Below are 288,358 nucleotides of genomic sequence, written 5' to 3' on the forward strand. Positions count from 1 at the left end.
TATTAACGATAAAGTATCTTTATGAAACACAATTACGAAAGAAATCATAGGGCAAGGGGTTAAATAAAAATTTAAACACAGAGAACATTTTTGTAAAATAACTTTGTTTTATTTGATACCAACGGTATAAAAATAACTTACTGCCAATACCAATTTCATTTCTTAACACGTTGACTGCCACGGGAATTTAGACTGTTTTGTGTAATAATATCTATTCTTTCATGATAAGAGCAAATAGTATTAGAAATAATTAGTAGTGGTTTGATATAACAGTTCCTAAGTTACGCAAGTGACGCTAGTTAGTTATGTTACTAAATATTAGTATTAGATATCTATTTTTTTATTGCAATTGTTTTCAAGGAATTTCGAGATTCCGATCGTTGGTGATCACAGTGGCAGTCAACGTGTTAAATTACTAAAATACTTGTTGAAATCGGACCTCAAATCAGTACTAACAGGAAATCCGCGTAAACTTTTTCCGGTACGTAATACAAAGATAATCTTCGTGGTCATTCGTGATACCATGAAGAAGGAAGGAGCAATGAACATTCTTTTATCAGGAATTATTAACTTTTACAATATAATATGATAAATATAATAAAATATAATTCTGCTGATTGCTATGCTAATTTATAAGATAATTCGTTTACTGTAAAATTTATGGACAGTTTTATATAGATATCACTGTCGCGAACAACTTTCAAAATATTTCAGTTTATCGTTAACGGGTAAGTTTTACGATTGTTTAATTACAGAAGCTAATAAATACACAGAAAAAATCTGTTTTTAGAAATGCAAAGAAGCATTAGACAAAGAATTGAAATAGAAAGAAAATCGAGATTAATTCAGAAATAACTCATTTTGTCTTAATAATAACTATGATGATATTCATTTTTGTATATCATTTTTAAACAAGCTGATTATTTGTATTATTTGCATATTGAAAAAAATGTTATCAAACATATTACTATTACAATTGGATCATATATTTCTATCACTTTTGTAAAATTTTTTATATTACATTTATAATTAATTGTTTGAATAGCACCTTTGCTCCGTTGTTATTCAAGTAATCAGACTACAAATAAAAAACAATATATTGGTTATTCTATACAAGGTATTAATTCTATTGTTTCAATTTAAGCTTCAATTCTTTTCGTACAAGTGAAAAGGTACACAAATTTTCAATACACGAAAGGGGTAGTAAATCTTTGAGCATATAAGGTTCGAGCTTAGCGATAAGCTACAAGCTCAACCGAACTGAAGATTTGAGCGGACTGGTGTGGCGTAATTTGCCATCATTTTATGTAGTAGATATGAAGAACCAATGACGTTATATCACGTCATCGCGTGCTTAACATTTTAATTTGTGTTGCAATTCGCAAGAAACGACTGAATTGCGTGAACTGCAAAGGTTTTCACCTGTTAACTGTGGCATTTGGTTTTAAAAATCTCTCATTGAGCGCGCAATAAAATCAAACAACGAAGTGTAAACGCAGAGCGAATGCACCTATAATACATTCTAACAAAAAATTAAAGCAAAACAAAGAAGAGTTTGATGTTTATCTGAAAAAATAAATAATTAATTGTTGAAAAAATCAGCATCATTTTGAATTTTAAGATGATATGTATACTCGTCGAACGCAGGTAACATAGGGTAAACCGAAGCAGATAAAAATAAGAGCATTGGCCATATTTGTTACGTTATTATAGAAATGAGCGTGAAGATCGTCCATATTGCTTCATACACGTTCCCTACGCTTAACCCAATACATCTTCAATTGTTTCAAACCGTTGTTTACCACCAGCACGTGTTAGAATCGAAGCGAATCCCTACGAACGTAACAAATCGTGGCTGGTCTAAAATACGTAATTCAAATTTCATATTTAAAGTGGCAAGCTAAGCTTGGAAATTCAAATCTGTTTATTATTATTAGTTTCTAAGGTGTCTAAATTGAGTATTTAATGCACTTTAGATTATTATATTGCATTTTGTTCATTTATCATATTTACTTTGCAATCCTGCGAAATGGGGCTATTCGGATCAAACCGTGCGGGGCGAATTAGATCTCTATTTTCCCTCATTTTTTTGTTTATGGTTATAAATGTCACCGTTGTTTGTATATAAATGTATAAAAATAGATAAATCAGGCGTCATGGAGTCCTGAAACAATAAAAAACACAATAATAAGCGTTAACTCCAAAGAACTGACCATATGTCAAGCGCCGGAAATTTTTCGCATATCTTGTACAACCCTACAAAGAAGATTTATTTCTTCAATAATTAAAAACATCGATTGACTTCACCTGTATTTCTTATTTATCAGTTTTCTGTTTATAAAATGAAAATTTTAAAGTTTTCAACCATTTTTTTTACTAATATTGACGCTGAGTGTCTATTTATAAGAAATTTATAAAAAACTTGTTCAGTCTCAGTTTTAACTACTAGTTTTTTGCTGTTAAATCTAAACTGGTTCAATTTGCCTCGGTCTAAGATACAAATTATTGGTTAACAAACAAACATAATGTTATAGTCAAATATTTATTGTGAGTGCTTTATGCGCAGCTAAAGATGTTGCATAGGAAGCTCCTAGTACCTCGAGACTTTACTGACCGTTTTTGTTAAATACTTTAGAGCATGATACTACAAGTCAAAATAAGTCAAAAGAATTTGCTATTTCGGTTTTATTTTCAGCTAATTAAGGTTTCAACATTTTTTCAAGTTAACAGATTAACTGACAGATAGCCCAGCACTTATCACAATACAAATGCCCCATAAAATTGAAACAATTTATTCAACGAATCACGCACTTAAAATAAAAATGTATCATAGTGATTACGTTTTCTTTACTATCGCGTTATGTATCATAAATCGTACAAAAATTTCTTGTATCATTTTATATTGCTGACACGAAAGTTTATTATAAGTGTCCATAGTGACGCGCTTGAAGTAGGTCAGTATAAGCGATGATAGTGCTGTGTTGTAGAAAAGGTAGAGATAGTGACAGAGAACTGATCTACACATCATTATTGGAACATCTTAAATTATTAATCCATTCGTCTAATATGCACTTTGTATACATTACAGGCAAATTACATTACCATATTGCGCTTTTTTAAAACAATGATTACAAAATAACCTGTTTCTAAAGTATTTGGGGTCGTAGAATCTAATTCTGGCCTCAGTTTTTCAGTAAAATAAGTAACTACCCTTATCAAACTACTCTTATGGGGGGTGTTTCACCCTAAGAAAATGAAACTATGCCAATTGATTTAGAATGTGATTTTAAGTACAAAATTTTATACAAATATAGCCTCAAAATTCAATAATTAAAGAGCAATTGTTAATCTCTTGCTCTGGAAATGAATTCAGAGATTTGGCAGAGTCTTGCGCGAAGAATCTTGTTTTTACTTATTTTATGGAGATATGTAAGTACACTAATTTTGTTTACTAATAACTCTGTATTTAGTAATACATTTAAAAACAATCTAGTATTTATAATGCAAGAAGAGTATCGATGTATATAAAACGTCATTGGCAATTTAAAAATGAAAACATCTTGACGTGCGTAATACTTTTTTCCAGGGCAAGAGGTTAACAAAAGATAAAATTCAATTTTAATAAAAATTTGAATGTTTATGGACTCTTGAAATGGAATATATATCGATTTATAGCATAATTATTCCTAATATTATAAAAAAAACGTTAGTGAAATACTGAAGTGTCAGCGATTCTAGAAACTATTCATAAAGATCATACACGGATGCAAGGTACTGGAAACTGAGGAAAGTGATAGACCATATAATTTTATTTCAAAATTAGTTAATAGAAAACTCTATGAAATTACGTTTATTTCTTCATTGTATGGTTTATGCCAACAATTTTTTAACAGAAGAGTTCCATACCTGGAACGCCTGCATGTCTATTTACAAATTTCGCCTGGTCGATACATTTGCATGTCTTTTTCATTCCTTTAATTTTCCTGCAAATATCTGAAGATACCTATGTGCAAATGCCTGCAAATGCTTGTAAATGCCTACAAATGTTTGCATATACCTGCAAAATATACCCTTTAAAATTCACTATACGTCTAGAGACCTTCTTATAATTTATATATCTACCAAACACCTTTAAAAAAAGACAGTATTTTCAAATTAATTTGCACGTCAGATAAAAGCTGGAATTTGATCCGCGTTGCATTGGCCGCCAACTCGCAAGACAATACCGCAATAAACTCTATCCGTAGGGAAACATTCCGAAACTCGGAGATGGTCAAGCCACGCTTGCCATTTTCACAGTCATTGTTTTTCATCACGTACGCTGCATCCTGAAAGAGAGCTTCCTCTACTACAGGTCATGGGGGTGATTGTACGTGACCCTACTACTTCAAAGCGAAAACCAATCGAAACGTCGAATTTAAGAAAACCAAAAAACGTTTGTCGCGCAGGCGAGTGAAAACATTAGTCCGTGAACAACCGTCGAGCAAAGGACTGCCTAAAAAATCTTTATATTTACTAACGAATCAACCACGTAGCTATATACTTTGTGGAATTCCTCTAAGCATTGAACACATTTTAATATATTGCTTATGTTCCTTCTGTAAAAGAAATAACTGTACCATTACATTTGATATAAAGACGAACCTATGTAAATGATCCCAACAGTATCCATAATGTGTTTAAGTTTTCCAGACAAATTAAGCTTCTAAATTCTTTATAAGTAAGATATGTCTATTCCGTAAAACTTGTATTACTATTCATACAACTACATAGTATATTATTATACAATAAGCTATTATGTAATGAGTAATATTAAGTAAAAAGTAATATTGTTCTTTGAAATGAATCTACTAGCAATGTTCAATACGAAAAAATGTCCAGTAAATATAAAATTGAGTTTTGCGGCCTTACGAATTTCCTCACAAATCGAAAATAATGTTTTCCATCATTTAGAGAAAAACTTCAGCGGTACGGAAGCATTCCTCCTGGAAGAAACGTTATTTAGAGATAACACAATCTTTTCAAACGAAGCAGAGATTCGAATTAAATATTCTTACTCCGGGTAGCCTATCAAAGTAAGTTTGATAGAAATTATGGAAAGTGGGAAATAATGAAATATTGAAAAATGCCCGATCGAAGGAGAAGCAACTTGTAGAGATAAGAGGAATATTCCCAAGAATTTATACATTCGTTTTAAACCGTAGGCAGTCGAAACAATTGGTTTTAAACATTCTCTGTCAATACTTTGGTATGTTAAGACTAAAACAAACTTCTGTTTGCAATTATTAAATAGATAATAAATGTTTCTCTGAGAAATTATTAAAGAAATTGATTCAGCACCATGAAAACTGAATTATGTTTGAGTTTTTATAACGAAATTTCAAAAACTCAATTTAACTGCTCGGTAGTTGTAGTGTTAAAAATAAGCATACGGTTGTGTTTCTCTCGCATGACGACACGTGCGTACTCAAAACTGATATTTTAATAGTTGCTTTTAAAAAGTGCACTTTCCCGTTATTGTTGTTTCCAGATATAGAGAACACAATCCAAGGAAACATTTTGTAAACAATAGAAGAGGTAAGTTTGCTATTACAGAACATTTTGAAATGAATATGTATTTCTAAAACTTATATATACTAGTTTTTATTTTTAATATTTTGAAGTTAAAACAGAATAGAGGAAAGGAAATTTATATTACAAGTGTTTTTAGTTTCGTTTTGCTTATTCATGCGAATTTTCTTACCCTACTTGCACTGTGATGAAAATTAGATATCCCGTGAGAGGGTCGAACTCCTATCATTACTTCAGTGTAATCTTAGGCATTATAATATACTATACTTAATAGAAATACAATTCACAATATGTAATTCTACAAATTCTAATTATGTACAATACAATGCTTTTTGAAATATGACGAATAACCCATTTACATCATTAGAGTATATATATATGCTCAATTTTCCTTCTCACTGTCACCTTTTTTATACTTCTTTATGATGTAAAGGGCTTAAAGAACATAATAAAAAAGAAATTAAGTGTAATTGGCTGAACTTTACTTCGAAGCACCGAAGTTAGAATTTTTAAAAGATTTTGTTTACATGTATGTACATAATATTTGATGAATAAAGACTAAATTTCAAGTTTCAGGTTTGCAGATTCATCGATTTAAAGGTTATTCATATATAAAATTAATTAATAAATACGTATATAAAATGGGATAGGTAAGTCTAATTTTGATGATTTTTAAATATGTTGTGAAGGCATCATTTTGAGTAAGATTTTTCAGTGAAAAACAGGGGTTTCTATTAGTTTTTAAAATAATCGCAAAAAACTTTCTCTACTACTGCACTAAAAAATGTGTCTGGGACCCAGCACAAGTATAGCCGCAGGGTCATGATGATTCAGCTGTCGATCTTCTTGGCTGAATTGCAGTAGTTTGGTACGATGTTTCGTACATGTGAAAGTAAATTTCATTTAAATAATAGAAATTGGTATAGGTAGACCTGTATTTTATGGAATGCGGGTGTGCAACTCCTTCGTCCGCATTTTTACATCAATATTCACTTTCCTTCAGAATTTTAAAAAATTGCATTGGCCTTGAAATGAATAAACGGTTACAAAACAAAGGTAAACAAGTTAGAAAATCAATTTTTCTTTGTGGAAACAACCAAAAGAAAGGACAAAAATTGAAAAACTGATTTAACGGATAATATAGAAATTGATATGAAGTTAAATAAACGAAAGGAAATGCAGAATTTTAAATTAAACTTTAAAAATGATAATTTCATCAGTCGCGGTACGTTTAGTATTACATAACAATGTAAACAAACATTGTAACAATTCTTATCTGAAACATTTTTTCGTATCTTCGATAATTACGGAAATACTCGGCGGTACACGAATAAAACGGACATAGTATATGAAAAAAAGAGTTTAAAAAAAATGAAGTAAAGTTCAACCGTAAAATTACAAAAAAATACATTTGTTTTTAATGTGTGTGCTTCTTTTAAATGTAAATGTCGATGACATCATATCGCAAGTAAATATCCTTTCCGTGAATGTATCAGGTGAGGTCAGTCTAAGTGGGGAATGTAACACGTCAGAATCGTACGATCATGTGCATAAACGATAACCAGCTACAGTGCTAGTGAGCAGAAGTGGGGAGAGTGTTTTCGCTGGTTCATTCACATAGCATGACGAGTCTCCTTATCATGAGATCCGGTAGTTTAGTGAGAGTTTAACAAGCGGAAAACATTTCATCTATGATTTACGTATTTCCCACTCAATGGGGAATTCCTAGAAGCACTGTGCGTCCATACTGAAATATTATATCATTAACCGGTTAACTGGGGAATTTAGTTTCAAAAATCTCTCGTTTTGCGCGTAATATAATCAAAACATGAAGTTTGTACTCGTCAAACGCAGAATGAATGCGTCTAGGATATATTTGAATGAAAAACCAAAGCAAAATAAACAAGAATTACATGTTTATCTGAAAAAATAAATAATTAATTGTTGAAAGACTTAGTATCATTTCAAACTTTAATGTTCCGCTGCAAAACAAAGCGAGACGGACGATCCTCGAAAGAATCGCAACGGCTTCGCACGGGACTGAGTTTATGACGGGGGCTAGGACAAGGGAGCGTTGGGGCGGTAAGCCGGGACCTAGCTCGCAGCTTATCGGGGTGTCTGAGTCGGGACTTGCGCGCCGTTATCACATTGTGTACTCGAAACGAAAAATCTCGTTTTTATTTAAACCTATCTTTGTAAGTTTCCTAACTACCACACCATTTAAAAAAATATTAAATTTCATTAGAATTGATTACTTGTTTAATACTTATGAAATAATAATAAGATATTTGAATATTTTGCATTAGTGATATATCCTGAAATTATAAGTTGATCTCATTGAAAAATCGACCAGTTTTCTAAGAATTAACCGGCACGCAATATGTTAGAAAGCGCCTCTGTCATAAGCTAGGCAATTTCCAGGTAGCAGCAGGGTCCTCTCGCCAACACGTGTCTCGCACGTCAACCGAGGCAACGGGACTTCCGCCGTTGCCAAGTCAACGCACTTGAAAAAGCTCATCGGCCTCTTGCACTCACCCGCATGGTCGTTTGTCCTCCACTCAGCGCGCACGGGGCCACATTTGTTATCTCAAGGGTGCAAGGGCGTCGATGGACACATTCGAAAAAGCGCTTTCGAAAAACAGTAACGTAAACGAAATTTATACGTGACACTATATCGTGCTCCAACGGTCGAGCTACCGAAGAAACATCGCGTTCCACAGTCGAACTATCCTCAACAAAACCAACGATATGCAAACCACTTGCTCCAATGCCGGATCCAGGTGCCTAGAATTAATTTGGCGGGCAACCGATTTTCAAGAGGAGCATCGCGTCAGCGTACGAGAACGCGTGCTTTCCTTGAGGAAATAATAGATTTAAGATGACGTGTACACTCGTCAAACGCAGTTAACTGGTTAAGATAATAAATATATTTACGTTTTTTAATTCCTGAAACAACGTACGTTGCAAACCGCAGCTCGCGTTTATCGCCAACCAATACATAAAAATCGCTGTTTGTTAGAGACTCAAAACCATATTCAGGCAGCAACAATTTTTAAAATATTCTTTAGCGGATGCTATTGGCAAAAGTTCAAAAATATTAGGTTGATAAGTAATTAATGTCGGTTTTCAAAGTTTATCTTTAAATTCACATATCTCGAATTGAAATAAGTTTTTTTAATCAAAATGAGATCCATTGCGATTTACACGTTTTTGCCAATAGACAATTAGCTTTTTCATTCCAGTAGCGTGAAATTTTGGTGTTCTAAAATTTATGAATTCTTTGAACGCATTTTCAGCAGCTGCTTGGTTGATAAACATCTTTCCTTTGCAAGTAGTGGTCGAGATGTTTGAAAAAGTGATAATCGGTTGGCGACAGATGCGGAGAATATGCTGAATGAGGCAGAGTTTCATAACCCAATTCGTTCAACTTTTGTAACGTTGACTGTGCGACGTGTGGTCGAGTATTGGCGTGGAGAACAATTGGGCCCTTCCGATTGATCAATGTCGGATTTAATCGAAATCTTTTGAACCAACATTGCACCACACGTTCATTCTCGGTATCTTGTCCAAATGCACCGTTGATATTACGAGTCACTTCTGTGATTTTATGACCTAACTTATAATCATACAAAAATATTATACGAATTTGCTTCCTACCCATTTTTAAGTGAATAAGGTGAAGTGAGTAGAATTAATACAAGAAACAAAAGCATATCTACCAAAATGTAGAGCAATGTCTGCAGTGTAAAATTATATTATAAGGTAAACAGAATAAAATGAATTGTTATTTCAAAACAAAGCGTCAACGTTCGAAAACTCAAAAACCGATATTAATTTCTTACCAACTTAATACATCGGAGAAAAGTCTACAATACAATATAGGGAGTCACAACCTATCTAAAACAGTTTCAAAATTCTATACATCTTTGTGTTGACAGAGACTGTTACATTGTTTGTATTCGCGACTTTATGTTTATTACTTCTAGGAGAATAGACTATGGCTTTTCGGAAAGTCTTCTAACACTTATCGAGAAGTTTCTAACGCAACGCTAAGACCTTTTTATCTGTGGCCTCTTTTTGCCAGGAGCATGGTCACTGACGCGCCCAAACAAGAAGCTTACGTGCTAAAATAATCTACTTACACGCGCATCACCAATGACAAATCTAACATTTCAATCGCCAATGGGAAAATTCCTTAATTCTAACATTTCTGAAAGCCGTTGAAGTCGTCACCACGTTTCTTTTTTTATTAACAACTAGAGTTTCTAAGAAATTATCAAGCAAGTAGCATCGAGACTCCATAGTTTCAAGAGCATTTTTAATATCTTCATATATTTTTCTGTACATTTCATTTTAGTGACTAATATTTAGAGCTTATAGTGATTAACACCTTCTTTTGGTAGGTTGCAAAGAAAGAAATTGAATAAAAAAATGTTTTCCTTCGTAATGTGATATAACGCGCGCTAGAGTTGTTTATGATTATTGTTGATGCGAGTATTATTTATTCTCTTGCGTTGGAAATACGCACATCGAGTTGTTTTCGTTCAAGAATTGCCATTGACGTCTTGTACACATTATACATACTAGACTGTTTTGAAATGTATCATTCCATCCAAAATTATTCATAAACAAAATTAATGTACATATCTGCGTAAAAACAAAATTCTTCGCGTACGACTTTGCGAAATCTCTCAGTTAATTTTCAATGCAAGAGACTAATATTTAGTGTTGCATTAGTGAACGTAATTGTTCATAATTGAACATAATTATTTAATGATTATTACAATCATCATGTTAGAAATTATTTCTTACAAGGAACAATCTATTAATGATTATTACTGATTTTATTGAAATATACATAGGTTGAACATAAAAGAATATCAGAAAATCGGACTTTTTTAACAGCATTGTCCATGTTACAGAAAAAGGGAACATTTGTTAACGTTGTGGGTAGAAAATAATATAAAACTACTCCACAAATTATATAAAATTTATAAGTTTTTCTAAATTACATGTTTTAGGCAGCGAATTCACCTACATCAAACCTTTAAAAAATCCATTTTCTTTAAAAACATATGATACATTAATCAGTGTATTTAAAGAAGCAAAAGATGACATAAATTGATAATAAATTTTGTTATTTATCCTTATAAAAAATTGATATATTTATCATTTGCACAAAATTTATGATAGAGTTCTAGAGTAAGTGTTTACGAAGGCTCAGTACATTTTTGTGTTATTTGAGACAGTTATGAAATGCTGTCAACATTGTGTCTATACATAAAAGATTATTTAAAAATGAATACGTTAGAGTGGTGAAAGACATATTTAAATTGCACAATTGCTAGTATGCAGAAACCTCCAAAACAAAAATAATGATAAACGTTAAATATGTATATATACTTTTAATTGTACGTTTTTAAATCTACAGTGTGACAATTTGTTTACACTTTTTAGAATTTAGCATTTAAGAATTTAACACGTTTTCATTAAGATAAACTTCCTTAAAGTTCTAAACGATTAATAGTTTCAAAAAGAAACTTTCATTCTACACTCTACTCTCACAAGCATTTTTCAAATCATCCGTTAAAGTTCTTTGTGACACTTTTTTTCTGTTATTGGATACTTGATTTTTTTAAATTATTTTTTAATATATTTTGCAGTTTATAAGAACTAGTTTTTAACTAAAGGTATGTGTTTATGAAATTTTTATGCATGCAATTTATATTCCCACAGATTACGAGAACTAATCGTGAAATATTTTAATGTACCCTTGAAGTTACAAAACTATACGTTTACCATCGCACATGTACTTTTCCTTGTCAAAATAAAAATTTATAAATATCTAATAAAAAACTCTTTGAACAAATTAAATGTTCGAAAAATTGTCGAGTCATCGTGTCCAAATATTTTCTTTGAAATGACTTGTTTATCTTATCTTTCGTACGTCAATAACGTTATGGAAACGTTGTCTCAAGGCTGCGAAGGGCCAAAGCTTCTTCATATAGAAATAGTCTCGTCGCGTTTGAATTGGCGCCAGGGTAATGGAGGAAAACGTCTACAAAGAACTGGTTGATCTTCCTTTAACTGTAATCGTTGCCCTATTTTCTTGAATGTCCCATTAAATAGTTATTTTATTAGTAGTGAAATAATAAAACACAGTTTACTAGCATAATGTTACGTTTAACGTAGGCCTCTTAAATGTAGGGTAATACAAGGAGTTTAAAACAACCACACTACTATAAATTAACATTGACTAAACGCAGTTACGATAATTGTGAGAACACAATAGGTGTTCCTTGTATTCCTGGACGTACAAGGTAATATAATATATAATACATTTCCAATATTTCTATTGTAATATCGTCAAAAGTAAATCAGTCTAGTTTTATCGATTTGGAGAAAATTAACCTTAAACTTCATTAATTACATTAAGTCGGTAAAACTAGACCGATTTCCATCGTGTTTGGACTTATTTTAATCATAACAATCTCAAAAATTCATTGGCACTACATTTCAGAAGGTAAGGTTAAAATGACTGCAATTGAAATTTCTTCATTGCATGTTTATATTTGACGCGTGCGGCGTTGCTTTGAAATCCTGTGTCTAGATCCTCGAGTTTTGGCGGGCTGTGTTTATCCTGCTTCCACTCACTACATACATCGATTCTCTGCCTTTGTCACGCAGTGCTTGTATCAATTTCTGGAAGAAAATAGCTTCCTCCAGTGTTTTCTGCTCGGTTAAATTCTACTCCTGGGACCTAAAATTGTGGAATTTAAGCGAGTATGACTGTACTATGTTGCGTAGAAGGATTCAGGTGAAATGTGTGACCGATTCCCATTGTCCTTGTGCACTTTTGGCTTTCAGGATTAACTCAGGACGCGAGAGTTGCAAAGTAATGTAATACTCTCTCCGTCCGAAAATATGGTATACATTCATTTAAAAATATGAGATTAACGAAAGTAATATTATCTTGATTCTTTTTTGTTCTTATTTTTAAATAAGTGGTTGCTAAGAAACTATTAAACGAATGGTGCGAAAATGGTTTTGCATATGTCAAAAGTAATTGACAGAAAAAACCGCGTATTGTAGACAAATTGAAATGGCACCTTACCAAAATGGCGAATTTTTAACAAAATTGTGTTGAATTGTAAGGAAGAGGTTCCAAATCAAAGCAATTGACACTTAACCAGCGTAATGCTTTATTCTAATTAAATTAACCAATATTCTATTCTTGTTAGATTAACATTTTTTGCATTATTCTTTATTTTATTAGATGTTTGTAAGTATCTCATAAATAAAATTAATCTAACTAATTAAAATTTTAAATGTATATGATATTTTTGAACAAGAAAAGGATCGAAATGGATACCATTTTTTCGGACGAAGGGAGTATATATTTTGGTAAGTATATGATAATACAGATAAAATAGAATAATTATAATTACAATATAATAATTAAAATTATAAATAACATAGAAATTGTGTTATTATAATTTACTATCCTAAATACCTGACTTCATGTGCGTATATATCGATGAATAATCGTATTAAATATTAGAGTGAGAACAGTCGACAGAAACAAAAGGAAATCACTCTTGCAATTGTATCACTCAACAATACATCAGCCACTTGCTAACTTGCTTAATAACAGCTTACATTTTCAAGTAACAAGTATATTTTATAAAAACTTAACCAAAGTTAATAAGAATGTACTACTCCGTATTACAATCGCTAGTTTGAATACATGAGAAAAGAATCACAAAGTAGACAAAATAAAGAATATGCTCAGGTGATGAGCCACAAGGTGGCACAAGGGCAAGACGAGTCTTTCGCTTTGTGCTCCGTTCGCTCACAGCGTCACGCGATCGATTAGTGTGTGTGATCGTTTTGGCATATCGTATGCTAGAGTTGATAATGTATGAGACAATAAGCGGGTCCCCTTCCATAGCGCTACTCAAACTCGCATTCCTTTCAGCACTTTTCTCTTGACTGACACGGCATATTTAGCCTTTTGTGCTGTGATTTCATTTTCAACTATGATGGACACAACTACTTTGTCATTAATAACACTGGTCCACACGATTTTTCTTACAGAAGGTTTAATGAGTGATCTTAATAGTATTTCTCACGCTGAATTCGAATATGCAATCCGCTTTTGCTCCAGTTTTTGAGAAAATCCGCAAAAATCGGTGCGTTTCGGGTGTCGTTTTGCCTTTCGGCATTGTGTAAACATATTTAAATGTTGATAATGTCATTAAAATTTACATAAGTATATTTAGGAAGGTCTATAGAATAATTCTGTACAAGAAAAGTTTAAAAAATTTACGTAGTTAAGACACACCAAATGGTTAAAGTTGAAAAATTGAGTTTCTTTTCAAAATTGATTTTCTTAAAAATGATGGAGAAAATGGATTGCGTATTCAAATTCGGCGTGAGAAATACTATTAAGATCACTCATTAAACCTTCTGTAACAAAAAAACAGTTAAATTTTGTAGATCAGTGTAATTTTTTGAAAAGGAGAGAAAAATTGTTGCCATGTTCTATGTTTTTGTTTGTCCTAAAGTATAATAGCTGATAATAAAAGAGTAATATTTAATTTGAATTCAGTTATATTTATATTTGCTATATTCTGTTTAAAATTTTCATCACGAGTCTGACACGACATTATAATACAAGAGGTTAACCGTTTGAATCCCAGGACTTTTAGTAAAACCTTGTTGAAAAAGCCCAAGTGTCGCAATAATGCTTTTCTCAGGTTATGCAGACAAATAATAAGTACAGTGATAGCATGTTTAGGTATTTAAGTATTACATGGCCACCTTTGTTTCCTAATTGAAGCTCGTGCCGGTCCGTAATTTCGGTTAGATCTAAGTTAATATTTATTTAACATGTTGAACACCATGGGAGTCACCGGAGACCCCCAATTAAATCGTATTACTATAGTTCATTGGATTAAATAATGATTATTTAATTAATAAATTAAATTATTTAATTAAAAAATAATAATTATTCGATATTCGACGCGTTAATATTGTAACACAGTATTAATACTTTATTATTATCATTATTGTTACCACTATTATTAATATTTTATTTCTTAAAAACGAAGGTAGTCCGCATAATATCTAAATACCCACTTTTCTTACTGAATAAAAATAGTTAGGAATAAAGTGTATTACTTACATGGTTTAAACAAATAAAAGTAACGACGCCGACGTTCAAACATCAGTGAAATTCAAATACACCGTCAATTATCCGAAACGGTCAAATTGAGTCTTTTCGATATGAAATCTCAGGTTACGTGAAAAAAGCGTACAGAAAAATGTACATACGTATGAAAACACACAAGAAGAAAACGTACATGGAAAAAAGTGCGCATGCAAAGAATCGAGCAATGTAAAATACAAACAATGCATAACCCGTACATATATGAATTGTTTAATTGTAAAGCACAAGCGTGGGTAGGAAAGTGAAAAAACCAGCCCCACCTGTACCAATCTTTATTATGTAAATAAAGCTCTTCTGGATGCACATTAGCAGCAGCTATTAATACTTATAATAAATTACCAAAAAAACTGTTGTATTTAAGAAAAAAGGCAAAACAATAAGTAATTTTTTTAACAATAATAAGTACCTTTTTGCAATAATTCAATAAATATGCAGAGGATCTTCTTCCGTCTGTGCCTTTACTTTACAAGTGTACAATTCATGTATATACAGGTTATGGACTGTGCAAATTTTACATTATGCGCTTTTCGGTATATGTACATTTTTCTGTACGCACTTTCCGTATGCACTTTTTTCCTGTCCGCTTTTCTCTGGTAACCGAAATCTGAACAACGCGATCGTGCTCCGTGGAACTTATGGTTAAGTAGATACGTACCATAACCATATTTTCTATTGAAAACAGCAATAAAATATCACTCATATAGTGTAAAACATCTGATCTCCTTTGAAGACTGTCGCTGAAGAATGTTGCTCATTGGACAACGCACTATGTGGCATGACGATTAGCGTGTCGAAAGCACTTAACTATAACCTTCACTATAAAACGTTTGAATTCGTTTCACGCGATGATTCTGCAAATCAGAATGCGATGAAAGTTAAAGATGATGAAACTGCAGTTTCAACGTCTTTCTCGAATCATTAATTAACGATTAAAATTCGTTATCAGCACGCGCGTGAGTCAGATGTTTTGTATAGTGTATGCGTTGTTCCTACGTTCGTACTGATTTAGTATCTTATAAGCGTCATTATTGGGGAATCGTCATGGCTGTGAAAGGCATTTCGTTTTAATACCTTGAAAACAAAGTCAAAACTGCATCCTTGTTGCTTCTTCTTATTTTAGCCTGTAGAGTCACCTTACAGAATGTTCATACCTATTAAATAAACAGACTAGATAGAATCAAGTAAAAAGGGAACTATCTAAAAGATAGTAAATTATTTTCTCGCTTACTCATATACAACGGAGACATTTAAGCGTTTCCGCTATTTCAATTCGTCTGTCATGTTTTCTTATATTACGATTCATTGAAAAGTCGAGATTGGTTAAATTATCAGCCATTACTCCTTAATGACACTGTAGTTTGAAACGTTTTGTAGCGTTAATATTTAGGATATTGAGGCATAAAATGAGCTTTGACGAAGAACATAACTCGTAGCTGCAATCATAATTCTAGGTGCAAAAGTATAGCAGAATCATAAAAGATGTTTTTCATGAGATCTTAATCTTAAGTAAAATTTATTTTATGACTATAAGTAAGATGTAATTATGTAAAATATTGTAAACATACATTTACTAGCTTACAAGGAAAGTGAATCAATCTGAAAATTCTGATTTAATCAGGTTTTGTGTGCATGCAAGCCATAAATTTCATTGAAAAATTTTGTTCCACAAAAAGTAACCTTGCAAGTATGAAATCGATTTCTGAAATGGTAAACTACGATTTTACAATGGCATGAGAGAAAGTGAAACTGCACGGATTAGTCAGTGTTTATGCCCTATCTTCTTATTGTAAAAATAATTGTTTACTGTTCGGGCCGATTTGTACGGGGTTTATGGCAGGGATTAGAAGCACAGCTATTTTTGAGAATTCGTAAATTTAGTTTCTTTTTTGCCATCTGGACGACACTCGCCGGATGGTACACTCTTTACAATTTTTACTCTTTGTCATAGCATTTGTCGATACCTTTAGTTTCTTGCACGTATTTTTCGTTGGTCTCAATAGTTATTGCCCTGCTGTAAACCTTCACGGCCTGAGCATGTCAGCAAGGACCATGGGTCGCCCAACGGTTTCCGCGACCGATGCAGGGTCAGGAAACCGTCTCTGGTGTTGACCAGATGCGTCGCCCACCACCGCCGAATTCTAGAGTCTCTCCCCCCTTGGAAAATCTCGCGGCCCCTTCCTCAAGGAAACACGCCGAGGGCGTAAAGGAAGGGGTGTCTTCTAACCTAGGTTCGCTGATTGGACTTTTCCAAAAATTGGAAGAACCAATCAGTGGACAATTGCAAATTCCAAGGGGGCAGTTGAGAGACACTCGCGAGTTAAAAATTCATTCGTATAGCAACCACCGACTAGAAGAGACACACTTAGAAACTTGTAAACCGGCTAAGTTGTACAAATACAGTCCACTATTTTTTCGCTAAGTCGCGAGTTCTAAAACATTCACGAGATAGACCGCGACAGTTTACATTATGAAAGTTTTAAATAAATAAAAACATTATGTAAAGCATGTTATTTTGAAAAACGTAATATAAAGTAACATACGTTTTGTAATATTATATTCATCATAAAAAATTATTTACCATTGCACTCATACTTTCTTATCGAATAAAAGCCACGACTGTTCCTGTTATACAATAATATACATAAATAATATACAATAAATGTATATGATAAAACGTTTACTTCGATAAGTCTTTATGATAATTATTCATTCGAAATAAAATTTTTAATAATCAGTAATTATATTATTATTGTCAATAAGTAAGGTTCTACATTTTAATCTCTTTGCAAACTCATAAAACTCTGTATGAGCAAAATCAGATATTTTACAAACGTTTCTTTTAAATTTCATATATTTAGTCTGTCGTTAACATATTTTACGACTATATGTTAAGACATTTCGACATTTATGTCTTCAAGAGACTGACCGGTAATTACAGAGCATTAAAAAAAATACTATGTTTTAAATATGTAAAATAAACTAATACATCAAACAAGTAAAAATACATCAATAATTTTTATAAACATACTTATTTTTGTTAAAAATGGGAAGTTATGTAGTTAACGTATATTGTGAAAATAAATGTATCTTTCACGAAAGCTTTTATTTGGGACCTATAGGGTTAAGGGTTAGTATTTTGCGAAATAAATAAACGTAAAATACAACAAGGAAATACATATTCAGTAATGATACAGATCTTGGCATGCGTAACGAATGAGGAAATGTGCTAAAGCAAATGATCAATCGGCGTAAGAAACTTTTCATTTTCTGTTTCAATTTTCTTGACTGCCTTTTCCAACGTTAATATCGACGCGCGTCACTCTACTGTCGCCTTCTTCCTGGCGACGTCGCGACGCCTGGCATCTCTTAAGGTTATCGTTTTTGTTGTTTCATCCCTATTACGTCGCGTAACAATAGCCGGCTACATAAAATGTCACCGTCGCACAATCGGGTATTTGCCCGATCTGGGCAGCCAAAATTAAAGGCAGGTTTATAATGACTTCCCGGCCGGCCTGTGACTCAAAAGTGAAGAGGGGCAAGATAGTAATTAATTCGTAAGTTTAATTCGTGCACCGATACATTATTACATAGAAAATAAATAAAAAAATCTTCCTACATACACTTCAAACCTGAAATAAGATTAATATAATGTCAAGTCTCACCGAGTGATGATAGTTTTTCCTGTAATTCTTCTGTAACTCAAGATGATATTGGCCAACGTTTTTACTTGCAGCGATTTGTACTTTGCAATAGCATTTTCGAAGGGAAAATTGCAATCTGAGAAGAAGGAAAGGAGTAGCAGGGAATGAAGGTTCTATGTAGCGAGACACACTGTTTCGCGGAAATATTTCATCTCATGGAAGGCTTCGGCACCTATTTACTTTGCTTAAGTGAAATGTAAACAGCGGGTAATGGATTCAGAACAAATCTATAGGTAATTGAATCTGATTTTCTACACAGCTTTACGTACTTCCCATTACAAGTTGATCCGTCGGAAATTGTAATTCTCTAAAGATATACATGACCTACAGCACAACGCAGAAATAATCACGAATTTAATCAGAAAGAGGATCGTTTAATCGGACGAAATGTAAACCGCTTGAGTACATATCCATATAATTATGGTAAGCAATCTGAAATTTAATCATACTTTCATTTATACCTGGTTTCAATATAATACGTTTCATAAAATATTTCACATGATTATTACTGAAGTTGAGTATTATTAGTAATTTGAAAGAGTTCTTTGTTAATAATAATTGTTCCGTTTTGATTTCAACTTTCGCAGAGGCATATACAGGGTTAGGTAAAGAAGCAGTAATTATAAATTTCAGGTTGACTAGTTGGTAGGACCATCGTATTGCGCCTACAATTCTGAAAATGTAAATCTGAGACCGATCTGGTATATTAAAAAATTGTATGATTTTCAAATTTTCCTGAGGGAGGCGTTCGAAATTCACCAGCAGGCCGGCACCTACCTGCCCGAAACCCTCGCACTTGATCCTCTCGGAAGTATACTCGTTGTCTATTGGTCGATTTGTATTATAGAAAGGGACACATTTTTAAGATGCATAGAATATACTATAAAAATGAACATTGAGTAAGAAAAGTACTACATATCGACCTGTTAACTGTGTAATTTAGTTTGACAAATCTCTCGTTCTGCGCGAAATAAGACGAATGCACTTAGGGTATATTTTAGTGAAAAACCAAAGTAAAACAAAGAAGAATTACATGTTCATGTAAAAAAATAAATAATTAATCACTGCAAGAATTAGTATCATTTCAAATTTTAAGATGACGTGTGTACTCGTCAAACACAGTTAACTGGTTAATGCCGTGGGGGTCTCCAGTGACCCCCGACCAAATTCAATTGCTGCAATTTCCTCAATTAAACACCGATTATTTGAAAACATTTCTACACTCTAAATAATGCTACCTAATGCGGTGACATTCAGCGGAACAAACCTGCGATAATAACACAATTCAATGAAATAATTTAATATCGTATCTTTTTCATTTCGCATATTTTGCACGTTAAAATCATGCGACATTCAATGTGTTAAAGAAAACAGAAACAATATGTAGTGGCACTTTCCTACCATGTGGCCAGATCGGGAAAATTAAGGAGAACACAACCTCTCTCTCTCTGGCGTTACCGCGGGGTTCTGCGGTGGTTGCGGAGGTGGTTGGAAAATGCCCGCTGAGGAATAGGGTAATGGAAAGGTTAATGCGGAGTGAGGGAAACGCAACCATTCGAGTTCTTTCTGTCTTCACTGCTTCCTACATTTTGCCAATAGAGGGTTACGAGACCTATGAGCCTCTTCTGCTCGTGTTTAGTCCTTAGCGATGTATGTAGAGTGAATGAGAATACGTGTGGTAAAGTGAGTGAGAACCGAGTGTGGGAATGGATGTACGAATGAACGTGTGTACAATAGATGAACGGCGACTGTGCGTGTGCGTGTGAATGTTCGTGATGTTTGGAATATTCTAGAATGTATTAATTATTTAAAATATTGATTTTTACACATTAGCGTTATTCAGTTTAATGGATCTAGAATATTCCAAGTATACATGAAGTTAATGCATGGTGACAAAAGAATGTTCTGGAAGTTGTGCGAGTGAGATGGAAGTATGCGAATGTATAAATGGAGCGAGGGATGCGACGTGAAACATTGCGTACCGAAACAGCGAGTGAACATTGTGTGTTGAAAGAGCGAGTGTACATTACATACCGAAATAAAATTGATCCTACGTATATGTATATAAATACAATCTGTAAACTCTCTCCTTCTCTCTTATTCTTTACAACTCCTTTTTTTCTTTAACAACCATCACAGTGCCACTTCAAATATATTAATACTAACCGAACCGAGAACCAGTCAAATAACCGGATTTAAAATTTTGCATTTTCTTTTGTTCATTTAATTTTATATCAATTCTTATATTGTCCGATTAATTGGTTTTTCAATTTTTATCCTTCTTTTTGTTTCCGTTTCCACTAAAAAAATGTATTATCTAATTTGCTTATCTTTATTTTGTAGCCAGTTATTTGACTAGTTATGATAGAAAAAGTGCCGGTATGATTAGTGTTAACATATTGTTGACCGGTCACGAGTTAGCTCGTGTTTGCACTTGCATTAGCTATTTCAATTTTTAAAACGCAGAGCAGTGTCGAATATTGCAAAAGCAAAATATTCAAAGTTATATAAAGGATATATGTAAAGTTTCATTTCAATTAATTATGTATAAAAAGTTTCACTTTCATATTTAATTACGAAATAATGACCGGTGACATGGGATAGGTTCTGCGGAAAATTGCCGGTCAACAATGTGTTGATAAATTGTTAGGGTTTCGAACTTGGAACGTCTACTGTAAATAATAGACACTTTACAACGACAGCTGTGTTTGTTACGTATTATCACACATGCTTTAACTGAATCATTAGAAACAATTAGGAATGCTATATTTCTAATAGTAAATTGAATCTACATAAAAAAGCAACGCATCAAAGTCACTGAAACTCGTACATCTACAGCAAGTATACACTGTAGGAAATTACAACGAAATAAACTGTATCTAATAAACTTATAGTTTCCTGTATTGTAGAGTTACAGTAAAATTATAAATACCTGAGTTTCTTTTATTTCAGAAGTAGTTATGTTATAGTTTTTGATTTACACACAGGTGTTAATTTGATTCTGCTTTGATTGAGCAGCTCAGGTGACGTTGCCCAATGTATTCGGGTAAATTTGGTTTCGACTAATTCCATCCACTGCAGATCTCTAGGAGATAGTTTCTTAGATTCGAACACTCCAGCTTATCGCCGAGCATGACACTCAAATGTTCGAGGACCTATTACCTACTAATCAGTATCAGGATCAGTAATCACACCTACTTGTTGCGGACTATGGTAGATACAAAGTGGGAACTCTGCATTGAGCTCTGGAGTTTCTCTTAGCTGCGATTCGAATACTCATTTCAGGTTTAGAATTACCTTTCCTCTTTTATTTAATTCTAAGACGAGAACTCTAATTGCGCTACGACTCACACTCTTGCAATTAATAAAAATTTGAATTCTCTACAGAAGGACTTTAATATTCACTCATAGAATTTAGGTTTAATTTTCCTTCCTGTAACTATGTATGTCTATCAATCGATTTTCTATTAAAAAACCAATTATGAAACCTTCAAAACTTCGTCCCTAATTTCAATCTTCATTTGTGAACTGTTATTAACAAAGGAGGGAAATGCAATTTTTACCTTAGATTTGTAATAATTATAAAATATCAATTAATGTTGTTTAACACTTTGCCTGCCATGTTATCCAAATTGTGAGACGCAACTTTTTTTTATAGACTTAAGAGTTAATTTTCTCGGTGTTATTTCGTTAAGAAAGTTGTTTCGACTGCGTTGGATTATAATGAGTACAGATTCCATGATTCCACAGTCAATATGTTAAAGAAAACATCTTACAGTTGTGTATTTTAATTCTTAACTACTGCTTCGAAAACTTTTTTTACAAATTTCATACATCGAATATGAGAATTCTTAATGTTCTGAACAATGTAACGTCCATCGACACGAACAGATAACACGAATGCGTTTAATATAGCAAATAAATGTTTTTAACTGAATAATAAATAATTTTATAAACTGATACCTGAGGGATACTATTGATTGTAGAGTGTACAATAAGGTATAAATATGAAAAGTCAGCATCATTTGTAATATATCCTTTCCCGTTTCCAATAATACGCTTTCGTACATAATAGTTGTGGATATCATACGATGGATTTAATGATCGAAAGTGTAGCTGTTCCACCGGAATCGATTGATATTTGCACGAATACTGTAACTCGACTCTTTGATCTCGAACTGAAAACGCTTGAGAAAGCTCGAACGGAACGCTCTGTCAATTGATTTTTCCCGTCTTTTTCCTTCCTGATTCCTTTAATCAAACTACTGCTTGTCGAAATCGTTTCATTTGGACCTATTCGTCTTTCCGTAATACCAATTGTCACCTGGTAGCACGTGCAAGATATTTGGCATTTTTATCTTTTATTCCGTTCATTCTAGATCTCAAACATTTTAGCAAAATAATATCGCTAAATGAGGGAGGTAAACGTGCCGCCAAACTAAATGGATATTTTGAAAATGAAATAAAAATTCTTTGGAATGATTGCTAAAACTAACTTTGAACAACTTAATAACTAATTTAAACAGAGTTTCAAAACTTATTACCTTCAAAAGTAACGCTGTCTCATATCAGTACCTGTATTTCTACTAGTCTGATTTTGTTTTTATTTGGAAAAAGTCAAAAGTTTACATGTCTGTAAACAGTTAAAAAATATTCCAGTGGATCACCTTTTAATGCCAATTAATATTTTACCGGCCGAATGGGAGATCTTCCACTTTTCCCTTAGCAACGAATTGCCATTTATTTTGTTTAATTTTCTATTTTGTTATTTAGTGAGTCTTGAATTGGGGATACTTTCAATTCAATAAATACCTTTCTTGCTTTTGTAAAACACAATTTTTAATAAAATCTGTTGAATGAGTTCTATTAAAGTTAATAAAAGAGATTATAATTATTGTTTTTTTAGGCGTTTGTGTAAGTGTCAAATATGAAATTAAGGCAGGAGGAATTTTGAAAAATGTAGCCTATTTTAAACTATACTCAAGAATTTTGTTTTGGAAACAATTTCTCGGATTGAAGAGATTTTCTTTTATTTCAATATAGATTTATTGGACCAAAACAAAATATTTTAACACTAAAACTACAAGACGGATCAAATTGACCCAGTATTTAAATTATGAAGGTATCATTGTAAAAGATTTTAAATTAAAATTTGATACAAAGATTTAGACACAAGACTAGAAGATCCTTCAAATCTCAAGGAACATATTGTTCTAATTTGTATAAGAAATTGAAAATAAGTCATTCTAATTGCTCGGTAGTTGTAGTGTTAAAACGCCAGGTACCGGTAAATCATAGTAGAATGTAGGGAAAGATGATTCTGCATGAAAAAATAAATCGACAATATGAAATAAACTTTATTCTCAGGAGGTTTCGCGTACAAAATAATCACGATTAAAAATTTGTAACGTGCATGGGTTACTTCTTGTAAATGGTAAAGCTTGTTTGTACAACCAAATTACGAAACCGATTATCTTGAGAAGGATGTCTCCAATGGAAAAATATTATTCTATTTATTGTTTACATTTTTTAAATTGTTCCTTAAAAGACTGGTGACACATTCAAATATTGGAGAAGTAGAGGCAGACAAAAAGAGACGAAAATAAAGAAAATATAAAGAGTAGTGGATTGGTTAAAAAAGGAGATGGGGATGTAGATAGCAGGAGGGAAAACTGTGAAAGAGGTTCCAAAGAATTTGAAAGGGAAAATGATGAAAAAGATAACATGGCGGAAGAAAAGTATGAAGAAAAGAAACAAAGCATATAAGGGTATAAAAAAAGAATATAAGAAACTGGGTGAAGAGAATAAAGCAGATAAAAGGAGTAGGTATTGAAATTATTTCCCAAAATTTGAGTACAACCGAGAAGACAATTATTCTGTAATATTATATGTATGTATAGGTTGACCCACTTAAGTCGATCCACTCAAACACTTTGAAAACTATTGATGGTTCTAAACAATGCATTAGCCAAAAGTTAAATGGTTTCTTTTACCTAACATGTTTATTTAGTATCATTAATAATGCCCAAGATATTCGAATGGACGGTTTTTATTGAGTTACCCTATATAAAAGTAAAAAATATAGATCAACATTTTTTCATATAATACTTCGTTTTTCGAAATAATCACATTTGAAAATATAATAACTTACAGTTTCCACTTCTTATAGCAGTATATAGTACTCACTATATCAGACACACATTCCAAGTCAATTATCTGGGAAATGAAGCATCTTACGAGAAAAATTATTCTGTTTTCGATTTATCTTTTTTACGTAGGTTCACTCATTTCTCGTGTTTTACAATTTAACTCTTTGCCTTATAACAACGTGTCAGTTTATAACAACATGATTTAAAAAAACATAAATATTATTCGATTCATTCGAGTTTGAAGTCAATCCTATTCTTCTGTAATCAATTATTATACTTAAGAGCAAACATAAATATAGAATATGCCTACAATTTTTTTCTTTTCCCGATAAATTAATAACAAAGTAGTTGTATCGATCAGAGTTGAGAAAGATATCGACAGGCAACTGGTTAAGAAACACTCTCTATATGGACGATGAAAGTTATTAACACTGAAAATGATATATAGAAACTGATCAAAAAGGAAAGAAATAAAAGGAAGAAGATTACAAGAACTATTACGAGGGAGAAATAAAAGAAGCATTTCAAAGAATCATTCTGTTGGGAAAAAAGGAAAAAGTAAAGCGCAGGTGACAGTGTAAGAAAGTGGAAGGAAGGAAGAAAAATAAGGAGAATTGAGGAGGAATTGAAAAAGGTAATAGAGAAAATGGGATATGAGTGTGAATGACAGAGAGGAATTATAGGAAGCAATATGGGGTGTAGGAAAGAGTTGTACCAAACTAGGTACGTGGGTCAAATCGAGTGCCATCGTTTTTTGTAAGATAAAAACCGCAAAATGCAGCCAAGACGTTCGGTCACATTCGAGTGGTTCTCATGATATTATAAGATATATCCCAGAACAGAGATCATCACAACGTTACATGCAGAGGGAGTTAAAAATTTCACTATTTCAGGGGTGAAGTGATGGCTTTGCGGCTATTCTTCACGTCATTTTATTGAAGAATCCATTCAGACAGTACTGCAGTAGGGCTTCTTATAATGCGATTAAAAAATCGTCAAAAAATAATGATGAAAGTGAGATTTTCCATAAGAAACTGATACAAGCAAAGGATCAACTTAATATAATACTTCAGCACTCGACAATTCCAGTGTATGAAATACGGCAAATCTTTTACAAAATCATTTGATGTAAATTAATAGTGTTGGTACCCTGAAAACAAATTGATTTAAAAAGTATACAGAATATCATAGTTATTATATTAAATATATTGTATTTTATGGGAAATCGTAATTTTTTACAGATAAAAAACTTCAGTTTGTTTGAACTGATAGAACAAAAACGCGTTAACATGTGGTCGGGTGTTAAAGTGTTAATACGAGGTGGACCAGTATCCAAAAAACGAATTTCAGGCGAAATTCGTAAATGTGAAACCCTGTAATATGGAATATTTTAATTTCATTATAGGGGATACTGCTTATTTGTATTTTATAGTCTTCACGAAGTATTTTACCCTTTATTCACCATCCTATCATATACTAAAGTAGAAATATTTAGTGTTTAGTAAATCAGTAGCAAGTAGTAGACGAAAATAATATTTTTCAACTTATGACAATAAAACTGGCGACTTTTATCTTTCGGTTTTGAAACATCTTCATTATTATGTTTTTGTTAAACTATGTAAAATAAATGTACCTTTTTAAAACTTATACCAGCTTTTTTTACAATTTTGTACTTTCTTTTGTACTGATAGACTCTGTTTACGCGATTTTCATTTGCGTGAAAAGAATTCACGTGGAATGGATGCTTCGAGTAAATGAAGGAACAGGTATAGTCAAGTTAAGTTTAAACACATTGCTTCTTTTTTTTTACATGCTGTAAGAGGTTAATTTTTTATGAATTTTCAGTTTTCAGTTGCTTGTGCTCCTGCCGAGAACGGTGTCGCAGTTAACACATTGCGTACTAGTAACGAGAAATCTCGTTTTTATAATAAAGACTCTTAACTATGCCACTTTACTAATTACCACAGCATTTAAAGAAAACATTAAATTTGATTCGAATTGATTATCTATTTAAAATATATAACATAACAATATGATATCTGATTTCTTGTATGTATAATGATATAAATTGATCTCACTGAAAATTGCCATACGCATAATTCACTTTTCTGAAAGTTAGTCGGTACGCAATGTGTTAAGAATCTCCCGACGCGTATTAAATTATTTACAAAACACCAAAACCTATTTTCCCGGAAATCACAAACTAAAATTCGCGATACTGAACAATGAACAAATACCTGCTAGTACAGGCAGATCTCTTTCAATTCATACATTATACAAAAAGGTGTTTCAAACTGCATACAATAGCTATTTAATAACTGCTGTAGTTCGACGATACTGCGTTTCTGAGGAAAACAATGAAATATCCATTTATAACATTGTAACGTATAATACACCCTTCTAAAAAATCTGAGAAAATTATAGGTTAGTAACTATAACAAATTACAGTATTTGTGAAAATATAAATATGATAATTTGCATAATTCGGCTAGTAATGTAAGCACATATCGGCTCTTTATTTTTCTGAGAATAATACACCCTTCCAAAAAATCTGAGAAAATTATAAATTAATAACTATAACAAATTACAATATTTGTAAAAATATGAATACGATAGTACGCATAATTCGGCAGATAATTTAGAAAAATATTGGTTTTTATTTTTTTTAACTGCGTTCCTCCAATCCGAAAAATATGATGTGATAGAGTATTGATAGTCATAATAAGACAGTAATTCCATAGAAGTATAAAAGTGATGATTTGATAATTTAAATAAAAAATCAGCATTTATAATTTCCTCGAATTTTTTGAAAATCGATTTCGCAGTTTAAGATTCTGAAAAAATTCCTAGAAATGTATATCCACTCCTAAAATAACTATGATTTTTTTCATAATTTTTTATCAAACAGAACGTAAAATATCAAGCATAAATTGCGTATAGCATTTCACCCTGTAACTACCCTAATAGTAGAGATGGAGTCTTAAAACTTGGTACAAAGGGGCTTCTTCGAGAGATCCATGGAATGATATGTGCAAAGGTCGATTTGGTTTGGGGGCACTTTTACCGCTCCTTATTCGGCTATGCCCCTTGGAAAGTTAGGATAAGCTATGTCTCCTCGTATTATGGTAACATTCTTCAGGCAGATCCTGTAATCTGTCTAAATGTTAAAGTGCCTACGGAATATCTTGGTGTTAGAAAAGTGTATACGAATCGATATATACAGGGTGTCCCGCGATTCATGGTCACTCCGATTAGGATGTCATTCTACATGTAAAAATGACTCGAAAAAAAGAGAATATAATTTTTTCCTGCAAGTCTTCGTTTTCGAGAAGATCGAAGTCGAACATTTACTCGGTACATGTCGACTTTGTGCATCTCACTATACACTCTTGTTTTGATTCTTATTTGTATTTAAAGACATAGTAATGACAAAGTGAGAATACCGCTCTTGATACAAACGCGAAGCGGCACTTAAATTACCCTCGCACGCTCCAAGTGCGAGAATCATATCCGTATACTCACTATTCGAATAAGCTGCCATATTGAGAAACTATTAGATACTGAATAATTATACCGCTAATAGAATAGCACGAACGATAAACTATCAACCGAGGTTATTACTATATCTTTAAATACAAATAAGAATCAAAAGAAGAGTGTATAGTAAGATGCACAAAATCGACATGTATCGAGTAAATTTTCGACCTCGATTTTCTCGAAAACGAAGACTCGCAAGAAAAAGTTTTATTCTATTTTTTCGACTCATTTTTACATGTAGAATAACCTCTTAATTGATTGATCATGAGTCGCAGGATACCCTGTATACATGGGGAGTGAAGTAGGCGAGTACGATGCATGCGACGGCCTAAAGATAAACAATCAAAAGGGCGACGAGGATTAGGAGGAGTAGGGCAGTATGCGAGGGAGAGTCAGTCTGCGTCCAGCTTCGAAAGAACGTACAAGTCTGTAATCGATTATACTTGTTAATATATTGTTAGTATTTTCTATCAATTTCTTATTATTTTATCCTAACATCAGGGTGCCTTATTCCCGGGAGATCCTTTAGGAAGACTCGGACGAGTAAGCGAATCCTACGTATATATACATATATCAATGCATTGAATATATTGTATTTTGTGTATTGTTCTGATAACGATTTTGTAATTGAGATACATTCATGTTTTTCTTGTTTTCACTGCTCTGCAGTTTATGTTATTTCCGCTTTGCGTATTTATTAAAAATATTATTATTTATTAAAAACCCAACACTTGGAAATCATGCATTCAAATATCTAAAGTGTACCCAATGTCTAAAATGTCTATGTTAATTGTTTTCTTACGATAAAGTAGTATATAATGTCTTCTGGCGCCCAGACCTGTGTCTGGGTCAAGATGTTGGAAAGAGGCTCGCCTTTCGCCGTCATAAAAGTAGTGGATATACAATAGAAACGGCAAAAATCGTAGTGCACATTTTAAATAGGATTTAACATTCATAAATATTACTCGATTCCTTTGAATTCAAATGAAATATTATTTTTCTGTTATTAATTGTTATTATATTGTAGGGCAAACGTAGGCATAGAATACGCATAGAATTGTATCTTTTTTTCAATAAATTATTATTGACAAAGTTGTTACATCGATCACAGTTGAAAAATAAATTATAGGGCAAGGAGTTAAGGAAATATGCTAGGCCGTTTCTACATCTGTCGAATACCACCAGCCAGAGAAATCTCCACTGTAATTGTTACCCCTCAATCAAAGGCATTTTCCAAATTGATAAAAATCGTCACTTCGTCTCCAACCGTCGAGATAGTCAACCCGGTTCGGCAGTCAACCGGTAATAAACTGTATTATCTGCAAATTATATTTCCAATCATTCGAACGCGCTCCGCCGACATTAATTCGTTGAATGAGCATTGGATCTCGCGATTCATTATTTCAAGATAATCCGAAACATAATGAGATCTAGAAAAAAAAGCCTGATACCTCAAAATCAGTCGAGATATACAAAAGAATGACAAGTAATGGACGAAATAAGAAGAATGAGTGACTGGTTATGGTAAAAGATTTCGGAAACGAATTAAAAAACGAAATGTTACTTAAGCGCTTACCTTACGAAGATTTTAAGCGGAGTTTAACAAACATAAATATTACTCAATTCATTTGAGTTCGAATTAGATACTATCTTTCTTTTGTCAATGATTATACTCTAGAGCAAACGATGATATGGAATATGCCTAGAATTTTTCATTATTTCAATAAATTATTAATGATTCAGTAGTTGTATCGATCGCAGTTGCGAATGAAATCATAGGGCAAGGGGTTAAAAGTGGAAAAGAAAAATGAGTGAAAAAGTCTGGATTAAAAAAACAGTAAAACAAAGGTATCTGTTAAGTACGATAGTTCTTAACATGTTCTTAGCAGATTTAGCGCAAAGATTGAGTGAGGAAGAATGGACTAAAGTACGATCGGAGACAAAGAGGACACTGCACTTAGTGTATGCGGATGATGAAGTGCTAATGGCACTGTGAAAACGTCTTCCGAAGAATCTGTAAGGGAAGGAGTTAAAGATGAACGCGAGGAAGAGAGTAATGAAACCTAAGAAAAAATGTAGAAAAATGGGAAATGCAAAGTGCAAAAGGAAAAATGAGATGAATAATGGAGAGATGTGTTAAAAATGAGGAAATAAAAGTTCAGCGAGAAAAGAAAGGTGTAGACGATGATGTTTCATAGAATAATAGGGGTGACATTACTGTACGTAAATGTCAAAATTCGGGAGAAGAAAGAAATGTGGAAAATGTTAGTGAGAATTATTAGGATAAATCATAAATTTGTGCGTTTTTTCATATTATCATTCTATTGAACTCTGTGATACGTCGTTTTGTAATTCTATGTTGTAAAAAGTATAGAGCGGTAAAGTCTTGCGAAGATATTGTTCTCCAACGACGTTTGGTAAGTTGTCCCTCGAACTGAAAGGTACAAGTACGGCAAGAAGACACGTCCGCTTGCGATGGACGTTGACGCCTCGATTTCGACCGCTTTTGTTATTAACTAATACGCGTAAACAAAGATCGAAAATGAAACAGAATACGACAAAGTAAAATAGAAATAAGAAGTTGACGCCCATATTCATTCCCTACCGTGGTATCTCACTTCGCCGTATTGTATTTCATTTGTGGTCTTCGTTGCTTTTCTTCCAGCACAGTTTGACAAAATCGGAAAATTCATTCGCTTCTTTTTGGGGAATGATTGTAACGTGTCGTAACGTGTACTTTACAATATAACAACAATAAAATTTGTTAATGCAGAAACAACAACATAACAATCTATAATAACAACAAACGGTAATAAGGCATGGAAAGACCGATGACAGTGGTCTGAAATCTCTAAAAAAACTGGTCGCGAGGGACCTGCGCGTTTTCTTTAAATTTTTCTGCACGCTCCAAGGACCAACAAGGAGAATCGTATATTTGGGACGTGCAAGACCTGTGTGAGGACCCACAATCGCGAGGATCATGTCTCTGGTTTGTGTCACTGAGAGTGACCGCGGCGAAGACATTTACCGGAAAAAGTCTCCAGAACCCTAGGGACATTTCCTATAACTTCAGCTCGCTGCATTTTCAAATCGATTGTCCGAAAAATCGTCCATCCGGAGTAATTTATCTCAATTTATTTGCAGTATACCGAGTGAAAATATCGACAAGCCAAAATGTACTTATATATAAATATGTTTCATGCTGAAGATGCACAAGTAAGTACAATATACATATGTAGTATCTAGAATTTTTAGGTTAGAATATTTTTAAGAAGCGTGAATGCGAAAATTAGTGTGAATGAAGGGTAATAAAAGAAGAAAGCCTAGTGGTCGAGGGAAAGTAGTCCTGCACAACGTCATAAGCCTAAAATTTCCAATCGGCTTTAAAGGGGTGTGTTCGAGAGATTGTAGAGAGAGCGAGTGAAAAGAATGAATGTAAGGGAGAGAATGATTTTTTAGTGCAAATGACTGAAAGGAAGTTTGTGCAAAAAGAGTCGTACGTTGGTCTTTCTGGCAATAAGCTGTAGAGTCGTGTGTCGTTTTAGCTGTGCATCGTTAGTATATAGCTTCTTATATTAATAAACATAGTTATTTATTAGTTTTTTATGATTCCCGTATATTATTCCCGATCCACGCATATATTCACTATATATACTATTATTAACGAAGACAGCATAAATACAAAACTTGTTGAGTAGCGAGTTCGACAGAGTTTCGGTACTAAATCTAGAATTCGAATGCTCTTGCTGCTTGTTATATAATTACTAGAATACGGAAGGGAAAGGGCGAGGATGACCAAGCCCTAGAAATGAATCCTGATCGTTGTAACTCAGGGTACGGAGATGGCTCTGCCGAAAATGCCCGAAATCAGTGAATCTGTGGTGTCATATGGTTCGCAACCCGAAAAATTGAGCAAATTACTTGCAGAGGTTAAAGCAGAAGTTTAAAGCTTTCTTTAATTTCTGTCAGTGAAAAGATTACCCAAAGATTACTCTATGACGTGCGCAGGACGGACCAAGTGTGTGTCCCCTGCAATAATGCTCGCTAGCCATGTGTCGCTACGGCAAAAGTTACCCAAAAATTACGCAAGCACCATCGCGCTTAAAAAGCCAGCGACAAGGGAGTTTTCCCTCACTAAAACAAGGCGAGTCGAAAATGAAAACTCCACCCTCGTGTCTTTGGTAACGCCTTTCCCAAAGATACAGTATAAATACACCGAACATGCCGCAGATGCGCCTCTTCAGATATACCCCGTCTTGTATATCAGCGTGATCGAGTATTTATTTCGCTAACTATCTTTCCATGCGCGTTAAAGTGTGTTGACTCCATTGTTATAGACGTTAATAAAAATTTAAAAAACGGACACTAATCATTTTAATAACTTATAGCGTTACCGTCAGTTGCTGACGATCTGGCACTCTCGTCTGAGAGGTCAGATTCGAAGGCGTATATGATTCGTCGAGCTGTTTCCACACACTAATTGGGTCGCATAACAAAGAACACGAACAGCTGTTTCCGGACTCGCAATTAGATTTCTCGAAACCACAAAGAAGGGATTGGCGGACCTACCAAGCGACTGTTTCTGCCCCTGTGACATTATGAGTGCCAAGTTCCCAGCAATACAAATCACGAGGACAACGCAGCGCGTTGCAAATAACGCGGATTGGTCATCCAACATATTTGTCATTTATCATTTTACATATTTAGTTATCTCTTGCACTGAACCCCTCAATGTGTTCCACTTGTAAATAAAAATTCCTATATATTTGTATATTTCTTGTTGACAATATTTGGAATTATTACGATATTTGCGTAAAATGAACGGCGTCGATGACAACAAATTGCAGATCAGTATTATCGCAGTGTTCGCGTAGCTTACAGGAGCTGTTCAGCATTCTCTAGCATTTCAATCGGGGACAAAGTTTTCCGTTGAAGTAGAATATTTAAAGTCGGGTGGCAGCACATTAATGGTCCGCTTGAAAGTAATTTTGAGACTCCCCCTTGCAATATGCACGAGGGGCATTCTCGTTTGCTTGCTTTGTGGATGTCGTAGTCGAGTTGTAACCTACAGTTGTCGCTTTCATGAATAAAGAAGATAGATTAATTTTCCACGATAACGTATTTTCAAAGTAATAAGGATCATCGACTTGAAACCAGTATCCGATGTCTGATCGACAAGTGTTTGAAATTTCTTTGTATGCTTCATTTCTTCTTGAAATATATCAATTTCATTGGTACTTACATGTTAAACCGAATATTATCTGTTACTACTGCTAACAGTTACAGTAATTCACACGTTAAAATCGACTACATCATAACTATTGGTTTTAAAGTGGCGCATAAAGCACCAAATCCAATCGTTTCGATTAAATTTGAGAACAGAAATGTTGTTTAGAGGCTTCTGTATCAGTATAAGGTGGAAATGATGGTAAGATACTTATGGATAATGCGTTTAAATATGTCGATGCAAAACTTTAGAAGCGTGTTGTACTCGTCAAAACAAGTAAAAACCCTTTTAGTTCCGATCGAAGTAATTGCATCTAAGTGAAGAATACAAGACCAATTTGATGTAATTTAATAAAGTTTGAGGATAAAACCATAAAAAAGGGAAGAATGATATTTACAGGATTCAAAAGAAAACATACTATGAAATAAAGGGAGAACAAATAAATGCTAATTGTATTTCAATATTTGTTGAAAATCGTACTAATACTTGTTCCAAATCATTAAGAAAAATGGAAATATCAGTTTTCATTTCGAAACAGTGTTTGCAAATAAAAAGAATCATCGTTAAGTTATAGTTTGATGTAGAACACATAAATATATAAGTACGTGGCACCTGGTATTTATTCGGTCGGTCACACCTAACCAAGTCAACGTATCCTCAAGTACTCACCCCAGGAGGATCTTCTACGTGAGCATCTATATAAGTAGTACTTACCTTATATTGTCCGACACACAATAGTGACCAAATTATTCCTGATCCAATCCGTATATCTAGTTATCTACATTTACTAAAATCGGGATCTGTTAAGTGTATGTGTTTCAGTATCACTAAACTGTTTGTTTCTACATAAATGTTAGTCTTCTAAACCAAGCCTGAGAAACGATTCCATATTAATAATATATTTCAAAGTCACTGAAATTAGTGGAGTTTACCTCTTTCTAAATAATTAGCAAAATATCGAAGATTTTTTAAATGAGTATCTTAAAAATTATAAAAGACCGTTATATAGTTTATTAACCCATTGTCCTACAATATCGTTTCAGACTCGTGACGAAAATTTTAAACTGAATTTGACGAATCTAAATGCTATTTATGTTTTTTTAGATACTAATTAAATACTACCTTTTATTATCAATTGTTCACCTTTGTAATAACGTAGACATAGAATGTGCATACAAATTTGTCTTTTCCTAATAAATTATTAATGATAAAATAATTGTGTTTATAGGTAAGAAATAAATTATAGAACCAGGGGTTAAGAAAAGTTGCTCAGAATCATGTTCTTGATAACATGTATAAAAATCAAGGTTATCAACATGGTATCCGTTAAAGTAAATAATTACCGTCGCACCTTCATTTTCTAGAAACTAACCGTTTAAAATTGGTAGTTCAACTACAGATACAGAGTTAGACACAGAAATTAAACCTCAATCAGCTGAATATTCGACCACATGTAAATACGCGTGCACAGAGTCGGAAAACAAAGAACCCTACTCTGAACTCGGACCTCTCATTATGCGCTCTGTTACGATTTTGCCACAGCTTTCAACAAGTTTCTCCCTTCTTTCTATAGGGTATGGTATCGATAAATAAAATACAAAATGTCGTATAAATAATTGAAAAAATTTAGTAACAAAAAAGAAAACGATTTGTAGGTGTCCTTTTTTATTTTTCGTAAACCATAACTATCATGCTTTACTTTTATACTGTTCTTTTATTGATAATGTTATTATTTATTAAGTTATAGTATAAAATGTTTGTCAATTTAAAACCTACTATTGCACAACTGACATTTCATGTAATATAAAATTAAGTAAGTAAGAAATTCTTTTCTAACTAATAGATATTTATTAAATAAATCCTTTTTCACACATACGACTTATTCTTTAGCTACTTTATATAATTTCATTTGATTCTTTTTACCTCTTGTGTAACGCATTTTATTACATTTAACGGTTTAACGTCATGATTAGTTTGTATTTTTTAGTGTAGCAGTCTTCGAAATAGATTTTAAATGAAGGGACGATAAATCTCTATACGGCGTAATAAATTCCAATAAGTAACTTATTGACTCAATGGTGCCTCCATAGTTTTTTCAATATACAAGGTGGTCTAGGCAACTTGTTCACCCTTAATAACTTCTAAATTATACATTGTATGAAAAAACTTTTTATAGAAAAGTTGTAGATGTACGAATACGAAAAATCACATGACATACTTTTTTTACTTTTGAACACAGATAAGTACAAAATCATTATACAAGTCGTAAAAATGCTTGAAATCGAATAGCAACGCTTCCAATATTTTCTAATGCCTGTCATTAACTGAACTGTGTGATACAATGCTTAGTCAACTGATAAACAAATAATGATTTTCAATTCGGGACTTCTTAACCGCCGTACTTTTAGCCCCACTCTACCCTAATACTGTACACTAATCTTATTGACCTTTAATATATATTATTCGTCACCGTTTTCTATCCAAAAATAATAATTCACTACTGCAATTTATTTATCGTTAGAAAAAAGGCTTAATACATTTTAATTATATTCATTTTTATTTATACGCTAGTTCCAATAACACAAATAACCAACCAGCGATTATTCCAGTTTTTAAAGTCACGATGATTCAAAACGTATAAAATTCTGTTGCTAACAACATTTCGGTAGCGTCTTTAAATGTCAAAATATAATGAAATATTATCACAATTGAAATAATACAAAATAATTATATCATAATATAACAAAATAAGCTAAAACAATAATAAAACAGAAGATAGAAAATAGTTAAAAAATATTCGAATTGCTGTTTTTTCATTTTTTTCAATAAGTTTTTAATACATGTATACATTTATAAAAATGTCTAATGCGTTTCAATACGTTTCAAAGAATTCTTTTTTAATTATTTACACCTCAATACGTAAGAAATAACAATGGTACAAGTAAATATCGGCCTAAACATTATTAGTAGTCAAAATTTCATTTTCTAAAACTTGAAAGAAGAAGGTCCAAGCTGTGATCATGATTTCTTTATGCACTGCTGTACAGTAATAGAGCACGACATGCTTCCGGGTTTGGGAGTAAGCTTTTAATAGTTCACGAGATATTTATCCTCAGAGTTACGGTCTTCTTTACCTTCAAAATTAAGAGTGGCGTGACCTATAAAACAGCAGGCTGCTAATACATTATTTATAAGTTTCTTTATTATTATTTATAAGCTCCTTGCTATTTGTAGCTTGGAAACCTATCGGAAAAATTTGGTAAATATAGTGGCTTATCCATTTTTTATGTAACATAAAATATTTTATTATTCACGTATGCTACTCAAAATATTTACTGTGCCATGTACATATTGAATGTAATATCTCTAATACTCTTCGCATTTAATCTGTCACTACCTAATTTGTTATAAACCCATCTTCTCATACATAGAATAGCTGGTAAAACAAAGGGTATTTAAATATATCTTACCCAGGGAACTTATCTGTATTATTATATGGGTACTTATAATATTTCAAATAATATTTGGAGGAGGAGAATATTATGCGGAAAAAATAACAAAAAATATAGTGTATCGTAACATGTGATACCCGCTTCAAAACTGGACAGAGGACACAAAGCAACGAAGAATGTTCATATGAATATGTATCCCATTTGAAGTTATTTCATAGTAATAGCCATTTTTGTTTTAATAATCTTGTAATTGATTACCTTCGCAGCGTTGAAATACTTTATGCGCGTATACGAGAAGGCTAACAATAGATTTATACACTTGAAGTTTTTAAAAGATTGTGAAACTCTGTGATAAGACAATTGAAAATTTGGGTATAAACTATAAGTGATTGTTTCGAGCACTTTCTACGAAGGCAAAAAGTTGTAGATTATCGAAGCACAAAAATGTGTGCAGTTTTGTAGGTTTTTCTTATTTTAGACTATTTTGCTACAGTTTTTTAAACTTCTGATTATCACTAACCTAGATCTAACCTAAATCCATCGTAGTTTACCATATATAAAACGATGAGGAGAAGAGGATTCGCGTAAAAAATTAGGTTCATTGTCAGCAGTTACCTCCAGGATAGAATGATGGAGGTTAATACAGGGAGAGGTAAAAAGACCTACCAATATTACGCCTTATTATAGATTTCGTTTATGGTTTTTATTAGTTGTGTGTAACCGTATTAACCTGTTAACTGTGGAATTTAGTTTCAAAAATTTCTCGTTTTGCATGCAATAAAATAAAGAAATTAAGTGTGTATTCATCAAACACATCACGAATGCACCTAGGGTATATTTTATTGAAAAATCAAAGCATGTATCGTTTAAAGCTTTAAAATGACGTGTATACTCGTTAAACGCAGTTAGCTGATGAACAAATAGCAAATTAGTATCGAAAATGAGATGAGAAAATATGAAAGCTAACCAATGTGACCGATATTCCTTTCAGGGCTCTCAAAATCGGTTACATCATAACTCTCACTTCTCGTGAACAACGCGAAGTACTTTAACCTCACGTTATGGAACATCACGTACGATGATACTTTTGAACAGGAACAATCTCCAGAATAACGATCATTGGGTACACGGATGATGTTGCCTATATGGTTACAGCTCCGAATATCTCAGCCTTAAAAGCTAAAACAATGGAGGTCATGGAAAGGACCAAGAGATGACTGGAAGGTGTAGGGATCAGCCTTGCTGAGAATAAAATTGCTAATGAGCTTTTCTTCTTCACGAGCAGAACAGTCAACAGTTTTGAGGAGATAATGATTCGGCTCCATTGTTTAGCATCCAATGGAATTATAAAGAATACAATAATTGTGTATTCTTCGTTACGCGATTTAGACAATAATAAAAATGTGTCAAAACCGAATGGACGCCTTTCCTAGCCCCTGTGCATTTTTACCTCGCAGGTAGTCGGCAGAAACGTGAAAGGCACATACTGTATCAACCGAAAAGAGAATACATATTTTTACAATGTACTTTATCTGATACAATTACGTGTAACATCCACAAGAATAAAAAATGTGACGGTTGGTTTGATTGCTTTCACGAAAGAGCCAAAGTCGATGTTCAGATTTGGTAGATCTCGTTTCCTAGTCGGCATAGAATCGTGTCCGCGGAGAATCGGAAACGTTTGGGTCGGGAAGGTGGTTTCAGCTAACTCTTGGGAATCTGAATCCGAAACTATCTTCGGGCTACTAGCAAGACAGTTTGCCTGGAACTGGATTTCTCTCTCCCGAGGGAAGCTATCCATTTCGTTTGCTCTCTGCGCATCGTTTCGCGAGTTCTCTGCTTACTGCGTCCGCGTTTCTCCTATTCCGATTCATTCCGATTTGAATTTCGTAACTCACATGCTCGCACTTCTCCTTTCCGACAGCGAAGTGTTAACATAGCTGGCATGGAAATTAAAACATCGATCTACAATAAATTCAATAGTTTATTTTGGGTTGGTAAGTAATTAATGTCAGTTTTTAAACTTTATCTTTGAGTACACCTATCTCGAAACGGAATAAGATTTTTTAATCAAAATAAAATTCATTGCGATTTACATATTTTTGCCAGCAGACATTTTTTAATTTCAGTAGCGTGAAATTCTGGTGTTCTAAAATTGATAAATCGTTGAACGCATTTTTAGCAGCTGTTTGGTTGGTAAACATCTTCCTTTGCAAGTAGTGGTCGAGATGTTTGAAAAAGTGGTAATCGATTGGCGACAGGTGCAGAGAATACGTTGAATGAGGCAGAGTTTCATAACCCAATTCGTTCAACTTTTGTAACGTTGATTGTGCGACGTGTGGTCGAGTATTGGCGTGGAGAACAATTGGGCCCTTCCGATTGATCAATGTCGGATTTAATCGAAATGTTTTGAACCAACATTGCACCGAGCGTTCATTCAAGGTATCTCGTACAAGTGTATCGTTGATATTACAAGTCGTTTCCCAGTTTTATGACCCAGCTTATACTTCTACTAGAATATTATACGAATTTTTTTCCTATCCATTTTTAAGTCAATAACGTGGAATGAGCACAAATTAACAAAACAAACAGTAAAAACAAAAGCATACCTATCAGCATGTAGATCAACATCTGCACTGTAAAATTATATTGTAAAATAAACAAAATGAAGTGAATTATTATCCCAAAATCAAGCGTTGAAGTTCGAAAACACGAAAATCGACATTAATTTCTTACCATACAACCACAACAACGAATCCACGTCTGCCCTTCCTCGATTTAAAAATACGCATTAGCAAAAAAATTCAGCAATTTATATTTTGCCGAAAGAAATATGCATGCAAGGATATATACAGATATCCTAAAAAGAAAATTAAGAGAAAGTGCAGAAAAGATAGGTATTTAAAACACATTTTACAGCTACCAAGATAGTGATCAAACCATAAGTCCTCAAACGTGAAAAACTGGTTGGTTTATAATTGATAAATAGTAACAAAATACCGAGTTCGATAACCAGAATGTGATGAAAATTGTATAGTTAGAATTAGAAGAAAAAAATTGTTTAAATGCCTTACTTATAGAATAGACGCAAATTCTAAAAAATGTGCGCAAAATCGGGACAAATCAGTAATCAATACACTAGGAATTGTGGATAACAGTAACACAAATCGAGGAAACATAAATAATAAAAAAAAGTTCACATGAACATATGTTCCATTTGACTTCGTTCGAAAATTATAAACATTTTTGTGTTTCAGTGATCTGCAACAGCATTCCTTTATAGAAGATATTCGAAATGGCTACGCTTGGTCTGCGTTTATAAACAGTACTCTATATCAGCGCTTCTTATACTTTTTTCATTCATGACCCCTTTTTATCATCCAGATTATTTCGCGACTCCAGGATGAAGGGATTGCAACTAATATTTCTTTAAATTCATGTATCTGAATTAAATGTTTGCGACTCTATCATTTCGCTTTACGATCCCATTTGGAGTCGCGTCCCATAGTTCAAGAAACGCTGCTCTATATTATCCGAATGACTTTCTATCTTGTTGATTTTACATGATTTGTTAATTGAATTTCTGAAGTGAGCATTAGTGTCAAACGCCCACACAAACACATACACACGCTCTCAACCTTTCCATGGTGTACACTTGGGTTACTGTAATGCCGACGGTACGTATTATATTCAAAGTTGAATGAAACAATAAAAAAAGTCACGTATGAGGTTGAACCTTTTAACTACTATACGCCACTGGCTTTCGTGTATATCATCTTTTTGAACAGTATATTACTATTGTAACATAATTCTTTCCCTGTTATCGATAGTTATGCACATTATAGTCTAATCTAACGCAATTGCACAGTGGAAAATTCTGTCAGTCTCAAATCGCAATGATATTACATTTATGATATACAGGTCGCGTCAAACCTTATCGTTTAGTGATATAGTTTCGCAAAGATCGTTGCACAGGAAACATTTCATTTTTCAAATCCACGGTGAAATTACTTTCGAAAAAATTGTAATAATGGACGATATTTAGTGCGATTGTTTGTCTTTATTATACAGGGTGTCACATATGAAAACAATAAAAAAAAGTTTATGTAAATGTATGTCTTATTCTACCTTGCGCCCGTTCATTATATAATTTTAGTTATATTATACACTTTTTTATACAGTTAATTATATAATTTTTGAATATTTTTAATTATAAATCTGCACAACATCGTTTGAATATATTTTAAAGTAATAATACCTTTTTCCCCTCAAAATTTAACGTATTCAAAGAAAATCAATGCTTCTAATAAAAGTACTCACTTGAATGAGTAAAAATCATATAAAACACATAATCCCGATTGAAAAACGTTAAAAGACTATGATTTCACCGCCAAATCTCGGCTGTGATTATTTTTTTCCCTTTTTCCTTCTGTTGGAGGACTTGGCACCATTTCCCATTCGTTTTTGCTATCTATTCAATTTTCGCCAAGTTGGCGAACTCGTTGCCAAGAAAATCCACGAAGCGTTTTGTTATTTTACGAACTTCAACAGTGCAAAGTGAAAAACACGAGCGCATACGTTAAAGGTTACGACAAAATAATTTGATGAGAAGTGTCTTAAACAACGCACAGTGGAGCATTTGCTTGATCTAAGCGGCCAAACTTAAACAGGTTTATATCGACCTTTTATAAGAGGATATGAGAATCTAATATAATAATATACAATAATATGCAATTATATAGCATATAACAAGAAATTTATTAATATAAATTATATATAATTTCATATAACTATATAAAAAAATATATATTTATATATCATATATTACATGATGTAATATGCAATAATATTAAATTTAATACAATTTATGAAGTTGTACGACTATATGAAATATCGTTGATGTATTAGTTATGTTACAATGTGGATATTTACATAAAAATTCATGATAGAAAGGTAATGAACTATTAAAGGCGTAGTACATACTTACTTGAATAATATGATATTGAAGAAAAATTCATACAACATTTCCAAAACGTATGGAAAGTGCTGCGAAGAATTTCAAGAATAAAACCCGTAGTCGAAAAATGCCTAACTTTCGGTATAGCTCAGCACTTTTCGATCACTTCGAGGATACAAAAAATTTTGGGACATTGTTCCTTACATATTCAGCTGTCTCAAATAGCAAAAATTTTTCGGTTTTGGGGTAAAAGTTTTAAAATGGACTCGGCCGTCCAGATCAGGTGAATACCCCACTGTGCGACGATGGAAAATCGAGAAGAAAACAAATGTCGCCGAGATCATAATCGAGAAAGGACTATGAAAGGAAATTTTTACAAACGTTATGACATATCGATTACGATATTATAGTGAAGTAGGTATACCATCTTTCCTTTTGCTACTTATTCTAGAAATGAAAGTATATAAGTATACCGTGCCATTTACGAAAATATGATGATTTTGTAATTTCGGAAGATATGAGAGTCATCAACGAAGTAATTTTAGAATCTAATTGGAAGGTATTATTTTTAATTTGTATGTCGCAAATAACTAGATAAATTAGGAAAACAAATATTAGGTGAATATTAACATTACGCGATACTTCAGTTAATATACGCAGTTAATATCAAATTCCAAAGAAAAAACAAATTTAAGTGACAATCTCTAATTTTAAGACAAAATTAAGACAAAATTAATAAAGACAAAATTAGGTAAATTTGTAATACCGATAAATAGGTTAAAAAATTCATTATTAAAATTACGTTAAAAAATTATATAGTTTTATCAATTATTTGACTCAAATATCAGTCTATTTTCTTGTATATTCATATACAGATACCATAAACACAAATATAAAATACGAATAACTTGAAATTTTGATGTTTAATTTATTCTTACTTCCTTTTTTATGTATATTCTTTCGAAACAAAATTGTAGTATTTTAAAACATCAATATATTATTACTTTATAATTATTATATTATAAATATAAATATATTACCAATTAACTTATATTCGGAGTGTAATCTTATGCATTTCCACTGAAACTTTAACTATAAATCAATTGTAGTAGTGTAATAAAATAAATAAGTACCTATTAAAATTATTTTAGATAAAACTTTAATTCAAATTTTGTAGTCAAGTGTGTGTCTTAGATTTTAACTTTTTATTACGTATGAAAGGCTTCTGCAGAGTGCATACAAAACATTAAAATGATAAACAGACTTTTAAGTAAGTATATATCTAAATTTCTATTCGTGCAATTATTTTATCAAGACATGCTATCTATTGTTTTAATACTTGAAAACAGAGTAAAGATACAAATTCATACAAGCAATAAATGCATTAGGTTTGAATATTAAGAGCTCAACAAAGTTTATTCAATAACTCAACTAATGATGAAATTAATTTGAATTGAATAAACTCTGTAATATCATCCTAATTCCTATTCTGTATTAGTGTAAAACAGGTGTGTCCTGCATCAATGATGGAACACATCATGTATGATAGTTTTTTTATCTCCTGACACGTTTACTCAATGTTACAGATAATAAAGAAATTGCCTTATGCTGTTATATCCTACTGTGTCATGTATCTATAAGCTGAAAAGGGTTATTCATTTATTATTTAAGAATTCGTTTCTCTAATTTCATTCAATATTGATAAAGTTTTTTTTATGCAAGTATTTGTATGTACATTCAAAGTCACATAAAATATTGATATATTAATACATTTACAATGTGTCCTTATACAGGTAACAAAGAGATACATATTTAAAAAAAAAAATATGACAATATACAATAAAAGTTACATGCTACATAGAGACTAGTTCTGGATTTGGTAAAATATAATTTTAAATAGTAAATGATGAATAACCTATGTTATTTTAAACTATGAATATAGTTTTTACTTTTTGTAGACAGTAGTTACACATATCAATCATAGATTTAATAAATTTATTTCTGCAAACAGTTTATTTGATAGAAGAATAAAAGATCAGTATGACAATTTATTGGCATATCTGTTTCATTATATTTTATAAAACCAGATACAGTATAAATTCACATGTACATTTAAATAAATATACTGACTTTAATGATGATAAATATGTTAATTTCACAACATGAATATTATCCCTACAATCGAAACTGCTTACATATAGTAACACAAGTATATAACTGTTACATTAAATAAATATATTTTAAAATCTTGTATACGTGTATGTTTATTAAAATTTTGTAATAAAATCCAATTAATTAATTAGTATTGAGCATGACACCATGTTACTGTTTATGCATGAAATAGCATAAGTAGCTAAATACTAAAGAAATAGCTAAATGTCATATGTTATAAATAATCACACTTTATATCACCAATGCTTTTTTATTAGATATTATTTTATATAGAATTGTACATGAAACTATAAACACTTTGCCATGTTATAGAAATCTAAATAACAATTTGACATGAGATAATATTCATTATAAAGAAGAACATCCAGGCCATGGATCTTCTCTGTTTGTTCTCATGAGAAATTTAATTTTCCTGCTCATATCCTCATTGTAAATCGCTTTACATTTTTCATAATTAACCCTCCGCCTTGTTTGTGTGGGTTTCTCATAGTACCTAGTGCGTCTGAATTGCTGAAAGAAGCCCTCCTTCGCCATTATATAATTTAATCTTCTACAAGCCTGCTCAACATCTTTATTTAATACCATAACAGTTCTAGAAATGAATTGAGCATGTTTTGGTATAACCATCTGAAAACAAAATTTATTTATCAAAACAGTCTTTTCATTAGAGTTTATATTTCGTGTTATATGTTTGTTTCATTCCTTGTAAACTAAAAAATGATATTACGCCTTTTTAATAATATATAATATTAATAAATACATATAGACAGTAAATATTTATTATTATCGATGAAAGCTCAACAAACATAGAGTTTTATATTAAATGTATTTAAATATATTTATATTTTATACACAGATAATTATAGCAATATGGAGATAACAAAACGTAATATAATACACGATAACATATGATATCTAAAAATTTCTTTAGGGCAAAAGTAGTCATACAACGATAATCATTAGTATTTATTTATGATTGATATTTCATGAGTTAATCTCTTTTTATAACTAATTTTGGAAGTTTCTTTATTGTAGATAACATTCAATTTTATAATTACTACATCAGTTTCAAATGTATTAATCTAAATTCACTCATTAAACTGTCTATTTTGATCAAAATGTATTAGTTACATCGTGCCTCTTATGTGTATCAAAGAAGATACTACCATACGAATACATAACCCAACAAAATATTATACATTGGCGTGTAAATTACATATTAGAATCTTACTTTTCCATATATGTAATGACATTTAATAATGTAAATATTGGTCCCTTTGCCTTTTGCTGAATATGTTACTTAAAATAAAATTCATAGTAAGAAGTAGTTGGAATTAATTCATATTTTTTAAATGTTTTGTTTAATCCAGAAATATATTAGACTCAAATAAATATAAATCATAATCGAATTTTCAACGATGTATAAGTTGAATATACAAACTAATTGTTTCAATAATTATTATACGTACATTTACATATTCCATAGTATGATTCATATTTACTAGATTTGTAGGTTAGGTATATTTAAAAAATATGAAATACACACAAATATATCAATTTGCCAATCAAATTAGTACAAATATTAATCATGTATAAATAATAAAATGTACCTTGTCTTGTAGATAAGTGTAAATAATTTCTTAAATTACAATCAACAATTAAAGCGCCACACTGCTAACTGTACCAAACCTAAGAACTCCATGCAAACACGTTTCGATAAATAGAATCGATCAATCTTTTCTATCGATTCCTTGACATGTTACATACTTTTAAAAATAAGTTTATTTTGTTTTTTATCCGTTTTTATGTATATATAATAATAAAAAACGAATGATATATGAGCTAGTATAAGACGTTTAATATTTTTTTCATTATTCTGATTTCATTCATAGATTAGATATTATTCCCTATCTATCTATTTATATGTATCTACATTTTTAAAAATGAAATAGGTAAGAAATAATTGAAAACATACCTACAATTATTTATTGTATTTACTTGCTGTAATTGACAAAAATTATTTCCTTGTAATTTGGGAATAACTACAGTTAAATTGTATATGACCCAAAAAGAGCATATTCAACAACGTAATCACGATAAAATATAGCACCAGACAGGAAAGGATCTAAACATATAAACAGATTAGTGAAGTACATAAACCAATTATTTACCAATTATCGACGATTTATTTACATTTAAATACGAATGAGAATTTAAGATTAAAAGGTTTTTCTGCTTGGTAAGATTAAAATTATTCTTTTACATGTTTTAAATACGTATAATGATTATGTAAAGCATATTTGCAAAACATTATTGGGAGTATAGAAAGAAGCCAAAAAAAGTATTAATCAAAAAAGCTATTGAAGTAATTGATTTTGATTTTTGACATTGACGAATATTTCTTAGAATATTGTACCTAATCAATGTGAAATCGGGTGCAGCCAAACAACGGAGAAAACATTGGCTTCTCAATTAATGTTTATGTTTTAGCTTATATTCTCTACGTGTTTTAACAACACGGTTTTGCAGTAATTACTATATATGTTTTTCTTAGTTATTTTTAATAATCTTCGTAAGAATGAGGAAAATTATGTTATTTTAGAAATTTCCTGTTCTTATTAAAACAACGAAATAGAAAAACCTCTTATTATAATTGATAACAACAACGATATTGACATATTATATATTAATTAATAACGAAAAAATTACTTCTCTGTCTTTCAAGTTATACCGAAATCCCCAACGACATATACAAAGCCATATTGAAAAGGAGATCAGAAGCAGTACGACTGAAAACGGTGTGGCAAATATATGTATACGAAGCATTTGACTTTAAGAATATTACAAGCCACGTTTAACTTTTCTATAATTCCACTTTTTTGAATTTCCACTAATTTCCTCATTGCGTAACTGTATATATTAGATTCGTTACATTTCAAATACTTTGAAGTTTTAGTTAAATGTTCACCTTTCGTTTTAGAGGTGAACCGCTTCAAAATTTCGGTTATGCGTCGAATATTTCCTCGCAGATTATCATCAATTACTGTCATAAAAAATCATTTATTATCTACTATTGTCCATTCCGAATGTTAAATTACAGTTTTTGTTAATTTTTTTTTGTTCTTCCACGACTATCGAGACAAAAATTTTATACATATTTATTAACCTGAAAATTAAAACAGAGAACAACTGATTATTATATTACTTCCCTGTCATTTACAAATGCCAATCAAGTTAAATTGTAGAAAACTTTATACAATAAATTTGTGAAATATTCATACAATTTACTATAAAGAAGCAAATTACTTATATCTAATATGACGCATACATTTTAGAATAGAGCCATATCGAAAGTTTACTGTATCAGATCCAATAACTATTTACACACTTCATTGCGAGTTTCTCATGTGTATTTATAATTATTTTTTTTAGTTAACTTAGACGTCGAGTGTCCAGAGATATCGACTATATCTGTGTATTATCCATTAACATATTTGAATGCGCAATCAGTAATTTCGTTGGTGAAATTATGGAACGGAAAGCAAACAGAAAGTTTTCAGATATTAGATAATTTTAAATATCAAATTATCAAATATTTATATTTGGCTTGAAATTGTTACCATAAGTCTGACTCATCATAATATCGGAAGGAGTTAACGACAATATGCTACGACTAATTGTAATTACAATTGCAACGACACATCTCAGATGCACGCAGAAAAATAGGACACACGGTCATCATACGCGATACATTTGTAATAGCTTAAATAAAGATCTTATGAAATTACACCTAGTTAAGTCATGTATTAATATTCAATATGTCAAAACTACATGTAATTCGCTACATATACATTTAAAGAAACTCACACAAGGTAGTAGAACTTAAAAAATGTTAGCTGGATATAAAATCTTGTAAAATATTTTCACATAAACTTCGTGCTCTAGTAGCAAAAATTGGTTCTCCTCAGATTTTCTATTCCGAGGTGCTTATATACTTTGATCACGTATTGTTAATAAATTTTTTTTAATATTCGAACAGTTCTGGTGACTGCAACAGTTGGATGAATTTTAAAAATTTTCAAAACATATTGAAATGTATGGGACTTGACATAGAAACTTCAGCAAGTTATTAAAATATTGTATAAACTCCGAAGGTAACTATGAAATACTTTAATCCACTTGGATTTAGGAAAGGTTTCTAACTACATAAATACTTCTGCCTTCATATTACACAGCAATATAATTTTAACTGAGTTTATCAACTTTAAGAAAAAGTAGAAATTAGTCTAAGAACCATGTTCACATTTTTGGTCGATACAATTACCATTAGTCGATAGAATTACCATTTATACATATACTTACCCACTGTTGAGAGCCGTTTACGTGATTAAATTTTTCAGAGTCGCTGTATAACACATGAATTTAATATCATAGACGAGGTATAGGATAGCATAACAAACAATGTGAAATTTTGTTACACGATCTCTTACCACTTTTGTGTGACGTCCTGTCATATCGACTTAGGCTAGTATTGCATGGCATTCCTATAAGTGATAGGAATTAGAAAAAAGATCAATATCTTTTCAATAGCTTTTCAATAAAAGCAGATTCAGGATATACACAGACGTTTATAGGAATTTTTGTGTAAGCTTCGGGGGTCTCAAACCCCGTACCATTTCAATGCCACACTCGACGTTACCAATAATGAAAAAATATAGGCTTGTTAGTAGGAGTCAGATTATCTATATACTTAATTTTTGCTACGATTGTATCATAAGATTTGGCGGCAATAAATATATAAGACGCGTATAATACAGCTGTAAAATTTCTATAAGACATCATTTTGCTTAATTATACAGTAGTAGAAAATTCTTCAATAAATTATATACCAACAGTTTTTATTTTAATAATTGAAATTTTGACAAATAAAAATGAAGTTCAATATATATTTTTATTTAAACTATAGTATTCGTATCAAATTTGGTCGGCCTGAACGGTATTTATTTTTTACAGTTCCTTCAGATTTCCATTTTTTTTATAATACCATGTATTTTTTATAATATAATGTAGATCTATTTATATTTAATAATTTACTTATTTCACCATACGTCTTTTCTTCTTTACGCCACTTGACAATTAATTTTCTCTGATTCTCTGGAATTTTAGATGTTTTAAGACACATGAGCAATATCGCAATATTTCACCATAAATGCTAGACTGACTGACAAATGTATATACGATGACGACTAATGTTTCAATGTTTACATTCAGTGCTCGGAAAACTGTGTTTTCATTGATTCTTGGCACTCATTTCTGTGTGTTCAAATACTTTTGTGGCTTCAGCAATCGTTATATTTATAAGAAATAATTCGTAACTATTATATATATGTTCCGATTTTCTTGGAACTTTACTTATATCATGTAAAGAGTCATAAAACCTTACAATGTTTATAATATTTAGGTATAAGACTTGTATAATATATTTATTATAATTAATAAAGTATTTCATAGTAAGTGTTAAAATACTTTCGTGAGCTACTGTACATATTCAAACAAAAATCAGAATAACAAAAATTATATTAATAAATGATGGTTAGAACTATAAATATGTATATTTTAGTAATATTGCAAGAATACAGCTAAATCAATTTCAACTTTAAAATACAGGGAAAAATCTCTAGCTATTATAAGTTCATGACTGCACCCCCCCTTTTAATTAAATTTTTTAATTTTTAAAACTGTAAATTTGAATAATTAAAGACATTTTCAACGGAAATCCATCTCTGTTTCACTGTCGATATAGGCATATTCGGTATTTTCATCGCTACTTTCAGTACTGTATATTATCTTCTTTTCCTTTTCCGAAGTATTCTCGTTTTCGCTATCTGTGTCTTTCTCGTTTAATTTCCTATAAATTAAATAAAGCAAATTATTGTACCATATTGTATAAAGTGGCACAATAAAGTAAGAAAAATATAAGCTGTGCTATAACGAAGGTGTCAAATAGATTCATTAAGCAATACATGCGCAAAAATATGTTTATGAAATATTAGATAAACGCTCAAATAACGTAGAATTGTAACTAAGATTATTAGGATTTTGGAATTATAATTTTTCTAATATGTATTCCTGTAGCTAGAATGTATTTTGACCTTTTCCATAAATTTCGTATATGAATAAACAGAGAGATTAGAATACTTTATATTTATATTTTCTATTAATATCTCCGATCATCAATATAAAGTGAAAGTCGTCAATTGGAATTTCCTATCAACAATTTTTAATTGAAAGAAACTGAAAAGAAACAAGATCTGCTAAATAGTCCTACTAATTAATAGGCATAAGTGGCATATCTCGTTTTTTTTGTCGTTCTTCTGCCTCTTTGTTATCATCACGTTCACACATTTTATAGTTGTCATGGATTTACTTCAGATTTTAAAACTGATAGTAACATAATAAGTTAAATCATATTCGTACTTGTATCTATTATGAAAATAATCCCGTATTTTATGAAATATTGTGGCACATATCAGTGTTAGTAAAGTTCCTAATAATCCAAGTAAAACTGCCAGGAGAATGATGTCAATTTGTATCCATGGATCACTTTCATCATACGGTTTGGGTACAAGAGTTACTGGAACACTGTAATTGTAAAAAAATTGTTCATTATTATTTTGTAATTATATTGAAATAATTTCATTATGCTTGTTATGACATTAAGTAGTACTGTTCAGGAACTTAGACTTTCGAAAAAGATTAACACATTCTGATCAGGATACGAGAATTCTCGAATGTGTGCATTAAGATACTAAATTACATATTACGTTATATATTAATTACAAAATAATTATTGTAATATTTTTATGCTATTAAAATATTCCGTTTTCTAGGAAAGTTTTAGCAAACATTGCCCGATGTAAATGTGTTAAAAGCGATGCGTGTCAGCTACGGAGAACGAAGACGAAAAAGTTTCCACTACTACTTAACACGTTGAACTTTCTGAGTGTCTCAAATTTACGGAAGAAATATTATATTCATCTAGAATTGTACTTTTGACTAGCAGCATAGGACAGTGGAAATAAAAATGATAAATATATCAGGAAAATTATCAACGTGCTAGGTTAAAGAGAAAATATTTTGTTTCTTATATCAGTAATAATTTGTATTCATAAGTTTTATATTATTGAATAATTTTAAAACTTGTGAAACTTAATATTATCCTCGTAGATCATGCGTACTTACAACAATAATAAATAGATTTTGTTTCTATCACAGTTTTTAATATTTACAAATGAATAGGAAATTAAACTGCATTTTGTACACGATGTTCGATATTTTAGAGAAAACCATTAAAAACTTTTAATTCTCAGTATTGTAAGCTTTTGTATTATTGTTATTTTATCGGAAAATCAGAAACATGTTCTGTTTTTAAAAAGACTAATTTCGACTGTAGAAACATAAGTTAAATTGCAAGTATAAATATGATACGTAACAAAAGTCAGTGTTCATTCTCCCTGTTCAATTAATTAACACATTACAGTCGAGGAAAAATATTTACTCACGCAAATTCTCTTTCCTCTTTAGCGAGTTCAGTGAACGAATTCTCAACAGCTCTACTGAGATCTTTCCCTAATTGTGTGAATGCAGATTTACCCAACCAATCAGCTAACTCATTACGATTTATTTGACGCAACCTGTGTGCTAAAGATTCGTGCGTTTTCCCCTTGCCTTCAGCAGGAGAGCTGTTCCAATGGATCAGGTGTCGAATACAAGGTATGTCGTCGTCTACATTGCGCTCTTATAAAATTACGAATACTTTTTATATTTTAAAACTACTATCACGTTCTAGAAATAGCAATTTTTTAATTATAAGGAAAATAATTATAATGATTATATAGAAATCACACAGATGATTTTATATAAAAGTCGTTCCACTTCGGCGACGCAAGATTTCTTATCAACTTACCAGCTTCTGCTAGATTATTTGGTAATTCATAGGCAGTATAATGGAGAGCAGCAATTAATCGTCGACACTCGAAAGGGTTGAGACGTGAAGCCAAGTACTCCAATTCATTGATGTTAACATCGATTGTACTGAGAATTTTGTGCTGTGATAGAATTACAATAAAGCATAGACAACACGTTATTAAAAACATTTCCGTTATCGAAGGTTAATAAAATGATACCACTTCACGTCTTTGAAAAAACAACTGACATTTGTATAGCTATTCAGTAGGATAGTAACTTCTATAGAAATAATAACAATTATTTATAAGATAATAAGTAATTGTCAGTATTAATATGTTCTTAATTGTTATTGTAGTAAAAGAATAATAACTAATAGAATCAATGCTGAAGTAACTTAATGTAGTTTGCAAAGTAAAAGAACGTTCAACAAAGTATTAGACATTTTTTAAAGTTAAGGAAACTATATTATAGAAAAGATGGTGGAAAATTGATTCAATGAATATTTATTCGTAATAACAAACGAAAAGAGACACAAAAGATGAGATGGGAGAACAAAATGTTTCAAAACTGTTTATGTTAGCTTAAACAATGCAGAATGTTACTGGTATGGATATTTGATGTATACCTTACTGTTCATAATTTAATAATTATACTTTAATCATTGAATCAGTTTTGTTACTTACTGTGTATAGAATTCAATGAAGTAATAGCAAGTTTTTCGCGATTATCTCGTAAACTATAAGGTCGCAAAACATCTGTTACAGGAAAAAGTTGTTTAAAGTGTGCATTTCTACATTTGTAAATTTCTGCAATTATTTTCTACAAATTTCGTATTACAATTTAATAGGTAATAGAACAGAATCTTCCGAATTTTCCTGAACATATCACTTAAAAATTACGCTTAACTAATTTCTCAATTAATACACTATTGTGATAAAATTTTTTATTCAAAATGGTCGCAAATTACGAGTAAAAGACTTACGGCTGTTTGTTAATCGTTCTGAACAGCTATTATAATAAACACACGTAAAAATCATAGAATAACTAATAAAAGTTTTACGCAATCGTTTAATAATTTACACGCCTCATCTGTGAGGCCTTCTCGTACTTTTCTTTCTTTTCTTCTTGTAACATTTGTAACACCCTGTTGGTGGTGGTTCTTCTGGTTCTGCGGGTGCAACGAGCATGGTGTTCTGTGTACCCGTGTTAATTAATTCGTAGGATGGCGCTCTCTTCCTCTTTGCTCGAGGTTTTCTCATATAATAACTTCTGGATACGTCCGCTGCGTCGTCCGTATCAATTGCTATTAATTTCCTAAACAACGAATACACTTGATACTTGTAGCAATATTTCAAGTATATCGTTTTAAAAAGAAAATATAGCGAACATAGATAATTGCGACGCTCAAAGTGACCGGAAGGTTACAATTATGAAGAGGTATAAATCAAATCCATCCCAAGAAACGAAAATTTCAGCATGGCGGACGTAGAAAAGGACAAGGCGAATAAAAGGAAAAGAAAGACCACTAGTCGAAGCGTTCAGAAATATTAAAGGCTCACGATGAGTTTCAGACCTTTAACTCAAAAATCAAACACTTTTCTTTCGATTTTTTATGAATGAAACTTTCATCATGTTTGTTATGTTTTTCTGATTAAAATGACACCAAACACGATAGAGTTACATACGATCGTAATTGTTTGCATAATAAGCGACTGATGTTTCGGATATAGAAAAGGACTGCGAATAGAGAAGAAAGGAACGTTGAAATCGTCGAGTACGACAAAGGTCGGATAATGTTGTACCATTCATTCCTGATCGGTTATCGAGCGCTCTGAGTGTTAACTGTGGAAAATCTGTTTGTAAAATCTTTCACTATGTGCGCAATAAAATCAAATAATAAAGCATATAGTTGTCAAATACAGAGCGAATGAATTTATAATATATTATAACGAAAAAATATGGCGAAACGAAGAAGAATTAAACGTTTATCTGATAAAATAATTTTCGTTGAAAAAGTTAGTACCACTTTGCGTTTTAAGATGACGTTATACTCGTCGAACGCAGTTAACTGATTAAAAGGAAACTGGTAGGGATATAGTGGGAATGACGATGTTGCAATTATCCAATGTCCGCTATATAACATTTTATTAACACATTACCTACTAGCAGTTACTTCACATTACGTACCGCAATTGTTTCTAAGAAAATTTCTGGTCCCGGGTGAAATTAAAAGTAACCAAATATATTTAAAACTCTTTTTAGCTTCAGAAACCTAAATAAAACAACTTTTTTGTTTTGCGTAAGTCTAATCAATTGCATAAATATGTGCTCACGGTACGTAATATGTTAAGCAACTTTATAAATAATAAGGATGTACGCGTATTTACTCGAATATATTGGGTATTCGAGACTTCAACTCGAATTGGTACAGTCAAGTGGTATTTAGAAGTTACTGGCTCAGATCACTAGATGAGTTTTTCCGATATATTCGAAATTCTACTTGTACATAGATTTATATTAAATAAAAACTTTATCGTACAATGTGATTTACATTGTCTTAATAATTTCCATATGACAATATACTTGAGTAAAATGATATTGAAAAATATTTATTAATTAAAGAAGATGAATTTCAACTTCTTGTTTTAATGTCATTTTCATTTGAACTTTTTATTTTTGAAAAAATCTTGTGTATTCGAACGTCTCGGGTACTCGGCTTGAGTTTGCTCAATTTTTAGTCATCAATGTTCCTTATGTAACAGTTACCATATAAAAAGATCATGATTATTTGCAGATTACTTAGTAACCAAGATAAGAACTTTTATATTGATTTAACTAATCTAATTTTTAACCAATTTTTTATTGTGATTAACACTAACCGAACCGCGAACCAGTCAAATGATCGATTTTAAAATTTAACTCAAAATTCTGGGTTTTCTTTCATTCATTTAACTTTATATCAATTCCTATGTTGTTCGATTAATCAGTTCTCAATTTTTATCTTTCCTTTTGTTTTTGTTTCCATTAAGAAAAATGTATCATTTAGCTTGTTTACCCTTCTTTTGTAACCAGTTACATAGCTCATTATGATAGGAATAAATATATACAAAGTGTTATACTCATGTCTAACCCAGTACTCTGTTTGGTCAATATTTTTCTAGTACGGTGAATATAATTACATACATCAAATATTTGGAAATGTTATTTACCCTTTCTTCTTTTTTTTTCTTCGGAATATTTTACTGCATAAATTCGCAAGCCTGTTTCTTACAAATAAAGTGCAACAACAAGTTAGAAGTATCGTAGATGCTATTACGATTCCTGCGGTCCGTAGAGATACATTGAAGGTTGCTCGTCCTATGGCTTATCGGAACAATTTTAACGGTGAAGTGAACAATTAAACAAAATTATAGGATTAGTAAGATTGTTTATTACCACTAATTTTACTTGTTGTTTGATTTAAATTCTGACTGTCCGATTTAGTATTTGTTGCATTGGATGTATTGGTTGGCGCTGCAATTGCTGCGGCTCCTTCGTCATCTCTGGAAAGAAGAATTTTAATATACTTATCTTAATTTTAAGATACTGAAAACCTTTTTTATTGGAAATAATTAACAGAGTATTATAGAATACATGAAGAATATGATCATGAACATTTTGAACTACTTCAACGTCTGTCCATATAATATCATAAATCTGTTTTATAATTAATGAGAGGAGATACAGGAAAAATAAAACAAAAGTGTAATTAAAATAAAATATTTTGGTATAAAGGAAATAATAGTATAAAAAAGAAATAAATATTATGAAACCAAGTTTCCTGCTATTTGTACTAATATACAGGGAGTTTAAAATAATGGACATTTATACGATAAAAATAAGTAGGAGCACGGCTTAATTAATAATGATGTATAGATAACTTTAACTCTTTTACAGTTATCGTGAGGTATCAGTTATAAGAGGTGTACGAGAACTCGAAAATATTGGGATCGAGTCGGGTATTTTTTTCAAGTTCGGCTCGGGTTTCCGAAATTTCTAAAATTATAAGGTATAAAATATACAGTAAACATAATAAGCAAATAAAATTTGGTTATATTTCATTATATTTATTACTTTTCTTTACTCAGACCTACAAATAATCTTATTTTTACTTATATCTGATTCTTTCGGAAACCTGACCCTATCTGACTCGACCCGATCACCCAAGTCCTAATATTTTCAGGTTTTCGCAATTTTCTAGCGTCAGTTAATCATATTGGGTTTAATAAAAGAATAAACATATCTCGTAGAATTATGTTTGAAAATACATACAAATGCAAATACAATAACCTTATCTACCGACAATTATTGAGGTTTCTTGAGGATTAACATATTCATGACCGGAAAATTGTTCGCTTTTCAAATATTCATTGCCGGTGAAACTGAAGAAAACCGTAAGCTAATTGCCTACATTTCTAGCGTTGAAATGAAGAACTTTTCGTTAAAGAAGTCGCGAATGGAAAGGAGCAGAAGCATAAAATATTTTGAAAAGTTAATATATTTAAAAAGATGTGAATTTACGTCAGCGGCCGCAAATGTGTTAAACCTCAATGTCTAAGGATAAAGGTTTGAATTAGCAAATCACATTGAGTAACATGTAATTATTATTTGAGAACTATTGGTCAAAGAAAATGATTAACCCGTTCTTCACACTAAAGCTACCGAGCAATACAATTGACTTTTTGAAATTCCTCTATATAAACTCCAAGAATGTATCTATTGAGATATTAATTGATTTACAATTCAGTTTGCATATTGCTAAATCAAATCCTTTAATATTTTCTCAAAGAAATGTTTATCAGCTCTTTAATAATTGCAGAAACAAGAAACCAGGAATATGCCATTTTGACCCGTCTGATAGGTTTAGTGTTAATATAAAATCACAAGTTTTTGAAAAGTCTATTAATAGCTGTCCAGTAGATAACGTGTTAAGGAACTCTTACTCTGAATCTTCAGCTAATTGAACTTCGCGAATCACTTTTGGCGTCTTCGAAGGTTTCATATTATGTTCGGTGTGACATGCAACTAAGTCTTCCCTTCCAATTCGTTCAAGAAGGTCGTTTACAATTGGACACGTATTCTTTGTAACTGTTCTTAATTGGCAAATCCATTTCACGAGTCTTCGGAAGCAGCTTTGCTCTTCGGCTAGTTTCTGTATTTCTTCGTCTGATAGTGATGCTAAGAAACCATATTATAAATTAATAAACATTAATATAACATGAAAATAGCTATGACTTATTGTCAGAAACAAAGACAAATATAGTATTGGAGTAATTTTTATGCTGAATCCATCACTGACTTTATACTAATATATTATGATAAATTACAGATATGTTTACTTACACTGAGAATCTAAAGAGACAAGTTTCACACACTCCTCTGGTTTTAAATTTGATGCTAATAGTTGGAGTTCGGGTACATCGATTTCGGTAATAATCTTTGCGAATTAGATAAAATATATAACAACCCTCAAAGAAAATTGAAACAGCGTTTGCAAATATTTATGTTATTTTTTCACTTAAATTTCTCTTTTCTTAACAGGAAGATAGTATAAAAATTAAATTTTAAAGCGAATGTACCTGCAAAATGGATGTAGCTAAATAGAGTAGAAGTAAGAAGAGGGCATATTTGAAAATATTTCCCAAGTACATTGAGGGTTTTAAAAATTCCACATTTCTTTTACATTTTTCAAAGATTCTTTGTAGTAATCACATCTTCGTGGCGGGGACAATAAGAAAAATAATCATTCGCATCTGTAGTAGAAAAAAGTTACTTAGTAAATCCTTTGCTACACACATAATTGGTTATAAAAGGGTTTACAGAGAGATGAAGCTGAAGAATACAAAAGAAAAGTCTATTTAATGGCATAATATACGTACTTGGTACAAACAAATGTTAAAATAAGTACAAGGATCTTATTTTACTGCACCAATAATATTTAAATAACCTCATTGACGAAAATGATTACCCTAAAGAATTCATTCCAGAAAATAATGATCTCACTTCACAGCCAACTACTCTACATATTATTTACGGACTTCATTCTCGCGTTTACGTGAATGTATCCTCAGATGCTAAATGATTTATTGTACATTCTAATCGATAAAGTGATTTATAAATTGTGAAATTTATATATTTTACAGATATGTCACTTAAGTGCAATACTGTTTTCATTATTTATTTTATTATTTATTTGATACACTCAGTAGATGAAATTAAATTTTGACTGAATTCTGATGCTGAAATAGGTTTGCTCCTATATTTACAAATTTACACACGTACACTGACAATAAAAAATTTGGGACCAATTGCATGTTTGATGACAAATATTTGAAATTATTTACATATATAAAGTATATATAGTAACTAGGACAGGTTATAATTCTGTTCCTATTGAAGTTAAAAAAAAATCATAAACTCTGTACTATTTCACAGGTACTATCATACTACAATCACAGTTTTTTCATAAATGCATCGATGCAGTTGCAAAGTGTAATTGCAAATTTCTTTTTCAAGAAAACCTGGGTTTTTTTACATAATTTGTTTTTTGCGTCATTTTACGTAAAAAAGGTTTAAGATACTATTATTGAAAATTTAATATATTTGACCACCGACCGTATGTTTAACACGTTGATTGCCACGAAAAACCTCAGTGTTTCATACGTCACTTATTCTTTCGTAGGAAAGTTAAACAGGAAACATTACTAAGTTTTTAAATTAATATTCTTACATTACACTATGGCATAGTTATTTACATTATTGAACATTTTTGTTCGACATTAGTTGTCTTACAAATTATAATTGTTTTCGATTAATTTGGAAGCTCCTGTAATAGACAACCATCGTGGCAGTCAACGTTAAACATGAAAGTTTTTCATTAGAAATATTCAACAATTTCTGATGAGATATAGACGAAGTTTTTCGAAACTAATGTAACGATAATTGACACATGAATTGACGAATAAAACTATTTCATTTCAATGTTTCACACAGTGGATACAAAGTTTAATATTTAATATATTTAATATTTTATATATTTCATGGAAAACTAATGTTAAATAACTAATATTAAATATTAAATTTTATAGTTTTGCAGTATCTAATCAAGTGGTAACAGAAGTCACCTCTCGAGTGCAAAGGGTTAACCGCCGTAGTAGTCCCAAACTTTTGACCAGCAATGTACATCTATATCCGTTTAGTGATTAGACTGCTACACGATAATCAATTTAATCGAAGCGACTGTCAGTTGTAGAAGTTTTCGATGTATGTATATTTTTATTAATAGAAAAATGTAACTCGTTTAGCAATTTCTAATGAACTTTAAACATGATCGTCTCAAAATGATATTTGTACATACGCTTTATATTTTGATCGTCGTTCTTACGAGAAACAAGGTGAGCTTTACTAACTTTGAAAGTTATTTTCGATTTTCGATTATATTTTGAAAGGTTATGTCACATTTACTAATGTTATAACATCAGTATATTAATTCGATGTCTTGATTAGTAAGTATTTAAGAAGTTTTGGTAAATATTCAATTTAGGGGAAGCAACTCCGATGATGTTGGGCTGGAAATATGATGTCAGGTGCATGATTTTAAATAACTTTCCCTTATACGTGTTACTGTCCCTTGGCTTTAGCTTTCCAGATATTCGCTAAATATCTTTATTATCATTATAAAAATATATGCTATTTCGCTGTTAGCAGAATAAATGTTATTGGAATCAGTTATCCTCTACACCAATGTTAGTTACGGTCATTGTTCTAAATGCCTAGCACATTAAATTTTTTGACGATCATGATTGATTCAAAAATTATGAAACGTTAAAATTTCGTATCACGATCAAATTTTTCAGCTACACCTTCATTTATGGGTGTTCGTTTAGTTAATAAAGATCGGAATAAATAGGACCTACTTTTTTATATTTCAAGGTATAAGGTAATCTTCAATGTTTTTAATGAAGTGCCATTTTTTTCTAATTTATACAAACACTGCAGCCAAAATGAATGCAAATATAAAATATTGTAAACATAAAAAATTGTTGTCACTACTGCATTAATCACTGTAAACAGTACAATTTTGTGCTTTACCATCTTTTTTCTTATACATGCCATTTTCAAATAAAACGGTGCTCTAAAATAGTTCCAACACCCTGTATATGTATTCATTTTCACTATTTTTTTATTCATTATTCTATAGAAACATGAGTATTATGCAATCGTAATATTTGTAGATAAAATTGCTTAATTTTGCTATAACCAGATTAATGTTACGGAATTGCACATTTCAAGAGAATGATATTCAAATAATTAAAATACCGTTGTACTATTTAATTGAATTTTTGAATGTATTAAATACTATAAAAATATCTTTTTTTTTAAGGAAAAATGTCACGCTCAGTATGTTATTGGTCTCAAGAATATCGAGCCTGTACATTTGTCTCGCCCCTTAAATCCTCCAGAACATCTTCGATTAATAAAAGGTGTATGCGAATTAAGTCAGGGGAAAGTGGAACGTGAAAAACAAATACATGAAGTACTAAATGAAAATTTGGATAACCTATCAACTTCAACGAAAGCATGTTTTATGGATCTTATACAACGGTCAAATGATTACCCAAGTAAAATAGTTAAATCAAAATATTTCAGAATCGTTAATTAATCAGTATAAAATAGAATTTTGTGTATATTTAGCCCCTAGAGGGTTATTCTCATTTTGACCTTCGAAAGAATAGTTTTTTTTCTTTCCATTTTTTAAAGTGTTTATTTTCTAAAATGCCTATGCCAAAGAATACGTTAAAATTCTTAAACATAATGCAGTTACAGATATTTGAAGAGAACAGTTGCGGCATTATTATGTCATTGCTTAAGAATGCCCCTTTAATAGAAAAATGTACCTTATTCAGCAATTTCTAATGAACTTTACACATGATCGTTTCAGAATGCTATTTGTACATATGCTTTATATTTTGATCGTTGTTATTACAAAAAACAACTGAGCTTTAACAACTTCGAAAGTTATTTTCGACTTTCGATTGTATTTTGAAAGATTATGTCACATTTCGTATTGTTATAACATCGATATATTAATTTGTTTCTGTATGATCTTGGAATTGAAAATTAACTGTGAATATGCGATATATAGTTTCCCAATTTCTAAGACAATTTGCCCTCTACGCAAACGTCACAAAAATTTCAAACATGTTTTTCTCGAAACCCTGTTTTTTGACATGGTTTGTATAATATCTCAAGATGTAATTGTTTAATTCATTTTTATAATTCAAGTTTTGATTTTTTTACCAAAATCTTCAAGAAACTTTTAAACTGCTACAAGAAGAAAACAATCGTCCCCCTTTTCTTTGTGTCAATTCACTACATCGGGAGGAATCATAACAACCATCATGACGTGATATTTTAAAGTGACATTCTTTAATAACGCGTAAGTTCTGCAATTTTGTCTAAGAAGAAATGTATAATGTAGCTCAAATGATTGTAAATATAGGCGTGAAAAATCAATAAAAACTAGCGTCTAGATTTAACAAAAAAATTCTCAAGGCAAGACTTAAAACTGTGGATAAAAATGAGAATACTCCCTTAAGAATTTAACAAAGACGTGTTGTTCAACAACAAATTTTCATTTTAACAGAAACGAAAGAATCTGGAAGACGTTCAACAATGGAAATTGCACGAAAATTGTTAAAATATCCTAAATTCGCAAAGTACGTGAAAGAAAATCGCAGATCGATTAACTTACTCGATTCGGGAAATTACGCTTTAGCCGATACATTAGAATTTCCAGAACGCAAGATGTTGCGAAGACATACATCCAAAAATAATAAACATTTGCCCATTAAAGGAAAAAAGAAGAAAAAGAAGAAAAGAACTAATCAAGATCATTCTGGGCACTCTATGCCACGACACAAAAGAATCCATGGCGCAATTGATACATCATCAGTACAGGCTACTGTGTAAGAATTTTATATTTTATTAGTCAGGGCATTCAATCATAAGTATTTAAATTCTCTAGGTAGATATGTACGCATAAATTTAAGTAGATGAAATTATGGTATCAGTTTTGATCTCAAATTAAGACATTATTAAAGTTACATATACATATGTGAAATGTATCATTGATACAATCTGAAATCATCCAAGTTGAGTTGGCAAAATAACATAGTTGCGTGACTGATAAACTTCTCTCGCAAATATTGGCTTTCATTTGGTCTGATAGTGGTTTTTCTGGAAAAGAATGACTTAACACAGATGAAAATACCACGACGGAAGAAATAGTCAGCTATAATATAGTAATAATAATAAAAATACCAGCAGTAATAATTAAAATAAATATTGTTGTAAAGATATTAAATGAGAAATAAAGGGAGAAGGTATTAATGTAATTAGTATAAATAAAAATTCATATTGATGTATTTATGTACAGATTATTTAAATTATCAAATTATGTAACTAGTCATTTTGCTATAATATTTTAAGATTTTACCATAATAACTATTTCATATCTAAAAACTTGTATATTTAAATAATGTTATATAATATTGTCGGATATCTAAAGTTCATAAGGGTGTTTGTCGAAATTGAAAAAGGACTTTCTGTACAAATCAATGAGCGAGTGAATTAAAGTCTGCGAGCCTTGTTATATTATTTACTTTTTTTGTTAATAAACTCTATTGTTGGTAAACCTGCGTGTCTTGTAAGCCTTTATCTCTATATTACGACACTACGTAGGATTTCCTTTAAAATAATTCCTACAATATAATTAACATTATTAAAGCAACAACATAACACGTGAATAAAAAGAACTTAATGACTCTAATTATAGTCCCAAATTGGTTTCACTTTGATTCAGGCGTGTAAAATAAACTTGACCATATCCAGACCTATCCGCCTGTTGCAGATGTCTACTTGGACTTCCGCTTTACCAGCCATGCAACTATATCACTTTGCCAACACAACGCCAAAAACTTTGGGTTTTATTCGCGATAAATCTCAAAAGTAAGTAATTTGAATTGTTCATTTTTTTAAAACTATCGAGCAATTATATTTACTATTTTCCGAACACTCTTAAAAACTTGTGTACTATCATCTCATAAAAATCCGATAAAGTTAAAGTTGGAAAATTTATGATACACCACTCTTCACTATTCTTCCCTCATACTTTACTTTCTTCCTCTTCTTTCCTCTCTTCTTCTATTTTTTCCTCTTTCTATTTCCATACTTTCTTTTCTTTCCTCTTCTCTCCCCTATTAAACACTAACATTTTTTATTTAATGTTAAAATTAAATTTCAACTCAATTGGTCCAATAGCTTTTGAGTTATCTTTACCACGAACTCTAAAAATGTAGTTTCGAAAAAAACGCATTAAACACATTAACGATCAGCACTGTTTCAATAGCAATTTTCATGGTTACAATATTCCATTAAACGCGAGAGGTAGTCTTTATAAAATGCAAATAAAATTCAAAAACAAATATCGCGTCACTTTCAAAGGAAGGAACCTTACACCACGAGTTACGATTTTGAATACAAACACACGTGAGAATAATCTAATTTTCTCTATGGAAAATACAAAATATTTAGCATTACAACTTTGTAATGTTGACCGCGAACGTGTTAAGTCTCTGGATTGAAAAAACGAAGAGGAAAAAGTAATTTTTGGGTATTTACTGCTATTTCTGTTAATCTGCTATACTAAGTCCGTATAATGAAACTTCTGCTTCTTTAAATAATTAATTTCATATTTGTACATAAAATATTATTTGGAATAAGATATGCTTTGATTATAAAATTATATAAATGTCTTAACTCATGCTATTTTTTTCAGTCACAAGAATCGTAAATTGAAAAAGAAAGAGAATAAATTACACAACAAGAAGAATTACTTAAAACAACATAAATCTTTCTGTATCTCGATCACGTTTATTTTACTGTTTATTACTTTATGTTTGATCGCAGCTTATTATCTTTATATACGAAGCCGTGTAAAGGCACGTGGTACGCGATTCAAGTAATTATCATATATAAATTAAGCTTCATATAATAATATATCAATTTTCAACTTAATGTATATTTTCCTTGAAATATTTTTTATTCAAATCTTTATATCCTTTATATATAAGACATCCTTTTAACTACATATTTGGTAAATGTCAATTTTAAGGGACATCGCGAAAATAACTTTGACCTTCACATTCGTTATTAACCAGTTAACCATGGAATTTAGTTTCAAAAATCTCTCATTGTGCGCAATAAATTCAAGCAATGAATTACATACTCGTCAAATACAGTGCAGATGTATCTATAATATATTCTAATAAAAAACTGAAGTAATCTGTAAAAATAACTAATTCATCGCTGAAAAGATTAGTATCATTTCGAGTTTTAAGATGACGTGTATACTCGACAAATCCAATTAATTGGTTAACACCTTCAGACCTGACGCACATTATAATGTACATTGTTTCACTACTTTTAACACTTTGACTACCAAGTAAACACTCGTCAAAACTTCCATGTATTCGAAACAGTTTTCTTCCTTAAGTAGAAACTAAAAGGTCAAGATTCTTCGTAATAATTGTTCAACTATTTTTCTTATATCTCATACATCCAACAAAATTCGGTTCGTTCGATATGTTACCAAGAAAATTCATATTATAGTTTACATGAAAAATAGTGTCACCCAAATTTGAGTCAGTGTTAATACTGATGAAATATTAAAGCTATGACAGAGTGGTCTGTTGTATATATACTCTATATTTGAACCTATTTCTATCAGAGAAGTAGTATACTACTATTTTTTATTCACAATATATATCATTATTGGTGGTATATTGAATAACAGTCTTTTATTGTTAGGTACGTGCACATAATATTTACGAATATCAAGTCTGAAAGGGTTAAGTACATGATTTTGAGGAACATTTCTTAACTTTTCTTGGCAAACATTTCTTAATTTATCTGGCAGTCTTGCATAGTTTTTAAGATATTCATTAAAAAGGTTTCAATGTTTTGCTAATTTCACTGGTCTATAAAAGTTAACTTTATGAAGGTTAAGGTAATTAACGCGGCAACCGTTAAAGTAGATAATTCCACCTCTTTTTACTATTACTGTCACTGCAACCGCCAGAAATAATGCAAACTTTTTTCTATTTCCAATTGCTGTCGAAGGGAAATATGGAATGATTTAACAGACTTGTTATTCGTACTAGTACCTGAACACCTTCGTTACTTCTAATAATCAGATAATATTTCATGTAAAGAAAGTAATAAGAAAACTTTTAAATTTAAGAATGAAAATTAAACAATAATAAATTCTTGATGTCAGGTATACGTAAATTACGAATAAAATATTACTGATTTCATGTAAATATCCCATAGGAGTATCAACGAAAATGTACTTTATATCATTAAAAATAATAAGTACATTTTCGTCGAACAATATTGGTACAAAACATGTGTAACAAGCAACTAATATTTAACCCACAAATAATGTAACTTCTTATATTCGTAAAAAATTAAGACTTAGATTTCTTTATAAGTTTGAAGAATACTACTGTACAAAACAATTAAAATATTTTTTGCTCAGATATAATTGGAATGGAAATAAAGAAGATAAGGATACTTTAACCGATAATGTGGAATGGAACGATGAAGTTGAATGTTCCTGTTCGGATGTGAACGTTACGTGCACAGGAAAATGTCCATTTTGTAATCAAATTTATGATGTTTTTGATACTTCTAATAAATACATGAATTCCATCGGCGTACAAAAGGGAAAGGATAAACCGAAGAAAAAACGATTCAGTTTTCTGCAGAAAAGTTTTCAAGACAAAAAGAAACGAAAGGATTTGGAAAATCGGGATAGGAAGTGCGTATATCAGAAAATTATTGGTATGACAGAATTGAAAAATGAAAAAAAGAGCAAATATTTTGTTTTAACTGTCTCCCAACTATTCCAATGCCACAGAAAACTCATATCTATCTATAAAACAATATCGTATTTATTTATAATATTTTTATGAAGCGAATTGATAATATTGTAATTCAACCAGTGATAGAACTATATATAATTATAATATAACATAAGCAATAATCTGATTGCATTTTTAGTAAAAATATACGAAGACCGAAATATTTTATACAATTAGATTACTTAAGTTAACTTCTCTTAAGTATACCGCTTATAAGAACAAAATTTCATTTGTTTTTTCTAAAGAACTAATTGAAAATACAAATTATTATTTCCTATGATTTGTTTTAATGTTGTGACCTTATGGATTTAAAGGACTGATATCAGTAAATTTCAAGTTAAAATGAATTATAATTATGGGTATGAGTGTGAGCATAGGTGTGTTGATGCGCGAACGCGTGTGAGTGTGTGTGATTTTGTTGAGTGAACATGCGTGCACAATTTTTTTTTTAACTTATTGCTTTACAGAACAACCACATCTCTAATTATTAGAATTATTGATTAAATATTAATGAAATGAAAGAAAATCAAATCGAATATGTTTACACACACTGGTGTATTAACACACCTATGTTGTCATTCATACCCACATAATTAATATTTTAAGCTAAAATATAATGCAACTAGTACATTTATTTAGTTAAATTTTATTGTACATATTACAAGTTACAGTGTACATTTAATTTCGATTATGTTTTTTGACATATTATGTAACACTGAATACAGGAAAATTGTGGAGAAAGCTGTTTCTAAGAAACGACAAAAATATCCAACTGCTTTCATAGGAGATCAACAGTGCGAATGTTGTAAATGCAGTACAGATACTAAAAGTGCAGGTAACATAATTATAATGTAATTTTCAATACCGTCAGTAATCTATTCATTTAGTATTAAAGATATTTTCAACTTACATAGACAAAATGATTCGTGAGAGAAAAGAGAACGAGAAGAAAATACTGTATAAACTGAAAGCGAAAAAACGTAAAGAGAAGAAAAGAAGGAAAGACGAAATACGTAAAGCAGAGAAATATGCGAATATATGTTTTAGAGATACTTGTAAATAAATAATTATTTGGATTGTGCGTTGCAATTTAACATTAATTGAATAAATAGCTAAGAATATTCTTAGTGCAAGCGAATAATAATTTTCTGCTCTTTTTCCGTTCTTTTCGACCTTTAAGACCTATGTTAAGAAAATGTTATAATTTCTGTTTGATTCTACAAACACTCTGTGGAAACTGACAAGCTTTTTTGGTAATTGGTATATTCGAAAGGACATGTTGTGTTTAGATCTCAATTATAAGAAACAAGAGATGTTCAACAAATACTTTCTACGCGTCTATTTCTGCGCACTTGACTGTTTTTGTTGATATTTTTGTAAATGTTAAGGGGAATAAAACTTTGTCCAGACGAAATCTATTATATCAACATCTAAGAATATTTATTAAACATTTTTCTCGTTAAAATTGGTTATTGACATGGATATAGAGTTATATTTTAAAGTAGTCACTGTACGAATACTTTCTCTCGAAGTAAATTTTTAAATTTATTTAAAAAGGACTCCCATTGTCGACTGCATTTATGATGGCGATCTCTTGCTCGGCTTACTATTTCAGAAATATTACCGCCGCGAGCGAGATTAGTTTAACCTACTGATAATCAGTCGTTACGATAGTAATTCAACTCAATATTCAGCGTTATTCAGGAAAAGAGTCAATTTCTTTAACTTATATTTAACGTCTTTGAAGTTTCTGTAGAAATATTTACATTTCCAGACATTTTTTCATATAGAGTTTGAAGATTAGCTATGTCTTCAAATGAACATTTTTATGTAAAGAATAAGTCTCCTTTTATTCGAAACACCTCCATTGTTAAATGTAAAAAAAAACACTGAATTGTGTAAGTAAATACAAGACGTTAAAAGCTATATTTAAAAGCATCTACGACTATGTAATCATATGTTTGATCATTAGAATAAAGTGAAATAATTTTCATATTAGTTACTAAATTATATCATAGTATTATTCCTGTCCAATAACACAGAAACCTAAAAACCCAATAATTTCAAACATTAAAATAAAAATACGACACGTAGAAAAGTGTAAGTTTTATTCTATTAAGTCAGAAAAAATGAATACATTAACTTCATAAAGCTTAGATTTGAAATTCATCACATTTCTAGATATCAGTTCACCAGCAACTCATGAAAGAACGAAGGGTAAATACTTGGAATTATAAAATACTTAATACATATAACTATAAGTGAATTAATAAAATATTTACTTGAAAATAAAAGCCCCTATAAACGATGAGACTCGCCCGGAATATGTTTCGGGATAAGCGATGGGTTTGTGCCCTTTTTATTAGTCATACGATATGTTGATATGTTCATATCATACAAAAAGTAAAAGGTTCATACCCATCGCTTCTCCTGGTATATGTCCGCGAATAAGTTTCATGTGTGGGAGCCTGTAATTACAAATTAAATATAATTATTTGCTCACTTTACAAAAAAAAAGAATGTTTTACATAGTAGTTCTAATATTATATACTCTAGAATCAAGTATGTATACATAACATCACAGATTCATGAATAATACTTATGTATCTATGTAAATAATGTGTCCCTATTTAGACGACTATACTAATGACTATACGGCTTAATTTAGACACAAAAAGAAGGAACAAATGTTTTATAAGGTTTGTTAAGCTCTGTTATATAGTTATAAATAAATATTTTTAGTGTGCTTTTCTAACCGAAACTCAAAATTTATTTTCTAAATGCTGATTATAGAATGACCATGAATTTTTCAGATATAATTTATGTCGAGTTGCCGTATAAGTTAGTGTTGCAAAATTATGATTCTCGTAGTACAATTAAAAATATTCAACTTTATTGCACATTGTTGTGAGAGCCATTAGGATATTCGAACTACTTACATAAACTAAAAGTATTAATGACAACGATTATTAGTATGTATACCAAACATTGTTGAGATTGGTAGTATTTGTACTTTCAGTGATAGATTTAAAGTATTTACATAGCTCCCACAATTTCGTTTTTTAGCTTCCTTTGCACCTTATTTTTATTTCTACCTTCTGGTATCCCAAAGGTAAACCTTCAAAGGAAATACCAATGAATGTTAATTAATAAGAATAAAAATGAAATAACTTTCACGACTTCCAAATGTTTCACTGGACCTCTTTAAATTTACGAATTTGCCGGAGCAATTTTGTTTATACTGTGCTACATACTGAACAATGCTATAAAATAAACACTACTTAATATAATTAAACGATTATCAAGTAAAATATGCTCACAAAAATTGAGTAACTTGAAACTTCACACTTTTTTGTCAAATATACAATATGTTCCTAATAAAGCAATTTATCATTTTTAACTATACTTACTTGCAACTATGAAATTAATTAACTTAGTTACTTTGCATGATGTACATCAATTCGTATAAGAAAAAAAGATCTGTTTGAAATGAAACAAGTTAATACATTACGAATAAGCCCCAATGACCGTTATGGATCATCAAACTGGCCTTCTGCGTAATTCGTCGACCAAACTAGAGTCCCTTCTCGTAACATTTGTATAATCCGGGTTCTGATTCGTGTCGCATGACGATCCGCGGGACAGTAGACACGTTGGAATGGTAGATAAAATGTAAACGGCGGATAACCACGTAACTTTGGTTCTTTACATTCTGGAAACAAGGCACATCAGTACTGTTATCTGTCTTGTTTGTAACTAAACTGCAGACTTTTATGCAATTGCGAATACAACAAACGTCTTAACAAAAATTATTGTAGATTTTTGCTTTATTCTTGGATCCCATAAACTCTTTGGAGAAGACCCACAGTATACTTACCATTCAAATATATAAGCGTAATTAAATTATCATGTAGTTATAATTTGTTGCAATATGATGACTAAAATATTAGATTAGTAACTAAATGTGCCAAATATTTAGATATTTTCTAAATATCTTTTATTTTTTGTAATCTTTTTTTATCTTTACGAGCTATATCTGTGCGTTATTTTTGTTAATTGGTACTAGCTTTTGCATTTTCACGATTACTTTAAGGTAGATATTTAATACTTTTTTCAATAAATTTTTAAGGTAGTATTTAAAAATGGTATTTTGTTTGAAAAGCGCTTGAAAAAAATGAGTTGTGATTGTCTGAACCTGAGCTAGAAATTTCCTGCATCTAAATTCGTTCCTGGGTCAGAAGGGACCCTCTCATTCACATATCATGCTAATCTTAGCACAGGATTTCTAGGTTAAGAAGTTGTGGCTCCTGGCTAGAACTATTATTTTTGGTTAAGAGAGGATTAACTTCAATACAGATAGTCGAGCGCCGCTTGAGTACCATCCATCCTTTGCGCGCAGGCCCATTCTTTTATGGTCTAACCGGACTTTCTTGACACGGGGTCGGTAACGCACGCACCCTGCTCACACCTCACTTCTCAATATCATCAGCCAATCTCATCACCCCACTCACAAGGAAACCTTTTTAAACAGGACACGGCGGTTTTGATGGAACTTATATAGTTCTCTATAGATGTAGCATATAGTTCTCAAGAAAATATTTGATATGCAATATTTCTTATCGGCTAACATTTACTTTGAAAGAGTGAAAACATCCCACAAAGTTGAGGGTTGAAAATATATTTTTTACAATATCTCTGAAACTAGGGGACGTAGAAAATAAATCTAAATTGTTCATTTCGAGGCGAACAATTAAACAAAAATTTCTTTTCTACACCCCCTAATTTCGAAGATATTTTTAAAAATGTATTTTCAACCTTCAACTTTCAGGAACGTTTCCATTCGTTCAAAGTGGATGTTGGCTGATAAGAAAAAATACGTGTCAAATATTTTCTTGAGAAGTATGTCTCACATAAGTTTCATTAAAATCGGAGTGTACTGTGGACACACCGCAGACTCACGTCATTGAATTTTCCATTTACTCAACACACGAACAATGTGCAGGCCTCTTTCCACTCTGACCACTCAGACCCACCTTCCTTTCAGATGCTGTCTTTCACGTAACACGCGATACATACTGTTTTGATGGACCTCACAAAGAATATGATGCTTGAGATACATCTAGTACATACAGAGTATAACAAAATTGTTGCGCACAAACGACAGGGCATGAAGAACTCATTAAACTGAGTAAAAAAAAACCCAGTGACCATGGGTTCGAAACTCAATAGTTTCTGACATAAAAATAGGTTTACTTTCAAAAAAAAAAAAATGTATGGGGACCGAATCAAGAACACTGAATTATCTCGGAAAGTATCAATGATACGAACAAATGTGTCGAACAAAAGTTACAGATGACGGAGGGAGGTATTTGACCTTGGCGTGACCTTGAAACGTCCTGCAAAGTTCACGTCACAATTCTTAATTGTGACTATTTTTGCAGTCTACATTCAGAGGTTTCCAAACCATAGACATGAAATTTTTCGTGTAACCCGTTATCAAGATATCAGCACCCAAAGTTATAATTTTACTTTTCTTCTAGTTTTCAAAATAAAGTACAAAATATACAAAAGAATTTATATATAACGAGTGCTTTGCTTGTTATAAAGGTAAAAGGTTTAAAATTGGTTGAACAATATATTTCTAGAAATATTTAAGTAAAACACCCTACATTTTATATGCATATACAAAATATTATGTTAACTTTCAATAGTCCTTATTAGTCGCGTAATTTTGTAAATGCATAAAATTTGCAGTCTCATTATTTCATATATAGATACAAATACAAAATAAAATTTAGTTTATCTTACCATTGGGGTCAAATTCATCAGCTGAATCTTCTGACGTATCCCAATGTTCAGACGTATAATTATTAATATCCTCCTCAAATCTGAAAGAAAAATAGACAGATTTCAGAAACAATCTTTAGTTTTTTCATATATATAACTTGCAGAGAAAACTGTATAATTCTCAATATAAATCATTCAATTTTTTTTCAACTTTCACAGAAAATGATCATGATGTTTTCATAAAATATTCATTTTACTCTTAACATCATAAAATTAATAGTAAAATTAATAAAGATTTACTATACAACATTTTATAAACTGATTATTTTATTTATAATTAAATGGAAAGCTTGTATATGTTATGGACGAAATGAAAGTACATATGTGATAGTGTAATTATCTTAAGTGTGGAGAAATGTGTTTGAAAGATATTTACTCTAATTCAGATTTATAGCTATAAACTATATTTTACATATATTGTATATACATCATTACAATAAAGAGCTTAATATTTTTGGAAATTCATTTATATTTTCAAAAGTTTTTCTTTGTACTGAATAAATATACCTTACAGCACTTGAAAAATTAATTTATCACAAATGTCTTTTAATATTTTGTATTAAACATTTTGAAAAAATTTAAATTCAATAAAAAAATATACAACTTACGGTGAACCCATAGGTGATGAATTATTTGTTCTTGAATATGAAGATGAGAATGATGAGGTATCAGATAATGACTCTAATAATTCAGGTGATTTTTCTTTGGTCCCAATGAGTCTCTCATTAATTTTGCTCCAGCGATCTCTCAATATAGCTCTCATACTTTCATATTGAGTACTCCTATTGAGCTATTGATTTCACTATTAATACAGTATGTCCATTGCACGCGTCTATACAATTCACTTCCAATTATGAAATTGTGTCTCATTTATGTCCTTACCAATAAATTGTCAGTTGAGAAATAGTTTTGATCGACGTCTAATCCTATCAACCCTGATAGTTTCATTAAAACTTTTGGTACAGCTTCAAATTCATTGTTATAAAGATCAATATATTGCAAATTCTTCAAAGCTTCTAGAGTATCTGGCAAATCGCACAACTTATTATGACATGCTTTTAATTCTTTTAATGATATTAATGTATCTATATTCTCAGGAAGCATGGCTAATTCATTGTTATCTATCATTAAGGCATTCAACTTTGTCAGTGAACAAATTTCTTCTGGTAACCAAGTAATATTATTAGAACTAATATCCAGTATAGATAGATTAACAAATTTATTGATTATTTCAGGAATCAATGGAATCTCTGTTCCACTTACATCAATTTCTTTGAGACTAGATGGCTTTCTCAATGATGTTATTGGCATATACCAGAAGTTGTTTCTTTGATAAGCTCCTGTATTTCCAATTATTAGTCGTTCAAGATTTGTTATTTCAGCAATTATTTTCTCTATAATGGTCTCACTCATTTGGCACTGTTTCATGGATAACACTTTAAGGTTTGATTTCAACTGTGTTTCTAGTAAATTGAATTTTTTAAATGCTGTTCCATTTAAAGATACTGTTTCTAAATTCTTATATTTAGAATTCAGTATCCATTTTGGAAACATTGGACAAGTGGCATTTCTTTCAGCATAAAATGAGATTAATTCAACACTCTTTGGAAAAACGTTTAATTCTGCATGAGAATTCTGTGATAAATTAAACTCTTGCAAAGTGTACATTCCATTTTCGATACAGCTTGGGATTATTTTGAACTGGTTATTTGCAAGTGATAGATTTTTTAACCGATTCATGTTTGAGTATGAACTTGGTAGATCCCGTAATTTATTAGAACTAAGATCTAACTTTTCTAAATTTTTTAAATTTTCTAAATTCTTTGGAGTATCTTGTATACAGTTATTTCGAGCTGTTAAAGTGTGTAGACTAGTTAATTCACAAATAATACTTGGAATACTGAAAAATTTATTACTATCAAGGTTTAAATATATTAACTTTTGTAGTACACTTATAGAGTTTGGTAAAGCATTTAATTGATTATTGGCTAAGTTAAGATAAACTAAATTTGTTAAACATTCCGTAAGTCTGCTGGGTAATTCAGATATGCAATTTCCAAATAGAGACAGTTTCTCTACAACTTGTGCTTGCGATATCTCATAGACTTGTCTGTTAATCTCTGTTGTTAATGCTGTATTTGTCTCATTTTTGAGCATAATATTGCATATAGAGTTGCTTAATGTTATCCATGATGGGTTTTTTATTGAGTTTTCCAAACTATATTCCTGAAACATATCTACCAAAATATATACAATAAATTAGTTTCTAATATATTACTTCTTGAAAATTGTTGATCATTATATTATCTTATATGTTGGAACCTTTTTAATACTATTCAAAATTTATTTAATTATTTCATAACAATTTGGGTTTTACATTAAATATTATTATGTACACACGTCATTTTTCTGATTATGATACAACTTTTTAACAATATTGGAAATAGTTCTTATATAACATTATAATCTTTATCTAAGAAAATTTATTTTAACAAAACGATATATGTACAAATACCAATTAAGCTTTAAGAAAAAGTTTTTATATTTCATATACATATTATAAATGAAAATTTGATACATTTAATTTAAGTAAAAGAAATTTTTTTTAAATGTTTTCAAGATATCTAAAAAGATTCAATATTGCAACATATTTTTAAAAAATTAGTTAATTTTTTTGTAAAAGTTACAATTTGTAATAAATTAACATAGGTATTCCTTAATGATTATTTTTAATATATTAGAAATCGACAAAAATATTCCATCTTATAACTACTATATTATTTATAAATTTCGTTTAGCTTTTATATATAAAAATATATCTTTCAATTGTAAAATTTGAAGTTACATAGCTTAATTCAAACTAAATTCTATTAATTTAAAGAAAACCAATTTTTTTAGAATTAATTTTTATGACAAACAAGTGAACTTATGTTATTATATTATGTAAAGTATATTTTATTAATAGAATTTAAGAAATTATAGAATTAACAAACCTTTATATATTTTATATTTTTTAAATAAATGACCTTTTTAAGTGAAGGTCTTTAACTTATTACTATTTACACTTTAATGCAGTAGATATAAAAAATTACATGTTTAACAACTTCCATATAAAAATGAAAAAATTATCTTCTATCTATGCAATAATTTATCTTGATTATGCACCTGACTTTCCAATGCTTGTAACAGAAACTTCAATATTTAAGTAACTATTGTTAAAACGACTAAGTAATTCATTAATTACAAAACTGTAGAATAATACAAAAGTGATATGAATAAATTTGTTTCTTTTTTCTGTTACTATTTCAATATATTTGGTATACTTCTGTTTTAAATACAAATTTCGATAATGAGACGTAAAGTATATTTTAAATATAATCCCTTTATGAAGGACTATATTTTATTATTATTAAGGATTAATATATTATTATATATTTTCATAAATATACAAACCTCTGTCGTAGTTGCTTTGAAAGAAGATAGTATGTAACGGAACTGATATTGCACACAAATTTTAGGTTAAGGACTCTACAAAGGTAAACAACAAAATACGCGCGATAACTGATTATACTTACTCTTATTTACCTTATACAGCGCTGTGCCAGCTCGAGGGTGCAAAGGGCGCACTACACTCGGGCGGCGAAACACAAATATCTAATATTTATTTTATGTAGCTAATATCTAATTTGAATTATGCAGTTCAGTATAATCATTAATAATGTGGAGAGTAAGACGTCGCTCTGTGACGCACAGTGTAACGAAATCGTCAAATACTAATCATTTAAATAGTACTAACCAATAAATTCCACTTCTATTATTGTTGTAGAACAAATTTTGTAACATGACATCATATTTTGTCTATAATTCAAAAAATTTCATTTGAAAGTCTCATAACTTACATAAAATAATTTCTAGATTTTTGTTTATAGGAAAGGGTAATCTTCTTAATTTATATTGAAATACTTTTTTTATCAGGCGTTGTGCATATTTCACAAGTTCTATGCAGAATTTATCCAGAATTATGAGGTATGTTTACATTTTTCAACACATACCAACAATTCTTTTAATTCAGTGAAATATGAAATGAATAAACAGTGGGCAATTTTGCAACAGAATAATAAAAATATCAGTACTTTCACTCTGCATTAAAAGGAACACTATTTAAAACTGTTGTAACATAAATTTAAAAAATAATATTTTTCTGCAAACTAAAATCCAAAAAATAGTTTAGATGAATTTTGAAAATTTCAAATATAATTTACTGAATTATAGATAAAATATGGTTTTAAATTGTAAATACATATCTGTTTCACAATAACAATGGACGTAGAAAAGTAATGTAACAGTACAGAAACAAAAAATTATTTTTCTATCAAATGCCTAGAGTTTGACGATTTCGTCATACTGTACGACGGAGCGTTATTGAAAGATCATAATGACGTTTTTCAATTATTTAAGGGGAGACAAATAAAAGTTTGGTTTGATTTTGTTATACATATAGTGTATTTACATATAGTTGTCCCAGTTACGCGGGATCAGCGTAAGTACCTTCCAAACGGTTAGAGATGCAGACAAAATGAAAATAAGTTTATGTATTTTCATACATTATTGCCAAGGTGTCAGTCTGTCTCTCCTTATGCTAAAAACTCTCGAACCGCGTTCCCGCATTATTTCCACTCAAGGAGCTGCCCGAAACTGTACATGTAAGCAGTTCTATGAATGTTCATACAAACAGGTAAAAGTATGTAGCTATGGAAAGGGTAACTTTCCGTGAAAGGAAAGTCATTATGAAGCATGCGAACTTACAGTTCTGTATCCCTGTATTAACCCTTTCATTTCTAAATATGTTTTTGTATAAATATTGTGAGAAAAAACTTGCGGCTGCGGACTAATCAATCAAAACAGCTAATTAGCACTTAAGCTATCAGCCGCCATAAGCAAAGATTTCTGTGTGGTATAATTTTCGTTTATCTAGTAATTTTCTAGCTTTCTGATAATTTAAATGTTCGTGGTACTTATGAGTACTATTCGGGACGAAAGGGTTAAATATCTTCCGCCGTGATATGTAGAGCTTCATTCCTTGTAGCTGTTGTCTGATATATTTGTTCGTATTACTGATATTTTACGAGTTAATTTGGTGTTCTCAATTTGGTTTCCACGGATAAAAATTTTTCAAACGAAACCTATTTTTATCTCGGAAATCATTGAAATTTTGACGCATGTTCATTACTGGTGATTTTTTACCCATTTTAGTAAGTTATTAGATACCCGAAAAAGTTCGTGCGATTTTCTTGTTAGCAATGAATTGAGGTTCGATTTCAATCAGTATTTCACTAGTTTAATGAATGAAACTGGTATTAGCAGCAACTTATGTTCATGCCATTAGTATCAAATAAAATAAAATTATTTTACAAAAACTAAATGTTCTCTGTGTTCAAATTTTGATTTAAGAGTCCGCACGAACTTTTTTCGGAACCTAGTATGTGCGCCCTTTCAATTGTGCGCAACAATTTTCAAATACCCTGTATTATATAACAGAAATTTGCAAAGAAAACTTTTGGAACTTTGTATGAAAAATTTAAAATGTAAAAATTACAAAATGCGCTAATATATTTTGCAATTTATTCTTATATAAGAGTTAATTATACTTTTATGAATGTAAAAAATAAAAGAACAATAAGAATACACATTTTTATGTATAACAGGGCTTGCAGAGGCCAGCTCATTTTATTTAGGAGGTTTATGTTCATGTCTCTTACATAAATACATATGTTTTGTGTGTTTAAAGCGATGTATACAATCTTTAGAATATCATAAATGTTCTCCACATTCTCATTCACAATTCATTGCATCAGTATACAGAGATTATATTCGCATGATCACCTAAGGTAAAGGTGACACTTGTAAAATGAGTTTTGTAAAATATGTTTGGTAGAATATATTTCTGAAAAAACACACACATACAATATAGATTTCATAAGAATCTGTTGAACGTTTCGAACACACACAATAAGAAAAGTTCACCCTGTAACTATCGGAAATTAAGTACCTTAGAATCATTAACGAACGAGATTGATTCCTTCGAAAGTTTATTTTATGCGTATCGAAATATTATGTCAAAAAATATAGTATTCAAACAAGAAACGATGTTTCCGATTTATGAAAAAAATAATTTTTTGTAATCAGTATGTTCATTAAGCAGCGATTGATTATGAAGTGTTTTTTTTTTTAGTTGCTATACCTCGTTCATGAATGACGTTTACGTAATTAATAGTAATTTTTGTGGACACAAAAGCATTCAAAATAGGAATTGAAAGATAATAAACTTCCTCGATGATACATGCTCGTTGTGTCACCAGTGTAGGCAATCTAATTGTAAGGCATAGACGGTGTTTTCAAAATAAGAAGTTGAGAAAATTTAGAGTGAAGAATTTCTTTTAAACTTTTCTTGTTTTGATATAGATTAGACTTTTTGTGAACAAAAAACAGAAGGATCTCGACAATGTAAATAAATATTATACATTAACCATAGAATTATTAAACATAATATAGTTTACATACAACCAATTTGAGAGTTCAATTTCGCACTGATGTTGACTGAGAACTTTTTCTACTTTAACAAACACTAAACTGCAAAATTATTTTTAAGTCACCCTATATGCACATGCATTTCCGTTTCTATATAAAATCACCTTTCGGTTAAGACAGAATACTGGAAGAATATTTCATTAAAGAAATAAGTTGAAACGATTTTTTGCATTAATGTATGGTATGCATTAACAGTTTTCGAATTAACAAAATTAAAATCCTCGGAATATTTTAAGTCTCATCCTCGAACAAATTAATAATATGATTTTCGAGTATTTTCATAGTAAATAGTACTAGAAGCATCGCGAATGAAATGCTCCAATTGTTTATTAACAAATAGTTAACAAATAATGTTACTTAATTGGTGATTGACACGTAGATTTCAGTCAAACTTAGCGTAGAAGTAAAGAATGAAAATATATGACACATATTTCATGTAATTAGAGCAACAAAAGAGTTTTCGAATTGGGGGATGAAAACACTATTTTTAGTAAGTATTTTAGAGGCTGTAAAAATCTAAAAATAATCATAAAATAACGTCCATGTAGGTTACATAATTACAATTTTATGAATATTTTCTTCTCAACTAATACTTTTCGTTGGAGATTCGTCGTTATAATCTATAGAAAGTAACAATAAACATATACTTCATGTAATTTTGTCAGAGTGTTTTCAAGAAATAAAATATATGTTGAATATAAACCACTGTATGTATTACTTTATGCAGTTAAAAATATATGCTGTATAACCATTAGAAAAAATTGAATAAACAATTGAAAAAATTATTATGAATAGAATGCATTATATGGTTAAACATTCCATGTTTATAGATAATATTTAGAGCTACATATATATAAAATAAATGTAGCTGTGTAAATGAAAATCAAATATATGAATATATTGTACATTTGGTTTCTTTAAATATTGATTATTTAAAATTTTTTTTCATTGTAGATAAAAGTGCTGAATTATATAAAAAATATTTTAGAATATTTTATTTTATATAAAAGTATTAAAAAAATTCAAAAGACCTATGTAGTTTAAAATGTTTTTACTAAAACATTATTCTTTTCAATATTATAATCATTAATATCGAAATTAGTTATCACTAAACATAATTTGCATCATTTCTGATAATAAAAACATAAATACATATGTATGTATACATTGTATCTTGTAATAGATACAAAAAGATTAATCAACTAATATTGACAATAAGAGGGAAGCGTTATTGCAATGCCGAAATGTAACACACATTTGCAGTTTAATATATTGTATTATTTTATCTTCGTTTTATATAAAAATAAATAATTACACATGTAGTGTATATATATATGTATATTTCAAATAGTTAATTACCGAAGTATAGTAGTTAAGTTACGAAATTTAAGTAATTGCATTCTTTTATAAAATACAAGAACGAAGAATTTCTACAAAAATTGTAGTCAAATCCTACTGCTTTTCGACCATACGTTTATAAATGCAAATTGAAATATTTACGTAAGTACATAGTATTTCATTTTGAGTGGACAGTTATAAAAAAATGTATGTCAAATAGTTAATCATTCCGTTCTTCTGCAAGAGGTTTGATTGAAATCTGTACGTATTAATTGATTGATGTTCCTTGGTAGAGGATTTACATTGGGAAAATATATCAGTCAAACAACCAGCGCTTTTTTACGAATTCATTGATCAATGTATTAAGTCTATCCATAAGTCCTTTCGTATTCTCGAGAAATGTTGAAACAACGTAAATAAAATATATTTTAAATATACTTTAATCAATGATATATTTACTTTCATTATCTAAAGCTTCTTGTTACCTTAGGGGCAATTTTATTATTTTATTTATATGAAACGACTCCAGTTGTGATATAAAGGAATGAAATAAAAGGAATCATTGAATACGAACGAACTTATGGCCTGACCTGATAATTATTAAGTTCTACAAAGGAGGTTATATATACATAGATTACTTTTTTTCGTAAGAGATTTTGCATATATTTCAGAAAATTTGTTTCTAAAACATTCTATATATTGGAAATAAAAGCTCAACAAATAAATATGCCTTAACTCAACGTTGAAATAAATAAAAATGAAAAATAAAATTATCAAGTATTTAGATCAAATATATTAGGAAAGGTACCTGTCATTGAGGGAACTTCTGGCACCAACATTCGTTTATTGATTCAAATTTAGACATCCTAATAACTGCTGGAATTCGAAAATCAATATTTTAGAAAAATGAATTTTCCATTACATTATGAAATTTTGCAAATGGAAGAAACAATATGCGATTAAAATATGCAACGAAAGTAAATTTTAATTTTCAGTCACTGGAGAATCACATAAAAGTCTTTTGCACCGTTTAGTTGTTTTGGTTCGTAATAAGCCTGTCTATGAGTGGCTATGTTGCAGAAATAAAATTTTTAACGAAACTCAACTTTGAAATTAAGATACGTAGGATGACTTCTATTATGTAGTACCTTTTTCAGAAATCGATTAAATACTTAAAAGCTGTGAAAAACATCCATATAGACATTTGCTCTACTTCATCTTTCTTACAAATTACAATGAGATTTGCGTTGTAGCAATTCCTTCTGTATGGAAGGCTTAAGATTCAAATACTGTGTTTTAATATTGAACAAGATTTTCAATAAAGAATTTTTTACACGTATACTTTCAAATGCAAGGAAGCCATTTTGAGCAACTCTTGCGAAGGTAATTAAATGTCACATAATAGAACACAAAACTTGCTATATTTTATAATTCAGTTCAATAGCACATATGTCTATATACATTTTTATTATTGTTTTCAAGTGCTGAATTAATTCTGAAGTGAAACGCACATTTCACGAATCATCCTATACAAAGACACATGTGGACTAGGTTATTAATAAACTGTGAATCTTTATGCAAAATAAAATTTTCTTGATATAGTCTATAAAAAGCTGAAATTAAACAGAAAATTATTTACTCTGTTGACGATTTCAATATACCTACTAATAATGAAGTAAAAATAGTTGTCTTTTCTGTTTTAATGTGTTTCTTAACTTATGTGTTTGACATAAGCGCATAAATATTCACTGCTCCGTTATCAGATAAAATTTAGAATGCCGTCGAATGGACCAACACATTGCTGTTCAGTAGAAGAATCAAACTGGCAGGTCGAACGTTGGTCGTTACATTTATGCAATTAATGTAACATGAGTGGGAAGTTAAGCGAAGATGTACTCATAGCTACCAAGGTTTTGTCGCTTTTTAATTTGGGTATTTCGCACATGAAGTGTACAGCGATATTGAAGGCAACATCGAAGAGGCACTCAAATTAGTTACAGCTGTAAAGATCATCCAACTGACATCTCTTTAATCATTCGCTGCCAACTACGAGATATCTCGTAGTTTGCGCTATAAAAAAAGTTGAGTACATCTGTTAGGAAGGATAATATGTCTATAAAGATTTCTGCTGAGGATAAATTTTTGTCGAAGTGTACATAATCTTTATGTCTGAGGAAGAAGAATTGGTCAGGCGAATAAGCTCAAATAAATGTGAAGAATTATTCGGGTGAGAAAGGCTTGCGGAGTAATGGTAACGAAAAGTTTTGGTCTTTAGTGTTATCTCTGACCACATGTAATAATACCTAAAAGAGAACTGTAACAACTCATATAGCTCCCTCATGTAGCGAGGCAATACAACAAAAGAGTTTAGTTGATGCTGATTGAGATTGTATAACAAATGTACAACTGACAAGTCAAAAAGAACAAATTGTTAATAACTAGTAACAGTGTTATAAAGTATCAACAATTGATTATTATTATATTAAGGTCCTAGAAATTTTGTTGGTACCAAATAACTAGAGAGTAACTAGAGAAACGACTGGGTTGTTACAATCTACGGTAGCTGCAGTAAGAATACATATTGCCAAGGGTGTAAATAGTTGAATGCAAGGCGTATTTGTAGGAACAAGTACTTATACAATCAGATACAATGTGGACCAGCAACACCATTAACGAAATCGAAGACAAAATGACAAGCACAGATTATGATATACGGAAAATCTAAGACATCAAGCTACATACATGCAGTTAACACTAGAACTACTGTAACTGTCAGAATTACGGGTTCCAGTTTTTCTGTTTCGCAATTATTGACATCTTCTATTGTTACAATTTTTATAAGGATCACATATTGATTGTATTAATCACTATGTAGTTCTAGTGTTAAGAATGTGAACTACAATTACATTCTCATGGAGGAGATTCATGAAATCATGTCACAATGTCAGAGTTGTCTAATTTGTGATTCCTTGAATTGGCTAATAGCAATCTGATATTAAAAATAGTCCTTACGACGGCTGTGTAGGTAGACATCAACGACACTAGGTTTCCAAAGAGAGCACACATGTTGTACTCGTTGACAAGGATACGAGTCTGGTTAATTGGTTTCTATTGCATTTGGGTATTCGAACTACCCAAACGAATATAGAAAAAAGGTCAAAGAATATAAAATTTTACAAAATAATGCAGAAGATTATAGTGAAATCATGCGCATCTTGGCTATATTTAGCCTACCAAACTCTACTTTCCTATGATTCTATTTTCCAGTTGAAAAGGCTACAACCAAAATTGAATTTCAAGTGGTAAAGATCGTGTTATATCGATTTAGATATGTAACTACTATGTACTTTTGAATGAGGTACTTTTAAACGTTCTATGCATATTCTAATATAAAAAAACTTTTCTGCAGTTTCATGTAAAATTAAAGGTAAATACTAATATTATGAACTTCTCTTCGTAAAAGAAACTTCACGTAGTACGTTTATCAACCCAAAATAACAAGAATTATATTAACGTGCCATTAAACTATAGTAATAAAATATTAATAATAATGATAATAATAATAATAATAGTAATAATAATAATGATGATGAGGATAATAATAATAATAATAATAATAATAATAATAATAATAATAATAATAATAGTAGTAGTAGTAGTAGTAGTAGTAATAGTAGTAGTAGTAGTAGTAGTAGTAGTAGTAATAATAATAATGACGATGATAGTAATAATAATAATTGAAAATAATAACAGCAATATAATACGATAAAAATAACTAATATATGATATAGGAATACGTTTCTGTCGAAATATGAAATATTAAATATGTTATATTTGAGTATGAAATGTAATCAGTAGTAAATGTGTGTAGCCATTAGATTCGATCTTTACATTTTCGGAAAGGGTAAGAGACATTTAAAAATCGTGAGAAATATGGCATGAATCTTCTCATATCTTTATATTAAAATAATTAGAGTGAGGCTGAAAATTATGCGAACGTTGTCCTTAATTTTTAATAAGAAAAAAATAAAAAATAATAATAATAACGACATGTAGTTTAAGTGAGCATTGTTCTTAACACTTCTAACGCCACAATAATTTATGTCCATTTATTATACATGGAAGTTCCAGCATTTGACTCATTGTTTAGTAGATTGTTCAGTTGCATGCATACGTATGTTTTTATAAACGTCTCTTTACGCACGTATGTGTCTATATTTTTGCATAATAGGTATACTTCACGTAAATGTGTACCTCGGTTATTTTCTCAAGGAGCATAGACATTATAAAATTGTTTCTGCAAAAGTTCTTCAACGTGAAAAGGGAAACCGATTTTTTATTGTTACAAAATTATTTTTGCGTATCTTTGTGTAAATAATACAAATTTTTATTCAAAATAAATTACAACTAACTGAACATTAGTAAGTAATTAATATTTCCAAATTTTTTTACACGCGAAGAGCACAATATAGACAACATTTATGTGGGTAATATTTTATTCGTTTTTAAACTCTAAAACTGTAGTTATCCATAATTTTTAAATTGTTTTTCTCTGTTTTATGAATCTTTAAATGTGCATAAATATCGATGTATTAAGATAATATAGTACATTAATGTACAGTATACTTTTAATTTTCTATATATTTTGTAAACAAACTAAAATAATAGTCAACCTTTTGAAATAACGGTTTATAACACTTTCTAAATAAATACATACAGTTAATACCAATTTAGAAAATTAACGATTCGGTTATCGCGTTTCCCTTTTCAATGTAAACAACATTTCTTTAAAAAAACATTCTTCCATCATCGCCAAAAATCAAGACATAATTGAACAGATAGTGTTCTAGTTGGTCGGCTTACGACCTCAATGGCAAAAATTATTGGAGTACAATATACATATACGTACAGTAGTATTTCTTGACTACATTAAATCTGGACATTCTTCATGTACGTATGTATTTCGTTATATTCTACATGCGTGTATATTGTTTCTAATATTCTCTTTCTTTCGAAGGTACTTGTACATACACACAATCGCAATATGTGAACACACGCGGATTGCACATATGTAAATGCGTGCGCAGAATATGGTCACTTATAAAATTCTTTCATTTAGAAAATATATTTCTATATATATATATATATTTATGTATATTTATATATAGATTTATGTATTATAGATATTTCTGTATATGTGTATTACCTATACATCATAACATATACTACATAGCAACATAACACAAGTATGTATACACTCTTCGTTTTATATTCATTCGTATATCTTATGGTACTTAGTTCCGTATATGCGTTCAAATCTTTAGTAATTCAGATAAATCAAAAGACATCTGATTTATTTATAAATAACATTCTTTTTTATTAAAAACGAGTCTGGTCTTAGTATATTACGTGTAATGATTAGTCGAAAATAAAAGTGAGAGTACCCGACACTAAGGATTTAACGCACATATTGTTTCCTGTAAATAGTAACAAACGGCAGAAAGCTTTATACACGATTCGTTTGTCATTTCCGGTGTCAGAAAAGTGTAACCGAATCTCAACATAATTCATTATTGTATATGTGTTTTAGGTATCGCAGTAGAACTGAAAAGTACTATAATAAATAAAATATTCACATTTTTTTCTCGTGTTATGAAAAATATTACGTTATAAGTGTTTAAGGAAGAAGTGTTAAATGCGGAAGATAAATTTTCGCGTTAACCACTAACTTAAGGAAGACAGTTCGATAGTTCTGACGATGATGAGAATGCAATTGAAATTGCACTGACCCGTTTTAGCAATTAGCGGTATAAGTATTCAATAAATTTAAAGTACTTTCTTAACTTATGCAGCTAAAATTAAATTTGGACTATGCCTTTTGGAGATAGAAAATTTACACCCTTTAATCAGTCTCGTTAAGAATTTGACAACGGACTCATTTATGTGTACTGATTTCTTAGAACAGTCGTTCCAAAATACACAGGCCAATACTCAGTGAAGGATAAAGTTGCATTTGATACAATCAGGTTTGAAATGAACAATTATCCAAAATAATTATTCGAATATTATCACTGGAACACTCTGTTTTTTTAGCTGCAAACAGTTCAGCTGCAGAAACATTAAGGGTCTGATTCATCAATTTATAATAATTTTTTTTTAACAGAGATAGAATTTAGCTCAAGGAAACTATTATAATTCATAGACGTGTGTGTACTTAAGTAAGTTCTCCTTTGGGCTCTCAGATATATATGCGTTGATTTTTTATCCGAGACACTGAAAAACGATTTCCATATCAGTAAACTCGTGTGACTGCTCGTATGCATTACAATTTTACTTATTGTCACACATTAGTACATCACTTTCAGCTTATAGAGTTTATCATACGCGAAGTTCGCTTTAGTCACAACCAAACAACAATTACAAGTGATATACAATATCGCTCAAAAGCTTTGATATACGGTACCAGACGAATGCATTTGGATAATTACATTTCTCTTTCTCTTCATTGCTACGACGTGTTATAATTTTGTTAATTCGGATTCCTATAAAACATGAAACAAGTTTTTATTTATTTAACTAAACGGCAATATTTGGATATTTCTTTTACAAATATAAATTATGCTTTGAAATACGAGTTTAATAAAACCATGGCATAATATTTGTTTTCTAATTCATTTTAAAGTGATAAGTGGTCAAAGTTTAAGATCACAACTGATCGAACAAAATTACAATCAGCGATAAAAATAAGCTTTACGTATTTGAAACTTAACATATAGCAATGAAATAAGCTTCTTCTACTGTAAAAAGATAAATACGACAAGATATTTTTATAATGGTGTGATCATTTCAAACAGATTTGAATTCGTTGGAACAAGATTTGTTAGAATCATGTTTCAGAATTATCTAATTACTTGAAAGACTAGAAATTAAAACGTAGTAACAAATTATTTTAGTAATAAATTAATAAAAAAAATAGAATTCTTAGCAGTTACCAATTTAAAATATTGTTGTATAAAAAATATTGAACATTGTACTTCTTTTTTATTTTCAAATTAAATAAATAACGTCCAAATACATACTTCCTTTAGATATAATTCTGTTGATTACTAAAAAAATGTAGTTATTGTCACAGTTAATTCATTTTATTACAATAACTAAGTAGTGTATTATATTTTTCACAATATAAAACAATTGTCTGATATTGCGTGCGTAATGAATGTCTGACTTAACACGATGTTGATTGAGCAAAATCATTCAATTAATAGCAAAATCTTTGCAATCGGACTATTTCAATAAATATTAAGGTATCTATGACTCTATTAAGCTTTGCAGATTTTTTATGTTTATTCACGTTATTGAGAAAAATCAACTTATAATGCATTTTTCATTGTTTAAAAACCTTCACTTTACTAAATATAATTGAAATCATAATTCAATTTAGAAAAATTAAATTATTTAATGTGACCCTCGAAATTAAGTACATGCTAATATATGCAAGGGTAAACACGTAACGCTGAATAAATTCAGAAATACATTATTCAACGTAATGAATTTTTTTTGCATGTTATTATATATTTAAAGTGTCTACTTTGTACAGTTCCTTTGTTACGAATGAATTCCAATAAAACTTCTTGTAACACATCTATAATAATTTTGAAATGTATCGGTATCATTAGAAGGCCGTATCGATTTCCTTAGTATTTACACAGTGTTTATATTTTCTGCTTGTATTAATGTTTCATTGCTATACAATTTTACAGGTACTGAAAGAAGAAAGTGAATTTGTAATTCTTGTAAAACAAGCTTTTAAGAATAAAAGAAGTATGGTTTCCTAAGAATATGTTTTTAAAATACATTCTTTTCCAACAAATTTTGTTAAAAAATTGGTAAAAATTACGAAATTACAGCCCTCTGTTATAATGCGTATCGACTATAGCTGTATATTAAGTTATATCATATATTTTGAATAAAAAGTGACTTTTTGTAACAAAAAAAAATAGAAATTTCAAAGTTACAAGAAGAAATATTAATAAAACATAAATGATTCATACGGCATATTTGTAATCAATGAAAAATATAAATATTTTGCCTAAATGTGTTTTCTATATGATTTCCTGAATTTCGTTTTGAATATGTCAATCAAAACTTTTGAGTGATATGTACAACAAACAGTACATGAATCGCGTGATGTATCAATATGAAACTGTTGCGAGAAAAATCGATTTTCATACCCAAATTTCGGAGAACTGAGTATAATTTCGCGAGCTTCTGGTAAAGTGCAATAATGATAAAATGAAAAAGATAAAAGTGAGCCGAGGGTGGCGACAGAGAGAGAACGGGGGAGAAAGATATGCGGTAAACATTTGAAAGGAAGCGAATTAAGAACGAAAAAGAAAAGGAAAGCGTTTATAAGGTAAACGATCGATAAAAAATATAAAAATTCACTAGTACAACGAAATAAAACTCGTACACGTCTAGCTCTGAGCGTCAACCTTTCTGTTAAATGCATTGTCCCTTTTGTTTTTGTCGAAAAGATGGGCGCAAACTTCGCGGATCCGTCGATCCGTCGAAGCTAGACGTTCTATGCGTGTGCGCGCACACGCGCGCGATCTGAATGTAATGTGCAGGATCTGGTAACTTAAATCGATGTCTCTGGTCCCCATTCTTGAGATGATACAGCAGAGGTAATATTATCACATTCATGATTAATAGCTACTCTAATAATCATTAATGTGTTAATACACGTGTATATACGTATTTTGTATCTATACAATAATATACGTCTGTAAAAATACACACATGTATATTTATATTATTGTATAGATACATGTACATGCCTAAGATGCGCGTTATCCTTCAAAATCCATTTTCCGAGATATACTTACGACCGATCCTTTTGATTCGATTGAAACGTTAAACGAACACTTTATTTAATATCATACTTCTAATCATTTATCGTTAACACGTGGTGTAATTTATACTGTTCTTCTTGGATGTTTCGTATGATTTTTCGACAAACACTTTCATACAATTTCTAATCTCAATTAAATACAGTCTGAATGGCATTAAAAAATAATGTACTCCTCGTTAAAATATATTAGTTATTTTTTCAGTTACACACAGTGCTCAACAATTGTGCCAGCGAATCGATAGACAAGTTTCCGGGATTGTGATCCGCTTAATGTTCGAATCTCACCGAGCGAACCGGTTTTTTTTTAACGGCGACCATATTCACCTCGATTTTTCTTGCCTTTTCATCGAACAGCGTTCGTCGATTCGTTTAAATTTTCGATTCGACTGCCCGACATTTCTCTACGGACGCTCTTTGCGACGAACGTTTCCATATACCCACCGGTATTTCCGATTTATTCACCATAGACAATCATAACAACAGGAAATACAAAAAAAAGTATTTTGCACGACGTCACGCGCAGGGCGATGTGCAACGAAGGTTCTAATACGAAATTTTATCACAGTTTTTCACACTTCTGCGTCACACTGATCGTTATCGTTGTCGATGCGATCCGATCTATCGGTGCCGACCTTGAGATCTTTCGAAATCGAACCAATTGAAACATTCGAATTTAGAAACAATTAATGTAAAGCATCAGAAAAAAAAGAAAAAGAAAGAAACGATGAAATTATTTCGTTATTCTAATTAGTTCGTTTACCATTGACAAGTGACGGACATATTCGCTTCAATTATGTAAAGGAAATGTAAATTCACGGCAATTAATGGTCCACGCGAGCGCAATAAAAACCGTTTAATGCTGACATAGTTTTTGACTAAAAAATCGAGATGTCTCAAGGACCAACAGTCCGTGTCACCCGAAAAGTGGTAAAATAAAACAGAAAAAAAAAGAAAGGAAAGAACTCTCCAGCTTAACTGGCCATAAAGTCTGTCCTTTGTTTTTTATTCTGTACCAAACTTGCATCTCATTGGCCTTCAAAAGATCTCCAGAGGTTGACCTTGGACGGATCATTTCGTAGAAGCCGAATTGCATCTTCTTCGATAAGTCTCGAACAGTTTTTCAACAGTTTCGCGTCAGCAGTCCTGACGATACTTCGTTGGTCCCCTTCTTCTTTCACATGGTTCGATAAACTCTTGAACTCTGACTGCTCTTCCTTCCTTCCCTCTTTTCTTTCTTCTTAGAGATTTGCTTATTTGTTCTTTGCAAAACGTTGTTCGGAACAACCGATTTTTCACGGATCCGCCGTATCACATGTACACAAGCACGAGTTTTACCAACGAGGCTCGGCCAGGCTTTACGAATAATTACGCGAGCTACGGTATCCTGCGCTCCAAGTCTTCGTGCAGCAGGCTATTGTTATTGGTCTCGTGCATCGATGCCGGGGATGCTTCTTCCGGTTGCTCACCGCCGCTTAATTCTAGCTGACCTGTGCTGTCGCCGCTACTAGAGCCACACTCTCCATCGACGAACCTGAAAATTAGTTTTTCGTGTAATTATCCGTCATGTATCAAGGCGTTAGTTCTTCGAGTGCCAAAGAGCGATCTTATCGTCACTCCATACGTTTGCGAAAAGTGCCGAAAGCGATGTATCATGCATTTACGAACATTCTTTTCTATATTAAATTTCGTTGTTGTACAATCTTTTGAACTCACAAAGAAAGATATGGGATCCGGAAATTCAAAAAATTGTGAAATTTTGTGCATAAGTAGAGTGAGTCGAGCCTAATATATTGCAGTTTTTGTTTCGTACCGCATTTCACTTTGAAGGGGTGAAACTACCCTTTAAAGAAAATGCAAATTTTTCTTTGCCATGAATTATCTTGAAAACAGTAAGAGATAGGGGTAAAAAGTTTCAACAAAAAATACATTGTTTTTTTACGTTTATAAAATTGCAAAATAAAATTTTTCAACATTTTTATTTTGGAAATGGTTGATTTGAAAATTTTATTTTACAGTTTTGTAGACGTGAAATAACAATGTAATTTTTCGTTTAAACTTTTTTTCGCTATCTCTTACTGTTTTCAAGATAATCCACGGGAAAGAAAGATTTGCATATTTTTCAAGGGGTAGATCCACCCCTTCAAAGTGAAATTCGACATGAAAGAAAATTGCAATGTATTAGGCTTGACTTACCCTACTAACACACAAAGCTTCATAATCTTTTAAATTTCCGGGTCCCATACCTTTTCTTGCCCGTTTTGATTTTGTTAGTAATAAAGAACGATCGATATGTAATTGACATTCCGTACAAATTTAACCAGCTTTAACTTGATATCAAATAAAATTGATTCTTTTCGTAAACGTATGAAAATTTCCATTGGCACACAAAAGGTAGAATGTATGAACGCTTTGCACACGTTTCGTAGCATTTTATAAGCTATATTTTCCTTTCTGGAAACATAAGTGGCGTGCATGATGGGAGAGTTCGAAGTAAAATGGCTGGTATAGTAAGTTTGGTACACCATCCATGCATACAATTTAATTCTGTAATGAAATTGTAAAGTCATAGTCGCACACGGTACATTGCAAGAAGACGTGATAAATAGATTGCATGAGAATGCCAAATAAATCTACATATTACACGTCGGGAGATAATTGAAAGACTCAATTTAACCCTTTCAGCGCCGAGCCCATCTACGCAGAATACGCGAAGAATGCGACGGGTCAACACTTGGAACGCAGACAGACCAGACCCACCACCTCGTAAGTTTTCGCGTAAACACTCAGGATAGATCGGTCCGTTAGAATTAAAAGAGTTAACACTAAAACTACCGAGCAATTGTAGTGACTTATAATTCTAATTTTTTATGAAAATTGTAACGATTCGTTTCTTAAGATTCAAAGGAGTCTCCTAGTATCTGTACGAATGCACAGATTTAATTTTAAATCTTTCGCAAATATGCTTTCATGATTTAAATACGTGCAAAATCAAAATTTTGAAGTGGGTCAATTTGACCCGTCCGGTAGTTGTAGCATTAAATAGTTGTAAGAAAAAACGATGTCCTGCAGAATTCACTGTACAACTTTGCATGGCCTGATATAGGTATAACCATTTATAATCAATTTAAATAAACGAGAACGTTTAGGTTTCATCAAAACATTACATTTGCGTGACTATTTTAATTTGGAGGAAGGTTATTTCAAGTGAAAAAGGTATAAAAAGAGACGAAGAGAAAAGAATCAAACAGAGCATAATCTACATATTATGAAATTGTTTAGAGAGTCCACCATAATTTGATTGTGTCTGTTTGGGCTGTAGTTAGCAATTGAGTATTATTGAATAGGACCGTTAATGTTGTTCGTTAAACTAATGTTAAAAGCAAACATTTAAAAAAATCCCGATTTGTAAGAAGACGTTGTTTATAGATATAATGGAAGATAAAAGTGAAAGTTTAGTGGAACGTGTCCTAAGATGTTTGTAAACAGTGATTAACCTGAGATTGAAAGGGGAAACACAAAGTATTAGATAAAGGAGCGTGAAGTGTTAACCCTTAACGGTCGACAACTTTCTGTTAACTGAATTATGCATCGATGTCTTAAGTACTAAAAGAGAAAAAGACCATATGTTAGTCTTTCTTTAGTTGAATAATTAAAAGGTCAAAAAGACCCGATTAACCCTTTCACTACAATGGACGAAATATCTCGCTTCCAAGGTGTCGGAAAAACGATGCTATGGACGAGCTATCTTGTCATAATGATAGCATCATACGCACGACATTATGGTGACAAGATATCTTATCCATAGCATTATTTCTTCGACATCGTAGAACCGAGATATCTCGTGTATTGTAACGAAGGGGTTAATTTTGATCATATCGTTCTCCTTGTGCTTAACTTGAAATTACTTCCATTCAAAATGGATAACGATTATTTAATAAAATTATTTATGGAAGTTATTCACAAATACGAGAACATAATAAAAAATATTAACCTTTAAGTAGTCGGGTACGGTGTTTTTTTTAAGTACAATACGCCTTGACACGTTTTGCACGCACCTGACCATCTCAGTACCTTCGTAAATAACGTTAACCAGTTAACTGCGTTCAATGAGTATACAGGTTATTTTAAAATGCAAAATGGTACTAATTTTTTCAACGATAAATTATTTATTTTTTCAGGTATATGTGTATTTCTACTTCGTTGTGCTTTGGTTTTTTGTTAGAGTATATTATAGTTGTATTTTCTCGGCGTTTGACGAATATACACTTTATTATTAGATTTCATTGCGCGCACAATGAGAGATTTTTCAAAGTAATTTCCACAGTTAACTGGTTAACCTTTTGAGTGTCACTTGTAATTGCTAAAATTCTTTCGAAAATTGCCATGCGATTTTACCAAGAAATGCTTAGCTTATGAAAGATATTAATACAAAGTTTACTATTTATATCAATGTGTTAAAACGTTTACAACGTATAGTAAACATTTTTATCTTTTGGCGACCGTGTTATTTTCAGAAATTTTCAGCGTCGCTCACAGCAACGTTGACACTCTAGGGGTTAAATTACTTTCTCATAAATTAATTCTCGCAGAAAACCTTTCGTAGTTGTATCGTTGCGGAACGTTCGGGTTTCCATACCTGGAATGTCCACATTTCTATTTTCAAATTTCACCCTGTTGATACATCTGCACATCCTTTTCTTTTCCTTAACACTTTAACACCCAGTCACGTACCATCAATTACTGGGTACTGCAGAGTTAAATTCACTAGTTATACTCTTTGTGAATAATCGCGAGACTAAACTGATTAAATGAAAATATTTACAACAAATAACTATAAATTTGGTGAAACCGTAAATTGTTAAACATGCTAGCAATAAGAGATTATCCCGATCATTGAGACAAAAGTTTCTCATTTCTTATGCCAACAAACGATTATTTATTACAAGTACTACTTTAAGAATTTTCAGTCACCTATTTAAGGGTTAAAAAGTTGATTAAGCATAATCATTGACTTAAAATCGTTTCACTGCAAATATAGTATACGTTAGCGCGAAGGGTACAACAATATTAAATTATCCTATAATACACGCAAAAATAAGTTGAAGAAAATCGAACATTTATGCTAAGTGAGCAAGAAACAATTACAGCAATAACTGATAAATCTGAAATAAAGTGGTATTTTGCAAATATTAATTTCAGAAAAGTTAAATTTAATCTAATTAAGTTTTATTATGTCATTATATTATTCAATTTTCCTCTGTTGTATAACAATCATGAATTTCCGTGATATATAAAGATTTATTTCTACGTTATTAATTTAAAAGTTTGATGCGTATCATCCGTCCTTATCTTTATTGTATGTGCTTATTGCGGTAGGAGAAGAGTACTCATGTGGCCGATCGTACGTAAGTACTACTTGTCACTGGCGTGATTTGAGCGCAAAACAAACAAAAAAAGTTAATTAATAAATGATACAATTTTCACACATTCATATACGTTCAGTAATAAATACATAATTAATTTTATAATAGAATGTTTTAATGACACTATTATGTTTAGATTATAAAGGACTTTATATGTATGGACAGACATAATTATTTTGTAATAAATAGAAATAGAAATATATAAATTATAGAACTATATAATCTATTCTATTAAGTATTTCTTTATACCTATCACAACTATTTTAAAGTATTAAACAAAATTCTATTCAAATATTTATTTAAATTATTAGCCATTGCATTTTTATGAATGCACTTGCAAATCACCTGATTTCTAATAAGCAAAGTTCAATTAAAAATTTATTTTTGTTTCAACAATTAGCAGTAGGAATCTTATTTAAAAATAAATCTTATTTATTATAAAAATGAGTTTACACATATTATGTATAACTAAGCGGTTATGAGAAAAACGATTATTCTTTATGAATGATAAAACTAAATACCTACATAATATTAAAACTAAGAATTCTATTCTACATGATCAAACTAAAATTGATAATTATGGAAACCATTAACGCCCCAGTTTGTATACTGCAGAAAGTAATTTATTTTCTTTTTTAAGAGTGGATTCTAGTGTGAAGAGTGTTTTTTACACTTTTTACGAATTATTGATGAAAATGCGGTAAAAATGAATAGCATAAGATTTCTACCATAATATTTACGTATCTTTAAAAAAATCATTATAAATTTTTCTGTTGAAAAAATAAACGTAATAATGGCTGCCACAGAGCACGTTAAAGTCGGGTATGAAGAAAAAGTAGGTTACTGGTTTCCATGATTTGATCTTTTCTGCTTATTTTGAACAAAAAAATCCGATTGATTCTCAAACAGTATTAATACAACTACTGAACGTACCAAAAAGAAAGAAATATATTGAATATTCATCAAACGGTGGCACTTTAAACTTAAAATTTGGTTTTTTTCACGCATTTTTATTTTTAAATGACTGTAGATATCAGAATAGTATATATTTTGGCATCACTGAGATAGCAACGATAGTCGTGCATGTGTTGATGATTTAAGCTCGATCGGTGTAATAATTCTTGAGATATCCTGGCAACCAATACGAAAAGCGTAATTTCGAGAGAAACGCATTTAAAGTTTTGAGGTCCTGTAGCCAGGCTATGACAGCATGACACAAAACTATTTCCAACTTCCTTATATTTTTCAAAATCACTGCAAACTCTCAGAATTTGATGAACACAATTTTAAACTTTTGATATATGAAATAAAATCGATTTTATTGACCGATCACACTAGAATATTCCCTTAAGCAATGCAATGAACTTATGTCGGAGTGTAAGTTATGAAATTTAACCTTTTGCATTCGAGGGCTCCGGAGCAGAGCGATTTAAAATTTGCCATTACAAACTGTAAAATTTTGTATTTAAATATATTATAATATTTACATCTATAATTGATGAAACACAGTAAAATACATCTATGATTTTCCTTCTTATGAGCGTATCATTTATTTATATGTTAATATGCATTTCTCATTAAAATTAATTCGAGTTGCTGGTAATGTCAGCAAGGAAAAGCTTCGAGTGCAAAAGTTTAATACATCACGATACAATTATGCAGTTAATTAGAATGATTTTGTGAATCTTATAAAATGTCCTAAAATTATGTCAAGAGCTTATTTCCTGGCTTCAAACTCAATGTCTTCTTAATAATATTTTCGTGAGTGAAGCGGATTATTGGCTTCTGTTGGAGAAGATAAATTGTGTTATCTTGTTTTATTACGGTTATCGAAAAGTTTGAATATTATATTCGTAATTTTGGAACAGACATTTTGGTGTGTGTAACGTGATAAAGAATATCTCAAGAAGTGCAGCAGAGTTGCCAAGTATGTATCGGATCATATTTCATTAAAACATTGAAGTTATCGTGCAGACTTTTTTAATGGCTCGTTCTTTTAATCACTGAAAGTTCTCGCACATGTTTTTTGTTATCGTTTAATATTGATTGATGCTACACTCTAACTTTTATAACTATGATGTAATTATTAGTTGATAAAATGTTGCTATCGCGTGTTATCGTACTGTGTTATCGATATTAATGCATTTCTTTTCTAGTTTGTTTGTCGAACCGACAGAATACCGTTCGCGTAGTAACTTATCAATATAATATTTAACCGTTAACGGTGGATAGTTTTTTAATAACATTCACTTCATTTGTAAAACAATATCATATTGATTAACTGTAAAAAGAAACATTGATATGGCATTTAATGTATCAGAAAAAATATAAAATATATCTCAAACTACAGCAAATACAATATATTTATTACTTCTATTGAAATGAAAATAAAACATTTTACATTTTCGTATAGCCGAACCTTTCGACTGTTAAGGGTTAATATAAATTGTACAATACAAGAATATTTGCACAACTGATAAACTTGATTTGAAGCCGGTTCATCGAAGTCAAAAGTTAAGCAAAGTGTTAATCAAAGTTAGTTCGTTTCAACAAACATAAAGATAATACTAGCCGCGAAGTGTTCCGACCGTGGATAAAGCAAAGGTCACCGATAAAATACTGTCCCGACTTTACTTTCGAATGACGATTCTATATCGGCGAAAGTCAGCGTTAATAGATAATAATATTGTTCGCGAATCGCTTGTAAAACCAATTTTGTGTGGGTCGTCCGAATCTGCACCTGGCAAAGTTCAACGAACGTTTCCAGGCACTCATTCATAACATTCAACATTCGGAACTCTCATTCAACGTTTTGAATACTAAAACTATCTAGCAGTATAAGTTGGCTTTCTGAAATTCCTCTATAGAAATTCCAAGAGTGCATCTATCGAAACTTAAATTGATTTAAAATTCAGTTTGCGTATCGCTAAATCAAATTCTTTAATAATTTCTCTAAGAAACATCTGTCATTTTTTTAATTATTGCAAAAAGAAGAAATCAGGAATGGGTCATTTGGACCCGTCTGGTAGTTTTAGTGTTAAATAAACATAAGAATGTCCGTGCAGAAATTTCAATTCGGAAATTAACAACAAGTGTTTTTATTGTTTTATAATTGGGTATAGCATTATAATTTGAAGTACTTATAGCCTGTGAACGAGTGTGCATGATTGACGAATGTGTACTTCACTTTAAATTTCTGGAAATTCAATCTTTGCTCGATACATATCTCGATTCATTTGTATCATTCTCGATAATGATTATACCAATTGATTAAATGATACGTACATGTATAAGTATATATCATACGCCTATATAAAATTATCTTTTCGTGATTATATTGAGTCTGGACATTTAAATCTATAATAACCAATACCTTTATGTCATTTCAATGGATTTTTATTGTTGTTATACGAAGAAGACGTAGGATAAAATAAATACGACGTTTCGAATATTCGAAAGTTGAAGAATCTTCCCGTTAGAGAAACGTTAACCCCTTTCCCTACGATTTATTTCTCAAGTATGATCAATACACCTACTTTGTTATTAATAATTTATTGAAAAAGACAAAAATTCTTGGTACATTCTATGTTTATGTTTACTCTAAACTATAATTGATAACAGAAGAATAATATTTAGTTTGAATTCACAAGAATCGAATAATATTTATGTCTGTTAAATTCTGTTTAAAATCTTTATCGCGAATCTGATACGTTACTGTAAGGCAAGGGGTTAAATCCACATACATAATAATTACCAAAAATATGGTGATGATATACGTATGAATTTTTTGGACAGTAAAGTAAAATTGTCAGTATTTTCCCGAAACAGTTGGTGAAATCCTGTTATAATCGAGAGATATTTTTATTTATGGATTTAGATAAATGTTTATTCAAGAACAATAACGTACAATTGTAGGTATCTTTCATCTGAAATGGTAAATACAGAGATTACATTTTCTTTTTCATGTATTATATGAAGAAATTTGGAATAGTATTTTTAGTTCATAAATGTCACAAAGAAAATTCGTAATACTGCACTCTAAAAAGAAAACGAAAAAGCTCGATATTAGTTACTTAGTCGCAATGAGGATTAATGAAACACATGGTATAAAAGCTATTTTTACTTTCTCTTTCCCATTGTAACCTCTATGTAGTTAATATCCAATTTTAATTAACCTCGGGATTATGATTTTTCTATTAATCAAATTATTGTCTTCAGTATAAATACCGACACAAATACATTCGTAATGTCATGGTATTTAATAGAATTTAAGAAAATATATTGTGACTTCAATATTAAGAGAAATAGTGTTATTATACACTGTTACGATTAGAAAATTGATCTAATGTCACCAATTAAATTTTATATACAAATATAATCAACCAACAATTTGTATTATCAACTACAATTCGGTAAAGTACAAACTGAAAATCGAGTTTCACAAATTCGAATAGTTTTTTAAATTAAAAGGATGAATTGAATTTTTTATATATCCTATGCGTGAAATAGTGACCATATTAAGTTATAAGCTTATATAATTATACAATAGAAATATCGATAAGAAAATGAAAATGATCAAACCTGCTGAGTTAAAATGACGAAATAATTATAAACAATTATATTATATTTGCTTTCTGTTTTAATATGGGTTAATTTTCAATGATACAGTTCTGTAGTTCCTTAGAGTACTGAATTGCTTTTCACCTTACATACTTCTTGACATTTCGGGCCAGACATTTAGGTCAAGTGAGCGGCAGAACATTCCAAAACTTTCACTTTTTTTCAAAAAAGAAAAAAAAATTGATGCATTGACTTTGTGACATAAATATCGTAGGATTATCAGATTAAAAATGTAATTAGTGCCTGTCGTTCGTTTTCTGTACTTATCTCTTTGGTCATCAGTTAATTTAATATATTTCTCAGGGTTCACTCCATGAAATAAATAATTTTAATTTCGTTGTCGTGGTACCTAATATCAGTTCATACCATGGAACTACTAACATTCATTTGACAACGAACTAATAATTTTTGTTATTATTAATTATGCTACCTAATTAAATATATTTTTGTTATTAAATATTACATTTCCGCACTTCCTTCTATTTTTATATTTAATGGTAGTGAACTGTCATTTACTTTTATAAATTAGAAATTAAATATTACTTTTATTTGTAGTCTTTCCAAGATCCAGAAGAGATAGATATTATAGGTAGAATGCAATGCGTTACTACATAATAAACGCGATAGCATACTGTAAGAATTACAGGGACAGTCGCAAATTGGAGACAGCTTTTATTTTGAATTTGATTAAAGACTGAAAAGAATTGCAAAGGAAGCTATTGACATGTATATGAAAGTCTACATTTTTCTACAACTCAGTTCTTTTTCAATGCATCTAAAAATGCAGATGTAGTTTTTTCCAAATGACGGTGTATATTTACTTTTACAGATAATATTAATAATATAAATACTACGGGGTTTTTGATTCATTAATTCTTAACTTCTAGAAACGTTTAAACTTAGTTACTGTAGAAGGCTTCCGATTTTTAGTACTTATTGCGATTATTTATTTATTTTAATGATTGGACATTAGAAAAATCAATGATTAAGCGATTGGAAATTATAAATAGGTGCAAAAAATATGTAATTGAATAAAAAGTTCAGTCTTTAGTTTAGAAAAACATTAATTTAGTTCGTTTATGAGCGGACGAATATTGTTTGCTCGGCTTTTTCTATACGTGAAAGCTATGAATACGAAAATTATGAATATATAAATATTTATTTCTGTGCTTTTTTTTCATTTGAAAGTTATGTACGTAGCTTCATCTATGTACCTGAATGTACTTCGAGTGCAGTACGTGAACGAACAATGATGCGGATGACTGAATATTTAAAACAGAATTCTCAATACCCATTCCTGTACAGCTTATCTATTATAGAATTCATTACAATCATTCAAGAATTCCTTTATTATTTAAGAAAACAACACGTTAACGTAATCTTTTAAGTATACAGGTTCTGAATGCTGTGCATACATCATCTTAATCAACTTATTACGCTTGCTGATAAGTAGTCAAACTTACCGAGGTAAAAATTATGTAATACCACTAATATGAACCAGCTGTTACCAATTCATCACAGAAACTATTGCCTTTCTGTCGTTAATTATCGTGGAATTTCCATTATCAGAATGATTTTTTAATCAACCCACCTACACGTGGATTAGTGGATTAGCTTGTGTTTGATAGGTGTGAGAACTGATAAGCTACTTACGTATATGGTTGCTCTTCACCGCGCATTTCACATATGACGTTTGTCAGGGCCATTATGTAATTCTTGGCCAACGTGAGCGTCTCTATCTTACTGAGTTTCCTTTCCATTTTTACATGCGGTATTACCTCGCGCAGTTGCTGAAACCGGCAACATTAGTTTGTTAATTACCAACACTTTATTGCACAGGTCGCTGACAAAGTCAGAAAACTGCGTTTTATTCAGGGACGAATGAAATGTACAGGTTGCTTCAAGTTTAACCTTTTCGTCTCATATGTATTTTACAAAATACACAATGCCACTAGAACAACTGACGAATTTTGGAAAGAAAACTTATGGCTGCGCAATAATCAACCAAAACACATGTACTGACAGCTGATTAGCATTTAACACTAAAACTACCAGGCAGTTAAATTAATTTTCTGAAATTTGTCTATAGAAACTCCAAGAATGCATCTATAGAGACTTCAATCAATTTACAATTTACGTTACGTATTGGTAAATCAATTTCTTTAATAATTTCTTAGAGACACATCTATTATCTTTTTAATAATTGTGAAAAGCAAACATCAGGGATGGGTCATTTTGACTCGTCCGATAGTTTGTGTTAAGCTGTCAGCCATAAGTAAAGATCCACGTATGGTACAATTTTCCTTTATTTTTAAGGCGTTTTCTGGCTTTCAAAAAATGACTTTCGATGTATAAGTACTGTGTAGCTCGCATGTATCAATGAATCAATCCTAAAAGCTAAAAAATCACAGGCCCAAGGAGACTGCGCCATTCAGAATGGTCGCGTTAATAGTTATAAAACAACATTTGATGTTATTGGTCGAGCCACGTGACGAAAAAAGCAGACGGAACAGAATACGACGGAGTGAGATGTAACGAATATTGACGTCGAATTTCGTTTTTGCGTAATGGCAGCTTTTTAGAACCAAGCTCGAGCGTGCGACCGATTCCCCTTGTCTTTGTGCACTTTCAGCATTTAAGCTTGACTCATAAGGAAAGGTATCAAACCCGGAAACTTTAAAAATGAAGAAACTTTGTGTGTAAGCAGAGTAAGTCAAGTCTAATACATTCTAATTTTTCTTCGTACCGAATTTCACTTTGAAAGGGTGGAACCACTCTTTGAAAAAAATGCCAATTTTTCTTTCCCGTGGTTTATCTTGAAAACGGTAAGAGATAGCGAAGAAAAGTTTAAATGAAAAAAACATTGTTCCTTTAATTCTATAAAACTATAAAATAAAACGTTCAAATCAAACATTTCCAAAATTAAAATTTTGAAAAATTTTATTTTTCAACTTTATAGGCATGAAAGAACAATGTATTTTTCGTTTAAATTTCCTTCGCTATCTTTTACCGTTTTCAAGATAATCCACGTGCATTGCATTTTACAATTTTTTGTTATAAAATATCGTAACTCGAATTTTCTGCTTTCTAGTTTATGAATTTTTTATGGATTTTCAGTTTAACAATACGAATAAAAGTGTACATACCTACTTAACTACATGGTTTATATTCAAAAGTTAGATAAAAAAATGTTGATATAAATATGTATACATATCTACTATTATCGTCAGCGTAAACCATTTAGGAGTCAGATTGGTAATGAGTGATTTGAACCTTCGATATAAAGATAGTATCACAAAATGAAATGAATTAATTTCAATGCATCAGATAACAATTGATAAAATACTTTAGCAGGTCAGACGTTACAAATTAAATTGTAATGTAATTGTATTTCTTATCTATTTTCACAGAGTTACAATCTCGGAGTAAACAGAATTTGAGACTTGATCGAAGCTATACGATAAATATTCCACCGTATACATGTAAAAATATTATCGAAAGTGACAGTGAAAAAGAACCAATCTTAACAGAAAGCAAAGGAAAATCGTATCATGAAACAGCAAGAATATACATGTACAAGTATACTACATTACAGTATAATATATTATACATATTTATTTATTTATTTACAAAGTATATCTAGTAACACAGTCACTATTAAAGATAAAAAAAAGGTTGTGTGTCAAGATTTTTTTTGACAAGCTTTATTATCGTGTAATATAACTTTTTAAAAAAGTTAATCAATGCAGTTACAAAATGTAATTGCTCTTGTTCTGTAAAAATAAGTTTATAATGTTGATAAATTTTTAATTTAAAGGATGTCACACCGATAAACTTGTTCTTTACAAATGTTGTTAAGAATACAATTGTCAATAACTTTTTTAATAACACAAACCGCAATCTTTTATAGTTTTTTAGACAAAATTTGTGAAAATATTTTTAACATTATGTGTATAATATTACGCATTTTTTGAGTATAGATTAAATTTAAGTTAAGCTGAGATTAAACTTGATTTAATTATCAAATTTATTACTAACAAGTTTTCTGCTTGCATGAACGCTTACTTAACACAAAAATGGTCTAAAAAATATGGTTGGTAATTATATGTATGTTTACGTATATCTCTGAAACTAAAATCGAGAAATGATTATATATATGTGTCGTTTTTTTAAGTGATGCAAGTCTTCCAAATTTTTTAAAAAAAAATTACTTAATGATAATTTCAGTGAGCCATAGATGTGCTTTTTTAATATTTATATTAACACGATCAATACAGCATAATATACTCATAAATTAATCGAAGGATGTTTAACTGTAAAATGTTATTGCCAGAATATTTTTCTTAAAAATGGGATAAATCAATTCGTAGTAATCAACAATTGAAACAACTTTCTAACCGTATTAATTATTAATTATTACAAATATGTGAAATAAAACTAGAAAATTTTGTTTCAACCAAATCCCTATATAAAATAGTCAGTAACAAACCAGGAAAAAAGTAATTTCGGGGAAATTACAAATTGGTTCAGGATATGTTGGACGAGGTTTAAAAGGGAAATTTTCTACAAAATATCTACAGAAGAAAATGTATAATTTAAAATTCTGGATTTATCTTCGGAAAACGAGAAACCTGTTACGATTATATACAACTTCAATACCTAAAACAAGAGGTAAATATAATGATCTGGTCACTCTACTACCTTACACAAGTACATGGGTTGTACTTCCTATTCATCATGAATACTTTACTATACTAAGTGTAATGGAGAAATAAGATTGAAATATTAATAATAAATAATAATAATTTACTTCTTTTAATTGCTTAGTTATAAATTCTTGTATCATATAAGTAAAAATATTTCCTAAGAAATTAAGGAAAGGCAAAGCCATTGGTAGGAAAGCCAATTTGAACTAAAATATTAATTTAGAATTGCTTTTATTCATATTTTCTATGGTTTGTTGCTATTTAATAGTTTTATTAATTAGTATTACATAATAGAATGTAATAAGTTTATAGTTTTTCAGTTAATTCAGACGTAAATCCTTAAATATCTCAATATATTAATAAATGGACTTATCCAGGCTAGTTATCGTGTCTTGAACAACATATGCAATGGTTAGGGTTATCGGTGAGATGATCTTTAAAACACATAATTACTGCAACTTTTTTGCATGAATTGATTCTACGTGCCGTTCGAAGCAAAAAGGTATTAAATAGTATGTCATTAAATTGTAAAAAGTTCTCTTTACAATCTTGTTCTATCTTCAATAGAACGTATGTTATAGTTCAGCTCAGTTACTAGATATGTACACCTTCTATAGGTATATTATATTATATTATAGGAAAATAATTAGAGGAAGGTAATTTGGCAACCAAATTTAAATTATTGTGGGGTGTGACGCGTAAGGCCGGATACCGCAGGTATACTCGGACCGTTACGACCAGGTCACTTGGACCCAGATAATTCGCACGCGGCCGATGATGGCCTGCAGAATCATGCCCCGTGTTGACGGGATTAGTATTTAAGATGATTGTAAGGCCTTTTTTAGAATAGAGTAGTTTTGCGAGTTGAGAGGAGCAGGTCGGAGTGGACTACCGTAGATAGAGTAGTTTTGTGAGTTGAGAGGAGCAGGTCAGAATGGACTAGCGTGGAACAGTATAATTTAAGAATCTGGAGTAGTAGATCAGAGTAGACCAGCGTAGAACGGCGTAGGATTGCGTAAAATAGATTAAGGCATATAGTTTAGTTTAATTCTAGTCACTTATAATCCAGTTCAATAAAGATACAAATACACCTGTGCTTGTTTTCGCCAAAACCTCGCCAATCCCATATTATCTTTTGGTAAAAGTAGTTATATGAAAAGAAAACGGTAAAAATAGTGTAAAATGCTTGTCTTACAATTAGGAAAATTAAGAATGAAAGTTTTTAAGTTAGAGGGTGGTTGTTTTAATTGGTTACGGGATCAAAAAATTACCTCGAAAGCATCGTTTAAGGAATGCATTCTCATTCTTTCTCTTTCGTTACTCTCAAGCCTTCTGAGGTTCCTTTCTCGTGCGGAAATCCCACTTTTTCGTCTCCTCGTAGTTGGTGGTCCTCCACGATTTCTCCTTTTCGCTTGTTTCGGGCTTCTTTCACTACCACTACTGTCACTCTCCTCGCCGACCTGTTGATTTGTATCAAAAGGAAGTATGAAATTAGATTTTCGGTTTCTCCAGTTCATGTTATTGATTTTTAACTTAAAAAATATAGAAAAGTGGAGTAATAAAAATTTGAAATAGAATATAACTATAACAATGGTAAAAACAAGACATTTATTTATAACAAAATCTGATAGAAAAAGCACTAACGATTTTATTACCTGTTTCAAAATTAGTACTATCGTGTAGTTTCTGTTCTTGATACGTTAATGATCATATAATCAAGAGTATTATTAGCAATAGCTGTAATATTATAAAAATGGTAAAAGGGAACGGTTATAATAATTATTGCATTACGCTAACACTTTGATTCATGATGTAGGTAACAGATTATACTATAGAGATGCTATATTACTATACTGTACAGACTGATACTAATTCGAAATGTTGCAAGTTGTGTCTGCTACTTTCCTGGATCAATATTTTACAAAAAAAATGGTAGATTTGATAGACAAAATTCCACAAGTCCCAAATTTACTAACAATCACATGAAAAAATCAAAGGAAAATTCATAATAAAAACAATTCAATCTTTTATAAGTACTGTTCCATAACTATAAGAGCACAACACTGTGAAAAGGAATAAATGAAATTATGACTTTGAACTGAAAAAATTAGACATGATTGGTTTTAAAACTGATTATTTTATCTTTAAAATAAATTAATATTACTTTCATATGCACCATAAAAGAATGATCATATTTTGCATAAAGCGTAAGATTCGATTGTTTATTAATATATCAAAACTTTAAAATCTATCCTATTAACAAAATCAATATGAGAATAAAAACAATACGAGAATAAAAACTCGACCCAATTTCAGAACAAGCTTGAATTGAATTCCAGGCATTTAAAAGTTTTAGGATTGCGAACGTTTGTTTGCGACAAGATAATTTCGTGGTCTTGCTTGATCCTATCTCAAATTTTATGATCCGAGACGAGCTTAAGTGATCTACATATCAAGTAAGGTATCTAAAAGGCCAGGCGATTATTATATTGTCTTTTTAATATCTTTTTAAGTTATAAAAAAATGTAAACATCAATAATAAAAATATAAGTGCAAAGTTTATCATTTAGTAGTTTTCGTTAATATGAAAGTTAAAAATTTTTTGAAAAATATAAGTACTGCTTTTCTTCACAAATTTGAGATATCTATTTCTTGCAAAATTTCATAATAGTCTTGAAGTAAAAAAACAAGCCTTTAATTATTCCAATAAATTTTTCCAATAGCTTTGTGCTTCTTTTGTGCTGAGCAACAGTTTTTGGAAAGAATTTATTAGAAGACGGTAATAGTAACGGCATAAATCAAAACATCAAACTATTTTACGTTGAAATAGCATCATATCTTGAGCGAGAAATAAGTATAACAACCTTTTAACGTCAATTACATGAATTTGACTTAAAGGGACAAATTACGAGAAGTATAATTCGGGAAATGAAAATTGTTTTTGTGAGAAATAATTCACATTAAACCTGATAACAATGATCTAAAGCAAAATATCTCAACCTAGGTCGCGTTAAATTTTCAATAGATCGCGAGATGATATCTGTTATCTAGCGCCGAAGCAAAGAACCGATAAACGATTTTATATTATCAAAATTTAATCGTGATGTTGTTATAAATAAACAAGGGTTATACAGCAAAAATTTTAGAAAAGTCTAAAGTATTTTGCATGTACAAGATTATAAAATGATAGAACGTACATGCTAGAAAATTCAAATGCCCAATGATTTATGCACGAAGGTGTACATATAGAATTGTATTAAACCAATCATAAATATGAGAAAGTACAACTTTTTTGTCATCCATTTCTGACATCATTATAGATAAATACTTATTTAAATCATGACTCTATTAATACGAAGTGTGTTTATTCAGTCTTCCATAAAAGTTTGAGTCGATGCACAAATGTTGATGTTTTTTGTGAATGTTTGTTAATTAATTGGTTAAGAAAAAAATTTGTTTTCAAACTGTTATAACGTGTGCAAAGAACACTCCATTCTTCATTTTTAATTGGTTCTGAGTAAGCCAGTAAACAGTTGAGTATTCTTTTTAATTAAACGTCGAAATTATTATTCTTATAATTAAACGTCGAAATTTTTGTATTAACCCAATATATTATGAACTGTTTGCTAATAACGGAAAATAATAAAATTTTAAGTTCCTAAATTAATCGAGAACGTCCGCTTTATAACTACATTCTATTGAATGGTCAGTAGAAGTAAACTACTTAAATTATTATTGGTGTAATTATAAACCTTAATACTACAAAACATTATTTTTCCATCGGAAGAATACTAAATTTACGCTAAGTAGACAATAACGTTACCACAAGAAAGAAAATAACTTGTATTTATAATGTGCTTAGAATTTCATTGCATCTTTCTCCTACTTATTTGGGGTGTAATATCAATAAATACTGTTGAATTCCTTGAGATGTATCATTCATGAAATCTATACTTTTTTACAGGTTATAAATTTATTATCATTATGCGTGTGCGTGCGTATGTGTATTTATATATAAATATTATTATTATATCTATATATAATTATATAATATATATAATAATTTTATAACCTGTAAAAAGGTTATAGATTTCTACAAAGATATACATTCCTTTAGTACTATGCAATGTATGTAATTATGTTTCCTAAAATTCATGAATCACAGAACGGACTATAAAAATGTGTGAATGAAAACAGTAATGAATCCACTTTGTAAGAACAAAGAAATGATAACACTCGGCATTTACGCCAGGGCGTAATAAATTAAATGTTATAAGTTAATGAATTTTGAAGTTCCAATAATATCAGCAATTATTTACATTTAAAAATTTTCACGGTTCATGTTTCTCTTTATATTTTGAGATTGAAAGCTTACAATTTGAGTACATAAGGAGAACTAACATTTGGTCTGAACTGTTCTCGAACATGAATTTTGTTTCCCTTTAACACATTGACTACTGAATTAGCATCCATCAAAATTCCATACACTCGAAACAATTGTCTTAACAAATGGTTTTAACATTTTATTTAAAATATGCGTTTTCCTTTATTCATTTAACTTTGTATCAATTCTTACATTACCCGATTAATCAGTTTTTGAATTTTTATCTTTCCTTTTACTTCTATTTTCACTAAGAAAAATTTTTCATTGAACTTGTATATCTTTATTTTGTAGTCAGTTATTTGACTGGCAAGAATAGGTAAAGTATATACAAAGTGCTGGTACGGTTGGTGTTAATGAAACAGAGGCTGGAAAAATTGCTTTTATAACTTTCTTGCATTCTGTAAATTTTGCAAAGTGTGGTTTATTGGATATTCAGTTCATGGAAAAGATTTATTTTCACATTTGTATAAAGAATTGTGTCATCTGAATTCGGGTGACATGATAGTCAAAATGTTAAACGTTGCTTATATATTGTCGTTGTTATTTTTATTGTCAGGCATGTGGTTGGATAGAAATTTTATCCTATTGGATACACATTTTATACATATAACTTTATGTTATTAAATCGTTCATAAAATTTTATTAATTTATATAAAATACAACTTGCCAAGTAGTATATTTTGATATTAAAAAGAACTTAATACTAATTAGTTAGATGTGCAAACTTGTCCTTCTGGTTCTATGTGGAGGCAGATTGGACATTCGTTATATTTATTCACAATATCGTATCATATACAAATACAATTTTAGTGATTCTTAAATGTTCTTCGTTAGAAATTCGATTTATGAATTTATTCTAATCGAATTCAATGTTAAGTGTGAGTTTGATTTGTTTACCTGTACATTATGTTAAACGTTATGTTTTGTACTTTTAAATAAATTTTGTTTACGTATATTCCCCGATTAAATAATCCGACATATTTAAATAAATGATAAAAGCGGTATTTATACTAAAATACAGTTGAATTAAAGAACATAAATGCTAGTTTGATGGTGGAAAGCCGAGAAAATTTCGAATTGAAAGAAGATGACTTTTCTAACACCCTGAAAAGTGGCGGTTTTAATATTTCCAGTCATAAATTTCCTGTTATAATTAATTTTGGGTTCTGCTTTTAAAAAATGCTTCAACTGATTTTCACGAATACTACTGTAAATCTTTTCATCGATTCATATTTTCGTGGATTCAATCAATTTTTATTCAATATGCTTTCATAGACTACAGATTTTTGTATTACGTTTCACATTATAATAATAATATTCTTTATATTATAAAGTAATATCGTAAGTTTAGAGAGATTACGAATACTTACACATGATAAATTTATATCATTTTTGTTCAATTTGAAGTATGCCTGACGCAACGATAATCGAGGACTTATCAAAATAATATTTGCGATCCCTTCTATCCTCCTTATCCGTTATTTTTCGCGTCGCACAACATTCTGAAGGTCATCAACGGTTTTAGGCTCTTTATATTAGGTTGGTGCATATGAAATGTCGGTTTTTCTTTACATCTGAACATTTGTCTCCCTGTTTTCGTTATGCTTTTGTTTTTGGCATAACCTCGTTTATAGTCGTACTGTCCATTGCCAGAGTCACATTTCAACAAAGAAAATTTTCTCAAAAGTGTACCCTTTTGTTATTTGTTTTGAATTTTATACCGATATGAATTCAACCGATATTCGTGTAATTTTTTTATATGAGTATAATCTTGGTAATAATGCTGCAAAAATTGCACGCAATATAAACCAGGCGTTTGGGGAGAATACTGTTAACGATCGAAAATTGCAGCGTTGGTTTGAAAATTTTCGGTCTGGTGATTTTTCCCTACAAAACAAACCGCGTGGAAGACCCAAAACATCTGTGGAAAATGATGCTCTGAAGGTATTGGTGGAAACGAATCCAACTGTATCTACAAGGGAACTTGCTACCAGAATGAAAATTGACCATACAACAATATTGCGAAACCTTTCTGAAATTGGGAAGGTGAAAAAAATAGATAAGTGGGTACCACACGAACTAACGGAGCGAAATAAGCCGAATCGGTTGAACGTATGTTCATCATTAATAACTCGATTTCATCGAGTGCCATTTTCCGATCGGATTATTACTTGATAAAAAATGGGTTTTTTACGACAATAGGGAAAGGTGTGCTCGGTGGCTTGATAGGGATGAGGCTTGTGCTCATACTCTAAAGCTATCACTTCATCCACGGAAAATTTTAATAATAGTTTGGTGGAATGTGACTGGAGTAATTCATTACTCATTCCTTCGAACTGGAGAGACAATTACAGCCAAAAAGTACTGCCAGTACATTCATGAAATGCATGAAAAATTGAAAATTATACGCCCATCACTTGTTAATTGGCATGGTCTAATACTTCTCCACGACAACGCTCGACCGCATATGTCGTACAAAACAACTGCGAAATTAAATGAATTAAAATATGAAATTTTGCAGCAACTAGCTTATTCACCGGATCTTTCGCCAACCGACTTTCATTTTTTTTAAACATTTAGAACAGTTTTTATGGGCTAAACAGTATGAAAAGTCTGAAAAATTCCATATCAGAGTTTATTGATTCTAAGGATCAGAATTTCTTTAAGACAGGCATTTATGCATTTAAATCTCGTTGGGAAAAATGTATTGAAGCAAATGGAGCATATTTTAATTAAATAAATAGCTTTTGAAAAATGATATGCAGTTTTATATATTCACTTAAAAATTCGACATTTCATACGCACCAACCTAATATTACTGATATCCGTTTGCTTATAAACTCTTCTGATCTATTTATAGTAACTCCAAAAAATATAGAAAAATAAATTAACTGTTTATTTTTCTTAGCTAATTACATAGGCAAAGGTTAGACGAAATGTGGGTATATTGTATATTGTAACATCGGTTAAAGAAACGTATATATAACAATTGCATAATAATAAATATGGTAAATTATTTAAAGATTATTAAATGATCTTAAGATATGTCATCAAAGATATTAACAACTCCCTAGAGGTATAGGGTCAGTACACACAACCGACACTCGGGCTCATAACTAATATCAGAAATATAAGTAAAAATATATTTAACTTTACATTCTGTACCATGTAGCTCATATTTGAATTAGGTTTAGATTGTTTATTCAATCATTATTAATTTTCAAAGATATCACTTGAGAAGTTTACTGCAAGAACAAAGCAGCTTCGCTTTCAGGTTATTTTAGCAAATCAATAAAAACCGATTAAAAATTACATACTAATGTTTTTCAAGCATGCTATAAGTTTATGGTCAACTAATATTTGTGTTAATAAATTTTTACATTCAACATTCTTTTCTATTGTTCCACTAAATACAATTTCAATATTAAAGCTACCTCCTTTTTCCCTTAAAATAGAAGAAAACAGTACTAATTTTTAACTAATCTTTTAAGTAACAAACAATATGAAACAATTACAATAAGAAGATTAATATGGAATACAAATATTTAATAATTACATAAGACTGTAATGTAAGAACTGTGATACTAAATCATTAGTAATTACTTCTAATACCATTTATCTTTATTATGAAAGAATAAATAGTTCTCGTGGTAATCCACGTGTGAAACTCATTGTAAATGGTATTAAAAATATTTTTCTCGAAAACGAAGATCGAGAAGCGGTAACATGTAATAAGGAAAACTTGTTATAAGAAAAAGTTTTTCAAAATCGCGTCTCCGATAAGAAATTTCAAAATTTTCTAAATCATCGAAATGAAGCTTTTTTTCATAATAATTGTCAAATATTTTATTCTTTATTCCGAATTATTTTTCATACTTCCCTTTGGTAAGAAAAAGTTTAAAGAGTGATTCTTCACGATAGCATAAGACGATCAAAATTCACCAAAAGCGGCGTGTGAGTCAGATCTTTGTCTATTTCTCACACGATACGTCATTGTCCCCGCTCACGCTAACCTGCCTTATGCTCGTTGCTATTGACGTATGGTCACGATTTAGAAAGATTTTTAAGTGTCAGTAATTTAACAATAAACCTACAGCCACAATCTTTTATTCTTAACATTAGAACTACCGAACATTTAATACGATAGATATGTAATCCCTATGAAAATTGTAAGAATAAATTACTTTCAGTTTCTTCAGACATTCATTAAAGTAATCAAGTGAAAAGACCTTGTATATGTAAATACCTACATTATCCATTTCGTTATCTTGCATTATATCAAGCTTTATGTTTTTCCCCACCTCTTATTATACAATTATATAATAGTATATAGAAAAGGACGGATAAATTTGTTTGTTTAAACGTTTCGTTTCAGTTGTTTGATAATTCTCATAGAATTTTATTTTTTTATTTATCTGTATAATAGGACATAAATAATCTTTCAAAAAATGTTTACATCTGAAAAGTGTCAAGTGGCGTTTTTTTATGTTATCGCCATATGCATATTACATTATGTACAGGATATTTTGGAGAAACCAAGCCACCTGAATATTTCCTGTATTAATGATAGTATGCAAATTAATCTTTACATAACTTAAACTATGCGAAGAGATGAATCGGATAGAAAAACTATCTTTTTTTTAAATATCACTTTTGAATGTTTTCTTCAAGGCCATCCTCAATTCTTATGTAAGACCCATGTATTTCCTTTTATTCCATCGTGTAGCTTATGAAGAAATATTTTCATATGACCTTCAAATGACCTTAGACTTTACAATTTTTAAATAAATGTGGAACTTACAATATGCAGAATTCTACGTTCTGAAAATTTAGTAAATTTAAACGCATTTTTGAACACTCATAAATTTCTTTCAAGGCTAAGTCTGCCATGGATGTAAAGAATAGAGTCTCCCATTTGCAACGAGCCCTTAAAAGCTCATGTAAGATTCTTTTTTAGTGTTCAACTTTAAATGAAAAGTTTACCGTCAGTATTACAGTAACCTATAATACACTTTCGATAAATTATCGAAATTAAATAACTTGTGTTACAGTTTTTTATTATCATTATTTATACATATGGTAACTGTTATTCTGTTTATCTACTCCCACCATTACGTAATGTAATCAATATGTATGACCGTATTAATTAATTTAGTAATTATATCTTTGATACAGTAAGAAATATTCTTCTATATCAATTTTGGAGATATACATAGATTACAATGGATATTTTAAAATATTCTAGGCGCTTGAAAACAGTTCTATTAACTTTTTCGTAACTGGTTTGCTCGAGAATTAATCCTTAACTTCTACAGTCGATCTTTCAGACAACTGCGCTAGCAATTAATAAGTGTTAATTTATGAATTCGATGCCAAAACATAAAATACCCATAATTTCAATGACTGAACATTATAAGGTAATTGGAAAAACATGTATTTTAACGTTGTGAATCACGCACGAAAAAAAATTCAAACAAATCAAAATTTTAAGCGAACTGACAAATCGACTATAACATTTAAGGATTAATAGTATTATAGTAAAAACGGATTTTAAGTTTTGAGAAAATACAGCATAGTTAACTTTTATAATATAAGTTTCTTTTCTTTTATTTTCTTCTTTGGTATCTTAGATACTGATCTGCTTTCGTGACATATAGGTTTTACTTAAATACGGTTTTCAAATGTTGGATAAAATCTGCGCAGAATTAGGGAGCAAACTGTGTACAATTTAATGCAGAATGTTTGACACTGCGCAATCAACCCGTACCTCGGTTATTCTATTATTAGACAAGTTGCGTCACGGTCATTAACATCAGCCATTAACATCAATTTTAATGTGAACTACGTTTTTGAACTTATATTTTATAGTTGATATTTGAGAAATACTAATCAAATGGTTTTACGGAATTTTAATGTTAAAAGAATGTTTTTAAGAAATTGATGAAAAATTATTAGAGATTTTTACAACTTTTATGTTATAATTAGAAATAATTCACAAAAGACAAAAATTTTCTTTAAATATTCAATTCTTCCTATTCAAATCGATGAGAGAACCAATGCCATACAAATTGTAATAGCTTCTTTTAATATTACCTGATCTGCAATTTCATTGTAATTTTGACTTGATTTCACGAATTCCTTTCGACAGGTATATAAAACAGTTTTTCATTCGGCGATGATCGATGTTTACACCATTTTACATATATAACTACAACAACAGTAAAAGTACAATACCATAATTTCAGATGAAATAGATATTTTTACTAACAAAACTCCTATACGTTATTAAATTACACACCATAATTTTTCATATTGTTGAAAACCATGTCTTCCTTAAGATGTCAACATATAGAAGCCGTTACGACGATATAATGTAATAGAATTTTAAAAAACTGGGAAATTCGTTTTGTAAAAATTTGTTGTTTGAAATGAATAACTTCCTGTTAAAGAAGTCGCAAATAGGAAAGGGCGAAAGAATCAAATATTTTAAAAGTTATTATATTTATGAAGACGTGAATTCACGTGAGTGGTCACGAATGTGTTAATAGCAGTTATGTAGTCTTCGAAACAAAAGGCTGCACATAGATGTATTTACATATCGATATCCGTATTTTCGATAGCAATGTACAATTTGTCAGTAAAATCAAACAATAACACTGGCCAACACGATTTTTGTTACAGAAGGTTTAATGAATGATCTCAATAGTATTTCTCATGTTGAATGCGAATATGTAATCTGTTTTTCTCCATCACTCGTAGTTTAGAGAAAATCAATAATTATGCAAATTTTTCAAACTTTTCTTACACAGTATTACTCTATGAACCTTTCTGTATACAATGCTGTCAATTTTAATAACATTATGAACATTTAAATATGTTTAAAAAATGCTAAAAGGCAAAACGGCACCCGGAACGTATCAATTTTTGCGGATATTTTTCAATTTATCTTAAAAACTAAGCGTCTAGGAGAAAATCTAATAATTTCCGCATGTGATAGAGCAGACATCTATATTGCGAAATCCGTTGAAAAAAGTTCTATAACACATTTCGTTTTCAATTGATAGTGAAAAATATAAGGCACAAAATATAAGGTTACCAATAACAAAGGAAAGTTAAATTTTGTAGAGCAGTGTATGTAATTAGTCAATACTGTAAACAAAACACAGCGAAAGATCTCTTGCCCCTATACAGTCCTGGATGTTAACATCCCATCAATGCATAATTGCACAGTGCCTTCACCAGAGTTGGGCATTATTTCAATAAAATTTTATTCGAATATCATTTTAAATACATTTTGTGAAGCAATTTTGTGAAGATTTTATTCGAATAAAGCAAAGTTATTTAGGAATAATGAATAATTTTGTTTCGAAGAAATTTTTATCTGAATAAATCGTTATTTGTTATTGACAAATAAATTCTGGATTTTATTCTTTTATGTTTTTCAACTTTAATAGTTTTTTCCTCTCAAATATAACTAATATAATTTTTTAAAATGGTACATAAGATTGCTTAAGTTGTATACCTTTAATCTGATACTTTGTAGCTCTATTTATTTATTGCATCGTTTTGATATTGACAGTGAATATTTGTAAATTTCGTTATTACTTTTTCGCGTACTTATCTATAAACAATAAAATGATCAGTTTTATGACAAAATTCGGGATTAAATATTAAAATATGTGTCACTTGGAAAATTTTTATTTTAGTTAATCCGATTTCGAGAAATCGTATAGGTACATGAATATACATATGTTACTCTAAGAACCTAAATACCGGAAAATGTTAAAATTTTCCAGCAAATCCTAATCCTTTATGAATTAATGTCGACGTGAAATTGAAATATTACGAAATCAGCATTCATTTCGTCCTGTTACAAATTGACAAATCTTATTATTTACTACTATTAATTCAGTGAAATATAAATTGATAAAAATTCTGAAATACAGATAATTACGGTCAAATTGTAATTTTTACTGCATGTTAGTGGTAAATCATTGGATTTGCAGGAGAAACTCCATATCTTTCGATCTTCGTATTTTTGCAATAACAGCGTATATGTATGCTACTGTTCATGCAATAAAATCGATTAGTATTAATACTTACTATAAAATATGACTAATAACGCCTAATAATTATATTTACCAGTAAATATAAATTATTAACAGTGAAGCCTGATAAATTTAATAAAAACATGTTTTACAATAATTACTACTTTATTATTTATTATTAAAACATACATGTCGTCTTCTAAGTTATCCAGTGGCACGTAATTCGTATAAGCATTTAGATTTGTTGACTCTTCTTTATTTAGTTTTAATTAATTTATCCTTCAAAGAATAGGTTTATCCAGATTTGTATTAGTTTTGGAGAAATATTTATGGTTATAGACGCAGTATCTCTACGTTTTTAGTGAATCTCGACCTGAATATACTGAAAATTATTAGAATTACTGTTGATAGTTGTAAATTATTAATAATCACTGGTACATGTGATAAATTCTTATAAATTGTTGAGTTTCACCTCTTTGTTTGATTATTATTAGTAATTAGCTAGCTATTATTAATATAAATCGAGTAATCACTTGAAACGTAACACACACGCATATTATGGTTGATACTTCGTAATGCACTTCAGCAATAATAATAATAATTTCTATTGATCCATCACATTTATTAATTAGTGCATTGTTGAAATCGTTGAAAATCGTTGTCAGATACATAGTATTGTTCGTCGAATCAACGTGTGTATTTACTGTTAGTAGCGGATAGATTTTCAATTTCGATTTCCTTGAAAATGGGGCAACATATGAATAAACTGTATTTTATATTGTTAACATTTTTGCGCATGGAATGTCTAGAAGCTTGTATATCTCTAACATTGCTTTCCTTCTAATTTTGTATATACATAATGCTTTAGGTGAAGTTATCGATGTACTACAACCTGGCCAATCTTGATGATTTTGAAATATATTGTTGGGGGCATGATATTAAACAACTGTTTCCTTTATATGTTGGTTGAGGAAGGCTTCATTTTCCTTTGTACATTGTTACAGTTGTTCAAAATATGCCTCCAAAAATATATTTAAAAATCATCAAGATCGGTGAGGTTGTAATAAATAAGTACATTGGTAATTATTGTTGTAAAGCACTCTGACTGTCACGAGCACTTTTGAGTATATGCTGAATTTTTCTCGAAGGACCACCCAATCTTGGGACTAAATAATTGATTGACTGAATGATGTACCTTCCTGAATGGAGGTTTTCTGAAGTGTTTCTAATTTGTTCCTGAATGAACGTGGTTGCTAAATGAACGTGTTCCTGATTGAACGTATTCCTGCTTCTAATTCTCAATTGATTCTGATTCTGGTTTGTTTTTAAACTGTGTTCTAACTGTACTGATACTGTTTCCGTTCTGATTCTAAACTCTGACTGATGCTGTTTCTGGTTTGATTTTAAATTCTGACTGACTCTCTGAAGGGTTTTTATAATCCTCCTGGGCCCACTCCCTCCCTCTCGATGTACGAAGGTGGGCCTCAGGGGCGGTTTTTCTATCCCTTCCTAAGTATAATAACCACTCCTGTATCATCCCCTTCCAGTACGCCGGTAGCGCGGTATTTCCCTGGAGTGGGGGTGACGGAGTTGGTCGCTATGCTGGACGTATGTTTGGCAACGTTGGGGAAATTCCATTAGGTCAAGATCCTTGAGGATACTTTTTTCTGAAATTCTAACGGACCCTCTGGAACACGACTTTACCATACCTGGGATAAAGTGAAAAATAGACAATGGTTGATCTCTAAGCTGAACCCTTATGTACCGCATATTGGTTGCAGGCCGGCCTGCTACAGTACCGGACGGAAAGCTAACGGTTATGAACGTCTCTATGAATATTTTCCCATATCGTAAAATTGTCCCCTTGTTGTCCTAAAAATTGTATTTATAAATTGTATTGTATTTATGTGTGATTGCATTTATACATATTGCGTGATGAATTTACCTTAAAGAAAGTGTATGCAGAACCAAGCAGTACAAGGAAAAACAAAAATAGGGACGAACCGCTTATCAGAAACCTGACCTGGTTAATACTGTATTCAGTTTTTACTAGGTTCTTATAACCTACCTACCTACTTACTTCTACAAGCAACTGTTTCTTTGACAGAACCATTTTTCACGAAACAAAAACTACAAAACTCGTCGATCTTTTTTTTCTGAATTTATTTATATTGAAGTATATCTACAATCTACATGATTCGTCAACTGATAATATTACTTCTATTGAGTTATACTGATATAGCACTTTCAAAATACGTATAAGCTTCAAGCGACAATCTCTAATTTTGCGATCTTCGATTCTTCGTATATAAATATAAACATGCATGCTAAATATTTTCATTTTATTTTCGTTCTTCACAACACAGAATATATGAGTTTATATGTGGTCATTTAAGAAAATTTTGTTGTAATAAATAAAAAATTGAATAACATCAAATTTCGTGAACTATGATGAGATTAACTATCCAATAAAAATATTGATATATTTTTATTAACGTGAATTTACCTTTTTTGGCAGTTGACAAAAGTAGTGTACATAAATATAAATTTATTATTCTATTGGACACGTGATAATAGTACGAATAAACGTGAATACTTTTATTCGACCAGTTTCACAGAATTAATGTTTTACGTGAAATAACCCATGTTAAGGGAAAAAATTATAACTATTAATACTTATTATACAGATAGAAACCGGATAGTTGGCGAGATTACGTGAATATTTGAATATAATGATCACTATAGATTATTTTAATCCGAGCAATATTATTTTGAACTATCTCTGCGGACGTACCAGTATTAATTACTTTTGAAGAAGGAAAAAGTCTCTCACCTCTGTGCCAACCACATGATGTCGACTTCGTTTTCCGGTAAGCGAATCGACGGAAGCGTCGTCCAGGTCGATATACATCTCCTGATCACAGTCTTGATCGCTACCTGATAACCTCTCCAGACTTCGCATTATCCTAAGGAAAGTTATGGTTTAGACCCCCTGTAATGGAACACGATATATCGTTAATCGTTAGCAATTATCTTACATAATTCAGTAAAGACATTTTACTTTGTTTCTATGGAAAATTCATATTTGTAACATCTGTTTTAATAGTAAAATGTTGTACATACAAAGGTTTTCAAAATAAACTTATTATATATTTAACATGCTCTAACTTTTTTGGAATAGAGATATTAGAAGAAATCAAATTTCGTAAACTCTGACTGCCTACGTCACACAACCAGTGAATTGTTCACAAGTCAAACTGGTAAACTTTATCTTTCGAATGTTTTCAAATAGTAGTTCTAAACTGTCTAACTAGATAGTTCTTCGTGTATGTAATTCATCAAATTTTATTTCTTACTTTATGAAGTTAATTACATTAACAAATGAATGGTACGTACATTTTTAATGTTGTATGTCACGCAAAAATGTTTCTCGTTTGCAAAACATTTTTATTATTTTTGGAATGTAGAAACAAGGTTCTTACTTATAATGTTCTAATAGTCATATTTTTTAAGATATTTACTTATGGAACTCACCGAAAATGAACATAAAAGAATTCACTGAATTATTCTTGCACGTCACATTATAAGGTAGATAAATTTCAAATGAAATTAAACTTCAAATGATATCATAACAGTAATAACATTTTATTCAGAAAAAAAGAAAATTAGAACTTACTAAAATCAAATTTATTACAACATGTATGTATAATTCCAGGATTCAAGAGCTTAAAAACTGAACATGGCAAATGCGTTTCACAATTTCAGAGAACAGTTCAATAACATAATTAATATAATTTCAGTTGATAATTATATATGAAAGATAATACTTTTCCGCTGAAATAGAACTAGGGAAATACATAAACATATTTATAGGATTAAAATCGTGGACTTCACTACATTTTGCTTTTCCTTATATAAAATATTTTATAAATTGTAGAACAACCGGAAAACGCGATTCTGTACGGAAAAAATAAGTCGTTGAATAAAATTTTCTCATAGAAGACTTTATTCCCGAGACAATCGACTTCGAATGCGCACCTGACACGCATTTGTTAATATTTATAAGAAGTGAAGATTGTAAGTTATAAACTAACGTATTAGATAATTCATATTACGGTGATCCACGTTTAAATTTTAGAGGTACTTTCACGGTTAACTTTTGATGAATCATCATCCCTACTACTCACTGTCGTGAGCGCAGTGTAACGTTATCCTAGTGGATAGAGACAGAATATGAATACAATGAGGAGAAGAGAAAATTGCAAGTGCAATAACTTCAACCTTACTTTCTCAAATTCCATTGAATTTCTGAGATTGTTGTGATTAAACTAAGTCCAAACACGATGGAAATCGGATTAGTTTTACCGATGTAATGTGATTAACGATATTAAGGGTTCATTTTTCCTAAATCGATAAAATAAGACCGATTTACGTCGTGTTCGGACTCATTTTAATGAACAAAATCTCTACATTCCATCGGTACTAGGCTAAAATTATTGCAATTGAAATTTTCTTCATTGCATGATTATATTTGACGCGAGCGGCGGACAATATTGTTGTCTCTGTCTACTGGGATCATGTTACACTGAGCTGGAGACAGTGAGTGGTGGAGGAAGAATAGAGATGGTGCAGTGGAATTTAGCCGAGCAAATTTTGTGGAATTTAAGCGAGCATCACTATATATCGATTCTCTGCCTTTATCAGGCTGTGCTCGAGTCAATTTAGGAGGTAAAAGGCTTTTTTCCTCGTAAGAATTTTAATGCTGAAGCTGAAAATTTTTTAATTTCAACGAGGATAACTGTAACACATTGCAGAGGAATCACGAAATTTCTCGTGTTTTCTATTCTAGAGTTTGTGACCAATTACGAGAATTTTCGTAATTGGTAATTTCATTTGTTTGCACCTGTTCAACAGAAATATATTTGGCCACGAGGTAAACTTACCAATAAAACTACCGCAATGTGTTATCCTCTTAAGTGCTGAATACTCCTGGTCAAAACGTTTCGTGTGGACGGAATACCTTTTTGTTTAGCTTGCTGTCTGAAGATCGATGAATTATGTTAACTCATACAAACTGTAATTTATTTGTAATTATAATTCCTTGGTTGAGCCATATTGAATAATGCTAAGAAACGCGTATATCTGTTAACCTTTTGGACTGCGCATCGTAAATGTAGCACTACGATTTGAGACTGACAGAATTTTCCACTGTGCAATTACGTTAGATTAGACTATAATGTACATAGCTATCGGTGACAGAGAAAGGATTGAGTAGCTATAGTGGCGTACCATTCAAAAACATGATATACACGAAAGCAAGTATAGTAGCTAAAAGCTTACTCTTCTACACTGATACTTAACCGTCACTACGGCACAACGCGAATTCCTATAATACATCAAAGATATTGCGACCACTGTTTTCATATAACGCGACTCCCTGTGCACTCGATATCTAAAAATAGGCCGGAGTTTTTCGAATTTCAAAATAAGATAAGCTTTAGTTGAACATTACACATTGTTTTCTTCGTTGTTACCGATTTCACCTGTTCTCTAATTCATTTTATTTTTTATAAAACAGAAAATACGAGTGGGCATGCTAATAAGCAATTGGAACATGTTAACTTTTATTATTCGTATCACGATTTCCTATAATGCAAATTCATACAACACGTAATATATTAACTGCGTTATATGAGAGTTTACTTTAAATGTGTGCATAATCCACAGCGATGACTTTCGCTGGACGCATATATGCATTCAGACCACTCAAAGGGTTAAGTAGTACGGGCACTCGGAAGGGTTTAATTCATACTAGCGGCCAACGGTACAGTCAGATCACGATCAAGGATTTTACCGAGGCATTCACATTTAACGATCACAAACAATCAAATTAATACACAGGGTGTCCTGTAACTGATGGCACAAGCGAGCGGAGAGTGATTCTATGAGAAAAACTGAATCGAAAATGTAGAATGAAATTGTTTTATGTGACGCTTTGTTTTCAAGAAAAATAAGTCTGACATTTTGTCAATTACGCGTGCACTTGATCTAGTTTCAGCTCTACAGATTTCACTATCTTACTCTCCCAAGTAGAAGAATATTTCTGTGTTTCTTGTAATGTTTACAAATATTGTCAACATAATAATATTTTTTGTACCGGTTCTACTGTCATCTTATGTTTATGGAACAGGGCTTTTAGATGTAAATGTAGCCTGATCTTATTTACATTGTCAAATATTTATATTTTCAATTGTTTTTAGTAGTATACTGAACCTTGCACAGAAGCTTATTTAACTATTCTTCTTAGATGTATTTACTTTCATAAAATATATTAACTTTTTGTTACGTATTAATGATATTTACTATGTAAGCGTACTTTTACAAATAGTGAATCATCTCTCTCCGGCTTACTCTATGATTTTATTTCGGTTTTGGATAACTATTTCAAACCCTACCTTAGATTGCTCTCACTGACAAGGGATTCCTAGAATTAATGATGATTTCTCTTATGCATAAAAACCTAACAAATGCAAGCGTGAGTCCGTATATTGCATTTTCCTCTTTCGCGTTAGACGTTGCAACATGCAATTTTATTTTACACGTACTTCAGTCAGAGGTCATAGCTATAAATCTAACCTGACATCAGTGGTAGCTATGGGGATTGCAGATGAAGGCTTTGACGGTACCGTTCGCCGAAGAAAAATATAATTTTCTTATTTGGTGATGTCAAAATTTGTGACTCTTCAAGGACCGGGAAAAAATATATGATAATGTATAACGCCATGTTATAGGTACGAGATATTTTGAACACATTTTTCTCGAAAACTTATTTTCCAATATAACGTAAATAGACGATATCTCAAGATTTAATTGTCTAATTCACTATAAATTTGAAGAACATATTCAGGAAACTTATCATTGTCAGATGAATAACCGTTTTTAATAAATCTTGATCTTTTTCTCATTCTTTAGTATATTGAGGGCGAAAAAATATAAAAACATGAGAATTCGAATTTCAGAGTGTCACCATATTTTTAAATAAAACGATATTCTATTTTCCGTGGTTCATGTCATAGGTATATCACGTTGTTTGAAAGAAGACCGTTGGAAGGATTGCGGGTCTGAGTGGTCGGAATCTAGTGTGTTTTTAGCTTCAGTGTGCGATTGGTTGAAACAGTCACACACACACTAATTCTGTCGCGTCACCGTCACGTTGCACAACGTACACAGTGGAAGACACCTCTTGACTCTGTGCCGTCGCGATGGTCTTCTTTCAAGCAATGGACACGTATCTGTATTTTGAATTGAAAAAAATATATTGTATAATATAAGTAATACTAAATATGTGTGTAAAATATATTTTCTCCAATTTTTTAAAGAATAGTAGCGGAAAATCTACAAAGTGGTATTTTAAATCCGAATACCTGCTTAACAAGTTCAGCGCTGAAGCATGTTTGAGAAAAGTTTACCAAATATATAAAAATGATATATTTTTTTAGTTTTTTGTGAGCTGAAAATTTATTTACTGTTATAATAAATGTTGAAATTGGAAAATGCAATGCAAAATTGCAGTAATCATTATTCTTTTCGACAATTCATCATCCCGATCATCTTGTAATATATTTATCAATGACGTAAACATCGCCTGGCGTGGGTATGAGTTTCATCATGCACTAACTTTCGTACACGCAGTATCGAATGCGTTAATATAAACATAGATGCATTTACATTGGTGTTTACGGTCGACAGCAATGACGTTAAATTTTCGAAATATACATGTATATCTCTATTTCTAGTGGACTATGAGTATTGAGACAAGTATATGGCTCATAAGTTACAAGAGTGGTGGACAGTATCTTGCAAGTATAGAGCTGGTGGAGATCGTAAATTCATGCACCATCTCTCGACCCTAGAGAGCGTGTCGAATCTTATTATAGAGTGCGAAAGATATTCGTCCTACTTAATAAGTGATGAACAATATTTCACTGTGTTCTGATCATCGGTTCTACCTCTGTTACACACATGGAATTTAATCCTTGTATGGTGAGTGGTGGGTCATTCTGATCCCATAGTTATTGTTGTTGTTATACCTATAAATTTTCTTATTCATTAGACTCCCTCCATTTACGTGGTATCTTTTTACGCGGTACTTTTTATACGCGATCTGAATTTAGTGACACAGAATAAAATTTGTTCTTATTTTCTGAAATGTCATTATTATTATTTCTTTTGTGAACCTAAAACTTATACCAGCTTTCCTTTCCAATATTTTGTTTTCTTTTGTACTGACATTCTACTTACACGGTTCTCATTCGCGTGAAACGAATACTCATTTATGCGATTATATACGAATGTCATTGTAATATATGCAACTAGAATTTCAAATTTATCTCTTTCATTCCTGAATATGTATTTTTCTCCTACATCAAAGAAAGAGCCGAGAACATTTGCTTTCAAGTGAAATTGAAACTTTTCAGTGAAAGAAATAGGATAAGCACTAATAATAATAAAAAATCTTCAATTTCTCGTAAGCAGCTGTTCTTGGCCCTCTCTTTGATTTATGGGAAAAAATACATATTTAGGGATGAAAGGCTTAAATTTGAAATTCTAATGGCATATATTACAATGACATCTGTATATAATCACAAGATGAGCATTAATAATTATAATTAATACTTAAGCTGTCAGCCATAAGCAAAGATTCCCGTGTGGTGCAATCTTTCTCTATCTTTAAGGCGTTTTCTAGTTTTCCGGTAATTTAAAATATTCACGGTACTTATGTGTACCAATCGGAAGGAAAAGGTTAATGTAGAATTTCTTTTTGACCCTAGGAATACTGATATGGACCTATTATATGTGGGTTGCTGCAAAAGTTTCAGGATAGTATGAGAAAAGTCACAAACGAGTTTAAACTAATGGTTTTATTGTTTTTTAAAATGTTTTCCTTCGACATTAATACATTTTCCATTGCGTTGTGACGACATTTTGTAAACATAAAAATGTAAATGTTTTCGAAAATAAACTGAATGGTAGCACTAGAAATGATAAATTCCCCGAAACTTTGCAGCAAACTACGTATAATCAGTCCTTGCTTGCACAAGCACGTTGACCTTATATTTTATTATTTTATCGTTTCTTTTTTATTCCTGAAAAATGTTATGTCAACTAAATAGTTAAAAAAAGCAAAGATTGTAAAAAGGTAATGGTCATTAGTTCAGGATCCGAATGGGAATTCTATTATATGTCAAATTGGCTGACAGCCACGCGAGGGTTGATAATGAAACACTTCGTATTGCATGTGTGCAGTTTCTTGCGAGATGCGTCAGAATTGCATAAAGCAGTGGTTCCCAAACTTTTGTGGACCGAAATCCATTTACGAAAACGATAATCTGTCATGACATATTTGCCTATAAAATTTTCTATATTTAGCTTAATGTAACTGCTTTATTTATGACGACACAAAATATTTTCGATAAGAAAAACACTTTTAATGAACATGTAAACTGTATTTTGATATTTTTTATAATTCACACTTTAACAGCCTTTGTTATAGAGTATGCCGAGCTTTCGTGAATGTGATCAACAACAGTATAAAAAATGGCACGTATGGTAAATCGGGGAGAGATGACTCACTTTTTTAAAAAGAACTAGTACATCAAACTGTTAATACAAATATTATTAATATCTAACAAATAATAAAATAAATTTATGAAAATAAATACATCTACATATATCAGAAGAATAATTAAATATGTCTCTGTACAAGATTTAGTATATCACTCAAAAAAGTTGAAAATATTTAATAATTTTATTGAGATTTGCTATTTTGCGGCATGGAACATTCTTCATGTTCACATCTTCTTCACTCGCAATCAATCTTGTACTTTTTCTAAATAACATAGGCATTGATCATAATATGTTGGTCACAATATAATGATGCGATTAAGTTCAATATGTATGTATTTATACATCGGGATTAAATTTAATATTGAAGGTTTATATTATATTATACTGTTAATAAGCTATAAAAATTCATTATGGTATATACTTAGGAAGTATTTGAACCGCACAAACGAATTTTAAACCTGGGAGTGAGTACTTGCAAATTTCGAAAATATACTTATAAATTCTTTGAAATTAGAGTGGCTCGAACTTTCTAGAAGTAGCAATCGAATAAAGAAAATTTATAAAATACTGTGTATCGGAAACAATAAATGTAAATGCGATAAGTTTTAATACTAATTTCAGCAAATAAAATATATAATATTTCTGTACTTAAAAAAATAGTACTTCTTCTATGTAAAACGAATATAATTCAGTATTACTTTAGAATTAAATTATAACGTTAGTTAGAATGAAATTCGAATAAATTTGAATAATGCTTCAACACAGATTTGAATCTTTCGCCTTTAAGTTCGAATACACTCAAAACTCTTTTATCTTTGAAGTACTTATAAAAGGTTCGAATCTAATCGAGTGATATTCGAACCTATTTGCGATATACTGGTGCCCATCAGCAACCAAATGTATTTTACGTATAAATATTTCGAAAGAGAAATGAGAAATAAAAAAGAATTGTAATGAAATTGTAGATCGGGTAAAATTAAAATAAACTATTCTAATTTGTGTAGCATTAGTTCTTTCATCGCTTTGAATGGAAAGAATTGAATATCTGGAGAAAACTTTTATGCAAATCTGTAAATTACTTTCAAATACAACATAAAAGTTATAAAACGATTCATTCTTCTTATATATAAATTTCATGTCAAAGTGACAGTTATAAAATTCCACAAAAATATTTGATTAATCTTTACAATGCACTAACTATGAAATGCGATTCATACTAGAATTAACGTTACATCGATGTTAATGACCGCGACTTGACTTGTCTAAGATAACCAAGCTACTGTCTGTTGTTTAATCATGCGTAAATTCTGTTTAAAAGCAAAGCTAACAGTTAATGAAACTTTAATATCGTTCTGATAATAAATCTCTTTACACTGTGATCCATGTTTACTGTACATATACGCTTTTCAAGTGTTTTCTTACAAAATGTACTAGTTGCGAAAACAAAGCAATATCCGGAATATTAGGAAAACAGTCAATACCATCGACAGTGATTGTAAGTACCTGCGTGATTCATTCACCTACGATAGAGTGCTTCAAGGTTAGTATCAACTTATACTGACGTCAATTTTATCGTGAACTACATTCTTAAATTTATATTTCGCAGCTGGTACTTACAGCAAATTCGTTATACTTCCTTGGAACCAAGATTTTTTTTAGAATCTAAGTTCTAATAAATGTAGTAACTTTTTAAACAGTTGTCTAATCAATTCTCTAACCCTTATTATTTTACGTTATTTAAGAAATAATTAGATCTATTCAATGATCTATTGATACTAACGTTGATTATAATCGTTATTCGAATTTATATCGTTATGTTTCGCGTTATCTAGATCTGGATATATTATATATCAAATTTATATGTACTTCTAATACATAATATAATAAGAAATATTATTTAGATAAATATATGACATTATATGTATTTATTACTCTATAAGATATTTATTGATTTTAATCCAAACAAATAATATTAACAATATCTGGACTTGGACTTAGATTCTTTCTTCTGAAACTGATTATCACTACTACTCTCACTTACAATTATATTTTTACTGTCTAACGAACATTTTAAGGTTAACGACGTCACGTAATGTACCAGACTACTCTGTTCCTCAAATTTATTCGATGATAAATGATGATATACTAAACTGTGTAAACATACTAAGAATTAAAAGTTCAAAAAAATTAATTTGACAACCGCAATTGTGGTATAAAAACAAGTATAATGTAGATTAAGTAGTTATATACACATATATGCTGTTAGTTTATCATACTGCATTTGTCACGACTCGTGATGTTGGAACTTGAGTCACGCAGGAAATATATTTGATTCTTTTTTTTTATTGTATATTTTAAGTTGCGCCAACCCCATTGGGTCATTGGCAATTACTTTAAATTATGCAGATGATTATCTATGTATATGATTGTATTGTGTATTCCTTAGTTGTCTTCCTTAGCCGTTTAAATTAAATGTACTATTTCAATTTTTTTTATAAATTTCAAAATATTCGACTTGTTGGGTGATCGAAGCGTTAAGTAATTCATACATAATTTATTTAGCACGTTCAGTGCAGCGTGTACCATTTTTGGTATATGCGCAATTTTTGTAAAGTGATATTGTTTGAAACATGTGGCAACGGATAACGGTAATACACGTTGCAAAATAGCGGAAACACAAAGAAATAATATTAAAAAATGTATAAGAGTCACCAAAGATTTGAATGTAACTTAATATTACATTTAAAAAATCATTACACTTTATAAACAGGAGTTTATGTGTCAGGAGTCATTGTGAGTTCTTAGTATAAGTTACTTATCGCGTTCTCATTGCTGCGATGTGTTACACTAACGTACAACTTGGCCTTCCTCTGTAATTGCACATTTAACTGACGTTATCACAACGAAAGGGTTAGGAAGGAAGGAGATACACCGCTATATCTTATTGTAGAAATACAATCTATTGATCTGACAATGAAACCGTATCAGAAACGCTATCTCCATCTTGCAAAATTTTGAATCGATTGAAATATTGAAAGAGAAATATTGTTGTGTATGCAGATTTCTACGGAAATATATTTTTATGTTATAAATATAATTACAAAAGTATTTACAGGTATATTTTTCTAATATTTAGAGGAATAGGAAGAAATATTTTTAACTTTATAGCATTAAATTAAGAATTAAAGCATAAAGATTATTTATGTGAAGAGTATTTAAAAAATTTGAATTTCTTCATGTAAATTCGCGACCGTGAACATAGATTAAATTTACATACATGTTCTTGAATTTTTATTTTCGACCAAACAATAACATCCATAAGGTTCACTATTCTCTTTTATTTCACTATGGAAATAATATTCCCATACGTACCCAGAAATGATTATAAACGTTTACAATTGTTCAGGTAATTATTTTGTGCTATCTGTCTTTAATTGCCTCTTTAACAAAAAGGGGAAGTAGCATAGGTACATGCATATGTAACGTTGAAATGCGTAAAAGTAAAAGTAAGGAATATGGATGGCTGTTATGTTCCTGGTTGCGTTCACAAAAAATTGAATGATAAATGAAATAGGGTTGTTATAAAATAAGGTTGGGCGAATCATAATTTGAATAGATCTTAAAACCAGTAACTAATATACAATACTTATTCAGTTGCAAATTACTCTTTATAATTGACTTCATTTGAATTGCAGGTTATTAACAATTAGTGAATATTTAACGCTAGAACTATCGAGCATTTATTAGCTTCTTATTATTATTTATTAGTATTTATTAAATTCAACTCTAAGGTTAATATGTAATTCTTATAAAGATTACAATAAAACATTTTTTCCGACTTTTTCAGATGTTTGTTATAGTTTTTGGGTGAAACTATTTATTTCTAAAATTATTTCAAACATTAAATACTTGCAAAATATCGATAATTACAAAATAAGAAAACTAAAATTCGTTATTTTGACGGGCATGTTCTAGTGTTAAATACAGTGTAATTATCGCAACAGACATGGTGTAGCAATTTTTATAACAATACCGAAGAACGCTACGTCATTTATTCAATCAATCATCAATATATACGAACTTCGCATCTGGAAGGATTTTTATCAGAAAATCCACGACCTGGCAGTGGTATTAAATATGCACATCAATTTACTCACAAAGTACTCCGTAGTTAAAGTGCAATGATTCATTAAGCTTGGTCTCGTAGTGATTAACCCAGCAGATAATCTGTCAGATATATTTGAAAATACTGTGAATTTCTGATTCAAATATATAATACTCGTGAAACGTTTGCATTGTGATAACATGGTTATATTTAAACATTCTAAATTCCAAGGAAATTTTTCATTCACACATTTTTCTCTTCAGTTTTGTAATTGTAAACACTACATATAATAAATCGATATTTTATTTTATCTATGAGACTTATTACGTTAGAAAGGATGCATCATGGAAGATGCTTGAATTTTGTGATATTGCTTTTCTTCAGTGGTCCCAAATGTTTAACAATAAATTCAATAGTTTGAAGTTGTCGTACGTTTTTAATTCGATTTTATGAACGTGCTATGTACTAAAAAGGTCTTCTATATTTTTTACAAAACGATACAGTGTTGATTAATACTGCGTCACAATTTTAGTATTATTCGCTACTTTTTATAGTTGAAAAGACACGTCCTGTTCTTCGGCCACTTTTGTTATTGGTTGGTTTTCGTAAACGAAGATCGCAAATGAAGTAGAATACGACAAAATGAGATAGAAATAAGGGACGAACATCGAAAGTCGAGACGCGGGACTTCAAAACGACGTCGCACGCGTCAAATACAAACATGTAATAAAGGAAATATCAATTTCATTCATTTCAATCTTGCTTTCTCAACCGTAGTGCCAATGAACTGTTGCGATTGTTATGATTAAAATAAGTTCAAACACGATGTACATCGGACTAGTTTTACCGATTCTAAAGAAATGAACCTTTCAGTTTGTTAATTACATTAAATCGGTAAAACTAAGTGAGACGTAACGATAGAAAACAAAATTCCCCATAGCTCCATCTCACTCCAACGCACTCGGTCTCGCTTCTATCCTTTGTTATTGCTGTGTGCCAATAATGATGATGCGTCAAAAGCCGAAGCGTCACGAGTATCGCAAGTGGAAGAGTTCCCTTGCCCCTGCACACTTTTAGCTTGGTGGTCGCTGTAGCGAACGTGAGAGGCGAACTGTACGTCCATGTTAACTACACGTGCGCTGTTGAATATGCGTCAGCTTTGTTCTTTCGAAATACAGACTACATATAATGCGTGAGAAAGTACTCAATCGCGATCATTTCTACTTGCTATCAGAGAGATGGGATAATTCCGTTGCCGCGCGTTGCTTACAAATACATTCTTACCACGTTTATGGCTAGAGGTGTTTTTTGTTTTCCGAACTTATAACATTTGAATATTTGATACATTTTTAAGAATAATAATATAAGATGCAAAAATAAAAGATCTTTAATAAATTTTTAATATACTTTTAAATATTCATATATCTTAATTATTTGTAGGTATTCCTTGGAAGATATTATAAGCACAAACTACGTATCACAAGATCGTATTATCAAGAATGTGCTTACATATTACACAAAATTATGAGGAAAGCAAAGTGTAGGTATGCTTACAAGAATATTTCATTACAAAGGTGTTAATATCCTCTTTATATTTGCATGAACCATGTAACGTAGAACTGGTGGGTACAAAAATATGTTATAATATTTTCATAGAAATGATTCACTGTTACTTTTGCCTACCGGAAATCTATTAATAGATTTCTTTATACATCTGTTACATTGAAGAAGAACTTAATGAATTTCCGTTTCAAAGTAGCAATTTTTATTGAAAGAAAATTTGTTGGTTCATGAATATAATTGCCATTGCCATTAAAAGATCCATTAAGGAATCTTCACTAATTATTGGTTTCATAATGCGATTAAGTAAAGTACCGGTAAATAAAGTGGGTACATCTTAGATATTTTATCTACAATTGCATCTCACGCGAGTAGTAAATAGCGGAAACTGAATATTTTAAGGCATTTTTAATAAACTTTCAATGATTGATTATAATTCAGTAACGGAAAACCGCGTTAATGCTGTTGTTAGCGATAAATTGGAAATAAATGTAAATTTAACCTGTACTTTAAGAATGAATATTACTTTGAAAACTAATTAATAGTATATTAGTTCGAAAACTAAATTTCTTGTCTTTCAAATGAAACAAACACGGAAATTTTAAAATTAAAAATTCTTCAACAGAAATTTATCTTGCTAATCTTGCAGTTACTTGCGCAAGTATGTATGTAATCTAAAAACGGATACGAAAAAAAGTTATTTTTGATCTAGGTTCTACGTTACTCGCACAGGTGTTTATCTGACTCACTCATGTTCTATAAAAGCTGGTTTTCCTATTAGATGTTTTCACAGGGAAGAAACTGTAATTTTGAGAAGAATTTTCGCATTCCTATAAGTAACACTGAAACTACCAAGCAGTTAAATTGAGTTTTTGAAATTTCTTTATAAAAACTCCAAGAGCGCATCTGTTGACTCTTTAATTGATTTACATTTCAGTTTGCGTGGTGCTGAATCAATTTCTTTCATAATTTCTCAGAGAAACGTTTGTTATCTTTTTAATAATTGCAAAAAGAAGAGGTAAAGAACAGATCATTTTGACCTGTCTAGTAGTTTTAGTGTTAACCGTACCGTACAACCACAACAAAGAATAGTGTACGCGGAAAATAAACTCTTGCCACACATGATCCCAGTTGGGCAATTCCGGTTGGAACGATGACAGATAAGGAGGCTAGGGGATCTCCCAACAAATTGACGCGAACGTATAAACATTTCAAGACAATCAGCAGTGTTTTACATGAATAGAGAAACCAGCACACAAACTCCGATGATTGAAATGGGATACCCCTGCTTTCCTTAGCTTCATTTGATTCAATGCCAAGAATTTATCGCATGCGATTGCATGCAATTATATGGAACCGCGTTCTACGATAGGCGATTAGGTAATAGTGAGTATTAACACGTAAACAGCTACGAGTCGATTATTATCCAAGCTCAAGCACGACAAAACATGTCCTGTGGCTCTTTATGAATAGCGCAGTACGTGCGCTCGTTCAAACAAATTTGATAGAAATCTTGATAAATCTGTACAGTGCGTATGAAAAAAACTCCCTTGTAAATCTAATAAAATAAACCCTATTATATTCTCTTAAATAGTTTTCCATGTAAATTGATTTAAAACCTTAATAACCCTGTAAATTTTGTTGTGATTATTTCTAATATGGAATACTTAATATTAAAAAAAAACATATATATTGTGCTTAAAATTAATATATAGATATAGTTTGTACGAGAAATGTAATTTTTATAGCATGCTTGGACGATGACTGAGCTACGAATGAAAAAAAAACGAAAATTGTTTTTAATGCAATATTGATTTGTGTTATTTTGCTATCATTACGTATGAAGTGTAATCTTTCAACATAACAAACACTCTACTTATATTTATATTAATATTTGTATTGAAAAGAATGCTTGTATAATATTTTTTTGACATCGATAGAGTAATATCTCGAAACGTGTGGAAAACACAGGAAAACGTTTTGAACGTTGTAATTATTGGAAGTTGTAGAATATCAAAGGGCACAGATCATGCTTACATTTGTTTGATCTTACGATGACCTTTAGTTATTGCAACTGACGCTTAGACGTCAGCTACAAGAGTATGCAATTAAAAATGTTCTAAGAAGGCTGTTATTAAAAAATGTTAAATCTACATTCATTGAGTTTTTATTATTACCTATATTTAATATACAGTAATATTATTTCCTCTCATTTATCATTTTCTTTTTCATATCCCTTTTCTGCAATTGATAATATCGTAGTAACTATGACGAACAAATTTTTGTGTAACTTTAACTTCCTGAAAATAATTTAACTTAATTTAGAACTGTGAGAACAGTAGAATGTTATAAGCATGTTATAAAAACGTTATAAATACGTTTCTTTAAAAAGTTATTTGAATTATTCACGATGTTTGCATTCTTACTTAATTTTATCAATTTGCATGAATACCACTAACCTATTTATCAATATAAACAGTAATTATACTTATTGCATAAGTAAATAACTTGAACAAATAAAGACAGTGAGCTGAACAAATTGAAATATTTGATCAATTACTAAAAGTACCATTTTCTTAACATTTTTAGTATTGGTATTAGATATACAGACGTATATAGATTCGTGTTAGAAAAAATCAATTTTTGTAACCTAAATCTTATCATTTGAATTTGTTATATGTCTATAGGTATACATACATTCGCAAGCCAGAATATATAATATAAATAGTAACATTTATAAATAATAATAAGTTCATTTTAATCGTGTAATGCAATCAGACATATACACCATAATTAATGTAATTGTAATCAATATTACACTATTATACTACAATACTACCTAGTTACATATATAAACAATAAAGTAGTTAATAATTATTTCTATAATCTGTGGCATATTTTTAATTATTCTTTGTGCAAGGTGTATTCTGTTTTTATTCATTTTGTTCCCTCAGGTAAAAGCGATTGCATGAAATAAGAGAAGTTTAAATGCGTATTACTGGATAAAAGAAATGTGCTCAGGAACTTTCCTCTACGTTCCGATATCACTTACTGCTCAAGAGAAAAAGCAATGAGGAAAATATGGAGAGAAAGCTTGTTCTACCAACTGATGCTTTTTTCTGGTTTATCGAGTTTGATTATATGCTTAGTAAACTAATCTGTGATAAAGGAACATTTTTATTATGATAATCAATTAATAAAATAAATATTTATCAAATTATTTGATTTCACATTTAATGCTTAATAAAATTTCACCTTGGAATATTACTTATTGTTTTCAATCTTACTCAAATTTAAAATGTCTCAATAGCTATAGAACTAATTTAAGAGAGTATTCCCGAAAATTTTAAAAGTATTTTCCAAGAGTAACATATAAATTGGTTCATAAAATATTGTCCTTTTTATTCAGTATTAAGTAGACAGATTATGGCAAATCATTATGTTTGAAAAAGAATGTACAAAGAATGGAAAAATCGAAGTAATGGAATAATTTCGGGAAGAGTTGCTTAAACCGAACTACTTGTAATTTTTATATTATATTTTATTTTTTACTTGGTACTAATTGTTCACAGGGTAATATTAGGCGTTGATCATTACATAGTTAACTTTTTTAAAACGTTTTGTGAATAATTAATTTATATTCTACATTAAGTCATATTTTATCAATAACAAATAAGCCAGAAATTATATAAAAAAGAGAAAAATTGAAATAACATATTTATAACTACGTACAAAGAATTATCACAGCAGATAAAATGATTGCTTTCAGATTTCCTATTTCATAATTAGTGAAATTATAGAGCTGTTTATGTACAATATTATTTTAGAAATGAGTATCTGTATATAATACAATGAACGTTGGACAGAAACTTAAAAAAATATACCCCCAGAAGTTTATATTATATTATATTTTAAACTATATATATTATAAGATATAAGATTATATATAAATTATTTTAAACACCCGATAGTCCCAGTGTTATGAGTCTTTACCTAACAATTGAGATAATTAATACACATTTTTTAATAGTACTACTCAATAACTTGTATATCGTTGTATATAAGGGTGTTCCACTAATTCTGTTCCAAAGCGATATTTCCATTATTTTTTATTCTACACAAAATGTTAGAGGTGTGAATTGTTTGCATAGCTCTAGGTCATATTTTATAAGATTTCAAGGTCATCAATGATTTTTTGTGTACAATTTCTTATTTTTATTATTATTACTTGGTTTAAAATTAAATCATTGAACCAGATTATTACCTTCATCCTTTTAACAAGAAATATTTATTTATTTATTTATTATTGTTGACAATAATAAAACACACGACAAAAGGGTGAAATAATATTTGTTACAAATAGACTCTTTCGTTTCATTACATTCTTTCGTGGCTAATCTATTATTTTGTAGTTGTTACGTGACAGTTACGCATTCGTTGTACAACTCTTTTAACCTCTTATCGTATGATTTTCGTCGTAATAGTGCTGGTTAGATCTTTTCATTTTACCATGAATAACTTACAAAGATGTAAAGAATTTTTCTTCTCGTCGCAAGCGTAGAATTAGTTTAAGTATAAAACATTAATAACAGTAAAACAATTTTTTATTTCCATCCTCATGCAACAAATAACATTTTTATTAAACACCATTATACTGCAAGAAATTAAAACATATCTAAACATGTATAGCTTTCAATTTCAAAAGTTATGACAATTTTAAGATCTACTTGCATCGATGAGAATTTAAAAATTACTATAATCACAACATAATTTAATGAGTGAGCGACTGAAAAAGGAAACTTTAATCTATAAGATTGTGGTAGAAATAATCAAGAAACCTAATTTTTAAAGTTCATAGACGTTTGAATTAAGAAAATCCTTTTGAAGAAAAGTATTTTTACTTTATGTTTGGTTATGTGATATACTGCATCTTTAAAAAAAATCCACTGAATAGTGTTAAGGTATAGACTTTGTGTTTTAAAATGAGCTTAAGTGGCTTGTACGATTTTTTTCATGAAGTTACAACAATTTGTAAAATAATATTAAGAATAAAATTAGTAATAAAGATATTTATTCTTAGAATATGTTCATCACACGCTCCGTTAATTATAAATGGACAGTATACGTAGCACATCATTTCATTTTCTGCGAGAAATGCAAGCAAGTTGCTGTGTTAACATGTATTTGTATAAAATAATTCAAAATTGTATCAAGTATTTATTTTTTATTAAGTATATTATCATTATATCAGTTTGACATGTGAATAATTTATTTAATTGGGGAAATGAGGAACGAGTGAAGATTAACAATTATAGTATGTACTATTTACATTCGGGAAACATGATGAATCCTTTGATACCTATTGATTTAATCTCCATGATGGATGTAAACATATCCAACTACTGCAAGTAAAGTAAGATAAAATTGTTAAATTAAAATCAGTATAGTAAATTCTTCATTACTTGTATATAAATACTATGTATTTTATCTGATTTTTGTAAATATTTGTTCATTTTATAAAATAAAAAGGAAATTAAAAATATTTTGTTCCTATTTGTGATTATTCGTTTCTTTCATATTTGTAATACTGAAAGACGTTTATATTTATTAATAACAAAGAATTGATAAGATATAATTTAAGAGGACTGTACGATATTAATAACTCAATCTAATAAAGTTATTATTTAGTTACTTGGAATATTTTCAAACAAATTTATAAGTATTATAATTGCTAGCCCGTAAAAACTAATTTTCATACGGATTGTCGCACAGCAGTATTATTAAAGAGTTCATATTCTTTTAATGTGTCACGAATAGAATTACTTTATGCTCTTGTGGAACTAATCACATATACGAAAGTATTATCTAATACCATAAATGTTTGTAATCGAGAAGCTTACCCTACGGTTTGTAGTTGCATTATGCAATAAAAATTAGTACAATCTGCTTATTATTGCCATATAATCTACTGTAGAGCATAATTGTATACTGCGACTGCATTAAGATATAATACGGATTTCCGCAAGCAGAAGATAAAACGCGAAGAATTTTCTTCTTCAGACGAAGTACGTTGAATCGATTTTCAAACATTTACTATTTCCAAAGTGAAAAACGAAAACATGAAACCGGTTTTCTTCAGTTTTAATTTAATATGATTATTACATATACGTTAAATTATTTTATCTAAGTGTGTTGTAAGATATACGATTTTAATTTAAAATACATTAATTATTTTGTTTTCATAGATAGTTTTATACGTGAAAAATTAAAATAAACGAATAGTTCGAAAATATATATATTTAATCTTATACTACTTTTTTATATTAAATATCTACTATATGAGACAATAAATTTTAATTGTTAATTGTTTAATTGTTGATCATGTTATTTGAGACTTTGAATTCAGAGACTAGCTATCAAGTATAGCTATAAAAAAATGCCTAATTCACAATGTGTCAAGTTTATAAATGTCGAATAATAATGTTAAAAATTTCAAAATTTCGAATATCCTTCAGATTGGATGTTTATCCGTGTATCACATTTCAATAAAATCGTCTTAATATATATATAGTCGTCTCATAAAATTAAAAGTAGGTATTGTTCTTATTGGTCATTGGTCTTATAAATGTCTCAAATTACAGGATAATTATATTCAAGATTATTTTCTATATGTATATTCGTTGGCAACATTCAAAACACGCAACAGATAAAAGTCATGGATAAATAAAAAAATCTTATTTGTTAATATTGATATAATTTTATTAACTTGCAAACCTTACTGATAAAGGATTTAAAAATCGATTACGAATTTTTCGATAAAGACTGTTAATTTATTACTGTTTAACACGTTAAATGCCACGTAAATTTTGAGTGTTTTATATATCACTTATTCTTTTGTGACAGAGATAAATAAAAAGAATTAATTATGTATTTCGTACCACAATTCTTACATTATTGTACTATCTAAATTACTTAGAATATTAAACATTTTTATTCGTCATTAATCGTAGTGCAATATTGTAATTATTTTCAAGCAGTTTGAAAGTATAGGTCATCAGTGACCACCATGACAGTGAATGTGTTGACAAAAAGTAATATGTTAATTAATACTAGATTTACACACATTTAAAATACACTTTATTTTATTGTTTCTAGCAGACTACATGTTTATCTATATAAATCTCAGAAATTAGAGTTTCAAGAACAGAGAACGATAATATGTATTCGCATAATTGTATCCATCAAAATCGACTTAAATTGTTACGTAATAATATTTAAAGAATTCAGTATCCGTCAAATTGACGGGTTCCGTAAATCCAGTGTTAAAATAAAGTTTATTTTGTAAATAACTTTGCCATATTAAAATTTATCCCTCAATGAAGTTAGATTGTTTCCTGCGAATCAATTAAGGCAGACACTTAATATTAAAACTACCAAACGGGTCAGAATGACCCATTCCTGATTTCTTCTTTTTGCAATTATTAAAAAGATAACAGATGGTTTTCTGAGAAATTATTAAAGAAATTATTTGGCAATATGCAAACTGAATTATAAATGAATTAAAGTCTTAGTAGTGCACTTTTGGAGTTTCTACAGAGGAAATTCAAAAAGTCAATTTAACTGTTCGGTAGTTTTAATGTTAAAAAATCTACTAAATACATTTGATCGTCGATGCGTGTGAGAAATTTCTTGGAATCTATGGAGAAGGTTACGGAAGCAGCTTTGTATGCAGAAAAAGATCCTTCAGCGATTTCTTACCGCGCCATTATAAATCTCGTATCGATGAGTTTTCTCAGCAACATTCACAAAGACGTCCTCACTCACGGCCAAACGCTTGAAGCTCGCATATAATGATATCTAATGCGAATAGACGTTGTGACTTTATTAATGACTACGATGTGTGGTCGGTGACACACGGGGCCGTTACACCGTGGCTGCCGGCGTGTACAGTGTTATGTTACATAGCTATCTAATCTGGTAAGTCGCGTGTCGTGTTAAGTCCTTCGAATTGGATGCGTATCTATTCATTAGCGATATAGGAAAATGTAATAAATTATGTTGTTATCCATATACACTGAACTTAATTTTGAAATATATCTGCAGCGGTGTTAGATTAGTGTAAACTTTAGGACTTTTATGGCTGGAACCATCACGTGGAAGCTTATGGGTTCCTCGAATATATATTTCTCTCGTATACCGTGCGTTGCTCAAAAGATGAGCCCTGAAAGGAATGCGGACCTAATTGGTCAGCTTCCATCCTTTCTTATCTCATTTTCGATACTAATTTGTTATTGGTCAATATGGTTACATATAAGCAATCAAAACCACGAACAAAACACGTAGCGAGAGACTTCTCTTGCCTTTGTGACGTTCTGGGATTCTTCTTCTGAACAATAGACAACATGTATCTTAGAAGGAAAGGTATCGAACCCGGAAATTCAAAAAATTATGAAATTTGAATTTGAATTTTACTTTGAAAGGGGTGAACCACCCCTCAAAAAGATGCAAACTTTTCTTTCCCGTGGATTATCTTGAAAACGCTCAAAGTTGGCAAAAAAAAGTTTCAATAAAAAATACATTGTTCTTTTACATCTATAAAATTGCAAAATAAATGTTTTCCAAACGACGTGAAGGAAAAATGTATTTTTTGTTTAAATTTTTTTCACGATTTCTTACCGTTCCCAAGATAATTCACAGGAAAGAAAAGTTTGCATCTTTTTCAAGGGGTAGTTTACCCCTTCAAAGTGAAATTCGATAGGAAAGAAATTGCAATGTATTAGGCTTGAATTCCTCTACTCACACACAAAGTTTCATAATTTTTTGAATTTCCGGGTTCGATACCTTTCCTTGTCAAAGATATATTTTTTTTTAAATGATGTTTAAGGTCGCATTAACTACTATCGTTATTAGCAACTATTATGTCTCTTATACCATTTTCTTAATTCAGTGTGCTTCTTTTATCAATTTTACGAGGTTTCTTATCTTGTTTTTCTTAAGGTTTTCTTTTAGTAGTGTGTTGATGTGTTTGGTACAGAAAATTTTATATTTAATGCAATGGAAAAGTAAATGTTCCACTGTAATTGTCTGTGCACATTCATTTCAGATGAATATTGTGTCTTTTAATAGAATGTTATGAGTTCGTGATTTTTGTATGTCAGATTTTGATTCTGTTTATTGCCCTCTGTTCTATCCTGGATAATTTATTTAAATATTTTAGTATATGGAAGGATTGTCTGAAGAATTTCTGAGATATGAGAGAGCTGTGTTGTTTCTCTGTTTCCCAGTTCGTCAATATTTTTTCTTCAAAAGATATTGTTTCTGATGAAAGTTGTATAATATTTAGGGTATCAGCACCTAATACGGAACATCTAATTTTAAAAGCTTTTCAAAACTTTAGATATATACTTTTTTTCAATGAAACTTACACTGAAACACGAAAAAATTAATAAACATTCGTATTCTAATTCATAACAATGCAAAAATTAAAATGTCTTGAAACCACAGTAAAAAATGTAAATAATGTCAAAAACAGCGAATTGAAAGATTTTCTAATATGGAAGATCTAGAAAATTTGTAAGAAGATTATTTTCGCCATGAGAAACATATATTTATTGATTTATACTTTCTGGATTTGGAAACTTAGATAAGTAGTTAACATATCAAACTATTCGCATATCCTTTATATTTATTTACCAAAATATATATGATGTATGGAAGTTGATTTTACATATTCTTTCCGTTCTTAGGTGCTAAAAAACTATTTACATATATCCTTCGAACTTGTTTTTGTTTAATTATATATACCATATTCTATAATTTTTCTTATCACTTTTGCAACTTAATAAAATTTATTTCGAATGGTATTTCAAATAAATTTTTCGAGTAAAAGTTCAAATAAAAGTTTCAAAAATAACAAAATCATTCGAAAATAACGAATAATATTCCATTTGAATAAATTTATCTTCAAATACATTTTCATTTTAATAAAATTCGTTATTCGTAAATGTATTCTGTGATTTTATTTGCTTTACTTTGTTCGGTGTTAAAAGTGAATGCTTAACTCTGGTTATAATTCATAGGTTACCGATGTACGACAAACATCAATGTCACTTTGAGGTAAGTAAGTATATACAAGATAACGGGTAATTCCACTTCAACATAATCAAAACAGTTAAATGCTTTTGTGTACATTCTCTTATAATTAAACTGCGGAATTTATGCATTTATAGCAGGTAGAGCCGCCCAAAAAACAACATGAAACGTAAACTTACGAACACTTTTAGTCACACTTTTATATTCCATTTGGGTCTTTAACCAGTTAACAGCGTTTGTGAGTATACACCTCATCTTAATTCATCATTCTTTATTTTTTCAGATAAACATGTAATTCTTCTTTGTTTTGCTTTGATTTTTCATTATAATATACCCTAGGTGCATTCGGCCTGCATTTGACGAATACACATTTCATTTTTTTTTTTATTGTGCGCAAAACGAGGGACTTTTGAAACTAAATTCCACAGTTAACAGGTTAAAATCCTTACAAAGGAAATATAAGTTCCTACTTGAGTTACACTTTTGGAAAGTAATTTACAAAAATAAAAATAGTTTATTTGAATTTTTACTACATTTTTACAGTTCATTTTTTTTCTATAAAATAGAAATATAAAATGAACAGTTTTTTTTGGTTATTTTGCAAATAGATGCCACGTTCCCGACATACTAACAGTTGAACACTGAAAATTATGTTTCGGTACACTGTTTAAATTTTAAATGAGCGTGTTCATATATACACGGTTATGCAGACAAAAAATTAAACTACTTTTTCTACAACTTTTAACACATTCTTTCGTTTTTATAACAGTACTATATAAGTATTCTTATTTTCAATTGTATTCACGTATGCAAGAAAGTTTTACAAAATGAGAGATTTGAAGGAAGACACTTCAGAGTAAATATTTATATTCAGCTTTAGCTGACTCACTATTACATTTAATACTGAAAAATCTATTAGTTACTATTGCATTAATCATATGTATTGGATAGTATACTTTCACCGTGATAATTGATACCGATTATTATACTAATACCAGTTTAGTGGAAACACGGAAGAGAATATACTTTACAATAAATATATTTATATACGGTTTTAGCTTACTGCATTCGCTGCAAAAAGTATTCTAATCAGTGAAAAACACACATTAAGACGTGAAATCTGTAAAGGGAATCAGAAAAAATATTAGATATTTCAAATTACAGAAAGCATAGAGAAGGCCATTAATTAATACAGATACTTTATGGAGAATTAACAAATGTCAAATATTTAAATAGAAAATGATAAATGATATCTAATAAAACTTCAAACCGAAAATCAAAGATTCAAATTTTTAAACACAAGTGTAATTTTGTATACATTTATTTGTAAACAAAAATTTATCATAAATTACTGCAAAAAATTCCAAACGATTCTCCCACAATTTTTAGCAACGTCTCTCGTATTGTTTATTTAGAAATATAGAATGTAATTTAGAAACGTGAATGGAATTCGATTTTTATCAAGCATTTTAATATCTTCTAATATTTCGTAGTTTTTTACTATCGTAATATAGGCTTGATTATTGGTGTTGATATATGTGTCTACTTTTCTCGAAAAGAATTCGTATAATCGTCCGTGTTGAAATTGGAATGTTAGAAAGTACAGTGTTCACAATGCGAAACAGTTTCTGAGCACGACACATATCAAGGAATAACCGTTCAACGCAAATACTTCGACAAGTTAACGATTGTAACTTGTGCAATTGCTGCGTAAGAAAATAGGAATGTTAAAATATAACGGAATCACGTAGTTGAATATTAATTTCGATTAAACAGTAACGCTTTCTTTCGTACGGATTCGTTTCGATATATTATTTTCCGCTACAAATATTGTTGCTGAGCAGGAAATAATAGCGGTTTTCTCGCCTCCAGGATCCGGTCCGTGAATTCATTTCGGTGGAATGTTATGGCCGATGATTCCTTTCTTAAATATTACATGTTTTCCTCTGTGAGGCCTGACGCAGAAATATTTTGATGTTATTTAGAAATGACCTTCATTCGATGCAGAATGCTGAGGCAAGTAACACAAAGAGATAGCAAACTTGATAAGTTTGTTTTATTGTAAGTCGAATTATTAAATTCTTGTGCATCTGCATCCTTTTTTAATGTACTATATTTGTAGTTTGGAATTGTATTAAAGAATATATAAAGATAAAATTTATATTCTGAACTATGTTTTCTTAATGAGTTGACGAAGACTTCTTTGGAAGATTCCAACTGCAGTTACGAAGGATCTTTTCAGAAAAAGAATTATTTTCATGTTTGATTGGTATCAGTACAGATAACACTGCGCTGATAAAGGTATGATATACTTAAAGAATTACTAACTGTCGCGTGTTATACACGGAACTGAGAAGCACAATCTCATATATGTTTGCTCTTAAATTATTGTTTGTGATAAAAAGACTATAGACGTTTTTCGATCCTTTCATTTAAATTGAAATATTTCCTAATAAGGAGTTTTTATGTAAGAATGATTTTACAAATTTTCATCCCTCCTTTTGTCAGCGATGTTAGATATTAAAAACGTTTGATTTTGTGATCTGAACTGCAGTCTCAAACAAATTTTGGGTACTTATAACTTTTAATAACCGTAAAGTTTTTCAGTTTTCAAAGTGATAAGTAGCACTGGTATCTATGTAATCCTACTGGCATAGTTTACTCTATATATTTTGGTACCAATCTTTTATCAATATAATCAAGGGATTAACAAATGTAACGAAAATTACGTTTCAAAGAAAAATATGATCTAAATAATTTTACACAAAAATTTCAAGGAATATTGTTTCTACATTCTATATGTAGAATAAAAGGGTTAATCAAAAAAAGACGTTTGCATTTATGCAATATACGATACTTATATTACTAAAAAGTATATTGATTTACAGTTTTTTTGAACCCCTCGCACTAAGGTTTCTTTCATAACTGTGTTCGATGAAGCTATTTTATCGTTAATATTTTACTACAAAAAGAAAAGAAGTTGATACACATTCTATGTCTACGACTATTCTAGAGGTTAACGATTGATAATAGAAAAGTAATATTGAATCAATATTCGACAGAAGGAAATAACATTTAGATTTGTCAAATATATTTCAAAACTTTCATCACAAGTGTGACGCGATATCATAGGGTAAAGGATGAAAAAATAGTTGAGGAATCTCATGCATTGTGAATAAAATTCTGACGTCACAAATTATTTTACAAAAATATATTCAGACTTATTCGAATGCTTAACACTAGATTTACGGAACGAGTTAATTTGACTCATACTGAATTTTATAAACATTCTTTGGTAAGTGTTTGGGACGATTTTGATTGATGCAGTTACGCAAATATGTATCTTAATTGTATAATTTTAAACCTCTAATTACCAAAATTTAAATAAACGAATATCAATTTTTCTAAGGACGATAGAACAGACTGTATAATAAATATCCGTAAATCTAGTGTTAATTAAACGTAAAATTTCTTTGGTTTTGTAATGAATATGAATTTCTGCGATTTTGTTGTAAATATAAACAATTATTGTCAACGGGGCAAATGTAAGATGAATAGGATTCTAAGTTTAGACACGATTCATTATAACATTTCAACGAACGACAACATAAGAATAGAATGTAAATTATCAAATCGTGCGGTTTCCTGGCTTTCAGGGAGGTACGCTCGTTATTTACACATAAGATACAGCTTGAAAATATTCTGAAGCTAACCACATACTGTCACGCCGCCAAAGCAAGTCAGACTGAAATATCATAATTATTAATGTGCAGATAATAATGGTATCCGTGTTTTTCTGCATGTGTATAAATTGATTTATGGGTACCCGTACATATGATACAATAAAATATAATATAGACAAGTAATGATGTATTGAATATATTTAACCTGTAGATTACAAATAGATCTTACGTTCCACAGTTTAATTCAAAATTTCAAATGGGCAAACTAGCTGCTCGAATCACAGCGTTGTCCATTCCAATGGTATATAGTTTGGGGTCTATTTTACAACATAAATATGTTACCTGATTTACAATTACAGGCAAGTATTATTCTTTGAGTGTTTTGTTACAATTTACATCTGGTTATTCATTTCAACTTAATTTTGCCTCAATGCGAAAAAAAAAGTGTAAATGTTAACACTGAAACTACCAGACCGATCAAAATGACACATTCCTGATTTTTTCCTTTTGCTATTATTAAGAAGATAACAGATGTTTCTCTGAGAAATCATTAAAGACATTGATTTCGCAATACGCAAACTGAATAGTAATTACAGTTTCAATAGATGCACTCTTAGAGTTTCTACAGAGAAATTTCCAGAAGTCAATTTAATTGCTCGGCAGTTTTAATGTTAAAATAAATAAGGTAGAGCAAAAGAAAAGAAACTTATGCCCAGTTTTACATTTTTCGGTTAGTATCTGAAGTCGAGAGTTCCAGTTCCTGGCGTGGCACTGAAACGTTAGAATCAACCCCCTAGCAACGGCAGGACCAAGCTGTATATCACTGCACTGCAAGGGCTGACGCAGATTGCGCGTAATAAATGTAGTACAGCGATTTGAAACTGGTGGAGTTTTCCACTGTGCAATTACGTTAGAATACACAATAATGTACGCACAGCTGTTGATGACAGAGAAAGAAATGAGCCACTCCACAGTCCCCAATGAAACAATTAGGGCCACGATAGTTTTTACAGCACATTTTTCCTGGTAATCATAGCATTGAATTAAACATTACAAATTTGACTGTTCGAGTGACAGAAGCAAACTCACCTCTAAACATGGAAAAAAATTAGAGTACTCCTGGCTATAGCTTACAATTTTTTTGATAGCGCGGATTTTTCTCTGAAGGTAAAAGTTGGAAATATTAAGTTTTTTTTACTTTATTAATAAATCACATAACGGATACATAGTATTTTATATTTTACGTTAAATTATTGAATCATGCACGATGGATTTCAATTTATTACCACCTTTTATTTTTTTGAATGCCTTGTAATTCCATTTTTCTAAAGTTTCTGCCAGATTAATACGTTTGCGACCACGTGTCACGTATGTGTGACGCTGTTGATTACCTTTGTTATGACGATATTTGGTGTAGGGACTACCCTATTCTAGGTATGGTTATATCAAGATATCACAAAGGTATGACACTTATGCAAAATGCTTTATTTGGTTTATTTACTGTGTCTGAAATGTTTAAAAATTATATGAATAATTTATAAGGCGAAACAATTGCAAGAAAGGCACGGTTCACAGTAAAGATATTTCAAATGTGACCGTGGTCACGAACGTGTTAAATATTGCGAGTCGCGTGCAAAAGAAACTTACGGGGCAATTTAATATTTTATGCGGGCTTGCAGGTGTAGAAATAGCATTACAAAGTGTTTTGCTTGAAACAGGTCTTCTTACGGCTCATCTTGACCTGAGCTCAGGTTAGAGAGTCGTAACAAACGCTACTGTTTAAAAATTCGGACGTAGTCATATCAAATCTTAAGAACTTGAATCGCACATTCTTTATTGCAAAATTTAATATTCCATAAAAGAAAGGATCTATAAGGTTTATTTCATGCAAACATTAATAAAATGTGATGGGACAGAAATTGGTTGCATTTGAGATATCTTTTTAAATGAAGAACAATTTCGGAAATAATTGCATTTACAGATTAAAATGGTACACCCTGTATATATGATCAATAGGATACACTGCATTTAGTAACGAAGTGCTTTAGTGAACATAGTCGAAATTTCAATCGTTTCGAGATATAAACGTTTTTATACCTTAACACGCTTTCAAAATATTCGAAATTTGTTATTTACGGATGAACAGATATCGCGATACAGATATTTAAAGGTGTGCCACCGACATTAATAAGTCTGATTAAGCAATCCCTAAACAGTGTTCATCATGCGATGCTAATGTTGTCTATATATTAACAATATATGTTCATATTTCAGTAACGGTTCATGAGAAAATAACAAATTAATAGCTTTTGGAAACCTTTGAATATAAACTATAAAAATGTGTAACAAAAAATATAGAGTTCTGTTTAAAAATTTTAACGTGAGCTTTCTAAGACGTTTTAAGATTACCCGAAGGTCAAACAAATAACAACACGATACATAACACCTAACACCCAACAAATTTTGTTTATTTTCTCGTATCATTCGTGTTTTTTGAGAACATTTTCAATTGATGGAAATACACTGCACGTTAACATATAAAGATATTTATATCTCGGAAACGGTTGAGATTTCGACGACTGTTCCCTAAAGTCTTTTACTCACTGTAGTACGTCTAACCCTTGATTTATGCAGACTTTTTTTACGCAAGTCTCTATTTTACGCGGTAAATTAGAACACCATTTACACGACAGTTTTTATGCGCGATCTTAATTTACGCGGCTAGAAATTATATTTTCCTAGAAGTATTTGTTTACCGAATTTCATGGACACGAAGGTTCGACTACTATGTTTCTTGGAAGGACCGACATGAAACACGTGGTTGGTTTCTCTTACCCCAGTGTACTTTTAATTTTTCATTATCTTTTTCGTTAAGCTCTTTTAAATAAATATGTATTTCTAAAACTTACATGTACTAGCTTTTATTTCTAATACTTAATAAATCAAGGGTCAACTGTATGTCTTATTCACTATATCGGTCTCTTGTAGAAACAGAGTTACAACTCAAACCTTTATTTTTCAAAATAAGAGAAAACAGGGTTTAAACATAAACAAATATTACTATGTAAACATAATTTATGAACATGAGAAATAATATTCACTTTTGCTGATCACACTTTTCATATTATTGATCGCAAAGACAGTCAAGACACAAATAACGAAAAGAATGAAACGTTTCTATGGATGTACCATGGCGTTACACAAATCAAGTACAATAACATAATTGCACTTTGCTTGTTCAATTATACAGATAAGTAAATATGATTTTTGCCATAGCTCAAAAGATGTCTCTATAACATATTTATATTAATAACGCGAAAATCACACTTTTTTAACACACTGTTGACCGGTCACGAGTTAATTCGTGCTTGCACTGGCATCAGAAAAATATTAAAAGTTATACAAAAGGTATGTTGAAAGTTTTATTTCAATTAATTATGTATAAATAATAATAATAATAAATTTCAATTCATTATGTATAATAATAATAATATAAATAATAATAATAATAAAAATAATATTTAATTACGAAATAACAGTCGGTGACATGGGATAGTTCCTGCGTTAAATTGTTCGGTGAAAATGTGTTAAGTCGTTCCAGCAAGAAAGGTATATAAATATTGGAATATTATTTTTAAGCACCCTATATATTTTTGAGCACACAAGATTAATATCTCAAGGTTCTGTTTCACATATGTGCAATATCCTACGGGATATGTACATCACACAACAGTTGGTCTATATGCAAATCCTAATCTGAGCCAAAAGTCAATTTCTATGTTCGTTTTAATGGGTTACCCATGTTCGTGTATCGACGGAGCACAAAGCTTTGACCAGTTACGCTTCAAAAAACAATTCGACCTACTGTGTAGTTTCTTACGTTCTACTTAGTTACTTTCGATTATATAAACAGCAGACATTTTACGATAACGATAACAATTCTACATAAAAGCGATAACACCACTCATTCGTCTTCTACTTAAAGATATCTATTATTCAAGTCAGTATTTAACTGAAAATATATTTCCATGCAAACTACATACAAAAATTGAATAATAAGTAAATCGATAATAAAATAAATTATTGACTGATAATAAATTAAAGAGATATTACTCAAAATTAGAGTAACAAGTAACACATTATTTAAAAACATATTTTACTATTGACCGTGTATCTCAAGCTTGTTTTGAAGATGCATTTTTAACGAAAGGTTATGAAATATTTTTCGTTTTCGAAAAATTTCAAAAATTTTCGTAACATTATTCTGTAAGAAGAAGAGAAAAGTAATTGAGTTTTTCAAAATTTTGCGGTAGGATACTGCCGCAATGGGAAAAACTTTGTAACAAACTTTTAATTAGATACATGTATGGATTATGTTTTGTAATATATTTTTTATCGATTCGCTATAAGTATATAAGTATAAAGGATTTTGTATTTAAGTACCAGGATATCATGGCATTTTGACAACACATAGCGCAATTTCATTGAAATATGTATTATAATATTCAAGGGAGTATTTCAGGAATGCGTAACTAAAATGGTAAAAAACGTATGAAGATGTATTAAGAGAAATGAAAGAAACAAGATTACAAATTTCTTAAAAAAATCAAAGCATATAAAAGAAAACTACAGAAGGAAGCAGAAAAAGTGAAAATATTATAATTTACGTAATTTATTATGTAATGCAAATTTGCAAAATTCGATAATTTCTAGGAGCGTAATTACCGCAAAAAGTATAGCTTATTTATATATTAAAATCATTAGAATAATTTCATAATATATATCGTGCTGTTTACAACTATTAGAATATTTATTGGTTTTATAGGAAACTTTATATTTGATCGGTGTTATGTCATTATAGCTAGTTTCTTAATACCTACTATGTATATGTATAATGTAATTATATTTCCTATGTATTATATATTGTACATTTACCTGATTACAAACATGTGTGGCAGTGCTTTTCTCTGGGTTAATTCTTTGAATATATTAGTCTCTATAATAAGTGGAATAAGTCCTCACTGTTTTAGTGCATACATACATAGATTCTATGCCATAGAGTATTATGTCCACGTGATAAAATATTTTCATGCGTGATATGATCTTTAAAGTAAATATTTTTACTGCATATAATCATTAGTATCTTATAATATTGAACAGAAATCATAGTCGTAAATAGTAAATGATGTAAACATTGTTAAAAATATTAGTAATTCCCTAACAATTCTTCAGATTTGTTGCATTATAAAAGTAGCTGAAAATTTATTTTAAAAACATACTATTTTTATACTGTTTTTCATGTTTCGTTCCTTAATTACTGATGGTATCGTATATTTCAATTCAATTCAACACATCTCATATTCAATTTGATAAGTTTCAACATCTTGAAAAACTTATAAATAGAAAAATAAACTTTTTAAGAAAATTATATTTTGAAGTGAATCTAAATTTAATGTCTTACAAGGGAACTGTAATTAATAATACACGCTACTCTTAATGAAACTTTGAACCAGTGTTAAAAAAACAAATCTGAAAAATATTGGTTTTCGAATTATTCAATATATTTTTACTCCAATTTCATGAAAAAGATATAAGAGATTATATTCCGACAGAGATAAAGTGAAACGGCAAAATATATTGTTCTGATCTTGATTAGATACTTATTGACATTAATATGTAATGTTTATTTACATAGTATTAATACGATTGAGTTTATATTTCTTTCGACTGGTTCCAGATACCGCCCAAATGAGATCTATTATGCTATTTTTACTGTAAAGTAAAAAAATCTAATACAGAATTAGTGGTTTTTAGCGTATGTTTATGAAGAGCTGCATCCTTGTTTTAATGAATACTGTTTTGGACATCCTATATATTTAATTTCTTAATTTAGCACCGCGAATATTGCTTCTGTGTTGAATGTTTACTATACATTAATGATTTTATTTTTATTATAATAATTGCTAAATACATGTGAAATTAACAATAGTATTTCAATAAGGTTATAAATTATTTTGGAATAATTATAATAAATTAGACAACGCTTGTCCACTTTGGAAATACAACTCCAGTTAAAATTAATATTTTTAAACTACAAAAGCATTGTTTAAATATGATTCAAATATTGATACAATGTTATTAATATTTATATACTTTCTTTCATTTGGGACACGTTCCTTTTTTAATTAAAAGAGGGACATTAATTATTGTACTTATGTATGTATTTGGAAGAGAAAATTATATATGTATGCATAATAATTACATTGCAAAACTCTGCACTTATAGCATATAGAAAACTTTCACTAAATTATTGTAATATGTATATTATTTGGTATAATTTTATCACAATATTATATGTTATATTTTATATATCTTTTCTATTATTGTATTTCAATTTACTGCAAGATTTTAGTCTGAATCCATTGAAAAAGGAACTTAAATTGGTTTAAACCGATACAAAAATTTAAGTATAATTCATTAACTAAACATTTATGGTTACGAATTTATGAAATACATGAATCGTATCAATTTCAGCAAACAAAAGTGATGTTTAAAGAAGTGAAAATTCAACCAAAATACCAATTCATATTTTAATCACAATTCACATAAAAATCATAAGGAACGTAGTTATAAATAATTTGTCATCGAAACTGAAATTATCTACGTCTCGCAAAACTAAAACAATTTTATTGAACATTTCAAAAACTTCATGTACTAAATATATCTTTGGCAAGTTAAAACTGATTCTGACATTGTAGTATATACGGGGTATTCTTTTTCTTAACGCGGATATAAATTCCTGCAGTCGTCTAACCGAGTCGGTGAAAGTCGAGCGAGTTTATAGGCACAGTGACACGATGCAAACGATTTTTCGAAATGCGGCGAGTCGAAACGCGGTCACAATACATTCTCTTAAAACGAAATTGAAGAAATATGTGCTATGTGATCTTCAAGGTCCGAATTAAAAAAAGAACAATTGTTTCGGTTATGAAAATCTTCATGAAAACTGATAAACATTATATCAGAAGAATATGATAATTAATGGAACGAAAAATAAAAAATGATATTAGTACAATTAATATAGTATCCACCCATACGCTTATGTAATATATTTTACATATTGAACGTGTGTTAAAGTTGTGTTAAATAGTATAATTAATATTATCATAAACCTTAGTTCGCATATTTTCAGTTAGGATACACTTAATTAAACAATTACATACAGCTTATTGAAAAAGAATGACTAAATTCGGTAAAATATGTAATACATATAGACGGGTGAATACTTTTATGAGTAACAGTCTTTTATTCTATGAAAATTGTATATTCTTCCCTGTTGGTAATATATATTTTATTAGCAAATTATATTAGATTGAGTAATATATTTTTATATTTTTCTAATCGTTTAATCTTTTTCTTTCATTTTAATTGGACCGTTTTTAATATTTTTAATGCTTCTGCCTGCCGCGATAATAGGGGAAATACATGCACTTAACATACCTAGCCATGAAAGAAAATGTATTTCTGATAAAACATTACGGTAATTCGATGGTCTTAAGGAACAAAAAGTTGATTACCCCGTTACTATGCTATCCTTTCCTGTCTCAGAACTAATATCATTTTCTTTGAATAGCCAAGAAATGTTGAATCTATGCTCTTCTTTAAATACCGATCTCTAAATCGAAGAAAATGAAATATCGCTGGTAAAAGATTTTTTGCAATCGTAATTGTTCAAACAGTTTAGAAAGTATAATGTTTTAATTGAAAAAAAAGTTACCCCGAAAGGTATTGCCTAGTTTAACTGTTTCTTTAAAGTTTGCTTTTCGCAATATTAGAAAGAAGCCGTACGTCGATTCGCGTAGCAATTTACGAGACGGTTAATGAATGATTGAACAGTACCCGTAATTACCAGCCGTATGATAACCTTCGACTGAGCAGCTTATCGTACGTCGCGTAATCTACAGTACAGATACAGCAATCTCGGTTTTATATTCCAATATAACACAGCGGCGCTCAGAAATAAATTCTGACACTCCTTCAATGGCGAAAGTGAAATCGATTCCCCGTAGAACAACATATCATAGAAGGAATCAGACGTCATGCTCCATTTTCATTTTATCCAATACAACATGATAATGCCTGCTCCTTTTGTTTCGATTTCAATCGGTGCCTCCTTTAAAATTTATCAGTGACAACTGCGGTCTTTATCGCAATTCTGAAACGTTGATTACTTACTTTCGAAAAAACTGGTATGTACAAATTAATTCTCCTTTTATTATGAATCAATTATTAGCAACATTCGAATTCGACACAATTACAAAACAACAGAATTAAAACATATTTATTCATTTGTTAATTAATTAATTTATTTATTAGTTATTTAATTAATGAGTTAACTTGTTTGTTTATGTATTTATTTAAAAGAATTTATTGCATATTCGGTAATAAAACTAATTTGCAGAACATCGAGTTGTAATAAGGTAATGGTTACATCGTTTTACTATTAACAGCATATCACTTTTAAAATTTATTGTATCGATTCAATTTTTCTTCCTCAGATATAACTGTTTTTCTTAGATAAGTATTTGTTACATAAATTTGACAAAAACATATTATGAGGAATTGGATTGCATATGATTAATTCTTTATTAGAAACTTTAAATGGAAATTTTTTAAAAATAGTTTTCGATACAGTCATAAAGATATTCGCAGAATGAAATAACAAATTGAAAAAAAGGTGTTTCGTTTTAACCCAATTTCTGAAGATTTAGTGAGTCGTTAAGGGGTTAAAAATAGATGAAACAATTACAAGTGCTGTCGGAAATACACAGGAGAAGCGCCGCTGTTAAAACGTTAGGTCAACTTATTTAGCAAACTATAAGCTCAAATGGAAAATGTATGAATATACAACATGTTTCCAATTTTTTATATTATACAACAAAACAATTGTGTTGTACTATTTTTAGTGAAGATTATTCAATTTTTTAGCTAACACATATTTCGATTGTTAATTTATTAGTAGCAGATGCACTTTTATTATTTATAAATAGATTCGATGTTTAAAATGCTGACTATTCCGTCGTAAGTCTGACAATTTCGAAATTAATCGAACTTATTTCAAGTAGATTAATATTTTCACTGTTCGAAAATTTTTTGAACTTTTAAATATTTACGAAATTTCTAAAATACTTGACCTGCATGTTCAATAATTTTGAACGTACAATAATAAGAAAGAAATTTATGACAGTTGTTTAAAATATCAAAGTATTAAAAGGCAAACAAAATATTTGAAAAGATAATACGCTCTAACAAATCCATTTAAAAGAAGAAAACAGGATTTTTAGAACATTAATTTCATTCTGCTTCTTTGTATGTTTTTATGTTTTTTATTTATGGTCAATTGTCGCCATCGCGCATTATATATTACACTCGTATGTATAAATAGTAGTAAAGTTAACATAAAATATATCTTCTAAACAGGAATCAAAATTATAACCTTGTGTTTATGAAACACAGTGTTTTCAGTGCTTATTTATCAGATTCAGATTTCATCATAGTAGATGCTTGTCCCTAATTACTTATATTTTTAATTTAACAGAAGTTATTCGATAATTGCACCTAATATTTTACAGATAGGTGCATAATTGGCTTCTGTGCTACTATTTTGTAAAAGTGTGTTAATATGTTACTGCTAATCATATTAAATACTAATTTATATGAAAGAATAGTAGATATTATATTTGTAATAGGTTTGGTTAAATTCACAAAAATTGTGTTAAATTTCATTAAACTGTTTTCCTTTCTTGCATTTTACATATCTCCAATGATTACAAATATTCTCGATCTATTTTAGAATTATAAATCTCACTGGATATTATTTCACCAATACCAAACATTGTTTATAAGGTTTGCTTTTAAAAATTAAAAAGATACATCAGGGTAATAATTTAATCTACGAGTGCGAATTTTTATGACTTTTTAATTGGTTAAATTATTTATAGAATTTGTAAATAATTAAAAATTCAATTCGAAACCATCTAAGAAAAAAAAATAGGAAATTGGTTTTTCAACAATATTTTACTATTAACCCCTCGCCTTACGATTTATTTCGTCTTACATGTTTATGCTTATGCTATTTCATTTCATCACAACTTTATTAAACTTTATTAAATTCCTTTATGAAAATAAGAAGATTATTTTGCTTATGTTACGGAAAATTTATGAAATAAATTACAAAATCATGTTCCGCACGGAGGGCAAGCGCGAGTGGACTCGTCATTTTCATTCAAGGGGTTAACATGGACATAACCTCAAACCTTAAACTAAGAGAATCAGTTAATTTCGAATATGTATGATTTCTATACTGCACGTACGGGGTTTACTAAAGAAATCCTAACAATTCTATACAAGAAAACACATTAACCTTTCAACTTTCAATTTGCGACTTCCATTATAACAGTAGAACAAAAAGTAATAGCCTAATTGTGCAACAGGTCGCCGATAACACGTACGAGTTCGCAGGCGGCAATTCCCAACGCGAAAGTGTCGTTATTTTTACACGGAAAGCAATCTTCCAAGATGATATCACGAGACATATGTTTCGATATCGCCTATTTCCCGTGAACGTGCGTCGACCGGTGTTGTATCACGGTCTCGTTCGTTATTTCTACGAAGACGAGCGGAAAACCTGACGCGAGCACGCGACTCCTTTTCTTGCTGTCACGTCGACAAATGCAAAAATGCGCATTGCTATGCACACGTAGATGAAGGAACGCACTCACGCACGCACGGTATTTCTGCCCGGTCAGAGACGCGTGGGCATTAAAAGCTCGACACACAGAGAAAGAGAGGAACGAATAGATATAGAGACAGAGAGACAGAAAGACAGAGAGAAGGCGAGACAGGTGTGTTGTATTTACCTTAGAAGTTGGCGGTCCTAGGCGAGCTACGTGCGATTATCTTCGACACGTGTCCATCGAAGTAATTAATTCATTACACGAGCACAGAACCCAGATCGATGGATTTCCTTTTCCCCTTTTTCTCGCGGAAACGGATAGATCCTGGCCGACCGAACTCGCCGTTCCCTTCCTTTCTCTAGTTTAAATAATCCAACACTTTCCAATTGGCACTGTTCTCCTCGGCTCTTTTTCCCCCGTTAATCGGTCACAATAAATCCGGCTCTCGTGGGTTCCCGGACGGTTTTCAACGCACCACACTTTCCTTCTCCGCCCGGACACTTCGGTTTCTTCACTTCAATATTTCTGAACGAGCTTTCCGTTTATTCCACCCGGCCGGCAGAGCGGATCGATAACGACTCGCGTTCCGCTGTACCTCTCCGTCGAATTCCCCGCTGGACGCCTGGCATCCGATGAAATTACCTTCGATTCCCGGATGGACGGCACTCTATCTGTACAACACGTGGAAATTATTCGTGGTTGATGGGGAGAAAGTTCGTCGGGGATCGTTGTCTCGAAACGCTACGTGAAATAGTGCCCCGTCTGCGGGCTTATCGCGCGGGATCGAAACGACAGAGACCATTCGGAAGTTTCTTTTTTTTTCTTTCTCGAGCCGCGCAGGGGAGACCTGTTGCGTGCGTAGCGGTCGGGTTTACGTTGTTTCCTCGATCACGGGCGTTCAGGAATGCGCGTGAGAGGTGAGTGAACGAACCACTGCTTCTATTTTTTTTTCCGTGAAAGCTTTTGGCGATCGTTATGGCGGATGATGATTTTCGATTCCGCGAACCAATTACGTCGAAATGTTTACTGATGTGATATAACAACACTTCCCACAAAGCCTTATCTGTCATGAGTAAACAGACTGTTGGCCCTATCATCTACTACTAGCTCTGTATTCGTTTTTGAAGAGTGCAGAAATGGGCAAACGAAAGCCTACACAAAAATAAGAAAACAGTGGAAAGCCTAAGGAAATGTTTAATAGTTAAAATTGTTACAAAGATTCCTGCTTGATTTTAAGAGTGTCACCAACATTTTTAGCCGAAACCTTTGATAATTTAAATATTATCGAAACTGCTGCAAATTATGCAAAAGACATCCGTGATCTCGTTGATATGCTAAACGACATTTATCGATATCAGTTTTCGGCTTCACTGCGTAAACAATGTACAATTCAGTTGAGAAGCGAAGATGACGTTCAAGGCAGCATTGTTACTGCAAAAGACTAGATGCAGCTGGAAGCTGTTATTAAGCTTACATCGCTAACGTGACGTTAATTGAAGGTCCATCTGAAAAATTAGGAACATTTCTGGTTTTTGTAATATCGCTGAACGTCAATATGAGATTTTTTATGCGATCAAATTCTTTTTCATTCACACAGGAAAAGCAAAAGCGTATAATTGTTAATAAAAATGTACGAATAAAGGGCAAATTCTGCAATCACAGGCAATTTGCATCGTGACATGGAAGAACGTTTTCTCCGACATCATTATTCTGCAAAAATCTTCCATCACTCTACTGTCCGAGAAATCATCGTGAATCTGGAGGCTCCGATATTTTTAGTTGTTATTGCGTAATCATTTGGAATGCTCAGCAGGTTCGCAGAACGCTTAAGGTTTAAAAAGCTTCGAAGACATCAGATTCAGATTATAATACTCCGAAAAACTGTAGACCCTCAAAGTCCACTCCCTAATCTGTCGAGTTGCCCAAATGCATATTCATTTGTTGATTTCATTTATATTTAGAAATTGATTTGTAGGGAAACGTGTCGTCGAAAGTACTTCGATCGCGAAACTAATCACGTTCTTTTATGTATATTTCAACTAAAACCTGTTCCACTAATTATTGAATACCACACCGCAAGATGAATAAGAAACGTAGTATTAATTATAAATGCTTTCATTTAAAAAATGTCAATATTTATTCGTTAGTCAATGTGTTTTGTCAATCTGAATTGCTTCAAATATTTGTCTGATATTTTTCTGATCATAGTTTTCAATCATTTTAATGGATTTATTTTACGTAATAAATTAAGAGTCATGATAATTCGTGACTGAACTTTGCGAATTTTTAATTGAAATTCTATCGTGTAATGCAAGGATTTATAAGAAAAGCAAAATGTGGATTCAAAAAGACGCCTCGCGGAAGAAACGGGCCAGCGAAAGAAGGACGGTAAGAGAGATTTTCTCTTCTCACCGTTCACTTCCTTTTCGAAGTGAATATCGCTCGTTCCCACCGAGATCTCGGGGCTGTATTGCGTTAATCTTGAATTTCTCGAAACTTGAGATTAATCTTACGAGGGATGTATAACTATTATTCGAAAACGAAGGTTATCGTTATAGTGGATTGTTATTTTACAATAAGAATCGTATCAGTCAAAAGCTTTGTTAAAATAACATACACTCTCACTCGTAAGAATTTTAAAACTTGTTTTCTAAAAAAATATCGATCATTTCAAGTCGTTGGTTCGAAAAGTACGAGTGTTTCAGCGACTCAATGTACACACTGGGATAACGAGATATCACGTGTGCTATCGTTAACTTCTCATCTGTATATTCAGAACTGTCTTTTTCTGAATGATTTATAAATATCATTCGATGGTAATATAATATACTTTTGCAAATTAGAATTGCGTTTCCCGCGTTACATTTACCAATAAATATCCTGAAATTTGGTTAGCGAAATAATGGTAAATTTTCAAAATTAAAACGCTTATTTTTCCTCAATATAAAAAAAGAACGTTTTGCATTTTTTGTTAATCGGTAAATCCTCTCTTACTTTCTGGCATCTGAATTATTTGATTGGGTAACGAATGATATAATTATTGAATATAATCTGGCGATGTTATCGCATTCTATTATCAGGCATCTGTTTAGTTCAACAATATTTGCAATTATTTATTTATTGCATAAATACCTCGAACAAAGTTGGTTTCAACAGTAATCAATGATATTCAAATTTGTAAAATATGCTCTAATGTAAAAATGAAATATCTTCCTGCAAGACATAGTTTTTAATCGCTTTTCTCTTAAATTTCATTGTTGCAAAATACAGTTATATTCATTAATATTCCTGGTATACTTTTTAATTTGATTTTGCGTTACATCGGGAAAAGTTCTTTTATTCATTTGATCTGTAATAAATGATACGATGCAATAATAACACAATGTCGGCTTTTATTCCTTTCATTCATTCGAGGATGCGCTTATGATCGTTTCTGTTCGTACGTGACGATAATACTAATCAGATGGTTAATTCGTTACCCATCTACAAGTATTATTCGCCGTTTCTTCTTCTAGTGTGCGTGTTCTTTTGCAAAGTTTCATCAATGTTGGGTCCGATGCCAACGAACTAAAGGAATATTTCCAGTATCCCTTTCATAGACATCGTCACCTTCGAAATGAACAAATAAGAAATTTCAACACCGTCCCATTCCTCTAATAGTAACTTCGAACATTTTTAGCAATGAGCATACACCAGTACGCCTATAAAACCGAAAATACGAACGAGTACCAAGAAAACGAAATGAAAGTTCAAGCTATCATTTGCCTGCTTCATTTTCGTGACGAATGCGGAGGAGACCGAGACGCTTCTAGCTCACGAATACGCATACGTCGCATTACAACAAGCTAATGCTTTTGAATCGTTTGAAGTGAAGAGAATTCCTCGCGCACGTATGCACGAGACCATCGGAACAGCGCATACGCGCTATCTGTCTGTCCAGTGTAGAGTGTAGGTATTGGGGAATTCCTACCGCCACCGAAGAACGCAACAAGTTGACTCAGCGGAGCCCGTCCGAGGGTCGCGAGAGAACCGGCCGAAGAGAAAAAGAGGAATTCAGCACGCGACGGAAACGCGTTTCCATTTCCCATTTCCACCGCGATCGTCTCCAAGTTCTCGCCGTGTGTTACGAGGTCACATCCGTGTAGGTACGACCGAGCGTGCTCGCCTGCGCGCGCTTCGAACGTTGTTCTTCGTTTCGTAGTTTCCAAATCGAACCTAATTTTTCGACCGAGTAAACGCACAGTGACATTCCATGAAACGCCACTAGGGAACGATTCCATTTGAGTGTCAGCATTCAGCTGATATTCGAACGAAGACCGAGCGACACGCGTTCGTTTGCCTGTCGATTGATCGGCAAATAAGCGAAGTCACTGATACAAGGGTCTCACGGCCGCGTTTCATTGTGCAACAGACCTCAAAAAATAAGTATTTGCATACACTCGTTTCGATTGTCGCTTGTCCCTCGTTTCTAATTGGCCTCCGGAAAACGGTTTCACTTAAAGCAACGTTCAACCGCAACGAAAATCGAGCGAGGCGTGTTCTTTCGCTCGTCGGACCTCGATCGACCGGAAGATAAGCGAATCCACGGAAACGGGGGTTCCGTGGTCGCGTTTCATCGTGCAACAGGCTCTGTGAAATAGAAACGGTACGAGAACCGCGACCGTTAACCACGAGGGACGAGAGTACGCGAGCGTGGCTTAATTTGACAAAGGCGGCGGAGCCACGTTGGACGTACGCAATCGCACTTGATCAATCGTGCAGGATGAACCCGCGTCCACATTCCGGGTGTACTGTCGTTTCGTCCGGCCGATCTCGCCGTCTGCTTTCTACCGGCGGTGTATACCGTTAATTGTGCTCGATTCGATTTGATCGGGTCCCACAAGATTTCGCGGCTCTCCCGGTGCGATGCTTTAAACTCTCGCGAGGAGGATCGGTGTGGAGGCGCGTGCAGATCAGCGGGAATGCGGGGAAACGACGAGAGCGGGGGAGGGGAACGATTGGCAGGAATAATAAGGAAACACTTCACTGAAATTCCTGGTTCGACACGGCCGCGTGGAAGAAGCGAGACGTCGCGTTAATACCGGCTCGACAAATCGGGATCGGTTGCAGATACACTTGGCACAAGTAGTCTCGGCTGACCGAGCGCCCGATCCGGACTGACTATAACTGTAAACGATCACTTGTCGGTGCCAAGCTTACCCCCACCAGGTGTCACGAAACGGATCGTTCCCCACTACGGTGTGTTCGTGTCTGGCTGCCTGCGCGCGTGTACGTGTGCGTCAGAACGCGGCGAGCCAAGCCGAGCTGCGCGCACCATGCCGCGCCACGCCGCGCCACGCCGCGCAACGAGTCGACGAAACGCGCGAGCTCCTTGCTCTTCCAAACCAGTTCCTCCCGATGCACGCCGTCACTTCCACCTTCATCGACTCTGATTCAGAAGCGTGTGTTCCACCTGCCGCTACACCGGCGGGATCGACCGAATCCAAAGAGAAGAAATATTTCCACCTTGAACCGCTTGCCTGAAAATTGACCGCGGGTGGGATGCGTCCGGAGGATTACGGATGCGACAGCGACGCTTGCCACGTATCCAAGTTTCGCCGGGGCTGCCCTCCCGTTACGCATTCCGCCGCCGTCCTATTTTCAGGGGTTGCGTGTGTTTAACCCTGCCGCGCTACTCGATTTATCAATATGTTTGAGATATTATTGAAAAATATAGGAGCTCTTAGACTAGTAAAAAGAGTTTTTATCAGATTAAATTCAAATTGCTTTGGATAGAGTGCAGATGCGATTCATTCGAAATAGACTGAACGAACGAAGTGAAGCTGAGAATATGAGAATGACTGATGGTTTAATGTGTAGGGTTAATATTAGGTTTCTAAAAGTTTATTGTACACTTTATTTAATTACTCCTGAAATATTGGACGTCTATTTATATATATCTTATAAATTAGAGGCTTAAATTAATGGATTGCATAAATCTCGCTTAAGTGAGTTGAAGAAATTCGTTTTTGTAAAATACGTTTATTATCCCTGTGCACTAAAAAAATTATAGTTTGAATATGATTATTAAAAAAATTATTTAAATTGCTTCGTATCAATCAACTGTTCCTTGAAGTATAAATATAATAATTGAAATAACACAGAGTTATCAAAAAAGAATTACGAAAGAGATTGAAGCACTAAGTGTTAATAGTACGCTGTTGATTTTTACTTACTTTTGAGTTACTCTGTTGGCAATATTTTACTTTTACCACCGATAAAGTACCTTATGTCAGTGTAATTTAAAATAAAATTATAATCCAAAGAGTTAACACTAGAATCACTGAGCAGATAGACAAATATTTCAATGCGACTTTTAATATTGCATTTGCATTAAAAAATGAATATATTTTTCACTTTTCACTGACAATGTTTTTGTGATTTCTATAATTGTATGAATTAAAAGTTTTAGTATTCAAAAATCAGGTTAAATAGCAAACAAATTAAATATAGTAAAATAAAAAGGAAATAAACGTTCCCAAAGCGAAACATGAGTCTGCAAAATCAGACAGAATAGGTAGATGTTTTGAATATCGTGGCTTATAATATTTCACAAAGAAAATACTAGAATTAGTTGTTAATGAATTGAACCAAATTTGAATTATAATTTAAACGTTACGTAAGCATCTAACGGAGCTGAAGAATTTCGGTGAATCCTGATAGTGTAAAAATGTATTCAACCGTGGCAATGTCGTATCGCGTTAAGCGAAGGCGTTCATTAAAATTTTATGAATGCATGAATATTTACTGGGTGTATCTAATTAATGATGTGCTTAAGCAATTTAATCGAGACAACAATAATGGACGTCGCCAGCACTTTCACGCTGACTTAACATCGCGTGGGCTGTTGATAGAGAAGAAGTATCTACTATATTCCTTGATCTAGTGGTCCGCATTTCACAACGGAATTTTTGAGTGAATGAAAAATAAAGAATCATTCAACACATTTGATTAAAAATTGTATTTCACAGAAGCAAGAAAAGTATTTATTCAATTGCAAATATTGTGCATTGTATATACATTAACCTATTTGCCGTCCACGTTGCACTATGAAATGTTGATAAAAACTATTTTTATTATAAGTTATTTACAAAAATACGTTTTAAAATATCATTCGATCTTCAGCATTGATGATACATATACTGAAAGAAAATGTATGCATCATTGCACAAATACGAAGCCTTGCTTTAATTTTATTCCAGTAGTAGCCTTTTAACGGAAATAACCCACGAGAACATTAATCGGATGGTTAAGAAATATATGAATAATTGGATAAAAGGTGCAAAATATACATAAGAGCTACAATATGCATTTACAATCAATGAAGTGTACACTTACATTTCAAATGATTTTTAAAGTTATATAATAAATAATTTTTTCTATCTAGCTTGTACATTTTGTCTTATTCTTCATTTGAATATTTTTTTAACTACAGAAATATAATTTTTTCATTTCATTCAAGTGTTATAACGTATTAAACGACGTGGATACCTACAGTAAAAGGAAAAGCATTGGAAGGTCAGCAGCCCTACACACCGTGACACAATAGCAATACTTCGTGCAGCATCAAATTCTTGTGCTAGGGCAAGAGAAATTGCTTGCAAAGTTGATGTACATACTAATATTCAAAATGTTCGACATGTGCTGCAAATGAATAATATTATAAACCGATCAAAAATAAAAGCCAAGCCATGATTAACAAGGAAGCATAAGGAAGCACACCTTGAATTTGCGAAAAAACACATACACTGAAAGAAAACCTGGAGGAATGTAATCTTAACAGATGAAAAATGGTTTTGTCTGGATGGTCCAGATAGTAGTGCATACTATTATTATAACATTCAAAAAGGACAATTAACAAAAATTAAACCACAAATGAAAGGAGGTGGAATAATGATTTGCGCCGGCATATGTTAAAAAAGGAAAACTGATATTAATTTTATATAAGGAAAAATTAATAGTGCAAGTTATTTGAGATTAATGAAAAACCAAACTGGTAAGTATGCACAATGCATTGTAGCACTGCCATACAAACGGCAAAAATTATTCATGAATATTTTTCAAACGAGAAAATTTCTGTTTTGGAATGGCCGGCACACTTTACAGACTTCAATCAAGAATAATTGAGAACTGTTGGGGATTATTATTAAAAGCTACCTACGCAGAAAGTAAACAATTTGAAAATGTAAATGATTTAAAAATCTGTATTAAAAAGAAATGAAAAAATTTATCACAATCTTCAATTAAGGTATTGTATAAATTGTATAAACAAAAGGATGATAGAAGTAATTGAGAACCACGAAGGTCCCACACATTATTAAACACAGGTACAGTTATATCATTTTCATATTTGTCTATTTTAAATTTACTTAATATAGAATATTTTTAGACGTACTATCAGTTTGTCTGTATTTTGGGTATTTGTATTTTTACTAAGAGAATTCGTTGAAGAAAGGTTAATAATAGTTATGTTAACATATTAGTAGACGGTAGTCTTCATGTGTCATTTGCACCTTCCCTATGCCATAATTATAACACGAGAAATTAAAGATAGCACACATATGCTATCTTTCTCTTTAGGAGCGTATATTTATTACCTTGATTTTTGAAATTTAAGCTCAATTGAGAGAACGTTATCGCGAGAAACTATTTGATTTGATCATGATCAATTTTTTCTATTAGTTGAATCACGTTACATCACTATGATAGTTTAAAATTTTTTACGTTCAGTTTTATTACGAATAATACCAAATAACGTAATAGCAAGTATTTATTTCCAATTTCACAATGCTATGAACGTTCGGAAATATCTTAATGAAATATATTATAAAATTAAAAACAACGGTCAGTCTAGACGTGTAATTTTAACGATGTTTACGCGTATCCTTCACGTGCCTTCTCTGAAAGTTTTATTCAAAAATTCATTAACACGATCAAACTACACACTTTGCAGCTACATACATACCCAGTGATGTTATCGCTAGCATGCAAATAAACGATCATTATTTTTTTATTTACACTGGAAATTCGGAAACAAATGTTACATAAAAAACTACTGAAATTCAAATATGTAAGATAGACATCAACAATTTCATGTAAATACAAAATATCTATTTATCTAATTGTAAGTGTAAGTAGTAGTGATACAAAATCTAAGCAGCAATCGGATGTACAAACATGTTTTTCTTGCCATCCTGTTGTCATTGTTTCAACCCAGAATATCTACACAACAGATAAACCGGTTTAACTGAAATTCAAAATAGTCATTCTGCATATAATTATCTAGTACTTACCATTAGATTTCTCTGAATATCTTCGAGTCTTTATTTGAGAAACAAACCGGATGATTTTATGATTGAAAATCATATTGTCTTGTTTAAATCATAGTTACTTTTTGAAGAGTTGATCTTTTAAAAACCAGCTATGACAAGTAACTCCTAAGCGCAGACTGCATTTTTAAAAACCCACCTCACTTAAACTGCTACATCTGCATTAATTTCAGAAATTTTGCTATAAAACATTTTCTAATTATATTAAATTAATGAAATGAGATTGTCTACTTTAAAATATTAATAACAAGAACTTAGTAAAATATAATTTTATAAATGAAAAGAATTTTCGAATGAAAGTCTCGTTTCATTATTTTCAGCTGTACGGATGTTCTTTTAACGGCTTATGATTAAATTGCGACTACGCTTGACGTGCGTGTACCTTTATAGCAATGTCCAGCGTCTAAAGGGCGTCATTTAAAAAATATTCTGTAAATAAAGTAAACGTAAAACAACTTTTATTAGCGTCCTTACTGGAAATTCTGATTGACCCAAAGTCACTCAGAAATAGTCTTTTAAATTTCTATTTATTTTTTTATTTCGTTAAGTGAAAATAAAAATTCGCATGCCATTTAGAAAATACAAATTAATCTCAAAATAAAATTGTTTACTCATATTATAACTTAAAAACTATTTTAAAATGTTTATACATATTAATTTGTATATTTTGTATATTTTGTATATTTTGTCTAGTTTGTCTATTTTGTCTGTTTCATATAATGTATTTTTATTGGCATTGTACGAAAATGAGACAGATAAACATACCTACGCGTCCAATAAGTCTTTCGGCGTATAATTACCTACGCATTTTGGCACAGGAGATCTTTGCTTAACATATTTACTGCAGTTTCTATTCTTACATACTCTCCTATTAAATGTGAATGTATTCTATTAACATTGTCGAAGATACCCCAAAAATAGAGGAACATGCACACTCCACACGCAAATACAAATTAACCGGTTCAATACCGTTCTCAAAGTTGAGTTAGTTTCCCAGATATTAACGGTTTGAAACTGAAAGTTCGATTTCCGGGGCGCGTTGTTTAAATCCCAGTCAGTTGGGCTCTCGGCCACGCGTATGAGACACAGATAAAAAGCAGAAGTCAATGACCCTGACGTGTGCCTTTTCCTTGAACACTCAGCCACGATTTTTCCATGCATTTAACAGTAGCAATTTCCGGCTTAACTCTTAGTCAATTCGGATTTTTTAACTGTATGAATTAATATCCAAAATTTAACAATGTTTTTATTTATATATTTAGTACTTGAATGTATTACGAAAAATATGTTTACAAAAAAGGTTAAATTGGTTATAATCCGGCGAAAATAAAGCCATTAAAAACACTCAAGTTATTATCCCAAGTCAATCGGGGTCAATCCTTTTGAACACAAAAATGTCCGAATGTTTTCGGAATAAAGTGGGTTAAATAAGTTAATTAAATTTCATATAAATGAAATACACTTAAAAAATTACAAATGAATTGAAATCTTAATAAATGTATTTTTATAATTCTTATGAAGAAAATGCAAGATAATTAATTTTAATGCTTGACAGTTTAGTTAATGTACAATAGTATATTACTATTTACCGATATAAACAATATTCCGAAACTTTTTATTATTTTTAGTATTCAGTTTCTGTTGTTTCAGTTCCTTACTACTGTACAAAATTAATTAAATATCTTAGATGTCACACTTTAACTATAACAGGTATTCAGATTTTTAGTTAGATTTTGGAAATGATAACCACCATTTATTTTTGCGATTGTGTCATTTTGTACAATAACAATAATAATAACAATAGTAATAGTAATAACTTATAAGAAATTCGTTATAAGAAATTTATCTTGTTATCATCTTTATAAGAAATTCGTTAGGAAAGTCACTATAACTAGCAAAATATCTCAAAGTTAATACGAAAAAGATTTAATGAAACGATATTGCTATTACCTCGTTTATTATGACTATCAAATTTGTTATTTATAAATTATCATTTTATGAAGATATTGATAAAATGCAGAAACATAATATTTTATAAATATATAGTAAATATTCATGAGATACCAGGAAATATGCTTACTCCGGTTAAGGGGCCCCCTTAGTGTGACAGCTCGAAAACCAGATTTTTAGGAATGTTTTTTTAAACTCGAACACTCCGTTGCGAAATTTTATAGGATTGTTACGTAATATTCCAAGAATATACAAAATTCTGAGAAAAAATACTAAATTTTTGGTTTAAAATACTCTTTACAAAAATTGTTCGCTATTACTGATATAACAGCGGTTACCACAGTTATGTAAATTAAAAAATGTAAAAAGTTTCTTAATCTGAGGAAAGATAAAGTTATCACGTGAATTAAACTGAAAGAAAAACATTAAAAAGTAAAAAAATAACAAAATTTACAGGAAAATTACAATTTTCTTATACCTTAAAATTTGTTTACTGCGGATATTTATTTGTATTATAATTTACATGATAACAAGCCATTCGCCAAATATACACACCAACAAAATTGCAAGTGAATCGGGCCATTAGTTTTTGAAAGGTCATATTAACGAGTTATAGAAATTTCGTTTCGTAAAAAGCGCTTTAAAAGTCTTACGTACAATTTCGTACGATATAAAATGCCAAATATGACATTTACAGCTAATCAACCATGTCTAGACCATATAGTGCACCTTTCTCTTTCACATAGAGACCGTTTAAAAACATATTAACCTTTTCTCGAGCAATTCTTGACTTCTTTGTCGCTTATTCGTGTTTTCCCTCGGTATCCATAATTCTTTTACTGTCGTGTTCAACAGCAAAATTTGAGACAATTGATGTAGTTACTATTCCTGTTGCTTTAAATATCTGGAGAACAGAGAAATATCTTTAATTAAAGAATACTACTGCTTAGTGGGTAGCAATTTTAATAGTTTTATCACTGCAACACATGCATTTATTGTATATGTTTTGAAAAATTCATAACAAATTGTTGAAGTTTTCATTAGTTTTCTCGATATTCCCGCTTAAACATTTCCAATAAATTAGTTGTTAATAAATCTCATAAGTTAGCTTAGTGATTTCTTGTAGCAAATCATGAAACGCAGTATCTTTCATGTAGTTTTATAAGGCCATCTATCTGTATTTCATGACATTTTTCCCACTTTTTATATTAATCTGCATGACTTATTTTGTTTCTAGATATTTCACACATTTTACAATAGCATAATATTCATAATTAACTGGATTACTTTTTGTATAAACACGTTATCATACTAATTTAAGATTCTTTAAAAGAATTCATCGTAATTTTCTTCTACAAATAATTATTTGGAAATTTTTCAATTGTTGTCGTTAAATTTATTTTTGAATCTTTTTTCTTCCTTCTTTTTGGGATGAATTTTGAAAGTAATTTATAAACAGGGTCCAATACAGTTTTCAAGAATTTGCGAGGCATTGTATTCAAAGGTCTGTATCTTTGCCAATTTCACGAATTTACCTGAATTCCTCTGAGATAATAGTTTTACAGTGTTAAACTGTCAGAGAATGCAATTAAAACATTCGATTTTCTGAAGTTTTTGTGGATCATATAATAACGTATTCTTACGATGCACATTTTAAGATTCCTCGTAGACATTTTGTTAATAAAAAAATTGTTTCTACATTCACTAAATTTTTGTTACAAATATTATATTATTTTTGATAATTTTATTTGTTTCTATTGATACGACCGATTTATCGGAATTGCTTTTTAGGTTTGTAATGGCAACTGTTATTCAAGAATTGTTATGGAAAGAATATTGTATAGTATTTCTATATAATCATTCAACTGCATTTTACATGACTCATCCAATTATTAGAACTATGTGCATCTTAATACCCCTCCAAACAAGACTTGGATCATTGTAGTTATTCTTGTCGTACCACCAAGTGATTCAGAATTTAATAATAGCAGTAACGAAGAAAATTTCGAATATTTCAGATCCCACGATATATCTGCTAGTATTAAATCATTTGAAATAATCATTCCATCTTCTGATCATAAAAACATTTGTTCGCAGAATATATTTTCATGAAAAGAAAATTATAACCACTATTATGATAAATTCATTATGCACTAGCAATTCTTTGTCTAATGATTAACATGTTTTAAATGGAGGAAAAGATATAAACAAGGTATAATACACAGAAATTAAAGACTAAGAACATAATTAAGAGTTGGATAAAAAAAGGCTATACGTACAACTGGAAAATAAAAGTTTGAAAAAAATAATCATGTGGTTATCAAAATCTTACTTACTAACGCGAAATATTAAAACTCTTGTAAATGCTAAATACAATTGCTTATTGATCTTCCACCGTAAAAGTCTTCTACCTTTTCGGAAATAAAATAATATATTTTTATTACTATAATATTGTACCTTATACAACAAATTTATTTATGTGTAGTACGATGACCTGTAGGATACTTGTAAAAATTGTCTTTTTTGAGAGAAATAATCTCATACAACAGACAAAGGTGCGTGTTTATCAGCCTTTTAGTTGGAACAATTGAACATAGTCGATATCGCGCGGGGCATCTAAAGGTCACTTGAAGATCAACATTTAATACATCAATGAATTTGTCTGCTTACTAATTACAGTACTGCGTATAATAATGAAAATCTACCATTTAAAATAATTTAAATTGTTGAGTTGAACTATAAACTCTCAGAAAATAAGGTACATTATAAAAATAAATGAGACCCACAAAAAAGTCTTTTTTATCAACCCCCTTTCTAACGAATACTCATTGCGTTATACATTCTTTTTAAAGAGATATTTAAGGCTCTAATTTTAAACGATTCATTCTATATTTATAATTTTAAACAGTTATTTAAAATATACTATACTTAAAAGTATATATAATAAATTGGTAGTTATTTAATGATATGAAACTATTTTTAATATGTATTACATTTCTTTGAACGTAGCTGTTTTGCCATATAATAAAGGTCGATTAATTTAAGTAACACAAATAATGTTGAAGAATAATTGGAAGAAAATCTAATTTTAAATCTATCGTATGAGTTGTTATATACAATGAAAACGTCGAAAGGGTAGCGTATATGAATATTTGATTAGGAAAATCATGGAACTAATATAATAATATATTTTTTGGTTATGTGAAAACTAGTTGTTTTGTAATAGACGATACTCGAATGAAAATTGGTATTTAATGAAATATGTTTAATGAAACGTTTCGCCGATAATATTTCAATTAAATGATACTGCAATTTACTTACAAGAAACTTTAGCATTATTGATTTAAATTGAGTAATTAATATCTGATTTGTCCATTGAGATGTGAATATTGTAATTATTTAAACAGGGGCTTCCGATTTCAATAAACTTGAAATATTATGGAATTTTTTCCTGTCTGTGCATGTTACTATTGCTCAGCCTTACTTTCCGAGATTATTTATAAAAATATATTTCATCCTTCTTAGAAGGCAATTCTGTAGGCATCAGTTTGCTCTCTCCGACAATTTGTTTCATTAACACGTTCATTGTCGCAATAAACATCAGTGTTTTAATTGTCACTTACTTTTTTTGTAGCAGAGATAAAAAAGAAGAGTTATTATTCATTTGGTATCAAATTCTTACGTTACACTGTTATCTAGTTATTCACGTTACGGAATATTTTTTATTCGACATGAATTATTTATCTTATAAGTTATAACTACCTCCGGTTATTGGCAACCGCTGCCTGTGGACAAAACCCAAAAATTCGACTACTCATATAACGAAAATTGAAAGTTACCAATGTGTTGCTAAGTACTAGTTCTTGCTATACAAAATGATACTTATTTCAAAAGTACACATTTTGTGCAAACAAATTACGTTTCTCTATTTACATAACGTTGGAATCGAAACGCAAAATATCCATTATCATTGGAAAAACTTCATAATATCTCCATAATGTAAATAATAATATCAGTACCATATGTTTAGCTCTATATCTTACAACTTTCGTCTGAAGCATTTTTTTGTATCACTCATACTTTTTAAGTTATTGAATTTTACCTAAAAAACGGTCGTTTGGCCGTGCTGTGCGCAGTGGCAGTTAACGTATTAAGATGAATCATTAAAAGTTATTTATATATTTAACACTAAACATACCGCATCCGGTCAAATGACCAGGTTTCAAATTTGATTACAAATTTTGCATTTTTTACATCATTTATAACAGTATAATTTAGCAATAATTTAATTATAATTATTTAGTTATAATTTATGAGTATAACTTTACATCAATTCTGATATCATTCGATTATTCAGTTTTTTAATTTTTGTCTGTTCTTTTATTTCTGTTTTCAGTAAGACAAATTTATCGTTTAATTTGTTTACCTCTATTTTATAATCAGTTACAGTAGAAATAGGTGTATATAATGTGTCGGTACGTTTAGTGTTAATTCTAAGAATCGATATATCATTGAACAGTATATTTGTCGAAAGATTTAACCATTAATATCGTTTCTTAAAATTTATAAAAATGAGTTTCAGGTATATAGATAGCAGCCAGATGTATGATTTACTCTCACATTTTTAAAACTTGAATACTTTGGACTGTTGTATTATTGTCTTATAACTGTATTTCAACGAGTGTGTTTTATTTTTTGAAAGTTATAGATGCAACGGTTCGAAGAGTTTCGTAAATAATTATAGATAGAAGATAATTATGTAAGTAGTACCAGAAACGGTACATCTTATGAATCCGTGTTGAACTTTCTTCAGGAAATGTTAGTGTTCACGAAAGTATTCACACGGTTGCATTCCAAATCGTTAATTGTTAAATAAACTATGTTCATGGTACTCAAGCATCCACAATACTACAACAACTATAGCTATACACACAACTATACTTCTATAACACGATTTCGTTTCAACATATATCAAGAATCAAATAAATCTAATTGGGAATTTTATTCTAGTACGGTCCGAAAATTCAGCAAATTCTTATTTAATATTAGAACTACCGAACATTTAATACGACGAATATTTCATCTTTATAAAAATTGTAACAATAGATTATTTTTCTTTTCTTCACATATTTATTATAGTATTCAAGTAAAACTATTCATTTTTAAAAGCATCTCGAGTATTCAATGCTTTGAAGATATCAATAATTGCGAAACAAAAGAACCGAAACCAGTCATTTTGACTGGTAGTTCTAGTGTTAATACTATGCATAATGGAAATTATGAAGCGCAAACGATACGAGCACCACTGAAATCCCTTGGAAAAATGTAAACAAACGGAAACAACAGATTTTCTGAGAAAAGATAAGAATATTTCACTTCATGGTCTTTTTCAGTGATGAAGAAAAACATATGCAATACATTTGATTAACTATTGTTTTTTTTTTTAAATACCTTTTTATTATACAAAGAAAATTGTACAGTTTTGATCATTTTTAGTACCTAACCTTATTTTTTGTACTAGTTCTCTTTTCATGTAACACAAATATACATAACACGTCATTTTTTGGAGCCCAACTATCGTTTTATATGGGGCACATCTGTGCAAACCTTAAAAATGTGTGGGTGAAATTAAAAAACATTCGATGACGTACACGGACTTAGAAAATTGAGTGTGAATACATCTTTTAATTACGCTGCAAAGGTATACAACGTCATAAATTATTTTTTTTTTAATTATTATAATACGATACTCCATGTTGTGTACAAACTTCTGTTACATTTTTATCTGTGAAGTTTCAAATTTCTATCGTCTCATTTTAATACCACCTTTTATGTAATTTTTCTAGTTTTTCTAATTTATTTACACTTCCCTTTGTAATTTCCTTTAAAATATTTAAATATTGGTATTCATTTAACTATACATAACTCTAAACTTAAATCAGTATTATTCTGTAACTAATCATTCGACTCATTGGCTACGAAATAAAAACATCTATATTTTTATATTTCCTCTACTTATTTTAAACAAAATAGCACGACTTAGGGGGTGTATTATTAGTTTTTAATTCTTTCGAGTTTCTTTTTTTTTTTTAGTTTATTTTAAAATGGTCACACTAATAGTAAGGCCATTAGCGGCCACCAATATTTGGATACACTACTTATTTGACTAGTTATGAAGGTACTGTGAGTAGAGTGATGGGAGCTCTACGCGGACATCTCGAATTCGCAGAACTGGCAGGAGTTGGTGGACTATTAAACAAATCGTTAGTTGTTTAGGGTTAAAATTTCGGCGGTAAAGACGAAATTCCTGTTTCCCCTTTGCTATTATGTGTACTCATACTATAACAATCGAGAAAACCAAACGACCCTGTCTTTTAGTGTCAGAAGTAAATATTGTTAAACTTAATCATTTGAGTGCTGAGGAGTGCTATAGCACTCTTCTTATGTTGTGCCAAAATTGCAGGGAGCGCGATAGCGTTTCTGTTCATTAGTATCAATAATAATTTTCTTTCTATGTTTTTCAAGAAATATAAATATATGTTATGTTTTGATATTTTTTTTTGTAATAACACAATATGTGTGATCTAATTAGACAACTACTCTTATTAATTTTTGTTCATACACCCAATCATTTCTGCGTTTTTGGTATATATCTACAAAATTTGTTTAACACGCAAACAAATGTACACATCCTTATCAAAAAATTAGAGCCACTCGTAGTTTTCTGGCAGTAATCGTTGAAGTAAAAGGCGAAAATGTAATTAGTATTAATTTTTAACAGCTGCTTAAAGATGCATATATACATTACACATTCCTATAGTAGCAGTGTGCATATTATTGTACATAATGTTTTATTAGTAAGAGTTTATTGTTCGAGCAGTAAAACTTACTTGTATATTCTTCATACATAAACCCCATTGAAAATGTTTGGAGTTTACTGAAAACTATTGTATATGCATCAGCTATCATTACAATAGCAGATTTAACACGTTGACTGCCATGGTGGTCACCGATGATCATGATCGGAGCTTGCAAATTGCTGACGAAGAATTTCAATAAAAATATTGATGTTAAATAAAAATATTTAATAACATAAGTAACTAGATGATAGTGTATTATAACTACTGTTATATCTAACCATTAATAATTATTTTCAATACCATTTTCCTTTGTTATTATAAAATAAGTGTTATTGTATAAAAGGCTAGAAAGTCTCGTGGCAGTAAACGTGTTAAAAGAAAAAATTGTTGAAATTTGGGAATACCATCTCAATATCAGAGACATGATTGCCAAATGAATACGTAGTATGTATGAAAGGGTGAATGCTATAATAAAAGTAAAGAGGAGAAATAAAAATGATTAATATTTATTTATTTAATACATATGTATATAGAGTGCATTACTGACATGATCCCAGTCGGCCTACGGCTCAAAACTGAAGAGCGGCAAGGGTGACGTCCATTTGTGGCGCTCGGTCCAATAGTAATGACGGAATTAGTTTCGGTACATTTTTGTTACTGGCCGAGACGTGCAACCGAATCCCCTTGCCCCTCTTCACTTTTGAACCGCTGGCCGGCTGGGATCATGTCAGTAATGCATTGTACCTTTGTAACTAATAAAAGTTATTATTAAATTACATTTTGACCTTCTAATTTCACGATTACCGCAGAAAATGTTGAAAACTACGGGTAGCTTCATTTTTTGCTCAGAGACCTTTTCAAGATAAAGACGTTAAATTCACTTTTATTAAAAAAGATCACTTTGTTTCAGAATACGCGCAAAATGAATCTTTTCTTCATATTTGTTTCCTTTATATAAATAATATATAAAACAATTTTTAATGTATCATTTTTCTCAAAACTATTAGAAATCACCTTAGCAAGGAGCAGAAATGCTTGATTTGCGTTTCATTTTTCTGTATGAACACTATTCGCATTGATTAAGTTTTCAAGCGTGTAGTTTACAGTTAACTTGTTTCTATTTTATAAGAATCTTAGTAAGATTTCTCTTCTTTACGCAACTTTAATACCATTTCACGCTCATATTTACTGATTATCGACTTTATTGGAACTATCTTTAATAAATTCACCTAATTACTATTTTTTTGTTTCATTTGGAATTTAATGTTTAGATTAGATAGCTCTACCTTCACACATTCCAGTATTATCGTGATCTGTAGAAAAGGTATGTTCATACTCAATGTTCTATCAATTATGTATAAATTGCCACTTTGCTTCCTATTGTTACACACAAATTTTTTGAATTAACATTTCACTTTAGTAACAACATTATTTCGAGGATTTAAATCTAACGTGTGTATTGCATGTATTTCATGTATCAGTACTACTACGGATAAATCAAATTGACCTTCTTAGATTTTTTCATTAATTTCAATTTAATATTTGTATTTCTTTAAAAACTATAAGAATGTATATTTCGGCCTGCGCATTGCCAAATCAACTTCTTCAATAATTCCCCAAAGAAACATCTGCATCTTTCCAGTAACTTCCACATCTATCTTTAATTCAACAATAGTAATTCTAAAATAAGAAATCACGAATGCATCGTTCCAACCTATTTAATACACCTAATAACAAATAACTAAGAAAGACAACGACAAAATAACCAAGAAAAAGTCAAAGTACACGCACGACGCCCAACCAACGCAAAGTGCAACAATCCGAAAAAAGACGAACAAATCCTGAAAATTTCTGGTAAAAATTCCAAAGAGAAAGCAATAGAAACCTTTGCATCCCGTGGATGCCCGTACGTTTGAACACTATCGAATTTCTGTCGCCTCAATTAGATTGTAAGGTTCATGCTCGAGCAAGAGTAAATGGTTCGGCAAGCATGCCTATTCCGGTCCGCAATTATTCATCCGCGAGAACGATAGTGGCGCTTGAATTGAACGAGATAGGACGATAAGTAATAAGTTTTCGTTTCATTGTAACGAACAAAGGCGTGCGGTATATGGGAACGATAAGGAACCTTTTGCGGCCGTGCGGCCGTGCGGTCGGTCCGCGGCGAAGGAATAAGTCCGGCGAAGGACGCGTGAAAGTCCTGCCCGTTAATCCCGGTCTATGTCGTCGTTATCGACTCCGCTATGCCACATTTCACTCGGCCTACCTCGGCCGGTATCGGCATTCAATGCTTTTTACCGAACGACGTGAACCAGATCTTTTTGTAGCGGCGCGCCGTAAAGTTACTTTTAAATGCCGACCAACGCCTCGACTTTCTGCTGTCTGTCCATTTGCGGCGCTTTGCTATGTCAATGCAAATGTTCCTCCTGACAATGTAACGACGCCGCGCAACGAGGAAATGCCTCTCTCTGGGAAAAGTGACTGGCCGGATTCGGTCTGGGAAAATTCTTCGTCAGCCCCGGTTCACGCTACATTCTCGGATGATATTATAATGTGAATCTGTAACGGGTCTCGTTATCCCGTTAATTGTGAAATTTAGTTTAAAAAATCTCTTATTGTGCGCGTGATGAAATGAAAAAATACACGTCCAACGCAGTACGAATGCACCTAGGATATATTTTAACCCTTTACGACCGACACATTTTTTTGGTGACGGTTCCAACTAGTCAAAACAAATATATATTCTTAAAGATATTTGTCTACTGGTGATTTACAATAAATATATGGATTTTAAAAAATATAGATTATTTTTCGACGCTACTGTATTTTGTTGAAAGAATTAGTATCATTTCAAGCTTTAAAATGACGTGTATACTTGTCAAACGCAGTTAACTGGTTAAACGATGAATAAAGTGATAGCTTGTGGTGGGTATGGGGTAACTGTAGCTAAAATATCACACATCATGTAACACAGAGCAATATGGTGTCTTGAAAAATGAATAACTTAGTATGTCGGTTATCATGGAAAAGAATAATTCTTGTTTTTTTTTTAGTATAGTTATTGTTTTTTTGTCGAAGTACGTGTGAAAGTATACAATATACAGGTATCCCCCATATAACACGGTTTCACTTTAATACTAATGTTTTTAAGGGCAACATTTGAAATTAAGGAAATTTTCGCAAAACACGGAAATAAAAGCTTTTAAGTGCAGAAGATATTTTATTGGAAATTTTTTGTTTGAGCGTGAATGTCGTAAGAGATTTGCCTGCAAAATTTTGAAATTTATTAGAATTAAAAATTTTACTTTGTTCATGAAATATTAAGTACATTTTAAAACTTAACATTTCACGAACAAAGTAAAATTTTAAATTCGAAGTACATTTTAAAACTTTGTATGTTTCTTTTTACTACATTATACAGTGAGTCACAGCCAAAATCGTACATCACATATACGAATACGTTTCATCTCGTGAAAAAGTTCAGGAAAGATATGGGGGAAAAAATATCATGAATCTATATTATAAATGTATCTATATTTATTATATAGTAGTATCAAAAGGAATAAAGTTGTCTAAATATAAAAAAAAACAAAGTTACTATGATTCAGTCTGGAAAACGTCTCACAGCTAAAATCGTACAGTATATATATTTTGTAATATTCCCCAAGGGGAATCCCTGAAAACAAATGAAAATTATGGAACAAATGAAAGATTACATTGTTTGGCGTATTCGCAGTTGTCGTTTAGCGTCGTAAGGTTCGTAGTTGAAAAAAAAAGAGAAAGATAGTAATCATGAAGCAGACAACGATAGAAGAGCGACAAATAGTTATAAGAAATTTTCAAAGTGGAAAAAGCTATCATGAAATTGCGAAGATTATTGGTAGAAGTGCCAGTACTGTTCAGTATATTGTAAAACGATACCAAAACCAAAATAGAATAAGTAATGCGTCAAGAAAAGCTCCAAAGAAAAAGTTCAACGCGTACGACGAAAGATGGATAGTACGAAAAATTAAAGAGAATCCGAAGATCAGTGCACCTAAACTTACTAATGAAGTAGAAACATATTTAGGAAAAAGTGTAAATCCAGAAACAATAAGAAGAATACTCAGAAAACATAATTTTCACGGTCGTACAGCTCGGAATAAGCCTCTTATAAACGAGAAGAATAGAAGAAAGAGACTAGATTTCGCAAGAGAATATATATACAAAGATTTTGATTTTTGGAAAGAAACTATATTTACGGACGAAAGTAAATTTAACATATTTCATTCAGATGGAAAAATTACGGTGTGGCGTCGACCAAATGAGGAGTTTAAAATACAAAATTTAAACAGTACCGTGAAACATGCAGGGCAATCAGTAATGATCTGGGGCTGCATGTCCGCTGCCGGAGTGGGTAACTTAGCATTTATCGAAGGTAACATGAATAAATATGATTACATAAATATTTTGAAAAACAATTTGAGGGACAGTGCCGAAAAATTAGGGATTTTGAATTCGTTTAAGTTTTATAGCGACAATGATCCCAAACACACATCGCATGTAGCCAAAATGTGGGTACTGTATAATTGCCCTAAAATACTAAACGCACCTCCACAATCACCTGATTTGAACGTGATAGAGCACGTCTGGAATGAATTAGAGATTAGAATCCGGAAACATACTATTAAAAATAAAAATGATTTAAAAAGGGTATTAATGAAGGAATGGAGAAAAATTGAACCCAGTTTTACTGAAAAATTGGTAAAATCTATGCCAAATAGATTGCGTGCGGTAGAATGTAGTCGTGGGCACCCAACAAAATATTAATTTTTAATTTAAACAAATTGTTGGTCACTTTTCTACAAATGTACGATTTTAGCTGTGAGACGTTTTCCAGGCTGAATTATAGTAACTTTGTTGTTTTTATATTTAGACAACTTTGTTCCTTTTGATACTACTACATAATAAATATAGATACATTTACAATATAGATTCATGATATTTTTTCCCCCATATCCTTCCTGAACTTTTTCACGAGACGAAACGTATTCGTATATGTGATGTACGATTTTGGCTGTGACTCACTGTACATAGATTAACATTCTTCGGGTGAGTATTATTAAATCTTTTTTAGAAATGGTAATTATGTTTTTCTAATTTTTGAAATCTCCCTTTCTTGCACTAGTTCTTTGGTTCGTATAGTATGGGTTCGCATAGCACGGCATTTTTTAGGAACGTAACAACCGTGTTATATGGAAGTTACGTGTATACATTCCATTTTAATGTTGCCTAATACACCTAACCCTCGATTTGCACGGTAGATTGGGTCTTCGAAAATGTAGCTTAAATTAAAATCAGGAAATTCGAGTCTACAATTCATATTGAAAAGAAATACACATGTAATAAATTTAACAAATCCATATGAAACAGTATTGTTTATTTTTTGTAAAATAAAATATTATATACATATTAAATTGGAATTCATCAATCCAACAAGATGACATATGTAATTCAAAGAACAATCAAAAAATTAATGTAATCTTCGCATGTGTCTGAGTTGATTGTGCTAAAGTGAAATGCAAGTTCTTTCGCTTTTCAACAGTGTTAAACCGAAATTGTGTAATTCGAATGCTGTATAAATCAGGGACTAAGTGTATTATATTATATGTATTTTTATTTTATGATAGGAATTACAAATGCTATAATAATAATAGAGAAGAATGGGTCTAATGCATTGTGTTTACGAAAAATATAATGTTTCCGGCGCAGCAATCATGTATTGAATGGATAGAGGAAAAAGAAGAAAGAAAAAATTAACACTTTGACAAAATTTATTCTTAACTCAGTAAATGTCCTTTTTTTATGGTAAAAGTGAGTTTCTTAAGTTTTCTGTACATTCCCAGGTGTTAGGAACTACTTGTTCAATTCACTATTTTTGACATTTTTTATACTTTTATCGTAATTGTAAGATACATAAATCTTGACATAATTAACTATTAATATAGGCATAAATATGTATTCATTTTAAAGTGTTTTAATGCCAGTTTCACTCACAGAAGTCACATCTGTATTTTTATAGAGCTATTGAAGTTGGATGTACCATATTCAGTAAATTTGTCTCAAATATCAATTCTTTACACTCGACGATTTTTTTAGATCATTTACCAACGTCTCAAACATATTTATTCATGCTATAGCGAGTAATTTTCAGTTGAAATAAAATGATACATCGTTGAAAGTGATTGTTTTCTTAAAATTATATATAAAATAAAACTTCAATCTATTATTGATTATATTAAATTAAACTTAAAAGGATTGAGAAGTTTAACTCCATTTATGAAAATCTCACATTGACTAATTTCATATACTAAAACTACCATAACGGTAAAAATGACGGGTTTCAAATTTTTTATGCGTATTTATAAATATAAGGCACACTTTATTACATAGTATTATCGTATTTTTCATAGCATTTGTTAAAGTGACGTTAAACACAGTAAAAGCAGATTTTGTAAAATCGAATTCTATTAGGAGGTATAAGGTATTCACAAGAAATGAACCAAATGATAGACACGATCTATAATTTGCTGTTAAAAGAGTGTTGAATAATTTCACGTATGAAAGCACATTACGAAATGCGCTTGGTCGGGGAAAGAACATTCTCTTCTGGAAACGTGAACGCTAACGTGGAAAATTTACGATCAGATGGAGCGCTTTTGTTATGAAATCAAATGCAATTGGAGGTATCACATGAATAAAAACTCAAGCATTAGTTGTTCGTAATTTATCTTTGTGATAAAAAATAACCTTGGCACTACAAAAGTAAATAAGCACTTTGAAGTTTCGCTTAACTCTAATAGAAGTAATTATATTAGAAATTGTGGTACATATGTGAAATAAGATGAATAATTAAGATAAAGCTGAAATTAGAAATAAGAAGTAAAATGAAGATGAAGATGAAATAAGAAATAAGAAATCAGAATTAAAATTTGTTTTTACCCTGAAGGATTATAAAGAAGCGAAAGAAAAGAATATTTTAATATTTTTATTATGTTCCTTTAAAACTTTGCAATGGTGTAAAAATTTTAAACTTTCAGATTATCAAAGTTTATTTTTTTTATAATTCTCCTTTTCTGTCATTTTCTTCTATTTACACAAAGTGTTTCACTGCAAATAGGCGTAAATTTAAGAGGTAATTTTAGAAAAATTTATTACCTATCTGCAAAGAGAAAAAAAAGCTTACATCAATTTTCTGTTTTCAGTATTAAAAAGTAATTGCTTAATTACCTAATTACTTTTATCTAAAAGTTTACATGACTATTATTTGAACGTAACTATTTGTTTAACTACTGAATTATTATTCTTATTGTTCAATATGAAAGGAAGGTATATTGCGGCAGCCATCTGTTCAGTCGCAACAGTAAGTAATTCATTTTTTCTCTAAAATTTGTGAAATATAACATAGGCCCTTCTTCCAAACGTTCATTTAATTAGTCCGGCAGCTAAACAGCTAACACCTTCGACGAAGCAACGAGGTGTTCATGTAAGAAAAGTACTTTTGTTTATATGGGGGAATTGGAATGAAAATTTATGTTACTTCTCCCAGCTGATCAAGCAGTTATATCAATACGATATAGAGCATATTACTGCTGCATGAAAATTCTAAGGCACGTGTTGCTGATTATACTCGATAAACGCTTTTTGAGTTTAGAGTGAGATATCTTATAATAAAAGACTTTATAAAGAATGTTATAATAAGCAGTTTTTCTCGTAAAATCGAAACGCCTACAACTAACAGATATTTTAGAACGAATAGGAAGAAAATTTTATAATATTTGTATAGGTTTTTCATAAGTGTGTACAATATATAAAATTTAAATAGAATAAATTATAATATTATAATACCTATATTGGTATATTCTTATTTTATATATTTCATATGTACGAGAAGTACATGTACTACCCTCAAAGGGAATTATCGTGTAACGATCGTAGAAGTAAGCGATTTTGTTATTGATTTTCGCTAAAGGATATTTTTACTAAAAACTCCTCTGCTCTGTTGGTTTATAGGAGAAATAACTTTTTAAAAATAAGTATAAACATTTATAAATTACAAAATATCTTACAAAATATTAATAATGATAAAAAATGATTTAAGCGAAAATTGTATGATATAAGCAACGCACGTGATGATAATACATGTTTGACGTTGTAGTAATCTTAAAACGTCCTGTAAAAGGCGCATTAATATTTTTAAAGGGAATACAGGATTCCATACAGTATTTTTTATTGCATATTTTTATTCTTGGTATTTAAATGATTTCAAATATAATGTGGTTAAGTTGCTTAGTCAAATTTTGTAGGCCATGGTGGTACTAAAAAGTGCCGATTTTCTGTGCGGAATGTAATATAGGCGAACCCGGTCGATTCGAATTTTAAAGGAAGGGAAAAATCTTCGAGTTATAGAGATTTCGATGTATCGAATGTTCAAATTATAGAGGAAAATTAACAAAAGAAAATTCAATTTCGAGAGGTGTTGTAACATGATCGTAGAGCCTCTAATAATTGAAATAAATATTATAAATAAATATAAAGATTTTTTGGAATACCTAATTAATGTGATGGTTTCATGTGTTGATAAATTGTAATTGTGTAAATTACAAATTAGTGGAAGTGGCACTAATAGAAAGTAGTTAAAAAACAACATCGATTTATAGAGATGGCTTGTCCTGAATTTTAGTTGTGAATATAAAATACATACATATTGAACATCAGTAGAATAATTCGAATCATAGAGGTTTTGTGTTTCGAATTACAGAGGACTACATAGTTGAATGGAAGAAAATAAAAAAATTTTTCAAGTTATAAAGGATTTTGAGTTATAAAAGTTCAAGGTTTGAGGTTCGTGGTACAGATTATCGAAGCTTTACTGTATCATGCATGCAAAATAATGTGGTCACTATTGATTTATACCTTGATGCAGTTTGAGATCGATAGGGTAAAGGCATCTAATATGGAACAGCTGCTATTATAGAGCACCATAATATTTCAGGAAATAAATAACTTGATCTGTCAGTTACCATGGAAAATACTTCATTCGTAATAGAATACAATCATATCAATAGTTGGACATCAATTAACAATTTTTCAGTAAATGCAAAGCATTGTTGTGTTTGGTAATATGTGTACGTTAAATTTTCTGAAAGACGAGTTAAATAGTAAAATTCCTTAATATAGATGGGTCAGAAAGTTTTATTTTTTCATGATTCATGATTGAACATATTTGTTTTTCACTATTCGAAATAAATTCGCTGCAAATTTATTTTCTTCTTAGAATAGTTATTATTTTTCTATCGAAATACGTAGCTTCCTAATGTGGAACACTTTTTGTTGGGTGTACATTCTTTGTCAATGTTGCATAGTATTATGATATATTTTTATTTCGTCGTGGTAATTACAAAAATGATAATGGAAAGAAATACATCCAATGCATTGCGTTCACGAAAAATGTAGTGGCCCAATGTATTATTAATATATCCAATGTTTAAAAGAAAAAAAGAAAAGAATTAACACAATATAAGTCCAAAAAAATGGAAAATTCATTTATTTATCCTTTTTAATTCCATGAATATTCATTTCTCGTAAGTAAAATAAATTTGAATTCATAAAAATTGAGCAGTATTCATGCTTGTTAGGCATAGGGTCAACAGGTGATACATGCGTTTTATGTTTTATGAAATTGTTTTTAATTTCTGTGTATTATTACTTTGTTTGTATGTATATCTTTTTTTAAAGTTAATTAATTTACTTCTGCAATAGTTTTTCTAAATTTAGAAAATGTTAGTTATAAACTGATTAACATTATTTCATTAAAAGTGAGGTAAGCATTAAATACGTACTGGGGTGAGATACGATCATGTGAATGGGGCAAAGTGGGATCAACAAATGGGAGCAACACCTACATCTTATAAAGCTGAGTTAGTTTGCAAAAAATACCGAAGGAAACGAATAAAACGAATTTTAAAAGGCGAAAAATGACTTCAGATAATAAAAACATAACTCAACTTAAAAAGAAGAGATAGAATCTGTTTACTTCTAATCTGTGTAGAGTACTCAACACATGAATTTTGGTTTTCTGTACCTATAATATTATATTTATTTTGTATGTCTTTGATATACTATAGTGAAAAATATAATTCTATTAGTTTATCTAATATTCTATTTTTTATCTATTTAATATTTAAATAATAAAACATACTTTACTTTATTAAAATCTAATTTGTCAAAGAAGGACTACTTAAATGTCTGCTTCCTGTGATATCAGCTTGATTATTAAAATTAAAAGACAGATGTCTAATAATTATATAATCATATAAAGTATTTGATACAATATGTATGTACTAAAGTATATATTACGTTAGCAACAGATTTTATTTTTTCACTCTTCTCCCTTGTCCTTCTATCTTGTCCCACTTTCTTATCGATAACGATTTACACTAACATTTTCGTTTGAAATGTTTTTTTGTATCATTCATATTTTACGAGATATTTCTCTGTTCATAAATAAATATGAACTCTGATCATAAATGAATATCTTGTATAATGTATAAGCTGTTATGCATTCTATACGAAAAGTAATTTAAATTCATTTTTTCAGTATTGTATTATTTTGCTTTTCTTCGTAGGTGATGATTATATTGTAAATAATTTACTGATAATTATGCAAAAAAAGGATGAACAAACAGAAGTGAAAGTTAAGAATATAAAGAGTGCAGAAGTTGTTGTACATCTCGAAACAATGAAAACAAAACGGGAGTAGAGCTGGTTTTTGGTTGTTACGTGTACGTCGTTCACTTGGAAGTCATCTCGAGGAAAGTTTTAACGATCAACGCCATAAACAGTGCGTCAATGTTGTAACGGCGTTATTACATTTACATTATAATTACTGCCAATTTAAGAAAGACTTAAACAGTGAATATTTTTGATTCTCTTTTTTTGTTATTCACAATTTTACGTGCAAAAGGATTAATTGCTTATGTATGTTTCTACATAATTGTCTCATTAACACCTATTGAATATTATAATTATATATTTATGATTTGCGTGGTTCTGTACTATCCTTAATCCTCGTACTACCAAGTGACCATGTCCTATTTTCTATAACTTTTTCACTAATCAACCGGAGTAAAATTTGGAAAAAATATATTATTACTGTTGAATCTGATGTTTTTCAACATATACTTCGTTTTAATGTAATTCGATTGCATTATTTTTGACAGTAGCTTTAAGTACTTACTGTTGAAAATTAAAACTCAGCTCATACTCAGTACATTGCAATATCAATATGAGGTATGTTTATGTTATAATAAATAACATATTATGCACACACACGCGCGCACACACACGCACAGAAAGACAGTGATAGAGAGGGAGGGGGGACTTTTACTTTTGAATTATATTAGTCTACTTTTTATAGAGGAAGTCATTACTGTATTGCCTCCCTTGTGTACTTTGAGGAGAATCCTTTGAGTGTCTTCTTTAATTCGCGGAATAAAATGAAATTTGCAAAGAGCCACGTGTACACTGTAAGATACATGTGAAATATCCTCAGATTTCAACCTAGGAAAAATTCATTCAGTATTAGCTTTTTAATATCAATTTTAGTTGGTTTCATAAAAATGACATTCAAGAAACAAATTTATATGATGTAACATATGTATATAGACAACTAACTATTATTAGTAAACAAACATTTACATCAACTTCTTAATATGTGTTGGTTAAATAAGGCTTCTTTAATTATACCAATTATATTACTTTTATTATCTACAACAGAATATATTTGCACTAATGTGCAAATCAAGTAATTTCAAGTTGGATTTCCAACGTCAATACGCTTTTCAAATAATTATAAATGCTTCAATGCATTTTATGCATTAACCTTCGGCCATGGTTTAGTGAATGTATTCGGTTTCGTGAGTTTCGTTTTCGAACAACTGAAACTTTCCAATTTTCTTGTGTTTTGCGTGAAAATAATAATGAATGTATAAAATTCAATCTAGTCGTATTTTGATTGTTACAAAATATAAATTACGATTTCGGAGTTGGTTAGATGTTACGATCATTTGAATTTTACATTGGATTGCACTTAAATTATTTTTAACAATAATTTAGACTAGGTCAACGCTGAAACACCGCAGTAATTAAATTGCTTTTTATATATTTATAGAAATTGTAAGATATGTATTGAGATTTTAATGGATTATATTTTATAATTTAGTTATTTTAGTTTAGGACTTATGTTTTAGTGTGCGTATTATGAAAACAACTTATTCAACAATTTATCGAAGAAGCGTTTGTGTTTTTTAACCTATTTGGTAGTTTTAGTGTCAATAACATGATTTTATACACGGAAACTATCCTATACTGTTAATTGGTGGGATTGACAATTGTCTATATAAAAAATTTGCGTGTACTGAACCAGTATTGGTATACTAGGTGAGTTCGCAGTAGGTAGATAGATATTAGATATTACAGTAGTATTACTTATTTCGATGATACCCTGTATATGATAAACACACATACAAAGGAGATATTTCCTTCCTTTCTGAAAAGAACCAGAAATATTTGCGAAACAGCTATCTTGTACCATTGAAACTCTTTTGCGGTGATAGCCCAAATAGTTTCATAAATTTGGAAAAACCTTATATGTGATAAGTATCGAAGAAAAATGTAGAACATAGACGTTCTGTATATTTATTTTGAGATATCAAAGTGTTTATGTTTCCATCGACTGATAAAACCTGAACAGTTTTCTTGAGAAGTAACCATTATCTTCCTTCAGGCCCCTTAATGGGCTTATACTACTTTTAAAATAAACGGTCATACAATATTATACACTAATAATTATAAATCAAAGTATACGTAAATGTTTCGTTTTCTGAATTTTTCAGAAAATGGATGTAAACCACTTTCAAACTACACCATCCATAATTGTATAACATTGGACATTTTAAGTTTATCTACAATAACTTAACCAACTCTTAATAAAAATCAAAAGTGAAAGAAAAGAATTTCTAATTTGGATACAAATCGTTTTCTTTTGATTCATAAGGATTAATAATTCGACGAAGTAAAGAAATCGTAAAACATACCAAAATTTAACATGCAGTACTGGACACATATTTAAGTAATGGATTTTAAGATTTAAATAGTCAGTAATGTTAATAAAGCTCGTTTACGTGACGCAAACATTTTATTTAAGCATGTATTTACAAATATTACATGCAAAATAATCGAAATTCTCTTGATCGGTATACTGCATTTTAAGAAATTCAACCTTTACATTGCACTCAGTCTTCATTAATCGACTCTGCAAATAATGCACTTGGTAACTTCTTTATTAAGGTTCATTGTATTAAAGTCAATTTCCTCCTTGACAATGTATTCTTTTTTTTTTGGTTATTTCCTTTTCTAATTTTCTTCCTTGTTTGATACTTTCATGTGTCTGTAGTTCTTTCTCATCTTTTCTTCTTTTCAAATTCATTCCTCTATTTCATTAATCGAATTCTTTGCTTCTGAACATCTTTTAAAAAAGAATCCCAAGTTATAATCTTTTACTGTTACGATCAGCATACCTTACCGTCATTTTCCTTTCAAAGAGCATATTCAATGCTTTCATATTGTGTATGCCCCTTTTCTTTTGTTCTTTAGTTTCGGACATTTTTCTACAGAAAAATGAAGAAGAAAAAGGTTAAGAACTTTAATTTCAAAAAACAATACTTTTAAATTTTGTCAGATAACGGACGACACTAATATGTTCGGCACTGAACGAAAAGCATGTAAAAAAAAGCTTAGGTTTGATGACAAAACAAACCTTAATAACTTTTGTCACTCGAAAGAGCAGCGTAAACCAACTGGAAAAACAGAAATATCTATTTGAAATAATTTAGTTTCCAACATAGTGACAGGTATATACCTATGTATGTAGAAAATGTATCTAAAAACATGAAATAATAATTTCTATTAAAAATTTCAACGCTCGGTTTATAAAAGCATTATTGTCTTTTGGCTCTTTTAATTTGTGTTTTCTAAGATTTTTCCTTGACAAAGTTTAACCATTATTCTGAATTAATTTCCTTAAAGGTGAAGCTAATTCAAAATAAAAATTGGTAAACTGCTTACAGCCCATGTCATAGTAGAATCGTTTTATTAATCGTATCAATTATTATTCACATTTAACTTGTAATCAACTTGTCTAATAATTATTAAGTATTGTAAATATTTATTTCAAAATTATTTTTTAATAGTTCTCAAGTATTTAAACTTTCAACAATAAACTTGTTCTAAGAGTCTTGTACTAACTTTTGTAAACGGCAGTTCCACACAATTTTTCACTTGATTAGTAGTAGACACGATGCAAAAATCATTATCAAACAATCAATCATAGAATTTTGGAACCACACATAGCTTAATTCTCCTCCAATTAAACTCCATGAAATAAGACCCAGTTTACAAGAAAATCCAAACATGCCAATGTTAGCCAGTAAAGATCAAGCTGCACTTACCCATATCTGAATAAGCCATTCGTGATTAACACACGAATATTTATTATCAAAGCAACCTTCAGCTAAACGCATACTTTGCGAAATGCATCTAAACATTAAACACATTCTAATAAATTGCCCCTGTTTCTTCTCTAGAAGAAACAACTGTTACACTAAATCTGATATGAAGACGAACCTAAATGATCCCACCAGTATCCAGAATGTGCTTAGGATTTCTATACAAATTAATTTTCTAAATTCATTATAATGATGACATGTCTATTTTGAAAATCTTATATTATTATTCATACAACTAGGATATTATTATACAATAAGTCATTGTTTATTAAGTATTATTAAGTAATAAGTAATGTATCCAAATGTTGGTGGTCATTAATGACTTTATTATTAATGTGACCACGTTAACCTGTTAACTATGGAATTTAGTTTTAAAAACCTCTGGTTTTACGCGCAATAAAATCAAAACATGAAATATGTACTCGTCAAATACAGGACGAATGCGGCTAGGGTACATTTCAATGAAAACCGAAAGCCAAACAAAAAAGAATTGCACGTTTTTCTGAAAAGAGGAAGAATTCATGATGTGTATACTCATCAAACACAGTTAACTGGTTAAAATAAACGCAAATATAAGAAAAAGTATTCGTTCCAAAGCATTCGTACGTTCTTGGTCACAAAACAGTCATACAATACTCGTACGCCAATCTCGTCTGTGCTGCTACATTGCACTAACGACTTAAGATTAATTTGGCGGACAATTAGTTGCAGTAATTGAGGCTTGCAGCGAGTCAGGCTGAAACCTACGAACCCAAAAAGGTTTAAAAGAAAATGCAGACAGATATTCACGGCAACACGAAGCATGATTAAATCCTGGAAAATTAAGTGATGAGGTTTTAAAATATGTAAATTTACATGTACAGTAGTTTGTACCACATATTTCCCATAACTGTTGTTCAATTTCGGTATTTGCTCACAGAAGACTTTTTACCGAAGACTGGATTCCAAAGAGTTTTGTTGTTTGATTTATGGAATGACCACTTTTTAACAAAATATTCCAACTCATGAACAAGAAGATATTAACTATACCGACATAACAGGTTTAATAAGAATGATGATTATCGATTCTGGAAAGATTTCGCGAAATCTTTTTCACATGTTGTCTGTAGGTATTACCTTAACATAAATACATATGCGAAATAATATCGTTGTGAACTCTTGTATATATCAATTGTTTTTCCCAGATTTCAAGGATTATTGAAATATCCTTGGTATGAAAGTGGATGCACCTTGAATAAAGGACAGTATGTTTTGAAAATAATAGACTTTTCTTTGAATTATCTTGAGGCATATAATTTTCCGCATTGTAATCTATGTAATAAGCATGCTGTTATATGATGTACTTATACATCAAAACATCAATGCGTAGAACATTTCTATATGAACGTCATTTCGTGATGACTAATAGCAGCGTGCACGTATTTCATTCCACATCAATCTACACAAATGAAGATTATATAGAATAAAATGCATGTCTTCTCGTATGTTACAGATTAAAAATAAGTGAGTTGGCTATAGTTTTAAATAATTATTTCTTGAAAATATAGCGTTAAATAAATATGGAAGGAATGTGTAATATGTGATACAATGTAACATAGGTGACTTTAAAACGGTGTACGCAGAGCTAAAATTGTCGTAAACATTATAGAGGACAGTTGTAACAAATATAATTTTATGTCTTGATATTTTTGTGTTACGATATTTTTATGATCATACGTTATGACCTGCAATAAAAGGAACAAAGTGGAATACATATGTATTGCAAGCGAGCAACCGTATACACTGTGTGTTTCGTCATCTAACTGCATAAACTATTTACAAATTGTAAAATCAATCAACCATATACATGCTTGATTTTGAAATAAAATTTCTTACCTATATATTTAACCAAAAATCATATGAAACCTTATTTAGGAATATTTAATAATACTTCTAATAAGAACAGGAAGATAACTATATAACTATGTATAAGATTTGGATCACTAATTCGAGCATTCAATTTTGAACGTCAAAATCTGTTTATATAATAAGACCTCACAAACATTGATGTTGAATCCATCTTTAATATATTGTAGAAATTTTGAACGTTCACAACGTTCACGTGTGTAATTGTAAATTATGTTGCACAAAACTTCCGGTTTATGTCACGTATGCTATTGTTTGTCGTAAGTATTGAAAATGCAACCGAAATTCTCATATAAGAGTTGTTTCATTTAATGGAAAAAATGTAATCAAATATTTAATACATTTAAAACTGTTATTTATAATTTGAAAATGTATTCTGAAATGTGTATGCAATGTATTTTTGAACAATAATTTAGCCAATTTTTTCATAATCTTCTTTATAAAAATCTAAGGCAGTTGTTAAATTTGGTTTATACATATTATTGAAACTTTAAAGCTGTGCTATATAAATGTTCTTCTGTTTCCTATCGTGCCTCTACATAAAGACTGCTTGTTTTAGGATAATTTAATAAAAGAGTAAATACTTCGTTTTTAACAGTTTATGCAAAATTATATTTATATACAGATATATAAACATCCCCTTAAACAAAAGCATGTCAATGCAAATTAATTATATTGTTCAAGTATTGTCAAACTTAAGTAACAAGAATAAAGACCTGCCAAAGTATCTTAACCTTTGTTTCATAAAACGATACCACTACGTGCATTTTACGATATAAGATAAATAAAATATATAACACATAAATATCTCTATATTATTATATCAACATGGTTTTATAAATACTTTTAAGTTATAACAAAATCACAAAATATTAATACTTTGGTTTCGTTTGAATAAAGCGTAGAAAGACAGTAACAATACGGTGTTCCATTTATTCGAATCAGGCAGCTTAGTTAATTGATTAATCGATACTAATTTTTCCTTCCACTACTCTTATCAGTTCACATGGTAGTACATGGCATTCATATAACTGGCTTTCAAAAAAAACAAAATTATCCAGCTATTATTTTCGGTTTTTGTAACAATTCCTTAATAAAAAGTTTTCTGAACGTATTTGTGTATAACATTTTTTTTTAATGCAGGTATTTCTACAATACTCTGGCATAATTTATGTCTTATATAGTTAATCCAGAAAGTTACGTTGACATTAATACGTCTATAAATAATTTTTAAAAAAGAAATTTAAATATACTAAGGAGATTTTGGTATTTACGTATTATACAGATCATCTTTGTTACTTAACTGAAAGTCGTATTGATCAATCATTTGGGTTAAGCCTGGGTTAATATTTTATTGTTATCATTATTATTATTAATATTTTATTTCTTAAAAACAAAGGTAGTCCGTATAATACGTAAGTGCCCAAATTTCTTTCATCAATTTAGACCGTAATCATGTGCAAAGAAGTTTTCAAATTTTAAATAGTTTTTGAAATAACGAAATACGTGCACACGAGATGGACATACTGCATATTCCTGATAGCGAGCGTAATTCATATCGCGTGGGACACGATTAGAAAGTATGTGATAATAAAGTTTTTTTATTTCATTCGTGCCGTGAAAAAATGTTCGCACCGCAGATCACGGTTCGGCGCTACCAGCGTTACGTGAAATACTCGCATACAATTATCATATTTTAATGAAACGGGTCTAACGAAACCAAGAAAGTCGCATTCCCTTAGGCCTGCTTGAATAAATTAAAGAGGCGTGGTTAGCGAGGCGTTCAGTGACTCTCGATAATGCGAATAATTTCTTTTATTCGTGCAATGGCGAAGCATTTCGTCGAAACCAATAAAATTTATTACGCTCGTATCTTAGTTACAGTAAAATAATAAGAATAGAATATGAGGGTTTATGATAGAAAAATAGGAAACCGTCCAGACAATAAGCTTCTAAAAAATACATCATTTCGTTTCATTCGAGTCAATTCTCTTGATACAGTGAAATCCCGTTTGTCCGGAAAGTTAAGGACACAAATGACACAGATACTCTAATATTTATTACATGTAATATTTATTACATGTTTATATACTTCTACAGCAATATTTACAGCATAAGGCGAAAGACGTATTTACATACGGTGTAAGTTCGATTTCAATTGGAATACCCACAGTAACTTAGGATACTGGAAAAAGGTTATTATACTGTAAACGGAACGAGTTGAGAGATAGAGAATGATGCCTCGTATACGTTTACGTAGACGTAGACTTACACGAAAAGGTATTGAATCCGGAAATTCAAAAAATTACCAAACTTTGAAGAGTAAGTCAAGCCTAGTGCATTGTATTGCAATAATTTTTCTCGTGCCGAATTTGACTTTAAAGGGGTGAAACCACCCCTTCAGAAAAATGCAAATTTTTCTTTCCCGTGGATAATCTTGAGAATGGTAAGAGATAACGAAAAAAAGTTTAAACAAAAAATACATTGTTCTTTCACGTATTTTTTTCGCGTTTTTTCACATAATCCATTTACTATATTTATTAGTAACACTGAATAGCTGATTAATAAAGATATGATCTCTTAAATTACACTAATATATCAAATATATGTTCATATGATATCTTTTACTTGTTTTTGAGTGCAGATTTAGCCCTTGAAGTATTAACATGTACCTAAGAATCACCGTGTATGTATATACATACACAATTAACCGTAATTTTCTTTGAAATCTTTCCTAAATTCGATAACTGTCAAGATTCAACGAATTAACCCCTTGATGTACAATTTCCTTTGTGACAATATTCGTCTAACAAATTTTACTATTAATAATTCGCGACTAAACAAACAAATTTCTTATTCATTGCAAATGGAAATTTATTCCGAAAATAAGAACATTGAGAGGGGCAAAGTAATTTTTCATTTCCACCTATGTATAATAAATGACATGGACTTCCATTAAATTGTTCTAATAATCTTTATCACAAGTCTCACTCGTTATTATACAGAAAGGGGTTAAACTACGGTTATAATATTGTTTAGTAAAATGTAGTAAAACCTTAAACATCTGAAATAATACAGAGATAAAATCATTCCGATAATCAATTTTTCAAATGACTGGACAAGAAAAACAATTAACGCTTGTTCTAAAATGTAAATATTTTTACATAGCCTTGATTCGTCGCTTATCGTGTATTTCCATTATTGATCCTCGAGATAAATTTGGATAGTCGATATATTCAGTATTTTGATATACTAGTAACAAACTTGAGAATCTTTTTCATCTGTGTTCTTAGCAATTCCTTCATTAATTTCCCTGATGTAGCAATCTCGATTCAGATGTGGGGAGCAGTAAATAGTTTTTATTGGACACGTGATCTCGATTGTCTGCTCGCTTCTTTTAAAAGTATAAATAAGGGAGAAAGTAACTCGTCTGCTGAAACCGTGGATTGGATGGTATGACTGTGTGTTATAGATGATGTCGGTTGTATGTGAACCTCTGTATGCCTCTCTCCTCTCCGTGACAGTATTCCGCTGGGATGCACTTTCAACTGAAATCCTCTCTGATTGCTGTTCAAAATGTTTCCTTCTACCATACTAACTTTTGTTATATCAAGGGAGAAAGGAAGATAAAAGAGGCGAAGAACGTGCATGAAGTTTGAAATTGAATATTCTTCATGAAAAGACTTACATAAATTGATATGTTACTCGATTAATATAAATAAATGAGTTAAATATTATACTTGCTTTTTTCATTCGATTCATTTAACTTTCTTGGGAAACAACAAAGAAAATAACTAATTATTGTTACCAGTTACATTATATTCATCATAGTTTCTCATATTGATTTAGAAAAATGTATATACATATATAATACAGATATTTCATGTTATTCAAACGGAAAGTTATTGAAACAAAATTAATCACTATATGCATGTATACAAGGTGCAACTGAATAACATGACAAGCAGATAGGAGGTGACTCTTTTAAAATGAGGTGATTCCAGTGAGAAAGTAAGAAACGAATATAAAATAAATTTCTTTTGTCTGCCGTTTAAGTGTCGAGAAAATTGAATTTGAAAATTAACTGAGTATGGCTGCATTAGCAAATGTAGCTGAATTTTATTTTAAAAATAAAGTTTTAGCACTACATAAACAACTGCTACTGTTTACTTCATATTTTATAAAAAACAAATTCTTCACCTGCCTTACGTTACAAAACAAAAAGTAACATATTTACTATAATTATCTAATTAATAGATTCATTCATTCTTTATACTAAATATTTTACTTTGTGTAGTTTACGTATATTTGAAATATATTATTTTAGTACAAAATAGATAGAATTCTTAAAAACTGTTTTATTTTCCTTTTCATGTATAGTCGGCAAAAAATAATTTAGTTCGACTTGTTAATGCAGATCGTCATAAAGGCTGGAAAGTTCGAATATTCGGACAGCATATATGTTTTATAACACGGTAGTACCATGTAAGAATTTTGCACTTTCAAATTTAGGAATCATTATCCTACTTCCTTCGAATATTTAAATTGCACTTTAACACTCAGAGTACTGTTTCGGTTCAACTTAAAATTAGACCCATGTTTTCGAGAACTTCGTTGTAAATTTAAATGTAACAATAGCCAATTTTCAAAAAATATATATGTAAAATGTATACTATATTGAACATAATTATATTTAAGCATGCAGAGCACAAAATCAATTCCGCTGTACTTTTCCGATCTTTCTCAACATGATTATTTTTTCATTTTTCTTTCTTTTTGCACTACTATATTTGTTTAATTTCTTTTCTTAGTTTTTATCACATTTTTAAATTTATGTTTTCTAACATTTTATGATTTTTCAGGATAATAAAGGATTTAATCGTTACTCAGAAATCCACTTTAATGGTAATTCTAGAAAAAAGATATATATAGTTAAATTTTCACAAAGATAAAATTCTCCGAGTTAACTCTATTTAATACTAGAACCGTCAGACCGGATAAAAGGACCATTCCTGACTTCTTTTTTTTCGCAATTGTTGAAAAGATAACAGGTATTTCTCAGAGAAATTGCTAGAGAAATTGATTTAACAACACGCACCCTGAATTGTAAGTCAACTGAAATTTCAATAGGTGCATTTCTTTTATAAAGAGATTTCAACAGGTCAATTTGACAGATCGGTAGTTTTAGTGTTAAAGTTATACAAGTTCCAAACAAACAGATTTGATTCTTTTTATTCAATTTATCCTTTTGCGTACAATCACACTTTATCATTACACTTCTACCATACGTCCTGGAACACCATGTACTTTTGAATCGATTTAAATTCAATGCTTCGAACTCAAGTAGTAGAAATCATATCCAAATACAAAGAACACAAAATACAGAATTAGAAATAGAAGTAGAAGTAAAATTGGAATTTAAATCAGATAATAACACATCAAAATGATTCCATTAGTGTGAGAAATTGAATGGAAACAAACGATGTAGGCCATTTAGCGTTCGCTGGCAGTATATTCAATAAATATCTCGAATGATAATTTTATACGCAGTGCTCATAAATTTGGATTATTGAATGATTTTCACTTTTAACAAAACCGTGGTCACAAGTAGGTATACAGCTTGGATTATAAAAGAGTGGCTGTTGTATAACGCACCACACAAATGGAATACCCCACCATGCGACTCAGGCATCAATTCAATCAAAGACTTATGGGCTGAGATCGGAAAACGATTAAATAAATATAAAATGATATGAAAACATGTTGAAAGAAAAAATGATCGGTGAATGGAATTCCATTGACAATACCGTCGCAGGGACGTGTATTGATAGCGTCTGATTGTAATAAATGTACTGTAAATACTGTTTATGATGCTGAATTATTTTCTAATTTTACCGATCTTGAGACTTTCTCCCTGCTATAAATACTGTATTGATTTCAACACTTCAGTTTAATATATTTGTCATACTTGTCAAAGCCGTAAATATAAGCGTTCGCATACTTTCGTGAGCTACTTACAAGTGCATACGTACACAGCGGATTTTCGAAGCCGATTTTCTCGGGGATTACAAACATTTTATAGCATACTTTTCATTTATTTTTGCATAGCGAAATACCTACTGCTTGCATATAGTTGTACCTACATTTTCTTTCGCACCTGGTATATTGAAAATAAAGTTTTCTCCTTTTCTCTTGAATATGGCATTCCTATTATGACACATAAGTAAATATTACGAACGAATAGATGCACTAAAACGTGGTAGAAAGTTATCAAATAAAATATGAAACATGTAAATAAAATAAACACAGATTAATAAAGATTGATAATAAACTTTAATACCATGGAAATCGTGTTTCGCTTCCTTAATACTTGTACGACGGTTTTTAAATTTTTTGGACCCAGAAATCAAATAACTTCCACTCATTTTTGTGTTTAATTACTTCTGACAATGATATTGAAGGTAGTTGTTATATATTTCACCACATAATCATGTTGTACTTATGTTTTGGAACTAAAGTTCTAATTTTGGCGTCTTCAATAAAAAAGTATACAGCTAGAGGTTAAACTTAAAAATTAAATTGGTAATTGTACTCTCTAAGAGGTAAGCTAACAAACATTCAAGATTATTATCTATATAACATATACATAATTGCAATTTTGCGAGTATTAAACAATGCAAATTCTATACGTTGACCAATGTTTTTTACTCTATTTGTTAGGAAAAACCATTTTCGTAATATACGTAAATAACCATGGAGATGAAATGATTTTAAGGAAACAAAATGCGGGATTATAACATTGAAACTATAACACTATAACGGACACCTAACATTAGTTACTCTCAAGTTTCTAAAATAATCGATAAGAATCTATGAAGGTTCCCTGACCCCTTCCTCAAAACCGGTTAGTCCCCACCTTAAATTAGGGAACTCGGTGAGTCCGAAGCACCTATTTAAATGGTTCTTTTTTTGCTGGTCCCTACCGTAGGGTTATCGATCAGACTTCTTATAATCCACCCCTTCATTTTCCCATCATTAATTCTGACGAAAATATTTTCTGTAATGTTTCCTCTCGCTTGGTTACTCGTGCTACCTTTGTTGGTTTTCCTATTTCTTTATTTTGAACCTGTTTACCGGAAATGACGAATATTCTTGGCATTTTAACTCCTCCTTATCTTTACTTAACTTTCGGTTATATTATTTATTTCTATAAGAGTTCCCACGTTGAATTATGTCATAATATATTTAGGATTGTGAATTAAATTATAACTAGTCATTGGAAAATCAATCGCTCCCGAATGTAATTATTCCATATTATTTATAATTAGTAACCGTATTTAATATAGAACATTTGATTTTCAAAGCTTGTCAGAAATAGAACTGTGTGTTTCTTTTAATAAAAGTGATGTGGAAACACGTGAGAAGTAATAGATAGGTACTTGTGTGTTGATAACTAATTATACAATAATTTAAGTATCTTGAAATTACGGAGAAAGTGTAAAGATGAACGAATTATTACGATAAGGAAGTAAAAAAATGTTAGAAATATTCAAAATGTTTGCCAAAGTGCAAACTATTTGTTCGTATCGATAACATTTTTTTATTTATGTCAACTATCTCCACTCCGCGATTCATATTGACAATGAAATTCTATGTGAATTAAAATATTTCTTTGTCAGGCATCGTTTATTAATTTATTATTATCCAGATAAAAATATTATTTTTACCGCGAAATGTATATAGTTATTGAATTAAGAAGGATAAAGGAATAAATTTTCCACTTTTTTAAAATATAGATTATATTATTTTCTTCTTAGCAGCAAATTTAATGGATCCATTTTTATTCATTACGGTTTTCATAACGACTACCGTAAAATAAACATTCTATATGATATATATCACATTAAATTTTATATTAGGTATGTATGTAAATACATACACTCAACATGTTCCTCATTTGATGTACACATGTTTCGGCAGAAAGTAATATTATCCTACGAAAAAAATAAATTCACAGCAATTTGTTTATACATTCTTAAAAGAAAACATACTTAACGATAAATCATAAAAAGTAATATTTTTTAATTTACATTTATTACAAATTTTAACCATTTAACTAATTTTTCAAAAACCTTTAAACACTAATGGTAAAAAGAACCACTCTAGTAACAGATTAAAGATCACCTTTACCTTTCGGTTACTAATAAACTATCAGATTTCACATAGATTTCCTTTGTTGTAACTGAATTCAAAATATTTGATATTATACAACTTTTATTTCTTGCGTATATCGTCCCACTAAACTTCTAATAAAATAAAATTTTATTAGAACTTTTGCTTGCAATACGCCTGGAACATTTGTATGCGCTATAAATGGATTAAGTTTCGTAGTCTATTTTATTTTTACTCTTATCAAGATTGTAAACCGTGTTGTGATCGGAAGCTACAACAAACAGGCAGCTAAAGGAAAGCTACGTATTAACGCATTTAACTGGAATAACAGACTTCAATTTCTAAAAGTGCACCTAGCAAAAGAAATTGAGCAATGGAGTAGCGCTATTTTCATCACCGGAAGTGAATTCAGCTTTTTTTTAAGGTACTTATTCTGAGATTTCTAAATATGATAAACACAGAAATGTATAAGTATAATCCAATGACACTAATCCTCACATAACCAAAAAGGTAGCCACTATGTCATACTTTGCATATTTGTTTTAGTAATAAATTGAGGTAAAATTCTAAAAAAATTAATTGTTTAATGCGGTAGTTTTCAATATTTTTGGTTAGGAACAGTAAGGACAGGTTTTTAGTTTTAACCGAAAAGTGCCAAGCTGCGCGATCGCGTTTCTTTCGTTTCAGAAATTCTAAATAGTGCAATCGTTCCATATTTCTATTTCTGAGCAAAGCAATAGAAAAAATAAAAATAAATAATGAAACGGAAAATGAATAAATAAATTCAATTTAATCCTACAAATCGGTTGCCTGACACTTTTAGGTAGTATAATGGAGGTAAGATCACGCTTTTGGCACTCAAACGGTTATGTACTTATTTTGTCTTACAAAGAAATATATCCATCCCGAAAATTCAACAAATTATGAAACTTTGTGTGTAAGCAAAGTAAATCAAGCCTAATACAATACAATCTTTCGGTACCAAATTTCACTTTAAAGGGGTGAAACCACCCTTCAGAAAAATGCAAATTCTTCTTTCCGTGGAAAAACAGTAAGAGATAACGAAAAAAAGTTTCAACGACAAACACATTGTTCTTCTACGTCTACAAAATTGCAAAATAAAATTTTTCAAAATTTTGATTTTGAAAATGATAATTTTGTACCTGTACGTGTATGAATTTTCCATATGGAAACAGTCATAAAATACATTAAATAACATTGTTTGTTAATATTTTCTTATTTATTTCTTTATCAGACTAACATTTAAATAGAATAACATTCATATATTTGTTTTAACTTGTCACAAAAATTCATGTAATAGAGGATTAAGCACGCATTAATATTGCTACAAAACGAAAATACCTTCGTCGTGGAAAGGTCTATTATTTTCGGATAATTGTAATATCCAGTTCGACACACATGCTTTTCTCTTCTATCTATACCTTTTTCTTTTGATGTACAGTGACGAACGCGATTTCTAATTATGAAGTGATTTAAAAAGTTCGAAGTAACTGTCTTTACGGTAATCTGATCATATCTAGATATACGTGTCTAAACTTACTTATCCAGCTACTCGGATTTAAATTAAATTCACATCTATAAACTAAAATCTAAAGTGATGACCATTTGAGTGGTTACATACTCAAGATTTTCGATATCTGTGAATCTGATCAGTGAGAATCATATATAGTGAAGATTAATAATCCGGAAGTTCACAAAATATTACGTATGTCAAGATTAGTTCGTTAAGATGATAGTCGTCAAAAACTTTTTATAAAATTTGTAACACAGATAAATTTCCCTAATGTCGTATCTTTTAAAACCTGCTTAAATGAAAAATGAAAAGACATTATTAACCCTTTAAATGCTAGAGAGTGATGTATCGCTAATCCATACATTTTCATAAACGGTTTCCTTTTGTATTTACTTTGCTTTATAAGACTTTTGTAATTTGTTTTTAATTTCTTAATAATAGAGAACATAAAATGTGTATTTAGTATTGTGTAAGAATTTCATTAACGTTCCCAAAAATTTACTAAAATATTAATTTCTTTCTACAATCATAATTTTTGCTTAAAATCATTAGGCATGTTTCGTAAATTTATGAAAATTTTCCTTGCACTTAAAACATTAATATCAATAATTAATATCTGACGAAACTATTGGCATACTTCAGTAGAAAATATTTATAATAAAATAATCCAATTTATATATGGTGATAATGTCGTTTACCTTAACTGTTTATGCTCTGACTTTGGAACTTTTCACTCTGAATGCACTCGGATGGTATTGCTTTCTCTTCTCTGTCAGTACGTTCGGCGTACAGACATAACACTTTCAATATTACGAACAAATACGTGAAGAAATTAAATGTTTTGCAATTTGGAAGTATGTACTATGATAATAAACAATATCTATATATAAGATTACCTGGTTTACGAGTGTAAAAGCAGTGTTCAGCCCGTATATTGGCTTCTCATCAGATAGTATTGACATTGAAGGAAAGATAAATTCATTTGTTCAAGATATCATGACTTAGAAGTAAATTTAGGAACGATTACGTTTGATTCAAAGTAACGAAACAATTTAACGCTTATATTAATAGTGTAATTACTTTCAATTACTTGAATACCCTTTCAAATATACATTTCATGAACAATTTTTAAAGCTTTCAGAAGCTTCTAAATTACAAGAAAATAATTATAACTTGTAAGATAATTCACGTCGAATAAAAATATTTAGTAGCGTAAATAACTAAATAATAGTATAACGTAAGAATTGTGATAGCATATATGTAATAATTATAATTAATAACTTTTCTTCTTTATCTTTGTTACAGAGAAAATAAGTGATACATAAAACGCTGATGTTTTTTTATAGCAGTGAACGTGTTAATACAGGTAAAATAATTATGCTATTATTTTTTTATATTCCAGCGTTTATAATAGTTTAACTTTTCTGTTTCGTATGAAAACAGTATATTTCTTTTTAACAGATGGTCATGTAGAAGTCGCCAAGTATGTGTCCTTTTTACAACAACTTTTCTCGTTTTTAATTGGGAACTCTGTAATGAGCCGGCGAATGTGACAAGAATTTAAGTTATGTAGTTGTTTCAGCCAATAAGAAAGTAACGTCTTACAATAAAATATATCCAAAGGTGAAACAGAATTGTGTTTCTTTGCTACTTTATTATCAAGAAAATTGAAGATAATGATTCCTTGAATGTATTTGTACTAAATCAAGTTCCAGGGAACTTAGCTTTTAGATACTTTCTGTTTCTATTCGCATTTGAAAACAAATATATAATAGGTACTGCTGACAATATAACAGAATATAATACAATTAATTCTAAGTTATTTTGCGACAGAAAAATTTAGCAATTTACTATTTTATTACTATATAAAAGAATGATTACATAAAAATAAACACTAATAAAAAGCTACATAGTTTGACATCCTATTTCTCGACATCGAAAATTAAATTTTGTATATTACAAGAGTTTGATCTATTGTCCATCGAAAATATTTATATTATACTTAAATAATAATTACCAATCAAAACGATTGCAATTATTTCACAATTTTTAGTGTTTCTAAATCTCATTTATTAAATGTGGAAGTTTCAAATTAGATTATAATTTAGTTAGGGACAACTAAACTATAAAAGATTCAGTTATGGAAAAGCTATTGAGTAAGAAATAAGTAAGCTTATCATCGTAATAACCGATATATGAAACAGTGATTATCAAAGCTGATAAAGCTAAGATGCATTCAACTGAGAACCTAATTGCCAAGTAAAAGTAAAAGTCAAGCACTTTTGCTAAGATTGCTTCCTGCTAAAGAACTCTAACTCATATGTCTTCTTTCTTCATCTCGACAGAATTTTCATAATCTTTACTATCCACAAATAATTGTGACGTCGTATAACGGTGGTATTTGATGAAAGTCTGACTAAAATTCATAATTTTATAGAATTGTTATAAAAGTTGATATTCTTATGTTCTTGAAATTGTTAAATTCGAATATTTTATCAAAAATGCAAAACTCGAAAGCTGGAAGAAATAGCGAATCTTATTTATTTTCTAATTTTCAATAAAAATGGTGTAATTAAAATATTGAACTTAATTATTACACTGGCCACATTGACTAATCTATATTCGTATAAAAGAATTTTTGTTCTCAGTTAGGTGAGCCATCTCCTAAATTTTTCAAAATTACATTATCAAAAGGATATGGCTGTTGAGGACATTAAATTGTATTTTCATAATTAATTGTATTTTCAATTGTATATCAAATAAACAACTTAGAGTTTCATTTAAGAAAGTATCGATAACCTAAAAATTTCGAAAACCTAACCTTTAAAAAAACATTTTTCTCTGCTATAAAATTTTCTGTCGCTACAAGTGTACATCCGCCCTACAAGTTCTTTTCTAAGTCTAAAAAGAATGAAGCATTACAGTGTTACCATTTAAGTAAGACACCCTGTTATTTAATAAAAAGTACATATTTTTAAAAACTATTTTTTAAACGTTAGAATTAATACACTTTTACTATTTTCCGACTAGTAAGTTCGTGGAGCCACTAGAGTTCTAATCTTTCTAGGGTTAATGCACTTATGATCGTTCCTTTTTATCGAGGTTAAGTGCGAAAGCGTAAATCATATCGTTGGTTGGTTATGGTGAAACGAAGGATGCAGGATTTGATTAGTTGTACCTGGTTATCGTATATCACCAACTCTCCGTAATGCATAAACCAGCACATGCACGATACGCAAATTGTAATTCAATCGTTCGGTTTCGACTTGTGGCTTGCTGCAAAGATAAGATCGTATTCGTCCAAGTTGTATTACAATGTTGTCAAACGCTTTCCACAGAGAAAGAACATGTAATTTCACAACCGTCTCGTCGCTGTCGTTGCAAAATTACACTTCAAATGTCTTGCTAAGAGTTTGGTGCCATAGCAATTCGTATTATTTACATAATTTTTATGTAGGATGATTGACAATATTTTTAAAATGAGAACTCATAGAAATTAAGAATATACATATTTTCGAATGAGTGAATGTATATATTAATATATTTACGAGGTGTTTTAGCTACATTAAGACACTCTATATCTTCATCGTTTTTAGACTTAGAAAAGAACTTGTACGATGAAAATACACTCGTAGCGAGGGAAAATATTATAACAGTAAAAAATATTTTTTCAATGTTAGGTTTTAGAAATTTGAAGGTTATCAGTAAATAAATTTTCCTTTCAAGTGATAACCTATGGTTTGAATAGTTTAATTTCCTTGCTATAATAATCTACTTGATAAAGAGTTGATTTCCTTGATATATAAAATAATTTTTAAATAATCTCCGACACTTACTTTTCTAAAGCAGTAATCCAATATAAAAGTCTAATAAAAGTCTAATAAGAACAATAGAACATCGTCGATATCGCATGAATCAACTAAAGAGTACCCAAAGGTCAATACATAACAAGTCAATGAATTTATCTTTATCGCAGCAAATATTGGTATAATAAAAATATATGATTCAATTCAGGAAAATATGAATGACTGAAAACTCAAAATAACTTGAGGAAAAGATCTCTATCGCAGTCACTCTTTGGACTGAATATCTTTTTCGTGCCATTAAAGACGACAAAGGTATTTTAGGTTCTAATTATAATCTCTTATTCTGTACTTGCGAAACTTAAAATGGTTGGAACTATCTATAATGTTTCTTTCATAGAGATCGATTCGCTGATCGATGTTCTTATTTCTAAAGATATTGATCGCGGATCAATTTCTCCTTAACCAGTTTCTCCTTTCACCGTTTGTTTTTCGACCGGTACTTTAAGAGCAATTCCCGAAGCTTAGATTGTACAATACTGCAATCCCCGATACGCGGTAATTATTCAGATTATAGTGCTCAACTTACTAGAAACTCGAGCTTTTATCTTGATCCTTTCGAGCCCTGCGCTTCGAAGGAAACACAATCGTCTTAACGTGATTAAGACATCTCTTCCGGATCTATAATACTATTAATGATTCGAGTCTCTGATCGCTATAATTTTTTTAATTAATATTGTACTATCGTGTCAATTGGTGTATAAAGAATGTTATTCTTTTAATTAAATTGAAAGTTTCCATACGAGTTTGCAGTAAACCTTTCGGAATCATTAACTTTTTATGAAAGTGTAGATAATTCTTTGATTCATTCCCTTTTTAATCATTGATTCATTCAACAGAAAGAAGCTATAATCATTTTTTGGCAATAGAAAATTAATGATTATTTTTTAAATAACTATTTCATGTTTCCCAACTTTTTTGCCACTCGATCGACTATTAGTTCGAAATGACTATCTTTGTTTTTTGTACTTTTATTTCGTTAGAAGTCTCACTAAAATAATTATATATAAAAATAATATCTTCTCACTAATATATAAAACTGAAATACAGAACTTTATGCATATTCGAATTTACATAACTAAAATCTATAAAATGTTTTACCAAGTACAAATTACAATAAAAACTTTACTTATCCATACAAAGCTTTGATGTTATAATGTTTTGGATATTTGCATATGTTTTAAAAGTATAGAAGCACAAAAAATTGGTAAAAATTATTTTTTATAAAATTAGTTATTATTAGTTTATTAATATTCTAACACTAAAGTAGAAATAATATCAAATGCATTTGCATTTCATATTATATTCTGTTTTGCACACTGACAATTGATATAAATACATAATATATCCGTAATTCACTAATTTTAATAAATAATGTTAACAGAGATGCGGTTACTGTGAAAGGGAGGTATGCGATAGAATCTTCATTAGTTGAAACAATGATTAGTTAACAAACGTAGATCGGAATACATCGCAATCATTAACATTAATCTAATTGACGTTGCTCATTTCTAATCGCATTTTAACGCTTTGAATAGAACGAGAAACAAAGCTGGGCCACTATCAGCACTCAGTGTTCCTTCGAATTAATCATCTTTCGTGTTCGATACTACGTTGACAGCAAAGATAATTTGGAAAAATATTTGTACACTTTTTTAAAGAGTTAAAGTTGACTTATTGCTGGATTATAATCATTCGTCTTTCGAAATAGAGAAATAAGTCAATTTTATGGTTCAAAAATATATCTCAGCAATATAAAAATTGAATTTATGTTGGAAATATCCAAAACGCGCGCCGAAGTTCAAAGTATTTATGTTTTGTTTGTAATCGATAACTTTCTTTTTTATCATATCGATCTTTTTCAATCCCTGTCAATTTTGTAAAAATGAAATTTATTCTAATTCAAACACTTCCTTATTCGGACATAATTTATAAATTAACATCATCCAGTTAAAAAAATAAGTTAATTCAATAAAATGTATTTGAAACAAATTTCGTTTCATCAATTTATAATTCTAAAATTATGTTGGAAAATCGATCTAAACATATTCTTTTCAGATGAAAATCATCAGTACATAACCGTATTTATATGAGTGGCTCTTTAACTGCTCTTTTGAATGTATAAACTTTTTAAATAGTTTAATGTAATTTGTCCAGTGTGTCTTCATTGGAATTTCAATTAGAAGACTATAAGTGGCTTCAGGAGGTCATCACTGTTACATCATACAAACTCATGCATAATCAGTAGCAATGCTGATAATTGTAATCCTGATAAAATTGTATTTCTTGTTAATTTTCGTACCGATATCATTTTTTAAATTTATTTATCAAAAGGGTGAGATATTAAATTTTGTTAACAGTGCAATATTAATGTAGCTTTTCACTATTATAAATTGACTAGTGTAGTAGTTTTCTGTTATTACATCTTCGTGTCCAAAGTGTAGCATATGACATTTCTCTTACGCATTATACACATAGTTAAAATGCAAAAAATAAAAGTTAAATTATACCTATCTTTTTTTAAGTACTTTTGTGACCTATTTGATTTACCTATAGACACCTTAACTTTGTCATCTCAATTTAAATGTTTCTGCATATATTTAAAATTTAATTTTCTCTATGAATATTAATTCGAATTTTGCTTGATCTATGAGATGCAAAATAATCGAAAAATTAATCGTTACGAAGAATGTTAACATCTCAGTTTTTAGTTGATTAAGAAAACTTTGTTCGCTATATTGAATTTTTATGATTCCTGATTCGACGATGTTAACCCTTATTGTAATCTCCAAATTTTAAATCTCCATTTTGCATATACATCGATTTTTCTTTCGAAAATAAAGGAATCATACAAAAATATCGTAATACTAAAATTTGTCTAAATACAGACATTTTGGTTGTCAACAGAAGGGTTGAACAACCGAGGAGTAATGTACATCCAGCGATCCAACCTTTTGAATACGCCGTGTCGGCTGTGGACAAAAATCGAATCGAATTGATGAAAACCGACTGGTTTAAAAAAAATAATTGTGTTTTCTGTTTCATGGGACACGACATTCGGATCTCGTTTTTCACGTTAACCAAGAACCAGGAAGTGACGCTTCGTTGCGTAATTTAATAGCTTCCGTGAAATGACGAAACAGTCGAGGCGGTGAGATCGTAGTAGACACTGCGGTTATCGTTATTACAAACAAATTATTGAGCGTGCACATGTATTGTTCTAAAGCCACGGAGGAGAACAGAGGATAATTCAGGTATGCGTGTCTCGCTCTTGTTCCCTTTTGTTCCACCGCGCAGTCTCGCAGAAACGGTGTGAAAAAAGTATCCATCGAAATTGCAGCGGAACTTCGTTGCGATTGAAACCACTTTCTCCTGTACAGTAATCGCGAATAATGTGATTAAGAAAATTGACAGCCCACCTTTATTCTTATGCAATTGAAAACTGTCCAAGTATTTCGTACCGTAGCATGAAAAACTAAGCTGTAGAAAGTCGCCTATAATTATTCAAATAATTGCTCACTCGGTATCTTTTAATCTGTGTTTTAGTTTGCTTCTAGTATAAAACACATAAATCACAATTACCAACGTCAATTTACACTGCGTTCTGTTTATTGCGAGTATTATTGGCACAAAATAGACTTGGTTTTACAGCACTGTCTCTAATATCACTAATTTTTCTTACCTTTCGTTACGTTAATCTTTGATTTATGTTCAACAACATACTATTTATCTTTTGCATGCGAACGTCTGTATATTCGAAATTATATATCTAACCATAAACTTTTAACCACATTTGAATACGTCTGTAACTACTTCTATACTCTCATATCTGTTTTATTACTATTACTATTCGTTATTCAATTTTTTTATTACGTTTCATTAGCTTTTTTAATTGTTTAATGTTTCCAATTCTTCTTTACACGTTACACATTATATATACAGAGTGTTAAAAAAGAATTTCCAATATTTGTATAATACGTAGGACACACTATACGAAGTAAAAAACCTTATAATCGAAATCTCAATCGTTTTCTAGATATGAACATTTTTATATATTAAGAGATGTTATCATACAGGATTTACTATATATTTCTATATATTATTTATATTAATCAATAATTATAATTGTTTATATTATTTACATCTACGTTTTTTCCTCGTTTTATACTGTACTTATTATTTTTCATCAAATTTGTTAATATCTGCCATATAGCCTTGCTATCGTTCTTTAGAAACGTCCTTCACCTTCCTTTAGTAGATACTCCGGTAGTTAACACCTACTCGTACACTCCGTGACAAAGCGATAAGCATACCATGAATTTACACAATTTTTTTATAAATGGGATAATTTACAGGAATACCTTACACATGTAGATACAATATGAGAAAGAGCAGTTTCCAGTATTAGGTAATACTTTTTTTAGGTTCAACAATATGAACATTTCTTTCTAGTTTCCAAATATTTTATTGAACATCGATTTAAACAATTTGATCTTACAATTACCAGCAAACCATGTTACAACTTTCTTCTTTTGCTGCTTTTAACTCTTGCACAGAATTGAATGACCTATTGTAATAATTTATAAATTTTGTATCGTGACCACAGAAACTCGAGGTATACTAAAATGAAGATTCCAAGAAAGTTTACTTATAGCTTTCTCGAGAAACATTGACTAACATATATAATTTTAAGCTTTTAGATCCGTATTTACGCATGTGTTTATTATTTTTTAAATATACGAAGGTTCTGAACACATTGTACACAGCTGTCTTTATTAAGTTTATATTTAGAAACTGATTTTACCTTCAAAACATTTTCAAAGTAAAGAAACACTTAGTATTTAGATATTGATTCATTGTTACTTTACTTGTTGTATATCGTTGTTAAATGTCCAATTGTTTAACTAAAGTTTATACATTAAACTATATGAAAATGTCATAGTATTACATAAAAACGTTGCGAGAAAGCTGTTCAAATAATTTTGTCAGCGACTATACTACAGTAAGCATACATTATTGGGAATATTAGAAGTATTCGTTAAAATGATAAAGCTCAAGATAAAATTATAGTAGAAACGCTAAAAATTGCATATTCCAAGACTTCATCGTGTATAAGTAGGAGTAGAAAAATTATTTGTGACTTACTAAAACATGTAAATAATTATGATAAAAAGAAGGGTAAATAGTAGACGTTCACCTGTGTTGCACATTTTTTTCTTTTTGTTATGTTTTATAGACTGCATCGAATTCATACACCACAGCATGTTTAATTGCTTAGGAAGCTGGAATTGAAATTAATTCTAAAAGTATTCGTTCTATACCCCAGATATTCAAGAATGTTGTGCAATTAAAACTCAAACGGAAGACTATAATAATACGTAGATATCAAATCATAGGGTAACGTTGCTTGAATTTTACACAGAAGTATTAGCAACAAGAGAGTTAACAATAGAAAATAATAAATTAATATAATTTTAACATAATTTTTCATTAAGACAATATTGTAGTTTACACTGCAATCGTAGTTAAAGAATACATTTATATTTATATTAATATCATATTTATTATATTTAAATATTATCGAAAACTACTGAAGACAGTTGTTTATGCCGTTTTTACAGAAAATAAACAATTTATAAAATACCGACGTAGAAGAATGTGTAAAAAACAGTACGATAACATACGAAACATTTATCACATTTAGGAATATAATCATTTGTTTTAATCATTAAAATCCTAAAACATTTTCTTATTGCATATATCCATTTAATCTGCTCACTACGATGTTTCCTTGGTTGAGCATATAAGAGTCATTCCGTTGCTAATCATTTTCCAGGATCGAAACAAATTGCATATTTACAGATAGACTAACTTATTCTACAAGTGAAACATTCACAAACGAGAACCACTATTCGCATTTTACTGAGTTCAACATGTGGCAATATGTTTCATTATAAACATTAATTATTTCTTGTTGAAACATTGATAATATTATTGAAATTAGCACAAAGAAAAATCTTGCATAAATTAAGGGTGAGAACTATTTAATTTCTACGGTACATATAATAATACATTAAATGTCGTGTCAGTCACCGATGACTAACGCGTCTGAATTGCTAAGAAAAAATTACAATATGCAAGATGATTGTTGTTTCCTAAAAATATATGATAACATATATAAATTATCAATAATATATTGTAAAAATTCTGATGTCAAATAATTAATAATTGTTTCTATTTACCTTTGCTTTTCGTGGCACTCAACGTGTTAGTATCTAATAATATAAAATTGAATATTGAAATTCAAAGTTTGTAGTTTTACTGTATTGAATCAAATGGCCTCTGAACGTCATCTTTCAAGTGCAACGAATTAAAACACGTGGAGAGCAATAGTTTCCATCAATGCACAAGAAAATCAACATTGTAGTTCTAAATGTATATTACTATTCGACGTCCCTAGTTCAACAATTTTGTTGATAAATGTAAAGAAGTACAAGGCAGTTTCCGTTTTCGGGTGCATAATATATTAATATTACGAGTTAATATTTATTAGTCATTCGGAAAATGCGAGAAATCCTGAACATGCGTGCACACGCTTTTAATGATATCCGACGCACGCGTGTATGTTTGTTCGATAATTGATCGACCGTCACATTGGATCGTGCGTTTCACGATCGAGGCAGCAAGATCTCAATATAACGGTACGGATAGACATTCCTGGCTGAATGAATCAGTCCCCTTGTCCAATTGTTGTCCATAGCCGATGGTCACGCATCGGTTCGGTCAAGGCCCTTCCTTCCCCTTTTTTCTCTGCACCGTGCTTTCCCACTCCTCGTCCCCGTCCCACCTTAACGACCAGCCTCCTTCACCTTCCGTTATTTACGTTCATTAATTATGCATTCTTCAATGCCAATTCGTTGGGATCTCGTCGATCTTTTCATTTCTGCTTTTTATTTCGATCGTTACTTGACTTAACGGTCGAAAGCGGTGTTACGAATATGGAAACGCATATTCGGTGTATATCATTCGAGTTTGTTCACCAGTTAACTACCTTTGACGAGTATTTACGTCATCTTAAAACGCAAAATGATACTAATTGTTTTAACGATGAATTCTTTATTTTTACAGATACACAGGTAACTCTTCTTCGGTTTGCTTCAGTTTTTCGTTGGAATATATTATAGGTACATTTGCACTGCGTTTGTCAAATATATACTTCATTGTTTCGTTTTATTGCGTGTACAATGAGAGATGTTTTAAACTGAAGTCTACTATTAATTGGTCAATCTCGTTCGTAAACTGTTTATGAACCACGAAGATTATTAGGCATGTCGATGAACTTGGCGTTCAATTAAACAAAATTAAAAATTTATTTTTTTCGCTATTCTGAAAAAAATAAACTATTTTTGTCTTTTTGTTTGTATTTAATTCAACGGTAATAGTGATTTTATAGTTTGACATTACTCTTATTGATGTGATAAGGATTGTTGTTTAAGTCAAAATTTTTGTTTGAATTTGTTTTCCGAAACGATTCGTTTTAATTACAGCAACTTTTAGTAATATTCAGTAATCATTTTCTTAAGGAGGCATACAACTCTGGAGCTATTAAAAAATTATTTGTATCTGGCTGTTTTTTGCATTCAAGTATTTGGTAAAAGGCCAAGATTTTTATGGGGATTATTCTGCAACATTTAAGCTCCATTTTGATATGTCTTTATTAGCAAAATGTGCAAAATAGAAAAGTTATACAGTATTACATCGCTAGAGCTCTTCTTAGCTTCCGTGCAGTGTAAAAAGTTATTGAAATGTAGAAAATAAGAACTGCTTGCGATATAAGAAACAAAAATAGATTATCTTCAGTATAGCGTGCAATTTGTTAATAATTTTGGAAAGTGAAGGAATAAGCTATTCATTAAAAACAATATTTATGTTTTGTGCTGCAAAAAATCAACTTTAAGAATTTATGAAAGTTCAACGAATTGACGTTTGTTGAGCAAGCTGAAAAGGTCTGAACCGACGTAATGCTGTATAACTTTACCATTTTGTACCTTTGCTAACAAAAAGAAATGAAAATAGAATCTAGATAATGCTTAACCTCTTGCACTGGTCGAGATATTTTTCTTTATTAATAAAGAAAATGTTATTATTATTAATCAAGAAAATTATAATTAATTATAATAATAATTATAATAAGAAAGTTATGATTATTAATAATGAAAAAGTTCTTCGTGCAGAACTTTGTTAAACTGTACTAATTTTCAGCGCAAGAGGTTAAGCTTCTAGGTTTACATGCCATTTTAAGTTCAAATGTGAACAAAGCCGAAAATCTAATGTAAAAAGACTGTCCGAAAAATGTTTGATCTTATCGCCTAAAAAGAGGAGGTACGATTTTTGATAATTTTAATAATGTCTCTTTCAAAATATTGCACTTTGGAACTCACAGCTTTCTACCGGCAATCTTCACACTTAACCCTTTGCACTCGTGAGGCGACATTTAGTCGCTATATGATTTGATACAGCAGAATTATAAAGTTTCATGCTTAATATTAAGCTTTAATATTAAGCTGTGAAATACTAAAATAAAATAGGTTTTTCCTCTTATTATATGTGTGATTTTTGCATAAGTTAGTTTGAAAAAATATTCATTATTTCCAGTGGAAAACAATGAAGGGTTAACACTCGATAAAATTACGTTTAGGAATAATTGTTTCATCACATTTTATTTTGTTTCTTCAACGTCCGCAAAGTTTTCTTTTGAGAAGAGTTTTCATTCTGATGAATAACTAGAAGTGACAAGGTGTTATGCTAGGACTACGGAGCCTGGCGCAGTTGCAAAGTCGCCAATTTCATCAGCAGTTACTGATCAATTTGCGACAAACCAGCAGGTGGGTTGTCGCGGTGAACGCGGTGCTCATATTTAATGCTAAAGAAACTGCATATCGTTATCGGATTAAGACATGCAGGGCTCTGCTGCATAATTTGAACATTTATTTACACCGTGCTGAACGGTCATGAGTATACACATGTTTCTGAATCGGAATGTTGTGACCAAGCATGAATAACTCGTGATTCCACGGCGTGAGCCATTCACGAGTTAAATTATATCTGCTCTTGTATTAACACCTAATTGGAGAGATCTCCGACTTTTCCTTTAGCAACGCATTAACATTTATTTTGTTTACTTTTTTCTTTTATTATTTAGTGAGCCTTAAGCTTGAGTTATTTGCAATTCAATATATATCTTCCTTGTTTTCGTGAAATACAATTTTTAATAAAATCTGTTGAATGAGTTCAATAAAAGCCAACGAAAACCGTTATAATTATAGTGTTTTTTGATGGTTACCTAAGTGTTAATTTATATTTAAAGGCAATGTATTCTGGCCCACAAAAGTATTTGAAATACATTTATTTATAGTGGAAATATTGCACTTACTGGATAGAGATCTCCCTCTGTCCAATGCTGTTCTTTTCAAATTCTACATTTGTCATTAACCCTTTGACGTACAATGTTCTTTAAGACTAAACAATAAGATCGTTTAATTAATTTCACTATCAATAATTCGCGAGTGTACAAAACAATTTTCCGTTTGTCGTGAATGCAAGTTTATTTCGAAAATATAAACATTGTGAATTATTTTTCACTTCTTCCTATGTATGATAAATAACATTGGCTTTTATTAAATTATTCTAAATGTCTTCACCACGAGTCCCAGTTGTTATTATATAGCTAGGGGTTAATTCACTTTAGCGTGTTTTTTAAACCGTTATACATTCACATATTACGAAAAAATACAAAAAGAATTGTATATTTTTTATCTGTCTTTTTTCGTCTATTTTGACTGCGTGTCAAGGCGATCTCGTTGGACACTGTTTCATTTAGCGCTCGATTTCTTTTGTAACGTATCCCCTCCGTTGAACGAGGTTTTAATGTATTTCAGAGTTTCCGTATATACGACGTTTGCAGTACATATGAAAATAATGTGTGCACATTTCATGGAAATCAAATAACTCACATTGGAGACGTGCATTTCTATTACAAATATATCGATTTTAAACACGTACCCTTTTGGACTATTGTAGGTCTTTATAAGTGTATTCTAGATCGTATTCACTAATTTATATCCTTAAATCATTTTAATTTATTATATTACAATTATTACAATTATGTAATTTATTATGTTCTATTTTTATTTCTCATTCGTTTGCAGAAAAATGATCGGATATATAGGAAAGTTTTCGAATAAAATAACTGATCAGTAAGGTGTTAAGGTTTCTCCTTCAAAATAAACATACGTTATCTATGACAGCCCACATAGGAACGAAGATATAAACGAAAGTCCACGGTAAGTCCTGTCGGCGACCATTGTGACCGCAACTATTTATTCAGATTATATTTATCATTTAAACACAGAAAGATATTTTGTGATTGTAAAATAATGATCGTGCACGACTAAATCGAAAGTCATTGAATTGATTTGTAGGTTCAATAAGTACATTTTACGAAGTTGACCACATTAGAAACATTGACTTCTATCGTTACATCTCACTCCGTCACTTTCAGTCCCGCTTCCGTCCTCTGTTACTGCCGCGCGCTAGTAATGGCCATGCGTCGAAAGTCGAGGTGGTCCATGCATTGTGAATGGAAGAGTCCCCTTGCCCCTCTGATATTTCAGCTTGGTGGTAGTCTGCAAACTTGTCAGAGCTGTACTATACAGTAATGCTCACAATTCTCCAATTTCGGGGCCCAGCAGTGAAATTTAACCGAGAAGAAAAAGCAGCGGAAAGCTATTTGCTCCCAAGAATTCCAGAAAATGAACAAAGACAGAGAATCGATATAATGAGTGGAAGCAGAATAGACATAGTCTGTCAAACATCGGGAGTCGAGACGCCAGACTTTAAAGCGATGACCTTCTCAAATGTGGTACCAGTGAATTTCTGAGATTGTTGTAATTAGAATCAGTCTAAACACGATGGAAATTGAACTAATTTTAGCGACTTAATGTAATGTTCACTTCTCTCAAATTGATAAAACTAGACCGATATATGTCGTGATTGGACTCATTTTAATGAGAAGGATCTCAACATTTCATCGGTACTACGATTGAGAAGATAAAGTTAAAATTATTGCAATTGAAATTCCCGTTACTGCATGTTTATATTTGACGCGTGTGGCATTGTATTCATTTTTTGTCCCTGTCGACTAGGATCACGTTACATTGAGTAGTGGTGGAAGAGTAGGGATAGTGTTGTGGAATTTAGTCGAGCAGATTTTGTGGAATTTAAGCGAGCATCACTGCAGGCTTCTTGTGAATATATATAATTCAATCATAACGTGATTCAGTCAATCATTTTCCATCTTTTCATCTATAATCGACCTTAAGACAGTTAAATCCGGGGTAAGGTACACTCCTCTTCAAAAACATAGCCCTGATGTGCTATTTTTAATTTCTCAATGACACATGCAAAATTTTACATCTGTAACTTATCATTTCAAAATATTATGATCTCAAGATATGCGGTTCATGGAAAATAAATTACAATATCATAAGATTTTGTGGATAACGAAAGAAATTGTTTTATTCGACGAACGAAATGATTAACAACATAGTAATCAACATATATTTTACATAGTAATAGTAACTTATTAAACATATGTTTTTAATTAATAATGGGTACATCTCCCTTTATTTTCTAGTATTTCTATTAAACGATTGGTATCGATTTGGATATAATTTTGGTTCAAGATATCTTATTCGTGTACAATAACATTTTTAAATTCCTGCACGTGTTCATACTGCCTACCATTTTTGTGTACGCCGCGAACAAGTTAAGATCAGCAATTTTCAATGATATTCGGGTCTGGAGAGCGTGCAGGTTATGGCAAAACAGATATATAATTTTCATTAAAATATGACAGCACCAATTTTGATATGTGTATAGCTGCAATATCTCGCTGCAAAATGAAGTTAGGTCCAGAAATGCGTTCTGCATGAGTGTTTATTTGTTGTTGAATTACATTGATATACTGGACACTATTCATTTTTCCGATGATGAATTTAATATTTGTCTTGCCGAAGTAACCGATGCCGGCTCAAATCACTACGCTGCCTCCTCCTATTTGTCGTCGCATCGTTGACATTGTTCTTTTCGTGTGTCATGGAAATAGTATTGAAATCCATCGGAATCATCCAGATTAAATTTTTTTCATCTGAAAATAATACTCTTCTCCATATTTTTTTTCAATATACTCTTTCTTTTGCAAATTATAGACAGTCAGCTTTAGGTTTCGTCGTTAACGCAGGTTTTTTTCAATTTTATCCTTTTAATATGTTTGCACCACAGTAGAAATCATCGAACACTCGAAACACTGGCACCAACACCCGATTATTCTACTACTTGCTTGGTTGTTAATTGTGAATTGGAAAGTACACGCAAAATTGCTCGTTTATCACGATCAGATAACTATAATGGTCGACCAGTACTATTTTCTTTATCATAATTTTCAGCATTCTTTAAGAAATTATGTATTACTTTACAACTTATTTTTATTACTTTATATATCTTTGCTGTTGATAGCTGTTGGCTGTTCGGACTCGTTCAACGCTTTTCCACGTCCCACAGTTACAAATTTGTATAATATAGTAACTGTAATGTTCACTCGTGAATAGATAATGGAATACTGAACGATTTCTAAACATATTAGCAGACTGTGCTATCATTTCGGCCTTGGTACGGAATAGTTTTTCTTTGTTGTACACAAAGAAATGGAGGAGTACAGGTCAGAAAGTCGCTACCGACTTTCTATCACACAATATATTTCAAAACAAGTTTTTATGAACATTATATTTTGTAAAATCTGTGGTTAGTAATATTTCAAAATAATAAATACTAATCTTTTTCATGAACACTATCTTGTTTCTGTTAAAGTAAATTCCGTGCCGATTTAATTGCAGTTGCATCTTTAGCATTAGACAATTAGATTACTTCTTTTGTATTACCTATTTAAATATATGGTGTAAAATGCTGCAACCTCAAACAATGAGCCAGGTAGTAGTGAAGCATTCAGTAATATGCTTTAACAATATTCGACGTAAAAAGGTCATTTCGCAAATATTTTTATGACAGAAAATATAATACCATTTATTAAAAAGCAGAAAACAGACGTACCTCTTCTGTTACTCTGTTTCGTCTATGTACTGCACATATTACATAAATCGTAGTCGAATAGAATAGTTTTAATTGTTAGGTAGCTTTTATCACGTAAGGAGCTGTATGTATTATTATATTGTAATAACAGTCTTTCCTGAACACTGTCTGACCATACTATTCGTATAAATGTATTAACAAAACGAGTAATACTTCTCTAATTCATTTTCTCTAATTGTTTATTTGCAAGTAAATGAAGTATTGATATTTCAGACTCGCATATTTTTTAAGATGACTTTTACAAAAATATAGATTTATACCAGTCGTATTGAATTTCATGGCATATTGATTTCATTCACAAAGTTCATTTGAAAATTCAGCAAATAATATTAAGTTCTAGAATATGGATTTGAAAAAATGTATGCAAAACATATGAATTATGCAAAATATACAAAATATGCAAAATAAAACGTGCATATTTATAATTATCTAATGACAAAACAAGCTTCCGTTCAAATCCCGTGACTGTATCTTCTTCCTATAAAAATACGCATTTACATAAGTAGTCTAGTGATGGCATTATTACAAAGAAAAATAAATAAAAATTTAAACTCAAAAGGAATACAGGTTTGAGTGGTCGGAATGCAAGCAGGTCTCGCTCGTTGCTTCTCGCATTTTCGACTGAAACGTGCGACTTACCGGAAGGGTTATACATACATATGTACATAAATGAATGTAATGAATTTTAACTCAGTTCTTATATTTTAAAGCATTTCGAATATATATTTTAAGCAGTTTTATTCTCTATATAGATAATTGCTCAAGAAACTATGTTATATTAACCTTTAACCGATGAATGCTTAAATTATTTAAACTTAAATTAGCATTTCATTATTTCATTTTCTGTTTCGCGTTAGAAAACTCTTTACCAACTGTTATCATTTTGTTTAGCAAGCACATTTTTCATTACTTCAGTGACTTTGACTCATGTTGTTTATTCTCTTAGTTTGTGAGATATTCTCAAAAATATATCCGGGAAAAGAGAGTCATCGCAACTGTTTTGAAAAGGAGCAGTATGACCTTGATTTTAACAAATATTGTTAAGATTCTTGTTCTATATGCCTAGCATTATAAATCTTTCAACAGTCATTATTAGTTTAAAATTTATGAAATTAAAATTTCGCATCAGGCGAAACATTCATATTGTCACTAATACGATACACATTATTTTGTCTAAATAAAATGTATATTTGTTAATGCAAATAAAATCTTTAATTTTGCTATTCTAGTTTACAAAAATACAAATAAACACAGGCCAATTTAATAATACAAGCATAAAAGGAATCTCAAAGAAGTTCTTACGTAAGTAAGTACTTACATAGGATATGCGTGTGATAATGGCAACAATATAGTCTAATGGTTTTGTACAACTTGATAATATTTAAATTAGTCTATGCATAAAACTAGCTTGACAGTTATTGTGCTAATGAATTGTCTCCCTTCTTTATTGTGACAAACAAACTGCACAACACCTGCGTGTTTGCTCATCAATATCACTGGTAATCGTTACCAACGAAATTTGTACAGTACTGATAGACGTGTTTATCAGTAATTTTTCGTTTTTCCTTGAGCGTTTTCATTTTTTTGTATTTTTTAAATAACTTCTTTTGCCGATATTTGCTTGGAGACGCGAGATACCCAATCTTTATGAAGAGGAAAAGAATAATTTAACTATTCAAAAGAATCACGGTAAGAAAATAAAAAAGATATTGTTGTACAACTTCTGATAACATTGTATTACGTCGAATTTATGGAAGTGTTTGTTATATTTTAAAAAACACCTGTTAGTTTATTTTAATCTAACGTAGCTGTTAATTTTCTCTTTGGTATTTTTTTAATTTTGTTTTCCGGTATAAGTAAACTCAGGAGTAGTAAATTCATCGCCAAAAATATAATAAGTTTCATTTTTCCAGTTTATAGAAGAAACGTTAGTAATATTTTCACTTTCTATTAGAGTTTCTTCTATTTTTCCTTATTTATTTACGCTTTCCTATGAAATGCTTCTTTTCAATTTATGTTAAAAAATGTTGGTCGAGTATCAAGCCGATTAACTTTTTTTAAATTTATCTTCTTCTACACACTAATTACGCACTATTTCATGCATATTCTTATATGCAAAACTATCAGTATGTTTTATCTGTTAATTATGTAATTTAGAAACATTGTAATATTTAAGAAAAGTAGAGTTCCATGTTTCACTCTTTTAGTATTTTTAGTTTCTTCAACTATTTCGAGTTTTTTTCTGTTGTATTGCTTCGTTTATCTATTACTTCAATAAATAGAGGTCCTACGAATAATCAGATTTTTCTGTTTGAAATTATTTTACTGCACTGTGAGAGCCATAACATTTTATATCATTATAATTACTTTATAATAACTTATTGATATAATTCTCATTAAGAATAAATAAGTTATTTCAACGAAAGTTGAAATTTCTTTCGCAGAAACTGACATTCTGCCTTAAAATTTCATTATTTTTTCTATTTTCCAGTACGTCTCTTTTTTTCTTATTATTAGCTGACACGATAGTCATACTTTTTCAAATTAAAAATCATTTTAATTTTCCTTTAAGTATAATTATTCTAATGGAATTGAGAATTCCATGAACCGTTTAGCATGACAATAATTTTTGCAAGGCACTCTTGCAAAATTATCATAAATTCAAATTAAATAAATATTTTTACTTAAGCCAGTTCCTTTTTCATGAAGCAATTAATAACACACTTACAAGGTTTCAAAATGATATGTCTGACATTGTATTCTAATGCTTTAGCGTCTGAAGTATTTCTGATTTTTTAATTACGTAACTTGCATCAATATTACTTATTAATTTATTTATTGTTAATTTATTTCGGACCTAAGAGACTGAATTTCTTTGAAAAACTTTGGAAGATCTACAATTGTACCTATGTATGGTGTGATTGTAATATTACGAATAATTATAAGAAAAATTGGTAAAATTTGTGACTATTAAAAAGAAATCTGGTTTTAGAATCCACTTGATTTCATATTTTTTATTTACGCGTATTAGATAGTAAAATTTATCCTTAGTGTACCATTTATTAATCGTTATAAATATTCATTATTTTCTCATGAAGTCGATGATATTTTCTACAACTTACACGATAAACAATCTTGCATAAATTAAGGGACATACTTATTTTATTCCAACAGTTCATGTGTTGATACATTCTACAAAACTTAACTTTATACAAAATTATTAATAAACAAAACTAGTGTACATATCTACGTAAAAGAAGTAAAATAAGTAAAAACTGCGAAATTTTTTGCATTCATTTTCAGCGCATGGGGTTAATAACTTCAAAGAAAAAAAACTGGATACGTAAATGTTTCGCTTTTATAGATGCAAAAGTGCTACGGTATCGATACTTTTGTGACTCAGTGCATCCAACCTGTTCATTATAGGAAGATTGTGCAGCAAGAGTCGGTCAAGACCTCTTGCCTCGTTTCCTTCTTTCCCATACTTCTTCTCTTCTCACTCCTTCTACTCATACGGTCACCCTCGTTCACCTTTCATGGTCTGTGTCGCCTAATTACGTATTGTTTAACACTCGAGTCTCTATGCCGTGCCTTTCTTTCGGCTCTGTATTATTCTCCTCCGGCGGGCAATCGGCGAAGAACAAGGTACGATTACAGTACTAGCTGACGTAACGTTACGTCAGAAGCCAACACTGTAAATTGAGTCCGTATTTTAGTAGCTGGCTATCGTTATGCGGTCCCATGATAATGTAAATTGAACTTTCATCCCACCAAAGGTATCTGTCTTCGTCTCGTCGTGGATCAGATTTCATAACAGTCTTTTGAGTAAGATAATTGAATAATACAAGGAGTAAATCTCATATCTTTCGATGAAAAATATGGATCTTTAATATTTCTGGTAGAACACAATATGAATGTGTTTTATTTAAAACTTTGCATATGTTTTTACTATATTTTCATAAAGTTCCATGAATTTGTTTAGTTGCATATATTCTGAAATAGTTTCTACAGCGAATAGATTAAAAGGCCAATTATTTAATTGTTAGGATGATAAGTAGATTGCTGCAAAAGTGTCGAGAATCCGCCATTTTTAACGCTACCATTCAGTTGTTTATGTTGTTTTCGTAAAGTTTCACACTTTTGAAATTAAAAAGTGTTGATACAACGCTTAAGAACTCTTTTTTAATAAATAGTTAAAATTTCAAATTAATAAGTCCAATATTTTTCTTATAATCTTGTCAACCGTCACAGGAATACCATTTTGATCTATACGCTGTAGAAACTGTGTTTTTGATTAAACATTTACGAAGCACAATGAAAGTACAGCAGAATACGGATTATTCGAAGTAATTAGGAGCCAAGTTCGTCTGTAAACCATTTTTCGAATAGTCAGTTGAAAAAACCGAAGTGAATATTTCATAAATTAATAAGAAATTAAACAATTTTCAGATGTACTTTCGCTTTCCTTCTTCTAATAAGAAATTAAACAGTTTTCAGGTGCACTTTCGCCTTGTTTGTATGCTTATTAATATTTTTAAATGATATTTAATAATGCTTAATAATATTTATACATATAAATGAAATCTAATGTCACACATTAAACTCAGACAGGAAACTAAAATGGGATACTCGAAGCAGGAAGGATACATGTTTTAAAATGTAAATGTTGTTGGATATATTGTTTATTTGTTCGGATAAAAAGACGTTACACCGGACGGTAAAAACATATGCAAAGTTTGAACTGAAAGACATTAATTCCTTTTGCTATATAAAATCATAAAGAAATTATATCTTTTTCTTTACATTCGAAAGAAATAAGATTCCTCCCTTAACCCTTTGATTACGAATGCCGTCATATTATCGACATTGGATTTTGGTATTTAAAATCGTTAATTACAAGTAAGTAATCTGATTATTTAAATAACTTGATTATTTAACACTTTGACATACAGATAATTCAGTTTCGTATGAAAAATATTGTTAATACTGTAAAAAATCCTCGTTCACAGTGCTTCAAATATTTATCATCCTTTTCGTTTTCTAGATGGAACTTATTACTATAAAAAATAAAATTGTTAAAATAAATAACACAATTACCATTTTACATTTAACAATTTAATTTATATGGTGTCTATATATTTTTAGTAATAATGTATATTTGATCTCTTATATAAATAGATGTGCGTTTTCATGACATTAATTTGCAAAATTCCTAAGCCCCATGAGACCACCTTTCCACAATGATGCCCAATATGTATAGAAATGTATCGAAATGACTCCGTATACAGAAATACTTTCTATATCCGTGAGCACGGAGAATAAGCTGCATAAGAAACGTGCATACTAAGAACGCGGAATTTGAGTTTAGCAATACACGTTTCACGGATCTCGCGTGCACGTGTCCCTTCAGTGCACATTGCAAACCTTAACCTCCAGCTGCAACCCACTCACGCATTTCACAATGCGTTCAATATTTCCTTGCAACTTTGTTATATAGCGTTTACAATCAAATATCCTGTAAAATTGTTTCTCCGATTCCTGATGCCTATCGTGTCCAACGTTTTGCCGTAACATACATGGTGTATCTAATAAGTACAGTGAATGGCATTAGTAAGCAGGAAAAGCAAAAGACATAAACAAATCACCTTGACTGTTCTTTTATAAATTATAACACTATTTACACGATATCAATGTACGCGATCTGAATTTAATGTTACCGAATAAAATTTACTTTTGTTTTTGGAAATGTTATTGTTGTTGTTGTTGTTGTTGTTGTTGTTGTTATATAGTATAATATTAAATGTTATTATTATTATTTCCTTATTAAGCTACGTGAAATAAATGTTTATTTCTCAAACTTACACCAGCTTTCCTTTCTAATATGTTCTTTCCTTTTGTACTGATCAACCTCTATTTACCCAATTTTAATTCGCGCACAACGTATCCACATGGAACTGCGCGTAAATGGAGGGACGGGTGTATAATGCTTCCGGAGACTGTCAGCAAAGGTTACTTTAAGAATCGATCGCAAGACTGCTGTCACACGTTCTTAGACAGCCGACACATCCACGAAACATCCGCTTTCGTGACCTTTCTCAGACGGGAAAGAGAATGAAGTTCTCAAGCGTCAGATCAGGAGAGCACGGTGGATGATCGAGAAGCATCATTCATGAACGATCTCTTTGCAAGGTGAACGATCTGTAGACATATCGGTCATCTAAAAACAAGTGACAGCAGCACTGCGATCGATTTCTTAGAAAGAATATGCTGATGGTTTCTAGAAACTATATACACGTTGCCAAAAATGTGTTGCGTTAAATGGGAATTACTTTGAATAACATTAACCTTGACCTTAATATTGACCTTGCCTGAATTATTTTTCAACTATGACCGATAACTACTACTTTATTATTAATAATTCATTGAAAATAAAAAAAGATTCTAGACATACTCGGTGTTTCTGTGTGATCTAGAGTATAGTAATTAATAACAATAATATTTAATTTGAATTCACAAGTATTCAGTAATATTTATGTTTGTTAAATTTTGTTTCAAACCTTCGCCACGAATCATTATTGTAAGGCAAGGGGTTAAAGATAATTTTGTTCATATTTTTTGTTTTGTCTGCTTTCTGATACCATTCAACGAACTTCTGGTACATGCTATGTACAGGGTGTCATAATTCGAGATATCACATCTACTGCAGCGCGACTCTATACCTTCGATTTGATGGAAAAGGATACAAGCAAAGTGACCGCAATATTCATTCTAACCTTGAAAAAGAGAGTTAAAATTTTGGTACTTACATAACTTATAATTAATTTTTGATTATTATTATTATTGCTTCCTTTTGGTTTCTCAGTCTTCGTCCATTTTTAAATACTACATTCATTCGTGTTTACACCAGGTGTAACGCGGATGCGTTCATATCTATACTGGGGAATTCAGGAATTTCCTAACTATTGCATATGTTTCTATTATTGTTGCATTTTGGATTGTGTTTTGTATGTTTGGGTTGGTTCCTATTTCTTTTGAGTTTTCTGTAACGGATTTTGGTGTAACTCCTGTTTCTCCTACAACTATTAGTAGTTACTTTGATGTGTTAATGTTTCCATATTCCTTTAATTTCTATGGCTAGTGGGGTATATTTATTGATTTCTTCTTCTTTCGTGTTTGTATTTGCACAATTAGGGATTGTTAGGTCTATGAAGTATGTGGTTTTTGTTCTGTTTGTGTGTAATCTTGCATCCCAGTATATTTTTGTTATTTGGTTCTCTAGTATTATTTCTGGTTTGTATTTGAAGTATGGCGTAATTTGTGTAATTAGATTGTGTTTCTCTGCTACTTGTTGGTATATTATTTTTGTTATTGTATTGTGTCTATGTGTATAATTGGTTGCAGCTAGCAGTTTGCAACCACTTGTGATGTGGTCTTTTGTTTCCGGTTTTATATGGCATCTTCTGCAGGTGTGTGTATGGATACTGGTGTTTTTCATTACATGTTTCTTGTAATCTTTGTTGGTGTGACTTTGTCTTGAATCGCTATAGAGTTATTCATTAATTATTTTCTTTTTTAAAAACAAAGGTGGTCCGTATAATCCGTAAATACCAAAATTTTGTATCATTGCATTCTATTTTACTCGTGGCGAAGATAAATAGGCTGAAAGGAACCGCAGGTCGGAAATAATTCGTTTGTTTACAAATTGCTATTGAATTCGCGATATAAACCTTTACCTTATAATACCGTATCAGATTCACGATGAAATTTACGAACAGCGGTTATCATATGTGAATGTTATTATATTCATTTCAATCTAAATTAGATGCTATTCTTCTATTATCAATCGTTAATCAGTGGAGTAAATGTAAATGTAGGATAAACATAGAATGCTTTCTACTTTCTTGTAAATTATTAACGATAAAGTAATTCCAGCGAGCAGAGTTGCAAAAGAAATCATAGAACAAAGGGTTGAACCCTTCCCCCATGAATTGTTGAAGTACAACTATCTCGTCATTAATAATTTATTAAAAAAAGACGAGGAACGTTCTAAGCGTATTCTGTACCAATGTTTGCTGTGTAATATAATAACTGATAACAGAAAAAAAATATTTAATCAAAATTCAAAGGAATTGAGTAATACCTATGATTGTTAAATTCTTTAACCAGTTAACTGCGTTTGACAAATATATACGTCATCTTAAAGTTTGAAATGATACTAATTCTTTCAACGATGAATTATTTATTTTTCAGATAAACAGGTAATTCTTTTTCATTCTGCTTCAGCTTTTCATTAAAGTATACCTTAGGTGCATTCGTCCTGCGTTTGACGAGTACACACTTCATTTTTTCATTTCATTACGCGCAAAACGAGAGATATTTCAAACTAAATTCCGCAGTTAACAATTTAAAACGTTCATTACGACTCTGACACGTTACTATAAGGCAGGGGGTTAATGTGTTAATCGCGTCACACGAGGGCGGGAGCACAATTCTTAGTTAGCCTTACAGGAGTACCACGTTACGCGAAGTCCCATTGTACTGGAAACGTTCTGCACAAACTTTCCGCGAACCGAACGATCTCGACCGCATTCCTGTCATCTCTTCCTTTCCCTTTCGTAAAACAGAAATCGTAAATCACGAACAACGAGGCGACGAGAGGTATTAGCGTAGCAGACGCGAAATTCCACGGTGTGTCATGTCTAGCCTGCCACGTAATCGGTCAATGGTATCCAGAAATATTTGTGTGTGGGAGGTGGATCTAGTGGGCGCAGTTGACTGTTAGTACTACTGCGCTCTAGGTAATCTACGCATCTACGCGTATCAGTGGCGCGACGATGGCAATCGGCGCAATCTGATGCAGGGTGTGGACTTCAGGGTGAAACGAGCTGTCGGAAAGGCACGAGCGAGATAGACCGAGAAAACGGTGGAACGCTTAATAAGCGTTAGGCCGCTTTCACACGACGATGCATGTATTCGGTACACACTATAAGGCCCGATATAGTAAACCTTAAATAATTGCAACATCAAGAACTTCATAATTGCAACGTTGTCATCCCCACTACATCCCCATTACATCCCTACCAGGTTCCTTTGATACATCATAGCGCTCGACGATCGTGGTTGAATGATGTAATATGATCCGACTATTGTCGAACTCGACGATTTTAACGTCTCTCTCTTTTCTATTAGCAGTCCTTTTCTATATCCGAAACTTCAATCGTTCATTATACAAGCAATTATGATTGTAATTCTATCATGTTTGGTGTCATTTTTACCAGAAAAACATAAAATACATGATGGTGAAAGTAGCATTCATCAAAAATTAAAAGTAAAAAAGTTTGATTTTTGAGTTAAAGGTCTGAAGCTCATCGGGAGCATTTAATGTTGCCGACCGATCCGGTCTTCCTTTTTCTTTCACTCGCGTTGTCCTTTTCTACGTCCGCCATGCTAAAATCTTCGTTTCCTGAGATCGACTCGATTCTACCTCTTCATAATTGCAACATTTGAGTGCTGATGAGAGTTGCAGTTATTTAATGTTCACTGTAGACCTTAAAAATTTGTTCATTTATGTATTAACAATGTTAAAGGTCGTTCGGGGATTTTGACCAGATAGTTGCCGGTGAATTTTGAGCGCATAATTAAGCTTGATAATTATTTACAACATTAATTTCTCACGATTTGAATGATCTATATTATAAAGGTTATCATTCTGTACCACTTTTGTTTCTATTTACGTAAAATTACATTTTTGTTATATTGACATGCTGTTTTGCAATAAAGTATACATAAGTTTGAAAACTTCATAATTCCAACATACATTTCTGTTGATAAGAACTTTGAAACTTGCATTGTAAACAAACATCAATCGTTTAAATTCAGCAATTCAGGAGGTACGGATACTCTTGTGACTCACTGTGAGTTACTATTTTTCACCAAGGACTGTTTTCTTACTGACCATTAGAAAACTTACTCCCATCATATCCTGAACACTTATAAAGCGGAACTATTTTTACCGCGTTATACTGTATCGCGATACATGTTTAGTTGTGTGAAGACAGCCTTACGTTGTTCGTCGGCTGTTTGTTACGCTACAATCGCGCCGATATAGTATTCGCACTGGGAGTCGTATACAATTTGACATTGTGCCGCCCCCGCCTACCATAAAAGGAAACGAAACCTGCTGCCTCCCGAGTTTTTGAACCACCAGTACGATAATATTATGGGAATTTATAATATTAGCAAATTTGCATGCTACAACTTGTAATTTTTAAATTTCTACTTCGGAAATGTCTTCTGTAACTATACAATTCAGACGATAGGTGGGAAAAGGGCGCGAGTGTAGGGAACTTATCGTGACAAAACAGTGTTCAATGAATAGCGAGTATTATCATTTATATGTCTGCAGTGTTGGATATAAATTCTATTTATTTTTAGTGACTACTCGACAATTATAGTGTAATAAAATGTTGACCAGTAGTAATACTTTCATTGCATTACAAGTACTATGATAAACATGTGATAAGTAATTGTTTTCTTGTTTTATAACAACAATACTAATACAATAAAAGATTATAATAGAATTACAAAATATTAACATAATAAAAACAGTACACTGACATGTTCATTATGCATTTCAATAATAAATGGACGACTCATATTACTTTTAATGAGTTGAATACTGATTTGTAAAATTTATTTTCCTTGGTAACATTCAGAGAATAAAATTTTTTGAAGCAATTGTTTCAATCGTTATGAAAGGTAAGATTTATCAGACAGTCCGCTATCTTCAATAATACGAACATTTAGACCTGGAATGCCGGACACCGAATTTTCATGACAACTTTTGAAGAAATAGAATTGTAATTTAAATGTAAAATAAATTATACTAATTAGTATTATTTTCAGCATCAACATTAATGCTCATGGTGATACTGTTGAATACACAGAATAAGAAATATTTTCTGTTTGTTTAATGGAAAGACAATTTAAATAATTATATGGAGTCGAATACCTATATAAAATCTATTTTCGCAATATTACAAAGTCAGTTTATATAGAATTTACATGAAGGCTAATAAACTAAGAAAATAAACTACATTTAAAATGGAAAAATAGAGGCAATGCGATAAAGTTCAAAGAAAACTATATAGTTTAAATGAAAAACACGAAATAAACACAAACGTAATATTACGGAGTTGGCATTTTAAGTTGGTACGTGACAAACGTACACAATATTCCAGTGGTTGTCGTTAAGGGATTAAGATAATGTCAGAAAATGGGATGCCCATTTTTTAACATTTCAATTCATTTGCACATACTCCATTATAAGAATTAAAAAAGATGTCATCAAATAATAATAATAATTTCATTGACAATTTTAATTAAATTACATATTTCTTTTTACAATTGTCGACTACATCTAACTATAATTATCCTAATTACACTTGTAAGTTAGTAATAATTAACAATTATAAAAAGTAACTATTATACTCTAACTGTCGAGAGTAATGTACATACTTATAATTGAATTATTTTCTAACTTCGACAGTAACTCCATTGACAAGTAGTAACATAACAGAATTTTTTTATTTACTTGAACATTTTCAAAGTGAAACATTTTTAATTTGATAAGAACCTTAAATTCATAATATAGGTTTATTCCTATAGATGTTCACATTGTTGAAAAGGAATAGTTCATATTGAATTATTTCAATATCAAGAATAACAAAATAGCAAACAATGGGAATAAACATGAGCGTACAATAATATAATTTATCAATCCCAAAGACTACGAACTCCTAGAACAACGAAACATTTTCTCTCTAAAAAAACAAAGGGTATTTATTTTCTGATCCATTTTTAAAATAAAAAAATTCCCTTCATGATTAGAATAACTGTTATAAATACAAATTTGTTTTAAAATCTTTCGAAAAGCTAATTGTAAATTAAATAATGAAATAAGTTAGAAAGAAATTATTTGTTTCTTCCAATGTAAGAACCTATATATATTTGCAATAATTTCTAACCGTGCAAGAATAATTTAATTCGAACATAATTAATACTCATATAATAAATTACTCGATCTAAATACGTACTACGTTATTATAATCATTAAATTCCTCTTAAAGTAGTTTATAAGGGATGCACAAACATATTTCTACGAAATATTTAAAGTTTTGTCTAGTAATTTTTTTTTGTACACCATCAATTACTAAAGGCATTTATATAATTATATATTATATTTATTTAATTATATCTACGTGGTCCATACTGTGTAAATACACGATAATGACGTGTTGATTAAATAAGAAGCCAATTAATACGTTGAATACCATGGGGGTCATCGGTAATCCTTAATCAGATCGAATTACATACCATAATTCATTCAATTAAATGATGATTATTTGAAAACCTATCTATATTATAATTAATGCTACCTCACGCGATGACATTCAGCAAGATAAATGTGCAATAATAATAACGCAATTCAATTAACTAATTTCATATTACATTTTTTTCTTTTCCACTATTTTGCTCCGTAAAATCGTGACACATTCAACGTGTTAAAGAAACAAATTTTATTAATAAATAATAAGACTAACCAAAATATCTCAATGCATAGAATGTTCAAAGGAAAACTTCACTACATCAAATTCTATTTGTATAGTTTTCTAGCTTACCTATTTGCATTAGTGCGTTACAATAGAAATGTCATATTGAAAAATAAAACGAGAAGACGTTTTGGCCAACCTAAGATAAATTGCTTGATTCGTAGCTGTACAAGGATAATAAATAAAACATTAAAAGAAGTTTACCTTGCATGAAGTAATGGCCCTTTATTAATCAAATTATTAGTCCTTTAATAATCGATCTGAATAGCAGATCACGTGAAGAGCAACGCAGATGTATTTCGATGCGGTGGAAACAATGCGCCTATTGCAACAGAATGAACAAGTGCCGACTACACCTGTAATGATCTCCGACGAATAGCGATGTTGAAAGTCTCTCTGTGCACCGTGACGTGTCCGAAGTGATTTCTCCCTAACCACACAGCAGCCCACCAAGCATACCAAGGAAATTCACAAAAAAAATGCACGTGACTTCATTCAGTCACATAAATTTGCATCTGCGAATCCTACGGCTAATGCACGTGAAACATTACGGGTCTCCTCTGAGACAACGAAATCGCGCAATATTATTTATTTGTTAAACATTCACAGAAATCGTGGCTTGTTTGCGGGCCAGAGAGATTTTTGTATTTATTTATAATATTACGTTGATTGAAAACAAGATATTGTAAATGAAGTTTTTAAAACATTTATCGTTCACATTTTTAGTTATCATTGTCATAGTGGAAAGCAGGTCTTTATGCACTGGCAGCACTTGCAAATTTTAAAATAATAAAGAAACATTTACGTTGAAGGAGAGCTTATTTATTTACACTTTAGTTTTTACCACGATGTCTTGTAATCGATGAAATCGATTTCTTCTTTATTTTGATTTTTACAAATTGCTCTATGAAATTGGAAGTCTGCATAAAGATTTGCAGTATCAAACAACTACAAAAGAAAGTAAGGTAAAAGAAGGAAGAGTCTAACGAACCTATATATGATAAATTATTGAAAATAAAGAAGTAATTATTAGATTATGATATAATCATGTATGATAAAGAAACACATTTATTGATTTAGTATTGTTTTATTAATCAAATATGTGAAAACGAGTTAACATTTTTTGCAAACACAAGAAAATAATATTATTCGTGCACAAAACAGTAATGAGGTTGATCTAAAATTTGCAATAAATTCCTTAATGGATTTTAAATTTATATCAAACGAGTACCAAACAATTCAAATTTTCTTTATATACATAACGTATTATTAGACATATTCAAAAGATCAACTAAAGTTCAAAGCATTTGTTGTTTGTTTGTAATCGATAAGATCTTTTGTTTATACCGATCTATTTCAATCCTTCTAAATCTTGTTCAAAATGAAATCTATTCTGATTAAAATATTTCCTTCTTTGGGCACGATTTGTTAAATTAATATCACCCAGTTATAAGAATGGGTTAGTTATATAAAGTTTATTTAAACATACTTTTCTTTATCACATACCATACCTATAAAATTGTCAGAAATGTAGCTATAACTAATTTAAATCATGAACTGTATTTCTCCAAATATCTTTTCTGGGCACCCAGTTCTTCAATCAACTATGACATTTTCAAACTAGGTAAACGAAAACGCTATTTCCTTTCTGCTTAATCGGCAATTGAATCTTTCCTATTATGCACTGCGTAATTTGTGATTTTATGACTTCATAAAGATTTATTATCATTTTAAAAGAAATAATTTCAAAGACGTTAATTCTTACTGGTATTTATTTGAACTTTGATAGAGAAGTAGTTAAAAATTTTTGTATTATTTATAGGTGTCACTGAATATAACAATCAATTTGTAATAAACAATTAAAATATGTTCACTTCAGATGCTTATTTCTAGTCATTTAAATGTCTTTATAGAGTACAGTTTCCACTGTATGTGTTTTACCACTAGAAATTCCAAATGGGTCAAATAACCCACTCCTGATTTCTTCTTCCACGATTATTGAAAATACATAAATGTTTCTTTGAGGAATTATTAGAGTAGTTGATTTAGTAATAGGCAAACTAAGCTATAAACTAATTGAAATTATAACAAATACATACTTGTAGTCTCTATTAAAAAAGGTAAAAACGGGTAATTTAACTGCTAGGTAGTTTTAGTGTTAAGAAAGAATAAAATATTATTTAGTGATACTTTTAACACGGCTTACAGATGAACAATTGTTAACAATTATATAAGTAATCGTGTAAACGAATAAATAAAGAATCAATTATATAAATAATTATGTAAACAAACAAACACAGAAAAAATTATGTAAATAATTATGGTATTACAGCTGGGCCAAAATAATGCTGCATTCGCTGGGCAAGGGTTAAGGTGAACGTATTGAATTTGTCATAGCATGTTACATAGTTGCGTTCACTTTATTATCTCGAAAAGGCCAGCTCGGTGATTGGACCGATGGTTCGATAAGAACTGATAGTTACAATGTCTCAGCTATCTGGACGATACCGATGTGCGACGAGACGAGTAACATAACGGCTGAGTCACTGATCAATGAACCTCTGGAGCACCTTGTAAAAAAAGGAAATTGAGAAGGCGCGAGGAAAACAGCTCTGTAGCTTTACAATTGCAAAAGCAGGAACTTATTACTTGCGTCATCGCTGTGAAATGCTATCGGTCGTTGAACATTTATACCAGTTTCCCTTGCGGTAGACAGCGACTAGGATTCGGTCGGTCAGTGGTGAAGGAAAAACCGCAGGTTATCGACGTTTCTCGTTGTTTCGAAACTGTGTTTTAATTAACGAATGATTAATGACTGCAATAATAGACACTTGTCGAAGAACGGTGTCGGATTCGCAATTATTCGTTTCCCTGAACGTAATAATCGACTATTTCACGAAAAGAACAAAAGATATGTTGCTCAACGTGATCGATGTTATTAACGAGTTAACAGCGTTCGACGAGTGTACACGTGTACACGTCAACTTAAAACGCAAAATGGTACTAACTTTTTCAACGATGAATTATTTATTTTCTCTGCTAAATGTGTAATTCTTCTTTGTTTTGCTTTAGTGTTTCGTTAGAGAATATTATAGATGCATTTGCCGCGGGTATGACGAGTATATACTTAATTTTTTTATTTTATTGCGCGCACAATGAGAGATCTTTAGAACTGAATTCCATAGTTATCTAGTTAAACACGTATACGACAATTATGTACGTGTTAGCATTCACGTTATACCTTTTTTAATATTATGTAAAGGAATAGTTACGGTTCTCTCGGCTTTTCAGAAGTTTCATTCGTTTGTAAGAAATTAATGCAATTCAATGATAAGACATGTTCGAATGGAATGAAAAACTTAATTGAAAAAAATGTTTCATATGAATTAAAGAAATATGTGCTTTTTAATTTTTTTTAATGAAATTTTTTGAAATTTCCAAACGTTACATTGCAGCCTTTTTTGATCACTGTATTCAGTGTGTTTGCTGAAGAAACGCTATCAACTCTGATAAATAATACAAATTTATGATTATTGCAAGACTTTTAAATGGTTCGTGTCGAAATAACGTTTTTAAAAATTATTCATTTTGTATCTTCATTTACTCATTTCGTATTTTTGTATTACTTCTTTACTAGCTTATTTTATATTGGCTGCCTACTTTTGATTTTTCATTAATTGAATTGAATATTTGTTGTTTTCTACAATCAATTACTCATCAGATCGGCTCACCATCATAAAAATAATAATAGATCCTTCCAACCACCTTGCTCGTCAAGCATACAGTTTTTCTTTCGTAAAAACAACACTTCTTTTCATTCGCATGGAGAATTTTATATGTGAGTTTATGCGTCAGATTTTTTATGATGCAGATCCATGTTTCACCTGTAATTTTTGCTACTTTGAATACTACATACATTTTGGGATTACTCACAGCGAGTGAACGTCCTTTATTTCTTTTCTTATCATAGTTTTAAATATTTTTGAATAAGTTTGCAATAATATTTCGTTATTTATCTTCATTACTCAGATCTAAACTCAGTTTTATTTCATTTAAAGATTATTAATTATCAAGAATGATTATAAACATTATTTAGTGTAGGAATTATTATAGTAAAATAATGTTTTCAACGTTGCCAGGATCTGATTTATCTACCGCTGTTGAGCCCCTTACTTATGTGTATGTTAACGGTTACTAGTATATCATCTTGTCGGCTTTGTGTATCATGTGAAAAATCAATTTTCGCGGTAAGAATGTAAATAGAAGTTGTCTTCCTGCTTTGATGAAACGAAGTATTTTTTTTAAATAAACTTTATTTAACTATTTCTTTGTTATACCTGGATGATTATTCAGTAAACTATGTCAAAAGAAATAAATATTTCGAAACAAATAAATTTTATTTTAATCAATTTAGAGAGCAAGATACAACACGATATTAAACAAACAAATGTTATTGACTATAAAACAAATAATGAATGTTTTGAAGTTTGGCCAGCGTTTTGAATATTTCTAACGCACTTTACCATAAGTTTTCGAAAATATTTTATTTACGAAGAATCATTTATAACACCAAATTAATACAAATGATCATTACTTAATAGCTTCAAATTTAAATCCAAATGAATCCTATTTATCGTTGCACAATATACTTGTGTCCGTTTTCTTAACTCTTGAACAGAATTTGAAGATTGGGTATACATATCGTGTACTTATATTTTAAATATTGTACGGATTAATCATGTTTCAATCACCTTATCCTTATGTTTTGATATGTAAAATCAAAGATCTCATGTTTATAAAGAAAGAAATAGATCTCCATTTAAAAGGTTTTTTACATAACATTCCTTTCCAGTTACAATCGCAAAAAAGGCATGACTTGCTAATGTAGCATGAATCATTCTGCATATCACATGCATGTAACTACTTTTACTACATATCAATGTTGAATAGATACTAATTTTATATTTTATACGTACATTTACTTGTTACGATAAAAATAAAAAAAAAATTCATTTTCCGACGTCTGAATCCACAAAATTAATGTGGTTTGAATAATCTATATTCTTCTCGATATTGTTTTGTTATTCAATTTATAATTCAATAAAGAGAGATATGACTTTTTCTCCAAATTTTTATTTCATTTGTCACAATTACAGTTTTCTTACAATGAATTTTAGTTTGGTCAGTTTCTATATAAAATTCTGTCCAACAGTATCTAATAATGGTCTTTATTATTATATAAGGTTAGTATAAAGGTCTGTATAAATTTTTCTATGAATTTTGTTACTAAAGAAACATATAAAGGAATAAATTTAATTAGGATCCTACTAAAATTACTTCTTTTTTAGCCATTTCTTCACACCGTTTTATGATATTGTCAATTCCTTACTTGGAAAAATCTATAAGTTTTTGATGAAATAATTTCTTGAAAACTGTTTACATATCCAAATAATTAAATATTAAACAAAAATATAAATGTCGAAAGAATATAAAAAGAAAAGAAATATACACTGTTCTACGACCATTTTTTGTTTTGTAATACAATACACAATAAAACGTTATATTTTTAAAGTATAAACTGCTAAATTTAGATTATATCAGCATACACGTTGTAAAAATAAAAACTAAACTAAAAATGAAAATTCTTAACCACTCATTTGAAATTCTATTTATTAAATAAAATATTGGTTCATTCCATAAATAATGCGGTTTTTTATAATTTTTAAAAATAAAGATAAACAAAACTTTGTCGAAAGTAATTGTAATGTATAGATAAACAATTTATAGATAATGAAGGAGAATATGTTCTAGCTTAAAAACAGTTTTGTTTATCTCCATTTTTAAAAATAAAAGAAATATAAAAAATTGCATTATTTGTGGGATGACCCAATGTTCTTGTTAGGATGTTAGACCTGTTGGCTGTATTTTGCGAAATCTTCTTATAATGCTTGTATTAAACAATTCGTTAATTATGTTACTCAGATGCATCTTCAGTCTGGTTTCGTATCTGTTTGAGTAATATTCTCTTTCTTCTTTGACAGATTTGATTCCTAGGTTTTTCCATAGTTCCCCACTGCTTTACGGTTCTAGAAATGAAAACAGTGACACTCGAGAAGATGAAGAACAAACCACAAGAAATTTAATAATCACGTGTGTGTCGCCGATCAGACTCGCATCAATCTGTCGATTCGGTTCTCCCGAAGTGGAGCGTGAGACTTACCGAACCCAGCCGACGAGGACTTCGGGTCCTTTCAACTAACGCATCAACTATTTGGAACACGTACCGGGTGTCCACTACTTTATCTCTCATTGTTAACCATTCACGCACATTTTAAGTGGCACCTGGGTAACTACTCGATAAGAGCCACAGTTTGTTAAGTGGGACCGGTTACTTGTTCCTTTTCACTTCCGAATATTAAGAATACAATTTAGATAATTCGAACCAGCACCGATAAGTATTCCAATTATTCAACTTCTGGCAATAAATCTTTTAATATCGTTTTTCCACTTAAAAATACTGATAGTGGCATAACAACGATGGTTGTATTACGTTTCAGATGACCGAAAATGTTGTTTTCTAATACATTTTCTGTTACTCTCCTTTAAACTAATAAAATAATTATATAAGTAATACTGCTATAAGTTATTTTTTCTGTCATTTTTAAAATAGTCCTATGGGAAATTTATACGACTGTTAACGTTAATGATACCTTTTTTCGAAAGGATATTTTAGTAATAATGGAGAAACTAATGTCATACATATTATATATTATGTATGATGTAATATAACATGGAATCCATAAAGAAATATATTTGGATCGTTTTAAAATATCTTTTAGCATAAGGAAAACCTTACACGAGCATTCTCTAATGCTGCAATGCTGAATAGTCTGCAATGTTATTGGTTATATGATTGAAATAAATGGAAATAGCTAGAAAGAGACGCAAATTCTGTAAAAATGCTACAATTTATGATTGTAATAATCTTTTATACTCGACTATGTATTATATTACGCTAAGCATTTATCACAATATTGATTTCATTTGAGATATGTAAACATATAATTATTATGTCTATTTACATATATTTTTTCAATGTATTTTTTTTAATTAAGAGAATTCGATAAGTATATTTTTACTTCTTTTAATTTTTAAAATTAAGAATAATGCTTCTCTACTTAGATATTAAAATGAAATATTTACATATCCAGGAAAACGATACAATCAGAAAATATATATAAGGAACAGTGTCCATGATATATGCAAAAAAAAATATCGATTTACAAAATGAACATTGGTCAAAACAGACAAAAAAATTTGCTATAATACACATGAAATTACTATAGCGGCTGATTAAAAAATATAATTACAAAATAAACTTATAGAACAAGTCGGAATAGTTTGTGAAAACAAGAATCACAAAGGAAATTGAAATTTCCTTAAAAGCCTGATTGGTCGCAATGATTGTTTAATATATTTAAATATAAGTAATATTATAAAGATAAGTGCAATTTATAATCTGTATAATAATTCTCTATAAAAAATGTATTTTTTGAGTAACGTTTAAAATTAAAGTACAACAATTTTTTATAAGTGAAAACATTATTCTTTTTCAAAATTAAACTTCTTAGAAATTAAAAATGATAATGGTAAATCAATTCTACTTATTTTTTTTTATCTTTGAAACGAGAAATTCTGAAACTACCAATCAGTGGCTATTACAAATCAAAATTTGTATAAGTTGCGCAACTTCATTTAAACGTTATGAGATAGTCATATTATGGATTCTTATACATTTCATTTTCATTTATTTTTTTATTAACAAAAAAAATACTTCACCAATGCGTATGTGAAATCAATATATATATATACTGTACATTCATTTTCAAGAAGTCAATTCGAAAAGGATTTAGGAATTGAGTTTTTATCGAGAAGATTTTTTGTTCACCTATCGTGTTTTTTTAATAAAAATATCATTTTCCATTTTAGTCTATAACTATTTTTAAGGAATGGTATGTGACATGAAAAATTATGCTGTAACTTGTTATCGTAGAATAAATCGATGCACAGCAAAAACTGATGTATAGATAGCAAGACGGAAGAATTTATTAGGAGACACACGTTACACACGTCTAATGCAAATGAAGCATTAACGTGGTACTTGCTTTATCATTAGTCAGAATTGATCTTGGAAATGGAAGCCGCAAGGAAAAAATATAAAAAGAAAAAATTGTCCTATAATGCAAATATCTTTTATATTTATGTATTATCTTTTGAGATAAGAAGGTTTGTTCAATTTTTTAAGTAAACAATTACATGTTATTATAGGCAAGATAAAAGCAACTGTCAAATCAAGTATAATAGTATAGTATACAATGACAATGACGTTCAAAGTTATGCAACATTAAAAATGAAAAATACAATTTAAACATTTCATGATACCGCACTATTATGAATTAACAAATTATCGGAAACATTATCATCATCTACCGCACAAGGTGTATTTTTCCAATTAAGTCAAGCTATGTATCATAATGAAAATGTGCTTGCAAAAAACTCTGGAAGTATTAACCAGTCAATTTTTTTGAGAAGGGAAAGAAAGTTATATAACGTTATAATACCTTACTATTTTATGCATCTCATATTATTAATTTCCATTACAAATTAATTAAAAAACTCAAAAAACAGTGTATTTTAATTTGTTTAAAGAAAAAATGATCATGGTTCCTTTATTGTTAAAATCGATATAAAGTTTATAACAATTCTCTAGAAAGTATAGTTATTGAGGTTTCTGCAATGATTTTCAATGTTCCAATCTGATATTCTAATGCAATTAGCATTTATAAAGAAGAACGAAGACGCAGACAATGCGTACTCTTTCTAAAGAGATGGAAGTATTCCTCGAATAACGTGACTAATTGGTTCCGTGTTATTGAAAACCGTGTTATTCAACATTTAAGATTCATATCGTTTTTTGATTATGTTTTGCGCTATTGAAGACTGTAATTAAAAACTCGAGGTCCACATAAAATTGCGCATTTGATCCGTAGAAATTATTTAAAATGCTTTTTTTTAAGTCTCGGAACTTTGTTACTCATTCTCCATTTAATTAATGATATATATTACAACTGATTGGTGGAATAAATAAAAAATTCTTTAAATACGAAAGCTATTATCGTTAAGCTTATCATTGTTCAAACAGCACATTCTGTTTGCTGGAATAGACAAAATATGTTCATAATTAAGAGAAAGACACGAGTGCTCTGATAAAGGAATTTTTGAATTTTTGAAAAATTAATTTTCTTCTACATTTCATTCATTTAAATAAATATTATGAAGATTAACTGTTTGTTTGTACATTTACGGATTCCATAGCTTTTTTGCTACTAAATTATGTACACTTTTGAATATGCTACTTAGAATTTAATATTAAATAATAATAAACAGAAAAGGTTTACTCGTACCATGTATTCCTGAGTGTAGTAAGATAATAGAAAATTAACATAAATCATTTAAATATTAGAGCATTTAAATAATACGTATTTGATAGGCAACCTATACTGTATCGTATTTTTGTACAAAGTGTAAATACCTATCACTTAACACTATCATATAAAAGATTTTATGTAAAAATGTTTCATGAAAATATTTTCACTAACATTTATATAATTTTACGGTAACTAAAATATAGTAACTAATTCTATTCTGTTAAGAAGGGTTAGTAAGATAAAAAATTAATAACATTTTTTTTAGAAGAAAATATATTTTCTATACGTATCTGATGGACATTTTATAAGTGTCAGATAATTCTAACAACAAGTACATTATAAGAATAATGCGTTCAAAGTAATGGTCTATTAAATTTTCAATCTTTCACCTTTTCAACATGTTTGTGGCATTTTGTAAATAACGGATAGTTTTGGGAATAATTGCATTTATACATTAAAATAGGACACATTTTATGTATATATATATATTTATTATTTTATTCTCATTGACATCTTGTAACTGTAGTTCTATATACCTATGTAAGGAGTATATCATATTACTACGCATAGGGCCAAGCCGTATGCACAACATAAAAAATTAAGTATCACTAGCATGAAAGATTAGGAAAAAGAGGATCTATGTATCTTTAATTATGTATCTTTAAAATGATTATTGAATACTAACGAAAAGAAAGTTGTGTATTAGAAAAATAAACTTAAGTTTCAAATCTCATTAACTTTTCCAAATAGAATGAAACCATATGTTATAGAACAATATTATTATAGATTAAAACTACTATCATTACGTGCTAATCCCGAGGAAACTGCAACTTCTGTAAGAAATACCTTTTAAAATGATAGAGGTAATCAAGTAAATTGTCAAGTTTTGAAGTAAATGCAATTGTGCGTATAAAAATAATCTATCTGTAATCTGATGTTTCAAGTAACATGAGACCTTAAATTATTTTGGAACACATGTCACGTGGCACTCATCGATCTCACGGAGTTCTCCTTTATAGTATCCGGTGAGGTCGTCGGAGACGAAGATAATGGACTTGGTGCCTGAAGCGTTCCTTTGACTCGGCAAGAATTTAACTCTAAACGTTAACTCGTCAGTACACACCTCTATTCTGCATTCTAACGTTCCCCGCGATCGTCCTCATGCATCTGCATATACGCGTCTCGATACACTGCCGCTCCACTCCGCGCTATACCGTATCGAAGCATGCGCGTGTCTGCACGATCTCGTGCATTTCTTCCAACGATCTCGAAAACCGTACAATAGAGTGGCAGCTTACTTGCTCTCACTTTCAATATGTGGCAGTGGAAGTAACTGTTAGGTCTGTCGGAAAGTTCGATTGTAGTTTCTGTGTTCTTTATTTAGAACAACCGAGCGTTTAACATGATTAATATGTAATTCTTATATATTAACAATTGTAACAATAGATTTTTTTCTGGTTTCTTGATATATTAACCTCTTAACTGTGGAATTTATTGGAAATCATTTCGAACATTTAACGCTTTTAAGTATCGATAATTACGAAATAATAAAACAGAAACCCGTCATTTTTATGGGTGCGGTTGTTCTGGTATTAACACGTTGACTACCACCAGAATTTCGACTATTTTCTATGATAAAATGATTATTCTTCCATAACAAAGAGAAATGGTACTAGAAATAAATATTAACAGTTTGATATGACAGTGCTCGTATTAAGCTATTATCTAGTTACTTATGTTACTATATTTTTATTCCACATTAATTCTTTTACTGCAATTGTTTTCAAGCAATTTGAAAGTTCCGGTCATCGCTCACTACCGTGATAGTTAGTATGTTAACATGCAGTATACATGTAACACGAGCAAAGCTATAATGAATACTATGACGCTTTCATACCAATAATTGATTCAATAGCCATTTCTGCACAAAATTGAATTTCAATTTGAATACATGCTTTCGGTTAATTCAACTGCGTATTCGCGGGATAGAGATTTTCAGGTTAGCCGTATTTATTGAATAATCACTTTTGTACTCTGTCCATGTTTCCTTCGAATCTTTAACTTCTCACCTAACTCTAAACATTTTCTGGTAACTAAGATAACTAAACTGCGGATTTTTATGTAATTTTTATGCATCGTATTTGTATTTTTCAAATTATATTCTGAAACATTTGAATTTGCTTAAAGATCCACAGTCTAGAGATAACTACTCTGGTGCCACTTTTTGCTTTTCATCGTGTGCAGACGAGATTTTTGTGTTTACAATTATTATGTGCTTATAAGATAAAAAAGATAAGTATGAGTACTTTTTGTCAATGTCAAGAGAAATCTCTTATAAATTTGTATCAATCTTTTTCCGTTTAAATTATTTATGAATAATTATAATGTTGTGAGTCGCTGGGTGTATCACACGTTCATTGCAATCCAATATTACCACAACCAGTACTTTATATATTCTATTGATAGATTGTACAGAAGAGAAATTCATAAAAAAATAAAATTATTCATAAAGATATCGTTGCAATTTTGATTTCTAAAAATATACTAGTACATGTAAGTCTATTTGTCGCTTAACTGATCTGTAGAGCAATTTCTTGTTATGCAAGTGCCGCCCAGCCTGGCCAGATCGGGGAAATTGAGGGGAACACAGTTTACCCTCTCTTTGACATGACCGTAGAGTTCTATGGTGGTAGCGAAGGATATTGGAGGATGCCAGCTCATGAGGAATAGGGTATTGGAAGGGGTAAAGCGTAGCTGGAGAAACGCAACTGTTTGGTTGCTTTCTGGCTACATTGGTAATTACTGTTCGTTGTTTGAAAGATGACTAGCGAGACGATACACGGGCAAGATGAGTCTTCCTCTGTGTGCGTTGCCTGACGTGGCGGTAATGCGACGGAATTATGTAATGTATGTGACCAATCGCACACTAGAACCGAAAACACATTAAATTCCGGTCACTCAGGCCCGCATTCCTTCCGCTAGACATCTTTCAAACAACGCGCGATATGTGACAAATGTAGCGAACTTATAAAGAAAGATATCAAACCCGGAAATTCAAAAAATTATGAAACTGTGTGTAAGTAGAGTAAGTCAAGCCTATTACATTGTAATTTGTTTCGTGTCGAATTTCACTTTGAAGGGGTAAAACCACTCCTTGAAAAAAATGTAAACTTCTTTCCCCTGGATTACTTTGAGAACAATAAGAGATAGCGAAAAAAAATTTAAACAAAAAATATATTCTTTCACGTCTATGAAATTTTATTTTGCAATTTTTTGTTTAAACTATTTTTTCTCTATCTGTTACCATTCTCAAGATAATCCATGGGAAAGGCAAATTTGCATTGTTTTCCAAGGGGTGGTTGATTCCTTCAAAGTGAAATTCAACACGAGAAAGAATTACAATGTATTAGGCTTGATTTACTCTACTTACCCACAAAGTTTCATAATTTTTTGAATTTCCGAGTTCGATACCTTTCCTTATTAGTTGATAACCAAAAAGAATGTTTATCAAAGAAAACAATATTATTGCCGTTATTATAAATACGTCTTGATCAAGCAATGTTTCACTTCATATTTTTTTGATTTTTCAATAGTTTTTCTGTCATTACGTTAATAATAGTTTCCTTCTATCGTTATACATAGGTAACGGAGAAAACAATACAAATATAGTGTAATATAAAAAAATGTAGAACTTAGAAGTTAAAATTGTATTAGAGTTCGAATGTTTTTGTGACTATGGGTAACAAACCAGTGTCTATTTTAATAGTGTCAATTTTGAATGTAAGAAAATATTATATACTTTAATGTATCGTGTACCTTTTTCTAATCGCACAGTCATTTTAATAATAAATTTATATGATATGCATGCGTTGTTGATGCTTGTATCACTTCATTTTTAATTGTCCTCATGTATATATACAAGTGATAATAATAAAAACCTTAGTTTTGCGGTCGCTATTAAATCATCTTGTACATAATAAGAAAAAGCAATATCATTCAACAATCATTTTCTCGCTAAATAAAGATACTATTTATATGCGATTAAAAAGTTGTGTATCATTATGTAAATCCACATATTTAGCTACTACTCAACTGATCAAGGTAATAATCAACCAAAAATGTATTTCTGTCTAAAAGATTTAACTTGCTTAAAAATAAAATATTCATTTAATTCAACCGATGCTCTCATTTTATTGCATTCTATACAAACATACATGCTATTAATGTGATGAAACCGTTAATATTATAATGATTATAAACACGAATTTTAATGGAGTACATTTAAATTTTTCATGAGGTCCTGCCGTCTTCTTTTATGTCTCGCAGATTCTATGGCATCCATTATGCGATTGATAAGGTTATACTCATCTTTAATACATCCGCAAGTGTTGAGGGTCAACCGTGCTCATCACCAGAATTGTAGATCGTCAACTTATGAAATGCATTCGCGATGTACAAACACATACTGCTCTTCACAAGTAAATACTAGGTCATTTATTGATTTCACAATATTAATCAGGTTTACCTGTGGAATTCAATTTTAACACTAACCGTACCGGAAACCGGTTAAATGACCCAATTTAAAATTCTGCATTTTCTTTCATTCATTTAACTTCTTGTTAATTCCTATATTGTCCGATTAATCAGTTACCTTAATTTTTGTCTTATCTTTTGTTTCTGTTTTTACTACAAAAATATATCGTCTAACTGGTTTATCTTCATTTTGTAGCTAGTTTTTGACCGGTTTCGACAGGAAAAGTGATAATACAGTTAATGTTAGAAGAGTCTTGTGCAATGTGTAATAAATGACGAGCATACATTTCGAACGCAAGGACAAATGCACCTAATATACTATATTAAAATAAAAAACTAAAGTAAAATGATTTGTTTGATGCTTTTACGACCAGAAATGCCATGGCAAGTGTTCAAAGAGTCCAGATGTAAGCCGTGTCGATTAGGGATTGTTTCCTGGCGTTTTGTTAGGATTGCAGCTGGCATCATCAAGTGGTTTGAGGACTCACTGATACTGGTTAACCAGAATCAGTGCTTTCCTATTTAAACGTATCTTGCTCGGAGTTACGGATGGATAATCACCAACCCGATGTTTTTAATGGATCATCATCCAACCGTAACTCCGCGCAAGGTATGCTTAAATAGAAAGCACTGATCCTGGCTAACCAGTGTCAGTAAGTCCTCAAGCCACCTGATGATGCTAGCTGCAATTCTAACGTCGGGAAACAATTCCTAATGGACACGGCTTACACCCGAAAACTTTGAATACTTCTCACAGAGGAACACGAAAAATAATTACACTTTCATTTAAGAAAATAAAGAATTAACTGTTGAGAAAATCAGTATTGCTTTGCGTTTTCAGATGAAGGGTATACTCGTTAACATAACTATATAACTGATTATCACTTAACCGGCTGGTCGTGTAAAAATATCCTGTTAGACTTTGTTGTAGATTAAAGTCGTTTCTAAGTTATTCATCATAATCATTATCAATTCCTTTATAAATTCATATATTTTATCTATAAAGGATCACGTGCTAGCAGAATTCGTATTCCACCTCCTCTTTCTGCAAACTTACAAAATATTGCCGGCTCTCAACAAAAATTCTGTAATTTGACTACCAGCAAGTTAACACGTTGATCGCCGAATCGGCATTCATCAATTACTCATACAATTAGAGAAATTTTCCTAAAAAGAACCAAAACTGAAAAGTCAAGATTTTTCACACAGATTCCTTTCTTAATCTTCTTATATATCATAGAGCCCATGAAATTTGGTTTATTCATGTGTCATTGAGGAAATAAATTTGTATTTCACGATATTGATCGATCTTTTCTACCTTTCTATATTAACATCAACAAAAACAAGTATTTTGACAATACAATATATCATTGTTAATATCATTATAACATTTTCTAATAGTATAATGAGTAATTTTTTCTTATGAATGAATTACATTTTTAGCTGTAAAAATTAATTGTGCGTCAATTACGAAAGCTATGCAAACTTATCTAGCAGAAAATGATTCCATAGATTTACTCAAATAAAATACAGTTAGATGTATTTTTAGAATATTATAAACACTGAAACCTGTTTAGAGATAAGGTAATATTTTATAAGCATTATCGGAAAATTTGCGATAATGTAGCAAGCAAGATATCACTTTCTGTAAGTGTTGCAAATAATTTCACTGAGCTCTCAGGACGGGTTGAAAACAGTTATAATATCAGTTCTGGTTCTTGAAACAGTTACGAATAACCGAAATAGATTCATAACTGTTATTAGGTATATTCAAAATAGAATAGAACCGACATATATAATAACAGTTACGATTTTATTTTTATCCTACATAACTACTTCATTCGGAACTAATATATAATAATTTCAAACAGTTTTTTTAACCTTTTCAATCCCTGGATCTCAGTGATTATCTTCTGTAAAACACGCAGAGTTCGAATAGCTGTATTTTCTCACCGTAAAGCTAAACGGTACGAAGCGTGAATAATAAGTATAATTTATGATTTTTTTGTAATATAAGAAAGTAACGTAAAAGCTAGAATATATTTATTTAAATATATTTCAAAGTAGTAGAGGTTTCAAACCTAAATTTTGTAAAGTTAGTTGATTATCATTTAAGATATTGTAGTCAGAATTTGGAACGTGTAGATATTCAGGAAATATGCTCAACGATCTTAATAGAAGTCTAATTATCATAGCAATAATTCGTAACCTACAATTAAGCTGCGGTTCTTGTACCATAAAATAATCTTTTCATTTTTATAAGAACATAATTGCTGTTAGTCACATTTTTCTTTTCTTTTAATACTATCCTGTTTTAAAACGAGGTCAAAATAACGTACATTCATTGTATGCATCATACATTAAAGAGATTATGAACTCTTCATTAAAAGTGTAAATTCTGTGTAGCCACTTTAATTACATTATTTCTTAAACGAAAATCTAAATTAGAGAACTCAGACTATCATTTATTCTCTGCATACATGTAATTCTAAGCATATCTTCAAACCTACATCAGAAAGTGGTCATTACTCATTACTCATAGTGAATAAAGATTTTCCCACCAAAAGATTAACATCAACTATCAGAGTCTAATAGATAACGATCCTAGAAATTATTGAGCTTTAATAATAGTAGAAAGCGTATATTTCATTCTTGCTTTGCTTGAAAAAGTCTAACTCTTTTCTAATTTCTAACTTATTACACATCGATAAGTCATTTACAATCTTCATTTTATGTTTTACACGAACATCTTTAATACCTTTTCAAATGCCGTTTACATTTTCTTTAGCATTTAGTAATACTGTTCCCACTCATTTTTCCACACGTATATATTGTTTTCTTGGACTGTCTTTAAGAAGATTCTTACACGTACTTAGTTTAAAAGAATCATACTCTAATAATTTAGAAACGAAATCGATTCCCTACCTCGAACGAGGGAGTACACACCCAAAAATAATTATTCATGCGCATAAAATAATTGACAAAAAATATACCTACATATAACCTATTTAATTATTTATATTTTTTTTTATTTACCTCTGACGTATTAACGTGCGGTCTTGCTTACATTAAATAAAATCATACCAAATTTTTTCAGCTGGGACTTTTTTCACTTTTTTTTCAATTTTGATAGAGAAAAAATGTATTTTATGATACCCATAGAATTTGTGTTGATATTCTTCAAAAAATGAATGCAAAAAATGATAGGTTTATCCGTTAAAAACTAAAGATATCCTTGAAACCGTTGAAAAAAAGAAGTGGCAAAAAGCATACCATAACTATATTATAGGCCTCTTTAGAACATATTACGTACTACAAAAACATTTTGATTGGTTCCCTAACGGCAGAATAATTTAAAATGATGACGTTACATTGAATATGCAACGTTTTTTAAAAAACGTGCCGTAAAATATTTGTCAGATTAACTGGTACCAATAAAAATCAACTTTTTAAATGGACAATTAAACATTTTTAAACCACTGAATTGAATGTAATAGCTGTACGTTTTGACCAGAATCTTCACTGGATTTAACGCCATTGCATTTTTTCTTTTGGAAAAAACTAAAAGAAGACATTGATAACTGTAACCTGCCCCTCCGGAAAGCGTAAGGAATCGTTTAATTACAGCTTCTTTCCCATCGCGTCGGAAGTAATTAAAATAGTATCACAATTAAACGGGTCCATTCGTTTCGAGAACGTACCACTTCCGATGGGAGTCATACTTTCCAGGCGTTTCCTTGAAATATTGTAGTATAATTTTCTTAATGTCCGAGATCACCTCGAGGTCGTCTTTCATATACTTGAATGAGTTTTGACGTCCGTTATAAGATAGAAACTTGAAGAAGAATATGAACTGATAGCAGGGCTGATTCATCAGCTTTCATCCCTTTTCATCCAATTTTCTGCTGGCCCTATTTCTTAATTCCTGATATTTCCGAACACAATTTTACCATTCTATTTATTACATAAAAACTATAAAACTATAAATTAGAAAGACACCTCTTGCCCCTGTGCCATTTCACTAGACATCTAGTCATCTTCCAACTGTACTGATCGGAAACCAAGTGAGGAATTCGGTTAATTAATCAGTTTTCATTTACTATCATTCAATTTTCTATTAGTTCTATTTCCTAATTCCTCATATGGTCGATTACTAATTTGCTATTCATCAATATGGTTACGCGTAACCAATCAAAACCATAAAATTATAAACTAGGAAGATACCTTTTTCCTCCGTGTCGTCACGCTAGACATCAAGTCATCTCCCTAGAGTACTATTCTTCAACTAAGGTAGAAGCTGTAACGAAGTAAACTATTCTTCACATTTACTCCAGTAAGTTACCTTCACCGGTACACGATTAGGAAATGAAAAGTTTAAAGAAATCCAGCAGTCAATCAAATTAACGCGAGCCGCTGATGCAGGAACAAGTTAATGCCACAGGGAAATTCTTTCGTTCGTTAAGCTGACACTCACATCTATGTGTACACGTATGTAATACGGTATTTTAACCGGTTTCGCGTACGTTATTTCGCTTGAAACGGACACACGTGTGCGACCGCTAATTATTGGTTCTAGCCACCCTAAATATTCAAGCGTGAAAGACAGCTATCATTGAATCGTGTAACGCGCGTTCTACCCGCGTCACGTTACGCGAAACGACTTATTCGTATGAACAGCCCGAACGCTGCTGAAACGTATCCATGTTGTTCGTGCGTCAATCGTTCTCGAAGAGAAAAGAAAAGAAAAAGGAAGTGGGAGTTGCAGAAAAATAATTGAAACCAGTTCGATTCGGAGCGAGTTCAGTCAATCTGTTTGTCACGAGCAATTAACGACCGTTAAGAAAATCATTAAAACCAGTAAAGTCCCGGTAGCGGAAGATTCTACTTGGCTGCGCCATGTGCACGCACCGTAATTTATAGTCCTGCTAATGTCGCCAGTTTCTATCGGACAGTCCGCGTCGAGCTTGCTAATTATCGAACAGGTTTTAGATATGTTCGCGGCTAGGTCTGATTTTTCACTTTCGATCTGTCCTTTTTCCACGTTGCCCGCCAAGCCAAACCTCTCTCTACCCAATATCCTTGGGATCGAAGATGGAATATAATTAGTGACGAGATCAATAATTATTTAAATGTTCTTAATACCTTTACAAGGTGCATCCGCGCGGACGATAGAGCGTCACATAAATTGTATACAACTTATTGCTAAGAGATTACTTGACGGCTAAGTTGAAGAATTCAGCTGAATGATCAATTTTCATTTTTTCTGGCCTAATTTCTTGTTAATTTTATTTCCTAATCCCTCATGTTTTCGATCACTAATTTACTATTCGTGAACACGGTTATATAATCAATCAAAACTGTAAAACTGTAAACTAGAAAGACATTTTTTGTCCCTGTGCCGTTTCACTCGACATCAAGTCTTTTCCCAACTGTATTAAACTGTATTTAACACTGCAGCTATCGAACAGTTGAACTGCTTATTTCTCATTTTTTTGATAGGAACTCTAAAAGTGCATGTATTGAGATTTCGACTAACTTATAATGCAGTTTGTGTATTATAAAAGAACAGGGTTTTCAATCATTTCTGAAAATCATTTGTTATTTTCTCAGTAACTGTAAAAGAAATTAAGAATAGATCATTTTTACCCATCTGATAGTTCTAATGTGAAGAGGGTATTCTCATTCGTGATTCTATGATTTTAGACGTTTTAAAAAATAAAAAATTGGTAGATTAATATACAAGGCGAGTAACTAAGACGACTTCAACAATGTAATGTTAAAGATAAAGGAAAATTGTACTATACAGAGATCTTTGCTTATGCAGACAGCTTAAGTGCTTAATCAACTGTGAGTACATGTGTTTTAGTTGATTAGTACGCAACCGTAAGTGGTTTTTCGCAAAATTCATATTAAAAAAATACATATTCAGGGACGACAGGGTTAAAGGAGAACATGGTTTCGTGTGATTGATCTTTTAATAGTATAACGCGTAGAAGCCATATAAAAATCGAATTTGTTTCTTTTTAAATGAAATAATATATTTTTTGCTGTACACTTTGATTAAAATCGCAAGTTCTTATAAAAAAAAGTACTATAACATATTAGTATTAAAAAATCACTGCTGTAGAAGATATGTTACCTTCAATTTTAAAAAAATAAAGTAAAGTGATTCGCTTAAAAATTTAAAAATAATATTAAAATTTTCCAAAATTCTGGTTATAAAAAAATTGAATAATTTACTATGTACTAGTTCAATTGTGTCGACCACTTCGACTAATTGAAGGTAAAGTACGCCTTAAACCGATGATCTTTTAATATGAAAACGTTAATCTTGTTCATCGAATAGTTAATTTACGCAAACAACCGTTATAAATACAAAAAAATTTTTCAGGTTGTTTTTCAATAATTTACCTTTGTTCATTTTTGCATTCTACTTTCTATATCTACTTTAAAAGATCAAAGTCAAAAGTACAAAATAAGATACTTCTATGCGATATTTCATTTGTATTTCTTTATTTCTGTTATACCACATACCGTTAGTCAATATCGTTACTACAGTTGATTAATGATTGAAATAGAAAATGGAATATTTCTACTTCATTGCCAATATATACCATTATTTAAGAAGCAAATACATTATACGAAACAAATAGTATGTAAAATTAACGGAAACCCGTTTGCTTGGACTTGACATACAGTTTTTCATTCCATAAATTTAACCTTCAAACTGTCTAAAGGCACATGTGGTACATTTTTAAAATATTTTTACTTAACGGGATTGATTTACTTTTGCATAGTGAATCATCCTTGTTCCGGTTATGCTGCATATTCTATGTAATTTTAAATTTTAATTTCTTCTTTGCTACTAGTAATAAAGAAAAAAGTCTATTCCCTTTTTTTCCTGATTTCAAATTCTGTTATTTAAACTTTTAAGTTAATATTAATGGAAAGGAATTAAAGATCTTGAAAAATACTGAATATTCCAGTTTTCGACAATTATGATGTGGCACGTTTCCTCAAATATGTTTTTTAAAAGAGAAAACTGTTTAAAGTACGAAGTTTAAATAACTTCTACTGTATGAAAACTGATTACAAGGGTTTATTCCATTTTGTGGACCATTGTGTTCAAAAGTTTCAATTTTCAACATTGTTGAAAATTTTTAAAACGCTTTTTCATAAATTTTAGATTTTTAAAAAATGTTCTTCAATAAATTTTTATTTACTTTATTACAAGAAAGCATGCTTTTTTATTTATATAATAGACACGTCGTAATTAGATTTTCGCATCTACTTTTTCATAGAAAAACAACTGAATTAACTTAAATTAATATAGAAAACTATTGTATTAATCGTTTGAGTGGGGAACAGTTTTTCTTATATGTGTCGAAAATGCGGAGCATGTCACTTTATATACATTTACAGTACTTCTTCTAAATAAATGTTATATTAAATTACAATGTTATAACATTTTTTATTAGTACAAATATGTTTTGCAAAAATTATACTGTTGTGAGGAATCCAGCATTAACAGTAAGTTAAAATTATAGATCAAGTTATTGGAATTATTCAAAGTAAATTTTTTTCAAATTTTGCACATTGGTAAGTCTGTGAATCAATTAGTCATCGATTTTGTGTTTCAATGCCGTACAGACTCAAGGATAAGAAAAATAATAATAGAAATATTGTCGTGTACACGTCGTTTACAAAAAATAGCACAACTTTTCCTCAGTCATATTTCCTCACGTTTGCCACTTCCAAGAAAAAACGCTATGCAGTAACGGCAAGGATATCTTGTAAATAACTGCTCAAACTATTATACTTGCATTATCCATTTGATTGAAATCTTTTTATTATTTTTCTTTTTGAATATAGCGATGATTATAATCAAAATCGTCAGGACGGTAAAAATCGATCGGCAAAACTATTTCATTGCTTAAAATTTGTTAGATCGCTAAAATACGATAATTGATAATAGAAATTTTATATTTATATTTTTAATTTAAATTTACAACTGGCTCTGGTGGGCCTACCAGAAAATTTGATAATTTGTATATCTCATGCGCGTGGTTAATTCTCAGTAGTGTCACCACTTCCTTTCCTTCATTGTCTATTCAGTACTTCTAATTCTTGGGGTTTGTGTCAGGTTCATAGCCATTTTGTTGGGGTGTGTCATTAATTTATCATTGTATATTGTTACATATTTTTGAATTTGCTCTTTTACGTATTTTATTCCAAGGTCTTTATGAAGAGTTTCCGCGTTGACGTACCATGGGGTGGCTGTTATTGTTCTTAAGTCTTTGTTTTGAAATCTTTGTATGATGTTCAGATTACTTTTTTTGGCACTATCGGAATTACCCGTTTCCTTGATGTGTTGGTATTGAGAGTCTCGAAGATGGTCGTGTTTCATTGAGGTGAGTTGGTATATATGACTCGTGTCGTCATAATAGGTATAGCTTGTTGTGCTGACTGTTTACCGTAATGTGATAGTGAGGATGAGGTTGTGTAGTGATGCTGGTGCTGGTAGTGGTGTATATTGGTAAGGGGAATGGACCTCGACTGACTTGTTACATCGCTAATGTTTGACCACTGTAGTTTTGTATGGTTATGTATATACAGGGTGAGTCACCTAACGTTTTCACTTCAAAAATCTTTATTGTTTTTAAAGATACGTCAAATGTCTTCAGAACGAAGTTGAATGGTTTAGTGGAGCTCATATGATACCAAAAATATTTCTGTTTTTATGTCATTTGTTTTATAGATTTCTAGGTCACCTTGATTTTTTCAAATAGAATGACCTACTGTTTTTTTACCACAAATCGATAGAATATTAAATTCTGAATATAAAAGTGTTGACCTTCATATGTCCTAAACTTGATAGTTAATTAATAATAGTTTGATCCGCGTAAAATGAATGTCTCCGAGTGTCCATTCACGAAGATGGCAGTGTTTATCTGACTGAGTGTTTATGTTATATATATACGGTAGTTATGATTTATACACTGACACTTATACACTGATCACAATTTACACACGTAATTTTAGATATTCATATAGTTTGTTTATATGCAGAGCCCACTATGCGTTTTATCTCTTCAACGGTTCACGAACGAGTGATAATAGAAATGTAATATTTAATTCAGATTTAAAAGAATTAAATGACATTTATATTTGTTATTCTACATTATTATTCTGTTCGAAAAGTTCGTTACATGCCTGGCACGATATTGTAGTGCAAGAGGTTAATTTATATTCACTCATATACGCCATATTTTATTCCACTGTATGTACATGTTTTATTTTTTACAAAACTCAGTCGATATTATTTACGACATAATATTAATGAAGCCTACCGCTTAACACGTTGGCGTCATACATGTATGAAGGACACGACCCTATATATAAAACTGCCTCAAAAAATTCTTCAGAAGTGTCATTATTCAAATGTAAATGATGATACAAAATTTACAAAAAGTACTCGGGACATATAATTTGTATAAAATACGTTCAAAAATGTATTCCTGTAGTCGAAGTGTGAGAATAAATGGAAAAAGGTAGTTGGTCTCCAGAGTTAATATTTTTTACCCAGTGATGGTAGCTAATATGTTAACACTAGAACTACCGAGCATTTAATACTAATAATAATAATCATTGATATATAATCCCTATAAAAATTGCAACAATAGATTATTTTCAGTTTCATTAGACATTCATTATAGTATTTAAATGAAACTATTTATTTTATAGTTCATTTTTAGTTTCATTAGTAGTTCTGATGATAAGCTTCGTGTCACATAAAATTTTAAGATATTTGGAGCAAGGAATGAGTATTTATAGAATCAATCGCAACTCCAGCTTTCTACGTAATAAGGTTATAATTTCGATACAGCCTACAAAGTAGAATTGGCAGTGGAATTCCAGGCTAAACCGTCTTCTTAGCTTAATTATTCGCATCCTATCCTTCCAACGAATACTTGTAATGCTTCTAAGGAAATTTATCTACACTCGAGAATGTTTACGTAACTTGAAACAAACAGGTTCTTGAAAATCGAAACGAAAGTTCAGGTGCCGTCTCATCATTTTACCACCCCCACTTCAGGATTTCCGTGATATATGCAAAGACGAACGATATAGTTTTCACTCGCGATTATACAAAATGTTACCGTAAAGTATCGTTTATAAATTATTAAAATAATTGATGAATCATGAACATATTTGTAAGAATTTAATGATAGCACTCATGTGTTATTTTCGTATAAAAACGCGCGATACAGCATACAATTAGGCTGGTGGATGACACGGATACGAAGGATCCGGGTGCATAAGTGACGGTTACGTTTAAAGATTCTTCAGCGAGTGAAGTGAGTAAAGCGAGTGAAGTCTCACTTTTGGACGTTCAGTTCCGTCTCCGCGTGGCTTGCTATCGCAAAGCGTAAAATCTACATTATGCAAACACCACTCGCGTGTCGCTTTTATATAATACACGCAATACTTAACATGTTATTTTCACTTTATAGACTCGATGCGTGCAACATAATTTCCTCAACACCTCTGCGAAACTGCGTAAAATGTATTTGGTCAAACGGAAAGTTCACGTGTTTTTATTTGCCTTATTATACGGCGGTATGCTATTTTTGCGGAAAGTGATATGTTTAATCAGCCATATGATCTGTAATAGTCTCTGTCACTTTCTCTTATCGTTTTGCCCATTACTGAAGTTACCCTGAATAAACATTTCTTTGCTTCAACGTCCATTAATCTTAAAGAATGTTTTTACTTTTTACGTGGATTTCGTACTTTTTCTGCTTATATGATTTCTCAACGATCTCCACAAATAGTAATTAGATTGTGCTAAATCTAGCAAATATGAAGGATGCTTTGTTATTACCCTTGCAAACTATTTAATTCATTTATTAGCTTTTTTTATTTTAAGGAAAACACTTTCGTCGTTTTGAATAAGATAACAAGAACGTAAACTAATCTTATACTAATGACTAAATTTAGAAAAGTAGTAACAATAAATATACTTATTTACTATATCTTTTACTCTTGAAACAAAACATTCAAAAATTCAATGAAATAGAATATTTATCAATATTTGTTAAAATTATACTATTTACAACTATTTCACAAATTTATATACTTAGCAAATAAAACATAGTTTCAATAAAACACAGAAAAATAAAATTATTATTTTTAATAAAGCTATTTTTGAGATAAAATTTTGAAAATTCGTATACTTACAGTATACTTCACATTGAAATTATTTACATTTATTATTTTATGAAAAAATTATTTTTAAAAAATGATTGAATTGAAGAATCCATACTCTGATTTGTTATGTACTATTTAGGTATATCGTGTACCAAGTTTCAGTCCAAAATCTTCATTTTTGGCAGAGTTATAAGGTTTTCCTTCACGATCAAAAGTGTTCATAAATTGGATGTTCTTCTTCCCGTAAGACTTGATCCCTTCTCAATCGCGATTTTCGAACAATTTTATTTGCATGTTGGTATTGTGTAGAAGCCTGTTTTGAAATTACGGTAGTTTTACTATTAATCCTGTGATTTTTATCTCACAGGTATTAGAACTTAGAATTTTTTTAGCCAATAGTTGCACGCATGAAACTTTAACCGTGAGTTCCATCGCTTATCATTAAAGGACACTGAACTAACTGCTAGTAAATCTGAATCAAGAAGAGGACTAACGCATAAAAGTTTTTTTCATATCTCCCAATAAATTTCTTCTTAATGACTGTTATCGACCACTCGTTAAGAAGATATTTCGCAGATGGACCTTTAATTGCAGAGTATAAAAAAAGTGATGCTTATTGCCATTATCTGAAATGAATCTTTATCTTTGAATCAATGAAAAACTTTTAAAAGACTTTCTATAAAATTGTTTATGGCATTGAAAATTAATGTAAAATTCTTGTCTGCTTGCATCAACGTGTTTTATTCGAAAGGAAGAGAAAGAGTTTAAAAAGCCACACACCATGGATACATGCTTTTCGAGGCACAAGTTAATAAAAGTTTAACAGCGGTTTCAATATGGCGTAGCAACGTGTTGGGTCGTTTATGATCCATTTTACAATTTTCATAATCTCTACTTCAGTTTAGTATCTTCTTCAAAATTATGTCTTCTATTACGTCACGAACGAATTGTTAAATGACGTTAGAAATAGACGAAAAGGCAGAGAAAGAATGTAAAACAATATAGAATCGATCATCTACTCTACTTGCTAAGGGATTACTTGATGGCTATGCTAAGGACAGCAGGGTTGATTCATCAGTTTTTATCTCTTCTCGCCCAATTTTCTGTTGATCTTATTTCTCAATTCCAGATTGTGCCGTTGCACTAAACGTCAAATCATTTTCCAACTATATTGCTAGAAGTTCGCTTGATGGCTAGGCTGAGGAAGTCCGTTAATTAATCAGTTTTCATTTATCATCATCCAATTGTTTATTTCCTAATTCCTCATATGTTCGATGACTAATTTGCTGTTCATCAATATGGTTACATGTAACCAATGAGAACTATAAAACAGTAAACCAGAAAGACACCTCTTGTCTCTGTGCCGTTTCGCTAGACATCGAGTCATCTCCTAACTGTACGTAAGCATACATTAATACGACCCAGTCTCGACTGCCTGAGGGTTAATGGAGTAAAGCTGTGCACATGCACGAGAACTAATCATTAGAATTACTACTCCGTATCTAGTCTCGTATCTAAGGCACGATATTAGAGAGTGTATGTTCTTATAGAAACATTTAACATATTCAGCGCAAGGGAATAATTCGTTTACAAGTTACTTATAAAATGTATTGACTTCTTTGATCAAATATTTGGTTATATTCTGTGAACTTTTAATGATTTTTATATACAGTAGAATCTTGATAGCTCGAAAACCTCTATCACACGTAAAGTTTTTTCATTCTTTTCCGTTCCATTATCAAACTCTCTACAACACGAATCACGAAAATTGTAACACATTTGTTATATCGCAAATTATATTTCTTATATCTATTCTTTGACTTTTTCTTTCCTTCAACATTAATACTTTTTTAAAACAGAACGGAGTTTGATATTTATCCTATGTGCAGATTGACTCTAAAAGTTAACGATTGGTAATAGGAAAGCAATACTTAATTTATTTTTCAAAAAACTAAATGACATTTAGATTTATTGAATTCAATTTTAAATTTTTATCTTGAGTTTGACACAGTATTATAAAGCAACAGGTTAATAGTATCACAAGCGAACTTATGTTTATGTAATTATTTGTAACTCCACCTGTGTATTTCTTATTACATATCATACGACTTTACTACTCGCTATTACAAGAGAAAGATGTCAAAAGAGAAATATCTGATTTTAATGGCTGAAACTTTCATTTGTTGTTAATTTGCGATTAAATCTATCTATAAAACAACACCTTTATCCATTATAAATACGGAAACGATTATAAAAGAAAAAATTAAAAAGGGTAAAGGTAAGAAACTTGGATTTATCTTGACTATGATCGATTTTGTTCAGATTGTCTATAGTCAGTCTATCTCGATGATTAATAGTATGTGCGGTGTAAATGTTAGCACCCTATACTGCCTGCGGCTGTGTTAGAAACCGGAATGTTCTGATTTCTAAGTGGGAAGAGTATTGAGTTCCCTTTTGTGGCACCGTTCTGATAATCATTTATTTCTAATTATCTACTCTTATATAGTTTTGGCTAACACTGTCTTATCGAACTCTAACGAACCAATATTTTGTAGCAATAGACAGTTTAACTAAACAAATTCTAATGATTACAATTTAATACGAAGCTTTATGTATGTAACTAATTATATTAAACAATTTATACAATTTAATGATTACAAAGATATCGGATTTATACTTATTTAAACATAGTATGAGTTTCTATAATTTCTATTCAAATAAATGGCATTTAATATCATAAATATGACGAATTTCTTATTTTACTGCTGTATTTCGAACATTTTGTAAACTTAGTCATACGTAATACCTCGTTATGAGAGTCATAACGACAGTAACGGAGCTGATCATGTTCATGTTCATGTTCATGTTCATGTTCATGTTTATATCGCAAAGTGGTGATCGTTTTAGCATTGCCAGTATATGACGACAACAAGGAATGCAGAAGCAAATGGTAGAAAATAGTTTCTTATGGTTGGTTTTCTAAAGAAGAAGGAGGAATGCGACAAGTTAAAACATTTATTATATTGGAATATCTATTTCTTGTTTTCTTCGAATGTTCCCATAAATTTTATTGTTCTTATTGTTTTTATGGTTTCTATTGTTTTATTTTTTGATTTTTACTATCTTTAATCTTAACTACATCTGATTTATTAATCTATAATCCCTTTTTGCCTAATTTTTTAAGGTCAATACTAATAGTAAATAATTGTTGGATGCTCAAAGTGTATTAAATGGCAATGCTAATTGTAAATCAGAAGTAGACAAGTTTTGTCGTAATTAATTGTTCCTAAGACGTTATTAATATATTTAGGAATGGAAACATAAATTACATATCATTCTTTTTTATAAGTGCAATAAGAACGCAAATGTAATTTAAAACAACTACAAATTATAATTTAAAAACTAATAATTATTAGTACAGTTAGTACAATCTTTTATTTTATAGATTTTATTAGTAGAGTGAGCCACAGTTATGAGCTTGTATCATCATAACAGTGCCAGTACAATATCGAAGCAAATCTAAAATAACTACAGATATGCATCAGTGTAATATTAATGTGAATTAAAGTACAGTCTGGCACAGGACTCCGAGCTTCAATAATAATTAAAGCATTTATTTGGATACAGGAAGTTAAACTAATGTATTATAATGAATGCAATTGAGTACTACACACGAGTCAAAATTCTGTCAAATTCTTTTCTTCGCAAATTAATCATTAAAATTGTGAATTTATGTGAATTACTGTTTAGCTGCAGTATAGTCATCACAGGCATAATAAACCTTCTTATAACATGGTTAATTCGTTCTGTGTAGAATACTCATTTTCTAAATTATTGATTTAACCCCTTGGCGTATTATTTACTTTCGCTACTAAGCACGTGTCACATTTTACTATCGCCAGTTTCTTAATTTGGAAGAAACGCAAAATAACTTCCGACTGCAATTCACTGTGAGTACAAATTTACTTTGAAAATAATACATGGCTAATAGCAGAATAGCTTTTTGCTTCGATCCGTGGACAATGAACCACGTTGATTTTTATTAAATTAATCTAGAAATCTTCATCACAAGTATCACTTGTCATTGCATGGCAGGGGGTTAATTTATACACTAAGTGTTTCTAGAATATTTCAAACATTGGATTTATATGGAATTTCCTTCTCCATGTTTACCACGACATAATATTGCTCTCTTAGACCCTTAAAATTCTAATAATTCCTTGGCAATCGTTTTCATGTCACGAACAGAACCATACAAATTTAACCCTTTCACTACCACTATTGACATGAAAAGTTTCCATCCACAGTCTAAGCCTCAAATTTTCAAAATTTTACATAGTATGATATATATTTTTATCCATATAGAATTAAAATATGCCACATGAACATTCTAAACGATTAATAATTAGATGAAAGTAAATCAAATTTCATGGATTAATCATAAAGAGAATTAAAGTAAAATCTGCATCTCATATGCATGACACGTGGTAGCCAAAGAGTTAACTATACACATTTTTTATACATTAGTCGCGTCAGTATAAGATACTCACGGGAAAATGCAACTGGCGATTTATGCTATTCATCTGTTAATATTGTCATAAAGAAGAAGCAGCAGAGCGTACTGAAAAAAAATCTTTTAAAATGCTATTACGGAGAAAATTCTTTATTTTGATTATACACAATAGCATGTCTTGCTCGTTCACAAAGTACGATTATAACGATTAAGGAGAACTTGTTAACCCCTTGCCTTATAATAATGTGTGAGACTCATGATGAAGATTTTAAACAAAATTTAGCAAACATAAATATCACTCAATTCTTTCGAATTGAAATTCAATATTATTCTTCTGTTAACAATAATTATACACTATTACTATCAAGCATTCAATGTGATTAACATGTTATCCTTCCGATAATTATAACTATAGACTTTTTTCAGTTTCTTCATGAATACTCTAATGAATATATAAGTGATATATAATATAAGTGAAACTATTTATTTTTCAAATCATTTCGGATATTTAATACTCTTAAGGTATTAATGAAATAAAAAAACTGAAACCCATCATTCTGACAGACGTAGTAGTTCTAATGTTAAAATAAATATAGACATAGAATATACCTAGAATTTTTCTCTTTTTCTAATAAATTATTAACAGCAAAACAGTTTTGTCGTACTTGAAAAATAAATCATTAGGTAAGGAGTTAATGCTTGAATGTTCGAGTACTTAAATCGAAATCGGGATAGCCGTCTGCGATTCAGAACCACTTTTATAGAATCATTTGCCTCATGGTTGCTCATAGTTAATATTTCATGGGAACGCAAAAGATTAAACGATCATAATTTGAAAACATTTCTATATTATAAATAACACTACCTAATGCGGTACCATTCAGCCACATGAACGTGCAATAATAATAATGCAATTCAATCAAATGATTTAATATTATATTTTTTTCCATTTTGTGTATTTTGCTCTATGAAATCGTGCGACATTTAACGTGTTAACGACGTGTCATGGAATATGTTTATGAAAGAGTTTGCATTGTAAGAAAGCTTATGTGACAATGTAAACAGCGATATTCTATGACAAGTATTCGAAGTTTCCAAGTGTAAGCCGTGTCCATTAGGAATTGTTTCCCAATTTTCCATTAGCATTGCAGGCATCTTCAGTGGGTTTCAGGACTCACTGATACCGGTTAGCCAGAATTAGTATTTCCTATTTAAGCATATCTTGCTCGAAGTTACGGATGAATGATCAATGATGAATAACCAATTCGGTATTTTTAATTGGTCAGCTGATCAATTAAAAAATAGGAGGAGGGTGGTCCAAATTGGGCTAACCAGGGAGCTTTTCAACTACAACACGCCGATTTTGATGAAGCTTATGGGAAACATAGTTCTCAAGAAAATATTTGACACGTATCTTCTTTTATCAACCAACATCTACTTTGAAGGGGTAAAAACACATCTCAAAGTTGAGGGTTGAAAGTGTATTCTCTTACAATATCTCTGAAACTAGAGGCTGTGGAAAAACAGTTTTTTTTACATTGTTCGCCTCGAAATATGAACAATTTAGATTTCTTTTATAAACCGTAGTTTTGGAGACATTGTAATAAATATATTTCAGTACTCAACTTTGAGGGGTGTTTTCACCCGTTCAAAATGAATGTTGGCCGATGAGAAAAAATACGTGCCAAATATTTACTGAGGATTGTATTTCACATAAGCTTCATCAAAATCGGCGTGCACTGGTTGAAAAAATTCTCTTGTAAGTTGATAACCGGAGTCCCTGTTGTAATCGTTGGTATGTTTCAAAATTTCCAGTGTTTCTCTATATTTCCTGTGATAAAATCCTGAGGTTTTTGCGATATTCTTGTGCATATTGAATAAGTGGTTCACCTGAAAATTAGCCGGTGCATTATCGTGGTGCAGCTACATTTTCAGAAGCACTAACTATCCGAGCCAAGAAAGAGATTCTCTCATCAATGTCGCGTCGAATCCAGAAAGGCGACACATTTCGCGATGATAAAACTCGCATCAAGGAAATCTCTAATTATTAATTTGCCAGCCGTTTATTAGTCCTCGAATAAATAACGGAGAACCGTAGAAAGCTGCTCACCTTCGGCTGGAGGTTTTGAATCAGGCTAATGACAATCGCGATAAGAATTCCCGCGCGTCGTTGTGTACGGAGAAGCTTTGCTTCTTAGATTGTTCTTTATCGGCCATTGTCCGACAGATCGGTTGATCGTGGAACGAATTTACTGTTACGTAAAACGCGATCGGTCGGTCGCTTCGGGGGGAGATCGGATCAAACGATAGCGTACAAATACAATTTCTTAACGGGACAATCGGCCGGCGGCGTTCTGAAAATCGCTCGGTGATTCCTGATTGTGCAAGGTTGAATTTTAACGCGCAGCGATGAATATTAATTATCATGAATATGATTAAAACACAGCCCGGAGTGCTGTCGGGTCTGCACGGCCATTAACATTGTGGTAACATGTTGTATTAATTCGATGGACACGGTCGTCCTACGAATTTTATTACGGCAACGTCACTACGTAAGTCTTTTTTCTTGACACTTCCAAGAATGGAAGTGGCATGCAGTGAATCGGACAAGTATACTCCAACACTGAAAAATTGATAACTTTTCTAAAACGAAAGTTTTAAAGTCATTAGTGTCAATGTATTAGTTAGTTAAATAACTGGTTACAAAATAAAGGTACACAAATTAGGCGATATATTTTTCTTAGTGGAAACAGAAACAGACAGAAAGACGAAAGTCGGAAAACCGATTAATCAGACAATATAGGGATGGATATAAAGTTAAATGAAAAGAAACGTAGAACTTTCGAGATAAAAGATAAAAGAAGGTGTTGCTTTAATTTTGTGTTTTTAAAGAGTGATAAATTATTTTTTAATTATTGAATTATTATTTTCATTTTTGACCTTGGAAGAAGGGCATATAATAAAGGGCTAAAATTTATGAAATATAACGTAGTCCCTTGTAGATTATGTAGACATCCTTAGAACACTGTTAGATACCCTTTGAACTAGTTTCCCCTAATGTGTATATTAACCCCCTGTCCTATGATTTCTTTCATAACTCTGTCCGTTGAGATAACTTTGTCATTATTAATTTGTCAGAAGACAAAGAAAAGTTCTCAATTCATCTATATCCACCTTTATTTCAGAACACAGCAATAAATAAAAGAAAAAAAGTATTCAAGTAGAACCTGTTAAGCCGTTCATACAAACGGCGGCAATAAGCACGCGCTGAACAAACGAACATCATCTTAGACGCGTCCACTCTCGCGTATTTTTCTTTTGTTTATACTTCACTTGTTTTTCACGCGTTCCCTCTTGTTACTGTGTATCGTCGCATGGTCGGTCTAACGTGCATCGTGGTTTCTCTCCTCATCAAAACCCTAAATTATCGAACAACATTTAATTTCTATAACTTACTCTTGAGAACTTCCTCACGAGTCTGATACAGTTTCTTCCACACTTGCTGCAAAAGTTTCGGGAAAGAATGAGAAAAGTCACAAATCAGTCTGAAATAATGGTTTTATTGTTTTTCAAAATATTTTTCTTCGACATTGATACGTTTTCCATTGTATTGCGTCAGCACTTTCAAATAAACAACAACAAATAACTGAATAACAAAGGATTCGAATCTTTTGCAGCATGTACGTACGGAAAGGAGTTCAAGGTGCCTATAAGTTTTATTTCAACTCATACAATACAGAAATTGTTTTTAAAAAATGTAATCCTATGTCACAATTTTTACATAGATGAAACTTGTAGGAACCTCGATGTCGAGATAGATTGCCTTGAATTCTTCGCTACCAAAGATAAGTCGTATCGTCATGGAATTGAACAATTAGTCAAAAACTATATAACATAACTATAAATAATAATAAATAAAACTAACCATAGAATCAAATCACCTACATTTCGACAATTAACCTTTGTTGATTACTGTTATATGTATTTCTGAAGTTTTGAGAATAAAAACGCGCGAACTTATCACTCATTCTAATAGGTATATTAACAGAATAACATCGAGCATTTTTTTCATTAAAATTCTCGCAAGCAGAGTAGCTTTTTGCTCTCTAACCTAACTTGAGCACAACCTGACAAAGGCAAAGGATCGATATAATGAGTGAAAGCGGGATAGACTTCAAAGCGATGCCGTAATCGTCAAACATAAACATGCAATGAAGAAAATTTTAATTGTGATAATTTTAACCTTACTTTCTCAAATGTAGCACCGATGGGTCATTGAAATTTTGCTGATTAATATAAGTCCAATCAGGACGTAATTCGGACTAATTTTACCGACTTAATGTAATTAATGAAATTAAAGGTTCATTCCCCGAAATAGATAAAACTAGACCGATTTACATCGTGTTTGAACTCATTTTAATCAGAAGAATCTTAATAAACTATTGGTACTACATTTGAAGAGGTAAGACTGAATGTACTGAAATTGAAATTTTCATCACTGCACGATTATTGGTTACGTTCGCAGCAACTTATTGAAGTGTGCCTGTTTCCCTTATGCTCATTGTATTCATATTCTGTCCCTGCCTGCTGAAATCACGTTAACTGAGTTCGAGACAGTGAGTAGTTGAGAATAGTGAGGATGATTCGTTAAAATTTAACCGAGCAGATTCCTTTAAAATTTAACCAAGTATCACTGTATTGACTGTTTTAGTTACTAGATACACCCTATATTACAATAGTCCACGTTTTTCCACCATCACTTCAACCTGGAAATTCTAAACAACTGAGCTGTAATTCCTTTTTAAAGATCACTTTCATTTATTTTATAATTTTGATTCCGTATCTTTTTACAGCCGATGTAAAAAAAGTTTTACTTTTTATTTGTACACGGTGAAATTAATTAAATATAATTTTCATAACTTTTTAGAAACAATTAATTTATCAAAAATGTGTATTTAATATTAAAGATGTAAATTCTGGATAAACCATTTTTCTTACACAAATTGTTATTTTATAATGTATATTTTAAACATAATATTTAGATAAACGTATGGTAATGTAACGGTGAGAAAATTTTATATTTTAATTAAAATATCATGAATATTAATAGTATAATTGTTAATAATATAATACATAGATAAAGTTTTGGTAAGCGTAAATAGTGAAGCAAGAAAAGGAAACTAAAATATATTAATTGACTAAAATGTATAATAATATTACTAGAAAGCTATATATTACATTTCAAGAAACGCCAGCATTTGTTCTTGAGAGTATAAAAAAAGCGAACTGGTGACTAGATCAGAAATAATCTTTATGATATTTAATCGCGCATAAGAAGCATATAATAGTCACTTTCTAACATAAGACCGCGGTTAAAACCGCAGACGGAACGTTCACCTTCTGTAAAATCGAATACCTGATCTATCCTTCATCTACTTGTTAATTTATTGCTAATCATTCACCTCGACTACGGTAATCGCAATTTCTTTACAGGTTTTATCATTTTTATAAATACTCATAACAAAATCCAAACATGTGTATACACATTTTTTTATCAATACAATGTTCGTATTAAATTACTCTAAATAATATCTTTTCATGGAAGTTCTTTATTTTTATATACAGAATATTGCAAATCTAAGATAATAATTTAATAATTTAAGGTTTGATTTTTTTAAATTATAATTTAATAATGTAAAGTAATATAATTTAAGAGCTGTTAAAGTATTTAACCAATATTTTCTAACACAATGTTCAATTTCTATGTAGTTTTATAGAATGATATTTTAAAGCATGTACTATCGTCATTTAATCAGATTACCGTTGAGTAGAGTTGGAAAATCAATTGACTACAAACAAATTGTCGTGTATGATAACACATACGCAACGAAAGCAGATAGGTTAACAGCACTACTTTGTTCAAGAGTTTACATTTCGAACAGTAGTGATTGTGAATCGAATGTCCACGTGAACTGTATACTGGGTGTATTCAGTAACTGAAACAGACTATAATTCTGTTCTTATTGAAATTAAGAAAAAATCATAAAGGTAATCTTTACCATATTTTATAAGTTTTATTATGGTGTAATAGGTACCATTTTTTCATAAATTCATTGATACAGTTACGAAGAATAATATTCAATGTTGTCCAAATACTTTGACATATTAAAAGTACTACCTTGCTATTTTATTTTCTAACAGCGTTTTCACTCAATATTCAAAATAAGTATAGTACCCCTTAATGTTTCTTACGGAAAATAACACGAAGAAAATATGTATGTAAAAAAACATAGAGTTTCATTTTAAAACATTGCAATTGCACTACAAAACTACGTAAATGCTTTTTTCACATACTTCCATGCGATTTTCTCTAACTTTAATAGGAACAAAGTTACAACCTGTCCCAGATACTACATTCCACCGCGTATACACTTAACGTGAAATAGTAAAATAGGTTTTGATTCATTTATTGTGTCAAAATATATAAATAAGAATTATACTATTTAAATAGACAGTCATAATGATTTCTTAATTTCTTATCCAATATCAAAATAAGTTCAAAAAGATATACAGTAGCATATAAAAGCATTCCAACGATTACAGTTACAGGTTTTAACGTGTGAAGTATGTGTATTGAATTAAGAATTTTAAAAACAGAATTAATTATAATTTTTAAGCAGTAAAAAATCATCTGCAATCCACTTGTACGATTCGTATGTCCTTACTTGCTTATTCCTTTTCGGATAGTTAATAGTTATAATTTAAAAAAAAGTATTTCAATATCAACTTTAGCATAAATTTTACAAAGCTATATAAATCTATTTTTTACAATATAGGAAAAGATTTTATCATGCGTTAAATTTGACTCACATCAGCTCCAATCGTTTTCTGTCGTTCGATTTGACTAATTTCGATATTTAAATACGCAACATTATTATTTTACATTATAACATAATTAAGATTTCACAATTAATGAAATGAATAATATTTTTCTTTCATAACGTAATAAAGTGAGGAAGGTTTTTAGGATCTTATCTTTTTTAATAGAACAGTGGCGTTTTACAACCCTTATTGGAAACTCTGAAGAAATATTCCACTGGTACTGCATTATCAGAGAAGCATTACTATATGTAACCATCATTAATGACAAAATAATTAAATATATGTCTCCAAATATTAATTCAATTTCTTAAGAATCTGCTAAATCTGTAGTAACATTTATTTACAACACTGTGGGTACTTAAAACTATTAAACAAACCTTTAAATAACAATAAGGATAGACCAAAAACTTATTCACATATTCATTTATTTCTGTAAATACATACATATGTTGAAGACATGACCATGAAGAATCAAGAAGGTAATATATCTGTCCTATATCTGTCGGGCGTCATAAATGTCTCATTCTTAAATGACTCCACCTAGTCTTATAAACCGGATTTAAGCAACTTATTTATAAGAATTCTAGCAAACTCTCTGCTCTCATCGTTTCGCTTAAAATTTCTTTATATGGAAACAGAAACTTAATTTGTCATATAACATATCCGCATTTTTCAATGTGATCAATTCTCGTTTTATTATTTCTTGTATAAAAATAATTTACTGTACAGTTTTTAGACTGAAAAGTTAATCATAAAATTTGTTCTAACTTTAATCACAATAAATGAAAATAATTAAACAATCTTCTGCAATAAACTAAAAAAGTTTATTTTATTTGAATGCATTTTAAATATTGCTTATAAGCAAGAATTTTTGTAAGTGGACTATTCAGATGGTTTCAAGACTTCTTTTATATATATGTCATGATGGTAAAGATGTACTGTTTGTAACGAAGTAAAAACGTAATTAGGACACACTAAGAAGTATAACAAAATTATTGAAACATATATATTTTTGAAACATTGTGTTTACAAAAAAATGTCATCAAATAGTAATTTAATTTTTCAATTTATTTAAGTTATTAATTTGATTGAAAACTAAAAAGGAAAACATTTGTTATTGCAAGAAACTTAAAATATTGATCAATGATATAATTTCAAAAATATAGTTACAAAAATATCTTGCTCATATAGTGTTTTCTAAATATGTAACTGGTATTAAAAGTAAAGATTCTAAAGCTAAAATAATTTTTTCGATACATACTATATAATGGAATGATTTTGTAAGACAAAATAAGGTGAAAATCAAGGGTAACAAACTACATAATAATTTCAATTTCAATTCCTGTTTCTTTTTCAATTTCAACACTGTCCACTAAATGTCATAACCATTTCTCTTCATCGCTCTCAGTGATTAAGAAATTTAATTAAAAAAAAAAAAGACTTAAGAAATTTATTGAGTCTTAAGGGGGGAAATACCTTTAGAACCTTAAAAAATCGCAATATTTTTTTTTTCTATAGGATGTTAGTATAACATCTTAAGGCTATGGTGCCAAAGTTTTAAAGCGAAATTCGGAGCCCTTCTGATGCTATTGGGAATCATAGGCGGTAGCCCACCGCAGGTATATATTCACGCGCTAGAAGCGGAGGACCCGCCTTTCATAATTCCCGCCTTTCAATCATTGTAAACATGTTACTTTACTTTTTTTGCGTTATAGAAGAAAAATTATCATACAGCCGGCTTCGAAATATTAAAAAAACAAAAAACCTCGGTGGAAAAGGCAAGCTGACTGATGCGCTTATCAGGAAACTCACCGCATACTATGGCTTAGCCATACGAAGAAATATTCATAGTGTGGAAAATATGAAGAAAGCTATAATGGCCTCGTATTATCACTTATGCTCCACCAATGAAAATCCTAGGCACGAATACTGCCCGGTAGGAAATGACAGCTGGTGCAAGTGGCAGAAAGCTCTAGCAACAGGAGCAAATTTGGACCTTATAGAACATCCTGCATCACTGCATCCAGACGCGCAGAAGCACATCCTACCAATTTACGAAGATTTATCTGAAGAGAATCTACTTGAGAGGTGCTTGGGCGGACATACTCAGGACAATAACGAGAGTTTCAACTCAACTGTTTGGCGGTTCGCTCTAAAGCACCTGCACTCAGGAATAAAAATTATCGAAATTGCAGCATATTTGGCAGCTGGCTTACTTAACGAAGGATATGCTTCAGTTTTAAGAACTATGAGTGCTTTGAATACTGTATTTGGAAAACAAGCAAAAACATACGCCGACAAAATCGACGAACAGAGAGTAATTCGACAGGAGCGACGCACCTCATTAACTACCAAAGATGCTCGAAAAGCAAGAAGAGAGCAACGTCTGGAGGAAAATCAGCTCTACGAGGAAACAGAAAGAATATTGTATGGCGCAGGAATCACAGACTAGCTGCTAAGTCATTGAAATTATTGAGTTATCACTTATCGAAACTTTGAACATGTTTATCTCAAAACTACATTTTCGAAATCGGTGGAACCAATAACTCAAAAACTACTCAATCAATCTTGCTGAAATTTTGCACACATATCTATAACAATATTTTCTTCTATATGAACCTAAAAATATGAAATAAATTGTAAATAAAAGTACCTTTTTGGTGCAAAATAAAATTTAAATTCTGTTTAAACGCGTGCCATTTTTTCAATTTTCAATATTTTTCACTTTTTTTAGGTTCACCTACAAACTGTAAATGTTAGTTATCGAAATATGTCTTGCTGGTTTGTTTCAAATCAATGTAGCCAATGTTAGAGCTTACACCATTTAATAAGTCGCACCACAACCTTCCCGAAAAACAGGAACATAACTGCGCCATTTTTAAATATTTTGAAAAACAAAAAATGCGTTGTAATAGAGAAAGAATATAATAAATGATAACCAAAGTATCAAAAATGTAAAACAATCCTTTCCTTCACAAAAAAATTCATAAAGATAAGCTCGTTTTCATCCGTCTAATGAAAGTCATATGATTATTTCCTGCATTCTTTGCAGGAAATGATTCTATGAACTATCTCTAGCAAAATGATACAGTTTTCTATTATTCACATCTAACTTCTATAAATATTCTTTAAACAGACCGGAACACACATTACCGACCAAATTTCACAAATATTTTTCAATGTATTTTTGATATTAAGGATTTAGACAGCATCTAAAATCTAATAAACGTATTGAAGCAGCAATGCAAGGTTTTCAGTAAAAATTCTTCGGGTTTCGATTTTCTTATTTCGCAACTATTGATATTTTAAAAATGGTAAATATACGAAATGACTTCAAAACTAAATAGCTTCACTTGAGTGCTATAATGAATATATGAAGAAACCAAAAAAATGTATACTTACAATTTTTGTAAGCATTACATATCAATCATATTAAACGCTTGGTAGTTCCAGTATTAATATCACAATATACAGTTGAATAACTTTTATTTATAAGTTTCGCCACTTTCTTGTAAGATTTTTCTTCTTTATAAAACTTTACTATCAACTTATGCTCTTACTAATTCCAGAATTTCAGAAATTCAAATCATGCCTTAACATAAACTAACACGTTACAATCACGTTAGGTGCTGAATTTACGTCGCGTCATTTTATAAATTAAGAATTCTGTGATCAATTTATGCGGCATATTTTTACGCGGTAGTATTTATGCACGATTTTAATTTACGCGATGTGAATTTAGTAACACCAAATAAAATGTATTCTTGTTTTCTGAAACGTCATTATTATTATTTCTTTTGTTTAGCCGTGTGAAATAAGTATGTATTTTTAAAACTTATACCAGTTTTTCTTTCCGATATTCTGTTTTTTCTTGTATCGACAGATTCTATTTACGTAAACTCTATTATTTACTCTATTCGCATAAAACGAATCCACGTAGAAAGAATGTTCACATAAATCGTGGGTCAGGTGTATTTCTTATTTTCTTACTCGTATATATCCTGGCAAATTTTCATTTAACTTTAATTATAGATTCTTCAGATTTCAATCTTTCGTCTGTTACATTATTACAGTTTATATATGAAGATTACACGGATAGTTGTAAGATACCCTGTACATAACAAAATGGTAGTAGATAGTATGAGACTCGAGTTATATTCCAGAAATAATATAGATTGTCATTCGTTTGTTGCTCTGTTCTTTGTCCTTGACAGTTCTACAAGAACAATCCACAGCTAAAAAATTAAATCACACATCGATATTTGTTTGTAGAAATTTGTTTGATCAGTTCAATTTATATAATGTAGTCTATGCAAACCAAAAAATGTATAATTTATAAAACAAATACTATTTGCATGCCTACCCTTAATGAATTTCATACAAAGTGTAAAATGTAGTAAACGTACAGGAAGTATGCAAATATCTGCAGACTGCATGTTGAGATTAATTTTACGCTTCAAAAAAGGTGAATCGTGACCGCTTAAAATTTTTATCACTAGCAGATAATATAGAGAATCATAAATTTTCAAGGACATATGTCCATAAGAGTCTGATATGGAAAACAAAAACTATAAAAGTCCTAGATTTACAACTTGAAGAAATCATCGTACCTACCATTATATTTTGATTACTTTATCACTCCTTATCTCTAGTGTTCATAATCTAGAATAAAAATTATATGTTCGAAAGAATGAAGAATACAAGAAAAGACGAAAATAACTAATGACGGATAATGAAAAATAAAGGTTAAAAATAAAAAATATATTTTCATTAACATTTTGAAGTGAATTAAATGTAAAAGAGTATTTAAATGAAAAGTGTTTGTTTTTTAATTATAATTTTATTTATGAGCAGGTTTTTATAATATGAATGTATTTTCAATAAAAAATTACAAAATTTCTATATACGTTTCTTAAAAAAATTATAATTTCATACTTACGAAAATTGTTCAATTCAGATGTATACTGATATGAGAAACACAAATAACTTGAAATTATTAATTTCTTTATTAATTTTTTCTTAATCCAATTATATAATATTTTCGCTAATTACGTGATGTTTTGTGTTTATAATTAGTTTTGGCGTGCAAAAATAGCAACTACGGAAATGATACATCACTAATGCTTGTTGGAGGCAATATGAAAAGTTTTTATGCCTATATGACCCAAAATCATAAGACTGTTACGTAGTGAATCGGGTTTCTGACCTTTACGCCGCATAATTAATTTCCCCGAGTATCTCTAAAAAATATTAACCTCAGAGATGCAGGAATGTTCTTCAACCTTCAACTTCGTTTGGATTTTTAATGTTATTAACATTCATGTATGTAGGTATACCATTTTGAAAACAGAGAGAGAGAAAACCGATTTTAGATTCACGCGACAGCCATTGGCGATGTTTTTAATGGTGCCAACGGCTTATCAATATCTCTGTCGTGACTACATATTTATCAATATTACGTTATTTTATTTCCACTTTAAGGACTCAAGAGTGAAGTCCAAACGGTAAAGTATCCAACAGATGAGTTGGGAAACATTATTGACCCTCGCAGAAAGAAAATAAATGCCAACGTCACGTAAACTAAATTGAATCCTGCAATGAACAAGCATGCAGCGACATTTTACTAGTAGGGTAACGGCGCCTAGAATGGAATATCACGATATTTCGGAAAATAAATAGCTTGATGTGTCAGTTACCAGGGGAAACACATCTTTAATAATAGAAAACAATCATATTAATAATTGGATATCAATTAAGAATTTGATCTGAAAGCCTTTGCTTCTTTTTTCCCATCTTCAAAATTTCTTAATGTTTATTACTATAAGTACTTTTTTAAATGCACATTATAATAATAACGTTTAATCGAAACTTAGTTTCATTAGATCCAAACACCATAAAGACACAAGTGAATTTTTATATTAAAAGTATGGCGTTGACTGTCGTCAATGCGATTTTAAGCTTATTTCTACGCTTGTTACTGCCTTTCATTTTCTTCTCGTTTGAACGATAGCATTCTCTTGATAGGATCCAAGTGAAAGGAGTCGGTTCGTGTCGGTGCAAGATTTCACGAGAGGACGTTCAATTAGGTATATCAAAATATTCATATAAAATGATAAATTCAATGATAACTACTATACAAATTTTGCTGCTTTCTCGTTTTATTTTGATGTGTACCTTCCAATTCCATACTGAGTGTTTTCCTTGTTTTCCAGTTTCTGTGGTTATAGGGTATACTCAACTATTTGTAAAAGTTAGATATATAAAATTAGGTAATCAAAGAATCATTTATTTTAATGACCGACAGGTCATGTCCATCATATTTTGATTATATATATAATCATAATGTTACCATAACTTAATATACTGCTGAAGTTTTAGCACGTGTGCCATCATTCGATCCCGTTCTACTTTCTCTGAGTATTTTTTATGTACCAAGTTATTGCAGCACAACTACCTGGTATGTGAAAAACACTTATGATGTAAGTGGATATATATTATTCTGGAATTGGAACACCTAAAAGGAATGGCTATTATCACTCCGTTTTATAATACGTCTTAATAATTTATGGATTAATTTATGAATTAGAGATGATTAAAATAAAAGTAAAAAAATAAAATTAATTGATAATTGCAAGTATTGATTGCTGGGGAATTGATCGAATTTCGGAGCAAAATTTGTTTGTATTAACTACTTTCTGTGGCATTTTTTTATCATGAGAAATGCATTCGGAATCTACACATTTTTTGTGTGTGCCAATCTATGAAAACAAAAACTCAAATGTAATTTAACTGTATTTCTCAAAATTTTATTTTAAAATATTTAATTGGTATAACAAAATATGTTTCGATTCCTGAGTCAGTGTTAAACTGTTGCATTTAAAAAATTTTAATTTTAATAATATGGCACTTAAATTTCTTAATTTTTATTTCCTTCTAATTCCTAAATCATGGATGTTTGTATTTAACGCATATTTCCATATTCTCATTATTTCCGAAAAAGTCGTAGCAAGATTCTTTAGGAGAATAATTATTACGATTTTCTTCCAATCAGTAAATTTCTGTATATCTTGTATATTGTTTTTTCTTTGTTAAATATATTTACTAAATCTAATATTTAATGATCTGTTTAAATTGTGAGACTTTTGAAAACGTTGCTAATAGAAATACCAATATTGTAAATTTCTTAATACCTGTACATTTTTTTGTTTCAATGAGAATGCTTTATAGTATGTACAACAATCCATATATTTTTCACTTTTTTGTAACTATACAGTTTAATATTCAAAATTTCTCAGAAAGAAATATAAATATATGAAATAAAATGTAGCATTGTGTTCCAAATTTTTCAATAATCCTATGAAAAGTATTCCTATGATTCAAAAAGTTGGAGATTGCTTTTGTAAAAGTTTTATTTGCTCATACTCTTGTGTTTTATGTGAAGATTCACTTTCAAAATGTACTCCGTTCATGTTCTGGATCAACGATCACCAATCACAAACTTTGATCAAAACATAAATCACAATCGAGGAATGTATAAAAACTTTATTGTTCTATATTGCTCGGCAAAAACCTGTGAAATTGCAAGTCTCTAGAATTATAAGTATAACATAAACAGAATAAATGAAATAAATCAATTTAATTCTATTTAAACTGCTCTGTCCTTAAAATTATTGAAATTAATTAAAAAGTAATTTTAAACATTAAAATTGATTAAATAAATAAAATAAATACATAAATAAAATGAACATTAAATAAATTAGTAATTAAAATTAAATTTTACTGTTATTAGAATTATTATTTTTCTTTTAATAAAAGGAAGTTTTCGATATCAATTTCATTTAATCATATCTCGCGAAGAGCATACATATTGTGATAGGAAAACTTAGCTGAATTTATTTCTATTGCTTCCAATTTTTTTATTTTTGTTTTTAATTTCTTATTATGATTTCAATACATAGGGGTTAAAGTCAAATAGCGTAATGTACGTGTTTATTTTAAACGTTTAAAGAGTATTTTTGTCATTAAGCCCTTGCCTTATAATGACGAATGAGTTTCGTTGTGAAGATTTCGAGATTAATTTAACAAGGATCAATATTCCTCATTGCACATGGATCGAACAAAACACTATTGTGCTGTTTTCAATATCTCACTTTCAATGTTGATTGAAACATTTCCTCACAATTTTTGGAAAGTGTTAATAGTAAAATTATTCTAGCTAGTAGTAAATAAAATCATATGGCAAATGGTTAAAACTTTTGGTTAATAATACTGTTATATTACTATCTTTGTATTTAAGGCTTAGTTCTATAGTTACTGCCCCCATTGCTATATCAACTCAAAGTTTTAACGATAAAAAATCGTTGAACCAGTTAACTGCATTTGACGAGGATACATGTCATTCTAAAACCCAAAATAGTATTAACTTTATCAAGAATAAACTATTTGCTGTTCCAAATAAACGTATAATCCATCTTCATGTTGCTTCATTGCTTAGTTGCTTAGTTTCTCATAAAACGTTTTATAGGTTCATTTACCCTGCTTTTAACCTGTATACTGTTATTTCTTCATTTGAATTACGCACCATACAAGAGATTTTTAAAATTAATAATACGTTCCATAGCTGACAGGGTAAATTACGCGAAACGAAAATGTGACTCATAGTAATGTACTTTTGAGCCCTCTCCTTCTGCGTACATATGATATCTGCATAAAAATACTAAAACGTTTCAGGATATTTGTTCAGCTACAAAATTTGAAAGATTAAAATATTATTTTCATTAAATAAAAGCCCTAATAAATTGCAGTTATCAAGGGGATCCTTAAATACGCGACTGGATTAATGTTTCTTAGAACTAGACGACTACAGGCGATTAAAGATCTTGAAATTACAGTAGACAGTGTTGCTTAACCAATGGAGACGTAATACTCACCTTGCACTGTCTAGGATTACCTAGTTGATTTCGATCGCTGTCTGCTATGAAATCGAGGTATCGATTTTTACGTGTTCCTCTTTTTCTCCACGTGCCTATCACGCGCTGGTTAAAGGACTGGAAGGATTAATTTGATACTATCTGCGAAAGGATCAAGATTCGACTTGATTTTTCCTTCGAAAAATTCTCCTTAATATTAAGTTGTATAACGAACGTAGCATGAGTATTATTCTTTCCCCTTCCACATATTTTCTTATTCCTATATTTATTTAAATATTTAAAATGTTCGTATACCTATTTAAAATTCTATTAGATCTACTGAAATTCTTGTTTCAATTATAAATATGTTTACAATTACAATTTTCGTAATTCGAAGTACAACAATATTTATGTGATAAGCAAATGAAAATCAATAATTACTTGTTTTAGAAGCCATAAAAGTTATAATAAGTCTAATTAAACCGTGAGGCTATGCTAAATAAGTCTCATGAAAGAATTGTAATTGTGGCTCACTTAAGTGTTATATCTTGTTCTTGCTTTGTCCGAATGATAAAAACTGTTCAATATATTTATTAAATAATATAAGTCATACGACGCATATTCTTCAGAAAATAAAGATTTTTATCAGTTATTGAAAATATTCTCTTTGATGAACATATAGTAAATAAAATTCTATCTAATTATAAAACACCACCTTTTATAAAACTTGAATAAAAAATTTAGAAATGAAATAATTGTTTAATTTTTTCAATTCTGGTTTTATAAAAGGTGGTGCTTTATAATGAAATGAAATTTCTTATTCCTTTATTTATACAAGAATTCTTTTATTTATAAACACCATGATTCTCAGCACGCCAACTGGAATATTGCGATTGTCCAAAAGTATTGAAACTCTACGCTAATTAAGAGTCGATGCTAGTTGAGCACGTCGAACATATACCTTCGTTAGAGTTGAATAGGCGATAGTTTTCTAGAATAAGAGTGAAATTTGTTAAATGAGCGGCGTCCAACCGCGCCTAGAACGCACCGGTAAAGGTAAATTATCGTGTGCATGAAACCGTGATTGAATTTCGTATTATATTTGCGGAAAAGAAGAACATAATGTGTGTAGGGGTTGATCGTAAATCGTTCGGAGGCAGCGCAAATGTATGGCTAATTTATTGTGCTAGAAAATTATCCGGAAAATTTCAGAAATACTATTTCCTTTACCCATAGACTAATATCAAGCATTACGCGCCGTTAGTTGCCAGCTGAAATTATAGATTGCACGATGTGATAATGATACAAAACGGATGATTGATAGTATGGAAAACTAACACTTGACTAGGAAAAAGGAAGCCGACGATAATCGAGACACGTTGTTGCGCAGTAAAATTAGCTTAGGGTAACGTACTAATAGTCCATTGTGAAGTACAAATCGCAGTAAGAAATTATTGCCTTAAATTTGACTATCAGATGAATGTTGTAAGTATGTTGCGATACATGCGTATACCCGAATCGCGTGCAGTTACTAGCAATAATAACAGTTTCATTATTGGTCAAAATAATTTTACTATTAACGCTAGAACTACGGGACCAGTCAAAATGACTGGTTTGGATTTCTTTGTTTGGCAATTATTGATATTTTAAAAGCACAGAATATTCAAAATAATTTTGAAAATAAATGGTTTTTCTTGAATATATATTTTTTAATAAAAATAATAAATTACTAACGAATGTAGAGTTTATATAAACTAGATAATGAAAAATAACTTTTCCGGGTAATCGTTTCAATCGCTTTCATTTTATGAACATATAAGGTGAGTCATGTAGACAGAGCCATGAAAATGTCTTCTATATCTATTAATCAATATACAGAAAGGTTAATCGAGACCATTAGATTCATATTAGAGTTCAAGTACTAAATAATTCAAAACTAATTAAAAAGTGGGATGTTTTCAAAACATCCCGATTCTTTTGTGCCTCCAAACTCTTATTGATTCTTTAACCAATTATAATCAAAGAATGATACCTATATTATACCTGACGCGTTATATTTTCCCATAGTTTAATTATTCGATGGCGAAATAAACAATTTTTGTCGAAACGTCAGTACGAAGTGCAAGTAACTAATCGTAAGATCGGTAATACAGGAATAGTGCATCGTTCTTTCGTAACTTCAGCGTGTTGTGCCGCCAGGCGATAATAGCAATAACAATAAACACCAAATGTTACAGGCGCGATACACTATAATTCTCCATTTTCTCTCCATTCTCATTCTCCATTTACATTGTAATACTGTGATTATCTGATGATTTTTCATTGCTAAATGTAGTGTTCACTTTTAAATGTTGACCTTGCTTGTAGCGAATCACATTTGGCGCAAATGGTTCGCAGTATCACATGGATTATTATGATTGTCAAAACATGACACGTCCTTATGTAATAAAATTATAAATTTTAGTATGCATTTTCCGTTTGTTGTACTCGGACATATTTTAAGTACTTTGAAGTTTACTTCAACATCTCTAACAACTTTACTACGATGTAATCGAATATAATAGAGAATATTCAATATACACAAAAGTTCTATCGTTTGCATGTTCTGTTATTCAAGCAAAATGGTGCGTAGCAGTGAATATGTATGTCGATCAAATTTGATGGTTTGAACTCTTAATCACTAATCTTTTATTAAATCAATAGAATTTAATATTAAAATAGTGATTATTTCACACTAAGGAATACAATTTACGTTACAGACATTTTTAGAATCTCGTAATTTTAACAAAATAATTCAACAAATTTGTAAAAGCAATAAAATAATAAACTTAAACAAAAAGTACATAGAATTTAATTGTATGTATAAAGCGAGGCACATGAATTACAACATCTAAATATTTCAGTTATTTATAGTTATGTAAGAAAATTTTTCAAATGTATTTGTTTATTTAAAACCATGTTAGTTCTTCTTGTATATTCTTATAGAACATAAAACAACCTAAAACAAAATAAAAAATTCAACTACATACAGTAATATAAATTCCGCTCATCTGAACCCAAAATATTTAAATTGAAGCATCTTCGCATTATTGAACAGTTACTGGTTTAACAATGTTTATAATGTGTCAGAGTATGTTATGTCACGCAAACAAAATTTATCTTGTCATTTATGATGGTAAGCAATAACCAAAAAATAAAATAAATAATAAAGTAAAAAATGTCCAGTTCACATTTACCCTCACTACAACTACAAGATTTACACCCTCCAAGTTGATATTCACAATAATCCGAACTACTGAGCTTAAATACAAAAATTTACTCGATATTAAAATTTAAATGTAACCTAAAGAACTTATATTTAGATGTGAAAAATTTTTATAATTTGTTGTAGAAACATATCAAAAAAGGAAAGATGCAATTTCAGTGAAAATTTTAGAAAAATTTCACATAAACTCAGTTGGTTTCATAGTTTTATTTTAAAAATCTTTGATGATAACAAAAATTAATGTAAAAATTAAAAAACCAAATCTTAAAAATTATTTTTTCTGGATAAATGTGAATTAAATGATTTTTGTTAAATCGTTCAGAGTCTTCTTAAGTGCAGTTCATATATTAAAAAATTTTCACTGATATTTGCCTTTGAAAGTTCTATTAAAAGGGAAATTGAATTTTGAAGTCGTCGCAGTAGAAAGATCCGTTGATTCGTATCAAAAATACGTTCATAAGGACCTTCAATACTTTTTAGGAAGTAAAAGTAAAGGAATATTAATAATTCTATTCCAACGAAAAGTTTCACTTAACTTTCCTTTCTTTTAGAATGAGCAGTATCGAAAACGTTAAAATACTTAAAAATGATTTATTGCTATTTTTATGCGAAGAGAAAGAGATTCAATGACCTCTACAACAAGATAATGATCCTGCATGTACAAACCAAAAAACTGGTTTGAAACGTTCCATATTAATTCAATGAGTGTGTCCGTTGTGTTTCTATTAGGTCTCAAATTTGTATAAATTGACATAAGTAAGTCCGAAAAACACAATTAAGAACAGACTCTATTGTATTTTTTGATTATTTCAATTAGTATCTACATAAAAGAAAAAGTTCTGATCATAATTAAACCCTTATGATTTTTTAAACTGTAAAATAATCTTTGTTTGAATTATTATGCTAATAATATTTATATAATCACAGGGAAAAAGGCAAACATGATGTAAAAGGGATGTCTCCCAAAATCACCATAAAAAGCCCCTTTTTAAGATTTCCATTGTAAGCGAGTTTGTTTTATTCTGTTACAAAGGAATCTTTGTTGTGTCAGGGCAATCCATAAATTTTCTCGTATTTTCAGAAAATTTTGAAACAATGCAAATAAAGCATTATTATTTTAATCAATTTACCTTCATTATCTACAACTTCTTGCCATCTTATGGGTAATCTTTTTATTTTTGACCCTTCAGGGCCTAAAATAACATGTGCTAATTCGTGTTCATGACTTTTTCATGTGACATAAAAGATATGCAGCATTCCATTTGAAAACTAAAGATCACGTTCATGTAAGAAAAGATAGTACAAATACAAAAATATTTCACAAAGTTATTTATTTTAAAAATGACTTAAGTTTGTTTAAAAAAGAAACAAGTTAATGATTATAATAGTTACAATCCTACATGGCCTTTTTATTTTCAAACATGTTCTTAAGTGAACTTAAAACACACTGAAAATAAACCGCTTGATTATTTTTCTTTACATAATATTATATAAAATATGTAAAAGCTTAAAATCTTGTTTCTTATACGTACTTCGAAATGTATGTTATTATTATATTTTTGCATTAAGTATATTTTCTGATCATGTTTTATGATGTAATATTCTTAATATTTGGAAATGATTACTAAAATAACAAAACCTGTCAAAATTCTAATGATATTAAATCTAAGCACCATAATGCATTGCCCAAACATTTCTTTAGCCTTATATTTTGTCTTCCGATTAACTTCATTACTGAAATTTTGACTGTTCTAATAACAAATATATTTTTATATTTATTTTAGTAAATATGGAATAAACAACGGAAATGGTAGTATAGTTATTAATAGTCAACAACAAACAGTAGATCAACAGCCACATGTTGTAAATTCTATCTTGCATCCTAAAAGAGGAGTTTTGTTCATCGTGCAGATGTTATGAACATTAAAAGAAACGGTTTATTGTTGTACAAGCGATACACTGAACGAGGTGTGTCATATTAATTTACACAATACTCCTTTATTACCCAGATGTCATTAACGAGTGCCCCCCTCCCTCTTATTAAAGATTATCTAATGTCTACTTATTGTGCTCGTTTTATAGGCCTGTGTATTTCTCTCTGTCTCCCTAATGAAAGAATTTTTATTTTGACCTGCTAACTGTGGAATTTAGTTGGAAAAATTTGTTGTCTTGCACGCATAGAATCAAAAAATTAAGCGTGTACTCATCAAATGTAGAACGAATGCAGCTACAGTATATTTTAATGAAAAACCAAAATACAACAAAGAAGAATTACATGTTTTCTGAAAAAATAAATAATTCATCGCTAACAGAAGTGGTATCATTTTAACATGACGTGTATACTTGTCAAACACAGTTAACTAGCTAAATACCCTAAATATGAAATAGAAACAAATACATAATTTTCTTTTTCATTTCAATTAAGTTCGGTTTAATCAAACCAATATTACCTTCAATTGTTCTAACTTTCTACCCACTAGTTTAATGATTGCATTAAACTGTTTAGTATATTATATGAAATTTCCTTTGACCACAACTTTCATAAAACGATCTATAAAAAGTATAAATTTGTATTTACTCACAAATCTGTTATCATACATGAATACTAGTCTCCAAATTCTCCTGTAATTTCAAATAATTGTTGCACAATACAAAGTTAATTTTAGTTTTTCATATTCTGGTTACATAATTACCTACGTATCTTCAACTTTTATTTTCCAGGAAATTAAGTTTAGCTTCTTAAATTGGAGAATGTAGAAATGCGTAAAGAAATGGAAAATAATCCCCAAAGTAACGGGCCAGCGATACATCATGCTGTCAAATCAACCGATGGCATATAAGGGGTTACATAACATCTTAGTAAGAGCAATTACGACCACAGATGCTTGAGTGTTCCTAGCGAAATATCTCAAAGAGAGACATTCTTCTGTCCCCTTTTTGTTTCCGGTCGTCTCGACAATATACGAATCAATAAATTGCAGTTGGATCTCACACTGACAAACGTGTAGTGAAATTTCAATCAAAAATAATACCTAACACGCGATTCACATATAAAATGAATTTTTTTTCTTCTATTATTTAAGTCGCTCATTGGCCAAATTGATTAACTCCACTTTTCGAATTTTTATAGGTATTATAATTTAAGTATTTTATCGACTTTTAACTTTTTATATTTTAAATAAATTTTATTAGAGCTGAGTTTGGTACTACGTTATAATAAAATCTTTTAATCATGTAAAATTGCAATAACAAAAAGAATTATTTCAAGTATATACTATTTTATGCATTTTACTTGTTCGTTAGATTTAAGCTATGCCAGTAATAATAAAATAAAATACATTCTATAATACATTCTAAAAATACAGTTAATAAAATACGTAAGCAAGACTAACTTGCAAGGAAAAGTATTGAACCCGGAAATTCAAAAAGTTATGAAACTATGTAAGTAGAGTACGTCAAGCCTAACACATTGAAATTTTTTTCGTGCCGAATTTCACTTTAAAGGGGTGGTTTCACTTGCCTTACTCTACTTACACACAAAGTTTCATACTCCCTCTGTCCTATAATAATAGTAGCAGTTGATGAATTTAGTTTATCCATAATAATAGTAGCAAAAGAAAATAAATATAGAACGCAACATTTATTATCAAAAAACTAGATTAAATTAAACAATAAATTAAGAATATTACTCCTAATTTTTATATTGAGTATTCGGATAGTTTAGGAACGGACGTTCCTTTTATACCACGTGTCCTTCTACATACTATAGGTTTGTATTTTTACCATTAATTATGTATTTATTATTTTTTGTTCATTTATTTATTTATTATTCATTTAACCTCTGAACGATGATGCTTGTGTCTACCTTCATTCAAAGTTTTAAACATTTCGTTTAACTTCTCACCTGTTTATATTTTCAGTTTATGTAACACACATTTTCAGTTGATTATATCAGACTAATTAACAAGACTGACTCATCTCGTACGTTAAAGAAAGATAAATACGTAATAATTTGAATAGTCCAATACGTAGGGAAAAATAAGGTAAAACGGAACAGTAATGTTTTTGTAGATAAAGATCTCGTATCGAATTGATATCACATAACATGGTTCTAATAAGTCCTCAATGTAGTTTGTGATCGACTACATTGGTCGAAAGCATTGGAAAGATATTCAGTGAAAAAGATTTTATGTTATATAGATATTTGAAGCATTTTTTTACCTTTCGATTAAAAGATTAAACAAGATAATTACAGTACTGAATTTTACATTCCTTAAACTGTATTTTTCACACTTAAATTATTTCGTTACCCCATGCCAAACTGCAAACTTTAAATGCTTTTCTAAATTATGATTTGCGGGTCAGAGCAGAACACTTTGGCACTGGGGCAACAGACTACCCTTACTATGTGCTTTGTTTATAGTTTTAATTGGTTACGTATAATCGTATACACGTATAACAAATTAATAGAATCGAAGTTAACATAAAAACTGACCAATTAGATTGCATCAGTCATTTTTGTTCGTAAAACCATATATATTTATAATTTATTTATATCGACTAACAATTAAATATATTCAACTAACAATTTTTATTTAGTGGAAATAAAGATTTTATATTTTTATACGATTTTACATCAGTGTTCCGTAATTATTTTTGCGAACCGGATATTTTGATGTTATTAAAAACTCGTATTTTCCCTCGTAACTAAATATTTCTATTAAAAAAAATCTTTTATTTCCTCATAACCAAAGGTCTACTTAAGACTTCCAAAAAAGGTTTCATGTGTTTATTGCTCCAGATACTTTGATATTATCAGTAAAAGGAAAACGTTCCATTTTACCCTACTGTCCCCTACATTACTGCCGACGAAGTCGTCAGAAACATCCGCCACCGGAGGGTTAATGCTCTGAGCTGATAATGATGCGATACGATACTACGCAGGGGATGTTAAATGACCTGGAGTGCAATTACATACCAGAATAATGCCTGTACGCGATGCTGACTCAGAACCAACTTGATTCTCGAAGAGTATCTATCCTTTTGCCATTTCATTCCCAGTGTGGTACTTTCTCAGTTGCATGAAATCAAACCTCTGAGGACTTGCCTATTCGTGCCTGTGCTCGTGCTTCTGCACGTGTTCATGGTATACATTTCTTGTACGAGTTTTCTGCTCATACATATCCGAATTGTAGGATTCACGATGCATTGGGGTAATTCTGAATGAGATGGCCCGATCTGATTTAACCCACTGCACCTTCGCTTTAAATATGAAGCTTACTTTATACATCAAAGATACTCAAGTGAAAGTCTTTCAAACATTTGATTGAAATTAATTTATTCGCTTTATATATATAATAGCGGAATATTCCGCTCTTGGTGAAAAGAAACAATTAATGTCCGCGGATCAATGCGCTTCATAATGCGAAGGGGTTAAATTGTCGAATACTTATATTTTCAATTGCTTTTCATGGTATACTGAATCTCGCACAGAGGCCTATTTAACCAGTTAACTGCGTTCGACGAATATACACATCATCTTAAAATCAAAATAATACTAATTCTTTCAACGATAAATTAATTTTTTTAGATGAACATGTCATTCTTCTTCCTTTTGCTTTAGCTATTCGTTAAAATATATTATAGATGCATTTTGACTACGTTAGACGAGTATACACTTCATTATTTGATTTCGTTGCGAGCATTATCAGACATTTTTTAAATTAAATTCCACAGTTAAGAGATTAATTATTCTTCGTACATGTAATTTACTTTCATAAACATACTTTGTTTCGTTAAGTATCAATGATATTTATGATGTTATAGTTCTTTCAAAAAGTGTAGGCCATTTATTCCCAACTTAATCTATTTGAGAAGCATTTTGCCGCCAAAATGAATGGAGAAATACCGTGACTGTTTTAAGTTGAATTACTACCGCTCACGCGAAACGGCACGTTCTACGTACAGTGGCATACGAGAGTATTCGAAAGGAAGTACTTAAGGAAGAGTCGTATAGTATCGACCACAGCTAGTTTTAACCTTTTCCATCAATAGCAGTCGCACTTTACATATTTGAATTAACAAGTAAATCCCACAACTCGGTGGGACGTATTTTGGTATCATAACATAAGGTACAATTATTTACTTCGTTACTTTCAACGTTATAAGTCATTTAACATATTTAACATATTATAACATATTTGTTAATATTCAATAAGTTTAAAATTATATTTTGAAACTGATTTTTCAGTTTCCACATCAGTAAATGATTTTGTTAGGTTTTTGATAGGTGGTAAAGATTTTAAATAGAAAGTAACAAACATAAATATTATTCTATTCTGTTGAATTCAAATGAAATATCGACGAGGTTGCGACGTATCAAACTCATCCCTCCAGCACGCACGGCTGAACCAACCCTTAGGACCTGAAGACGGTTGAAATAAACTGGTCGCTAAGGAGTTGGTCAGGGTAAACGAAGACAAGCGAGTAGTCTTCGAGCGAACGTGAACGAGAAAATACGTATCGAACTAAAGACTATATTGTACAATATTTGTATATAATTGTAAATAGAACTTTGAAAAGAACATTGAGTACACAGTTATGTTGCGGGCGGACATTCCTGGATCCACCCAGCGCAACAATACTTTAGACCAATCGTAAACTGGGAATGTGCTTAGAATTTGTCTATATTTTCAATAAATTGTTAGTGACGAAGTAATTGTATCGATCACAGTTGAGAAATCAATCATAGGTCAAACATTTAACATGTTTGCGACCAAAATTTGTTTCAGTAATAATTTCTATAGTTATTGTTCCATCCTAAAACCCCTGAAGCCGGAAGGTCAAGCGACCTACCTATTCCAGATGAATCTCCGAAAAAAAGATAATCGCCTGTACAAAACATAATGATCATTAGTGGCCGATCGCGTACAGATGTACCGACCGCCTGCATGACCATTAGTTTTATACGACCTTCTAAATCCACCATCGCACAGTGTGGACGAACAGCCGTTTTCTGGACAAAACTCGATAACTTAAAAAGTATGAATGATACAGAAACAATGCTTTAAACAAAAAGTAAGGTATAAAGCTAACCTTATGGTGGCTATATTTTCTTTACATTATAGGGATATTATGAAGCTTTTTAAATGACAATGGATATTTTGCGTTTCGATTCCAGTGTTATATAAATAGAGAAACGGAATTTGTTTGCAACGAAATTTGTATTTTTGAATAGCAGGGACTACTTAGCAACACATTGGTAACCTTCAATTTTCTTTATGTGAATTTGGCGGTTTTGTCCACAGGTGACCGCACTGTGCGTCGGTGGACATATTTTCAGAAACTTCCACATCCGCTATTTTTCGGTACATTGTAAATTCTGTCTATTCCGAACAATGCGTATCCACCCAATTCGCACTCCAGCAATTTTCCTTTCCATTTCCATCATTTTCCAGACACGCCCTACAGCCAATAATAACCCACTTTTTAAACCACACCTACAAACGAATCTTCCCCAATCATCTCCGCGACTATTACAAACAGATCAGTTACGACATCCAACGAAATACCTTCACCACGAACAGCCGAGTCTATCTTGGAAAGTTGCGACCAGTTGTAATTTACAATAAACCAAACTTATTCTCCGGAGTCTACTGCCATCAGTTTACTTCATTATTTCTAAACCCAGTCGTCATCTAAGTCCCGTAATTCGTGGACTGATACGACACAACAGTTATAAGATTTTATTAAAGCTAACGAATCTAACGAACAGTCTTTATAAAATACCACCTCCACCTTATGTTATATTTTACAGTTTTAGACAGACACGCGTGCAAGTTATTTAATTTTCTTTACGTAATATACAAAATGTTGAGCATCACATATAAGTGAAGTTTGCCTTATAATAACTTGTCAAATTTGTGGTGAAGGTTTTAAATAGAATTGAACAAGCATGAATATTACTTGATTCCTTTGAATTCAAATTAAATATTATTCTTTTGTTAATCATTATTATACCTTATAGAAAATATAGACCTAGAATATATAGACTTCTTTTCCTTTTTTAATGAATTATTAATGACAAAATAGTTGTATTGAACATAGTTGAGAAAGAAATCATAGGGCAAAGGGTTAAGGAATGTTATGGTATTTTTTACCTTAGACTTATAGTCGAGGAACTAGATTTTCCACAGTTTTAAGTGAATTTCTAAAAACCATTAGGATAAACAGCAGAAAGGTCTTTAATATTTGCCTATGACATAATATTAAATAACTTTTAATATGCTCAAAATACACGTAATCGAATGTCGAAAACCCCAAATAATAATTTTGTTTAGTTTTTGAGAGAAAGAGTCCCAAGGATTGACTTTTTTAAGCTCTCCAAAGCAGAATACCGCCTTAATGAGTATACTGTTTTGATCGTTCAACCTCGATTTTATATAGTGTTATAATATTTGCATTCGATGGCAATTAAACTTAAAGATTCATGCAACACTATCGAGCTAAACGATACTGTCGAAAATTATGATTAGATTAAAATATTAATGTGTGTCCCTTGCAACTTCTCAAAATACGTAATTTCTCAATATATTGCCTTGTTTTAATTAATCATTCTTAAAATAATAAATATACTTTATGATTACAAATAAACGGACTATTTCTCCCGTATAGTTGCACTTTCTCAATCTCTGTATAATTATACCCTGATCCCTACCATTCAGTCTCGTCGACAGAGAAACAATAATAACAAGGAGCAACGGAGAACTAAACAGAAGCTGCAATACAACAAAACAATCGTATCAACCGCACCTTATAATTGTATTGCCGTGCCTTGACTATGGGAATTGATTATAGGGAGTGATTATTGAGAGAAAATATTATAGTACCTACTGTTAGAAGCATAATTCTTGCACATCAGCGTTTTATATTTTTTTATACGTTGCCATTCATACTTATAAATCAACAAACATAAGAACAAAAAGTAGCATACTTCAGTTATTTATAATAATCAATACAAATTTATAAAAAATCATTGTTCGGTTCTTTTAATTCTAGTTATTAAAAAGACAAATTCATCTACGTGCTATAAGTCGATTGTCGAATGATCTTTACCTGAACCATACATAATCGACAATGTTCCATTGTTCAACTAATACGCCGACATGTATGCATATCAGCTTCTTATAATACTTATTGTTTTAAAAAGCTAGTACCTAGCAAATGTGTGGCGGGATATAATAAAAATGTCATAAATTGAGGTCAGTGAATTTCATAATGAATACATGAAGAATTAATTACATCTGAAAAAAAGAAATAAACTTCAAGCATAATTTTACTTATATTTAAAATATCATAAGTTTCAGTTACACATACCAGCATAAAGTTTTATTTATGCAGGGTGTTCATGATTTCTCAGTATTTTTCTCATAAATGATAAATATGCAAACATAAATAAAAGAGAAAAGAATTTCACTGTGTTACAATAATGTAACTTCGTCGTTCTGCATATTTTTCAGGAGACAAAGATAAACTTTAATTGCTTTTAATCGAATGCTTTATATTCTTCTCATTATAATATAAACATAACTGCAAAGATATTAACCAGTGTGATAAATTCAAGTAACTCAAATAACTCGGCCTTCAGGATCGTATAATGTCGAAAAAGAAAGAAATAATTTAAATATTTTATAACGTTGTACGCGCGCACTTAATAATTAAACAGTAAAAGTATCATTTTCAATACGATTGTCACTGTATGTACAGTTACCAATTATTGAAATGTCCAACTATTTCTAATTATCGTAAAATCAGTAGAAGCGTGT

At 30.5% G+C, this 288,358-nt stretch overlaps 6 protein-coding genes across 11 annotated transcripts; 2 read left to right on the forward strand and 4 right to left on the reverse strand.

Moving 5' to 3' along the window:
* Positions 1-44,228: 44,228 nt before the first annotated feature.
* mRpS21 (mitochondrial ribosomal protein S21) lies at positions 44,229-45,768 on the reverse strand. Its single transcript, XM_031986453.1, has 2 exons — positions 45,609-45,768; positions 44,229-44,625 (listed from the first exon to the last, which is right to left on the reverse strand). Exon 2 carries the CDS (start codon positions 44,623-44,625, stop codon positions 44,347-44,349), a length of 279 nt encoding a protein of 92 aa, XP_031842313.1. The 5' UTR covers positions 45,609-45,768; the 3' UTR covers positions 44,229-44,346.
* A 3,175-nt stretch (positions 45,769-48,943) lies between these two features.
* LOC143174871 (uncharacterized) lies at positions 48,944-52,163 on the reverse strand. The gene is made up of 4 exons (XM_076370536.1): positions 51,965-52,163; positions 51,561-51,795; positions 50,476-50,640; positions 48,944-49,906 (listed from the first exon to the last, which is right to left on the reverse strand). Exons 1-4 carry the CDS (start codon positions 52,152-52,154, stop codon positions 49,765-49,767), a joined length of 732 nt encoding a protein of 243 aa, XP_076226651.1. The 5' UTR covers positions 52,155-52,163; the 3' UTR covers positions 48,944-49,764.
* A 201-nt stretch (positions 52,164-52,364) lies between these two features.
* On the reverse strand, positions 52,365-75,589 carry LOC116431279 (uncharacterized). 4 transcript variants are annotated; one of them, XM_031986451.2, is made up of 8 exons: positions 73,101-73,220; positions 72,720-73,000; positions 72,446-72,627; positions 71,799-71,878; positions 56,949-57,183; positions 55,402-55,508; positions 55,176-55,329; positions 52,365-53,280 (listed from the first exon to the last, which is right to left on the reverse strand). In XM_031986451.2, the coding sequence occupies exons 2-8, from the start codon at positions 72,963-72,965 to the stop codon at positions 53,052-53,054; spliced, it is 1,233 nt and encodes a 410-aa protein (XP_031842311.1). In that variant the 5' UTR covers positions 72,966-73,000; positions 73,101-73,220; the 3' UTR covers positions 52,365-53,051. The 4 variants fall into 4 exon arrangements, with proteins under 4 accessions (XP_031842311.1, XP_031842310.1, XP_031842309.1 ...); XM_031986450.2 differs by adding an exon at positions 75,413-75,589 and having other exon boundaries at positions 52,850-53,280; positions 72,720-74,074; XM_031986449.2 differs by adding an exon at positions 75,291-75,583 and having other exon boundaries at positions 52,905-53,280; positions 72,720-74,074.
* Positions 62,912-67,053, forward strand: LOC116431280 (uncharacterized). Its single transcript, XM_076370537.1, has 4 exons — positions 62,912-63,015; positions 65,606-65,887; positions 66,716-66,825; positions 66,905-67,053. Exons 1-4 carry the CDS (start codon positions 62,918-62,920, stop codon positions 67,051-67,053), a joined length of 639 nt encoding a protein of 212 aa, XP_076226652.1. The 5' UTR covers positions 62,912-62,917.
* Positions 75,590-83,695: 8,106 nt separating the features above from the next.
* LOC116431297 (uncharacterized) lies at positions 83,696-160,873 on the reverse strand. Of its 3 annotated transcripts, none has more exons than XM_031986479.2 (6): positions 160,858-160,873; positions 155,842-156,329; positions 118,689-118,847; positions 104,695-104,883; positions 100,371-100,507; positions 83,696-90,205 (listed from the first exon to the last, which is right to left on the reverse strand). In XM_031986479.2, exons 3-6 carry the CDS (start codon positions 118,815-118,817, stop codon positions 90,049-90,051), a joined length of 612 nt encoding a protein of 203 aa, XP_031842339.1. In that variant the 5' UTR covers positions 118,818-118,847; positions 155,842-156,329; positions 160,858-160,873; the 3' UTR covers positions 83,696-90,048. The 3 variants fall into 3 exon arrangements, with proteins under 3 accessions (XP_031842339.1, XP_076226631.1, XP_031842336.1); XM_076370516.1 differs by lacking the exon at positions 160,858-160,873 and adding an exon at positions 160,502-160,808 and having other exon boundaries at positions 155,842-156,325; XM_031986476.2 differs by lacking the exon at positions 160,858-160,873 and adding an exon at positions 160,502-160,808.
* Positions 160,874-266,817: 105,944 nt separating this feature from the next.
* On the forward strand, positions 266,818-268,812 carry LOC143174901 (uncharacterized). The gene is made up of 2 exons (XM_076370670.1): positions 266,818-266,839; positions 268,076-268,812. The coding sequence occupies exons 1-2, from the start codon at positions 266,818-266,820 to the stop codon at positions 268,810-268,812; spliced, it is 759 nt and encodes a 252-aa protein (XP_076226785.1).
* The last annotated feature ends 19,546 nt before the right edge of the window (positions 268,813-288,358 follow it).

The sequence above is a fragment of the Nomia melanderi genome, chromosome 9, assembly GCF_051020985.1.
Source record: "Nomia melanderi isolate GNS246 chromosome 9, iyNomMela1, whole genome shotgun sequence".
In the NCBI taxonomy this organism is placed as follows: Eukaryota; Metazoa; Arthropoda; class Insecta; order Hymenoptera; family Halictidae; genus Nomia; species Nomia melanderi.

Excerpts from the sequence above, each read along its gene's own strand:
- mRpS21 (XM_031986453.1), bottom strand. The coding sequence starts at position 44,625 with ATGGTTATACCAAAACATGCTCAATTCATTTCTAGAACTGTTATGGTA.
- LOC143174901 (XM_076370670.1), top strand. The coding sequence starts at position 266,818 with ATGACCATGAAGAATCAAGAAG. Across the intron at positions 266,840-268,075 it reads GACCATGAAGAATCAAGAAG|AAGAAAAATTATCATACAGC; the intron begins GTAATATATCTG and ends TTTGCGTTATAG.
- LOC143174871 (XM_076370536.1), bottom strand. The coding sequence starts at position 52,154 with ATGTTTTTAATAACGTGTTGTCTATGCTTTATTGTAATTCTATCACAG. Across the intron at positions 51,796-51,964 it reads AAATAATCTAGCAGAAGCTG|AGCGCAATGTAGACGACGAC; the intron begins GTAAGTTGATAA and ends TAATTTTATAAG. Across the intron at positions 49,907-50,475 it reads TATTTTCATAATAGATACAA|GAAATTAAACGAGAAAGACA; the intron begins GTACGAATATGA and ends TTTAATTTATAG.
- LOC116431279 (XM_031986450.2), bottom strand. The coding sequence starts at position 74,072 with ATGTTTCAGGAATATAGTTTGGAAAACTCAATAAAAAACCCATCATGG. Across the intron at positions 55,509-56,948 it reads CAATTAGCTGAAGATTCAGA|AGATGACGAAGGAGCCGCAG; the intron begins GTAAGAGTTCCT and ends TCTTCTTTCCAG. Across the intron at positions 53,281-55,175 it reads AGAAAAAAAAAGAAGAAAGG|GAAATTAATAGCAATTGATA; the intron begins GTAAATAACATT and ends TTCGTTGTTTAG.
- LOC116431280 (XM_076370537.1), top strand. The coding sequence starts at position 62,918 with ATGTCTACTTGGACTTCCGCTTTACCAGCCATGCAACTATATCACTTT. Across the intron at positions 63,016-65,605 it reads ATTCGCGATAAATCTCAAAA|ATATAATTGGAATGGAAATA; the intron begins GTAAGTAATTTG and ends TTTTTTGCTCAG. Across the intron at positions 66,826-66,904 it reads TACAGATACTAAAAGTGCAG|ACAAAATGATTCGTGAGAGA; the intron begins GTAACATAATTA and ends CAACTTACATAG.
- LOC116431297 (XM_031986479.2), bottom strand. The coding sequence starts at position 118,817 with ATGCGAAGTCTGGAGAGGTTATCAGGTAGCGATCAAGACTGTGATCAG. Across the intron at positions 104,884-118,688 it reads ATCATGTGGTTGGCACAGAG|GTCGGCGAGGAGAGTGACAG; the intron begins GTGAGAGACTTT and ends ACAAATCAACAG. Across the intron at positions 90,206-100,370 it reads GGTGAAGAGCAACCATATAC|GTTCGTCGATGGAGAGTGTG; the intron begins GTAAGTAGCTTA and ends ACTAATTTTCAG.